General features: G+C 40.7%; 9 protein-coding genes and 1 pseudogene across 10 annotated transcripts in view; 7 read left to right on the forward strand and 3 right to left on the reverse strand.

The window, feature by feature from the left end:
* The window catches only part of LOC310932861 (Golgi phosphoprotein 3-like), an 8392-nt gene extending 2985 nt beyond the window's left edge, over window positions 1–5407 (reverse strand). Inside the window, exons 1-4 of the mRNA XM_083896241.1 lie at window positions 5024–5407; window positions 4447–4578; window positions 2849–2963; window positions 2481–2641 (exon numbers count right to left, since the gene is read on the reverse strand). Of these exons, the coding sequence (XP_083752367.1) occupies window positions 2481–2641; window positions 2849–2963; window positions 4447–4578; window positions 5024–5236 (621 nt within the window). The 5' untranslated portion in view covers window positions 5237–5407. The remainder of the gene's footprint in view (window positions 1–2480; window positions 2642–2848; window positions 2964–4446; window positions 4579–5023) is intronic.
* A 37062-nt stretch (window positions 5408–42469) lies between these two features.
* Window positions 42470–79413, forward strand: itga1 (integrin, alpha 1; the record flags this gene model as incomplete). Its single annotated transcript, XM_083903229.1, has 31 exons — window positions 42470–42650; window positions 42736–42900; window positions 48920–49040; window positions 51619–51728; window positions 55347–55435; window positions 57226–57340; window positions 58883–59010; window positions 59590–59738; window positions 61126–61276; window positions 61486–61660; window positions 62680–62753; window positions 63869–64016; window positions 65252–65397; window positions 66388–66528; window positions 66646–66897; window positions 67003–67133; window positions 68589–68764; window positions 68866–69017; window positions 72381–72491; window positions 74258–74334; window positions 74615–74741; window positions 74831–74908; window positions 74984–75060; window positions 75158–75247; window positions 75333–75435; window positions 76465–76581; window positions 76684–76782; window positions 77419–77526; window positions 77615–77710; window positions 77815–77928; window positions 79265–79413. 31 exons carry the CDS (start codon window positions 42470–42472, stop codon window positions 79319–79321), a joined length of 3858 nt encoding a protein of 1285 aa, XP_083759355.1. The 3' UTR covers window positions 79322–79413.
* Window positions 79414–83238: 3825 nt separating this feature from the next.
* kcmf1 (potassium channel modulatory factor 1) lies at window positions 83239–91383 on the forward strand. Its single transcript, XM_083907912.1, has 7 exons — window positions 83239–83368; window positions 85032–85199; window positions 85410–85549; window positions 87199–87300; window positions 87417–87600; window positions 89130–89424; window positions 90213–91383. The coding sequence occupies exons 1-7, from the start codon at window positions 83353–83355 to the stop codon at window positions 90478–90480; spliced, it is 1173 nt and encodes a 390-aa protein (XP_083764038.1). The 5' UTR covers window positions 83239–83352; the 3' UTR covers window positions 90481–91383.
* Window positions 91384–98164: 6781 nt separating this feature from the next.
* Window positions 98165–113472, reverse strand: ntrk2b (neurotrophic tyrosine kinase, receptor, type 2b; the record flags this gene model as incomplete). The annotated part of the gene is made up of 16 exons (XM_083895571.1): window positions 98165–98350; window positions 100135–100293; window positions 102089–102329; window positions 103402–103574; window positions 103668–103798; window positions 104308–104496; window positions 105209–105308; window positions 106007–106041; window positions 106374–106697; window positions 107243–107375; window positions 110474–110610; window positions 110740–110891; window positions 111270–111338; window positions 111436–111507; window positions 111615–111689; window positions 113273–113472. 16 exons carry the CDS (start codon window positions 113470–113472, stop codon window positions 98165–98167), a joined length of 2376 nt encoding a protein of 791 aa, XP_083751697.1.
* Window positions 113473–117155: 3683 nt separating this feature from the next.
* hnrpkl (heterogeneous nuclear ribonucleoprotein K, like) lies at window positions 117156–127364 on the forward strand (the record flags this gene model as incomplete). The annotated part of the gene is made up of 16 exons (XM_083903349.1): window positions 117156–117207; window positions 118053–118127; window positions 118222–118331; window positions 118965–119062; window positions 119172–119228; window positions 120073–120116; window positions 121402–121474; window positions 122008–122121; window positions 122885–123013; window positions 123172–123479; window positions 123736–123789; window positions 124555–124594; window positions 125997–126012; window positions 126760–126792; window positions 126911–126978; window positions 127086–127364. Exons 3-16 carry the CDS (start codon window positions 118271–118273, stop codon window positions 127362–127364), a joined length of 1374 nt encoding a protein of 457 aa, XP_083759475.1. The 5' UTR covers window positions 117156–117207; window positions 118053–118127; window positions 118222–118270.
* A 3493-nt stretch (window positions 127365–130857) lies between these two features.
* On the forward strand, window positions 130858–143306 carry LOC310925508 (guanine nucleotide-binding protein G(q) subunit alpha-like). Its single transcript, XM_083887477.1, has 8 exons — window positions 130858–131062; window positions 131344–131506; window positions 134749–134933; window positions 139229–139383; window positions 140056–140184; window positions 141064–141193; window positions 141713–141866; window positions 141951–143306. Exons 2-8 carry the CDS (start codon window positions 131371–131373, stop codon window positions 142139–142141), a joined length of 1080 nt encoding a protein of 359 aa, XP_083743603.1. The 5' UTR covers window positions 130858–131062; window positions 131344–131370; the 3' UTR covers window positions 142142–143306.
* Window positions 143307–145401: 2095 nt separating this feature from the next.
* On the forward strand, window positions 145402–152584 carry LOC310938845 (guanine nucleotide-binding protein subunit alpha-14-like; annotated as a pseudogene). Its single transcript has 8 exons — window positions 145402–145744; window positions 148554–148738; window positions 150037–150191; window positions 150262–150390; window positions 150483–150612; window positions 150730–150883; window positions 152245–152429; window positions 152567–152584. The product of its transcript is annotated as a guanine nucleotide-binding protein subunit alpha-14-like (transcript).
* A 5990-nt stretch (window positions 152585–158574) lies between these two features.
* prune2 (prune homolog 2 with BCH domain) lies at window positions 158575–169323 on the forward strand (the record flags this gene model as incomplete). The annotated part of the gene is made up of 8 exons (XM_083886278.1): window positions 158575–158605; window positions 158728–158928; window positions 160427–160606; window positions 162494–162596; window positions 167880–168011; window positions 168313–168399; window positions 169091–169189; window positions 169281–169323. 8 exons carry the CDS (start codon window positions 158575–158577, stop codon window positions 169321–169323), a joined length of 876 nt encoding a protein of 291 aa, XP_083742404.1.
* A 2225-nt stretch (window positions 169324–171548) lies between these two features.
* Window positions 171549–220867, reverse strand: pcsk5a (proprotein convertase subtilisin/kexin type 5a; the record flags this gene model as incomplete). The annotated part of the gene is made up of 37 exons (XM_083903591.1): window positions 171549–172039; window positions 186072–186267; window positions 186771–186871; window positions 187613–187830; window positions 188465–188642; window positions 189647–189883; window positions 191937–192179; window positions 192790–193029; window positions 194419–194610; window positions 195172–195255; window positions 197484–197684; window positions 198944–199086; window positions 199311–199353; window positions 199514–199582; window positions 199764–199964; window positions 201495–201631; window positions 202260–202362; window positions 203496–203611; window positions 203824–203962; window positions 204106–204209; window positions 204671–204755; window positions 205257–205447; window positions 205660–205762; window positions 208783–208905; window positions 209032–209168; window positions 211466–211654; window positions 212839–212959; window positions 213847–213950; window positions 214092–214192; window positions 214460–214666; window positions 214774–214946; window positions 215052–215140; window positions 215399–215475; window positions 215780–215923; window positions 216071–216229; window positions 217946–218050; window positions 220676–220867. 37 exons carry the CDS (start codon window positions 220865–220867, stop codon window positions 171549–171551), a joined length of 5736 nt encoding a protein of 1911 aa, XP_083759717.1.
* Window positions 220868–279959: 59092 nt separating this feature from the next.
* LOC310924484 (BCL2/adenovirus E1B 19 kDa protein-interacting protein 3) overlaps window positions 279960–288358 on the forward strand; it is a gene marked incomplete at both ends in the record, with an annotated part of 10116 nt that continues 1717 nt past the window's right edge. Inside the window, 5 exons of the mRNA XM_083886228.1 lie at window positions 279960–280002; window positions 284733–284883; window positions 285013–285094; window positions 287338–287411; window positions 287962–288108. Coding sequence (XP_083742354.1) covers window positions 279960–280002; window positions 284733–284883; window positions 285013–285094; window positions 287338–287411; window positions 287962–288108 — 497 coding nt within the window. The remainder of the gene's footprint in view (window positions 280003–284732; window positions 284884–285012; window positions 285095–287337; window positions 287412–287961; window positions 288109–288358) is intronic.

The raw sequence follows: 288358 nt of genomic DNA on the forward strand, positions 1-288358 counted from the left end.
AAACATTTTTATTTTGTTGCCTCTATGGTGTTATTACATTTCTATGTTTCTTTGTCATCAGATAGAATCCAAGTTTAGTATAAATGTTTTATTTTAAAGAAAACACAGATATATTTTAAACATCATAAAGAAATCTTGTTTCTGTCTTTAAATTACCAAAATAATTAAAGCGTAACCACCAAATAGCACTTTAGCCAAGGTTGTTGTTTATCGTTTATCAACCAATACATTAACAGAGTACCATCTGCAGATCTGTAACATCTTCTTAACTCCCTAAGGGTAAAAACAAGGTCATACTAAATCACCTCCCATCTGACTAGGTTAGCAATCCCATAGACAAAACCAGCCCCACAGTTGAAATTACACTCAGTTGAGTCCTGAGTTTATCATCTGTTGAGTGATCCACTTGCGTGCAAGATCACATGACGTACAGGTCTGACGTTCTGAACACTCCCAAACGGTCTTGAATGCGTTCCCAGATCAGGTGACAGATGCCACGTTCAGAGGTGGTTTGAGGAAGCATGTGGCCACATTCCTTAGCACCATGAACGTAATCTGGATTAGAGAACTCCTTGGTTGTTGTCATCTAATCCGCAGCAGTTTTGTTTTTTACACTAGTAGACAGTGCTGGAAGTCAATTTATTTGCAGCCCTGGCCACAAAATTAAGACCGATTACCATATGATTTCTTTTTGCTAATGGTAAAAAATCTTATTTCATGCAATTTGCACACAAAATTATGCCATATCTGATCATATACAACAAACTACATGAAAGCCCTCTAATTCACTTTGAATGATGCCAAGATTTCACTGTGGGTCTGTTGCTTTGCTTTCATCGCGTTGTGTACATCTGAATTTGAGAAATGAAATCAACTTTCCAAGCAGCAGCGCGAGCGTCGGCCAGTCAAAACATGTTATGCAAACATTCAACAGACTCAAGCCAATCAAATCATATTTATGAATTTAATTCAAAAACTGCAAAGCCCAAAATAAAGTTATCTAACAACTTTTATCAATGTGCACCCAGCAATGGTGGACATTATATCACTACTTTAGAACATTAGCAACTCTTGCTACCTGTGTCCATGACAGACACAGGCCCGCTAACCTCAGATTGCTGCCTCTAGCACCAAGCGGCATGTCCTCCCACTGTCATTAGGATTAATGCAATGCTTACGTGCAAGCCATAAGTCAATATTTGTAATTGTAATGTTAATATTTCTTCTTGTATTTAAAAAGGGCTGAGACTGTGTTTGATAAACAAATTGAACAAACATTTAGTTGGGCGTTGTCGAGTTGTACGTATAGCAATAAGGAAAAAGTGATACCAAAACGTTTCGATTTATAATTTCGTCAGAGTTTGTACAAAATATAAATCAATAGACTATATATATAATTATATAAATGTCAACACTTTGGTATCAAACATGTAGAGGAGCAATGTTCACCTGCGTTGGTCCCTAGATAGGTGCATAAGTGTGTGTGTGTGTGCGCATTAGCTACTGTCCTCTCTCTTTCAGTGGTACCAGCAGCCTCACAGCAAGATTCTGTTCTTCTTCTCTACTTCATTTTTATCCAGGAAAGGTGCATTTGGGGGGGCAATACTTTTCAGGTAGCTAGTGTACCAAAGCCAGTACTGTAGCAGCAGGTGTGATTGCTGTAAGTAACCACCCCAGCTCCTACACCTGCAATTACTTACTTATTAATTAAGACCGGAAAGAAACAGTTTGACCCATATTTCTTTACTACACAAATGTAATTTTTTCCCACACGTTCTCAACCAGTATTTTCAGCCATATCACGTGTCAAAAGAAAAGTCACTCCATTTGCTTTGCATGCAATTTAACGCTTTATTTTACACTAACTGCTGGCTTAATCTTTGCTGATTATTGCAAAGATAAAGTGCTATTTTTGAGAATTAGTATTGTGCGCAAATCGAGAACCCTAGATTAAAAGTTATTGGTAAAACATGCGTTTGTCCTACTACTCCTCATTCATTTGTCACTCCAGGTTTATTCAGGACATGCTTGAGCATTAAATACTGTACAAACACATGTTGTGTGCGTTAAACTGATAGAAAGTGCTAATATACAAGACAACCTTTCAGTCACATCATTCAAATCCAAATAGCAGAGATCACAGATTTTGTCAGACATAAAAAAAACAAAGCTGCTGGTGCCCTGAGGCTTTTGCACAGTGTTGTATGTGAGCCGAGGCAGTAAAACCATGCACTTTAATGTCAGATGGACTTTAACTGGATCCATTGTAGCTGTAAATGCTAGTCAACTCAAATCTGCAGACATTCAAGCAAAGACGGATTGTTAACCTCATAAAGGCCCATGTATGCAGACTGACCATAAACATATTCCTCTATAGAGTGAACTTCCCACTCAAGAGTCTAAACTGTTCCTTACACTACTTGAAAAGCTTACTGTAAGTTGTGCAACAACCGGGACATGAATACAAGTGAACACTTTACCTGTTTAATGGTGCTGTTGGTGAGCGGATGTGTGGTCATATCGAAGAGCAGGAAGTTCTGTTTCTCTGTGGTCAGTACACCTTTCTCCACCAGGTTTTTTGCCAGACGCTCTCTAACATTTCTCAGTTGGTAGTGCAGTTTCAGAGGATTCCAGGTCTCACCTGGAAGGTGAAAGGAAATATGTTTTCATTTTAATTCATGAGTGAAAAGGCAACTTATGTTATATAATAGAAACATTTACATCTTCATTTGAATGGGTGTACATCTTAACCATTTTTTCCGCTGATAATAGTGGTTTCAAGATGATAAGACGTTGAGCAGATAATGGAAAGCTTTGGTTAACAAACTGAACAGACTTTATATCTCACCACTGAGCAGCTCTATCCAGCTCTGGACAGTCTCTGGAGGCTGGGTGTCTTTAATGTGCTTCAAGGCCTCATCCAATAGCACATCTCCCGTTGGGGCATCTGACTTGTAGATCACCTTGGCAAATATTTAATACAGAGTTGAACCGCCTATTTTACACATGCATCGACCCACATCCTGTATGAACAGGAATAATTACTCCTCGCCAGATACAGCATGAGCTTTTCAGCTCGAAGGTTTAAGTGAAGGGATGAAAATCTTGGCAAACAGCCAACGACTTATCCCAACAAAAAAATGCATCCTTTTGTACAAGATCAAAATCACTGGGTATCACGTGTCGTGTATTGTAAATGAACGTATTGGCAGTGTAAACTGAACTGGGATATTCTGTGTCTTGAGTCTTGAGACTCATGCTGTGGCTGAGATCATCTTTGCAAGAAAAGCATCAATAACACACTTTACAAACACTTGGTTACAACTTCATGCATTCTAGATTTGACTTGTATAGAAAAGAAGTAGCATTAAATATACACTAAGTTTGCATATCTCATAATATTTATTATATTACTAGGTGGTAAAAATGTGAATGCATAAAGACTACTAAACTACAATATTAAATCTCATCACCACATGATTTTTTTTTGACAGAATGTAAAAAAATTACAGTGGTGTGAGTGGAGCTTTGATTAACTCGAGCTCATCGCGTCTCTCTCTGTCACAGAATCACACACACACTCAAACTCAGACTAATGAAAAACATAATTTTGTTTTTGTGAACAGTCATGATACTGTGCATATTTGAATAAAGGGCAGTATGCCAGACCCGATCATATGATGACTTATGGCTATGCTTGAAGTTGACTGTAACGCAGGTGCCGGCACTCCTCAGTTTTATTATTTTTAGTACCAGGACTTTTATTGGAATACTGGCATCTTTCTATCTGTTCAATTCATTATTAAGGCCCAGAGTAATAATTTCTCAGGGTGCACTATGTGATGTTCAGATTCAGATATGCGTTTGTTTCTAGTGCCTAGAGTTTTTATTTTTTAGTGTTAAACAACAATCTAACAAGCAGATTATCTACTGTGGTGACCCTTAAAGTGAGTATTTAATAATATAAAATAAAATTGTTTAAAATGTTTCAAAAAATGTTAAGTTATATTCACTGATGTCTTGCCACATGCGAGTGTGTGCTTTAAATTTAAATCATTGTTGAAAATGTTATGGATAAAGTTGGCAAACTGTGTGACATGTTATTCTTTTTAAAGTGTGGACTACATATTCAAATAAATAGATGTGTACATCACTTAAAGATTTTCATAATTTAGTGTCCAATCATTTAGTAATACAGACATATTATGCCTTATATATAAGGGGACTACTCAGATCACTGAGGACAGATATCAGTTAAGAGCATAGTGTTTATAATATACATATATATACACTTAATTTGATACTGCATATTATTATTATTATTATTATTATTATTATTAATAATAATAATGTATTTGCAGTTTTGAAACTTTAAGATATATGGTGGTGTTTTTCTACGCATTAGGTTTGAGGAAAGCCTGTAACTTGACCAAAGCCGGTTCTCACCTTCCTTGAAAGCAGGCTTTTCCTCCTCACCCCGCAGGGCTCCAGCTGTAGCCTCCCCCTGAGAGCCAGCTCGACCAGCATACACCCACGAAGTCCGGAAGAAATACAGTCGTTCCAGAAAGACGTGTAGCCCTAGGAGGATACGTGTGAAGGGGCCCATTACATTTCATTCAGCCAAGGTGCGGAGCTTGTTTACTTAGCTGACGTGGATGTAACTGGTCGGAGTTATGTGCTAAGTTGTTGAACAGGAGTCATGTCGCTGCTAGCAAGTTGTCAAAAGAAACAGCCAGCCAGGTAAAGGCTGCGTACGACAGCTACGCAGCTGAGGCAATAGGTTAATTAACGTCAAATAAGTATTCGCCTCTATTTATAAGTCAGCGACACACTAATACATAGCTGACATGGCATATACTCATTATACAGTTTAACATTTCAAACTAAAATAAAGTTCCACTTTTACTGCAAAACAAACGTAGGTTAAAATAAGTAGCGTTTAAAGAAAGTAGCGTTTGGTGACGCAACAATATTAGCTAACTGTGAAGTTTGAATATTGGCGACAATAAAAAGCAGTGCACACCTCTCGATCCTTGAGGCCCAACAGCAATACTTCCTCCATCAACGTGAGCCTGGTCTCCTTTGAATCCCCCTTTTCGTCCTCCTCCTCCTCCTCGCGGCGCGCCTCCTCCTCCTCCACGCCGGACTCCCTCTCCCTGTCGGCGGCGGCGGCGGTGCGAATGGCCTCGGTCCTCCGCTGGACGAGGCCCGAGCTTCTCTGTGAGAGCGAAGACATGGCTGGTGCTGCGAAACGATCAGATCCTGACTAAAGCGCCTTCCTTGACCGGCAGGGAGGGCAGACAGCTTGTAGACAGAGGGTAAAATGTGAGTTTGTAGAAATGCTGGAGCGATCAAGTGGGGACGTTCTTTTCCGCTAAGCCTTGTTCGGGATTCTTGCTCCGACTGTGTTCACTTCCTGATCCAACATGGCGGACGATATCAGTGACGTCGGGTCGTCTGAACTGAACCGTGAACTCCTCTTATATGTTGCCTTCACAACCGTCGGAAAATAGAAACGTTTTCATGCTTTTTGAACAGACATTGACTTTTTTATTTTTAAAACAGAAAAATCAATTAAATATGACAGATAAACAGCATTAAGAGTTGACGAATTATTGCCTTTTATATTATTCTTCATATTTTGAATATCTGTGGAGCATGCCCTTTATATATAAATATATATATATATATATATATATATATTTTTTTTTTTTTTTATATGAGCCGCTAATATTGTATGGGTCAACCCATGGACTAGGGAACCAAAGGGTTGCTGGTTTGAATCTCGACAGGTCAAGGGCCGGGTACCTCTGAGCAAATCCCCATTGCTCCACATTCCTTGGTTTAATTGGACACTCTAGATCAGGGGTCTCAAACTCAAATGACCTGGGGGCCACTGGGCTTCTAGTCATGTGTTTATACACAGATGCATCATGTATATTAAATCATCCTTATATTTTATTCCTTAATGTTTACATTATACATAACATAATATAGCTTATATCTGTCTGTCCCCACCAACATGACCTTGTGCAGTACTCCATATCAGCACAAGGTGGCAGTCTGTATGTATGAATTTGTCTGGAAATAGATGCTGTGAAAGTTTTTGTTATTAAGGAGAAAATGGAAATGGCACTTTTACTGTCCTTCTTTGTGCATTTTTTGGAGTTACATTCTGTAATGTGCAGACATTATAGGCATTTAAGATGTTCAAATGTAATATTGATTTAGCCTTTTCCTTAAGTTAATACTATTTACTATTTATGGGATTTAAAAGCAGCTTGCAGCATATTTACTTATGTTTCTAATACTTATGCAAGGTGTTCATTAGCTGTAACGCTATAGTTGGCTCCAGCCCCAGCTTGTCACTGATTACAAACCTGGCAGATGTCCATTCGTTGTTGTTTTGTTGATGATGATAATGATAATGATGATGATGATGATGTGGTGAATAAACTCCCAAATGTCCTCTACTTGACCCTAGTCATCTTCCCTCTCCTCCTCACCAGACCACTCTTCACGTTGCTCAAATTGAGATATATAACACATTTGAATGCAGTTCTGGCTTCTGTGTTCTGAATACTGAGTACTCATGCTGTTGCTTTGATATGTGTGATCTACCTTGCCTGCCTTTGTTTTTCCTTCTCCTTTAATTTCCTGTGGGAGGAAAGTCATTGGGAAAAGGCAAATATTTAAGAAACATCAATAAAATTAGAAAACAATTGAAAAAGGGCAGCAAAGATATTCAGAACAAGACAAACGTTTTGATGCAAATTCTCTCTAGTTATGGATAAATTAATGATATTTTGCTCTGTGATTCTTTATTACAGGACACTGAATATTCCCCTGCAGCCTATGCTGTTCAGCACGAAAGGTAAATATGGCACAGAACACATATTCCAGCAGGAAATCCTATTCAAATAGGGCCAGTGTTGCAATCACACCAATGTGTATCAATGTTGATTATTATTCTACTTTAGCTTATGATTTGCTGCTGATTATGCATGATTTGATTATGTTATGTATACTTTGCTGCTCTTTGCAGTGTGCCTGCACTCAGCTTTGCAGGAGAGGAATCCTCTGGAGATATGGTTGTCCTTGTACGGTCCGTAGTGTCGTGTAACGGGGGCTCAGTCCCCTGCAGCTGTGAAACATGTATAGATTTACGAGACAATAATGTACACTGCACGGACATTGGTGCCACTATTCATTGCCATGTTTCTCCTTTCCTCAAATATCAGATCAATGCAACATAAAAAACTGACTATCTACATTCATGTAATGGTTCAACGATCAGATAACATTTTAACAAGGCCGGTTATTAGGTTATGAGGGGTTAAATTAAGTAAACACTGGCAACAATTAGATCATGTTGTTAAAGGTTCACAGTGTGATGTTACTAAATGCTTCCATTAAGCCGAGCGCAATCACCATCAGCAAGAGTTCTTGAATGGTAATGATTAAAGCAGACATAATGCGACACAGCTCTGCTCTGTCTGTCTCATGAAGGCATCAAATCCTGGACAACTGTCTCCCAAAGTCGGAGATCACCTTTAAGAATCCAAATACGAGATAATTCACTCAAGAAAAGAGAGGCATGTTATAAAGAGTGGATATCTGAGCAAGGATTTAACTGGAAATTAGATGAAAATATTGATTTCCTCATAGCGAATGAGGTCACTGTAGAAGCAACCAGTGATTCAATCAAAGATGTAGAAGATATAAATGTGGAATAGTTAAGAATAGTTGATGTTTTGTCATATTACGTAGCCTAGAGTGCATTTAGAAAAGAAACACAAAAAATATGACTTAAATCCACACTTGCAGCCACTGGACTACTCCAGATCTATCTTTATCTGTGTTAATTAAAGGTGCCATATGTAAGAATGTGGCCAAAAACGGTTACTACATTCAAATTCAAAATACCAAGGTCTTTTAGGTTTAATTTTCTGACGTAACCCGTGGTTGCTCGGCAGCTGAGACTCTACTGACTGCAATGATTGGTAGCCGGCGGTCGGTGGCGCCACATGCCAAAACATGATTTCAAAACATAAACATGATTTGCAGTCTGCAAAAAAAATGTTAATGCAAATATTTTGGCCGTACTGTTGTTGTTGGTGAGTTCAGTTTGTTATATGAACATTATTCCTGAGTCTCTGTGACATATTAGGAGGATTTTATGACCAGTTTCTTTAGATTTATTACACAATGCACCTTTAATCAACCAAAGTATACAGAGAACTTATAATCACTGAATGCTAAAGTGGCTGAACTTTATCATTTTTATTTACTTAGTCATGTTTTAGCTATCTGGTAAATGGTCTCTTTTCGCTTTTTGTTAGTTGGCACAAAGCAGTCATTTTTATATCGCATACATCTTAATATTTTATATCTGGGACCCTGTGACTCCATTCTCCTGTTAATCTGAGCGGCAAGGAGGTCAGTTTTCATACGTTTAAACCCGTAATCCTGAACATACACTGCTCCTGTTAGCATAAATGGTGGCAGCAGAGTTCAATTTGAACTTGAGCCTCTGCAAAAACAGGTGGTTAACCCAATAATCTTATGCGCTTTGTGAGACCGTGGGGGATTTCTGTTCAAAATAAGCTACGGCTTTGTTTTTTTTTGCCGTTGTGGTAGATATATAGGTTAATGTATATAAACGACAATACATACATACACTTCATGCCTGTTATGCCATCAAGGCACTTCTTGTGCTGAGAGCTAATGACCGCTATGTTACTTGCTATGATAGCCTTCTAGCTAACCCAGAAAATGTTCTAAGCCAACCTTACTTTTTCGTTTCTACCATGTTATTGTTAAAAATATTTGGCTTTATTGTTTTTCTATTTAGGGGTGGATAAGTATGGTGCAGTAGTCTAGACTGTCACGGAAAGTACATTTACACATAATACAGCTTTAATTAACCAGTTTTAATTCAGAAATTTGGACTGACACAAAAATATAATCAACATAATATTATAAAACTTGAGCCAACACCACTGCCTATAAGCATCAGTTCAGTGGTAAAATGCAAGTACTATATATTATTCGAAGAGTAACAAGGCTATTCAACTTAAGGCCAGAACTGGCCCTTCAAGCTATTTGGACCAGCCCGCGGACCATTAACCCATAAATAATGAATGTATTATTAAAAAGCCAATAAAACCGTAGCGTCGCCTATTTCTGACACTTTGCGACACTTTGGCCGTTTCTCAATATCCATACTTGTGCGTACTTATGTGTACTTGCGTACTCTCGTACTTGTGAAAACGTCATCAGCCACAGTCCAAGTTCTGTTCCATTTCTCAAGAACGCGAGCAGCGAGTACGGTTCTCATACCCGGAAGTGTTCTCGCTCCGCCCATTTTACCAAGTATGCATCGGGTGGTGACTTGAGCGTACTTGGGAAAGCCATATATCCCAGAATGCATTTCGGCGGAACACAGCAGGATAAAATACAAATATAAACCTGAAATAAATATTTTTCTGTGTCCCGGAACGCAGTTTTGAAATCATTTTAGGCGAGAAATTAGTCATTTAGAATCCAAACATGTGGTTTGTGTAATAAGATATGACGTATTTATAGTATGACAGCGGCGCTGTCGGAGGTTATCAGCTCCGCCTCGGCGGACGCTCGGTGCTCACAGTGCCCGGCACAGAGCAGCGTCACCTCGGCCTGTCCTGATGAAATGATCCGCTGGCTCAGACGGCTCCGTCATTACATACTTGGTGTGATCGATAGATTTGTTGTTGACATGTTGTTTTGTTTTTAATGCAAACGTTTTGACCTGACAGTGTGAACTTTTGTATAATATTAATGTTTAATTTATTGTAACTTTGAATTTTAGATTTATATTAAAGTCGCACTGTCATTGTATATGTATTTACATATAATGGACAATATTTTATAGTGTATAAAATATTTAAAATGTGAAAATAACAACAATATATGTATTTATTAAAAGTATTTTATATGTTAATTCATCAACACTGTAGGTGGCGGTAATGAGGCTTAAGTGTTTCGCGCCACCCGCCATTCAAACAGTAGAACAAGGAAGTACGCTGCTGTTCTAATTGAAGAATCGTGCTCGTGTACTCCCGTACTTGGCAAGTATGTACTTCAGTTGTACTTCTCAAGTATGTACTTTCCAAGTAAGCCAGTACATACTGGCATACTTGGGTATTGAGAAACGGCCTTTGTGTCCCTTTTTGGCAAATACTAGTACAGCTGTAATTCTAGGCAGCATCCATTTCAATAAATAAGTGCTAAATAATTATCCGTTTGCTGTACATGCAACACAAAATAGTGGGCCTCTACCACTGGCTGGACAGCCTTCGAAAAGCTGGCCCTCTGGAAATTTTAGTTGAATAGACCTGGTATATAAGATAATTAGATTATCCTATCATAAAATGATAACATCCCAATATTAGTAACATTCCATCACTGGCGACGACACACATTTGTCTCTCCTTTAGAGCGATGAAGTCGCAGCTTGTGTAATAAAATAAAAAAAAACTTTACTAGGAAAGTCGTAACACAACAGAAAGAGGCACAGAGTGACAAACACTGTCTTCTACTCTGACGTTAAGGAGCCTTTGAGAATGATCCTAAAAATGCCTTGGAGAGATGATTCCCCAGACACTCGGAAATATGCTCTGTGTAAACAGCCCGCTCTGCTGCTACCATCACAGCCAAGACAGTGGCCTGACACTCTGACCATGTAGGTAGCATACTTGCACACGGTCCAAGTTGACAAGATGCACAAACCATAAACCATTTTGGCCTGGAAAAAAAGTCTAAGAGCAAATGGTCCTCATAGCAAAGTCTGCAAAAATGTGAAGGAAAATTAAATTAGGACATCGTGGACATTAGTGGATTTCAGTTAAATGTTATAAAAACGGGCAGATGTTATCTGAAAATAAATGTTATCTGACATATCAGCTCATCAGCTGCTATCCCACTGACACTATTAATAAACAATTGGGTCCCTGTGAAGGATGCCACAGAGCAATGGCTTTAAATGACCCGAACAAAACATCTGTATTTCTCACTTTGTACATTTTTGCTCACCGATCCTGCAGTTCTGGTCTTGACAAGAAGCCTAAATCACTCCCCAGAGGCCACATTCAGGCCCATATTGGAGCCATTTCCTGTCTATGGATTGGGCAAAGGGTTGACCCTTAGTGCCCTCTCTATAGAAATGCTCAAGAACAGACTCACATAGACACATGCACACACACTTTTAAGACAGTTCTCCCATGAAGAAGACCTAGGAGAGTCACTTACCATCATGCCGCTGTAAGTGAATTACAGGATCTTTCAATTGCCTGCTTCACTACATCTCACTGGAGAGTAATGGTTAAGAAAATATAATTATATTTAACAGCTTGTGATATCCAGAAGCCCCTGTGGATACTAGAAGGTTGAGAAAAAGCAGAATCATTTTGGGATCATATGTGCAGGGTTTGAAAAACGAAGATACGATCAGTTTTCTTGTAGCTTGTTACCGCAAGAAGACACAAGATAGTTAAAGAGGCCGACCTGCCGGGAAATAATTGGACGATTAAAGGTCACAGCTGCAAATTTCTCCATGACTGATATTGTTTCTGTGGTTTTCTCTGGTGTGAACACGAACAGCGTTGAAACAGAAGTTTGGTGCAATTCACAGTACGATAATGATGGCGGCACGTCCAAGGACACGCTGCCTCTGAGGTCAGATGGGTTTAAATAAGGCTGCATACACAGTAACAACAGTAAAAACACTAAAGCAAGAGGGAGAGTGAATGATGAGGTGAGAGAAAGACAGCAGCAAAAAATAATGTCTACTCAACATCTGCTCCTGCTATAGGCACAATTACGGGAAGTGCTTTGCCTTCGTCCCATTCACGGTGACATGAACAATAAACACAACACTGAGGCGATACATCCATGGTGTGTAATGCAACAGACCAAAGCGCAATTTAACATCATGGCAGGGGTATGAACGGGGTCGTACCTATGTTCCCCGGGTCCTATGTTCCCTGAGTTTTAAAAATGTTTTCCCCAAAAAGGTCCTATGTTCCCCGCTTTGTATGTGACCAGGAAACATGGGACCTTTTTTTGAAAAAGGGCCCTATGTTCCCCTATGACCTTTTTTTTTTTGAAAAAAGGGTCCTTTGTTCCCCGGTCACATACAAAGCGAGGAACATAGGACCCGGGGAACGTAGGTACTTCCCTGTATGAACACATGCATTGGAAGCTTTATATCAAGGACATGAATCGGGAGAATGTCTTGATTAATAACTATTTGGCAGATTTGATTTTTTTTTCACAGTCCAGGGTGTACCCCGCCTATCGCCCAATGTCTGCTGAGATAGGCACAGCACCCCCCGCTACCCTCTGGTGGAGGATAAAGCAGTAGATAATGAATGGATGGATGGATTTTTATTTCACAATTTAAACAATTCAAACTCGACTGAAAACTGTAGTTAGCACGTGCAGTGAGTACTTTCATAGTTAAATGAATGTGAAAAGTATCTGATGTAGTGATGAATGTCGCCGCCTACTGAGAGTTAACAAGAGTTAGTTGAACAAAAACTTCACTGTCTTGGTTTATTGTCACTGCTCTCATGAGATGTTTTCAGACATGAACCCTGACAAATTGCGTCTGCCTTCTCTCATGAAGGCTTCCTCCAACATTTTTTTGGAAATATGATTCGTGGGCACGCGAGAAAAGATCCGAAACGTTGCTTTGATGTACTGACGACGTTCAGGGCGTGAACGACAGCAGCTTTAGTGGAAAAGAGGGAATATTTTTCAGTATTTGATATGTGGTTGTAAAATGGACTATAAAGACACCCTTGTCTTGCAAATAGGATGTGTAAATAAGCAGCTGCATTAACCAAATTTCTCTATCCACATAAATGGTGATGACATTTCAGCGATGTGTTAAAGTCAATACCAGCTAAAACGTGTGTGTGTGTATCCTTCATGTTGTAATATAGAAAGTAAGAGTAATTATTTTTCAACCAAAAAATTAACATGGATTTCTCATGTTATTTTGTTTCCATATTTGTCTGATCCTCCCTTTCCTCTGTTCCCCCTCACCAGATTTCTACAGGAAGCCTTGAACAATGGGACCACCAGAGGTTCTGAAGCCCAGCTGTAAGTTTCTCCACAGACACACACACGTTTACATTTGCACAGACATTCGTAGTGTCCGCAGAGAAAGTCGACGCACAGCCGTCCATTAACGTGAACATAAATAAAACCTTCCAGTGACTGAGTGATGAAAGCACCGACCTGAGTGTAGACCGGCGAGAGAACTTCTGATTACAAAGACCGTGGACGACTGATGAACCCTGCAGCAGAGCAGACTTAACACTCAACATTTGGTTTATTTTCTCAACAGAAATAATGAAACAGTTAAGGCCCCCGCGTTCACTTTCAGGCAAGCAGTCACTATAAATACACTGACACACATATTATTCTAATGTTAAAGGTGCATTATGTAATAAATCTAAAGCAACTGGCCATAAAACCCTCCTAATATGTCACAGAGACTCAGGAATGTTCATATAACAAACTGAACTCACCAACAACAACAGTACAGCCAAAATAATTGCATTAAAAAAAATATTTTGCAAATCATGTTTTGGCATGTGGCGCCACCTACCGCCGTCTACCAATCACTGCAGTCAGTAGAGTCTCAGCTGCCGAGCAACCACGGGTTGCCAGTTACGTCAGAAAACGAAACCTTAAAGACCTCAGTATTTTGAATTCTGAATGCAGTAACCGTTTTTGGCCACATACTTACATATGGCACCTTTAAATGTTGGTTAATAAAACGTGCATACATTTTCACCCAAAAAACGTACCGTTTTTTACTAAATTCCAGAGTTAAATGTGTCATTTGATCGTCAGACAGTGTATCTGAGATACATGTGCCATTCCCACAACAACAGATGAAGAGGAATTGAAAAAAGTAATCATCAAAGTCACTTCCTTAAATAAGAGTCCTTTACTGTGTTTGACCATTTGTGGAGAAAAAAATGGGTGAAACCACCCTTTGATAGTAATTTTATTAAACATTTTGTTCCAGTTTCAACTGCTACAAAGGTAAATATTTATTATAAGCGGCACAATACAACTGCATAAACTATTAAAGCATCAGTAAATATCATTCTTTTAGATGTAGTAAATTAATCATATTAACTAATTGGATAAGTGACTAATTGGTCAGGGTAAATATATATAATAATAATATTTTTTAATTAGACCCTACAGTATTTCAGATACAGGCCTCTACCAAACGGTTGAGACGTCTGTTCATAATATACCTGGTTTGTATAATTCATAAAGTACAACATTCACAACATTCACAAGTCACATTAAGTGTTAGTGGGTTCAGCTTGATGCATTTTTCAATGAGATTTAGTGGTCGACCAAATGGTTGAGTAGTACCTTAAAGGGTTAAACTACATATCTTTGACTTTGAAATATTGTCTGCACAACATTTAATAAGCTATTTTGTTAATAAACACATAATGTATTGACCTGACAATCAGCAGGATATTAAAAATAATCATTAAGTAATTGTACATACAAAATTAAATCATTATATGATCAACAAACCCAGTTAAACACATTTGGTTAAAACACATTTCCCTGATAGTACCTCTGTACTTTGAGTGTTTATACACAGCTGCACTGATACTCTGAAAAACAACATAAAGGTGTTGAAAACACCCGGGTCCACTGCAGATTTATCCAGTACCTGCTAATAATCCTCACCAGATGACTCCCTGTGCTGCCCACCGCTTGTGGTCAGAGGCCAAGCGATGTTCATCCCCAAAACATGAACTCTGTGGTCGAAAAAGTCAAGTTAACGTGAACATGATGAGGGGGCATGAAGACCTTATGATCTCAATCATCATCTGGTTTCACAAGGGTAGGGGTATCTCTCTCTCTCTCACACACACAATATTCCCACTGAGTACCACAGCATACACTTGAGAAGCTGTGACCCGCTGATGCCCTCCTCTGCCCCTGGATTCATATTCACCGCATTCACACACCAAAACTAAGTCTGTCAAAAATTAACTTCCTCTCAGTTTTCATGTAGGAATTCATAAACAAAACACTCGCAAATTTAAAGCCCTTTTTTAAAAAAAACTGTAAAACTGTCACTTTGACCATCACAGTGTTTTACTCAGGCAGTAACAAAATCTCGTGTTCACAGTTTTTTACTGTATCTTATGGTGTCGTGTTGCTGCGTGTGTGTTATGAATGTTTCACTGGCAGATTTCAGCTTTATCACCTGTGACAGTCATTTGGAGAAGCTCTGGATCAGATGAACGCGACAGAGTTGGCAAAATAAAATGTGATAAAAGTCAAGTGCATATCACGCAGTCTTGTATAAAGTAGTGTATGTAATAATAATAATAATGTAGTGAAGGGATACTTGAAACTTAAAAGTACAAGTATCTTACCAGAAAGTGACTTTGGTAGAAGTTGAAGTCACTTTTGTATAATATTACTGAAGTAAAAGTCTATGAGTAAAGTATATGACATTTACTACAAAAAAAAGGGTGGAGTTAGGATTGAGCCATGGTAGCTCAGTGTTAGGGCGAGTTGTCTTGGAAGGCTGCGGGTTCAATTTCTGTCCCTGCTACACTCTTCAAAATAAAACTGCTAAGTAGAACCATATATGGTTCTTCAGCTTGTCCTCATAGGAGAACCCTTTTTGGTTCCAGGTGGAACCTTAGAACCCTTTTAAAACCCTTTTTTCAGGAAAGGGGTTTTAAAGGGTTCTCTAGATCAAAATGGTTCTTACTGGAACCATAAGTGTTACCAAGAACCCTTGAAAAACAAATGGTTCCAGGTAGAACCTCAGCCCTTGTACTCTTAGAAATAAGGGATCTAAAAGGGTCTTTCTACAAGGGCTGAGGTTCTACCTGGAACCATTTGCTTCTGAAAAACCCTTTCCCGAAAAAAGGGTTTTTCCAAGGGTTCTTGGTAACACTAATGGTTCCAGTAAGAACCATTTTGATCCAGAGAACCCTTTAAAACCCCTTTCCTGAATAAAGGGCTTTAAAAGGGTTTTTGGTGGAACCTTTATAAAAAGGTTCTACCTGAAGGCAAAAAGGGTTCTCCTGTGTTCTGAGGGTTTGCAGTTAATGGATTAGATTCTAGTTAAAAGTGTTACATTAAATGATGTAAGAGTGTATGAGGTAAGTCTGAAATTAGCTGAAAAACATTTGTCATTTAAGCATTTATAAAAAAAACAGATGCAGAAGACAAAGTAATATACAGCATATTTTAATGCTCAAAAGCTGTTGCATATGACTTCTTTCGTCCTTGGCTGCCTGTGGGGACTGAAACATGACGGGAAACCTGTTTATGTTTAAACCTAAGTGTTTCAAGTCTGCCACACACGCGAGCACAAGGTTTTCTGGTAGCTGTAATCATTCCCTCCTTTCTCTACGTTTGAGAAGCGATACCTGCCATGTGGGACTCAACTGTATGAGACCAGGGACAAATATGTGCTGCAAGAGTCTGTCAGATTAAGAAGTGTCTTCCAAATGTGTGTTTTAAATTCAGCTATTTGTTTCAGCTGAATTTGTAATTGTGTTTTGACAGAAAAAAAGCCCCCAGAGTTCTTTCTCCCCCATCTCTTATACGGTATTTTCACAGCTGGATTTCTTCACTGCCACTGCCAGTATAAAGACGAGGACGATTACATTGACTAACAACTGTTTCAACGTAAACATGAGTGCATGTAAGCAGGGCTTTAAATCAGACTTAGATCTAAACTGAATTTTATTTTTTACATTTTGTGGCACAGAACTCCTTTTTTAATGTACACCAGTGGTTCTCAAACTTATTAGACCAAGTACCATGTGAGAAAATACTGAGCTCTCAAAGTACCAACTTTATCACCAGGGTTAGAACACAGTGGTGTAAATAGGCCGAGTTAAGTCTTTTCACAGGAGGCTTTATATATTTATTTATATATTTTGGAACCCTTATTTCTAAGAGTGAAGACTCAAATTGTGACCCTATTTACCACCTTAAAAAGTTTTGATTTAAAGAGAAAATATACAGCAGTGAACGTCACAGAGGACTTTAGAAAACTTTGACAACACAGAATTACCTCAGTTAAATCTGTTGTGCAGCCACATTTGTAAGGATATCTGTTATAATATGGTAAAAAAAAATCAATCAACGACAGGTGTCACTTTCATACAGGATTATCCTTTGTGTGGTCTCACTGACAGCATGATAGATACCGCAGTTTTCCTTCCATTATTCAACTTGTGGCAAGTCCAGAAAGGCGGTGGTGTTGGATAACCGTCGCTTGTGACTCCACTGTCAACTTCATGAACTGTCAGTGACTGGAGGGGTCAAAGTTTAGTTGTACATCATTCAAGTGGAAGTAAAACTTAAGGATTGGACCTCGCCTGTTCCCGCACACACAGAGACCCCCCCTCACCCCTCCCCAAAACAAATCTGAAAAAGATATCCTCTAATCACAATGGCTGTGTGACATGCCAAAAAATGTGATGTGACATGCAGGAAACAGCTGTAAATGTGTGTGGATGTGTGCATATGACGCCTGCCTCTAATGGGACAAGAGAGAAAAGTCGCTATGGCAGCTCATTCCTCAATATATGATTCTCACAGTATCAAAGGCTGCATGTAAAGACTTCTTGAAGGGCAGATTGGTGTGAAACTGCACACAGGGAGTGACTTATCGTCCTCAAAACAATCCATTCCTCTCAGCGAAGCCCCACCAAATTTCCTGTACGCTGACACCACACACGGTCTGGGGGACAAATTTTCGACGGAAGTGACATTCCTGTCATTGTTAGACTGTCACAGTTGTATGAGGCAAAACCCAGACACAGAATGGCTTCTAACTGGTTTGGACACAGTTTCCACAACAATGCTGCTCAGTCTTTTCACAGCACGCAGGAAGAAACACAAGAGTCCAGAGTCAGACTACACTCTTAGAAATAAAAGTGCTAAGTAGAACCATATAAGGTTCTTCTGCTTGTCCTCATAGGAGAACCCTTTTTGGAACCTTTTTGGAGAGTTCCACCAAAAACCCTTTTTAAACCCTTTATTCAGGAAAGGGGTTTTAAAGGGTTCTCTGGATCAAAATGGTTCTTATTGGAACCATTAAGCCCAATTTATACTCCTGCAGAGCCCTCTGCGTTGTCTCCGACTGCACAAAATATTTTTTGTGCAATATTTTAAGTGTCCTTCACTTCGTCAATGGACAACGGAGACGGCAAGGGCTGCAATTGGTCCTCGGGACAGGCCGAGCTAATGCTTCTCTGTGCCGGCCACTGTGCGCACTGAGCGTCCACAGAGGCGGAGCTGATCACCGCTGACAACATCGCTGCCAAACTATAAATACGTCATATCTTAATACACAAACCACATTTTAAGACTCTAAATGGCCCATTTCTCGCCTCAAATGATCTTAAAACTGCATTCCAGGACACAGAAAAGTGAAAAACGGCCACTGTTTTAATGTTATTCAGATGCAACAACAAGAACAGTCTTTCTCTCACCGTTACCATTGCTCACTGTAGCCAAAAGCACAACAACTTTGCGTAGCGACCCCTACTGATCGGGCGGGAAATTGCAGTGCGTATCCGTCACCACGACGGAGAACTATGAAGGCTCGAGGGGTCTCCGTGGTTACGCAGTCGGATAACGCATTACGCAGTTGGAGAAGTATAATGTGGCCTTTAGTGTTACCAAGAACCCTTGAAAAACCCTTTCTTCGGGAAAGGGTTTTTCAAGAGCAAATGGTTCCAGGTAGAACCTCAAACCTTGTAGAAGGACCCTTTTGGAACCCTTATTTCGAAGAGTGTAGCTGCTGTTGCAACACGTGACGATGAGGGACAGTGACCGTTCGTCAGGCGCTTGACGCAGTGGGAGTGAGAACGTGGGTAACGCTTTCTTTTACAGTCCCCTAATTACCTGGTATTTAGCTGGTAAATTCATGGTAACACTAAAGTGTTGCTAGGTAATTACCAAGGGTAATAAGATCAGTAAATACAGTGAAACCGTTGCCAAAATACTGGGTAATGCACGGTAATGTACTCGGTAAGTAAAGTAAAACTGTACTGTAAAAGAAAGCCAAGCTTGTTTCATTGTAATTACACACATTTTTAGGGTTAGGTTTGTTAGATTACCCCTTGGGTAAATAGCTAGTAATTAGGGGACTGTAGGTACCTGCTTATTACCAGTTTATAACCCAATAATACACTTACATTCACCATAGTTTTGCCATAGTTTAGCTGTACATACCTTCTTATTAACAGCAGTAATAACACGCTATAATTTACTATATAGTTACCAGGTAAATGCCCAGTATTTTGGCAACAGTTTCACTGTATTTACTTTCTTATTACCATTGGTAATTACCTAGTAACACTTTGGTGTTACCATGAATTTACCAGGTAAATACCTGGTAATTAGGGGACTGTAAAAGAAAGCGTTACCAGAACGGGTAGGCTGTTTTGAAGCTGAAGTTACCAACATGCCTCCATGTTATGGTGTTAACACACTCCCGTTAAAGCTGAATCATGGAACTACAATGGCATTTGCATCATAAGATTCTATTTCAAAATGCGAAAATTGTGCTCCGACTGGTTTGTCCAGTCAGGCTACTGTAGAAACAAGATCCTGGCCCCGCAAAACAAGGCTGTGGCTTAAAGTGTACATAAAAAGACTTAAATTATGTTTTATTTTTAAGTGGTAATACACTATACAAATGTAATTCCTGCCAATAAACAATCCTTAATGTATCACACTTGACATTTTCATGAGTAAACACAAAACACAAACATTTGCAGATGTTTGGTGTTCGACAACAGGGAGTCGCAAAAGTTTTCAGTCGTCACGCAGAGTTGGACATAAATATTTCCACTAAAATTCACTTTAAACGTCAGAGTAGGAGACAGAGAACCAGTGGTCAGCCGGAAACTGACACTGTGACTCAGTGTTGTGAGGGTCAAAGGGTCGAGACCTGCTGGTGCTGGTCCTCTGTAGGGAAGAGTAAAGCTGCAGGAGGGAGGGAGGAGACTGATGAGACATCTAATTGCTGCCCACATGTGTCACATTGTTGTTTCCAGCTGCCCAGAGGGAGACTGGAGGGCAGCTTTGAAGACAGCGTGTTGATTATTGTCACAGATTGAAATACCAAAATGTTGTGGCCTTTTAGTTGGAAAATACATATTTGCAAGTCAGGCGTGGGTGAGATATAACTGTGCTCTGAAGGGCGTCATGAGCCCTACGAAATGACACAGGAAATAAAGTATAATATCACTTCTCTTTTTGTTTCAGACACATTTGACTCAGCAAAATAAAAGTCTAGTGAACACAGGGAGATAAAAAAAAAGAGACAGGGAGCTGCAACACAACAGATTTCCATGTGCTCCATTTGCTCTGCTTTATCTTAAAAGTTGGCACCGTAATCATAATCTGCTTAACATCACATATAGAGCTGACACGCAGGACTTTTTCCCATTTTCCCTGAAGTTCATACCCAGTCACGCTTACAGGCAACCACCTGCGCCGCTAACACCCAAGTAGCTGCACAGATGTGCAGCGTGGAGTCTCTCCCTTACTGTTTGTCGGAGATTAAAATACAGAAGCTGAACAATACATCAGTGCAGAGCCAACATGTCCTTATATAGCAACACGTTGCTGTCTTAGTCCACCCACTAATACAACTCTTGACTCCAGAGACGATCCTAGAAAGGAGAATTGGCTGCTCTGCTCTGCTCTGGTTTTGATTTGATTTGCTAATAATGTCAATAGAGAGTGGAAAAACACTTCCTCTTTTCCTTTTTTTTAAACATTTTATTATACAACTGTGTTTGCCAGTGGCTCAGGAGGTTGATAACTGACTTAATTTGTTTTAAAAAGAAAAGGCCAGACAGATAAACAGCACCAACCTTAATGTGGTTCTTACAGGTTCCTTAAAGGGTTACTACACCCATTTTACACTATATAGAGGTCAGTTTACTGGTCATGTGATGTCTGTGAAAACAGATGTGTTTGTTCCAATGTCCTGGAGGAGTTTTGTTAAGTGTATGAACACAGATTACTGCTGCTTAGGCTTCACTAAGTACATAGTGTATGCTTAAGTAAGAAAGCTGACACAGACAGAGTATAATTGAGCCACAATCTGGAGTTTCTGCAGCTTTAAATAATGAACTAAACTGCATTATTGTGTCCTCTGACCTCCCTCTTCTCATAGCCACCTGGGGGCAGCAAAACAAGCTGTAAACACAACACCATCTTTCAAACTCAGCATGCTAACAGTGACCTGTTTGCACGTCCTTAAAACGCCGATGGCAACCAAGACAAAGCTGAATTCTCTGTTATGTGCCGCTATTAATGAAATGTACAAATGAACACTCAACATAATGTCCATTTAATGTGTTGGTAATTTAAAAATATTGAGTATTACAGCTTAGTTAAACACAGTATAAATACATTTTCTAGGTGCCACATGACTATACATTGCAGTATTAGGGGATACCATACATAGTGTATGTTTACTGTGAGCCGTCATCTACCTTTACACACAACCACTCTCCACTTGTATACATTAGAGATTCCTCAGATTCTGTCTGTAAATAGATTTCACTGGAGGGAAGGTCTGCAAATCTGTATTGTCCGTCATACATTTTCTTCACTTAAAGGGATTTGCTGTCTTTGGGTCGTACATTGTGGAGACCTGTACTGCAGAAAGCACGTCAGACAAGGTTCACTGATTGAAGAAAAGTGTTCTTATTCAAAGAAAGCACTTCCAAAATTGAATGAAGATACCGCTGATTCTTTAGGGACGCTGAGAGTCTTGTATCTTGTACACGCCTAATGGTCTCTTCCTGTCTGCATGTAGTGTATACAGGCAGTCATGGGTGGGGTGGGGGGCTGAGAAAAACACATTAGAATAGACTTTCAGAATAAAGCAATATTGTATGTCAGGATGAAAGACAAGGGGACAGGAAACCATGCTGGGTTCAAAAAAATGAAAACATGGAGTGCTGTTACTACATTTTTATAACAAGGAGAAGGAGTGTGAGTGGGCCAATGAAGAAAGGGGGGGTGGGAGAGAGAGAGATGGGTGGGGAAGGGTACGGTGTCGTGAGGAAATGCATGGAAACTAATCAGAGTCTTCCTGAGAGTCTCAGCTGAGAGATATCTGCAGGGCTGAAGGCAGGATGGACCCCTGTAAACTGTCTCGTTCACTGGGACTTCCTGAGATCCTGTCTCATGCACGTGTGTGCGTCTGTGAGCGCATTTGAAGTGTGTTGTGTTATGTCATACGCCTTATGTCGGATTCAGGACCGGGCGATACAATGAGGTGGGCTAGGGCAGGATATCGTCGCCTTGTAGATGACTCATGTTTGCACGCCTTTGTATACAAGGAGGTTCATAATATTTACTCACAGAAATGGAGACGGACGACATGGGGCTCTGTGACACAGCGATTGAAACGGAGACTAAAGGTGCGCACGTGTTCATGACACGGGCCTCGAAAGTCCAGCGATGATTGTTTGGCATTGTATGTACACGCTTATAGGGAGGAGAATTTTAGTTTTGACAAAACGACAAAAGACAATAAGTAACAACACTACTATGGCATTTTGCAAGCAGGATTTTTTTTGGCATAATTGATCCATAAATACAACAATTCAAGTGTTCTAAGAGAGGGCGACACTTCCACTGTCCTTTCTAGCTGTTTCACCAATAATAACTGCTTATGCTGCTAAGAAACCTAGTAAACCTATATACCTATATAGTATGTATGCATTTTCAAAAACAGTGTAACAGCTCTGTATTAAAATCATATGATTATTCTTATACACTCTTAGAAATAAAGGTTCCTGAAGGGTCCTTACAAGGGCTGAGGTTCTACCTCGAAGAAAGGGTTTTTCAAGGGTTCTTGGTAACACTAATGGTTCCAGTAAGAACCATTTTGATCCAGAGAACCCTTTGAAACCCCCTTTCCTGAATAAAGGGTTTTAAAAGGGTTCTTGGTGGAACCCTCCAAAAGGGTTCCAGGTGGAACCTTTTTAAAAAAGGTTCTACCTGGAGCCAAAAAGGGTTCTCCTATGAGGACAAGCCGAAGAACCTTAAACGAAGAACGATAAACGACAGAATGAGGAATATATACATACATTTAAAGCCAAAATGTGTTTCAAAATATCATGTCAAATTAAATATTGTCTTGATCTATGCACATCTTATTCTGCAGACTGAAGACAACATCCTTTGTTTCTCACAGATCTGCACAAATATCACACAGTCACATAATTTTTAATATGTTTTTGGAATGAAAATGAGAATAATGATGTCTGATATCGCAAATCGTCGCAATTCCTGTGAAAATGATCGCAATTTGATATTTGTTCAAAATTGTTCAGCCCTATAGTCGTCCGGTGACACCTTAGTATTTTCTTTGTAAAATACACAGGTAATCAACTGCCAGGCAACTGTTTTTGAAAAGTATTCTGCAATTTTACAGCTACAATTGCAACCCCACTTGAGCAAAGAGATCATTTATATCCACATATGTATATCCATATGTTCTACCTGTGAACCATTTCAAGATGATTACAATAACATATACAATTGTGTGAGAGCTTTCGTCTGGACAAATCTGAGGGTGGCTTTATTACAGGATTATGGACAGAACTGGAAAAAGTATCAGTTTACAGTGAACCTCCCGCTTTCAGAAACTGTGTTGAACAGAAAAGAGGTAACACTGCACTTGTGTAGTGTTCTGAAATCACTGGTGTATCACTGGGCCTCCACCACTCTTCCTATAATAATCCCATGATAATCTCCATGTGATTTTGGGCCAGTTCTACCCTTCTGTCAATCTTGATTCTGCACCACAAGTCCAGAGTATTTGAACCTGCACCTTTTGTAACTATATCAGTCCTCAGGGACGGATTTTTCAGGGACACAACCAGCAGAACACGAGTAACTTTAGTTTCTTTCATCCAAAACAAGCATTTCCCAGTTATTTTCTTAAAAAGCAGCATTTCAGATGATGAATTCAGGACATTTGTTTTTGAATGTATCAGCTTGTCAAGTCTATAATCCGCTGATTAATTCACTGCAGTGTAGTGTAGTCACAGTGTTATGAATTGAGTGTCTGTGGTGACATTTTTCACTTGCTGCTAATGCAAACCGCACATTTTCTACTCCTGCTGCTTGTGTCACATTAAAAAAAACATTTCACTGGTGAAGCACGAGTTGACCTTCATTAGTATTATTTATTGTCAGTGTGTTTAGCGATATGGCTCATTAAAATCACTCTGTAAAACAAGTCAATTTCACTTTTGAAATATTGCAGAGAGCAGTGGAACAGCCCTTCTGTTCAATTAAAATCATATTTTTTTTGTGTCCCTATGGTTCTCTGATCTGCAATAACAGAACAACATTTATTTTTACCACCTGTCGCTAAAAGTCTCACCTTTATTTAAAAAAAACTATTAAGCTATATTAAACTATAAAGCATGCTTTCACTATTGATGTCTCATATGTAAAACATCTTTCAGGAGCCACAGAAGAAACTGTAAATATAACATGGGCGGTGACCTCTTTATTCAGTAGTGGCCGTATAACTTTCATCACAATCCCACAGCTGCTAAATGAGTGTGGGACTCTGGCAAAGAGATTCACACAGAGGGTCCAGTGCCAAAGAGGCATGAAGGCAATTTTACCAACAGCAAAAGCAACAATGCTGATGTAGCTGCTTTATATCTGCTGTTCACATCTGCTGTTCACCATTTTTAGTCACTGTTTTTTTACTCAAACATGTATTTCTCTTTAGTTGATAAAAATCCAGCTAAATGAATTATCTTTCCCAAGTCTGTCAGGACACTATGGTGACCTTTACATACCAGAAAGGACGCCGTCGTTATTTGTTTGGGTAGTAAGCTTAAGTTTTACGATGTGAAATGTGTTTGTTGGCGGCCGTAGACTGTATAAATATATACGTGACGTGCTTATGGACGATACCAGCTGTCAATCACACTGCTGTTCACTCATATGATGTGCCGAGAGCTGAAACTAGTGATCGAGACCCTTAACTCCACAGGAAAATGTTAACTGAAGTGAGGTGTAGGCTCATTTTCCTATAGATGTCCATTCAAAAGATGGTTTATTATGCAGCCACTAACTGCTACTATATATAATTATATACTACTTCCTGTGCTTCACTTTTCAAAGTGGAAAATTACATCCTTGTGTCTCAGACATGAAGGCCGGAATGGATCATACACGGAAAAGGAGACAGTCTGCAAATTAGGTTATTATTAGATTTATTACAATACTAATTTGTAAAACGTTTTTATAATAAAACTTTAACTTTAATAGGGCGAACATTTGCTGCAAGATGACCCCCTCTGGGCCCATTCTATGAAAATCTAAAGATTTATATTTTATAGTGATCATACACTTGAACATATTTATGGGTATAATATTCCATTTCTGCCAATAAACTCCCCTAAATATTACACACGGGATCTTTAACTTTCCTACACATGAACAAAAATGTCAGTGGGATTAACTCCAGCCTTTTTGAGCAGTTAAAAATTCACTTTGTGAAACTTTCCCTGTGTTCTCAGTCAGAATGTAAAGGACAAGTGTTCTGTACAGTTTTAATGTATGCTGTGCTGCTTCTACAGCAGCTGATGTGAAGGCTCCAGTGTCACAGAGAGAAACTCAGTGAAACTGCTCAGTCTGTGACATCACTCTGCTGCTGCTGTTATTTGACTGGTATTTTCCCATGCACTGGCGCAGACCTTGCCCCCGCAAAAACTTAGAGCTCCTTTAACTGAGTGAACTTCTGACAACACTCCCACCCTCCTTCCTCCTCCTCCTCCTCCTCCTCTTCCTCCCACTGCAGCTTCTCCTCCTTCTCCTCCCTGTTTCTCTCTCTCTCTCTGTCTGTCTATCCAGCTCTGCTCGCGCTGCAGAGACGACACGCAATGGAACAGAACTCATCCTCATCAGTGTGAGACGGTGTGGGGGACTTGTGATTCTAAACTTTCGATGCCTCTGCAGCACAGGAAATGCTCTGTGGACTCTTGTTAGTCAGTTAGCTATCTGAACTCTGTGAAGGTTTGTGTTTGCCTCAGCACCGGACGTTAAAAAAGGAAAAAACAATAAAATAACAGGAGCTGCGGAGATTCGATTTGTGCGTCCAAGATGCTCGGGATACGACGGCGTTTCACTTTGACAGCTGTGGCATTTGTCGGTGAGTAATAACAACTCAGTGAAAAGTCAACATTTTGTGCCGATTCTCACATGAAGCAGTGAGTGACAGGCGCGGAGAGAGAGAGCGCACGCTCTCCATGCCGCGCTGAGGGTCTCCACTCTCCGGCGCGTCTTTGCGCACACGCCGGACGTCCACCAGCTTCCCTCTCTGCATAATTGCCGACTAAAAGCATGCATTAGCTGTGTCTCACTCACGTTGCCTTCACGTTAAAATTTGCCTGCACCACAGCGTGTCCTCGCATATTCACCCTAAGTGTACTCCTCTAACCCTGATTACCGAGGGGAAACCGCAGAGTGGAGCTCCTTAATTGCGCAGCAGCATGACACTGCCTCCCTCCCTCATATAATGAACACATTACAGTCAGTCAAATTACTGTATTGCTGCCTCGCTGATTGTTGCCCAAGCAGTGTTTACGCACCAGTGTCATGGAAAAGTTGCTAAATAGCGTTTTCCTCTGTGCCAACAATTTCTGCAGTGTCATGCGTTTTTTTTGTACCCTGTGCCTGCAGTTTGTGTGTGTGTGTGTCGTGTCAAAAGTGTGACAAAATTCTGCAGGAACTGGATTTCCCTCACATCACCAGTGATGTAATTATATTTCAGTGATTTAAAAGTGGAGCTTTGCCTTTGTGTTAGTAACTGATATGTGTGTTGGAACAGGGGGGGAATCCCTCTGGTGATGTTCAGCACCACAGCAGCAGCAGCAGCACTAAAGTGCAGTGGATTAACTCCTGCAGGTCAAGTCCAAGTCGTTCAGACATGATGGAGGGTACAGAGGCTAAGTTGAGTTAACGGCTCCCTTTGAGTTTGGAGGAGGAGGGAGAAGAAGAAGAAGAGAGAGAATTCTGTACACAGTGATCTCTCTTTTACTCTTAGATTCCTCTGCTTACATGTGACGCTGGCTTGTGACGGTCATTAGAGAATTGAGTTAGGGATTGGAGATTAGTGTGTGTGTGTGCGCGTGTGTGTGTATTTGTAAAACATTTGAGATCTTTTCTAGCAGAAACATTGTCCTTAGCCCCTTTTCCACCACAGGAACCTTTCTCATTTACCCAGGACTTAAACTTTTCCCAAGTTTTCACCTAAATTACCTGGGAAAAACTTTCCCTCGACCCCAAACTTTCACTGAAAGAAGTAGTGACTAGGGACTTTTCAGATGAACAAGAACTCTAGTGGGGCGGGGCTGCGTGCTGAAGAACATTGATTGGCGGAACACATTGTGCAGCCTTTAAAAAAGACCTTTAAAAGAAGGCAAATAAAGAAGAAGTTATTCATTTATCTATCAGTCAGAGTTGGTAATCTGTGTGTAAATAAGTTCCTGGTCATAAAAGTTCCTGGAAAAGTTGGTGGAAAAGGGGGCTCTTGTCGGGACCAGTCGTCCTCATGGAGAACAAGACCTGGTCCTAATGAGGCAGAACCTAATTTCTGAGGAACTGGTTATGTTTAGGGCCAAACTTTGAACCTCGATTTGGTTGAGGTCATGGGGTCAGGCTTTAAATAGTTATGGTTCAGGTTCAAATGAATGGAAGTCAGTGTAGTGTCCCGAGAAGAATAGCTGTGCAGAATTGCGTGTGTGAAATGTGATCAGCAGAAGCTCAAAATCCAAATTCTGAAAACTTGACTGTTGTGACTGAATGAGGCCGACTTAAAAGAAAAAAATGATCTGTTGTTATTGCCTCACGTCTGTTCCTCCTGATGCTCAGTCCGGCACTACTGCCCTCTGCGCTCCTGGACTATGACCTCATGTGGGCTACACCGTAGTTTGAAGACCGTACACACAGGCAGATCCAGTGTTGTTGCTATCAGATTGACAGTACCTCTGCCTACCTCAGAGGCCCACATGTGGTTATTATAGTGGCAGCATTTAATCTCTGTAAATTCCTAACGGAGATGGGGCTACAGGTGGTTTGAGTTTTGTGCCGCGCAGGAGAGCGAGGCATCTGGCCTCAATCAGCGATGTGTCAGGGCTGCAGTGACTGAGCTCGCTAAGGATGTGAGCAGCAAGAACGCCTATACTTCTTTACAAATAATTATTACTTTCATTTTTCATTGACTAGAGCCTAAATAAGAGCGCACATAATTGAGTGGTTGGACAGAAAGATGACACTAAAACAAATTAGATTAATTAATTGCTTAAAATAACAAATTATACCCATCAATCTCAATAAATCCCAGATTACCGTATAAAGTTGTTGATTTATTGAAGCACCAGTAGAAAACTCTTAATTCAGTTTACTAAGACATAAAACCAAACCCCAGTGGTAAATTTTCATAATTTAAAGGCTTTTTACAAGACAATCCGCTGGAGAAATGAGTAGTAATTTAACAACAGTTAGTTTTTATTAGTTTTTTATAGTCTTGTGATTGAATTTAATCATCATTTATATCCCTCTTGAGATGCTCTGTCTCTCTTCATTGTGCTTTTGAATGAGCTGAAGCCTCTTTTGTGATTTTCCTTCAGAGCAGAGATGACGAGACGAGGTGTTGTTGCCCAAATGTGCGAGATAACCACTACGGTACATAATGGTCTAATGATTCATAACAAAATGTTTCTCTCCATCCGCTTCGTCACGCAGCTAGAACGATACAAAGATAGAACGAGAGGGTGAAAGGTTGTTTGAACATAAATTCCTTAACATTCCCAAAGGATTTTCTTTTTTTCCCTGCACTTTCTCACATCTCACATTTGGGAAATTCTCTCTCTTCTTTTTGGCATTTTTGTGATCACACAGAAAGCTGCAGTGGGAGATTAATTCACTAAAAGCTGTGAGGTTAAGAAATTAACAGTAAGTCTTCTTCTCCTCTTCCTCATTCTCCTCCTCTTCTATCTGGATCAGCCTCTGCAATTTATCACAAGAACTAGCAGAAGTGTGACATTATGGTCTGATTATGTTCATTTAATCCCATGCTCGTCTCATCCAGTCTCGTTAATGTGCTCATTTGGAGCCCGTTTTCTTCAGATGAGTTAAATGGAACTATAGATTCTGAGAAATGCAGGTGTGAAAGAAAGCAGGTTTTTTTCTTAGACACTTTGTCTTGTGTTTGAAAATGAATTGACAAACCTTTGTTCAGACCTGGAAGTGTGGCACAGTGCAGGGTCAGGGCTTTATCTTGAGTGCTCGACATGCAGGTTTTCACACTTCATACAAACAAGGATGTCACACTTACCTCATGGTTTAGATTCGGCTGTGACTGCGTGGCAGTCTGTGATAAACTGTGACTGTCTCACACTTTGATAAACAAGCAATTACACTCTAAGAAATAAAAGTGCTTAGTAGAACCATATACGGTTCTTCGGCTTGTCCTCATAGGAGAACCCTTTTTGGTTCCAGGTAGAACCTTTTTATAAAGGTTCCACCTGGAACCCTTTTGGATGGTTAGTCAAGTCAAGTCACCAAGAACCTCTTTAAAACCCTTTATTCAGGAAAGGGGTTTTAAAGGGTTCTCTGGATCAAACTGATTCTTACTGGAACCATTAGTGTTACCAAGAACCCTTGAAAAACCCTTTCTTCGGGAAAGGGTTTTTCAGAAGCAAATGGTTCCACGAAGAACCTCAACCCTTGTAGAATGACCTTTTTGGAACCCTTATTTCTAAGAGTGTATCAGTTCAGTTTAAGGATTATTTTCGTTGTGGGTGATGTTTCTATGTCTGCTTGTTGTGTTCCTCAAAGCTCCATAGTTGCTTTCAGACGTGCCTTGAACTCAAATGATTCTCCTGCAGATTGTGCTTGAAGGCGTGTACAGTATGTGAGAGAGCACAGCAGGAGTAAAGCCGCTCCTGGCCATGTCATGTGTCCATCATTCATTCTCCTCACCATACATTGGCAGCATCTGTTCATCTCAAACGTTGATATTCATCCACACTTTCCACTTAAAAAAAGGAAAAAAACTACACTTTGACACCACGTCCCACAGCCGATGCTCTCCAAATGGTTAAAGTGAATACAGATGTTTTTTTTATATATATCAACGTTTGTCTGGTATTTAATGAAGAGCTGTTTTCATCTTCCTAATGTTGTTGACTTCAATGTGTGAACCTGGCACTTGGTGCTGGATTTAGCAGAGCAGTATCATCAGTCATGAATAATGGTGCGTTCCAGAGCCCATCCAAACAAATGGTACGTGGGACTAATTCTATCTGAATTGTACTAGCTCCTAATTCAAAGCGTTCCAGGTAATTGAAGTCGAATGTTAGAAAACATGGACGATCGCGGTGCCTTAGCTTTCTGATTGAAGAGGCATTTTGACTGTCAGCAGTTCAGTCTGCTTACATACACAAGCGAGCTGTATATGTAAAAACGCTGCATATCGATATGTAACGTCATGAGTATACGGTAATAACCCTACATATCTTGATGCTAACAGATGACGCCATAACACGAAAAACAAGTTGTGATAAAGCTGTGTCTAAAACAACTCTACGTGCAGGAAAGTAAAGTTTATAACCTATTCATGTGACTCCCTGGGCGCCGCCATTATTCTCCGAATAATCAGCCCAGGCGATAAGCCCGGACTTCGCTAGTAGGAGGTCCCACTTCGATAGGCATTCCCGTGCACTTTTTGTAGTTGGAGGTAGGATAAGTCCCACATCCAACTGGTTTGCATGGACTCAGGAACGCACCATTACTGTGTAGCAAGAGTCGCTAATGTTGCTAAAGTAAAGGTGATTGTTGGGTTCAGTTTTGCCAACAAATACATGAGCAACGTGGAGAACAACCATGTCAACCCTCTCGTGATCTTCGAGCATCTGCTCCACTCATTTACCTCCAGGCCTCGGTTGCAGGGACAGTTTAGAGAAAGAGCTTGATATCGAGATATTCACTGAAATGATTGAATTGAAAAAAGAAAAGAAAATGAAGACGCTTATCCAAACCCATAAAAAATAGACGGCAAACTTTAAGGATTACAATAATTTCAACCATCTTCATTATCAATAATAATGTCCTCCACATGCTTGCAGGAAATATGACAGTCCTCTCTTTTCATTTGATGGAGTCGCTGCAGCTGTGATGCAGCTGCCACGATGATATATTATATGTGTGTGTATTGTATTGTTCGCAGACTTTGCAGAGTTTGAAAGTCAAACAGGAAATCCACAACTGGCACGTGAGATGTCATTGAAAATCTAAATTTAATAGCTGGTTTTCATATATGTTGTCATTGTGGTGCTGAATTTGTTGATTAGTCGATTGACAGGCGGCAAACTGGCAGTTTTGAGTAAGTTGAGTCTTTGAATCTCTAAAAAAAAGGTGGCTAAAACCAGTGGATTAACTATACCACCTCCACTTTCTTAAAGCATCATCGTTTTATACCGTTTTTAAAATAATGTGCTCTGGCATTATTGGAAAAAACATTAACATACACATATTATCATATGTTATTTTCTAATATAATAAGTGTTTTTTGAGTGATTTGTGCACTGCTGATGTACAGTAGCACTACACGTGTGTCTTTTTTGTGTGAAGTTAATTGTCAGCTTTTATTTCCAAGCATTTAACTACGATTGGCAGTAAACTTTGAGTCGCACTGAACTTGTTTGGCCTAATTAAACGGAGACGAGCTCGTGCACACGGAGGCGGAGGAGCGAGGAGTGAGTGACAGAACTAATCTGGCAAGAAGCCGCTCTCTGCGAATACACATAAAACACAGGAGCATTTCTTTTCTTGCAGAAGTTGTGTGTGTGTGTGTGTGTGTGTGTGTGTGTGTGTGTGTGTGTGTGTGTGTGTGTGTGTGTGTGTGTGTGTGTGTGTGTGTGTGTGTGTGTGTGTGAGTGTGACAGAGTCAAAGGAAGATTTAGACCGAGAGGCTATGAAACCACAAATGCCACCCACATGACTTGGTTTCACACTCTGGCTGCATCAGCCTCAGATGCAGCAGATGTCTGACTCGCCTCATGTTGTTCATGCTGTCTGTGTGCACCAGTGGAGTTTGCTGCAGAGTGGAGGGTGTCTTTGAGTTCAGGTGTGAATTCTGATAACGTTGGTCACAATCATGGCACTCTGCACCGATTATAGTCGCAATCTTTTGTTTTGTTATTTAGCTTGCAGTCAGATTTAGCCAGAGACGTTTCATTTTCAAAGATTTCATTTGGCATGTTGTGCTTTTATTGAGCAGTTTGCGGTATAACCTATGAACAGGAAGAACGATGTGCAGTCACAATCAAACCGGGGTGTTCTGTGGTGATGTGGTATTGGTATGATCGGCCACTGGATGTACCCGGAATTACAGATTTACCTTTATGCTTCATGGCTGCATTACTTATTTTCACTCGGTTATGCAGAATTGTACGAATAAAAAAAACAGGAGCTGCCGTCTCAAAATTAATAATATAACTTTTAGAGCACTGTCTCTGCCCTAAGCCATCTGTATAACTTGAAGATGACTTTATTTAAAATATGTATCTAAAATGTAAAGCCTCTTTCACACTAATATTAGAGGGCATACCTCGAATATATGAATTTGTCTATAATTGGACTAGTGTCCTTCTCCCATTGTTCAACTTTATGTCTTCAAATTTTTGAAAATTCTGCTTTTTTTGAGCTGGCAGAGCATAAACTTGGCCTCCTTGTCAGTCCAAATAATAAACCAGTCTGGATTTGACCTTGTTTGGTTCCAATTGAACAATCATTTCAACTCCCAACTGCATAATCTGGGTGTGCTAAGTCTGACTTTGATTATATTTGATACAATTTCAGTTGAACTCAATATGTTAACATGTATTTTAAAAGCCTGGTTTAGTCAGACTAATGCAGTCATTTCATTATTTGTACTGTAATATGAAGTGTAGTGTGTGCGCACACAGCTTTAAACCATTATCCAGTCAAAAATTAGTTAAAAAATGTCTAATTAAACAAACTTTTGCGACCCAATATGAATTTAGACAAGAGCAAATTTGTGCGTAGTAAAACATTTCTGACTACTGCCAAATATTATAAACCAGTCATTCCTTTGAGACATGTTTAATAAACGAATCACAACTGTTTTTGCACATAAAAATCATTTACACATTAATCCGAAGTAAGAGGCTGGGAAAAGTTAAGGAAATGTATTTGGCAACCTGTAAAAAAAACTCTCCTGAGACTGATATGCGGTTAGCAACGCTGTCTCTGTGAATGATTGTTATAAGATAAATTGTATGTAAATCAAATTGACTAATGTCTCTCCTGTGTATTAATGAATGATGACTGTGAGTGACACACACACACACACAGTAGGGTTGGGTTTTTTACCACAGAAGTGAGTCATCAGTGAGTGTGTGTTAGGCAGCAGACGAGGAAGTGAGACAGAAATAAAGGAAATTGCCCAGGGGTTGCCAGGGCAATGGTTTGGCCAAACTGTTGATGTTCAATTTTGAAGTCGTCTTCCAGGAGTCTTATGGTTTCAGTGGGAACGTGCACAACTTTCCCTCTCATTTTTTCTCAAGCTGCTTCACATTCGCTGTCTGTGTTGATCCGTTTTTTGCTGGTTGTCAATGTCAACAGTTTGGGAATCGTCCAAATGGGGGTTTCAATCCACCAGTTTTATTGTTAGTCATGTTCATGTTTAATATACAAATAGTTTGCAAAGAATTGCACATGAGGTGGAAATGTTTGTGTACTGAAGTAAAAAGCGACAAAAAAAAATAGTGCAGTGGATGAAAACAGCATCAGAGGGAAATATCAAATCTGCGTGAAGCAAACGTTTATACATGGAACAAATGTAAATTAAATGTTCCATAGTGTTTTCTACAGCGGTTTTGACTGTTTATATTGCATCATATATTCTTCTTCTCTGCAATGGTTTCTTTGGCACCCGTGAAGAGAATTAGACTCATTTCAGCGAACATTTGTTCCACATTTGGTTGGAAAGCAATAAATAGTCAATTATCTATCAATTACCTGGGACGAAAACAATGCTTTTCCACTGTACAGTTCAAGCACTACTTGGTTCGGTACAGTTTCGCACATTTTGACTCTACACTGATTGGTTATCAGGCACGTCATTTTCAATTTCTCTATTGTAACTTGCTGCTGGTAAGAATGAAATATAGAACTAGCTGGAGAAAGACCCAGAGCATCTTGAGCCCGAAACATTTATACCTGAGCAACTCCCCTTTCGCATTCCTCCAATAGACATTGAGTCTTCCTTTCCAGGCGATGTTTTCACACCTCTTTGTCTACTGTAGCTATCGGGGAGCCGACTCTCTGCGGATGTTGTAGGAAGGTGTCAGTTCAGGCTAGACACAATACACAATATACGATGCATAATACACAAAAGGACCTGGTATCCTGTGTTGGGCAGGTATAGGATGATAGGCAGTTTTAGCTCTGAGACAGAGAAATTTAATTTACCATCACAACCTCCTCAAAATGGGCGGGGTCATCGTTAGCACGGTTATATGAAACTGTTATGTTTGTTTTATAAGCGGCACAGTGACGAGCAAAGCAGTTCTTTTACTGAATACTGAATCATTAAATTCAGTGAATTAAAAATAATATTTCAGTACTTCCTGTTTGACACAGTCACTGGACTGAGATACGGCTGAGCGGGTTGTGATTTGGCTCATTTTCAGCAGTGCTGTTTCTAAATACACCAGAATATGTTGTTAAATATTGAGATTTTAGAAATGTTTTTGCTAAATGTTGGAGATTAACGCATGTTTTCAGGATTTTGAAGTCTTTAACTCATCTATAGCGCGGCATTGTTCAGTTTGATTCCTGTGTCGGACGTCGCGGTCATGACTCTTCCAGTGATGACAGTCTTTGATCAGTGGTGTCGACACATTTCAGTATCGGCTCGGCTCGCTTGGAAACACACCAGAGCAGGTACTAAGAAAGTACAAGGTACTGTCGCCAATGGAAAAGCAAAATAAACCGCGAAGAGTCGAGCCGTGACGAATCGTTCTCGAACTTTATCGTGGAAAAGCGCCATAAGTTCACGTGAAAGCACAAACGTGTTAAGTACAGACTAATCCTCAAACCTCATTCAACACCAAACACACACTTCAGAGGGCAACTGATGGCCGGACTTTAAAGGTCTACAAATAAACAAGACACCTGTGAAGGTGCAACATCACATGTCGTGTCAGCTTACACAGGTCTTGACCTCCACACGGGGTCGCGCCACACACAGACACACTCTGGACACATGAAAGCCTTTCGGCATGTGTTTCACACTTCATCGCCTGTCACCACGTTTCTTCAGTCTGCTTTGGTTTGAACGTTTTCAGGAGCGTCCTCTTCACCAGTGGAGTAATGGTTTCCATATTGAGCAAATGTTTTCAGAAATGCCTATTGGCCTTCATTTAGTCAATACTGATTATACACTTTTACTATAAAAATATAACATTAGGCATGGTTAAACTGCTCCATTATTACTAAACACTTATCTTAGAAGCAGATTTTTGTTTGTCTCCTCAGTTCCCTTTAGAAGTGGCAACCAGTCTTGACGTCACCCATAATAATCTGAACGTTTTGATGCCTCTAGAAGAGAGATTTTTTCTATGCCATGGTTCATCTGCAACAATCACACTGGTGTCCACTCATAAGTGTCATACTTTATTTTCTGTTTTCCTCAAAATGGGTACATCATTTACAAATTGATATAATTTACCATTGTAGGAGAAATGGAAGTAGTGACTGAGACCATTAGTTCTAGTAAGAGGTCGATCCATTTCAGTTCTTTTTGCAACCAGCTGAGTGGCCTGATCAGGATATTTTTACTTACTTACCATCCATTTTTATATGGTCTGTGGTACATATTTTGTTAATGTTGAGCTACTTTTTGGTCATAGAATCGATTAGAATTGTATTCAAATAGGGACAATACTATTACTATTAATTATAGTTCCAATACACAGAATGGAACTGATGTGCTGTACAACTCTTGACATGACTCTCAACTTGCTAAAATCACACTATAACTACATGCTAAATCTACATAATACACTCAAATGCAAATACATATACATAACGATTACTGAATAATGCATATGAAACAAAATCAGTACAATAAAATATGATAAAACATGCTATACATAGTCAAATAAACCTAAGACACCTAAAGCAATGAATGCGTTCAGCTTTGTTTTTCTTTTGTAAATATTTTTGTCTCTGATATTCATCTGATTTCAGTCTACTATGTGTTCCAGAGTCAATGGCCCTTAACGGAGAATGTGGAGTCCAAATGTAGTCTTATGATGAAGTACTTTACAGTTATCAGTCACCTCACTCCTGACCTCTACCTCTGCAAAGTTGTTGTGAGGCATTAGGGCAAAGATGAGGGAGGCGGAGGCAGCAGCTGGGTACAGGCATACAGATGGGCAAAGGGAAAGTGTCAGCTGGGAGAGGCCTACCAGCCATGCTGGCGAGGTGACAGGGAGTTTGGAGAGAATATGAAGTGGGAGTAGATTGAAAAACAAGGAGAAGAGTGGAAAGGTCAGTCACAACTTCTAATATATTTGCTCAAGAAATTCCCCCGGAAAAAAAAGGTTGTTAGTAATGTCTCAGCTCAACTTCAGTGGAACCAGAGAAAGTCACATCTTTTCCTGCATCTATCTCTCGTGATGTTTACAGGATGGATATGAATGTGATATTAATTTGGTTGTCAAACCTTTAGTAAGAAAGCATTTCTATTTCTCAAACCAATAAAGTCCTCACTGAATTTATGATTAAGTGTAGATAACTAGAAATATTTGGTTAAGTGAAACATATCAGATAAACATGTCCGTCATAATGATAAAAAACCCAAACCAACATTAATGATGCTTTGTCTCCTATTGACTGGAATGGGAGAGCGAGTGTGTTATTGTGGTTATAACACAGTGTTGTACTGAATCACTTCCTAGTATTGTATTTAATTTGAAAAGCGCCCATTTTTGTTTTGGGTGTAGTTTGTGATAAGATTGGAGGTTTTCTTATGAAACAGGATTTAAGTTTCATTCAGTCAGACAGACAGGAAAAAAACAAGGTTTCGATATATAGATAAACTTTATTATCTGTCCCGATCAGTGACATACATTTTCAAACAACAGCAATGACAGGTAAAATCATGTGCAGTGTGATGGATGTTGGATTTTGTGCAGGGTGGATATCGCAGAGGGAATAAAGGATTTTTTGTAAATGTTTTTACGAGCCAGTGAGGCTTTGTAGCGTCTGCCTGATGGCAGTAACTGAAAGGAGTGATGGACGGGGTGAGACGGGTCTTATTTTTCTGTCTGACTGAACAAAACCTAAGCCCTAAGTATATTCCCAACAGTATGAAAAGACAGTATGAACCTTTTAGGATATAGGCCTAACTTTAAACACTTCCTTCACTGATGTCTTGTCCATACACTCTTAGAAATAAGAGTTCCAAAAGGGTCTTTCTACAAGGGCTGAGGTTCTACCTGGAACCATTTGCTTCTGAAAAACCCACACCTATTAGATTGAAGCAGAAATCATTCCGAATCCAATCGTTTTGAATTGAAAATCGATTTTGAATCGCATCGTAGCCCCAAAAATCGGAATCAAATCGTGAGATATGGGAAAAGATTCTCACCCCCTCTCACAATTCATGCACTGCTTATTAGCTAAAGCAGTTGCAAATATGAACTGTTCATACACTCTTAGAAATCCCAAAAGGGTCCTTCTACAAGGGATGAGGTTCTACTTGGAACCATTTGCTTCTGAAAAACCCTTTCCCGAAGAAAGGGTTTTACAAGGGTTCTTGGTAACACTAATAGTTCCAGTAAGAACCATCTAGAGAACACTTTAAAACCCCTTCCCTGAATAAAGGGTTTTAAAAGGGTTCTTGGTGGAACCCTCCAAAATGGTTCTCCTATGAGGACAAGCCGAAGAACCTTATATGGTTCGACTTTTATTTCTAATACGCTCACACTCAGTTGCAGTCCGAATTGTATGTCCTGGTTGTATGTGATAGTGTGTAATGTGTTTTCTCCGTGCCTGTGAATTAAATGCATCTGCATGTGTGCACCAGGCCTCGTCCAACCCCTCCACCTCCCCCCTGTTTCTCTCTCCTAGGCCAGCAACAGGCCACAGCTATCCATCAAACTGGCATCATACAGGGAACAGTGGAGCTGTGGCGTCTGCCTGGGGGCAACATGTTCACATTAACCTCTTGGACAAGAGGCCAAGATGGACGGCCGTGCTAGTCATGATTCTCTTCTTTCAGACAAAGGCTTTCATGGGAAAGAAACGTCGCTGAATTTGTTGGGGTTTACAGCAGTTCTTTACTGTGCTGGAGGTCGAATAGGTCAGAACGTGGTCAGAGTTAAACTGAATATTTAGGGTGCAGTTGACAGAGAATACAAACTCAGTGTCCAACACTTATCTGCATTAATTAGATGGCACCAACATGAGAGTTGTTGATCTACTGCTGCCTCATTTGGAAATGTTCTGTGACACCAAAGTAAACCAATAGCTCATACTGGGTCGAAAACCAAAGAGTAAAAATTGGTTTTAAGATGAGTTTTAAGAAGTGGGCAGTAAGGGTGCATTGCAGTGGGAGATTGTTCCACAAGCTCTGTCCCCTCTAAGCTTCCGTTTAGATTTTGGTAACTGTAGGAGCAGCCAATCGGCTAAAATCACACATTTGAACTTGCTGATGGAGACAACAGTACATCAACAACTGTTGATTGGTTGATGCAACACAAGTAACAAATAATACACAGTAATGTACAGCCACAAACTGGACAATGGACCTTGGTGCAGTATAATGACCAGTTCACTACATTCTTAGAAATAAGGGTTCCAAAAGGGTCCTTCTACAAGGGCTGAGGTTCTACTTGGAACTATTTGCTTCTGAAAAACCCTTTCCCGAAGAAAGTAAGAACCATTTTGATCCAGAGAACCCTTGAAAACCCCTTTCCTGAATATAGGATTTTAAAAGTAGAACCTTTTTTATAAAGGTTCCACCAAAAAGGATTCTCCTATGAGGACAAGCCGAAGAACCTTATATGGTTCTAGTTACCACTTTTATTTCTAAGAGTGTACACAAACCTGACAAAAAAGGATTGTCTAACAGCGAGATAAAGTAGCAAAGCTCTTCTAAAGATACTTTATACTTATGTAGGCATCAATTTCTTTGGTGAGCCTTTCGTTATGTGGCTAAAATCTAAATGGGAGGGTCCTTATACAACCACACTTAACGACAAAGTGTTTTTTGTGGGTGTTTTGAAGAGAGAAAAGATTGACATTAAGAGCTAAAGTTTACGTATTTCCTATTTGTCCTGCTCATTCACAGGACTGAGCTTCTTTTTTTATTTACCGTTCTTGAGTTGGAAGGGCAACTGTGACCTTTCTGAAGCACATCTGTGTGTCGGACAGAGAGACGGGGTGTGTCGATGGGGGGTGGTATTCACCCCCCACTGAGGCCATGTCCACACTAATGTGGATACTTTTGGGAAAATTTTTTTACCTAATTGTTTCCCCCTTTGAGCATCAGTTTTCACCATTTTTGCAAACGCCGCTGGTGTTCTCTCCACCCCGCATCGCTGCCTGTCAATCAAAGTATAAGAAAAGCCACTAAATCATGACATTGTTGTAAAACATTCAGGTTCTATAGGTCCAAAGAGACAAACCACAAAGTTATTGGTTTTGGCAGCAGAGTTTGCACTAAGTCGCAATAAAAAGTTTACTCAAAGGAAAGTAAATCTCCGCTCCATAATTTACAAGCAGAAAACATGACATTTATGGAGTGTGTACCTGCTGAAGGAAATGATCAGCTTCATCACTTTTATATTTCCAATTCATATTTTTTTTATCTTTCTATCAGGCAATCATAAGTCAGTCCCAGAAACTGGGTCCACAGATTTCTTTTTGGGGGGTTGCCAAGTCATTTGCAGAATGCTTTCCTGCCTTTTCAAAATAATTACAGAAATGGCAGTAAAAGTTTGTTCTAAGTCACGCTGGTTTCTCGTCTTTAAAAGTGAGTCACCATTTAAAAAGTTTAAACTATTGCAACTATTATTAAAATGTTGTATAGAACCTCTAAGGTATTATTCACCACTTTAATTTAAAGTCTTCACACAGCATATAATTGTCTCTCTCGTGCTCATGCTTACGTCTCAATCCCGTAAATTATGTTTTCACACATTTCCAGAACAGTCTGTAATCCTAACAAAACTCTAAAAGCATTTCTCTGAAAGGTTTACGAAAATAAATAACGCGGAACGCGTCAGTTTGTGTGCAGATTAGACAAACATGGCAGTATAATATGTTAATGCATCAAATGGTGAGCTTTAACTCTGTGTTTGAACTGTTGAGAAAGCCACGGTGACGCTGCCGCAGAGCTACTTCTCAATGTCATTAATCTACCAAAATAGACAGTAAGCACTCTGTGCAGTCGTTCCTGTAAAACTAATTAAAATTTAAGCCATATAAGTGGAAGTAGTGTGCGGATCGATATGTTTTTCTTTAGTCTCACTAAAAGCCTTTTGCAGTGTCACTTGTTTATTAAAAAGACAACGAGAATAGCACCATTATTGACACGGTCGGTGCTCAACTATAATTAGAGTGTTGAGGAATCACTGAGTGCTGTTTTTCCCCGCAAACACAGCGCAGCGTGTTATTTGAAATGAGACGAACAGGTATCATTATGTCAGAATTGCTGCCAAGGAGCTTTTTGTGTTGCAATATTAAACAACCATTACTCTTCTTCTTCCAGTCGCTCTCATCTGTATTTCTGTCCAGTGTAAACCTGGCGTTTGGGATTGAGGGAATATAGAGTTAACTGTCCCTTCATTACATGTGATTATTATTGCATGTTGCTTATTGATTCTGGAAGAAGGTCATTGTTAGACCCCTGGGTTTGTGTATTTTTAGTTTCTCCAGAGACATTTGATGTATCCCAGAAGCCCCACCCTCCTCCTCTGCCTCCACTAATGTTCAAACTGTTGTGATCAGCAGATTTTGCAGACATACCGTGAACTATGTGACCGTGGGATGGATCTGGTTAGGAGGGTGTCGACCTCCCCTGTATTATAGTGGGTGGGTCTGGGCGGGGGGGGCTTTGACAAGCGTCCAGGGGGATGATGTCATGCGTGGGTCTCAGCTCGCATGTTTTCTGTGCTGGCCGAACAGAACAGAGCTCCAGAGGATACATCTGGAAGTTCCACCAAGCGCAACCCGACACCGTCACCAGGAGACCCACAATGTTCAGTCAATGGATGAAGGGACGCGCGGACAAGCATTGTTGGAAACTGCGGTGCAGGAGATGATAACAAGATGAATGGAGGGAGGAAGTAGTAGAGGAGACGGGTGATGCTCTTGTGGGACACGAGGGATGGAGATGAATTAATGAACGGGTGGAGAACAGGAAACGGCGTGAACAGGGTTGAGGGAGTTGATTTCTTTTTTTCCACGCCGGCCCGAGTGTCCCTGTAGAGGAGTCTGTGTCTGTCAGTGTGTGTTCACCACTTTAGTTCACGTTTAAATGTCTCAGAAACTGGTGGATGTGTTATCAGGGAAGTCTGTGGAAATATTATAGTTAAATCTATGTCAAATCTAATGAAAAATATAAACAATATTAAAAAATAATCACCTGTATTCCATCTTATCATCATCTTAAATGATTACACATTCTCGCCTGATTCAATTACTAGCCATTAATCAAACACCTGAGAAGTCACCTTCTTTTATTCTCAGACTTTTCTGATCTTGTATCGATAAATTTGCATTTCCATTAAGCGGTACAATGCAGTTTAGACACGTTGTTGTTTGGAAGAATAAACCCTTTATCTGACCTGTATTTCCATTGCTGGTTATTTGAGCTAAATGTTGATAGATATTGAAAAGCTCTGTAAATCAAAAAAAGAAAATAGTCGACACAGAAAATAACTTTATTAGGCAACACCCAATTTAATTAGTTAATTTAATTTCAGATAAAATAAGCACGTTGTCACCATATTACTCAATAACTTAAGTTTGAATTTACTTTACATTTCTTCGGGAGCGACCAATGGAATTCATTTTTGAAAGTTTGCCAGAGATTTTTCTTTTACCACCTTCACACAGGATTTATAGAGGGACATGGCACTGTAAATTCAGATTTTACGCGTTAAAAGGGACACAAAAACAGCCTCGACTCCTCTCTCGGTTTATATATATATATATTAAAAATGCATGCAAGTGACAATTTTATATTGACAACATGGACCATTGTGTCATATGGAGCCCTGTTAGGGTCATGGTGGGAATGTTTGCGTTCACTCCCCGGTGCTCCCTGTCTCTCCCCGTGCCTCAGGCAGCTCTGCCCACCCATAAAATGCCACTTGCTCCCTGCGACAACTCCCCGGAGCTCCATGGCCCCATATGCACCATAGGCCAACACTCATCCTCCATCTGGAGCTCCACAGAACAAGTACCATGTGCCGTCGGGCAGGGCCGCCTGAGGCACGGGGAGAACCAGGAAGGAAACACTAAAGCTATTCCTGCTATCCCTGCTATTTGTAGCTGCATTTATCCGAGCCATGAAGCTCCGGCTGGAGGATGAGTGCTGGCCTGGGGGCACGGGTAGCGCAAAGCTCGGGGAGTTATTGCAGGGAGCAAGTGCCATGCAGGGCCAGAGGCATGGGGAGAACCGGGGAGCAAAAACTAATGTTGAGAGGGAACACGAAAGTAGTGTGACACCATAGTGTCTGGGCCTGACCCTTCAGTTGCTGGACCACTGGACCTGTAAATAATTGTGTGTCATGGATTCGTCAAACTGAAGTGAACTGTAGTGAATTTTGCCATTTGAGTAACTGAGATAGGCCCCCCGTGACCCTCATGTGCACTCTTAGAAATAAGGGTTCCAAAATGGTCCTTCTACAAGGGCTGGTGTTCTATCTGGAATCATTTGCTTCTGAAAAACCCTTTCCCCCGAAGAAAGGGTTTTTCAAGGGTTCTTGGTAACACTAATGGTTCCAGTAAGAACCATTTTGATCCAGAGAACCTTTTAAAACCCCTTTTCTGAATAAAGGGTTAAAAAAGGGTTCTATGGAACCTTTATAAAAAGGTTCTACCTGGAGCCAAAAAGGGTTCTCCTATGAGGACAAGCCAAAGAACCTTATATGGCTCACCTTAGCACTTTTATTTCTAAGAGTGTGGAGGATAAAGCAGTAGAAAATGGATGGATGGATGGATGGATGGATGGACATGTAGTAAATAAAGAAAACAAATATAACTCTAACTACTCCAAGGAATCCAGACCACTTTTGTTTCCTGTAAATGAAGACACAGACATGACTTTATTGCACACTCACATAGTACATTTGCCAAGAGTAAAGCATCGGCGGAGCAGACAGCTTAATGAGAAAATTAAGTTTGAGTCAGCAGAGCTAAAAACCTGTCAGACATTTAAGCTTGTGATAGCCATTCGTGGAGCGATTAGACAGGAAATGAAGCATGAAATAAAAAAGATAAGCCAGAGAAATGTATGCGGTTAAATCAGGGGGTAATAAGAGATCGGGAGTGAGGAATAAAAACAGATAAAGATAGATGAACAAGGGAGTGTCTCCAGACTTCTCACAGCCGTGCCAAAATATGAGGATACTCTTTTGCCAGTCGTAAGTTCCAGGTCGCACCCAAACTTTCAACACCAGCCCCTCATAAAATGAGTCATTAATATTTTACTCCAGCAATGTATCATTAAGATTAGCCCGTTTCTGAGCTGCTGCTTCTGCAGGTGTCTCGTCTTGGATCAGCTCTACAACGGCCTTTCATGACTTTGTTGCCCACACGTGCTGATTTGGGTTAAGCCTTTAAAGCCGATTATGGGCGGTTTGATATGTTACAGATGAGCAGACGCCAGTCAGGTGTGTGTGTGTTTTTACTGAAGCTGGACAAAGCTTTGAAGTCCACAGGTGTTGACTCAGGGGGGCCATATTTGTAGGTGGTTTGATGTCTCACAGGCCAACAGGTGCTGACAGTGCTGCCGTCTGCGCTGCCTGTATTTGACTCTCGCCACTCTGAAGGTCTGATGTGTTGCAGAGTTGTTGGATGGAGTTGTTTTGGTTTGGATAACAGAAGACCTTGTGGTTTTATTGTGGGTTACTGTGGCTGACACAGTGTCAGGATCGTTCAAGACGACGTGGAGCTCGGTTAAAGACACCCATTATGGTCTGAAGGTCATGATATCTGATATGATGAGGAAAAATTGATTTGTCTTACTGTAAACAATGACACACATGGGCTTTATTGAATTGTATTTGGCAGTCTAACAATGTTTGGAGGTTGGCAGCATCCATCTGTGTCAAATGTTCAGGTGCAGTAATGAGTGGAGGTCTCCTGTGTTCTGCTTTGGCAGCGTACACTTACACATACACAAGTGCACAACGACTGTGTGTCAAACGGAGAAAAAATAGCATTTGCATTTGACATTTATCCTGTCAAGCTGCTGAACTTCCAGGCTTTTCTGAATTTACTTCTTTTTCCGTGGGCGATTCTTTGCGTCTTCAGTCGTACTCCATCCTGTACGCAGCCTCACTTTATTAGCACTATGTTGCAGTTGCCTAAAATCAAATGACTTGGATGCAACAAACCATTTTGTTGATATTTAAAAGAGATCCACTGCAGTTTTAACACAAAGGTAATCTCAATTTGTATGGGTTATAACCACCCTATGAAATGTGATTATTTTAGCCTTTTTAAACAGTGGCATGTATTGCTTTCTTTTACGATGTAAAAAGAGTTAATGTTCAACCTTTAACGAGGCTCTTCTCGGACACAGTGGTCCAATAGTGTTTGTGATTAATTCCTCACCACGTCCGAATCCTTCAGACAGTGATGGACAGCTTTATTCGCCAAATTCTCACAGGCCTATGAGCCTATTTCCATCCACAAGAGACAAGCCCGCTTACTAGCTTTCCAGCCCAGATGTTGACCCAGATCGTGAAAGTATCCGATTATATAACATACTGGTTTTGATTCAAGCAGGGGGCATGTGACGCCAAAATATTGCCAAATAAGATTGGTGCACACACACACGGATGAGGACGTCCCTGCGTGACTTCCAGCTCAGGCCAGTGTGACTGTGAACTGCACTTGACGAGGTCTGTCAGTGATAAATGAAAAGGGCTTCACTGGCCTGAAGCCATTTAAATCAGCTAAATTAGCTGTGTGTGTGGTTGTGTGTGTGTTTGTATTTGTTTCCTCTTCAGGACCTTTTCTGGCATAAACACTGACCTTGTCAGGACCAGACGTCCCCATGGGGCCTAAACCCTGGTCCTAATGAGGCGGAACCTCACTTCTGTGGAGGGCTAAGATTTGATATGTGGTTAGGTTAAGGTTAGGCATGAACTGGTCATGGATAAGGTGAGGCTTTGGTCAGGCTGTCCAAATGAATGGAAGACATTAAGAGGATAACTGTGAACCTGTATGTGTGTGTGTGTGTGTGTGTGTGTGTGTGTGTGTGTGTGTGTGTGTGTGTGTGTGTGTGTGTGTGTGTGTGTGTGTGTGTGTGTGTACCTACAGCTTTTGTAGGGGATGTCTGCAGTATAATCAGGTTAATAAGAACAGGAAATGGAGCCTGTCTGAGAGGTGGAGGGAGTGTGACAGAGGAAGGAGGGAAGTGAATGAAGGAGAAACAGAGGGGATAATATTTCTTGGCTGGGATTCCAGCCTATGACTTTGCACGCTATCTTTCTTCCTCTCACCCTTTTTCTTTTTACTAGAGGGAAATTTAAAAAGGAGTAATCTTATTTTAAATCTATTGGGTCAACATGTAAACATGACAGGATGATGAGTGGCAGCAGTGTGTTATTATAACTGCTCTGGTGTATAAGAAAGTTGTGAGAGGCGTCATAACAGAGAGAGGCGACCTGACCGTGTGTCATCTGTGAGTGAAGAACTAGGTCCACATACATACACATGCACACATGGCTCTTTGTTTTGTTTTCTCTGTCGTTCCTCTGCCCTGTGTGTCCTTTAACGTACACAAATGTGTTACATACACACTGGGAGTGGAGTTTGGACTTAAATTCTATCAAAATTTGCATACATTTAAACGGCGAAAGCAATTCTTCTTCGTCCTTTACCACTTTATCCTCCACATGAGGGTTGCTGCTGGTGCCGATCCCAGCTGACATAGGGTAAAAGGCGGGGTTCACCCTGGACAGATTGCCAGTCCATCACAGGGCTATAGAGACAAACAACCGTCCACTCTCACACTCACATCTACGGTCAATTTAGAGTATCCAATTTGATTTGCATTGTTTTTGGAAACAGGAGAACCTGGAGAAAACCCACGCAAACACAGGGAAAACATGCACACTCCATGCAGAAAGGCTCTTGTTCAAACTGGTTTAATATAGTGAAAGCAACACACATCGACAGCATATGCATAGATTAATCCTACATCTGTCGTATTGCACCTTCTTTTAATTGTCAACGTTTATCATTTAAGTGTGAAGGCTTTAAATCTGCAGGAACTATTAATAAAGGAAATGGACAAGAAGAAAATATTGATTGTGTTGTACCGAAACAGATTTCTGCTGAAGGCAGATGAGGTGCTGCACAGAAATGATGTAGTCATCACTGATGCAAGCAAACAAACAAAATCAATGAACCTTGATGAATTCAAAAGGAAAAAAGAAGTTGAACATTATATTAAATATGCAAAGAATAGACCACAACAGCTGTCGTCTCTGATTCAGCTAATGTTTTATTAGAAATCTGAGGCTGAGATTTGTGTAAATGAAAGATAGATAAAATGCTGAGCTTTCACCAAAGTTAGGACAGCAGGTTCATCCAGCAGTGGGTGGCTTCATAGGAAAAAACAGAGGATTGCTAAATTAAAGCAGCTTTAACCACAAATACACACAGTGATCCATCTGTTAGTTGCTCTACAGTCCAGACTCCATATAGCTCTCCCTTTTATTTTGGGTGGACCACATTATAGCTACAAAGCCTCATCATCATCATCATCATCATCATCATCAAACGAACAAATGTCTGCTTATTATTTGCAGCTTGATGAGGTCTGTGTCTGCATGGTCTTTGTCGTGAGCCCACAGTTCTCTCCGACTCCTCTGCTCTCGCTCACACGTCCGGGAATCGAATGAATTATACTGGTGGAATCTCGTGGCACAGTAGACATAAAGAGTGTCATTGTGGCGCGGGCATAATGAGACGTGGCTGGATTTATATAGAGGCTCTGTGATATACTCAGCTCAGTGACGGACGGACGCAGACTGTGCAAGAAACCATTGTCCTGCAGGTCAGGCTCAACTCTGCTTCACATTAATGTTCGAAATTCCTCGAGGGTCCTCCAGAATGACTCTCTATGTGTGTGTGTGTGAGAGAGAGAGAGAGAGAAAACGAGAGATATGTGGTTCACACTGTTCATCCCTTATTTTACTTTTCCATCTCTCTATCTCAGAGGAAACTCATGACCCTCCAAGCAATTTCATTCACAACTTATAATGAGTTATTTCTGTATGTTGTTTTTTAAAAGAAATACTTTCATTGGCGCACCCTATGGCCAAGAAAGGAATTGGGCTTTTTTCGAAAGGTCTCTGGTTTAGTCCTTGGGGGTTCCAAGGGCTGTGGTGCCCCCTGAGCAAGGAACCCATTCCCCCATTAGTCCCAGGGCGCAGTAAGTGCTGCCCACTGCTCCTGCACCCAGCTTATGCGTGTTTACTACCCCAATTGTGAAGTCAGATACTACAGGACCCTGGTGTGCGAGAATACCAGGGTCCAAGATATGCAAAGTATACCAGGATCTTAAGGAGATTCCCTCTTCCCAACTCTCACAAAACAAAAACAACACATTTTAAAGGTTTATTAAAAAGCAGTCTGGCTGGGAGTGGTTCAAGGAAGTCAATGAGGCCTCTTGTAGCGGAACCTCCTGTGCAGGACCAATCACCTCCCAGGATCCACTGAGACTCTCACACACTTGTCATTCACTCAAACATGCACACCTGCAACCCTTCTCACACACTCGCACACACACACACACACAGGGCAAAGAAACATTGACATGGGGTCGTAACAATCACCAATTGGTGTGTGTGTGCAAAATAATGCTTAGAGGCCCCAAGGTCGTTTGAGTTTAAGACCCCATGCTCTGTATAGTACATTTTAAATATTGTTTGCACTATTTGAAAGACGTAAAAATTGTATTGCAGCTATTTCACCGCTTTGTCTATGTTGTATTATTTTACTCTTAAAGCTGTAGTGCATACCTTTTTGACAGATAAACAAATGTCTATCACGTTCTAATCACTGTGTCGTGACGCATGCGTTTTACAGCAGGCGGAAGCACACGGCGCGAGTAGAGTCACACGGCTTCATACAGCAGCATCAGAAGACAGCACAGCTTTGTCCTCTTCTCCTTCTCTCTCTAACTGTGTGTGTCTGAGAGTGAGGGGGTGGGGCAGAGGAAACAAGGACATAGCATAGACTGTAAGGTTATACAGACAAAACTATATTGGCAATTACTCACAGGAAGTTTTACTTCCAGGATATTATTTATTTTTAATAAAAAAACGTTTGTTTATGCGTATACCTTCTTCTTATTTACATAGCAAATGCACACTTATTTGAGGACACGGAGGAGCAGAAGAGTTGAATAAAGGGACCTTGATAATATTATATTGTCCGTTTAACAATATTCTTTGTCACTGTGTAACGCTTTCTTCCCCCCTCTTCTCCCCAGTGCTGGTTGTGCGCACATGGTCCTTCAACGTGGACCAGAAAAACGGCCTGTCATTCAGCGGCCCGCTGGAGGACATGTTCGGCTACACTGTGCAGCAGTTTGAGAACAGCGAGGGAAAATGGTGAGTGTCATGTCATTAGCTGGATGTTTTGAGGAAATGAGCGAGTGTGTCCAGAGACAAAACATTCGTCATTCTTCTCCGCTGCAGCGTTTCCTGCTCCAATCCCAGCTGCTGGTTTATAAACCTTGTAAAGCGTCCAGCACATCAGACATTAATGAGGTCGGGTTATTGTGATGGCAGCAGCAAAAGTATAAAAAAAAGACAATAATATAAAAGTGTTTTTAAAGGTGTTACCAAAGAAGTGTTTCCTGATGTTCCATTGTCATAGCGTCCCTAAATATTTATGCACTATCATCTAATGATTGGCTGAAAATACCCTTTGCTATTATTACATTTGGATTGAAATTTGGAGATAAACTTAACAGCAGTGGCTATATTCTGGTGTTCCTTATAGTTATAACCCAACTAGTTTTAAAACCAAAACTAGAACTCAAGTCAGTTCCTTTTAACTCCACACCTTAAAGGGGAAAACAAAAATTCACCTGTAAAAGTGAGTGAAGGGGAGCACGCCAGATGCTGCTGTAATGAGGATCCTTTATTACTCCAGCTGTTAAACATAAACTGCCCACCAGTGTATTCACATACTCCGCCTTAAAATACACTGAAACTAAGCATCCATGGCTCCTTGTTAAATCAGTCTGGGAACTCATTTTTTTAAAAAACCTTGTTAAATAGCCGTAACACCGTGTTTAACAGCTGTGTGTGTGTGTGTGTGTGTACATTTCTCCTCCAGTTACTTATCCAGTTAGTTCTTCATTTTGCTTCCTCGTAACCTGTGGCCACGACTCTTTCCCACATGGCTAGGGGTGTGCCAAAAAATTCAATTCACATTTACTACTATTCATAATCAATATAAAATGTCCCAGAAATGTTTATAAAGAGGTATTTTTATTTATGCAATATGTGATATTGCTTTTATGCCACAACAATTCCATCTAAGCGTGGATAAATGTTTAAAACTTCCATTTGTCTCCAAAACTTCTCCGTTTGTCATTCTGTCTTGCAAAGCAGACTGGCGTAGGTCATCCTTTGCACATCTATAGATTGAAGCAGAAAACATTATGAATCAAATCGTTTTGAATTGAAAATTGCGATTTTGAATCCCATCGTAGCCCCAAAAATCGGAATTGAATCGTGAGATGTAGTAAAAGATTCTAACCCCGTCTACAAGGGCTGAGGTTCTACCTGGAACCATTTGCTTCTGAAAAACCCTTTCCCAAAGAAAGGGTTTTCCAAGGGTTCTTGGTAACACTAATAGTTCCAGTAAGAACCATTTTGATCCAGAGAACCCTTTAAAACCCCTTTCCTGAATAAAGGGTTTTAAATGGGTTCTTGGTGGAACCCTCCAAAAGGGTTCCAGATGGAACCTTTATAAAAAGGTTCTAACTGGAGCCAAAAAGGGTTCTCCTATGAGGACAAGCCGAACACTTTTATTTTTAATAGTGTAGTAAAAGTCTACGGACCTCTTCAGCAGACAAATGATGTTGGGATTCCTTTATAAAAAGGTTCTACCTGGAGCCAAAAACGGTTCTCCTATGAAGAGCTGAAGAACCTTATATGCTTCTACTAGAGCAGCAGAGTGTACTGAAAAACACCTCCAGATCAACAACATGTTGTTGTTGTTGTTCCAGGTCAAAGAAAAGTGTTTCCCAGAGAGAGGTGTGTGTTTGTGCGTGAGAAGGGCCTGATATAACCTGAAAATGAACAGGGCGTGTGGAGGGTCAGGGGGGGAGAAGCGGGCAGAGAGCAGAGAGAGGACGTCGGAGATCACGAGGAGTGGAAGAGAACAGATGAAAGAAACCAAATAGAGAGATAAAACACTATCTGTGAAAATAAATAAATGAAATGGAGCCATCGGAGTGTGCCATAGTGGGGGGGGGAGAGTATTATGGCAGAAGAAGATAGTTGTGTGGTGATGTAACAGGGCCCTGACTTTTGCCTCTGACAGTTGACCGAGCTGAGAGTTGTGTTGTTGTTGCTGTTGCACTCTGTGTCTCCTTTTAGATGTCCAGGGCCCATTAGAGCGGAGGAATGTTAATAAGCCCGAATGTTTAAAGGAGGGCAGATTGCCGACTCTTTTTAGCATCAGTGTACTGACAAGAGTGACACGAGGTTATGGAACACATGAACACAGACAGTCAAGCATTTGTATGTAACAGTGTACAGACATCCTCCTGCTTTATCCTCCACATGAGGGTCGACCTGTGCCAATCTCAGCTGACATAGGATGAAAGGCGCACACTCACACCTAAGGTTAATTACATTATGCTAAATAACATGCAATAATGGTAACAAATACTCTTTTTTATTAGGAACTGTTAGAGTAATATACGAAAATGACAGCCACAGATGTAATTATGGTCAGTTACAATAAGTGGCACCACTTTATCGGCCAATCTGAACCTGTGGTTCCTGTTTAATTTAACTCTGTGAGAAATCTCGTGTGTGTCTGAATCGTCGCACCCACCGCTTCAAACCTGCCAGCTCTTCATTTCTGCAATAATATTTGGCTAGTGCTCGTTGTCATACTTTGTGAAACTGTGACCAAACCTCGACCGCTTTTTGTTTATTTTCGCAGGGTCCTGATTGGTTCACCGCTATCTGGCCAACCAGCAAAACGAACCGGAGATGTCTACAAATGTCCTGTGGGGAAGGGGGACAACACGTGTGTCAAACTGGAGCTGCCGAGTAAGAACACTTTGTTTATTTATGTGTGTAGATATTCTTTACCTGGTTATTACATCAATTATACGGTTATTATCACTGTGTATTATTACATTTAACACAGCTTTTAGAGACTTTTAGAGACAAGGCAGCACGCTGCTGTTGTTTCTGGAACCATCCTGAGATACTGACACTCGAACCTCCTGCAGTAAAGTCCAACGTAAAGAATGTTAAGATGGAGGCACGTGGATCAGCAACTCCTTTGTGCTGGGATGTAAAATATTAAAATTGACACAAACTGGTCAGTCAGAAATAGCAGTCAAATAATGAGAAAACAAACACAAATGATTTGGGTAACAACAACTGTACAGCCAAAATATTTGCATTAAAAAATATATTTTGCAGACTGCAAATCATGTTTATGTTTTGAAATCATGTTTCGGCATGTGGCGCCACCTACCGCCGTCTACCAATCATTGCAGTCAGTAGAGTCTCAGCTGCCGAGCAACCACGGGTTGCCAGTTACGTCTGAGCTACAATGGCGGAGAAAACGAAACCTTTGACTTTGAGTGCAGTTACCGTTTTGGCCACATTCTTACATATGGCGCCTTTAATTACTCAGTGTGCTGAATGAGTACAGTTGTCTCTCGTGTACGTGAATTTTAATGTCGATTGATTGTGCGTTATTGTGCCGCTGTTTGTTTAAATCTAGTGTATATTTGACTGGGTCTCCTGGGGAGGAAGTGAAACCCATCAGTACAGGAAGACGGTCAATAAACAAGGATTTAATGTTTTCATCCTTCCAATTATATCTTAATTAAACAGATAAACATAATTTAGCTCCCTGGCAGCGGCCTGGAAATGCTCTACGAATGTTTGTCTGTGCATTGATGCAGGAAGACGTTAGAGTTAGTCCCTTTATCCGCACACTATCAGCTCAGGGATGTTGTTTTTTTTTTTTTTTAACATAGCTGTTTACACCTCGCGGTTATCAAGTAACAGAAGTTATAGTTCTCATGCTGTTGAGTAAATGATTGGCTTGAGGTGATGATAATGTATAGGAGAACCTGTGGAGATGACGCCTCCTCCGCACACTGCTGTGTTTGTTTTATCTTGGAGGAGTTTGTTGGACAAAAGCCTAAATCTCACATTTAGTCTGGAAAACCTCCACTGGGAGATGATTGAGACTGTCAGTCGGAGCCAGACTCCTCAGCAATCAACTGGGAGGAGCGGGTTTGCATGATGACAACAGCGTCACTGCTGTGTTTGGAATTTAAAGTGGAATGACGCAATGACCCGGCGACTGCATGAACCCTTTTTTTTAATCCACTCAAATTGATTCAGAACCCAATTTTCTTTGGATGTTTCAAGTGATATTCGGTGAGTGCCCTTGAGGAGCAGGACGCAGTGCAGCAGCAGAGCAGGATGTTCACGTCTCATTGAAGGGACCGACGTATCAGTCAACTCTTCGAGTAATTTGAATCTTTGCACACTGACAACGCCCTATAGCCTGACATTAACCTAAGTACATTTCCTCACTGTTGCAGCACAGGAGAGAGAGAGAGAGAGAGAGATGGATGCCAAAGCCATAATGAGCGAACACAACTGTGTGTCGTTATCGTGTTGTAATTTTTAATCACAGTTCCGTTCAACCCATAAAACGGAATGGTGGTTGTGCCAGGAAGGCTATCAGTGATGAAACTCTGGCAAGGATTTTACTCCCAAGAACCTTCACTAAACATCATTGTATTTTTGTTTATGCACTGTTTGGAAAATGAAACCGAAAACTTTGCTGGAAACTGGAAGAGATAATAGACAAACTTTTGGCTTAAACATGTAATGGTGAAAATAAAAAATGACTCAGGGCTCCATGCCGGCTCCAGTTCCCAAACCTAATTAGTTTTTTCTCGCGAACCGTGACATCATCAGCCGTCGGTGTGTCATATTCTGGGTTGTGAGGATGAGCGGGAAGTAGAGTAACCCGGAGTAACGTCCTCCCACTTTGGTTCCTTTTAAACCGGTGTTAACATGCGATGGTTCACCAGAAAGCACCGAGGTTCTGAGACTCCATAACAGAGCCAGAACCGGGTGTGTCTGGGAGTACTATGTGTTATTCTCTTGGGAATTTGGAGTAAAACTGTAAAAACAAAGGGTGGAAAACAAATCGAATTATGATTTTTTTTTTTAAATCATGGTATTTCTTCTAGCTTGGTAAACAGAAACAACTAAAAGTAGCAGTTGTCAATTTAGCTCATAAAGTATTGGAAGGTCAGTTTATCGGTGTTCTCTGCAATCCTGAATTTCAACACATGTACACTCTTAGAAATCAGGGTTCCAAAAGACTCATTCTACAAGGGCTAAGGTTCTACCTGGAACCATTTGTTTCTGAAAAAACCTTTCCCGAAGAAAGGGTTTTTCAAGGGTTCTTGGTACCATTAGTGGTTCCAGTAAGAACTATTTTGATCCAGAGAACCCTTTAAACCCCCTTTCCTGAATAAAGGGGTTTAAAATGGTTCTTGGTGGAACCCCCAAAAAGGGTTCTCCTATGAGGACAAGCCGAAGAACCTTATATGGTTCTACTTAGCACTTTTATTTCTAAGAGTGTAGAATTGCAATAATACAAATCATGCTGGCACACAAGCATGTTGTCCCAGTCCTATTTAAGACACTGGTATGTCTTGTGAAAGTGGCATTTGACCCGGTCATGCCACACCAAGAGGAAATGTGTGTGTGTGTGTTTGTGAGATCGGGGAGAGTTGTCCTGATAGTTATCTGCCGTCAAGGTTCAAACAAAGACAAAGACTCTCTATTCTCCTCTGCAGCTCCACAAAGCTGCTGTCAGTTGTGTTCCTCATGGACGCGTCAGAAGGTGCAAAAATCCCGGGTTCATCTCATGTACGATCTGAGATCGTCCCAAAAAAAAAGCCGCTTGTATAAACTCAGGGTCAGCAGAATGTCATCGACAGCCCAAATAATGCTCTCTTTTACATACATAGTGAGCATGAAGGCACGAGATGGAGGAACGATAAAAGGAGGAAGCATAAATCGTTAGATTAAAGGATGTCATTAAAGGATATCACGCCACACGACGTACTTCTAACAGTGCTCCAGATTGTTCGTCTGAAGAAGAGCAAAAACCAATCCTATAACTGACCACAGAGGAAAATCAGAAATGTTCTTTTCATCAAAATGTGCCCACAAAAAGAATGAATAAAGAGCTGATTCAATGCTTTAAAGTCATGTGAATGTATTTGGGACAACATGTGGAGTCAGATCCAGATCCAAGGCACTCCCAAAGTGAAGAAATAGTTTGTAATATCATGCTAATTTTAGCCACATGTTGTGGTTGCTTAATGATTCGATTCCTCCATTTGTCTTTCATCACCGCAACGGGGGGGGGGGGGGGGAGTTTTATCCACAAAACACTTTGTATTTAACAGTCTGTGTAAGATTCTGGGTGGGGGCAACACAGTAACACATTTAAACTATATTTGTCAGTATTTATTACATTCTCTGCAAGTGAAGATGTTTGAGTTTCTCTTCCTGTGAGAAAATGGAGGGGAGGAATCTGCCCAGCTGTTCAGTCTATTCCCTGTTTGTCTCACTCTGTTTATTCATCCATGATGTTTTTTTTTTCCTTAGGAAACACAACAGTTCCCAACGTACATGAAGTGAAGGAGAACATGACCATGGGAACCACACTTGTGACCAATCCCAGTGGAGGTTTTCTGGTAAGGCCGAGGTTGCTCTTCATACTATATGAAAGGACATTTTTTTCCATACCAAATATACAGTAATGGCAGCGCTGAACTCTAAACGACATTATTTCCTGCAACAAAGTGGGCAGCAGCTCCGTGTTCACGTGGCCTTTTGACTGTGTAGAAACAGCGGGTTTCAGCCTGAGTGTTTCCCAGCTCTGGGAAATGTAACAGGATACTGTAAATCAAGTGTGTAATGTATTGGTGCGTGATTATGAGATTAGCGGGGTGTGCAAATTACAGAAACAATGGACTGCATTTAATGCAATTAACCGGCGTGTTGTTGTAACTATTCACTCTGTTGATACTGTAATTCCAGAGCCTTCGGAGTTAATAAAAAAACATCTGTAAAACTCTGATTTCAACAGATGTTTAACAAGACTTGTCACAATATAATAAACAGTTACTACAATGTTACTGCCGCGCAATCTATGTACATTAAGTACCTTTAAGCCTCGTTAAAAGGCTCGAGGAATAGAAATAGGCCTGTTGTTCATTTAGTTCAATTTGGACTGAAATAGCTCAAGATGGATTGGGTTTAGATTATGTAAAGACCTGATCCTGGTCCCCAGAGGGTGAGTCCCACGGAATATTGAAATCATACGCAACAACAAGAGCCAGATTGTGTGGTTTTTAGTGAAATGCTCTTAATAACTGTTTTTGATTGATTGATTGCGATGGAATGGAGGTCACAAATCCCTGGTGCCCAGAGGATGAGGGCGACTCCGCGTCACGCTAACTTTTTTGATTCATCCGTTACTGCTTTATATATCCTAACATCATTTGTCTGCTGAAGAAATCCGTATACTTTTACTACACTTTTGGAAATAAAAGTGCTAAGTAGAACCATTTAAGGTTCTTCGGCTTGTCCTCATAGGAGAACCCTTTTTGGCTCCAGGTAGAACTTTTTTATAAAGGTTCCATCTGGAACCTTTTTGGAGGGTTCCATCAAGAACCTTTAAAAACCCTTTATTCAGGAAAGGGGTTTTAAAGGGTTCTCTGGATCAAAATGGTTCTTACTGGAACCATTAGTGTTACCAACAACCCTTGAAAAACCCTTTCTGCGGGAAAGGGTTTTTTCTCCCTTTCTTTAGGATATTTTTCAGAAGCGAATGGTTCCAGGTAGAACCTCAGCCCTTGTAGAAGGACCCTTTTGGAACCCTTATCTCTGAGCGAGAAGAAACAATAACAACATTTTCGCAAAGCACTTAGCTTTAGTTGGTGAACTTGTTCTTGCACAACAAGAACACAGCTACATCTTTGCCAATGTAACGAACGGCACCAGGTTTTGTGGAGCATGCGGGGAAATCTGCAGGAAATGAGGCCCAAAGATTAAATGATATTATTCAATTTTCCAGTTACCGAAGGTCATTTTAAAGCCTTATTTCCTCGCAGGCCCGTTTTCTCCTTCGTCTCCCCTTTAGTTTCGTTCTCTTCAGCAGAGTCAAAGTTTGAAGGGATCCAGTGTGGTTTTGTACAGTTATCCTCAGCTTGAGTAGTTCTTTCCTCTCGTTTTCTGTCTTCAGCAACCCTGCAGCCTCTTCTCGCCCATGACCTCATACTGGTGGAAACCTAAGCAGTCACATCCTGTAAATACTGTCTCATGCAACCAGTTTGTTTGTGTGTATGTGTGTGTGTGTGTGTGTGTGTGTGTGTGTGTGTGTGTGTGTGTGTGTGTGTGTGTGTGTGTGTGTGTGTGTGTGTGTGTGTGTGTGTGTGTGTGTGTGTGTGTGTGTGTGTGTGTGTGTGTCCTGTCTCCACAGGCGTGTGGTCCTCAGTATGGCTACATGTGCGGGCAGCAGCAGTACATCTCAGGAGTTTGTGCCAATGTCAGCTCTTCCTTCCAGATCCTCAACTCCGTGGCACCGGGTGTGCAAGGTACGCAGCAGAGCCGCACAGGAAGTGACAGTATCTGCACAAATTCCCTGTCCGGGATAAGCGATTACAATCTACTCTTTGCTGTAGTACCACCCAACCACCCTGACATCAAACTCCCTAAGTGAAGAGGGAGATTAGAGCATTCTTCTTAATGTAAACTTGTCTCTGTCTCACCCCCCCCCCCCCCCCCCAGCCCTTCTTCTGTGTCGTATGCCCATGTTAGGACACAGTCCACTGGGCCTGCACTCTGTTTCCTGCCAAGAAAACAATGTAGACAGTCAACTGTCAATTTCGCTCTCTGTTTGTCCTGTTCTTTCACTTTTATCAGGCAAAAAAACAGACACACATATACAAAATTTGATCATGCAATTGCTGCCAAAACGTGTTAAAATTAAAAGCCCAGAGTCATTCAATTATTTTTATCCATTACTGAATTAAAGTGAAGAACTGAGGTTGTACTTTGTAGAGAGTTCCCTTTTTTTGCGTTCTTGAGTCAAATGAGATGTCACGGATGCCTGGCATTTGAAATCAAATTAAAAACCACTGAGGTCCAGGAGTTAAATAATGAACTCGGGATGACTAATTTTTGCTGTTTGAACATGGAAGTAGCCACTTATTATTTTTTGAAAATGTTACCGTCTCATCTGTCAGCTGATTTTAAATTTAAGATATTTTAAGTGATGGCAATCTTATTTGCACTTCATAGGCCTCTCTTATAAAATCAAATGCACCCTCTACCTAGATCACCTGATTAATGATAGGTTAATCATAGAGCTTATTCTTTAATGTATTATTTATTTACTTATTTATATATTAGAACTGAATTTTGCTTTGTGGACAAAACAAGATATTTGAGAACATCATCATTTTGAGATTAGGGGGACAGCGATCAGCATTTTTTTAAAAATGTTTCTGACATTTTATAGACCAAACAACTAATTTATTAATCAAAAAGTAATCGTTAGACAAAACTCTAGTCTAATAGACATGCAGATATATCAGTCTGGACGATGTCTTATATAAGTTCTTTGGCTTGTCCTCATAGGAGAACCCTTTTTGGCTTCAGGTAGAACCTTTTTATAAAGGAACACTTTAGGAGGGTTCCACCAAGAACCCTTTTAAAACCCTTTTATTCAGGAAAGGGGTTTTACAGGGTTCTCTGGATCAAAATGGTTCTTACTGGAACCATTAGTGTCTTCGGGAAAGGGTTTTTCAGAAGCAAATGGTTCCAGGTAGAACCTCAGCCCCTGTAGAAGGACCCTTTTGGAAACCTTATTTCTAAGATGACCATCTATAGTCATGGTTGTCAAACTTCAGTGATTATGAATGTTGAAAACACCCTCTGACATTAAGTCCAGTAATTCAAAGGTAAACAAAACATAGATTTAAATAAACATGTAACAATGTTTTAGTGCGTTTAGCAAGACCATCATTGGAAACATGTAAAGATATAAATCCTATATTCTGTATCTATGTCAGAAATCAAAGAGAAGTCCAAACATGAAACCTTAATGAACTACAGTTGTTGCTCTTGTGTTCCAGAGTGTGCAAAGGAGCTGGATATCGTGATGGTTCTGGACGGATCCAACAGCATCTACCCCTGGGAGAGTATCATCAAGTTTCTGGATGGCTTCATCAAGAATATTGTGATTGGGCCTAAACTCTCTCAGGTCAGTCACGTGAATGAATCAAACAGAAACAGAACGGATGAATGGGCTAGTTATAAAACACTGGACTCAGTTAGAAAACCTATGAATGAAGATATATATTAGTTGCTGCCAGCACAATTTTTATTGCTTCTTAGGTTGAATACTCTTGATTGTTGAATGTTCCATTTGCTGCTCTTTATAATAATGAACTTCATTTTTACCTCTGTGTTATACCTTGACTTTCTTTGTCAATTCATCCACCATTGCTCTGCAAAGAGGCGTTAAGTTTTTATTAGGGTTTCAGTGATCTGTCCTGCAGCTAGGGCCGTTTTTCCAGAGGGAAACACTGGAAACTCTTCTGCCTGTGCCATCCAGTGGTTGCAAGTCACATCTTCCATGGCTGCTATAGTCCTCTGCCTGCTCTATAAAGAAAATCATGTCATCAAACAAATCCCACAGACCCAACCACAGCCTCAGCAGACTTTCTGGGTGGGGACAGAGAGAACAGGGGCATAGAAAAGAGAGGAAAAAGACATACTGTAAGTTGGATGAGGGTAAAAAAAAATTACAGGAATATGTGTGTGTTTGTGTGTGTTTCAGGTGGGTATTGTGTCCTACGGTGAGACCGTGACTCACAACGTCAATCTGAGTCAGTTTACCAACACACCTGACCTGCTGGCCTTTGTCAAAGATCTTCCTCAGCAGACCGGCTTCAAGACCATGACCTTCATGGGTATTGATACGGCCAGGTACTCAACATTAGCCCCTCCCACTCATTTGGTTTGAAAATGAATATAGTATATGAGGTGTGTTTGGAGGTTGTAACAGATCTTCGTAGCCCTCTGCTCACCTCTGCTTAATGTTAAAACTGACATCATTTTTCCACAGTTTTCCCATAAGGCAAACAGTGTTATGGGAAATGCAAAGTTATATCGTCTGATCTTTTCTTCAGAGTGGTTTGGGTAGATTTGGGCCACATATTGGTTTAAACCAATACAAATAAAGTGAGATAAGCTTTAAGGTTTAATGATCCAAGTATTCCCTCACAGTTTGGAGGTGGAGTCAGACAATCAAGAACAATGTTGGATAAAGGCTTAAACAAGCAGTTCAACACATAGTTGCATGTTTTGGGAAGGCTCCAGTGCCATCAGAGTGTGAACACAATCAGGATCTGATCAGGCCTGGGACCTTAAGGAATCTTAAGTGTATCAACAAATTATTTTTAAACTCAATCAGTAGATTTAGTCTTTGTAATTTGATGAAATTGCAAGTTAGCTGCATGAGAATACAAGTTAGTAAACTTTTCTTTAAAGGTGCATTATGTAATAAATCTAAAGCTGGCCATAAAATCCTCCTAATATGTCACAGAGACTCAGGAATAATGTTCATATAACAAACTGAACTCACCAACAACAACAGTACAGCCAAAATATTTGCATTAAAAAAATATTTTGCAGGCTGCAAATCATGTTTATGTTTTGAAATCATGTTTTGGCATGTGGCGCCACCTACCAATCATTGCAGTCAGTAGAGTCTCAGCTGCCGAGCAACCACGGGTTGCCAGTTACGTCAGAAAACGAAACCTAAAAGACCTCTGTATTTTGAATTTGAATGTAGTAACCGGTTTTGGCCACATTCTTACATATGGCACCTTTAATCAACTGATTGACACATTAGAAACCTTTATGAAAACACATCCTAATCCATTGTAATGAGTAAAAAAAACAAAGAATTCGGAGGTGTATTTTGTGTGACGCGTATAAGCAAATAAATGACTTTAAGGATCAATGAGCCAATTGGTTCATGGGAAGAAACAGATGGAGTCAGGAATGACAACCAGGTGCTCAGCTCTTTTTTATTAAAAGAAAAAAAAGAAAATAAATACTTGGTACGTTGTTCGGTGAAGTACCGTCGCCATAGTGAAAGCACATATCTATCTAAGAACATGCAGGTTCACAAAAATATTATCAACAAGCAAATAAATCACAAAAAACAAGCCTGGCCTTTAAATACTGACACATTCTGTTCACTGTGATTAAAAAGGAGGTGGAGGTACATTTTGTATTGTGTACTTTTTGGTGATGTTGAACCCTATGAAGCTATACTGACGTGTGTTTCTATTATTTTGTCTGTCAGGAAAGAGGCCTTCATGCCAGAGCGAGGCGCACGACCTGGCGTGAAGAAAGTCATGGTGATCGTCACTGATGGAGAGTCACATGACTTCCATAACCAACAGACGGTCATCAAAGACTGCGAAGACGATGGCATTGAGCGGTTCGGCATCGCTGTGAGTACGAACTAGACTTGTGTTGTCGAAAATTGTTTAGTCCTTCTTAATTGATTATGTGGTAACCATAACATGATATAAAGCCATTTTAGTCAAACATGTGGAGCACCCACAATTTCGTGGTACCCTAAAGTGCAACGACTATTCTGTCGTTGTCTATTTTGCTCTATTCTATTCAACAACAACCGCTGGTGTCATTGTGTTTCCAGGTTTTGGGAGACTATAATCGGCAGAACAAAAGTGCAGAACAGATGCAGAAGTTCATCAGCGAGATCGAGTCCATCTCCAGTCAGCCACTGAAAGACCACTTCTTCAACGTGTCCGACGAGTGGGCTCTGTTGACCATTGTCGATGCTCTGGGCAGCAAGATCTTTGCCTTGGAAGGTGTGACCTACTTCAGTCCTCATACGCTCGGTTTACTCAGTGTCAGATAACTTGTAACTGCAGTACAAAACCTAACAAAGCAGATATATTCTCACCAGCCGCTTTTTACAGAGGACAAGTGGCACCTGGTCTAGTCGTGTGCAGCTGTAGTCCATCTGCTGCAAGGTTCCACGTGTTGTATATTCATGGATGGTCCTTTGTAATCCTTGATTGTAACATGTGTTTTTTTTAAGTAACAGTTTCCTTTCTTTCATCTCGAGTCAGTCTGGTCTTTCTCCTCTGATCTCTGAAGTCATTTTCTCCCAGAGAGCTGCTGCTTTCTTTTGTGTATCATTCTTTGTAAACTCTGGAGATGGTTGTGTGTGTGTGAAAATCCTACGAGATCAGCAGTTTATGAAATACTCAGTCAAGCCCATCTGGCACTAACAACCGTTTCATATCACGCTGATGCTCAGTTTGAGCTTGAGCAGGGCCATCTTGTCCATATCTACCTGTCTAAATGGTTTAAGTCATTGTCTTGTGATTTGGTGACTAGATATTTGCACTAAGAAGCAGTTGTATCTTATAAAGTGGCTGGTGAGTGTATGCATATTTTGTGAAATTTGCGGGCAAACAAAAGCTAAGTTATCTGGCTCCAGACATGGTATCAGTGTTATGGAGCAGCTGTGGCTCAGTGGCAGATTGGTGGAGTCCAACTTTATCAGTCTACATGCCAATGTGTCTTACCCAGAGACACGGAGACTGTCGGGTTCAGCTTGGGGTTGGTCAATATTCTCTCAGGCTCCGGTTCAAACCGCACCCTGCTGTGAATGAGTGAATGTCAAAAGCTGTAAAGTGATTTGAATGGCCATCAATCTGCAAAGATGCTTTATGAAAACCGTATATAACTAAATGTATATGAATATGTTTATTTCCCACAATGTTGCACTATTTCCATCCTCTCTCTCTTTGTTCATTTACACTGAAATACTTAAATTTCCATCATATATATATATTTAATTCATATTTTCCTTCCTCAGCCACAAAGGGAAACTTTACTGCCTCCTTTGAGATGGAGATGTCCCAGACTGGGTTCAGTGCACATACATCCAAAGTAAGTCTAATCCAGATTATTTATGTGTTAGATACTGTATTTTTCAGTTTTAATTACATTTTTATTTTTAAATGTTTTGTGCCTTTGTGTATCCACTGTGATCTGAATGTAAATGGTAAACTTAGGCATAATATTGTTGAAATAGCACTTATTTTTCCTCAAGAAAATTCAGGTTGTGCATAATATATTTTGTAAAAAATATAATAATACATTTATAGGATATGACGCTATTATTTTCTTGTCTGGTCTGACACCCCTTTTTTAGACAAACCCAACAACTGTCAAGTAAAATGTGATGTCATCTGTGAAATCACCGAAATGAGCGAATCATGAGTTTAGTTTAGAGGGAACTTTTAATCATCTGATGTTTTTACGTGTGAGTGGACGTGCGCTGGCATAGACATAGTTTGCTGAGCTAATGAAATAATCCAGACACAATTCACCAGGGTTGTCTGTGCTGCATCTTCAGCCCTTTGGTGAGTCAGTAGCAGCTCCCACACACACACACACACACACACACACACACTCCTCTCTCTTCCTCGCACTGCTGCTGACCTCAGACCGGTGCTGTTGTGCCTGATTGCACGAGTGTGGGAGATGGAAATAAAGAAAGGAAGGGATCCCAAATGTAAACACAGAGCGAGGACAGTGAATCAGATGCTTGGTCACTCCTGTAAAAAAAAACAAAAAAACAATATGTTTACTTTTTGGCCTTTTACACATGTCGTGTTCATTCATTAGGTATTTCCTGTGTCTGTTTAAAGGCAAACTTCCTGCTCCTGACTCATGTTTGTCACCTCTCAGGTCAGTTGCGTGCGTAGTGTCTGTGCCTGCAGCGTCTCACTCAGCTCAACAAACGCAGGCAAACTGAATTGTTTCGTGACTTTGACTAACGATCCGTGTTATGTCCAACGTGACTCCTCCCCTTCCTTTCGATAATGCTGTTTCCTGTTGAAAAAGAAACAGCCTGATTGACATTTTTATGACTCTGTGCTGATGAATGTAGTAGTAGGAAATGTGTGCTTTTTACATTTCGTGCAAACGATCACTTGAACTTGAGAATGAACAGAATCTTCAAATTGCTCACCATAATCACCTCCTGTTGCCTTTTGTAGGACAGCGTGTTGCTGGGAGCAGTGGGTGCGTATGATTGGAACGGGACCGTGGTGATGATAAATGCGGGAGAATCCATCAATCCAGGGAAGAACGATTTTTACGACTCAAAGACTGAGGCTGGATATGAACGGCTGGCAGGATACCTTGGTGAGTTGATCTCTAACCCTATTTGTTTATTGTTTGAAAGCCAACAAATCAGAAGAATGAAAGAATTGCAATGCTGCACTAGAATCAAATGAGCCTTAACATGTATTCATGTACAGACACAAAACCAATACTTGCAATACACAACCATTATTCCCACTTTTAAAGGTGCCATATGTAAGAATGTGGCCAAAAACAGTTACTACATTCAAATTAAAAATAAAGGTATTTTAGGTTTCATTTTCTGACGTAACTGGCAACCTGTGGCTGAGACTCTACAGACTGCAATAATTGGTAGACAGCGGTAGGTGGCGCCTCATGCCAAAACATAATTTCAAAACATAAACATGATTTGCAGTCTGCAAAAGATTTTTTTTAATGCAAATATTTTGTCTGTACTGTTGTTGTTGGTGAGTTCAGTTTGTTGTATGAACATTATTCCTGAGTCTCTGTGACATATTAGGAGGATTTTATGGCCAGTTGCTTTACATTTATTACATAATTCACCTTTAATCTTTTAATGTTTTCCTCATTAGTTTTATTCGCTTTTTAAACAACCACCCACATTCAAAAATAAATTTTAATTTATATCCACAGCTTTTCAAGAACCCGCTGAACATTTGGAAACGTTTCTTCTCTGTCATCCCTTAAATCTGCAAATTAAGAGACCAAATGACAGCTATAAAAGTTACGATTATTAATCCATTTTTCAACTTTATTCCAAAGCAATGCCACTACCCTACAGCACCAAAACAAATGTAAAACAGAGAGCAAGATAAAACAACATCATCCCAGAGATTAACTAACATTTTACAGCTGCAGGATAAATATAGAGTCTCTCTCTCTCTCTCTCTCTCTCTCTCTCTCTCTCCCTCTCTTGTGTGGAGGATTGAGATACGCACTGTAATTTGTCTAACACTCCAACAGCAGATGGCTCTCGCTGCGTCTCATAAATAATAAACTTCAGGCTCTCTTCTCTTTGTCTCGCTGCCTTTTATGGCGCGCAGAACAACCACAGCATCTGAATGTCAACTTATTTAATCAACATGTCATCTGCAGCAGCACTGGTAGTTCCAGGCTTTACGTGCTGTAAACTCAGCTGTTGGCATACGTACGTGTCATCGGACCTCATGGTCTGACTGCTTGTCTCCTATCAGCTTCCGACCACACGTTCACAGCTAAACCACTGCAATATTTATTGAATGCAATATTTGCTTCTGTCTTGCCTTTCCCCGCAGGTTATGATGTTCAGATTGCATCCACCCCAGGCGGAGTGCTGTACATCGCTGGTGCACCGCGGTACAACCACACGGGCCGAGTCGTCATCTATCGTCTGAGTGAAACCAACAACATCGTCGTCTCGCAGATTTTAAAAGGAGAGCAAGTGAGTTTGGGCGTCCGCGCTGTCATCCTCAATCACACTCAGATATATTCACAACCAGCGCAACGCAGATGATGACACGTTTGACTGACTGATGACACTGCATTACCATAATTACACTACGGTTTCTGAAAGCTGAGAAGTTGCAAGTCAACACGTGGTTATTATGGTAATTTCACTTGCACAGCATCGCTGTCGCCAGAGAGAAGAGAGTTGGAAAAACGCCTGTACATAGTTTCCATTTTTTAGCCTGTTTTAGGCCATTGAGACAAAGACTCAAACAGGTGTTATTTGAAATATGTTTTATACTGTTCCATGACAGTGTTTTTTTCTCAATAAAACTTTTAGTTTTTCTTCATTTTAAATTGTTAATATGCTATTTTTAACATGCAGTATATTGTACATAACTGCCAGATATTGAAAGTTATATTGCAAAAAAAAAAGTCCAGACTAACATTTTGAGGCTCAGGGTTAAAGGATCAATGCTGACTCATAAGGCTATGTATTGACAAGAATCTGGTATTACCGTTAATCCCGATACAGGGCTGATGATACAATGTATTGCCATATATTGGAATACCATAAGTAAGGTGATATATTGCAATTTTATGAAAAACTATCGTGGATTAATTAACTATAGTATATGCCTAAAAAATGGCCAGTTTTCTTTGTCTCATGGGAGTCAAATGGCTAACTAACTGTTCTTCAGTGTATTTCACACTGAAGAAACAGTGTCATGTGACACTCTTAGAAATAAGGGTTCCAAAAGAGTCCTTCTCCAAGGGCTGAGGTTCTACCTGGAACCATTTGCTTCTGAAAAACCCTTTCTAGAAGAAAGGGTTTTTCAAGGCTTCTTGGTAACACTAATGGTTCCAGTAAGAACCATTTTGATCCAGAGAACCCCTTTATTCAAGAAAGGGGTTTTAAATAGGTTCTTGGTGGAACCTTCCAAAAGAGAGTGTATGAAATACTGCAATACTCTCCTCTGTACAGATTGGCTCCTACTTCGGCAGCGTCCTGCAGACTCTCGACGTGGACGGTGACTCCTACACAGATCTCCTCTTGGTCGGCGCTCCAATGTACATGGGCTCAGAGAGGGACGAACAGGGACAAGTCTATGTTTATAAAATTGAGGTACTGCGAGACTGAAAAACTTAAATTTGCTCATGTGACTGTGTTGGAGATCATGAGATTGATTGCCCCCCCCCCCTCCTCATGTCCCTGTGTTTTTCTTGCTTGCTTCATTACCAGGATGACAACTTTAAGCATGAGTTCACTTTAAAGCCAGTCAACCAGTCCTGTTGTACTGCCCAGTCAGCCAGCTGCACTCATAAAAACGAACCATGTGGCGCCCGGTTTGGTACGGCCATCGCAGCAGTGTCAGATCTCAACCTGGATGGATATAACGACGTGGCCATCGGGGCACCATTTGAGAACGACCACCGAGGAGCTGTCTACATCTATCACGGAGATAAGACGTCCCTGAAGGAGAAGTTTGTGCAGGTGAGACCAGTTCCTGTGCCTCTCCTGAGAACTGCGTGGTGATTTTTGAACTTTATGTTTATCTTCTCTCTCTCTCTCTCTGCTTCTGTGGCGTCTCCTCCTCAGCGGATCCCTGCAGGTGGGGACGGTGAAAAGGTGAAATTCTTCGGTCAGTCCATACATGGAGTCATGGATCTAAATGGAGATGGAATCACCGATGTGACCATCGGAGGCCTGGGCGGGGCTTCTCTGTTTTGGTGAGCTGTGACCCGTCCTCAGATATAAACAGTCGCTCCTTAAACAACACATTCCTCTTCCATCGTAACCAGCAGCGGTGCTCGTATCCCGGAGTCGTCGTCTCACATGTCTGCTTTGCATTGTCTTATTCGGGGGTTTAGACAGCTGTGCGCGTCCCACCGGGCATGTAGGCTGGAGACTAACAACTTCCTAATGATCTCTCTGTTAAAACCTCTGGCGACACAGCTTGCTGTTGGAGAACGGCCTACAGACTTTAACCCTCCCCAAACTTTTTGAAACATCAGCCCACACCATGGTTCAACTTCCCAGGCAGACCCTCTCCCACAGTTTCTACTGGCAGAGGCTCAACTAAGCTGTGTGAAAACTTCATTTCCCAAGTGACCTAGAGTTTAAATAGTATTTGGCAGCAGGCTGCGGTTCCTCTTGGAATGAAGCACAACGGTTGGGCGGAGAGAGAGAGCAGGGGCCAAGTTTCGTGCTCAGTATGCATTCGTTCCATGTTCCCGCCTTAAAGAGAATGGAGCGATACATACATACATACATACAGCTATGTCTCAATCTCTCTCCCACTCCTTTACAGTCATGTATGCTCATTACACCAAGTAAAACTTCTCCTTATGCTTAAAAAGGTCCCTGACTCAAATGACATCTTGAATATGTTGTTAAAAGGTGGAATTGATTATACTTTTCTGATGGTTTCCAGCCTTTGGTCCAGTCTGCCACCCAAGAGGGACATATTATGTAAAATCAACTTTTTAATAATTTTAATACTTAAATTTGGGACTCTGGCGGCCCTATGAGTAGGCAAAGTGTGAATAAAGATGACTCACTCATGTTTTTGTGGTCCACCGCAGTCTAAATACAAGAGATGAAACACGCAATGTTGACTTCCGCACTCATTGCTACGTCACAATGAAACACTCCTGGAATTGTTGTCTTACGGAGCTTCACTTTGTCCCTAAAACACGCAAGAGTGCAGGCGAGGGTAACAGGAAGTCTGCAAAGTGTTCTATTCTTGGCTCCACAGTGCAGCACAGAGTTCTACACAAACTTCCAGCCTAAAAGGATTTACGTGTCCAGTGGATACATTATATATACTGTATGTTGGCAAATAATCGCTTTTCCAAATGCTAACTGCTGTTAGCTCCCAGGAGCCTCAGTGACGCTGACGTAGTTTCCTGTGTCTCATTTGCATTTAAAGAGACAGGCACTCAAAATCGACCATTCTGAACAGGGCTGTTTTGGCAGGGTGATTAAACTGCACTTCATCCTTAAGGTATTTTGACCAAAGCATGTTCATTCGGACACCAGGGAACTAGGTTAACTTGTAGAAATACGGTATAATATGAATCCTTTAGGTGATCATGAAATGGAAGTACAAACACCTTAAAAGTTCTTTACTCATGTGCTGCATTTCTTAAAGATTTCTATGTTTATTCCTGTGTCGGCACCAGGTCCAGAGATGTCGCGGAGCTCCGTGCCAACATGACGTTTGATCCTGTTAAAATAAACCTGCAGCAGTCTCAGTACCATTGTGAACACGGTGGACGCAAATCCGTGTGCGTCAAAGCCGAGGTCTGCTTCGGCTACAGCGTCAAATCGGACAACCAGGACTTGACCTCTGCCGCAGGTGAGCCATGACAACATCTCATAACCCATGCTGCTGTCATTGAACGTATATTTCTGTTCCTCCGTTCTAATCGCTTGTTTTTCATGTGACGTGTTGTGCAGAGATCCGTTACATTCTCACTCTGGATGCCCTGCGTGCCAAAGCCAGGGCCTCATTCATCGACGTGGACGATAAAAACGATCGCAGGATTACCAGAAGCTTTGCCATCAAAGACCGAGAAAGAAAGTGCATCCAGGAGACCTTCATGATGTCGGCAAGTGCTCTGCTCTCTCAGAACAATAATTTTCAGCCACATATCCACGAGAAACAGTAGTAAAAGCAGCTTCATGGTGTCGAGTTTTGTTGCCGTTCATTCATGGAAGTGTGTAGTGTTGTAGTTTCACTGGATGATGTGCATGTGGTGTTTGGAGCCAAAAATGAGACAGACCAAAGTTGTGAGGAGTCTTGTGTAGAGCAGGAAGACACTGGTCCTAACATAAAACAGACCCGTTTGGATCAAAGCATACCAAATACAGCCCACTGCTGCTCCGAGTGATAAATTATCTGCAGGCATGAAGAGGTGGATCGATGAGAGGATGAGAAAATGCATTCAAATGAAAGATGGAATGAGAGAGAGCGAGAGGAGGAGGAGGAGGAAGAAAGTGAAATGGCGTGATTGAGGATGTGACAATGTGACATTCCGGGTCAAAGAGGATTTCTACAGTTGGTCCAACAACATCTGAAACCTTTGTGAACAATCTTTAAGTATAAACAAATGTCTGTCAAAGTCATCTCCACACAAGTTTTTCTATATTTCTCAGTGTAGCAGTGTTTTGTACATGTGTCACCTGGCAACATTCCCACGCTGCACACAGGAAGTGATCTGTTTTATGTTGAGACAGACGAAGGCAACAGCAGCATTTCGGTAGTAAAGTTAAAAGGCTGCAAACAGTTGGGGGGTAAAAACTTTTCCCCTGCTGGTGTAAACACACAAATGCTCCACACGGCAGTTAACGGCGTCAACGTTAACGCACGTTAGCGCATGACACGTTTCCATGACGACTGACCGTGAAAAAGACCTGCGTGACGTCATGTTTACGTGACTCCGGATTGTTAAAATGAGTCTCTAAAGTAACGCTAAACTTTAAAAACAGAGGCACACATACGCAGTACACAGGTACGCTAGTTATTTGTAGCGCTGCTCTTTTTCGTTTGATAAATATACATATACATATAATATACATATAATATAATAATATACCGCTCCAGTTTGAATGGGCACGCTAACATCGATAAACGAGCTATAAAAACAGCTATAACTGGTAAACGGTGCCTGGACTCCGGTGTCGCGGCACGTAAACATTACGCCACACGCGTCTTTTTCCGGTCAGTCGCTAGTGCCCAGTACTAATACAAATATTTACCTTGTTTCTGTTCACTAAGGCCAAAGAAAGAAGAACAAGAAGTTACGTATTGCAGCTTTAACCTCTCAACTCTGATCCTAAGCAATCTCTGTCAATGTGACACTCAGAGGCATGCGTAGGAAATTTCTCATTCGCTGCAGCAATGGATTTTTCTGATTAGCTCCCCTCAGGCGAGAGAAAGAGGAACTAATCAGTAGAAGCAGCTGTTGTTTTGTGTGCTGAGCATGAATACCTGCTCTGTTCTACTGTGCCACTTTGGGCACCATCACAGTCTAGGGCGGAGGTCGCCAAGGGTCAAGCAACTTGTGACCGACACGACCAACAGCGCAGCTATCTCACCTTACTCTAGATCCAGACAAGATGACGTGTGAGATTTGACAGAAAAAAGAACCAAGAGGAAATAAATCACGAGCGTCTAATACTCAAAGCAATGATTGCAGCTTGTTTTAAGTCCACACCGCAAAATGACCAGACCCAAAACCAGTTAGGAAAATCTCAGATTAAAAATAAACTGTGTGTCAACTGCAACATTCAAAACTTCCATTGCCTGGTCCACGTCAGTTTTTTATTAATTTTTTTTAAAGGCGTCTTTACTTCTGTCCTGCGACACTAGCACTGAGTCACTGCTATCAGCATGTAATGTACAGACACATGTAAATAGAGCTCATGAAATTCACTGGGGTCGGCGAAATGGAAGTCGAAAAATCAATCGCCTACATGCAGTAAGCAGCACTCTGTAAGTGGTTTATGTGCAGCATGGTCACGCTTTGACTTGTTGTCAGCAACAGGCACAAACTGCACTTAAAGCCAAAGCTGCACTAAAGTCCGCAGCTAAAGTGCAACCTCATGTTTGACTTTCTCTCTCCGTCTCAGGATCCTTTTGGGTTTAATCAAATTTTGGCAGCGGCTCAGAAGGAGCCATATTTATGACTGTCCAGCGTACAAGACAGAGACAGAAATGTGAAGCAGCTTTTTCAAACGTTGTTTTCATGTTTGAAAAGTGAGAGGGGCCCGTGCACACGCACAGGTTTTTTCACTTACTCTGGCTTGATTGGACCTGCATGGAGCCACGTTAGCAGCATTTCTGCAGGGATTAAAACACCCAATAGGCAATCCAACACTTTGTTATAGTTATAGCAACTGTAGATTGACTCTTTAAGCAAAGTGTCTCTGCAGACACTCATGGTCAATGGTGGACAAATCTAAGCCCTAGTTTTGATTTACTGACTTGATTTATATCAAATACAATCATCCAGTGTATACATTTGTTAAAATGAGTGGATTTTAGTGCAACAGCCAGTGATGGAGGCTTTACAGCCATGTTCCTTAACATGTACAAACACTACAGACCTTTTTTTACTATAAAGGGGATATTTAGAATATTTAGAAGGCGGCATCAGTCACTCATAATTACAGTCTGAATTTTATGACATGAACCAGACTTGGGGAACACAATTTGAAGGTTCATTTTATACTATTTAGGAGGGTTTATTAGCAGAAATGTAATACACTACACTCTTAGAAATAAAAGTGCATATAAGATTCTTCAGCTTGTCCTCGTAGGAGAACCCTTTTTGGCTCCAGGTAGAACCTTTTTATAAAGGTTCTACCTGGAACCCTTTATTCAGGAAAGGGGTTTTAAAGGGTTCTCTGGATCGAAATGGTTCTTACTCGAACCATTAGTGTTTCCAAGAACCCTTGAAAAAACCCTTTCTTCGGGAAAGGGTTTTTCAGAAGCAAATGGTTCCAGGTAGAACCTCAGCCCTTGTAGGAGGTCCCTTTTGGAACCCTTATTTCTAAGAGTGTACCAGTAAGTTTGTATACTGGTATACACAATCTTGTACAGTTGAACTTAAACGGAGTTGTGTTGTAAGTCTGTTGTAGTCCAGTTGTCGTATCATATATGATATTTGAAGTAGTAGAATTTTTGTTAACACTTTAGATTAGGGAACACATATTCACCATTAAACTAGGTCCTTACTAACATGTATAAGTAGCAGATTAGCCCTTTATTAGTAATTATTAAGCACATATTAACACATTATTCTACATAACCTTATTCTACCTCTATTACGACATTAATTAAGATTTTTCCTAATTAAGGTGTTAATACACGATTAATATCTACTAATAACGGGCTCGTATGCTACTTATATGCATGTAAGTAAGCACGTAGTTAAAGTTCTTTCTCTCCCTCTTCTCCTCAACAACAGGCTCGCCTGGATTTCCGAGACCCGCTCATGGTGTCGCTGGAGTTTGGACTTGCCGACGAAGACAAAGGCCCCGTCCTGGACGAAAGCCTTCCAAGATCCATTAACAAGACGGTAAGACCGTGCACTTCATGCCCGCTTATGAGCACGCCGTTAACTGCCAATAACAACAAGCAGAAGAAGTTCTTTTTCCTGTAGCAGACAGGAAGGATTTGAAACTCATCACACAACCTTCTCCATCTGTCTGTTTTGATAATCCAAGGGTGAAAAGTGTGTTGTGTTCTTGTCTGGCTCAGGACTCACTCTTGTTACACTACATTAGCATTTGCAACAGCTGACTGCCATCCTTCAGGGTTTTCCTCAAGTCTGCGTCAGTGTTTTAACAACCACACTCGGAGCAGACTTCCCACACTCTCGCATACCATGTTTTCTTCCAACGAGAGGGTTTCTACCTAATTGTTGCAGTGAGTGATGTGTCCAGATAAAGAGGGGAGATATCACACGAGAGCCTGGCTTCACCACATCGCGGTGAAACGTGCGGCACACACACATACACACACACACTACTGTGTGACGTCTAAACAAGGGCCAGTTTGTGATGTGTTCAGGAGTGAGGAAGTGTCGTGGAGCGCAGGACACACACGTGCACACACACAGACACAGAGAAAAAAGGGAAGTCATCAAACGGAAGCAACGGTTCTCTTCTTCTTCTTCTTTCTCTTTCTTCTTTTGATATTGTGCTGCAGCTGATACTGCTTTGGTTTCTCATCCTTTCCTGGGAGAGTGTTGACGTTAACAGTCCACAGTGCTGAGAGCGGGAACAAACACAATTGACCCCCATACGCTCACCCAAGCTGCTGGTCAGGCAAAGGAAATGAAGGTCACCTGAAGTCACCCTTCTCGTCAGGGACACAAACTAATGCACAGCAACAACAGCAGATTCTGAACTCCAATCTTAGTGTTGTAATCCGTAACCAATTTTGCACATTTTTAAGGTTAATTAAATGCTGTAAATGTTGTAAATGCTCTCATGTGTTGTTTGATTGTTGGAAATGTTAAATTAACTTATTTTTGTATGTTTTAGAGCATCTGCTGCTTTTATTGCATTGAAAAATCCATAATCTATCAAAACAGAACAGACAGAACATCAATATCAGTTAATTAGTACCTTATGTTATTATGCTTTAATGGACTATAAACAGTCTACGCTCTTAGAAATAAAAGTGCTAAGTAGAACCAGCTAAGATCCTTCGGCTTGTCCTCATAGGAGAACCCTTTTTGGCTCCAGGTAGAAAACTTTCACCTGGAACCCTTTTAAAACCCTTTATTCAGGAAAGGGGTTTTAAAGGGTTCTCTGGATCAAAATGGTTCTTACTGGAACCATTAGTGTTACCAAGAACCCTTGAAAAACCCTTTCCCAAATAAATGAAGCAAATGGTTCCAGGTAGAACCTCAGCCCTTGTAGAAGAACCCTTTTGGAACACTTATTTCTAAGAGTGTAGTTGTTATGTTTAGGTCCTAAATTGTGAAAATGTAGGGCTATGGTTTGATTTCAGTTAAAGCTCCGCTCAGTAAATTACTCTTACTTGTATACTGTATATAATACATTTAATTTTCATTCATTTTGAATTTCCTTCCTTCCTGTAACTCTTGACAGGAGGTCAGATGACAGGATCTTTTACTGGAAAAGTTTTCTCATCCAACATTTCATCCAGGATTCAAATGAAGCAGTTTACTGTAAATGACATTTGGAAGCCATCCCTCATAAAATAAACTGTCTCGACCACAGAGATAATGACCAGATGACCAACATCTCTACGAAAAAAACTTGAAAAAGTAACTCGCTGCTGTTAATAAAACGTCTGTCTCTTGTCTTGTAGATTCCCTTAGTGGACTGTGGGAGTGATCAGAGGTGCATCGCTGACCTCTCTCTCAAAGCAGAGCCCAGTGTAAAAAGGTAACTCTAAATTAGCATCAAGTCAAATTTAAAAACAAGAATAGTTCCTCAGTGTGTGCATTGTGTGCAACATAGGCTGCAAAACCTAATTTTAACATCAATTTAACTGAAGAATTCAAACTATGTCACACTCTATTTGTCTTGATTAAAGTGTCATGGCACAGCAGTCAGGCTTTAACAGCTGAAAGAAAAAAAACTAATGTGTGACTACCCCCTGGTGGAGGGATGTGTGCATCACAACCAATCACATGTTTGTATTTCTTTTTATTTCCTCCTCCAGCATGGTGATCAGAGTAAACCCAGACAAGTTTGATGTCAACATCAACATCAGAAACAGCAAAGACAACGCGTACAACACCAAAATCATCCTCAGCTTCACGTCGAACATCAACTACGTTAAAGTCGAGGTGAGACGCCGTAGCAGAACGTCATCACCGCGTCGTCGTCATCCCGCGGCTCAGAACGTTGTGTGTGCTGATGTTTTCTGTACTTTCAGCCGGAGAAAGACTGCACTTTGAATCACACTAAAGTGGAGTGTGCTGTCGGATACCCGTTCTTAGGCAGCAATGTGGAGGTTTGTGTCAGCAGATATTCATCTTTCCTGCGTGGCTATAACACTGTTAATGATGAACTGATCTGATGTTCACAGGAAATGTTCAAAGTGAAATTTGAAGTGAATCCCGCACATGTTCAGGAACTCATTCAGATCAACGTCACAGCCACAAGGTGAGAGAGTCAGTAGATTGTTTGTTTTTAAATGTTTTCCAATTAATTCAGTAGAACAACAACGTCTGATTGTTCATTTCTTTAACTCTCTCCACAGTGACAGTGAGGAGCTGCCTTCTACACTGAGCGACAACTCAGTACAAATCTTCATCCCTGTCAAGTATGAAGCTGGGTTCATATTCTCAGTGTGAGTAGTTACGGAAGAGGCCCATTCAGTTATTTGTCTGTATAATTATTATATATATTCATATATATATATTTTATTTTTCTAGACGGCCTGTGGATGAACACATTGTGGTAAAAGAGGGCGAGCAGTATTCCAGAGTGTTCAATGACACCAAGATGATCGGAGAGGAGGTCAACATCAGCTACACGGTTAGACTGACCATGATTTATTCACATATAATTAACCCTTAGGGCTCACGCGGCACAGCTCTGTGCCACAGGTGCACCCTTTATTAATTGCTGTGGGAATAATACACAACTCCTTATATGGACATCCTGGTGTGTGTGTGTGTGTGTTTATAGGTCACATCTTCAGGCTTTTTTTCTTCTCCGCATATTTTTTTCCATTTATTTTGAAACCAAGCGAACTTTGAAACTGTGACTTATTTCCAATTTCTATCTGATTTTAAACATTTTGAGTGCACTTTGTTCAGGTGTGTTTATATATTTGTTTTTGGGGTTTTTTACCAAGATAATCCCATTGAGATTAAGAAACTCTTTTTCAAAGTAGTCCTGGCCGAGCTACACTCTTAGAAATAAAAGTGCTAAGTAGAACCATATAAGGTTCTTCGGCTTGTCCTAATAGGAGAACCCTTTTTGGCTCCAGGTAGAACCTTTTTTATAAAGGTTCCACTTGGAACCAAGAACCAAGAACCCTTTTAAAACCCTTTATTCAGGAAAGGGGTTTTAAAGGGTTCTCTGGATCAAAATGGTTCTTACTGGAACCATTAGTGTTACCAAGAACCCTTGAAAAACCCTCTCTTCGGGAAAGGGTTTTTCAGAAGCAAATAGTTCCAGGTAGAACCTCAGTCCTCGTAGAAGGACCCTTTTGGAACCCTTATTTCTAAGAGTGTAGGCAGCAGCAAATATGACCAAACATGCAACACTTACAGATTTACACAGTTAAAACACAAACAGAAAACAGAAAAATACACAAACACAAAAATAATCCAGATTAAACTCACAGGCACATTATGAAAAACAAGTGTATGTTGTAGAGTCGGCCTCAAGAACTCTCAGTTTGGATTTGTGACACACCTCTATATATGTTTTAACATAGTAATGGGTAAACAAAAAAACCATCCTAAATGCTCTGTGTTCTAAGGGTTTAACAGCTGCAAGCAAGTATTTCACGGTATGTTCTGTCTCACTGTGTCTCGCTGTCTCCCCTCTGTCCAGGTGGAGAAGGCAGCTGATTTCATGACTCCACCACTTGTCCTCACAGTGACGTACCCTCACCTGTCTCCACGACAAAACAACCTACTCTACCTCACACATGTGGCCACCAGCCCACAGGTATATATGTATATATATATATATACTGTATATATACATACACACACATGCAAGTGTGATTAAAGAGACCCACATCTCCTTGTCCTCTCTCTCTCTCTGCAGGTGACATGTGATGCAGAGCGCTGGATTAACCCTGATAAAATTAACCCAAACATTGCAAAGCCTGATCCAAAGAAAGAATCGCTCAGCGTCTTCCTGTTGGTGAGTAACAACACAGTCGGCATAATTGAAAAGAGACTGTTTGAGTTTCATAAACCCGGGATTATTTCTGTCAATTCAGTAACCTGAGGTTATAGAAAGAATCTGGTCCGTCAGGTCTAACCTGGTCCTGATCCCTCTAGTATTTCAGGTGACGCTTGTCGTTCGGCTTTTACTGTGAAAACGTGTGCGATGTATGTCGCCCACACCTTTGGATTTAAAGGCTCAAGTCCTATAATAGATATTTCCATCGCTTATTCTACAAAGTATGTTCACATTTAAGGATTTTTTTGGGACCTTTTTCCACGTCACTCAGTTTGACAGCTCACAGAAGGAACATCATGTTCATTAGGACACCATGGAACTAGGTTAACTTGAAGTAATAGGGTATAATATGGGATCTTTAATATAAAGCATGCAGCATGTTTCCAATCAAATTCAGTCCAAATGTATTTCTATAGCACATTTAAAAAACTGAGTTGACCAAAGTGCTGTACATCACATAAATAAAGGATAAACAGATGTGTTTAATGCACACACGTGTATTGACTCATTAGCTCAGCACTGACTCTTTGAGACACCGGTGAATGTTGATATGCTCCTGTCTCACTGCGAGTACTGTGTTTATTTGTTCTGCAGACCTGCTCTGAAGAGCTTTACTGTGCATCGTTTACCTGCTCCATCCCCGTGGCAAAGATCAGTCAGGTCAACGTTACGTTCAGAGTGTGGAAACCAACGTTTATTAAGGTGAGTGGAAGAAGCGATGTTGCAGAGTGAAATGGAGTGAGAAGCCCATGGGAAAAGAAAGCATTTAAAAAGAGATTTATTTTTACAGGGTGAGTTTTCCAGTCTGCACATGTTGGTGAATGGTACTCTGGAGATCAAAGACACAAACCTGTTTCAGCTGAACTCCAATGACAAAACCAGAACTGTAAGTCACTCTGTCGTTTGTGTTGCATGGTATTGTCATTAAATTCTTGTGCGTGTTTGAATGTGTGGCTACATTTACAATATGTAAATATTTGTCCTACTCAGGTGAAGATCCAGGTATCAAAGGAGACTTTAGGAGGGATTCCTATATGGGTCATCATTATCAGCATCCTGATAGGACTTCTGATCTTAGCACTCGTCATCTTCGCTCTTTGGAAGGTAAGGTTGCCTGAGTTTGTGGAGGCTTGTCACTTCCTGGATTTCCTTAATTCACAAAGTTAACTGTATTTTAAAGGTCCAATGTGCAACATTTAGGATGCTTCATTTGCAGTAACTGAATATTTAAAATAAAATGGTGGTTTTGTAGCCTTAAGGCCCTGGTATACTTCCGCAAATTGCGTCAACAATGCGCAGCCCAGATTTTCGAACCACGAGCAAAGAGCGTGTTGGGTGTGCGTGGACAGAACTGAACTTCCACCCCACCAGTAGGGGGAGTATTAAGCCCCGCTCATCAAGCAGAAAAAACATTTCAACAACAGAAGAAGTTGTCGCGAAGGATAGTCAGCCTGTTTCCAGACTTGTACTGCCACCCTGTGGTGAAGTGGGATAATACAGGACCCAGACACGCGACTATACCAGGGTCCGCGATGCTACGTGCACGTGCATGTGCGAGGAAGTATACCACTGACTTTAGAGTGTTTTTTTTCTATGTTTTTTAGGCAAGAAGCTTGCTTTATGGAGTCCCCCATTTTTCGGCAATCTGCAGTCTCATCAATAGATATCGCTAATTCTTAATTCTAACTCATTGGACCTTTAATGCTACCCTTTTCTTGGATGTAGCTTCACATTTATGTTTGCAGACATGCGTTTGGTATCAATAGTATAATTTACAATAAGTCTCCTTAAGAAAGGCCTTTTCTTTAACACATACCACATTCATACTGGTCAAAAAACCCAGGTTTAAACAGGTTTTTGTTAATGAGAATGTGTTCAATTGGTGTTCACTCATGGGTCTTTAACTGTAATCCAAACACGCTAATGTCTTCTACGTCTGCTCTTTTTAAAACATGGGACAATGTTCTATTACAAAGATTTACCAGTGACCTTAAAGGTGCATTATGTAATAAATCTAAAGCAACTGGCCATAAAATCCTCCTAATATGTCACAGAGACTCATGAATAATTTTTATATAACAAACAACAAAAGTACAGCCAAAATATTTGCATTAAAAAAAATATTTTGCAGACTGCAAATCATGTTTATGTTTTGAAATCATGTTTTGGCATGTGGCGCCACCTACTGCCGTCTACCAATCATTGCAGTCAGTAGAGTCTCAGCTGCCGAGCAACCACGGGTTGCCAGTTATGTCAGAAAACAAAACCTAAAAGACCTCAGTATTTTGAATTTGAATGTAGTAACCGTTTTTGGCCACATTCTTACATATGGCACCTTTAAAAATAGTGTTAATGGGTTTTCTTTAGCAGCTTCACCCAGGTTTAAACATCCAATGTATTCTAACTAGATAGTATTGTAACTAAGTTTCTGCTCCTCCAGATGGGCTTCTTCAAGAGAAAATCCAGGGAGGACTACACAAAGGATGAAGTGGACTGATGTATGCAAAGACATCTGTGTGAGCATCTGCTCCCAGAGCCATCAGCTTGCACAACAAAGTGAGAGGGGAGGAGTTCAAAAAAACCCACAGTATCCTCAGTAATGCAACACAGAGACAACCTGGGAAACACACGCAGCATTCGCTGTCTGTGTCCTTCATATGGTTGAATAATGTTTGCAAATACTTCCAAACTCGAGCGCTTGGTTACAACTCTGGGGCATTTCAGACGGTCAAAGAAAATCCTCAAACAGACACACACGTCTTTGACACTCGTTGTATATTTTTAAGAAAAAAGTCTCCATGCAATACAACGGCTCAGAGGTATTTGCAAACATTCTTCTTGGTCAACTTCTTGCTTCAAAACCTCCAGGTAAGAAGGAAGACATCACTTACCGGGCACTATTAGGCAACACGGCAAATATCAAGACAGCAGCTTTACAAAAAAAGACTCGGAGCTAAAACTACTCAGGTTTTTCAGTGCGAAGATCCAAAGTTGCCTAAAGTCACCTCACTTACTGTCCATATCACGATAGATGTGAAGTTTGTATGTGCTGCTGTTGTCTGAGGGCGCTGACACTCCTTGTGTTGAAGCTTATGTGTTTGATGAACACTGTACCTTTAAATGTTTAATAGCATTTCTTTTATATGTCAGTTTTAGCAATATCACATGGCACATTCTCCGTCATTCATTTCAAAGAACACTGACCCGAACGAAAGCGATCGCCAAACGAAGTCGTATGCTCTTTTCTTTGTTTATACTTTTAGTTAACCAGTTTAAAAACAAATGTTGTAATTAGTTGAGAACACGTGAAGCTGTGCCTTCGAAATCCAAAACCCTTGATTGTACTGTAAATATGGCTAAGTGCTCAAAAGTGTAAACTTAATATGTACATAATTGTGTTTGCTTTAAATCATGTAATTTAAGATTTGTTACCCACACGGCTTTTTCCGTTTTTCAGCGTGTGACCAGTGGTCAGAACGTGATTCTGCTCAGGTGCTACAAGTATCATGAAAGATGACGCATTTGACGTATATGGGGGAAAAAAAGAAAAAAAATCAGACCTATAGTATATTTCACAATTTCAAAGCTGATGCAAATATGTAAATATTGTTCTATTTTGATGAGAAAGTGAAAGAGTAATTATTATGATCATGGAAATTCACATGAAGATGAGGGTTTGTATCCACTACTTTGGCTTTAGGTCTGTTGAATGACTGTGTCTTGAAGGCAGAGGCTTTATCATTTCTTTTTTTTCTTCTTTTTTTATGGAGGTATTCTTTTCACCAGCAGCTTTCTAACAGATGGGATTTGCTGCTAAATGGTTTGTACTGTAGAGAAGCTACAGTAGGACACGTTTAAACAAAGCTTTAGTTCGTCGTCATCCCAAAATGCAGTGCACAGTACCTTCCAAAGTTATACATGAAGCTTGTTGTGTTGTTGTTGTTTCAGACGTTGCAGATGCAGCAGTTGTATAAGGAGATTGTATTGTATGTTTGTCGAGACTGAGATTCTGCTGTTTTCTTTACCTTTTTCCCCCCTCACTGTCGTTCAATAAAGCTGGAGGGAGGAAAAAAGTGCTCACGCTCCACTGTTGACACAAAGCACATGTAATAAGATTGTCTGTACAGAATGTGTAAAAAACATTTAAAGACTGTACATCAGGCTTATGCATGAGGGCGGAGTCCTGAGTCTTTCTTGTCGGGTGGTTATCCTCAGTTTATATTAGGAGAAAAAGAGGCACAAAGTAAGAGTTGCGAGTGCCATCCCCCCCGGGCCTTCTACACTGCTGTGAAGTCGTCATTTTTATGCACTGGTTTGTCAGACTGATTGCATCCCCATCAGCACAGATGAAATGAATATTATGTACAAAAATAAAGACTTTTTTTTATGATAAAGTTCTTTGGTGATGAGTTCTTTCACTTTGCTTCACAGTTCCTGGCCACTTATCTTGGGTTTAGATATTCTCCTGATTTCTGGCGTCCATGAGGCATTTGATCCCAGAGAACTTAGTGAACATGCTCAATTTTTTCGCATCATCTTTGTAAACAAACATAGAAGGAAACAGAGATGACTGTGTGAGAAAATCCTAGTCGTTCAGCACTTTCTGCAACACTCAGACCAGCCCGTCTGTCACCGGCTGCCGTGCCACTTTCAAAGTCACTTCACTTTTCTTCTGGATTGTGATACTTGGTTTGAACTTCAGTCATCATAGTCGTCTATACGCCTAAATACACTGAGCTGTGTTATGTCCTGGGGAACCAGGGATAACATCTTCACACTCCTAACTCTACACCAAGTGGACCAGTTTTACTGGCTACAGAGAAGAGCAATGCCAAATTCACAAATTACATTTTTAAATGACCAATTAATAGGTATATAACTATCTCTCAGCACTAACTAAATTTTACACTAACACACATGTTCTGGTTTTGCATTATTTGTGTGGACACTCATAGACATAATGCATTCTATAGCCCAGGGGTGTCAAACTCATTTTCACTGAGGGCCACATCAGCATAATGGTTACCCTCAAAGGGCCAGATGTAACTGTCATACAGAATAGATGTAACTAAATGTAACCACGGGATGCTGTCACTTTGCAGGTAACGCAATTATGCATTGTGGGAAATGTAGTTTATGGTAAACGCACGCCTTAAAGCAGCATAGACCTATTTTAACACAGATTTTTAAGACCAATTAATCACTCACAGGGCAAGTAAAATGACGTGGCGGGCCACATCTGGCCCCTGGGCCTTGAGTTTGACACATGTGCTCTAGCCCCTTTACCCTAACCTCACCCTAACCCTAAAACCAAGTCTCAGTCCTCAAAAGCTCTGTTAAAGTTGTGTGGACCAGACAAAGGAGAGAGAGCTTACAAACTATATTCAGTTGCTGTCATGTGAAATTGTGTCATTTTTTGCATTAAAAAAAATACTTGAACAGGTTACCTAATAAAGTGGTTGTATATGAAGTAACACAGTTATAATAATAATAATAATAATAATAATAATTAAAAAATACAAATAAAAAGCTGTAGTAGTGGATTAACATAATTTTCATCTTAAAACTAAAATATCACTCACTTAATAAATCATCAACATCAGACATCACAGGATCACAGGATCCATACCTTTGACTATTAAAGGATTCAATGTTTTTTATTTGTCACATGTTGTCACACACACAGTGAAATGTTGATTTAGCTCTGTTGCTGAACATTTACTACAATTTTTATGTACATTTTACTTAAATAAGGTAACAGTATAAGAGATATAAATAGAAGGTGTAAATAAGTGACAGTGATGCTAAAGTGCAGTATAGCAGTAGTGTAAATGGTCCATAGTTGTATTTATAGTTATTGGGTGAGAGGCATGTTCTGGTTGAGGAGCCTTATTCTGTGGGGATAAAAGCTCCTCCTCAGTCTTTCTGTGCAGGTTGTCAGGCTGCAGAATCGTTTGCCTGGGTTTAGCAGCTTGAACAGTTTGTTGCTGGGGTGGGAAGTGTCCTTAAGGATCTTGGTGTGTCCTGCAGAGAGGGCAGATCTGAGCCGATGCAGCGCTCGGCTGCTTTCACCACTCTCTGCATGGCCTAACTTCATTCTTTTTTATATATAAATAAGGCAGTAATACAAGATGATGGACCACCACTCACAACAATCTATTTATGCACCTTAAGTTCCCTCCTTGTGACTGTGTCCAATCACATCCTCTTCATATTAGAGATTTTGTCATTGCTGGGAGAAGGGGGCATATTCCTGCGAGACAGCAATGAGGGAACGACAATCCCAGGTCTATCATTGTACAGTAGAGCTGTACGAGAGCGCCGCCTGCTGTTCACCCGTAGCTATCAGCGACAAGTGACACTCAGGGAGGGGAAGCAGAGCAAACTGAAAGCTGCTGGGGGAATCCATCTTGCTCGAAAAAGCAACGAGGGTGTAGCATTCTCCACCGTAGCATCTCAGAAACGGTATCGGTGCCCCTGTTGAGCGCACTGGGGAGCCCGAGGAGGGGCTGTGTCGCTGCCTGTAGGATGTCCCGACATGAGGGTGAGTCGCTAAACGGCTCCACGGCGCCGGGGTTGCGGCTAAATTACCCAGAGCAGCTAGCTCCTCTGCTAGCTGTGCTAAGTGCTAATTCAAGCCAGGGGAGGGTGTTTGTTGCGCTTTTCCTGTCTTGTTTTCACGCTTGTTCCAGGACACACGTATACGTCTTCAGCAGCCGTGGTGTACATACGTGCACCGAGTCTCATAATGTGCAGCAAATTATATCAGTGTGCCGGCAACATTGACGAGCATAGCAGTTAGCCGTTGCTATGCGCGGCGTTACCTTTCGTTAGCTGGGCTAGCGAGCAGGCTAATGTATGCTACTTTTATGATTCGTTTCTATTGCTTTTGCCGGTTGTCACAGACATACACTTTAATATTGATATTGCCGTATTTTTCTTGTGGTTCTGTTAATTGAATATTCGTTTGCTCTGGTGGTAATACGTGTCCCATTTGTACACATTTACTGCTGTTGTTAGTGAATGCACTGTCATCAAGAAGTAGACAGTCTGAGGCCTCTCTTCATGTAACTAGCACTAAGTTAGCCAGGTGGCAAGCTACAAGCAAACTACGGTGTGTTTAATAAACTAAGTAACCACAGGCTAAATGGCTGTGCACATTTGGCTCTATTTTCGACACCACTGCCAGATAAACCTGGTTTTTCTTAGTTTCTGTTTTTTAAGTAATGTGTTCATATGCATGGTACATATACTTCGTTCGACCAAATGGTGCCAAGATGTGAAACCTTAGTAACTTGCTTGTTTGAAGTAACAACAACACACAACTAAGCTAGGCTACTTGTCGGCCTGTTTATTCGATTGTCCAAATTGTCTTGTGAAAATGTAAGTGTAGGTTGACCTAAGGAGGGCACACATGTTACACTACTGTGACCAAGCCTTTAATCAACATGCAACGCTGATAAAACCACTCATTTCCAAACAATGTGTTTGTTCAGGTCAGGATTTTGTTCATCAATGTTTCTTTTGTGTCATGCGTTTTAGTCTTTCTAAACTGCCTCTGTTCAGGAGAACAGTGTACGCAGAGGAAATTCCCTTAATACTGGCTCCAATAATATATTTCACCTTTAAAATAATCGTCAGCGAGGCAGTAGTTGTGTTTAACTGTACTCAAACTCTATAACTTTATTAGCGTGCTTTTAGTAAAGTTATTTTTACCAGTTATTCACCTCGTGAGGGGAAAATATAAACTAGTAGTGAGATGATGATAAATAAATAATAATTGATACGATTATGAAAAGATGACTGATCCAGGGCTGTGCTAGGTGCCAAGTTACCTTCTGTTTGTCTTGAGTAGTTAATTCACTCAAGCATTCATGTTAAATACAAATTGCTGTGTCCCCACTGAAAATGTGTGACCTTGCTATAAATGAGTAACGAACGCTGCACTGAAAGGATCTTTTGGATGCTTTATGCATCTGTGTCATGGCCCTTGGTTGCTCGTATGGTTCACCGGAATGCCAGAGCTCTTCATTGCTGGCACTTATGGGTTGGTGCCACTCCAAAACACATTCTTATAGTGGTGAGACTGGCCTGCAGACAGAGATTACTTTCTTATGGCAAATCTCATAGTATGCAGTCATAATATGGAGTTTGTAACTGCATTGTCGTGTCCACATATTTGACTTGAATCCTTGTTTCATTCGCAGGTGTGAGCTGTGATGCATGTTTAAAAGGGAACTTTAGAGGAAGACGGTTCAAGTGTTTAATTTGCTACGACTACGACCTGTGCGCATCGTGCTACGAGAGCGGAGCCACAACGACGAGACACACCACAGAACACCCCATGCAGTGTATATTAACCAGGGTAGACTATGGTAAGGTCCACATTGACATATAATATGGAAACTTGTGTGGTTTACTGATTATACACAAACAATTTAACCTGTTTCATTGTCTGCTTTATACTTAGAAATCATTCAACATGACTGAAGTTAATTGATGATTTATTTGGCAATGTTGTGATACTTCATTAGTATTAATCAAATGTAATCAGTCATGGTTGCCGTGTTTCTGTCTTCTTGCAGACTTGTATTATGGAGGAGACACTTTTTCAGTAGAGCAACCACAGTCGTTCACATGTCCTTACTGTGGCAAGATGGGCTACACAGAGACGTCCCTACAGGAGCATGTCACTTCAGAACATGCTGAGACGTCCACAGAGGTGGTGAGTATACTGCACTCGTGAACAGCTCATTGCATGCATGCACAGATTTTATGTTGATTTTGTTGCTAAAAACAGCTCCAGCAGCCGAGTTTAATTCTGCAATTCACCGACATAATGTTTATTGGAGTCATTTGGAGGATCATGTCGTTTTTTTCTCTCTTAAATCTGCACTACTACATTTCAGTCAGCTGAAATGAGGGCTTTTATGGAATACTTTTTAGAGAATGTTTTTTTAAAAGTGTTGTCCACTGCTGAGTAAAATGGCATAGTGATGCAAAGGGTGAGGCTGATGCTGACAGTGCTAACACCTGCCCGGCTGCTAGCAGAATAACTACTAAGGGTAAAATGAGACCCTTGGAGCCTTTAGGTAGAGACAGTTGTATTAGAACTCCACTTTCCCACAGGTGCCACACTAAGCCAGGTTTCTAAAGATTAAACTCTGTGGAATATGTTTTTAATTCGAATGGATTCTGAGTGTGTGTCAGCAAATCTATTAGCATTAATATAAAATAACATTTCCCAGCCCACCTTTCGATATTTAACAACTGCTATTTAGCAACTGCACCCCAAGAATAGCATGTCTTTATTGTTATTGAGCAGCTGTACAACGGCATGTACGTGCAACTCTCAGTGGTTTAAAAGAAATACATATTACTGGAAATTAGATAAGTGTTGGATGAACAGTTTCAGTTTGGTGCTATTGTTGTTTTCAAACTTTACTCAATCACAAATAAGTTTGTTTTGGACAAATCTCAGCCGAGGGTGACTACTTTTTTGTTGATAAAGGTAATGTATATGTCATCCAGTGTAGTGGTTGACCAGTATGAGTATATAGGTATAATAATAATAATCAATAGGGGAAAAAATACTTCCGTTCTGTGTTCTGGTTTATGTCCTGCCCTTGTGTTTTTGTGGTTCCACTTTGAGTGGCTTTGTTGTGTTACTGGTGTTTCATTCATTTGTTGTCTGTTAGTGCCGGTGCTGTTTATGTGCCATGTTGGCTTCATGGGTTTGTGTGTTACAGTGGGGATTTCTCTTGGGTTTTGTGGTGATTGAGGGTCACTTTCTTCGGTCGGTGTGGTCAGCTTTGTGGGCACAGTGTGCTGTGGTTCATGTTTTTTATGTCTCCGTTCAGGCAGACTGGCAGCGCTGTCTTGTTTTTGGCTGCAGTAGGAGACATGGCCACTGTCATGGAGAGTCAACTGCCATTATTGCTTAAAGTAGAATTCCAGTATTTTACAAGCTGTGTCCAAGGTTTAGAAGTTTGGGTGTGTAAATGAATGGTTCTTGCAAAAAAGGTCAATAGGTTGTCTGCCCATGCTGCATCCATTAAATGTCCACTTAAAGTGCCTATTTAACCAATAAAAAAAACTCCTTAGCCTTTGGCACTGGTTTGGGCAGTATCCGCTTAATTGGCAGTGTGATGTTTGTGCGGTAAATCATAGTGATGGAGGATAGACTCTCCACACGATGGTGACTCCACACTTTCAGCTATCAGCGATAGATGGTGCCATCATTCATCAGTTCAACCCTGTCCCCTTTTCATTTCTATATAATGTATTTTGGTGTGGGGTAATCAGCTCAGTTGGAGATCGTTTATCTCAACAGAAACTCTCTCTCTCCTCTCTCTCACTTCTCTCTCACTTCAGATTTGTCCCATATGTGCTGCCTTGCCAGGAGGGGACCCAAACCACGTCACAGACGACTTTACAGCTCACCTTACACTTGAACACAGAGCGCCAAGAGATTTAATATCCTTTCTGGGTCTATTCATACTATAGAGATGTTTTAGTACATATAATTCATTTATTTGCGACATAAATTGCGTGTCTCTTCACTGCATTTATCCTTAACTGTCCCTGTTTACGATGAGTCCAGCAGTGTTCGACATGTACGTAGGATGTTCCACCCTGGAAGAGGACTGGGTGGTCCCAGAGCACGACGCACAAATATGCACTTTACTAGTGGCTCCACAGGAGGACTCTCATCATCCTCATCACAGAGCTCAACCTACACCCCCAGTAATAGAGAAGCAATGGACCCAATTGCAGGTGAGAATGAGAGGCACCTTCTTCACATAATGATAATACTCTTCACATCAGAAAGATCTGTCCGAACCAGACTAGAGGAACAAGAAAACTACAAAATGTATATAGACATATATAATACAATAAAATAAGAAAGAAGCAGTGTAATAGAAAAGGGCAAGTGGTCTAGCTCATCCTGAATTGAATGCCAAGGAGAAGAGTCTGGGCTGCTCTTACATGATAAGGTCAACTAGTCCAAAGACTTGGGGCAGCCTCTGAAAAAGCTTGATCACCTCTGGTTTTACACCTTGTTCTCGGAACATCCAGGAGCAACTGGTTTGAGGATCTCGTTACTCTGGAAGCTGTTGTAACAGATCACATAAATAAGTTGAGGGCCAGGCCATTTAAAATCTTAAAAACAAGCAATAAAATCTTAAAATCAATCCTAAACTGGACAGGAAGCCAGTGGAGGGAGGACAAAACTGGTGTAATGTGGTCACACTTTCTATTCACTTTTTTCGGTCAGAAAATGAGCTGCTGCATTTTGCACTATCTGCAGTCTATACCGACATATAAAGAGTTACAATAATCCAATCTTGACGTAATAAAAACATGAATAACGCTCTCAAAGTCTTTGTGTGGGAGGGAGGAGTTTTTAACTTTGCTATGAGGCTTAGCTGAAAAAATTACACCAAGAATTTTGGCAGACGAACAGGGAAACAAAGTTAAAGGACAGGGATGTTGATAGGTACGCGTTAAAATGTAAAGGGACGTGTCAAACTTGTTGTCCATGCGTCCCACAGACGTACCAAACTTTTCCTTAACGGCAATACTCTGCGGTGTTGCGTATTGTGGCGGTTTCATGAACACTAACTGGGAAAGTAGACTACATTACACCACTTCTATACACCTGTGCTCAATCACATCAGTCCAATCCTAAGACTGACTCAGAAAATTTTATTATTTGTAGGGGTGGACAGAGATTAGAGTGTGTTGCTCCACAACCGCGTCAATCCTTGTTTCCTTTAACACATCTTTTTCTAGACAATAGTGAAGATGTTACAACACAAATAGTAACAATTTTATCTTTGCTATAATCACAAATCTGTGTGCGGTGTATTAAAATAGTCTCTTAACATACTGTATATTAACATTATTGATGCTAAAAGAACAAATGCATACAAACAGAGCTCAGTTCATAAACACTATGGTGCTGTTTATATCTCTTGTACGCAGAAGATAAGTAGTTCCCAAGATGCACACTCATTTTGTCCTCGTTACTTTTGATAAAATACTCTCAAGAAACATAAAGAAGGATTAAAATTTAGTGTTGCATTTCAAAATGCATCTCAAGTTTTACTGCCTTTTAATTGAAATAAAGTTATAAACTGACGTATTATTGGCTGATCATTGACCTGGGAGGTTCTCATTGAGAAATGTTGTAGTTTCATATCCAAACAAATCCCTATACACCTCTCCTATTGTCTTTTGAAACCATGACTTATTTAGAAAACGGTCTACAGTGAAGTCTTTTTTTGTTGTGCCTCCTGCAGAGTTGTTGTCTCAGCTGTCAGGTGTGCGGCGTGCAGCAGGGGGGCAAATAAACTCATCAGGGCCTTCAGCCTCTCAGCTCCAGCAGCTCCAGATGCAACTGCAGTTGGAGCGGCAGCAGGCTCAGGCGGCGCGGCAGCAAGTGGAGACGGGGCGCCATGCGACGCGACGCGGCAACAACCCTGGCAACACTGGCACCGCCATCCCTCCACCCAGCACGGCAACCGCTAACACTGCCACTGTGGGTGATAGCAATCCCACGTCCTCGTCCCACAGCTCCCAGTTCCTATTAGCGCGGTGAGTGTGACCAGCCACTGGTTTCAGTTCATTGTATCGGTTACTAAAGAAAACGTAACTTGCATAAAATTCATGAAAAATGCTCTTTTATGGTTACTGAAACTTGATTGTGACTCACTTCTAGTATCTATTCAAGTTTTTTAAGGCTACTCCCACCAACTGTTGCCCAGCAGTACAGCAATGAAAACAATTGTGTTAAAACAGTAGTAGAATCTATCCATATGATTCATATTCTGATACAGCGGTGAAAAATGGGCTGAATATTTTTTAATAAATATGTAATTTATTCTAAAGAACATCTAAATTTTGATTGTAAAATGATTCAAATGGTCATTTTTACATCATTATTGTCATTTTCATTAGGCGAAAATGTATTTCGTATTACGTTTTCCCCACTCTGTATAATATCATGTGTATAGGTCAGGACAATATTTAATCTAAAAGTGGTCATTTGACACACATGCGGCTTTAAGAAATATTGGGTCTTAAAAATTGCAGGAGGCTGTATTGTGATTTTGATAAAATTAATATATATATATTATCTATTATCTGTCTGTTAACTGTTTACTATAGTGTTCTTGTAAAAATAACACTGTACACGTTAAAAATATATAGTTTTCCTTATTACTGAATTACTACTTATTTCCTATAATGGCTCAAAGGCGTAAAGAGCGAGAGAGAAAAAACAATGTCAAGAATTATTGCAATATTTTAGTCTATTGATATCTTTGTACGCCAAAAATATTTCAGCTTGAATTTAAAATGACCGCGACTCGTCGTTTCCTCAGGTTGAATGAACCTAAGATGTCCGAAGCGGAGCGGCAATTCCTAGAAGGAGAGCGCGCCGACCGCAGCCTGTTCGTCCAGGAGCTGCTCCTGTCGACGCTGATGCGCGAGGAGAGCTCCTCTTCCGACGAGGAGGAGCGCCGAGACTTCGCCGACTTCGGAGCCATGGGCTGCGTGGAGATCATGCCTTTAGATGTGGCGCTGGAGAACCTCCAGCTTAGAGAGAGCAGCAGCTCCACAGGGAAGGAGCCTCCGCCGCCTCCTCTTTGATGTCCGAGCATCAAGCAGACTGTGTCCACTCTGCTGCAACTGTCAGTGATGGGCAGCAAACGGCAGCAGCCCCCACTCCCTCCATCCCTCCCTCCCTCTCTCTCTCTTCCCCTACCTCCCTCCCTCTCTCACCCTCTTCTCTCCCTCTATTTTCTGAGTTTGTTTTCGGTGATTGTAATTTCAGGCCTGTCACCATTTTTGTTACATTGTAAACGAGAATAAATGAGAGCAAGTGGGATAAATGTATGAGTGAGCAATTGCAACTGAGTGAGAGAGGGCGACAGGAGAGAAATATATAAATATATATATATATAAAAATATATATGAAGTTGATAATCAAACCACCTAACTTTTCTTTTCTTTATCAGGTAAATGTTACAGGCAGCTGTGGCAGACCTTTTGCTTCCTGTGACATGCAAACAGCTCTCCATTTAAAAAAGAAGAAAAAAATACTCCACATTCAAAAGTCAAGAGAGCGTAGGCTCCTCTGATGAAGCTGCTGTGTGTGTTAATGACTATTAATTAATAAAAAGTGCTTGGATGGGTTACCATAACTACTGCATGCAGTTATTTGCAGCGTGCATGACGTTTAATGACCTTGTCATTAAAACCTTTATTTTTAAAGTATCCCAAAGGTTTCAACTGTTTTTAAATGGTTATCACAAAACGCGGTGAAAGTACTGGAAATTGATTCGTTTGCAAAAAAACTGACGGCAGAAATTGGAACAGTGTTGGTTCAGTGGTTTTCTTTGAATGACTTAATATATAATGAAGAGGAAATGGGTTTGAATTAGTGTCTGCAGTAGCTGTTGAAGAAATGCTGCAGTGTGTGTGTGAGAGACTGTGTGTGTGTGTGTGTCAGCTCCAGATTTGCCTTTTTTCTGTGAGGAATGTTTGATTATGTCGACGGCTGCAGAGCGACGACCGCGCGCATCGGAAGAAAAACAGACCTTTTCCTCTAAAATCTTTCTTAGGTGTTGGAATTTAGTAACGAGCTGTTTCGATGCAGTTTGCTTTTTTTAATTTATAGACGAGTACGGATGCGATGCCCATTCTTCCTCCTTCACACACTTTTCTGATTTTTGCTCAAGCTCGGCCACACGCTTTAGATGCTTTAATCGTTTTTCTTTGGTGGGTAACCAGAGCTTTAGACTCTTCCACGTTGGTTTTTTTGTTGTTTGTTTGTTTTTGTTTTTTTAAAAGCTAAATCGTTCTCTTTTTTTCTGCTAGGGTTAGCACTTTCTATTTATTCATGTTTGTCTTCTGCCTCTTTTTGAGCCTTGATATGATTCATGCCACCTTCATGCCTATACTATTACCCTCTTTGTAAAACACAACGAGATGTATATTGAATTTGTGCGTTAACTTTCATAATAATGGCTCCAAGACATGGGCGGACAGTTTTTTTGTTTTGTTTTGTTTGATTTTGTTTTGTTTTTTAAGAAAAAAACTGTAAATTTAGATTACAATAAATATAAACTGCACACAGCTTTTGATGAAACCGAGACATTATCACCGTTTTTGCACCATGAGAGAGTGTTGGTGGTTCTACAAATGTTTGTCTGGCATGATCACAGTCACAATATAAGATATTTGTGTCTTTAAGGAACATTTATGTCAAACTTGAGAAAACAATGTAATGTAGTAACATTTATTTAATAATATAACCTCTTGTGTGGACATGCACGTGAGAAAGTATCCATCCATGCCTTTGTAAAGCTCATTATATACACAAACTGCATTTTTAGGACTTTAAAATGGGGTTCATTTAAGGGGATGTTCGGAAAATACATTTAAATGGACAAACCAAATGTTTAAACATCCCATATTATACCAAGTTAAACTAGTTCCCTGGTGTCCTAATGTGTCTATGACATGCTTTGATCAAAATACCATAAGGATGAAGCACCACAGTAGAACGAATCTTAAGGAACAGGAAATGACATCAGCCACAGAGGCTACTGGGAGCTAACAGCAGTTAGCATTTGGAAAAGTGATCATTTGCAGGCTCGAGCAGGCACATTGCAGTCATATATCACATGTATCCAGTGGACAGATAAATCCTCTGAGGCTGGAAGTTTGTGTAGAATTCTGTGCTGCACCGTTGAGCCAAGAATAGAACTTTTCGCGGACTTCCGGCGTTCGGATGCCGTTGCCCTCGCCAGCAGTTTTACTGACAAAGCGGAGCTCCGTGAGACAACAATTCCAGGAATTTAGCGCATTGTGACGTCCCAGTGAGCGCGGAAGTCAACATCGCACGTTTTATCTCCTGTACTGAGGCTGAGGAGGACATCAAAAACATGAGTGAGTCATCTTTTTTCACACTTTGCCAATTGATGGCTCCTCCAGAGTCCCAAATATAAGGATTTAAATGATTAAAAGATTGATTTTGCATAATATGTCTAGATAAGTATTTATTTACCACCTCAGTGAGTGAGAAACAAAAGTGGGACATTTTTGTATTGAGTCTCTTCCCTCACACAGCAGCAGATGGTCCATGAGTAATTTCAGTCGAACCAGAACTGCACTACTTTAAAGGTAAAATACACGGAGTACTTCCCTAATAATTAATTAAGTGTATTATTATTATTATTATTATTTTCATTATAGTTAACCCAACAGTGAAAAAGATGCATACAATTTGCTCAACCTCTCCTCAGGTCAGAGAAATAGATTTGACCACTGTTTGTCCTTGTGTGTGTGTAATAAGAGCAGCTGTCCTCGTCACTCCCCACAAGTTATTGTTAGAAACAAATGAGGCCCATGTGGAATTCCTCTCATGATACATGTACAGTGACATGTGGAAGAAAGACTGTCGCTCACACGTCAGGAGACGCTCCTGATGAATGTGTTCAGATTAGACTGGAATGTTAAGAGGAGGCAGATTGTTAATTGGGTCAGTACATTATACAAAGTGTGTGAAGTATTGGGTAAATTTACTTTTAAGGTGTCGAGGTGGAACTAAAGTGTGATAAGAAGTACAAATACTCCAGATGGAAGGTTTATTTTCACAGTGAGTTTTATAAATAATTGTTTTTTGATAAGTTACTGATTACTAGTGGTGTGCGGTATGTATATATGTAAATTCCTAGTAAGTTTACTAGACCTGACTTACCTTCCAGGAATTAGGAGCAGTGAGCAGCCACCGAGCAGCAATGCGGGTTGGGCACCTTTGACCTTTGACCTGGTGGGACTCAAACTGGAAACCCTCCAGTTGCAAGGCAAGTTCCCTTTCCACTTGGCCATGGGCTGTCCCATTTCATGTCAATTATATACTTTATTGTACATGAGGGTAGAGCCACAGAGTCATAACTATTATAGTTACGCAAAAAACAACACACTGATACGGAAATTGTATTACCATGACATCAATTGTCACAGATTAAGCGTTATTTCCATATTCCATATTTGATGGAGGCTTATTTTCCTCAAAATAAAACATGGATACATAATTAACTCTCTGTAATGTTTTTACAGTATTATTTAATGTATTACATTCAACATTAAATTCCATAGTTTTTGATGTTCATAGGTGTATTTAGCATCATGAATATGTGGTAAGTGTGAGGTATACATCATTCTGTATTTTAAAACAAGGATTTTACTTTGAAATTCTATGAAATATCATCAAGACCAGACCCCTCTTGACGACAGTAGTCGCTCCCCAGGTCATTGGAGTTTGACACGCCTGATTTAATTTGCCTAGACAGTGGGAGGAAACCAGATGACCCGGAGGAAACCCACACACACACATCAAGAACATGCAAACTCCATGCAGAGAGGCCCTTGTTGCTTCAAGACATGACTGAGGTATTTAAAAAAAAAAAAAAAAAAAAAGTGCCTAATCTGAGTAGTTGAAATGCAAACTTTTATGCTGAGCAGGCGCTCGCTGTAATTGAACACCAGACTGGTATCGATCCGATCGGCCCCCGTGGCCCAAAAATAACAGCAGATAATCTAACCCCTGTGAATGAAAACATGCAGTAATCTGACCTGAGTGAGGGCACGAGATGTATTGTAAGACATACCACCTTTATTAAATGCACAGTATCACAAGGAACATTTCCATTAATTGTGGATAAGCTACTCACATGATGCACAAAGCATTGAATTGATTGATAGAACTGGCTGATTGAAGCAGGATTAAAATCGGCCAGAGGAGCGCGCACACACACACACACACACACACACACACACACTCGTACACACACATCCACACTTGCATACAGGTGCATGTGCAAATGCACTCACGCACAGCATTTCCTCCCACACATAAACACACACTCTCTTTGTATTCACATAGTAAGTAAAAGTTTTGTTATCTGCACAAGAATGAAAACTTGTCATATTTTTTTTTCTTTTACCAGATATTTACAAAAAAAAGTCCTCAATCCTTACCAACCCCCCCCCCCCCCAGATTACATTCAAAAAAAGAGGTCCCAACCCTTCTAGATTACATTCAAAATAATATACTAATCATGATGCAAAGTCACAGTTATTCATCTGAAAGAGGATCAAAATAGGCTACAGTCAGTCAGAGGTGGAGTGCTGGGGTTGGACAGGAGGCGACTGTTGACCTCCGTGCCGTCGGCCACACACCTGCTCAGACGCTCGTCAGCGAGGAGGTCGTCCTGATGTTGGATCAGAACCAGAGTCTGTGGTTCCTCCTGCAGACCAGGCAGTGTCTCACACAGCCTCTGCGTAAGCTCCCCGTCACAGTGGAGAGGGAAAAAAAAAATTTTCTCGTCTTTTTTTTTTGTTTTGTTTCTTTTTCTTGAGAGAAAAAAAATAAAATAAACCCACATTGCTCAAAGAAAGTCCTCCGCAGATCCAAAAAAAAAAAAAAAAAGGATTGTATTCTCACCGCTATTATGAACGAGCACAAAGAAATTATTACAATGTAGCACAAATAAAATCCTATTTACATATAGTTTTTGTATTGCCAGTGGCCCATAACACATTGTCTTCAATAGATGTCACACAGTTTTTTTTTTTGTTTTTTTTGACATGATACCTGCTTAAAACAGATTATACTATTAAACATATCCTACTATTCATATAGACAAATATCAGAACTGTACAGAATGCACAGCAGTTTTATATACAGCACACACACGTGTTGTTGTACAGAACTGATGGAAACATGGAAACGCTGTCAGAGTTACTTGCTTCAGTCATGGCCGGATGAAAAAAAAAGCAAGGGTGGAATTTCGTTTTATTTTGTTGTTGTTGTCGTTATTAAGAGCAGCTGAGGTCGAGGAGAGCGGTCAGGTTGTGCGTTTGGGCTCGGGTTACGCTACAAAGTGCACTTAGCCAAACATATTATTATGACTTTACTGCATTATGCCTCTATATGATTGTTACGCACTCTTATGTGGCATCGACTGAGTATCGAACTCCCTCTGAATCGCCTAATATCGAAGAAAATTTGTCATTCAATACCTGAGGATTTCTCAGCAGCATCAGTGAGCCAATAAGCATACAAGCGTGCTGTTTGACCAGGCTCTAACAACACTGCGGCTGGAATAAAACTAACGTGAAAAGCGAATGTTTGTTAAAAAACAAAACAAAAAACATCGAATTAAAGTCCAGATATGGACAAAAACTTATTATTTAATACCCAGCCCTAGTTATAATGGGGATATGTAATTTCAAAGATTAAATATTCATTTAAAGGCCACAAATTCTGTTTATACAACACTAAGCTTCAACTCTCCGGACACAGCTGAGCGGGACCAAGCATAAGAAAAACCCTGGTACTTCTCTCAAAAATGTCTCGACCAGAGTGAAAAGTGAAAGTGGGACTGCAGTGGAGCGGGAAACGGGGAATTTCAGCCAAGTTTAGCTAAAGCTCTGACTCTCGGTGGATATTTTAGGTATATAATGTGTTACAGTCCCATATTGTCACCTCTCGTCGTGTGATAATTCTTTTTCACTTTCAGTCTCTGCCTGTTACCGACTCACAAAAAGGTATTTATAAGATTAAAACAGGTCAAGGGACAATTGCATGCGAGTAGAAGTCAGGAATTGGGATTCAGCCTTAAGGTCTGCGCTTCAGTGCACTTTTATATTTTAAATAGAAATAATAGTCAGTCAATGTAGAATATTAAAAAAATCCTTTAATACAGGATTTTGGCCTTAGCACAATGATTACTTGTGTAGAATGTTTACCAGATTGCAGTTTAAACCCACTATTTAAATGTTAAAGTCTTCCTGGAAATGTCTACTGATTGTGTTTCACTGCTGCCCAGTTTATCAGATATCACCCCGGGCCACTGACTGGAGCTGCTGAGAGAGAGAGAGATGAAAGCTCCCGTGGGACACGTGAAGAGCAATCACACTCTTAATTAACCCTTTTACTGCAGTCGCTTAAGCCCACTGCGACGAGCAAACATTACACCTTCAAATGGAAATAAATACAGGTCGTGACTCCAGCACGTGCACAACCGCACAAACCCCGCCCCTCAGAAACCTTCGACCTCAGTACGCACGCACACACACGCGCGCGCTGCGTCAAAATCAAGACACGAAACACGAGTACGACACTCCCGAAGCACGTCTTCGTCATCGCCGCTTCTTCGTTGTCGAAACCGTAAAACACAATCTCACCAACAAAGCGCGCGCACGACATCAGAAAAACCCGCCTCTGAAGAAACACACACATACGACCACATCACAGATATGGGCCACCGAACAACAGAGATCTGCTAATGGCATTGCTGGTGAATGAAAAATAATAATAATAATATTAATAATAATAAAAAAACAACCTGTGCTCATCTTATTTTCCCCTCCAAGATAGGCACAGCTTCACACCATCGAGTCCTCATTCTCTGTGCTTTAGATACAACAAAACTTCCACACGGTAATAAATACTGATGACCTTGTGTGATAAGTGTAACGTATGAAAATGATAACAGCATTATTTAAACAAATAACTAAATAAATGCTGTATGCCCTTAGGTTTTTACTACCTTAACACTGGTCTGACATTAAAAGATTGTTCAGTGGACTTGAGCAGGATTACATGTAACGTGAATCTATGACAACGTCTGTGTATTTGTGTAGAATAACACAAACAAAGCTTCAGCTGTAACTTTATGAATAATAACTGAATCTTCTGGCAGGACACGCTGCTGTGTGTGACACTGCTGAAAAAACCCAAAAAAAACGCTCAATTCACAATTACCTTGCGTCCAAACATGGAGAGACACGTTCGTTTCATTCACAGCATTAATTGTACGGATGTAAACGGAACAGCCGGTGTCTGATTATCGAGTTTCTTTTGTTTGTTTGTTTGTTTTCTCTACATCTGTGTGTGTGTGTGTGTGTTAGTGATTCAGATAAAGTGACATAATCCTTTTTTTCCGCGTTTTGGTTTCCACTTGTGAAACATGCATCGGTAACATCGGCAAATACTGAGGATGATGGTACGGAAAGAAAAAAAAAAGAAAAAATAACGAAGAATTTAAGGCTTTTCTCGATGAGGACACGTAGAGCATTTACAGGAACATTTACAGCCAGGTACTGTACACACACACACACACACACACACACACACACACCCACACAGTCACGCAAGCTTCTCCTCCTCCTCCTCCTCTCCGTCCAACACACAAACACGTATGAAGCCCCAGCACGCACACATGCACGCAAAGTACATACAGGAAACACGTGGCACACGTCAGCCCAGTATGTCCAAGTACACGGGTGAGGCCTTGGCGAGGCTCTGGAGCATGCTGTGGATCTCCTTGATGTTCAGCCTCATGTACGGCTCCCTCTGCCAGCAGCCGAGCATCAGATCGTAGACCTCTTTCGGGCAGGTGCGGGGTCGCTGCAGCACGCGGCCCTGGGTGATGCACTCAATCACCTGCAGGACACGGGGTTATCAGTTCATATTATTGTTAACGAAAAAAAACACAGTGAGTGTGAGAGTGAATGGTTGTTTCTATATGTGGTCAATGTGATGGACTGGTCCAGGGTGTACTCCACCGATTGCCCTATGTTAGCCGAGCACCCCCCCCCCCGTGACCGTCATGTGGAGGATAAAGCGGTAGAAGATGGATGGATAATTGTTACAAACTTTATTGACAATCCACCCTCACAAAACTGTCTTTTTCTGTCCAGTATGTGGTTTAAAAGTGTTTGTCCAGAGTCCAACAAGAGTCCAGACAGAGCAACACTGCACTACACTCTTGGAAATAAAAGTGCTAAGTAGAACCATACAAGGTTCTTCGGCTTGTCCTCATAGGGAGAACCCTTTTTGGTTCCACCTGGAACCCATAGTGTTACCAAGAACCCTTTTTAAAACCCTTTATTCAGGAAAGGGGTTTTGAAGGGTTCTCTGGATCAAAATGGTTCTTACTGGAACCATTAGTGTTACCAAGAACCCTTTTAAAACCCTTTAAAAGGAAAGCAAATGGTTCCAGGTAGAACCTCAGCCCTTGTAGAAGGACCCTTTTGGAACCCTTATTTCTAAGAGTGTAATAAAAGCAAGATGGCTGCAAACAGGTCGGTGTTTGACTGAAAACACACACAAAAAAAGCACCCACAAGGATTTTCACAATGAATTCCTCAGTCAGGTCTGATAGTTTTGCTTGACGGAGACTATTTTCAGATGTAGAACGCAGCAAACGCAACCAATATTGCATAATGCACACCACAGCATCACTTAAGTGTTTTTTATCCTGGATTTTGGCCTAAAGACGGAAGTAACAGGCATTTATTTTCACCATCAACCATGGCCAAGTATTCTTGCTCTCTCTGTGGTGGAAATGTTTTGTCTTGTATATTTTAGTGCCTAAAAGGAATACTTTTACTCAAAGTACTTCATAGAGAGAAGAGAAGAGAGTGCTGTCATGTGCGGTTTCACACCACCATACGCAGCCAGGACACAACATGCCGAGTTTCACCGTTTCCTTATGGAAGAGAAACAGCTTCCAGTGATACTTTTGCATGACGAGCAGACGCTTCAGGGAAATCCTGGCCTGGCCTCGACGCGCAACTAGCAAGTTGTCAGATCGACTGCGAAAATCGCACCTGTGCATTGACTTTATGACTGTATGTAAACTTGTGTCCTGTGCGAACCCTGAAGGCCAAACAGAGGCAGGATAATAACATTGACAACAAAAATCACACACTGCGGCTTTAAAGCTGATATCGACTCTAACATGGACACATTGGGACAGGAAGTGTCCCACTTGTATATTGGGACGCAGACAGCAGTCCAATAGAGCCTCTATATATGTTTGCCACTTAAAATGTCCAAATGTTTGAAGTGGCTGATAAAATCAAGACATTAGTCTGAGAAACATACAGAGTGAATTCAAGAAGCAGTTCAAGAGGGTACACTCTCAGAAATAAGGATTCCAAAAGGCTTCTGAAAAAACGTTTCCTGAAGGAAAGGGGTTTTAAAGGGTTCTCTGGATCAAAATGGTTCTTACTGGAACCATTAGTGTTACCAAGAACCCTTGGGAAACCCTTTCTTCGGGAAAGGGTTTTTCAGAAGCAAATGGTTCCAGGTAGAACCTCAGCCCTTGTAGAAGGGAACCCTTATTTCTAAGAGTGCATCATCATACGAGTTTGTCCTTGTGTTTGAGTGAAGGTGACTGAGCTGCGGGTGAATGTGTGTGTGTCTCTGTGTCAGACTCTGACCTCGTTGTTGGAGAGCTGGTACCAGGGCTGTTTGCCGTAGGTGAAGATCTCCCACAGCACCACTCCGAGACTCCACACGTCACTCTCTGTGGTGAACCGCCTGTACATGATGCTCTCCGGGGGCATCCAGCGGATCGGCAGCATCGTGTGACCGCCCACCTGCAGACGTGGGGGGGAGAACAGTCGCTCAGTTTCAGAAACCAACAACCACACAGAGGTTTTCACACACGAGAGGCAGACGGGGTTATATTGTTAATAATTCTGGATATGTTTTCAAACATCTCTCTTTTCGTAGCTCAATGTTGCTGTTGCCTCCATCTGTCTCGACATACAACATATCACTTCCTGTGTGCAGCTCTAAACACTATGAAACTACGAAATACAGATTTGTGGAGCTGATTGACTTCATCAGCGTAGTTTGAACTCATTTGACGCTAATAATTTATGACTCTAAATATTTAAAAGTTATACACTACAGCTTTAACAACAACTGGCTTTCTGTTGTTTGTCAAAAGGCGTTAACTTGTTTACCAACACCCCACACTAGAGGGGAATGGGTGTCTCACAGTCTGAACAAAACACAGTTTGACCAGATTAACCCACTATCCATCATCATATGAGTTTGTCCTTGTGTTTCAGTCAGGGGCCTCAAACCCGCTTCCCCCCCCCCAGCCGATGTCCTGCAGCCCTACACTATTTTAAAATTATAATGAAAACTGGCCCAAACTGACCAACAGTGAACAATAGTTTTATTATAATATTAATAATGCATTAGGTTATATTTATTTGTCTACATTTTTTTTCTTGATTCCATTTTATTTCTTTGTTTTTGTCGATTACAGATTAATTTTGCATCATGAATGGGTTTTATTTTGTAGTGAACTACAATGTCAAAACAAACGCTTTTACTTTGAAATGGTGTTCAATTCGAACCCTAAATACTTTAACTGCAACATCATGATAAAAAAAAAAAAAAAAAAAAAAAAACAGCCTTTACAGTGTTCATCAAATTTCTATAATAGATTCAACAAAAACTGTTTAAAATTCGATTATACATTTTATGGCGGTCAGATTTATCACCTCGCCTACATAGATTCGCCATCTCCACCTGAGCATTTGTCAGGGTTTATACCAAATAGAGATATGTAATCATGACATCCCTAAACTGACACAGAATATCTGATGTTTAATACACATCTTTTCTGTTAGAAAGTCTTATTAAACTGCCGTATGAGAGGGGAATGTGATATGAACATATAGACTCACAGCATAATTGTAATCATACCTTATTATTGTAATTATTGCAAATATTAAACTGCTAAAAAAAAAGAGTCAAAATTGACCTTTTATGTCGTTCTATTACTAGTACGTCATTGTAAAGCATTTCTACGCAAGGCTCCTTTTATTCGCCGCTAATCTTCTGTAATGCAGTGCAACTGCAGCGCTTTTCTCAGCTGATCTAATTTCTGACATGATTTCCTTTGATTTGCAGCAGCGCAGCCGTTGAGACGGCGGCGTTCATGTTCATGCCTCTGCCGATTGATATCGGGCGATACGGCGACAGGCGCTTTTCATGTCGATCGTATCTTGTGCAGGGCGAAACGTGTGCTCACATTTCCTGACCCGCGTTTGGGCAGCAGAGGGCACTGTGTAATTCTAACTGGTGATATGAGACACTCGGGGAGGAAGGAGGAGGAGGAAGCGCTGAAGAGTAAATCCATCTGCTTCTCAACATGACACATTTTTTATTCAAACAGTTACTGTCCGCAACAGCCACTTACTGTATAAGAGAGTGTAATCTTCTCTCAGTGGATAATAACAAGCATGAACCTCCGGTTTTTATATGATGCTGATTATGTTGTGTATGTTGATGAAATATGAACGTATACGTTTGAACGTATGCGCATGTGCGAGCGCAAGAGACCAAAGTGTAACACAACCAAAAATGACTCACTCTGTAATAGTCCGAGCTGTAAACATCTCTGGACATGCCAAAGTCTCCGATCTTCACCATCAGGTTTTCTCCTACCAGGCAGTTCCTGGTTGCCAAGTCTCTGTGGACAAAGTGCTGGGATGCCAGGTAAACCATGCCAGCAGCAATCTGTTGTGCAATGTGCAGCATCTGGGACTGGGTCAGCTCCACCAGGATGCTGTGCTGCCCGTCTGCCATTAACACAGCATCAGGACCATGGGACCTGCAGGGAGGAAACTCTTGATCAGGGCCTCTGTCATCACACCACTCCATAGTTTTAAAACACACAGTAATTATGATTTAGGGTTAGGGTTACCCAAGGCAAACATGTCCTAGGTGAGGGACCACAGGGTCTTTATATATTATATATACTATATAATACACAGGGAGGGTTTTTCCACAATTCACTAGAGAAAATTAATAACAGATTTTAGTCTAAACAACAAAAAAAAACCTATTCAGAGGTCATTGTCTTGGACAGAACTGTGCGAGCTGTCATTATTCTAAGCAAAGCCAATAATACTGACTGTTGCTTCATCATCTCACAGTACAAAAAATTCTCCGGGTTCTCCGGTTTCCTACCACAGTCCAAAAACATGCAGATTTGGGGACACATTTGGGGTACACTGGACACTCTAAATTGACCATAGGTGTGAGATTGAATGGATGTTTGTCTCCATATGTGTCCCTGTGATGGACTGGCAACCTGGTCTGACCCCGGCCTTTCGCCCTATGTCAGCTGAGATTGGCACCAGCGCCCCCTGTGGCCCTCATGTGGAGGATAAAGCGGTAGAAGATGAGTGAGTAAGTCTGATAACTATATATTGTGGTGTTAGGTGAAGCCTTTATACACTCTTAGAAATAATGCTAATACATATAAGGTTCTTCGACTTGTCCTCATAGGGAGAACCCTTTTCAGCTCCAGGTAGAACCCTTTTTCTACCTTTCAGGTACAACCAAGATCCATTTTAAAACCCTTTATTCAGAAAAGGGGTTTTAAAGGGTTCTCTGGATCAAAATGGTTCTTACTGGAACCATTAGTGTTGCCAAGAGCCCTTGAAAAACCCTTTCTTCTGGAAAGGGCTTTTCAGAAGCAAATGGTTCCTGGTAGAACCTCAGCCCTTGTAGATGAACCCTTTTGGAACCCTTATTTCTAAGAGTGTAGGAGACCATGTATTATAGACATGTGGACACTGTGGGCTGAAAGGATTAACGGCCAAAAATATGATCTGAACTGAAAAGACAAATCTCTCTGCGGTTTTCAGCAAATGTCAATATCTGCAGATGCCTCCTACCTGAGAAACTTGTTGAGGTCGCCGTGCTTCATGTATTCAAACACCATGATGAGGGGGTCGCTCTCCACGCACACGCCGTAGAAGGTGACGATGTGTTCGTGCTGCAGGTTGGTGAGGAGCTCGGCCTCCCTATAGAAGTCCGCTCGGCCGCTCTCGCTGGCCTCTTTCAGAGTCTGAGCACATTGAGCGAGAGGCACGCGGGTGAGGAGCATTATCCACATGCAGCCCGGTGAGCATTCACAAGTGCATTGATTATTTTTTGGTACCTTGACCGCCACGTGAATCTTCTCCTGGTCTGGCGTCAGGTTGTAGCACTCGGCGAGGAAGACCTTCCCGAAGGCTCCCTCTCCCAGCTCCCGCTTCAGCACGATGTTGTGTCTCTTGATGTGCTGCACGACTTCAACACAAGCACAAGGAGACCAATCACTCTCAAGGTCACATGTGCATTATTGATTGTTACAGGCAATTAGTATAGGGGTGAACAATGTATATATATATATATATCTTTGTTAACCTTCATATAATGTCTGCTACTTAAGATGTCCGACCACCTGCTAAAGAATAACTGAATTTCTTGCATGTGTATGAAGAGCAAACCTTTGACGTTTGGCTTGATAAATTATTCAAACGATCAAAAACACTGGCGATTGTGTTTCAATGAATCGAAAAACCTAAAAAAAGACCAAACCTTTAGGTTCAGTCTGCCGCACTGCGCCTCTTCTAAACAAGCTTGTGTTTCTGAACATTATCTGTATGTTCTCTGTCCTGTTCCATGTCAAGGAGGAGTCAGTGTGACAGTGCGGCAGGAAGTTGACAATAAATCTGGCGTCCAGCGGTGATCCCTGCATGGATTTATCAGAAAAGGTCCAGGTTACCAGGCATTTGTTGAGCACGGCGGTAACTCACACGTGTCAGATTTCAGCATGCTGCCGGTGTTACGGAAGTACTGCGGGTTCTCAATGACAGGAATCTTTGTCATCCCAATGATCACTGCGTCTGGACCCATCTCCGAGGACGATGGGGTGTTGTTGCCATTGGAGACGTGATGAAGAGGGCTGGCGGAGTCATCGTCATTACTGATGACTGAGGAGGAGCCTAGGGAGCCAAATAGGAGGAGGAGGATGGAGGATGGAGGAGGAAACAGAAGGAGGAGAGTGATGAGAAGGGATATGGCATGAGGGAGGAGGTAAAGGTGGACCGTTGGAGGGAGGAATGGGACAAAAATGGGTCTCACACATTCCTGTACTAGTTTTTACACTGACACAGCAGTTCATTTAACTCTCTACCATTTTTTTTTTTTTTTTTTTAAATGTGCCATTGTAAAATACACTTTCCTGAAAGAAAGGGTTTTCCAAGGGTAACACTAATGGTTCCAGTAAGAACCATTTTGATCCAGAGAACCCTTTAAAACCCCTTTCCTGAATAAAGGGTTTTAAAAAAGGTTCTCAGTGGAACCCTCCAAAAAGGTCCCAGGTGAAACCTTTATAAAAAGGTTCTACCTGGAGCCAAAAATGGTTCTCCTATGAGGACAAGCCGAAGAGCCTTATTTGGTTCTACTTAGCACTTTTATTTCTAAGAGTGCAACTGACTGGAAACACATAGATCTACATTGGCTCTGTTTGATGATAACAAAATCAGTTTACTAACACCTTTCATTCAGGTTTTGTCTCAAATTTGTTTCGATATGAACACGTTTTGAGGAATAACCTTGACTGTAATGAGAGAGGCAGAGAGAGAGGAAAAACCATGGGAAGACACATATCGGTATGCAAAATTGGATATCATTTTTTTTAGCAAATCTGTTCACCTTTAATACCAAACTTGGAGTTTCTTCCATATTTCAGGATGATCACCATGAGGACACAGCCGGTCAAGGCAACTCCTGCGATTCCCACAACTACATAGACCTGGAATGACACAAAAACAACAATAAAACATCCTACTTACATGTTTTAGACCAGTGGATCCCAGATTTAGGCCACACTCTTAGAAATAAAAGTGCTAAGTGGAACCATATGAGGTTCTTCGGCTTGTCCTCATAGGAGAACCCTTTTTGGCTCCAGGTAGAACCTTTTTATAAAGGTTACATCTGGAACCCTTTTGGAGAGTTCCACCAAGAACCTTTTAAAGGGTTTTAAAGGGTTCTTTAAAACCAAGAACCTTTGAAAAACCCTTTCCTGAAGAAAGGGTTTTTCAGAAGCAAATGGTTTCAGATAGAACCTCAGCCCTTGTAGAATGACCCTTTTGGAACCCTTATTTCTAAGAGACTTCTATGCTAGTAAACATTTTTTTTTTTTCAAAGCCACACTAAAATGTTTAGATTTTTCTGGTTATAACCAAAATGTTCAAATTGAATCTGTGTCCATATCACCACACATCACTACAAAATCGTATCACTTCTTCCTCTGCATCCCCAGAAAAAGTCATCCCAAGTCTGTTCTTGACTTTTTTTTGATTTACGCCCCTCACAGCCAGACGGGAAAAACACAAACCGCCTTGGCAAACATTAACAACACAACTGTTTATGTGTTATGTTGGAGTCACGCCACCGTGACACCAACAAAACCAGCGCTCTAGACGGTAAAGACGGCTGATGATCACTTACGGCAACGCTGTCGTCCAACGGAGGGAGTGTAGGAGCTGGGGGGGGGGGGGGAGAAAGAAAACAACTGTCAAACAAAAGCTCAGACGACTATAACTGCTGACTGGAGTGGAGTTTAGTCAATATACGTACGACTCGTATCTGGGCAGAAGAAAAGTCACAGGCCATAGGAGGAGGAAGAGATCATAAGTTATCATTATAACAATTATAATTATTATTCTTTTTTTTGTATAAGTGAAATTGTTACTTACAGTAAAAGGTTGGAAACGGGTCGTCTGTTAGACAGAAAAAAACCAAATCTTTATTAGTTGCCACCCTGATAAACACAAACTAGCTTGAACAATGTTACTGAATCACACTAATAATAAACAGCTGTAAAATAGAGACAGACCGGTCCAACCTGGTGGGTCAATGAATTGGGCAGAGACTTTCTTCTCGTCCCAGCCATACTCATTCTTCGCCACCAGCCTGTACACGCCATTGTGGATGTGCGTGGGGTTGACCAGCTGCAGGCAGCCGTGGTCCTCGTTCTCAGTGGAGAGGTGGATCTGGGTGTGGATGTAGTCCTGCTCCTCGAGAGTCTTGTTCCCGTGATACCACTGCAGGTCGGGCTTCGGGTTCCCCGTCACGCTGAAGGGGATGCACCAGTGGTGGTTCTGCTCGGGCTCCAGCAGCTGCTGGATGGTCGGGGCAACTGACACAGAGGCAACAGTAGAGGAAGAGTAAACGCGGTGGTGATAGGAAATCAACACCAGGAGGAAGCACCGGGCAGGAAAAAATGGACATTTACGGGATTAAAGATCAGACGCGGTACGGGGGGGGGGGTAGCTGGAGAAAGACGGATCACACGACGTTTGAACGGTTGACAGGAAAACATGAGAGACGGGAATGAGGAGAAATGTCGTACCATACAAGAAGAGGAGTGAGGCAAGGCACGAGGAGGAAGAGTTATGAACAGGAAACATGGAGAGTCAATAAGATTTGCAGAGAGACAGAAATTATAACAAACTGAGGAGCCTCCTGCTTCTACTGGAAACACACACACACACACACACACACACACACACACACACACACACACACACACACACACACACACACACACGGAGACTAATAGATGGCACTTATAAGATTATCTGAGAGGAAATGAGGCAAACCTCCACAGAAAATATCATTTTTAAAGACGTATGCTATGATGCTAAATCATTAACAGTTAAGTTATAACAGAAAAGGCCTTACAGAGAATATTGAGCTGAATGGTGGCCTCCATCTGACCGACCATGTTCTCAGCACTGCAGATGATCAACCTGCCGTTGTCTTCGGGAGACAGGCCCGACAGGGTGAGGGTGCTCTCTGTTTCCTTTGGTTCAATCTGTAAACACAGAGAACATCATCACATGCATTATACCGGTGTGTTCTATTCACGTAAGAACTGCTGCTGCTGCTGCTGCTGATCTGAAGACCGGGAAACAGTCAACAAAACAGCATCTCCACTATATACTGGATTATGATTGAGATTGAGACTGTATGAAAGTAATTAAGAATCAACAGATTGATGCTGTTTAATTAAGAGTACAGAAATAAGAGAACATGGCATTTTGGTCTGTACAGTGTATACCAGGGGTTCTCAAAGTTTTGATACCTGAGGGCCAATTTAGGAACCCAACATTGGACTGAGGGCCGCCAAAGGAAAAAAAAGAAAGTAAAAAAACAGAAAGAAATCCCATTTGTAATCATTTTAATGACCAGATTGCAGTTCTACAGTTTACACTTATTGGTCTGTATCCAGTAATGTCCAATAAACACACAAGCTTAGTTGCAATGGATTAAAACTATCAACTGTAATTCATTGCGGGCCGCCAGAAATGTTTCTGCGGGCCGCCATTGGCCCGCGGGCCGCACTTTGAGAACCAATGGTGTATAATAATAATAATAATCTCTTATTCCTGTTTGTTAATTTATATAATTCTGCTTTTATTTGTCCGTTTCTTTTTTTTACTTTATTAATCCCTTAGGGAAAGTCTTTCTCTGCATTTAACCCATCCTCGGAAGCAGTGGGCAGCCACACTGAGCAGCACCCAGGCGCCTGGGGAGCAGTGGGAGTTGGGTACCCCAGCCCTTTGACCTGGTGGGGACTCGAACTGACAACCCTCCGGTTACAAGCTAAGTGGAAGCACTTTTTCCACTTGTAAAATACATTTTCAAAGCAATGAATCACTCATAAACTAAAATTAACTAACAAAATGTACTCAAATAAAAAAAATAAGTGATGACTAGAGAAAGCACTCGGAGGCTGCTCCTTGTTTCTCACTGAGTTCATACAGATGATCAAGATCTGGATTTCAACCAACACACAGTAACATAGACCTAGTGTTGGTCATATTACATGAGTTTATTAAAAAGTTGAAAACTCCCATCTCTTGCAAGGTAAACAATTGTTTCCAAAACACGGATCCAACCAAACCTCATCAAACCGGGGGGGGGGCTAGCGAGGCTACGATTAGCATTAGCGTAGGGCTAACATTATACAAGCATGCTACTACTTTGCAGCTAACCTGGCGAAAGCTGTTACCAAAGGTATGCTAGCGAGGATACGATTAGCATTAGCGTAGCGCTAACATGTTATGTTAGCCTTTACGTTCCTTATCATGCATTACCGTAACTGAAAAATCTTCCTCAGCTCCCACTATAGGAATACATACTTCCTACGGGCGCTGCACTAGTACATTTAAAGGTGTTGGAGTGTGTAATATTTAGGAGGGTTGATTGGCAGAAACTGAACATATGTATGTTGAGATAAGAGTGTTATCATTCTGATTAGTTTTTAGCCTTAGACTAATCCTGTTATATCATCGCCATCATCGTCAGCTTTATTTAAAACAGGGAAAGACCGTCTCTTTTTCAAGGCCGCTTTGCAAAACCACATCTCACATAAAAGACATTACGCAGCGAAAACAGTCACATTATTATGATCAGGTGGACAAGAAAAGTGTAACGAAGTCGCATTTTGTCACAGGCAGACATTAACAGTCGACGAGAGCGCATTCATTCGCTCATAGGGTTAGGGTTAGGTGAGAGAGTTACGCGTCATCAGGTCTCTTGTGAGGTACGCTCTCAGGTCTGGACCAACAGAGTTTCATGTCTTTAGACAAGAGCCTAAACTTATAGTTGCACTTATTTGAGGTTTTTAAAAAAATAATTTAAAGTCATGACCTTGGAAATCCCTCAGAAATATAATTTCTTTCAGGTTTATGTATATATGTCTATATGTAGATATAGATATATCTATATCTACATATATACATGTAGTCCAAAAATATGCAGATTTGGGTATTAGGGTAATTGAACACTGTGTCCAATTAGGGTGTACCCTGCCTTTTGCCCTATATGCCAGCAGGGATTGGCACCAGCAAATCCATTCCCCTGCGACCCTTGCGTGGAGGAGAAAGCGGTAGAAGATGGATGTATATATTCAAGACGACATATAATCGGACAGCACTGGGATTAAAAACAAGATTCGAGAGATGAGACTTTACGTTGGATTTAAAATAAAAAACATCAGCAGTACACTCTTGGAAATAAGGGTTCCAAAGGGTCCTTCTACAAGGGCTGAGAAACCCTTTCCCGAAGAAATTGTTTTTCAAGGGTTCATGGTAACACTAATGGTTCCAGTAAGAACCATTTTGATTCAGAGAACCCTTTAAAACCCCTTTCCTGAATAAAGGGTTTTAAAGGGTTCTTGGTGGAACCCTCCAAAAGGGTTCCAGGTGGAACCTTTATAAAAAAGGTTCTACCTCGAGCCAAAAAGGGTTCTCCTATGAGGACAAGCCGAGGAGACCTTATCTGGTTCTACTTAGCACTTTTATTTCTAAGAGTGTAGTGAGAGATGTCCCGGTGTGGAATAGGGGACTGTTCCAGAGTTTTGTTTTGTTTTTTTCGGGCAGCAAAAGAAGAGGAAGCTCTGAGAGACAAGGACTCATATGAGCTCATATGAGGAGGAGCTAAGTGACCTGGGAGTTGAGTAAAGGGTTAGGAGGTCTGGCATATATTGACGAGCTAAACTGTTAAGAGCTTTGAAGACAAACAGTACGGCTTTAAAGTGGATTCTGTGAGGGACTGGTAACCAGATTCAAAGTTTCAAGCGAGGCTGACAGCACTCAAGTCCAACCACTAAATCTTAAATTATTATTTTTTATATGTGTGTGTGTTTAAGGCTAATGCCTATGAAAAATAATGTTGTTATTATCATCAACAGACCCCAGTATCTTGGTCCATCTCTTGATAAGACTCATCCTCTTTGTCCCACTGTGGTGCTCAGCCTTGAATCTTTTAATTTCTTGTGAAGATGTAAATCTTTAGGGGAAGATTAGAGCCTTCATTTTAAAAAAAAAAACGGGCTGAGTCACTTTCCTTAAAGTGCTGGACGCTGTAGAGGACACGACTCGGAGTGGAATAAGACGGCGGGCTCACCTCGTGGTGGGTGGAGAGAATATCGAGGTTCCACAGGATCTCGGGAGTAGGGGAACCTGTGGCGGTGCACACGGCCCTCACGTTACTCCCCTGCATCTTGGTCACCATCTTTGGCGTGACTTCCACGATGGGAACCACTGTGAGACACAAACAAACAGACAGTCTTAAGGTCGTCTGGTCAGACGTGAGACTTCTCCGAGAGACGATCACCTCGCGAGACATTTGTTATCAGATACGCGGCGCTGCTTATTTTAAACTCGGGTTACCGCAATCTGGCGGAGTGAGCGTGACAAAGGGCGTCGTCTCTCCTCTGTCGTCGGTGCATCTCAGCTCCTGACCGTCGCCTTCTTCCTGGAGCCTCAGTTTGATCCATAGGTTCTCACAAATACAATCCAGAGGGTTTCCAAACAGCAGGAGCCTTAAAAAAAAGTCAAAGTCATCGTCTTACGCTCAAAGTAGATTCATATAAGGTTCATCGGCTTGTCCTCATAGCTCCAGCTCCACCTGGACCCCTTTTGGAGGGTTCCACCAAGAACCCTTTTAAAATCCTTTGTTCGGGAAAGGGGTTTTAAAGGGTTCTCTGGATCGAAATGGTTCTTACTGGAACCATTAGTGTTACCAAGAATCCTTGAAAAACCCTTTCCCGAAGAAAGGGTTTTTCAGAAGCAATTGGTTCCAGGTAGAACCTCAGCCCTTGTAGAAGAACCCTTTTGGAACCCTTATTTCTAAGAGTGTATTTTGCCTTAGAGAGAGCTGTATTGACTGAACATTATCTACGACTGCATGTGATACTTACGGCAATGTTGTGTTGAAGTTCTGAAATGTTCTCCAAGACAATGTTGATAGATTATTGTCTCTGAGATTTCTAAAAGCAAAAGAGATAATAAAGTTAAAAAAAATTAATAATTCAACAACTCCATCTCCAGTGTACATCAAGACAAAAAAAAGAAGAAGCTTCTTACACATATTGAAGTCTTGTATTATTAAAAAATGCATCTGGTGATATAGACGTCAGCCTCGTCTTCGTCACTGTTCTGTTTGTAAAAGTAAAAGTGAAAAGTGATAACTCTGATTTGTCTGTGTTTTCACCAGAAACCACGTCCACGTGAAAACACTGAAAAACACAGGGTGGTATACTCACAGGTTTCTGAGGTTTATGTAGTGCCTCAGACTGTTGTCGTTGATGTCAAACAGTCTGTTTTGATTCGCGATGAATCTGTGGAGACAATGCAGAAGAAACAGCAGTCAGATGCACTGATGGTCTTTAAATGAGCTTAAATAAGCCGACGAACTTATATAACTTTTATAAAAACTAGTAAAAACTGGCTTCATTTCCTTTTTCACTACATACGGGGATTTGCCGTGTATTGTTGCCGTTAATGTCCATAACATTTATATATAATCTGTAGTCACACTGGGTCAACACCCACAGATGGGTCACAAGAGATGTTTACTGAGCTGCCAAATAAAGTTGCAGAATTTCTTCCAGGAATTTCCTGATTTACTAAATAACGCATGCATACAATGAATTTGATTCATTTGGAAAGGGTTGGTTTATTTCTATGTTGTGCATTGGCTGCATTGGTGGGTCTCCAGATTAAAGGTTATAGGGAAACACTGATCTAGACTTCAGTGACCCTCATGTGGAGGATAAAGCAGTAGAAGATGAGTGAGTGATCTAGACTTTTCATAAGACAATATTCAATACACCTTTTAAAACAACACAGATACTCTAAATGTATTAAAGCATCTCCAGCAGGTCTGAAGGCTCTGTGCTGCTTCAGAACTTCTGGCCTGATTCCAAAAGTTTCCGATTTGAAATGTCAAATGTTGATGTGATGTTTGCTGGATGTTTTAGTCAAAAACCTGATGTCCCTTCAGACAAAGTGAGCAAAGAGAGGCTCACTCTCTTATACTGTATGTGCTAATTCTTTTTTGGATTGCAAAAACGCAGCATAATCATGTGGACGCACGGTAAACATCCATGACACGTTGCTGTGCCAACTATAGAGTCTCCCTCAGTCAACTCACCCACTCTCGCCTCCACAGTGGGCAGATGCGATGAAGATGTGTGGCTGCTGTGTGTGTGTGTGCGCAGGGTTGTACCAGGTGTACTCCGGCACATCAGGCCTCCCCACACACACACACACATACACACACTGACGCAGATAAGGCTATGGGCACATAACTGTGGGCACAGCCTATCACCGGTTTGAACCAAACCGATGTGTAATCTGGCAGAAATGTGGTCATCGTGAAATGTTATCGAGACCCTTTCACATCACCAAAAAAAAAAAAGAAAAGCCGAATCAACACCTCAGAGTCCGCGCTGGGCCTGAACATTTACTCCATGCTCGCTACCTCTGGAGCTGTTTTTGTAAAGGAAACACCGACTAATCCAAATGAGCCTGACTCACACTCTCGCCACCATTACGCACACACACACACACACACGGACGTCGGTAGTGGCACGCGCAATCCCCTCCACATACACACACACATACTTGGCTGCATGATCTGACAAACCCAAACCTTGTATGTAAATATCATTGTTGAGTGTTTGAGATTAAGAGCTGTAGCTGCTGACCATGAAGGACAATTAAACCAGTCCTGTTGTTATTCATACGTGATCATTTGATTAGTAGTAGCTCACGATAACAATAATAACAGCCTTCGTGTATTATTGCGACCCGTCGCAGGTGCTCCTTTTTTTTTTCTTTTTTTTTTTTTTTTTTTACGCACTGCATCCTAACAAGTCCACGAGCTTGTCTTGCACGGTCGTGTTCTTCGCACACTTACATCTCGGTGATGTTTTCCATGTCATCTAACGTGAGCATGGGGAAATCCTCGATCCCGGGTTCGGGATCAATACAAACAATCCTTGAGATGGTGCAAGTGCACGATGCGGGGCACGCATCGCTAAATCTCCACAGCCCCGTGAAAAAAACCAAAAACAATCCAAGACGAGCCATGCCATATTCCCCCGCGCTGGAGTCCATCGCAGGTCCAATGATATCCCACCAAACCTCCCAACACAGAATCTGGTCAAATGTAATTTAGTGGTAAGATGTGTTGTGTGTGTGTGTGTGTGTTATGTGTGTGTGTCCCCCCCTTCCTCTCCGCCGTTTGCCGCCGTTTATCTGACCAAGGTAATAATCCTTTCGACGCCGTCGGTGAGGAATGCGCACAGCCCACGGTTTTAATATCAAGATGCCATGGACTGGCCTTCCCGTCTCCGCAGAGCTGCTATCACACTACTGCATATCGATGCCGTGAAGCAAAGGTGTCAAGTGCTCCGTCCTCCTCCTGCTGCTGCTGCTGATGCTGCTGCTGTCTCACTCCCTGTGTCTCAGTCCCAGACTGTCCGCCTCTGCCCTGTAAAACAAATATGAGTGTGTTCCAGAGTCCAGTTTTAGAGATCAATAGTCAAGGCCGCCACTCCAGCGTTTTTCTTTTTGTGCGTGTGTTTTTGTGTGTATGTGTGTGTGTGTGTCTCTCATGAGTGTGGTGGTGGTGATGGAGAGGAGGAGAAGAAGGGAGACTGCACAGTGGAGTAAGGATGCGTGGTGATGCTGATGCTGCTGCTGCGTGTGTAGGGAGGAAGGAAAGGCTATACCTGCATCCGTCTATCGATTATCGACGAGGACGAGCGCATCTCCCCCCACATCACTGGGACTGGGAGGTGTGTGTGTGTGTGGAGGGGGGTTAAATGGGAGATCATCTCCATGGCACCTTTGGACAATGTATTTATCACATTTTATATTTTTTATTTTAAACCCCATTTAAAAAAAACAGTTGCATCTGCTTGGATGAGGCTGCACATGTGTCCAGCTGTGAGAGGGTCAAGTGTCCTGTTTGTTGTTGCGGCCACAACAAAAACAACAACAACAACAACACCAGTGGATGTAAACTCTCCTGTGTTGTAGTTTATAAAAAAAAAAAAAAAAAAAAACCCTGGATGCCATGCATGTGATGAAAGCACTGTTGCACGGTTGTGGCCATTATGGCCTATAGTGTGACGTACGGTTGACGCACAAGACAGGGTGCATCTATGAAAAATAATTACCTATATAGTGTGTCTGCAAGCTTCAAATGGGTCTCACTCCAGTCACTGATCAGAGCATGATAGCCTGTAGGAGCACAGACTGTGTTCATCATTCATTTTTAATAAAAATATATATAATTTCAACAAGCATTTGACCAAATTGTTTTTATATTTCTATATATTTTTACAGACACACACTTTATCTGCATCACAAACCACTGTGATCCTGTAATAATGTGTACTCAGGGAGCAGAGGGACACATCCATAATACTAAAATAAATAAATATAAATTATATATGTTACTATATTGTATTTGTTGATATTGTGATATTGTGGTGTTTTCTTGTCCTATACATGGTCATAATCTGGCATGTTTACAAATTACTACTCATTTCAGTTAGAACAATCCAGACCAATTAAAAACAACAACAATAATAATAATAAAACAAATGATAATCAATCATTGAAAAAAAAAAAAAAAAGTGGTGGATTCCTAAAAAAAAAAAAAAAAAAAAAAAAAAAATCATCCATAATGAGGAGGAGAAATATTAGTGAGGACACATGATCTATGACACAGCCTGGATGGTTAGTGTCGCTATGGTGACTTGCCTTTTACAAATAGCGGGGACAATGTCAAGTGTCGCTATGGTTGCAGATGAAAATATGTACGCAGGCTTCTTTTTTTTCTTTTTTTTTATGAGAAACATCAAGAACTGAATTATATCTGTCTCCATGGTAACATCACAGTGGAGGAGAGGGAAGCAAGCTCTTTATTTTGCAATAGATCCTTGCCTATATCTGAAGGAGCATGACAAAACTACAAGAGAGGGGATGTTTAAAATAGATAAAAGTATGGACAAAATTCTGGCTCGATGATTTTTTTTTTTTTTTTTTAAAGGGGAGGCAGTGAGATTGTGCCTCTGGATTAGAAAATGTGATTTTATGGCGTTATAATTTTTCCACCCACATCCACAGGGACATCTTTCTTTTGAAGATGGGGAGGGGGAAGATCATTTGTGAATTCAAAGCATATGTTGTTCATTAAATTGAATTGTAAATCAGTTCTTAAAATGTATCTCGTCATAATTTCAGCTTGAAGTCTACACGTGATGTCTTTACTGAACTACACTTATGGCACACTGAGAGTTAAGTTCGTGCCACATCAACAGATCTCCCTCCTCTCTTACATTGAGTCGGGTGCCTCCTCTGCATCATCTAAACTCTGAAACTGCTCCATCTCATGTTCCCAGCACTCCAGGAAACCAGTTGGTGGCAGACTTGTCTTGAACCTTGCCTGTGAGTGAGGCAGCTGTGACTCAGCCCACCGATCCACCTCCAACTCATACTCTCCACATGCTTCTCAGTTTAGTTTAGTGTTGTGGGTTACTTACTCTGGTTCAAACAAAAAACTGTATTTATTTCAGAGGAAATAACAGTAACATTTATAATATCATCATTTTAAATTACATATAAGCAGTTTATAACAATGTATATTGACATATTGTGCCATGTGACATAAGTCCTTTGCACTGTGAGCATTACTATTATTGTTGTTATTTATAAGTCAGAGAAATTATGACTTATGAATTGAAGGGTGGAGCATGATGTTTAATGTTACATATGCAGACTATCACTTAGCTTTATGTATATTTTTTATCTGTATACGTTTAGATTATTTCATTTTGAGGAGGCATGCACTTGATCAAAATCCACCACAGGTAAATATGGATCATTTATTTATTTTTGCTCCTGCTTACCTGTTCCAAACAAGGTTGTTTGGACTTGGTGGTTTTGCCATAATGTGCACATACAGAATAGTATGCTTAAAAGTGCATTATGTAATAAATCTAAAGCAACTGGACATAAAATCCTCCTAATATGTCACAGAGACTCAGGAATAATATTCATATAACAAACTGAACTCACCAACAACAACAACAGTACAGGCAAAATATTTGCATTAAAATGTTTTTTTTGCAGACTGCAAATCATGTTTATGTTTTGGCATGTGGCGCCACCTACCGCCGTCTACCAGTCATTGCAGTCAGTAGAGTCTCAGCTGCCGTGCAACCACGGGTTGCCAGTTACGTCAGAAAACGTAACCCAAAAGACCTTGGTATTTTGAATTCGAACGTAGTAACCATTTTTGGCCACATTCTTACATATGGCACCTTTAAAATAGCAACCTATAACCCCACATCATCAGGAGGCACAAACTTACCATAATTCCAATATAGGTGCAACCAGCAAATGCTCCCTCATCATCTGCTACACCATATTAAAACTGTTCATATGTGTAACTGGGGGAACAGCTCAGGAATGCATACAACTTTTTTTTTTTCCCCAACTTGATTGTGTCTGATGAAGGAGTCTGCCGGAGGGGGCGGGGCAGCTGCCTGTGAGCCTTCGCCCGGGACAACAACTCACCAAACACAGGGAGCGTTTGTCAAATCGTTCTGCTTAGCCTGTACAGTCTCGTCAACCCGCTCCGGTGACTTGCACTTGTCTTAGCCCCGCCCGCGTGTGCCGACGTGACAGCCAAAAGAAGCGAACCCCTGCGCGAGCGGAGAGCGAATCGAGCTCACCCAAAGCAGCGGCTGGTGTGTCTTCCTCTTCATGCTGAAACGTGCACATATTTGACGGCGAGAAAAACCGTGGTGGAGCGCAGTGACTGCGGCTGAACTGCAGGTCTGTCTTCATCGTGTCTCTGTCGTCGAGCACCGTGTCATGTAGCCTGTGTTTTGCTAGCTACGGTGTGACAGGCGCAGCTGCCGCCGCCACTGTCATGAAAAAGCATAGCTGGCGCTTTCGTGTCCATGTTACTGCTCGACAGTGACTGTTATACAGTCGCAACGTGTACACTGGGGCTGCTAGACACGCCTCGCGTGGAGCAGACAGTTGCTAACCAAGCTCTTAGCATAGCAAAGTATATATTATGTCAACTTAGCAACACTAGCTAACCTCGCAGACAAACACGGTTCATGTAACGTGGAGGGCATTGCGCACTTTTGCTTTCTCTGCCCTGACCCCTAATTCTTAATTTCGCTGCACACGGTATGAGAGCTTGAATATAACCTGTTACAGTGAGCGATGAACTTCATTAACGCGTTCAACAGTGCGTGTTATGTGGACAATCTCATTAAAATGAGCGTTAGTACTCTTTGGGGGTTGAATGTGGCTGCTCATTGTGGTTAAAATGGGGGCTGCTCATTCTCAGGTTATGCAAGAGAAGCCCCCTCAAAGTTGAGTAAGGCCTGAGTGCAGGAGCGATGTTTGCACAGGTACAGATTGTTTTTGCAGCCAGCACTGAGCTGTGCATGTGGGTGGTGGTACTATATACGATTTAAAAGCGATTAAAAGCACAATATGTTGATTGAGGAGAGTTTCTATCATTAGGATAACTGTAAATGGGGAAAATTGTTAATATTTCAATTAAGTGGCTTGAAAATGCTTTCAAGCTCATAGGGATTTGTATTGTTGGATATCAGGATAACTGTGAAATGCCATTTGTGTATGTCACCCTGTATGTGCAGGTACCGAACTTGACCTTTTTCTGGTACTTTGTCATCCCAAAAATGTAGCTTTTCACATTCACCAGTATCGTATAGGTACTCTCCTTATCAACTTAATTTGATTGGTACTATTCAAATAACCGAGTTTGGTACCCAAACCTCACCCTGGTCTTATTGCCCCCTCTTTCAGCAGATCCAGGGAGAGAAGCCTGTTTGCATTGCCCTGCAGGTGCAAGACAATGGATGTGAAAATAGAACAGCAGGACATCGACAACACATTCAGCAGCAGTGACACTAACAGTAAGATCTCATGCGTCTTCCTTTGTGACTAAGAAACAAAAACGGGTATTCATAACTATAATGTACGACACAGGAATGAGCTCAAGCACTGAAATGATCTGATCCAGTTTATACCTCCAACTTGAAATGAAGGGTGTAAAAATAAATCGGCTTTTAAGGGAGGCAAAAAAAATTGAAAAGACCTGGCTTCCTCTTCATAGCACATGGACATGTCAGATGGTTGAGGGATTCTCCTATCCAAGATACTGCTGTTCTGTGGGTCCTGAGCAGATCTGCCAGTATTTTAATCCAGGAAGAGTACATGGTGCTGGAAATACTCCAGGAAACAGTTGGCTTCTAAATGAAACTCATTCTTAGGATGGAACATTCTGTAGACCTTGCAATCAATGTGTGTTTGTCTTTTTTTCTGGTTTATTTAACCATTTAGTGGTTGCAGTTGTATAGCTAATTATGTTGCCATCACCATTTTATACTCTGGTGCCGTAGTCTTTTTTTTTTTTTTTTTAATGCTGCCATGCTGGGGTGCCAAATTTGGAAACTGTTCAATTCTGCACAGGAGGTCTTAAAGGTATCTCAGGATGTAGGTTGTACACAATGAATTCCTTGTGTGGAAAGAATTGTTTTCTCTTTCAGGTAAACGCCCAGCTGAGGACATGGATGAGGAGCAGGCCTTCAAACGCTCACGCAATGCAGATGAGATGGTGGAGCTCCGTGTGCTGCTTCAGAGCAAAGTAAAGGCATTTTACCTGCAAATTAGTTGTCTGACTATCATCTTCTGTTATTGCTATTTTTTCTATTGAACAAAATATATTTTATAAGGAAAATTATCTCTCTGAACAGAATGCTGGTGCTGTTATTGGAAAGGGTGGGAAGAACATAAAAGCTCTGCGCACAGACGTGAGTAACGGATGAAATGCTGCTAACATTTCTTCAGCTGAGGAGAACACTTCTTTGGCTAATGCTTCTTATGTTACAGAGTCATGTTGAACATAAGAGGCAGCCTTTACAACTGTGTTATAAAAATGCTGTGTATAGATATTAAATACAATGATCGTTTCAAACCCTTATTCATCAGATTAACAAAGAATCGGTTCCAGATTTCTTGCAAGCAGGTTTTTAATAAATTGACATTCACTGCTATGGGAGTAAACCAAGTTGACATGGATTTTTGGTTCCAGTCTTCTTTTGAGTTGCCTGATTTCAGTCTGATTCCACTTCCCTTCCCAGTGCTGCTTTTGACCTTGAAGTGAAGTACAGAGTGGTCCTTGTCTTTTTTGCAAGGACATGAATCTCTGTAGTGCTCCAGACTGTTTATTAAATTGTCCTATGTCCAGGTCACACCTCCTGTTGTTCTTTACTCACCACAGTTTCAAATCTTTCACTTTTCTCTTTTGGGAAAAAAAGTTTAGCGTGTATTCAATTAAAATGTATTCCTTCTCCCCCTCTTCCCTTCTCCTTTACTTTTTTGTTTTTATTTTTGGCCACCTTCCTCTGTTGCCCATGTACTGGATCGACATGCCCCTCCTGCGTTGCCCACCTTGACGCTGGCCCAACCTCCGCCCGCCCCTGAACGCCATGCCCGCCCACCTGACACTCCCGGTTGGCCCCGCCCATAAACCGTGCCCCTCCTTTAACGGGTGCCTTACTTGACATCTTGTGATTGAATGCCCCCGCCCAATGCCAACCTCCTCCACCACAACCACCACCACAACCATCACCACCACCACCTCGGCCCATGCAGTACAATGCCAGTGTATCAGTCCCAGACAGCAGTGGCCCAGAGCGGTATGTCCCACCAGTTATTGCCTCACTGCCTGATTAGAACAGTGAAACACATGTCTTTGATAACCTGCCTTCTGTTTCATTTTAACATCTCTATATACATGACAGTATACTCCCCACCCCCAAACACCCCCTCCTCCACTTGTAAGAGACATGTATTGTTCCTTTTGATTTCTCTGTCCATTTTAAGCATCTCCATTGAGTTGGACTTTATGTCATGACACTTGATTGTCCATGCTGAGACTCACTGACAACCCACTACCAAATAATTGGCCAGCATATGGTTAGCAGCACAGCGATTGGATGTTTATTTTCCTTGCTGTGATGTTTAATTTTACCATTGAACTTGTGGAAAGCAGACATGTTTTTCTTGCTCTGTCCTCTGTGGCTCACCTGGCCCCCTTTTCTCCCGACCCCCACTCCCCACCTTCTCCTTCTACCCCTACCCCACTTTTTCTCAGCATCACTGTCCATACTCTCTGAGAGAGCACTGACTCATGTCTGGAGGCTCCGTGACCCCCACCCCCACCCTGTCAGTCATTAATGTTGTCTCTTTATTTCATTGTGCTGCATCCCTTCTGTTAAACTTCTCTCAGGCCACATCAGCCCAGAGTTGCCTGCCAAACCTTTCATAACCCCCCCCCCCCACTCCCCACTCCCCACTCCCACCTTGCTCTTGTCCTGTGCCAGAGATTAGTTGGTGATCACTTACATTTCCTTCCCCACGTCAACCCCTCTGCTCTGTTTTTCTACTGCCCACCTCGTCTTTTCCTCCCCTCAGCCCCAAGCCCTCTCCTCCCCACCTCTCCCTTCTCCCCGAACCCACCTGGTTACAATGAAGGTGTGCTGGTTGTGCAGTGGTCATGGAATGTTTATATTCCTTTTCTTCAACTTGCTGGTGATGAGATGGGTATAGATGTCTCCCAAATCTGTGTGGCCACTTTCACATTAATTTGAGCCGCTCTGAAACTGGCCTTCCTCTAAAAGACTTCTGTTCAGACCTGGTATTTACATCTGATCACTTCCTGTTTGACACATGTTATTACCAGTACTGAACAGTGCTACATTTAAAGTCAATGTTGAATTGAGAGCCTGTCAGCATTGGGGAAACGTTGTCCTTGTCGTACAGTATTAATATTTGATTTATAAATGTCTTGTAAGTGTCTCTTTAATTGTTCACAGGACTGTTTCTCATATATTCTTTTTTATCAGGTTTTGTTTTGTGCTCTACTCTTTGTCCCTCTTATGATGTCTTGCTTGCTTTTGGGGCCAAAATGGTTCCTGATAGGATTTTGAGTGTGAATGCCAGCATCGACATTATTGGAGAGATTCTGCTGAAAATCATACCAACTCTGGAGGAGGTGAGCCATGATGGACAGCATGAATTTTGACTTTGTATTGTATTTTCAAACGTGTAACATGAACCTCAACCTCATAATGTAATACAGTTGTACTCGAGCCTTAAAGTAACCCTGTGGAGGTTAATGCGTTAGAAGTGGGTTGGTTCACATTGGTGTAAAGGGGGCCATTGTTTGTGTGTCCTCACAAACAAAAGTGCATGCAACCTTATCGGCAGCACAGTTCATGTCATACTTTTTGTCTCATAGTGTTTCCCCTGATCACAATCTTGTGGCAGTAAGAAACATTACATTACATTGTCAAGTGGAGTGGAGACTACACTTTGTAAATATGGATGCAAAGAAAACAGAGTTAAAGATTAGTATTTGTTGTCAAAGTATTTGTTGGACAAGGATGAAAGTAGGATACATGGTGTTTTGGTCAAAATAAAATACACAAAAATATCCAATTGTCAAACCACAAATGTTCATGGACACAATGAGAAATACTACATTTATATGTTATTTACTCTTGTACTGTGTTTCATTTTCTCTAGTACCAGCATTACAGTGGGATTGATTTTGACTGTGAACTTCGCCTGCTAATCCATCAGAGCTTGGCAGGGGGCATCATTGGGGTGAAAGGTGCCAAGATAAAGGAGCTGAGAGAGGTAAGGAGGAGTCCAGATGAGCTCAAGCTCCTGCACGATGCTCTGCACTGATAGTTGGTTTCTAGATTTGTGTTTTGTGAAATTTATTATTGACTGTTGTATGTGAACCACAATCCATCACTGATGAGATGTAATTCTGTCGGATCAAACAAACGATGGCAGTAATGACAAAGTATTTAGACCCCCCATGACATCTAAATCAACTTTAATCACATATATGTTGCTTTATTTATCACCTACATGCCTAAGAGGATGCAATATCGTCAAATCTGCTTTGAGATTTTTGATGACTCATCTTATCCTTGGGGCAGTATAATAATTTGCATCCAATCAAGCACTGTATGAGTTTTTTGATCTTGACATACTACCCAAACACCATTGTGGGGGTGAGCCTGCATTTCTCAGGTTTCTTCCTCCTGAGCAGCTTTGTGGTATTGTGTTTTTGGACAAAAACACATGGCCTCACTCAAGAACTATACTCATCATCAGAAACCTCAATCTTGACTTTTACTTTCGTGCAGATATAGGATATGCAACTGTGGTGGTGAGAAATCCTCCACAACTAGCTGTAACATCCATTCAGTGCTATTTAGCTACTCTAAAAGCCAATCAAGACCCTCCATAAAAGCTAATTTTCAGTGGAAATGCATTAGTGGATGTTACTGGCGCCCCTTGAGTGATATAATGACTTGAAGGGAAGTTTGCAGTTTTGATGGCTCAAGAACCAGAAATGTATTGTAACATATTCATGTTTCTGTGCCAGAACACCCAGACCACCATCAAGTTATTCCAGGAGTGCTGTCCACACTCCACTGACAGAGTCGTCTTGGTGGGAGGAAAGCCGGAGCGTGTCATTGAATGCATCAAAGTTATCCTGGAGCTGGTGTCTGAGGTGAGTTGGCGTCCCTGAGATCTGCTAAAAGCCTGAATAATGTTTATGCAGTCATGTGATTTAAGCTTGTATCTGTCACTGTGAATACATATTCATAGCAGAAAATGTGCTCTTTTACCGTGCTTTCTTCCTCATATCGTTTCTCTTCATTTTTTCAGGCACCAATCAAAGGTCGCGCTCAACCATATGACCCTAACTTCTATGATGAGACGTACGACTATGGAGGTTTTACCATGTTATTCGAGGAGCGAGGCAGACGACCCATTGGTGGGTTCCCCATTCGAGTGCGTGGGGGCTTTGAGCGAATGCCCCCCGTTCGTGGCAACAGACCTCTGCCTCCTTCCAGAAGGGACTATGACGACATAAGCCCTCGCCGCGGTCCTCCACCACCGCTGAGCAGAGGCGGACGAGGTGGCAGCCGCGCACGTAATCTGCCTCTTCCCCCGCCTCCGCCGCCAAGAGGAGGGTGAGGAGGGGCCCACTTACAGGGGTTGCTTTGTCATCTTAGTGGTTTTAATTTGATGTATTTGGTGTGATTGGTTTGTTTTGGGTTAGACAAAAAAAAATTGTTAACAGTTCCTACTGGTCAGTGTTATTGTTTTTCAAGGTCCAATTGCAGTCAAAGCAAATAATGTCTTCATTTTTCCTTTGTTTAGAAAAAAATGAAGCATACTGTAGCTTTTAACAGCCACTACAGTTTCTTTGTCTGTCTCTCTTTGCAGGGGTGACAGGTATTCACATGGAAGTTACCACAGCAGCATGGACGACAGACCAAGGTCAGTGTACTGTCAGTTATTATGTAAAAGCTGGTTTTCAATTAATCTTGAATAACAAATCAATGCTGATTAGCTCAGGTAATGAAACTTTGTTCTATGCCATGAGCCTAAATGGTACATTCAGTATAGGAATAGGATGGTCAGCCAATCAGGAAAAAGAGCCGGTGCCTGCCCCCAATTTACTGACTGGTTTCTGAATGTGGCGCCACCGGGCATTTCATAACTATGAGTAAGCAAGTTTACAGTAACTGTGTGTTAATAAAAACTGCACAATTAATTGAATTGGAAATGTAGGGCAGGATAAATGTAGTCCAATCACTGTAGAAGATGAGCAACACAAGGATTAAAAGCCGGAAACGTTGTTGGAACTAATAACATTCCTTACTAGAGATTGAATAAAAACAGAGCAGATTACAACATAATATTTAAAATAAATAATCTGCAAGGTTGCATGGCAGGTTAATGTTGGCAGTGCGGAGTGTGGGTTAGTTTCAAGTGTAGGAACTGGTAACATTAGGTAAATTAGAAACAAAGGTCTGGTATAACTACTTTAAAAAATAATGTACATTTAATTTCTCTCAACTCCGAACAACTAAATTCTGCTCAGCCTGTCATCCCACTAGCCCTGATTCAGAGTCTGATCACAGTTCATCTGTGAACTGTGCATGTCCTTTCACACTCGGTGCTTTGTAAATGCCAATAATCAGTGTGGTGTTAAGTGTCATCTCGAAATTAAGATAAATTACATATTTTTTTGTTTTGTAGTGACAGAAGAAGCAGAGGAGGAGACCGATATGACAGCATGGTGAGTGTGTGCCTGTGTTTACAGGTGCCGCTGTAATGCTGTGCTGTGCTGTGTGGTTGTACCCGCTTAGTTTTGTAGTAGTATTTGTGAATTATGTTTCAGAGGACATGATTGGAATTCCTTCTTCTACGTGAAGTACAAGCACAGAGACACAGACACTGTGCTACTTTTTTTTCTCTTTTTTTCACTGTGTATAGACACTGATCGAGGCCTGATGTTGCCTGGCAACACTTGTCTCCTTGGTTACCGCAGAGCAGCCGAGTGCGTAGTCCAGAGATCCACCAGGCTAGCAAATGAACTTGAGCTTAAACCAAAGCAGTTCCTGAACAAACACTTCCAATCGGAAGATGAAGAATACATTTAATTAGATAAACACCAAGGGGTGTCGATGATTTCCTGAGATTTAAGGACAAACATGGTGTGTGCATAACTAGAGCAAAGACATCAAAGTAGCTCATTCGGTAATCTTGTGTAAAGCACACACTCATGGTTGCGACTGGTTGCCAAGTTTTGACATGCTTGGTTTACTCAAAACAATTCTCAAAAATGGGATTTTTAAAAATGAAGGTCTGTTTATTTAGAATTGTTGGGGCCTTGACCTTGTTTTAATACATTCCAATTACCCTTAATTAGAAGATGACTTTATGGGTGCAGGCGAATTATTACTGTGCATAAGGATGTCCTAAATCTGAGCAATTACTTTGTTAAAATTAGCTCTGTGAGGAGTCGCATCCCAGATTTTTAAAAGTTCTGAATAACCCTAAATTACTGGCACTAAATAAGTTTGATATTTTGACCCAGTTATGAAGTTGAATAGTCTGCCGTTGGCTGTTTCACTGGAAAATAGTGCGACAATGGACATCGTGGTCCAAAAGGCTGAGAAAGTGGTCTCTGTAATCTTCCCTCGCAACATTTATCTTTTACATTGAACTTTCCATTACCTTCTTCCTCTCATGTCATCTGAAATCCCCCTCATGCCGGTTTTTATCTCAGCATGGCCCCCAACATTACTTCAGGTTGTTTGAGTGGCATGCAGGCTTCAGATTAAACCCAACAATGCACATTTCAGATAAAGTGGAATGTGATATTTGAAGCATGAACCTTGCTGAAAAATGTGCATGAATTGCCTAATGCTGTGGAATTAGTACTGACTCACATTCTTATGGAGCACTTCCAGCACCACGCTGAGTGTGTGTGTGCCTCACATAATTCAGGATGTTCTGGAGACAAGAATGCATCCTCCTATCTTGTATAAACCAGGTTGTTTTGTAATCTCATAGAATAGATACAGAGGTTGTGTGTTATTATTGTGTGTAGTTATCACAACAGGTTTTTATTATTGTGATATAACCGTTTTCCATTTTATCTGTTTTCCCCCCTCTCAATCAATCTTGGAATGCAGAGTGGAGGCGGATATGGTGAGTGTTATTTATATTAAGCCAGCACAGATCTACATTTTATATATGAAAAGGAACCGTCATATATTTTTTTTATTAATTGTATTTTTTTTTTGCCCATCATCTTTTTTTTTTTTTCGTCTTCAGAAGAGAGTGAGTTTATTACCAATGTCTAACAGCAGGCTAGGGCCAGTACTCATGAGAACAAGTTCAGGAGAATTCTGTTCTCTTGGCGTTTTATCCACATGGAACCAGATTTTTGGCAGCCCTAACATGCTATTTTTGTAAATGGGTCTGAGAGTAAAAAAAAAAAAGCCACCCATGGTGTTTTTTGTGTATACAACTATTTCACACCTTTGGGGAAAACGATGATACCATAGCCCCTCCTCTCTCTTGCTGTTGCTCCTGCATTCGCTTTTGCCGTCTTTATCGTTGTTGTCCTCTTCTTGTGTTTGGGTTTTTGAACACAAGTCTTATCCACATGCTTGACGTCATCTTAACTGTTTTTGGTGTATTTTCTGTGGCAGCATTACATCGCCGCATACAAATTTTGTGTTTCCATGTGGATACGGCCTTGATTACCTTACATTAGATTTCTCTTGTCATTGTATTTTATCCTTATTTATATGTTCTGGATAATTTGTTCAATATATGAATCAAGAATTGCAGTAATATTTTTTTTTTTTTTTGCCCAAACACTTGTTACTTGTTTACTATCATATTATCTCCTGTCTTTGTCCCACTGGTGCGTTTTCATTGTCCTCAAAGACAACAATTCTTCCTGGGAGCACTTTCAGTCTGGTGAGTGGGGATAGATGGTCACTGTCCCGCTGTCTTGTTTCCTAACCTAAAGGGATTGTGCATGATGATGTTGTAGTTTAAGACCAAATCTTCTCGCATGTTCTCTCTCACCTCCTAGGGGGTAGAGGGTCATACAGCGATATCGGAGGCCCAGTCATCACAACGCAAGTCACCATCCCAAAAGATGTAAGCAGGGCATCTGAGCAGGAAAAAACAAACAAACATACTTACGTCTTTGACAGATCAGAAGGACAAAGAAGACATGTTCATTTCTGGAACTATTTGTTTTGCAGTTGGCTGGCTCCATCATTGGCAAGGGTGGCCAGAGGATCAAGCAGATCCGCCACGAATCTGGGGCATCTATCAAGATTGATGAACCACTAGAGGGCTCTGAGGACCGCATCATCACCATCACAGGAACACAAGACCAGATCCAGAATGCCCAGTACCTGCTGCAGAACAGGCAAGTGCCTCACCAACTCGTCAACTCCTCCCACTGCAGAAGTGGGGTCTCTGCTGATGGCTGTTTGCTTAAAAGTGAAGTCAAGCTGGTTAATTTAGACTTGACCTAACATTACTGTACTACCAAAAGTAATGACGTCATACAGCCACGAAAACCTGTATCTGTATAAGAGAGAAAACATCAAATACGTTTTCCATTTCCTGTTTTGTGCATGGATTTGGGATTTAGGTTTCCCCCCCATGAAACAAATTAGAACGTCTGAAGAAATAAAATAAAAATCAGTTATATATTTTTGTTTTAAGGAAAATTGACACTTATACTTATACTTTTGGTGTAAGAAAATGAACACTGAGGATGTCACCTTGGGTTGTGGGAAATGATATTCTTTATAAATCTGATTTTTTTTTTTCTAATTGAATATTTGACAATGATAAAATATTTGGCAAATTAAATGATGTGTTAAATGTGGTCTTTTACTGCCTTCGATAAATGTTGAAGTATTGTTTTATCATGCCAGATTCTCTCAGCAGTATATCACTTTGAAGACCTTCAGACTGTCACATTTCTGAGCTTGTCTCAGCAGTCTCTGCTTTTTTTTCTTGCTTTTTTTTGAGGCAGAATTAATTTTTTTGACCTTGACATACTTTTTTTGACCTACAATTGTAACAGCTAAATCTCTGAAATGCATCAGGAGGACGTACCCTTACCGTCTTATTTGTCTGTGCTTTCAGTGTGAGGCAGTACTCTGGACGGTTCTTCTAAAGAGAAGGAAGCAAAGAAGAGGAGTGAAGCCATGCTGCCAAACGGTTTGCTCCTTCTATTCAGAGCCTACATTCCTCTGCTTTGAGTAGATGTGCCTCCTCCACTCACTATCACACACTACACCACCTGTCTGTTGGTTGGAAATTTTATTAAGAGGAGTTTTGGAAAAATCTTAAGCTGTCAAACAGCAAAAAAAACAACAACATATTTCGACAACATATTTTTGTGCTGGTGTAATTATTTTCTGGGACATTCTTGTGCCAATCATTGGAGTAAACGCATAAATGTGATAAACTCTGTGTTGTGAGCCGCCCCTGGCCCTTATCTCCCTCATTTTAGTACAGCATGCAGAATGTAATCTTTTTTTTTTTTCTTAAGGAACATTGTGTGATTTTTTTTTTTTTTTGTTCTTTTTTTTGTTGTTCCTCAAATGTAGATGCACCCTCTCCAAAGAGATGCACGGTCTCAAAAAATGGTTAAATGAAAATAAAATATAATTTTTACACAACATCCAACACCATTTTCCACTTTAAAGTGCTTTTTTTTGTAAAAAATAAATAAATAAATGAAATGGGCTTTAAAGGAGATGTTTGACATTTTAGGAAATATGCTTGTTCACTTATTCTCTTGGGCAACGTTTGTAGAGATAAACGTCAGCTGTGGCTTAAAGCTGTCAAATTCATAAGTGAGACTGAATTCATACCCATAATGTTTTCTACATATTCTTATTCATAGTGAATTTACACCACTCAAGTAAAATATTGGTTATAATGAGTCCTTCCAGGTTCCATCTCTATGCTCTGACTTGTAGAGGAATTCCATCATAACCCATTTTCAGGACCTTATCAGCAAAATTTAGCTTGTTATTAAGTGGTATCTTATCTGTGCTTCCATGTTTTTTTTGTCAACACACAGCCGTGGATGAGCTGTACGGCTGTAGCCGACAGTTAATTGCATACAACTGGGTGATAAATGAAAGGGGGAAAAAATAAATCAATATCAGGTGTCTTAAGTAAAGTGTTGTCGCGTGACATGCTGCCAGAGCAGCTTCAGTCTCTACACCATTCTTTCCAAAGATATTCCTTCATGTGAGTGTTGTGAGAATGATGATGGAGAGCACTTCCAAAGGTGTTCAACCACATGTGAAGGTCACAGCAGATGATTCATGTCACACTCATCAAAGCAGTCAGTGACCCCTGTTACCCCTTTTTGGGTGAAGTGATACTTCAGTCTGTACGTCTGTGTACTATTGTTTGTTTTTAAACGGTCATTCATGGATGAATCATCGTTTCCTTTTTTTTTTTTCTTAAATCACTGACCCTAAGTATTGGTAAACTATGTGCCTTTTGCCCCTTCATTGGCTTCGTTTTTAGGAGTTTTTAAGGAAATAATGAATCTGCAACTGTATTTTTTTGCACAGCTAATCTTCATTCTGGAGACAAATATTGGTTAAAATGCTTTCTGAGTGAGGTACTTTTCTTTAGTGTCATTCAACAATGCTTAGGGGCTAGGACAAAAACCTCATGGGTTTTATATAATAAGATATAAGATGTAGGTCTGAGGTACTGTACACTCTTAGAAATAAGGGTTCCAAAAGGGTTCTTCTACAAGGGCTGAAGTTCTACCTGGAACCCTTTGCTTCTGAAAAACCCTTTCCTGAAGAAAGAGTTCTTCAAGGGTTCTTGGTATCACTAATGGTTCCAGTAAGAACCATTTTGACCCAGAGAACCCTTTAAAACCCCTTTCCTGAATAAAGGGTTTTAAATGGGTTCTTGGTGGAACCCTCCAAAAGGGTTCCAGGTGTAACCTTTATAAAAAAGGTTCTACCTGAAGCCAAAAGGACAAGCTGTAGGACCTTATATTGTTGTACTTAGCACTTTTATTTCTAAGAGTGTCAGTGCTGGCACTCTCTACAGTCTGAATGAGACCCATACCTTGTCAACAGTAATGTCTTCTTTTTTAAATGTTAATTCTCTGCCTCAAAAAAATGAATAAACCTCTTTCCCAAAATGTCAAACTTTAGCTATAAGTCAGGCTTAATGTGCCAATGTGTTATAGCAGAAATAATTGTATTAAGAATGTTTGCTTTTCATGGAAAGTAGCTGTATATCTGTATCTAAACACACATGGATGATATTTGCACAGAATTAGGTCATGTCACGAGTGCTTAGAATGGTCCAGACTACTTTCTACTGTCTTGGAAGGATGTGGAGCCAAAGGACGGGTTTGTTTGTCTTTTTTTTTTCTTTTTTTTTCTTCTGACTGGTTTATTTTCTACCAATCACCTGGCTGGACTCGCTGTAATACAACCTTTATATCTCTCCTGTTAGAGCCTGTTTCTCTTGCATAAGTGTTATTAATTTGTAAGCTTTTTAAAAAAAAAATTGTCCTCCTGGGATACAGTAGAATGTGAGCAGCTCATTTTTGAGTCCATGAGTGGTGTTTTAAGTCTGGTCTGTTACATCCATCTCAGTGTCTGATGTCTCTGTATCTGCAGGTGTTGACTAAATAAACGTCTTGTTACGGCTCACGAAGCAGATATTATGTGCTCTTTGATTCCGCAGTATCACAGTAATACTGTAGTACCTGGTGGTTGGTGTACGTGCTGCGGTGGTAAATGCGTCCAGGAGACGTTGGTGTGTGTGTCAGCCTGTCACATGCATCCGTAGTTTACTAGTTAAACACCGGATATTAGTTCCCATAATGTAATAGTGAAAGCCCACACGGTTTCCCAGCAGAGCACAGCCCTCTGTCACATGGTCCACACTCACTCACTGGAGCTTTGCACCAGGACACAAGAGGGAGAACGGGAGCAGCAGCAGCAGCAGGACGCCCCGAGCCGAACATTTCACACACAGAGAGGGGACACACTGTCGTACAAGAACCCGCTTCTTTTCAATTTTTTTCCCTGTAGAAATGCGCTTTTTGGTATCATTTTGTTGCAGCACCATGTAAAACTCCGCCATATTCGACCCCACCACGACACTAGCAAGCAGCACTACCACCACCACCACCACCACCACGCCCGGAGCTCAGCAACCAGAGGTAAACACTCTCGCTTCTTCTTGAAGTTGTTGCACAAAAAGTGAAGTTAGAGGAGGGAGGACCGTGTTAACTCAAACAGCCGCTAGGAAAAGCACTTAACTTCCTCAAACTCAGCAGTGTATGCGTTAAACCTGGAGGAGGGAGGGAGGGGGGACGACGACACACACATAGTGGGACATTGAGGAGGGTTTCATCATTGACTTTTACTGTGTAGCAGCAACACCATGTAAGCTAATGTAATGTAAGCTAATGTCATGTAATGTGTGTGTGTGCCTCGGAAGGTGAAGAAGTGTCATTATCCAGGAGGAATGATCCTGAGCTCGGTGGGAGCCTGCTGCCTCAGCCCGGAGGCCAAAGAGGCTCGAAGGATCAACGACGAGATAGAGAGGAGGCTCCGCCGGGACAAGAAGGACGCCCGCCGGGAGTTCAAACTCCTATTGTTGGGTAAGTCTCTCTATATCCAACGCTTTTTTTCTTCTTTTAAATCCACGTCGGAGGTTCTGAGTTTGTTTTCTATCTCTTCCAAGAAGTAAATTAGCATATTCCTTGCATTATATATTACTTATGGGCTACTCATTGTGTTTATTATGGTACAACAGCGGCTCCTGTGGAAGTTCAACAACACAGGACCCTCAAACCTCACCCTCAAATGCTAATAGGAGTCAGTTTGTTGTCATAAAAAGTGAAATGTGAACAGTTTCTCAGAATTAAAATTATAATTTCGTTGTACCAAATCAGGAAAGTTTTCTCTGACCCCCCCCAGCAGTTCCCAAAACCACCATTTGAGAACCACAGTTTTATGGTGTGTGTGCACAAGAAAGAAAAACATTAGTCACACTGTGTACTTACAGCACTAACAACAGCAGTGTTTCACTGTACATTACCCTATGACAAGGACAACACATGTATCCAAATGTTTATTTTCATGTATTATTTTATTAAGAAAACCCCAATGTATGCTTAATATAAACGTATGTTGAATCAGTGTTGTGGATTTACATATAATAGCTTGTAATGTTGTAGAAGTATAAGGTAGGAGAACATGGAAACCCCCACACGTCTGAAAACACCTGAAATGTACTCGAGTGCACTCCTTGAGTAAATATAACTAGTTACTTTGATTCTACTCAAACAGTTAAAAGATGTAAATATATGTAAATTATTTGACTCGTAGGCCCCTGAAAAAAACCTGCATGGTTAAATATCGCTATACATACAGTGTGTCTTCTCTATGTCCACATAATCTCAATATCATAATACCATTTTTATAATCTGACCTGGATTGTGTTGGTACTGTCCATGGAAAAAAAAACTATTTTAATGATATATGAGTATAATTGAGATAAATACTGTATTATTTAGTATTACTTAGATAAATAAAGTACTTTATATTGGTTTGAAGGAATATATTCATGTCTTGATGTGTAGAAGACACTGGTATTTGTGCCAAAACAAAGGTGAACATATCAACACAACAGTGTAAGGATACTCTAATTAATATTAATAATATACAGTCTGTTGTTATTATCAGTTATGCATACATGTGTGTATATTTACAACATGTCTTCACTCAAAAGTATGAAAACATAAAATGTAAGAAGTTAATTACCATATTATATGGTTATAAAGTAATTTTTCCCTATGAAAAAGTTAGTTAGCTACTACTTTATTGAGGCATATTGGAAATATGTATGGAAATAACAGTGTTGGCTACTCTGTTGTTTTTTTTCTTAAATAAATTAATGTATAACCAACCATTCATGTCCAACAGAGAGTTCAAAAATGGTCATCCGCGGTGTTGACATAACAATGATTACATATTCATGAGACATCTTTAAAAACTCACTAAACTAAGTATCATGCTACATAATCCTGTCAAGTGAAAACTGTTTCATGATTTAATATACAAGTAATAATATAAGAGTTGATATTAGAAAAGCATACAAGCGCTCACCACCTTTAAAATTAATGAATAATACATTATTGTCAATGATCAAGTGCTATGCTTTTATTTTCACTTCTGTGGATGTGGCTCTAATGGATGCCCCCATTTCATTTCGTCACCTTCAGGGGGAAATGCTGCAACTTCTCCTTGTTCAGCTTCTTTTTTTTTTCAAACGTACACAGTCGGTTGTGAAATGACAAAATACTCCGAGCCGAATGTGCTGAAAACTCTTGAGAATGAAAGTTAGACCTTTCGGCCTGAGAACAAGGTACAACCCAGGCTAATGCAATTTCAGCGTTTCAACAGCATGAGACATCAAAGTGTCTCAAACACCACACCGACAAAACCTGCTGTTTGTGATGTCATCCTGTATTACTCATTGGTAATACTGTGTGACCAAAAATACAGTATAACAAGTGTTTGCATAGTTTAATGTAACTGATTCATGAGAGTGAATATTAGGGTTGAGCCGATATTTGGTATCAGCACTGGTCCGATGTTGGTCAAAATAACTGGATCGGATATCCTACAGATAAAAATGTAAAATACAATGCAAAGGTCCTATATACCGCATGGTTTTCTATGCACAGAACAGTATTTGTTTTGCAGCTAGAGAATCATGTTTTTGAAAAAGCTTGAAATGTCTTGCACAAAAAACTATGAAGCTGTTAATAACACATTTAACACATGTGTTATTAGCAGCTTCATAGTTTAAAAGGTCCAAAATGACTGATATCGGTATTACTGCATGCTCTAGTTTGTGATATCGGTATCTGACGTACAAAAGTGTTATCGTTCGAGGATTTACTCCGTCAGTCTCCACGTATTGGGCACTTCATTGCATCTACACTCTTAGAAATAAAAGTGCTAAGTAGAGTAGTAGTGGTTGTCCTCATAGGAGAACCCTTTTTGAGAACCTTAGTGTTACCAAGAACCGTTTTAAAACCCTTTATTCAGGAAAAGGCTTTTAAGTCCGTTTTAAGTGTTTTTTTTATGTCAGAGATGTCTTCTGCATACTTTGTTTCATTCATTGTCTCTGGCTTTATCCTGCCTCAGTTGAACAGTGTTTCAAACCAAGGTCCTTTTGCTGCAAGGCAACAGTGCTAGCCACTACTCTGCCGTGTGGTCCTACATCTGATGCAATGAGTTACACGGGTCACAGTTGTCTTTTTATCATTTCAAAACCAGTCTGGCCTTTCTCCTCTGACCTCCGGAATCAACAAGACATTTTCAGCCAGAGAACTGCCATGTTTTCTCTTTGTCAGACCTTTCTCTTTAAACCACAGAGATGGATGTGAGTCAAAAGCCCAGTAGATCAGCTTTTTCTGAAATACCTCAGACCAGCCTGTCTGGCACCAACAACCAACATCAAAATCACTTAAATCATGTCCCCCCCCTCCCCTCCCCTCCCCTCATTCTAATGCTTGGTTTGAACCTCAGCAGGTTATTTTCACCATGTCTACACCCCTGAATGCACTGAGTTGCTGTCATGTGATAGGCTGAGCAGATATGGGCATGATAAAGCAGTTGAACAAATTTACCTAATAAAGTGTTGGCTGGCGAGTGTGTAGTTGTGAGCTGTTTTATGTCATAATGACGCTGAAAACCGCTGACAGCAAAGTCATAAAGTAATGACACACATACTAACAAATAGCTGCTTTTTGTTTATTAACACCAGCCTTATTATTATTAAAGTCTGCACATGCATGTACACTAATATGTTGTATATTGTGATGATCAGGAACTGGTGAAAGTGGGAAGAGCACATTCATTAAGCAGATGAGGATCATCCATGGACGTGGATACTCTGAGGAGGACAGGAGAAGCTTCACCAGGCTGGTTTTCCAGAACATCTTCACAGCCATGCAGGCCATGATCCAGGCCATGACTGCACTGAAAATCCCCTACAAGTATGAACACAACAAGGTAGGTTCGTCCTCTCTTTAGCCGTGTTTCCATTATGGTACAGTTCAGTTTGGTACAGTACAGTTTGGTTTGGAATGATGAAGTCAAGCCCAATGTATACTCCTGCGTAAAGTGCTCTACATCGGTTACGGAGACCCCGCTACGTTGGCGGAGAGCCTGTCGGAGAGCCTCTCCGTCATCTCCGGCTGCACGAAATATTTTTTAAGTGTCCGTCACTCCACCAAGGGAGAACGGAGACAGCAAAGGCTGCGATTGGTCCTCAGGACAGGCCGAGATAACGCTGCTCTGTGCTGGCCACAGTGCGCACCGAGGGTCCACAGAGGCGGAGCTGATCACCACCAACAACGTTGCTGCCAAACCATAAATACCTCATATCTTAATACACAAACACATGTTTAGATTTATTTCAGGTGGGAAACGGCCACTGTTTCAATGTTATTCGGCTGCAACAACAACAACAGTCTTTCTCTCTCAGACGCCATTGCTCACTGTAGCAAGAAGCACAACAACCTTGCGTAGTGACCCCTACTGATCGGGCAGAGAATTGCAGTGCGTATCCAGCACCACGACAGAGAACTATGAAGGCTGAGGGGTCTCCGTGGTTACGCAGTTGGATAACGCATTACGCAGTCGGAGAAGTATACCGTGGAACTTCAGGCGTCAACGACACAACAGACAACAATGTACCAGCTTGTTTTTTCCTGCATGGTTTGTTGCTTTTTCAACAAGACGTCGAGCTTTGTGGGAGAATGGACTGCGAAAACACTGGTTGCCAGGGTGTGACACATTTTTGTCGCCCAATCAGCTGACTGTCGTGGGTCTAGCTCCACCTGTACCATTTATCTCGTACCCCAAGGCAAGGGTACAGAAAAATGGAACAGTTGGGGCTGGTTATTTTGGTACTTAACAAACCGAAGTGAACCGTTCCGCTCGGTGGAAACGCACCGTTTGCTGCTTCACAAATGGATTGAGGAAGATGTTTTACCACTTACTCTTCCACAGTGGTTTATTCCACTGCTGATAGTCTGCAGTTTGTATTACTGTGAATGTAGGGGGAAGCATTTCTGGTAACTTGCAACTGTGTTTAGATTTGCAGTCCTGCTGCCAGATTTTTGCTTTCTGACAGAGCAGGCTGTCTTTTGGAAAGTACACATGATTTTATATGGCAGGCATGTTGAGACAGGTACTCCTGAGCCAAAAGCCAGTAAAAGACAAGAGGGGAAGGAAGACACGGAATTCCCCATCGATCTTTCAGGAATCTGTCCCTGTCATACCCACAACAGGAGCTTATTAATCATCAAATTTGCAGACTCGCATTAGTAATTGTGTCAGGTAAGACTGTGATGCAGCTGATAAGAGTCCACTCACTGCTGGTTTCTGTGACAGCCACAAGGAAGGGGAAGGATTATGTGGGCGTTGTAGACCTTTGGCAGCATTAGTGCAGTCTGAGTCAGCATGTGGCTTACAGTTTGTTTTTTTGTCACCAGTGAGGATGAAGTTGTGTGGAGGAAGCACACAGAGTAACAACATGTCACTTACCATTCAGATATTTGTGCTGAAGGGCAGAGCATTGAGAGATCACGGGACAATTCAGGGAGGAGTTTAAGCAGGATTTTGCACCAGGATGACGTGACCGAGTGAGCTTTTAAAGATTATGTGAGGTCATTTTTTTATAAAGTGAAATGAGAAGAATGAGAAGTCAGAATAGCTCCAGAACGTATAAATAATCCTTGACAGGATTACATTACATTCAGTACAGAGCAGACAAAAAGTAAAAATGTAAAATTTTGTCTGCAATTATGAAAGATTCTTCTTCAAAAACTACAGAGAACTGTGCATAAACACAGATGTTTGTGGCTCACTTTTGTTCTCATCGACTGTCACTTTGCTTTACTGCTGGGGATGAAAATAAAATTCAGGCCAGGAGTTTCAAAAATTGAGCTGGAAAATACCTGTCTGTTGACATCTCATCATCATGTAAACGCTGCCACTAGGGGTTTCTCGATTAGAACAATAACCAAAGATACACTTTGGTGTTATCGGGAAGCAGCGACGCAACATGCCTTGTTGTCTTTGTTCCTCTGTGCTTTTGCACTTTATGGGGAGAGGTTCCATGACATAATGTGTAGTTATGATCTATCAATGACAAGTACTAACTGGTATTACAAGATATGTCCTTCCTGTATCTGAGTGTATCCGAGTATTTACCAAACAGTGGGATCTTAGTCCTTGGAATCTGTTCCCCCCCCCCCCCCCCACTACCCACTCTCTCTCTCACACACACCTACAGTGAGAAAGAAAAGTGAGTTTCACGTAGTTATTTAAGGAAAGGGACAATGCATATTGATATACATTAAAATGTAAACATGCCAGGTTGTAGCCTAAGGCTAATTCCTGTCTGTAGTGCCTAGAAGGGTTGTTGTCTCTGATGTGTGTCCAGTAAGTTACTGTTATCTGTTTTGTTTATGTTTATAGCGGCATTTATTCAGGCTGCATCCAGAAAACTTTAAATTGGAGCTGCATGGCGAAGGAAACAGCAGCAGCTGTGACGAGCACATAGTCAGGCAGCTGTTCAGGAAGCGCTTGATTGCCGGGGACATCCGCACGAAGCCAAAATCGTGATCATTCACAATGAACACCTAGCTTTTCATACAGTAACATGCATGTGTTTGTTTACATCTGTTTGTAATAATCACTTTTTATCAAGATCTCTTTATATACAGTTACCAGTCTGAACCGTATAACCCAGTGTTTTGAAAACCTGATCGTGTGATAAATGAAAACTGCAAAAAGTGTGGTGACAATAACTAGGGGAGCTGGGGCTTATTAAACGGTCAGTTAATGTTTGTGATTGATGTGAGCACAGTACAGAATGATGGGAAGGAGGATTTAAAAAAAGCAAAAGACAGATAGATGCAACTAGCATTGCTGTTGCCTTTAAAAAAAGTCTCATCATTTATCCAAAGAGAAAGAGAATGAACGCAGAGGAGCTGTAAAAAATGCAAGAAAATGGCAAAGGCATCAAGGAGTTTGGTTGCGTAAATGTTTGTTAATCACAGTCTCACCTTCTTCCTCTGGTTGTGTGAGAAACCATCACAACATCAAACTACAATATGTTGCAGTCGTTTATATGTTAAGGGCGTATAGTGATGCAAAGTTACTTTAATATAAAGGTCCCAGGCAGCAGATGAGCGAATGAGAAAAACAGACTCGTAGTTTAGCAATAAAGGATCACTCAGTCGCTCTATCTTTTTCCAGTTGTTCTCTGGCTGAACTGTTGCACTGCGTGTCCACATGTGATGTGAGGGAAATGTCTGTCATCAATCAAATGCAAAAAAAAAGGGAAGTGAAATGGGAGACTGGAGAAAAGTAATATGACAAGACATCGAACCGCAAAACATAATCCAGGATGACCTGAAGCACATAGAAGCTTTTTGTTCTTTGTGTCAATTAATGAAAAAAAAAAGAAAAGAGAAAATAGATTCACTGTGCGTGAACAGCAAGTGATGGAGGAACATTTGGGACACAAAGGCTGCATGAATAGACACACGAGGTCTATCTATCTATCTCTCTCTATTGGTCTCTCTCTCTCTCTCTCTCTCTCTCTCTCTCTCTCTCCTAAATATTAAAGGCCACATCATACTTCTATAACTGTGTATTGCATTATCCGACTGCATTCCTCATAGTTCTCCGTCGTGGTGGCGGATACACACTGCAATTTCCAACCCCGATCAGTAGGGGTCGCTACGCAAGGTTGTTGTGCTTCTGGCTACAGCGAGCAATGGCATCCGAGAGAGAAAGAATGTTGTTGTTGTTGTTGCAGCAGCTGAATAACATTGAAACACAGATACTTTTGATACAAAAATGGAGACATGAAAGGCTGAGGAGACGTGTCCGGAGGTGGTATGTAAGTCCACTAAATGTACCGAGACTGATGGCGGGCAAATTTAACAATCTTATTGGACCGATGAGGAACATGGACAAAGAAACCCACTTCAGGTACTTCCGCCGTGTGCTACCTCATATTAATCATCAGGGCACCCACCACATGCCCGTTGATGCCACCCAGACTCTGGCTGAAGACCAATCGCAGCGGTTGGAGAAAGAGAGGCTCTCCGACAGGCTCTCCGGCAACGTAGCGGGTTCTCCGTAACCAACGTAGAGCACTTTACGCAGGAGTATAAATCCAGTGCACAGCAGAGCAAACATGAGATCATGATTAACTTCGTACTATTGCTTCACAAATTGTTGGATTATGTCATTAATTTTCTGTGTGTCATCCTGTCGTGGTTCAGGCCAACGCCAGTATTGTCAGCGGGGTTGATGTGGAGAAGGTGACGACGTTGACAAATCCCTTCGTGGACGCCATCAAGAGCCTGTGGAGTGACCCGGGGATTCAGGAATGTTACAGTCGGAAGAGGGAATACCAGCTCTCGGACTCGGCCAAATAGTGAGTAGAAACAGATTCTAATAACTCCTCAGACATTGCCCTGCATTTTTCCATTCTTTCATCTGCCAGTCGCTTCTATGATACTCTCAAGGCAGTGTCACTTCAGGAGTTATTCCATTTAAGGTTGTTGACAAATGCAGCATACCCTCATATGAAGCAAGGACACGGGGCTGCTCTTTTATGGAAATAATAATAATCATGATTAATTGGGTTTAAATTGAAATCACAATTATTTCAAATGATAACTCATTAACTTGATCTTGGAACAAATGGAATCTATTGCACATAAACATGAAATTTACCTTAAAGTAACTATAAATGATTGTGTATATCTTAACTCAATCTGCATGTTTAACCCAGGATTCCACTGAATGCCTGTGTTCTATTTTTGCCAGATGACGAGTGACGGGAAGGCAAACACATAACAACATTGAACGCCTTATTTTCAGAATAAAAGCTACCGTTTTGTAATAATCGCTTTGTTTCATTGTATTATCGTTTGGGGCCATAATCTTAATTGAAACACACATTTCGATTAATTGCGCAGCCCTACAAGGACACACACCTTAAATCTGACAACAATGTCATCTTGTCATTTGTTCCTCTGTTGGTTCCATTATCTGTCTAAACGGGTCTTGTCATTAACTGTGCGTTTTCATCCTGTGACACCAGCTATCTCAATGACTTGGTCCGAATCGCTGATGCTGCTTATCTACCAACCCAGCAGGACATCCTGAGAGTCAGGGTGCCCACAACCGGTATCATAGAATACCCATTTGACCTGGAGAACGTGGTGTTCAGGTGAGTGAGTTAAACGCACAATAAATTGTGTATAGATACTTAACACCTGCATCTATTTATCAGCGTACCGTACTTGTCACATATCATATTTATTTAACTAAATCCGCATATATTAACATCTGTTCAGTGTAGTGCTGTTAAATTATTCACAGTCATTTCATGCAACCTTTTCTTGAGCCTGTCAAAAATGAATCTCACTGTTGGTCGGATTCTCATGCAGTTTGTACACACAGCTACGGCCGCCTCACAGTAAACTGTAAAACATTTAGTGACTTTCCATAGAGCACAGCCATCAGGTCAATATTTCAAGTTGTCCAATATTTTTTTGGTTTTCAGCCTGCATTCTTTTGAAATTGTTAGTATGGAAACATACAAAACTGAGACTCCTGGGAAGCGGCGTGTCACAGCGGCCATAAACAGACTTGAGGAGCCACTTCCCCGTCTGTGGACTCAGACGTGTTTTTCTCTGTGTCCTCTGACTAGAGTAAACAGCTTTATTTTGGAACAGAGACACAAGTCCTGAGACATTTTGTCTTTTTTTCCGAGCACAGATGGACTTTACTGAACAGCTAAATAGCAAAGGCTCACGATCTTACTCATTCATAACTTCTATTTACTTTGTCAAATCAGGCCAGTTTTCATAGTGAAATGTCACTTTATGTAACCAGCAAATACTTTGTGGAAGTTAAGTTTCTGTTCCCACAATTGAAGCGACTTGCCGCTAATACAAAAGTCACAGTCTCCTGGTTGTCATTAAATAATGTAGTAAATATAGTCCAAATCAGCACTTAGCAGAGAGAAAAATGTTCATTTAGACCTGCCTATAAATGAGTTATACAATCAGTTTGGAATGACACAAACATAAACCCCTGGCTTTAGGATGGTGGACGTGGGGGGCCAGCGCTCGGAGAGGAGGAAGTGGATTCACTGTTTCGAGAAAGTCACATCTATCATGTTCCTTGTGGCGCTCAGCGAGTACGATCAGGCTCTCATTGAGTCCGACAACGAGGTAAAAACACAGGCTGCTGCTGCTGCTGCTGCTGCTGCTGCTGCTGCTGCTGCTGCTGCTGCTGCTGCTGCTGCCTACAAAATCATGTGTAGCAGTTATAAGCCAATTTCTCACTGTGAACATGGAAAAGGAATGAGCATGAAAGGAACATAGTTTTTTTTTTTTTTTTTTTAAGCTAAACCTCTAAACCTAGATTTCTAGAGTCCCCCCCTCTCTCTCTATATATATGTGTGTGTGTGTGTGTGTGTGTGTGTGTGTGTGTGTGTGTGTGTGTGTGTGTGTGTGTGTCACAATATAAGGCAATACATTTAGTGCATCTGCAGGGGGAGCTCTTGAGTTGCTCTGGTCAGCTAAGTGCACCTGTAAGTGAGGGCTTGTTCACTTGATGAGTTAACAATCAGCTACACACACACACACACACACACACACTTTAGTGCAGTGCTGCTTTCTGACACTACCACTGGTCCGGTTTTATATTCATGCTCACGCTGTGATGTCTTTGCCGTGTGAATTTCAAAGAATCGGATGGAGGAGAGCATGGCCTTGTTCCAGACGATCATCACCTACAAGTGGTTCAAAGACTCCTCCATCATCTTGTTCCTCAACAAGATTGATTTACTGGAGGAGAAAATCATGTATTCACATTTGGCCGACTACTTCCCCGAATATGACGGTAAGAGGAAACCGTAGTGCTGTGCTTAATGAAATGAGACGTTCATGAGTTGTTTTATACCTTCCTCTTGTCTCTCCTTGCCAGGTCCAAAGCGAAATATCAAAGCAGGAAAAGATTTCATCTTGAATATGTTCGTCACTCTCAATCCCAGTGAGAAAAAAATCATATACTCCCACTTCACCTGTGCCACAGACACAGACAACATTCGATTTGTCTTCCGAGCAGTGAAGGACCACATCTTGCATGAAAACCTAGAAGTGTACAACTTGGTTTAAAATGGTGGGGGTGTGCGTACAAACTGGTAGTGAGTAAAGGAAGGAAGGCTCTGCAGCGACTCAGTTTGCCTCACTGTTCCTGAACACCATCATCCCAAACAGGAAATCGAGAAGCTATAGAGCTTGTCGCCAAACGATTGTACTGCTGATGATGTCCTTCAAATTTTTCCTGTTCGAATTCTTCTGAAAATGGATGTCTCCAGCCATATTGAAGTGTGTCCAGACTGTTAAAGTGCCTCCTTAGTGACGAGTCTGTTCTAGCACATGCTCTGAAATTTATGGAGCTCTTTGTGAACGTTGTGGAGCAGAAACGGTACAAATCCACAGAGGGGAAACAAGTATTTCAGTGGCCTCTGACAACTCTAAGGACTAGTAATGCACTTGGTCTCTGCTTCAGGGAATCACCTCACATTATTAACCCACTTTTGGTCGTAGTCTTTTCTCTCTTTTTTTTTTTTTTTTTTAAGTTACAAATACTCTAAATGCTTAGTCTGCATTTTGACTTAATGAGTCCAACACTAATGACAATTTATTTTATCGGAGACATTGATTTGCACACTGTTTGTAGCATTGGTTGTAGCATTAGCATCATAGCTGATCTCCAGTATGTGTGAACCTCACTGAGTCGATCATTTCAACCACCTCGAGTCAAGTGTCAGTGTTAAACCACTTTTTGCGAGTGCAGCATTGTTTTTAAGTATAATTTAACACATTTCAAAGGGACGTTGTCATTGTTTTTTAATTTTTTTTTAAGTCTTATATCAAAGCTACAGAATGAAGTGTGTTGAGTTCAGGGACCATTTGTTAAGGTTTTCAGTAGATTGTTTTTTTTGTCTTTCTTTTGACATTATTTACTAAAAGGGCTTTAGATCTTGTTCCACTGTTTATATGAATGCATAGTGTAAATATTTCATGGTACATCATTTTTTATAGTCCCTCACTCCCCCTGTTTTTTTTGGAAGTCAGTATTTTGAAATGCTTACTGCAGACGAGAGAACTCGTGTTTGGCATTCAACCTTAAACCTGACATGAATTTACACACAGGTATGAACGGCATTAACAAAGCATCAAAGTGTATCCACGACAGGTTTGTATGAGCATTCTCTTATTGTTAAAAAAAAAAAAAGAATTAGTCAAATTTGCACATTCTCTCTGTCACTGAGATTTCTTAACAAACGAGTCTGTCTCTGTGTGTTTTTTTGTAATCTGGATAAATAAACACATTTTGCTGCTCATTTTGCTTAATTCTCTTCTCTCCTCTCTTTTTGATTGCCAGTTTTATGTTTATTGTTTTGGCTGCTCTGGAGTTCTGCTCCAGGTGTCCGTCCTTCTTTGTGAATTATCCGTTTGGCTGCAGCAGCGCTCGTGTCAGAGGTCTGTATTTTTACTGTTGTACATATATAGTGTGACCAAGCACTATTATTTTGGAGGACAAGCACTGGCCGTTATGTGGCAGCAATAAATGGCATAAGCTGTGTGTTATGATTGTTTGAAAGAGATGAGAGGCAGCTGCTGCATACATGGTCCTTGGTGACCCTGTTCCAATTTAAGCAATTCATACTAAAATCTGCACAGATTTAATGTATCTCTCTGTAATCCAGCCGCATTATCCACCAATACAATATAAGTAAGAAAATGACAAATACTTAAAACAATAAATGTATACTTCACCTTACCCTTGCCTTTAACCCATCCACACCTGTTCCCATCTTTGATCAATTCTTGCCCTTTTAAGATATTAGTGAGAAAGCTGCATTGGTCTCACATCTCCAGGCCATCTCTGATCATAGGTTTAAAACAAAAAAACTGTGTTCCTAAGCTAAACTCAACTCAAACCCTAACCCTAAAAACCAGGCCTTAAACCAAAACCAAAGCGCTTTTAAGGGTTGCCAGAACAACCAAAATGTCCCCACTCTCTCAGGCATATACGTATTTTGGTCCTCGCATAGATACCATACAAGAATCAAACACACAGGTTTGCACATATTATATTTTATGATATTCTTAGGACACTGTCTTCCATTCATTTGGAGCGAAACAAAGTGTTATCCCTCAAAAATGTCCTCACTTCCCCAAATTGTCCTCACTCGCTTAGGTTAAGTTATTTTTGGTCCTCACATAAATACCCATACAAGAACACACACATACAGGTTTGCGCAGTTTTATCCCTAACCAGAAGCGAGGTTCTGCCTCATTAGAACCAGGTTTTGATCCCCATGAGGACTATTGGTCCTGACAAGGTTAATGTTTATCAAAGGAAATGTCCTAAAGATGTAACACACACAACTATTTGCACACTATTCTTGTGAAGACACTGCAATGATTTTCGTTCATTTAGACAGCTGCATTACCTATCCTAAGCATGCTGAAACTTAACCTAAAACTAATCCCGTCCCTAAACCGTAAAACCAAGTCTTAACCCTCAAAAAGCCCTTTAAACGGGTGATGGAACACAAGGACCAACCAAAATGTCCGCACTTTACCAGAATGTCCTCACTTCCTTAGGTTAATAAGTTTTTTTGGTCCCACAAGGATACCCATACAAGCACAAACATACACACACTGGTTTGCTCAGCTATTCTTGTGAAGACACTGCATTGATTTTCATTCATTTAGACAGCCTAAAGAAAACGTTTCCTTATCTCTATCATGCCTTAACTTAACCTAAAAATATTCCGACCTTTAACCTTTAAAATCAAACCCTCAAAAAGTCCTTTAAACGGGTGACGGAACACAAGGACCAACCAAAATGTCCACACTTTACGAGAATGTCCTCACTTCCTAAGGTTAATGTGTTGTTTTGGTCCCACAAATAAACCCATACAAGCACAAACATATACACACACTGGTTTGAACAGCTATTCTTGTGAAGACACTGCATTGATTTTTATTCATTTGGACAGCCTAAAGAAAACTTTTATTTTTTTATTTTTATCATGCCTTAACTTAACCTAAAACTATTCCGACCTTTAACCCTAAGATCAAACCCTCAAAAAGCACTTTTAAGTCCTTTAAAGTAAAAAAAAAAAGTCATTTAAAGCTGTGTGGAGCTGCTGAATGTCCCTACACAATACTGGGGTTGAACCAAATCTGTCCTCACAGCCTAAAATAAGACACACACAGAGAGACACACACACACACACATACATACAGAGAGACCAGAGTCTGCATAGGCTCTTTCATAAGAGTCTGGCCATGCAGCGCCGCCTCCTGTGAGTCTGCACAGCAGGAATGTGAAATGCACCTGAACTCGTTCCCGCATGAGGAAGAATGACTGCAGAGAGTCTCCAGCTCACCTGTTCCGGGACAGAAGTTTCCCTGGCAGGACTGAGAAAAACCATTATCCATTCATTTAACTAAACCCCGGCCCCCACCCCCCCACACCCTCCTCCTCAGCCCCCTCATTCATCTGTGGCGTTGTTTGCTCAACAGAAGAAGAAAAAAAGAGAAGAAAAAGAAGAAGAAGAAAAAGAACTTTGACAATAATGGAGTGCTGTTTGTCTCCCGAGGAAGACGAGAGACTCCGGATACACAAAGAAATAGAGAGGCAACTGGGTCGTGATAAAAGAGAGTCACACCGGGAGCTGAAGCTGCTGCTTCTAGGTGAGTGTCATTTATAAATGTCACTTTAAACAGAGTGAACTTTCCACGTGTTCGCCCTCGCAGAGCCTCAATTAACTGACACTTCAAATGTGTCGCTTGTAAGTGGACGTGGAGTAGATTTCATTAAATGATTAAGTAAAATGTCATTTACAGAAAAATCTATTTAATGTTTTTTTAATTTGTTGCAATTTATGTCTCAGAGACGAACAATAATGTCTTATCAAAAGTATCTAAGCCCTAATAGTGTTTAATACACTTATTTTTTTCTTTCTTATATTTATATGACAAAATTTACACATTGACATAAATTAGGTAACTATATATAATACATTTGATCAGTATTTTATATTCTACATAATAATAAGTTGATTGTGTCCATTAAACTGTGTGGCTACATACAATATTTACTTCCTAAAAACATATTTAACAGGAATTTTCCTGTAAATACGCTTCACTTTCATCCTCTGAAAACTCTCAAAATTGTCTTAAACCTTCATGGACAAAACTGATTTAGCATTAAAATAATCAGAAGATCAATAAATAATGAAAAATGATGTAAAACACATAGTAAACAGGACAGTGTATTGTGCTCAATGTGAAAATACCAACATTATGAAGTTAGGCATTTGTAATATTACGTCCACATCTTGTGAATTTTGTCGCTTGGCACTGAATTAAAATAGTTTTAGTGTATTGTTTAGTGTATTTAGTGTATTGTCCAATATTTAGTGTATTGGACAATACGGTCTAATGACAAAACAATCTTTCAAATTATGGTCATTAACTGACAAGCTCATGTCAGTGAATTTAGGATTCATCCAGTGAGCACCGCGAAGATCTGTGCTAAATTTCAGCAAACAGGATCAAATAATTGTTGAGATATTTCATTTAACCCATTCTCTGGAGACCACGACGTACAGTAATAGATAATATCCCCCAAAAGGATCGCCTGTGCCTGTGCACACGCTCCACGTGGTGACAATGTGTTATTTATGTGAGAATGTGATCTGAAAGTATTGATTCAACATGATGAAAAGATAAGTCTTGCAAATATATATATATAAAAAAAGAGAGCGTATGGATCGATAGTGTTTCAGCTGCACCGTTTCTTTCAACTCATCACCTGTAAGCCTCTGCATTCCTTAAATAGTTGTTGAAAGCCCGGTGAGTCAGCAGCTTGATGTCCTTCATAGTGTTTGCCTGATTCTAATCAAAATAGACTGCTGCCGACCTTTAATTTCAGCCGTGGTTCTCGCTGCACAGAAAGGCTTCTTGTAATCTTGTAAATCAGTGGGAAAGTCTTGTTAGGTCAACACGGTGTAGTCGCAGACTTCGTTGTTGTTGTTGATTCACTTTAGTCTGAACATCAGGTTTGTCATGAGTGCATCTATCTATGAAGCAAGTTGCGTCTGTGTGTGTCTGTCACAGGCATATCTCACTAAAACTTTGGATATGGGTTGAGCACGGCCCGATGGTGTGCATCCTTGATTTTCAAATTATTTTTTGGAGAAATTTTAATTTTCGCTGATTTATCACGCTATGCCATGCAAGCGGCGGCTCATCAGCAGTAGCTGCGCTGTCTGGGGCGGGGAGGTGGGAGTGAAGAGGCTGTCCTCACGGTGGGTGAGACATTTTCACACGGTTCACCGCAGAACATGGTGTTATACTGAAACGACGAAGTCGGGGTCCATTCACCAATACGCAAGCACATATTTATTTTGCATTAGCATGCTACCACTCTGCAGCTAACTGTTTCCAAAGGTAAGCTAGCAAGGCTACGATTAGCATTAGTCCAGAGCTAACATAATACAAACACACGCAAATGTTATCATTTTCGATTAGCATTAGCGTAGCTAGATGGTGTGACTGTCAGCCATTCCAGTGACTGACAGTGGTTGTGTCTAATGAGGTTGCACAGTGTTTGTATTATGCCTTTACGTTCCTTATCATGCATTAACATAACTGAAAAATCTTCCTCAGCTCCCATTATAGTAATACTTCCTACAGGGCACTGCACTAGTACCATTTAAAAAAGAGAACAAAACAGGTATAGAGCAACATTAATGAACACATCATGAAAAGGTATGACATGGCTTAAGCGTCAGCTGAGGCGTGTTTTCTTTTCCAGGACTATCAAAACACTCTGCTTTTAATGCTTTACAGTCTCTTCTTCTGGAAACAATACATTAGACGCGAGGGACTTTGTTTAAAGGTCAACTCTACTTTAAACTTCAACTTGAGTTAGGCTGTTTGGAGAACAATATCCTCCACTAAAGGTCAGTCTAATGGTTAACATTTAAGGTGTTTTAGGTGGTTAGCTGACGCGCTCTTATCGGGAGTAATTTACAACCAGTGGGCAGGAAACAGTTCACTGTTCCACCCAAGGACACGCGGCTGTTGACAGACTGCTGACGTGCACGGGCCAAATTGTAAACCCTCGTTTTCAAGAATGCCACACCTTGCAGGAAAAAAAAACAATGTAGGTCGCTTACATTTCTTTATATTGACTTTTTAATTTTTAGAAAAACTGAAATGTATGCAAATAAATGAAATCTTAATGATGGCGGCTTTAAAACACTGCACACACTTTTAAAGCATGGGGGGGATCTGTTAAACAATAACTTGTGAGAATATTGTAGAAAACAGCAGTGACTTTTGTTTTTAATAAGGCTGTTTACCTGCACCTGACAGATAATATTGAGTTGGTATAGTTTAAATCACAGGTAGGTGTTCTGTTCTGTTTCTCTCCTTGCTTTAGTTTATTCTTATGTCATTTGTTCCCCCACCATCCTATTGTACTTATTTGTAGGCACTGGTGAAAGTGGAAAGAGCACCTTCATCAAACAGATGAGGATCATCCATGGCAGTGGCTACACTGACGCGGAAAGGAAGAATTTCGCACGGCTAGTGTTTCAGAACATCCTCACTGCCATCCAGGCCCTGGTCCAGGCCATGGAAAGTCTACAGATCAACTACATCGACGACAAAAACATTGTGAGAGACTGTATATGTTTTTTTTTATTTTTTTTTATTTAAATTTAAATTAATACAATAACATGTTTTGGAATATTCAAAAATGTAAATATGGTGGCAGTCACATGATACAGGTATATTAGGTTTCTTTGTCTTATAAGTTGTGTTTTAGTGTACTATAAAGTGTAGTTTTAGCAACTTTAACCATATTGATAACACTATTACACACTATTAGCATTAGTTAAAAATGAATAAATATTGAATTCATCATTTATGCATGAATAATCATTAGTAAGTACTTTATAAAAATAGTTATACATGTTTTACTCATCCCATCAGCTGAGAAACAGTGTCCTAATAGCATATCATATTTTATTGTACTGATTATGTTCTAAATTCATCATTTGACTTAATTGTTATTGTGTATAATGTAGTTTAGCATGCAGTTGTTATCTACATGCGTTTACATTTTAATGTGTTATATAATTTTAGCATCTAGTCCTGTGTTTTTAGTGTTTAATGTGATATGTCATTTTTGTGAAAGCCCAACTACGGACAAGAGTTGCAAACTAGCAATAGCTATTAACTTTAAGTACATTTTTCATCGGTTGCATGATTTATATTGGAACTATGTTAACTATGTTAATACAATTCTATTCTATTCTGTGAGCTAATGTCAACAATGTAACAATTGAGAGTTTTTACCATTCGCCAATACACAAGCACTTATTTATTTTGCATTAGCATGCTACTACTTTGGTTTCCCAAGGTAAGCTAGCAAGGCTACGATTAGCATTAGCGAGGCTACGATTAGCATTAGCGAGGCTACGATTAGCATTAGCGTAGGGCCAACATAATACAAACACACGCAAATGTTTTCATTTTCGATTAGCATTAGCATAGCTAGATGCCAGTGGCTGAAAGTGTTTTGTGCCTAATGAGGTTGCACAGTGTTTGTATTTTGTTAGCCTTTACGTTCCTTATCATGCATTAACATAACTGAAATATCTTCCTCAGCTCCCACTATAGGAATACTTCCTATGTGCACTGCACTAGTACCATTAAAAAAAAAAGAGAACAAAACAGGTATAGAGCAACATTACACTTTAATGAGGTCACTACAGGGAAAAAGGCTCAAAATTTGGCTCGTCATCATCAGGGGAAACTGAAATCATCATTCATTTTGGAATCTGAATAAACTATAATCTCCAAGAATTATGTATCTCATTTGCTGGGCTCATCCATCTATAATTTCAGTTCAAAGATGCAACAAGATTAATTCAGGAAATATAAGAATGGATGTTGTGTGCGTTTGACAGAGCCACGCGGACAAGCTTAAGAAATTGGAAGCGACCCAGTTGTCCACTCTGGAGACGTGGCAGGTGGACGCCATCAGGAGTGTGTGGAACGACCACGGAGTTCAAAGGTGCTACGAGCGCAGGAGGGAGTTCCAGTTATCAGACTCTACCAAATAGTAAGACTTTCATATGATTTCATCTTATTTCTGTGATTGTGTTGAATATTAAAGATGATGCACGTTTCAGCTACCTGAGCGACTTGGACAGGATCTCAGCCACGTTTTACATCCCAACCCTGCAGGACATCTTGAGGGTCAGGGTCCCCACCACAGGGATCATTGAGTATCCCTTTCTTCTTTCCAAAGTTACCTTCAGGTTGAGTATTGCACTTTACAAACATCAACAAAAAAAAAAAAATGTGATGGATTGTTCATATGTAATTTTACTCAATTGCAACGTGTCTCTAGGATGGTGGACGTAGGCGGTCAGCGCTCAGAGAGGAAGAAATGGATCCACTGTTTCGAGAACGTCACCTCCATCGTTTTCCTGGTGGCTCTCAGCGAGTACGACCAAGTCCTTTATGAGAACCCAGATGAGGTCAGTTCACACAACCTGCTGTGCTTTTCAGAACTGTGGTTAGATTCTTACGTTTTTTGGTTTCAGATGAGAGTCAGATTAGAGTTGTCCAAAATGATTTTCTCCCTTGTTCTTTAGAATCGACTAAGAGAGAGCGTCGCCTTGTTCAAGACCATCCTCTCGTACTGTTGGTTCCAAGAATCCTCCACCATCCTGTTCCTGAACAAAACAGACCTGCTGCAGGAGAAAATCACACATTCTCATATGGCAACCTACTTCCCAGCCTACAAAGGTACACGCCTAGAAATAAACGTGCTAAGTAGAACCATATAAGGTTCTTCGGCTTGTCCTCATAGGAGAACCCTTTTTGGTTCCACCTGGAACCCTTTTGGAGGATTCCAACAGAACCCTTTTAAAACCCTTTATCCAGGAAAGGGGTTTTTAAAGGGTTCTCTGGATAAAAATGGTTCTTACTGGAACCATTAGTGTTACCAAGAATCCTTTCCTGAAGAAAGGGTTTTTCAGAAGCAAATGGCTCCAGGTAGAACCTCAGCCCTTGTAGAAGGACAATTTTGGAACCCTTATTTCTTATAGTGTATAAAAGCAAGTTATGCTTGTTTTACAGCACAACAGACAAAATGAATGCTGAGTAGAAACAGAGTAGGAAAAAAAATGTTGAAGATGATCGATTTTTAAAGGAACACTGTGTAGTATTTATGGGTTTATATAACCCAAAATCCACTTTTGTATACATATGTGCTCCTGCATTGTCTAGTCGCTGTATAATAGTTTTTGTTTCATTTTCGTAGTGTTTCAAAAAGTCATGTAAAATAACATGGTCGCGGGCCGCGGTTGCATAGCCACTGTTAGCAGCGAGACGCCATGTTTCTACCGGAGCCTGTAAGGACAAACGCGAGAGAACAAATCAAGCGTCTCTTTACTTGTAGCGGAAGTCCCGCCTCCTCTCTCTCCGCTTCGTCTGCTACGGCCGCGGTAGCTCGCCCTCTCCCTCACCTCACGAACCTCATCTGCTGACACGGAGAAAGACGACGAGGACGACATTTGACCAGCTGCGGATACCGTAGCGCTCAGGGAAGGGAGGGGGTGAGCAGAGGAGCAGTTCTTTGTTGTAAATTTCAGCCTCTCCTCTAGATGGCACTATTAACTACTTACTTCACCTTTAAGTAAGTAAAGTTTATTTATAAAGCACCTTACACTGATATAAAATCACAAAGTGCTTTCCAGTAAAATAAATACAAATACAAAAACACAAACTCAAAGCCATAAAAAACCCCTCCTCTGACTAAAATCCTGCTTGAATAAAAGCATCTTAAGGTTTTTGTTTTTTTAAAGAATCCACACAATTTAAGCAACCTAAAGACCGAGGCAGCACATTCCACAGTTTGGGAGTCCCTGCCTGAAAAGACTCGATCCCCTCTGGTCCTAATAGTTGTTTTGGGAACAGTCTCTGACCTGGAGACCTCAGGGTGTGGACGGGTGGGTGTGTGAAAGAAGAAAAGAAGGAGCCAGTTTTACAGTTCTTTGGAACGGGTACTTGACTCACATTGTTGCGTCACAGCGAGAATATCAGCAGTTTACATCCTGGTTTGACCGAGGATAATAAACAATCTGTGTTTCTGTTGCCCCCCACAGGGCCTCAGTGTGACGCCGAAGCTGTAAAAAAGTTCATCTTGAAAATGTACGTGGAGCAGCACAGCGGGCACCAGAAACCTCTGTACACGCACTACACCTGTGCCACGGACACGGAGAACATCCGCGTCGTCTTCAAGGCCGTCAAAAACACGCTGTTCCGAGACAACCTGGAAAAGTTCAACCTGGTATGAGGGAGGAGGCCGTGAGACAAGAAGTTGAGAGGGTTTTTGCCGTTCAGGAGCGAGAAAGAGCCGGTTACAGTCCCAACGCTGTAACACTTTTATGGACATGTTATCTCGTCTCTGTGCCGTTTGACCCTCAGATGGTGCCGACGGGGTGAGACGTGTTTATCTCAGTACTGTAAAACTCAGTGTGTGTCTGAGTCCTTTTTTCATTACGCAATAAATGTCTCTTTTTTTATTTTTTTTTATTTTTTTAAAGGCACTTTTTCTTGCTACAAGACAACAAAATGGACGCCTTCAATGTCAACTCGCGCTCTAAACTCGACTAAACTGTTACAGGTTCATTCCTTTGCAAACAATTATCGTGTTGGACAATCAGCCGCTGGTATCAAAGTGATTCGACGGACTCTTATCTCGCACAAATTCAAACCGCCTTGTCTTACAGCTCTGAAAGGAGGACGAGAGGAGTGGCTCTCTGGGAAATACAGTGCCTTAGAATTTATTTATAATAATTATTTTATGTGTGTAACAACCATATAGCCTTTTTTCTTCCCCACTAACTTTGACCAGTTATAGATATTAAACCACATGTATGTGTTTTTAAACTGAATCATGTGTTCCTCATTATCTTTCTTATACATATTAACACCTTATGTAGTAATTCATGTCGTAATAACGGTAGGATAAGGTTATGTAGAATAAGGTGTTAATACATGCTTAATGGTTACCAATAAAGGGCTAGTATGCTACTGCTACAGGGTAAATCCAATAATTTGAATTTAAGGCCTTAAAATGTCTTAAATTCTCCTAAAATTTCATAAAAGGTCTTAAATACAATTTTGAAAGATCCTAAAATCTATTAACGTTACCTTTATTTAAACCACGCATAAACTTCAGTCTCGTGTTGAAATTTTTCTATCTTTGAGGATAACTACAACACGGAACTAAAGTAGGCCATCTGTGCTGCCCGGTGAGAATTTCTCGAGCACCACTAGCTAGTGTGTGCTGTGCGCGCGCCACGCTGTTACGTTGTCACGTTGTAGCTTAGCAGCGGAGAAAACTTAATGAAAGCCCACAGCTAAGCCGAACGATTTATGGCTCTAATTTTCCTTCATGTACTTTTTTGCAAGTATGCATTTGAAATGGGTCTAATTTATTCATTATGGCAGGAGTTCTCAAAGTTTTGATACCTGAGGGCCAATTTAGGAACCCAACATCGGACTGAGGGCCGCCAAAGGAAGAAAAAACGAAAAAAAAACCCAGAAAGAAATAATAATAAGTAATAAGTAAGTAATATAAGCGTTGATATAATGTAATTTAAGCATTAATGTAATTTAAGCATTAATATAATAACGCTTTATAATTTACTGGGTAATTACCCAGTATTTTGGCCATTGTTCTTACCTTCTAATTACAGGTTAATACCAAGTAACACATTTCTGTTACTATATATTTACTGGGTAAATAGTAATTGGGCGCTGTAGCTACCTGCTTATTACCAGCTTATAACACAATAATACACTAAAATTCACCATATAGAAACCAGGTATATACCCAGTATTTGTGTTTACACTTATTGGTCTGTATCCAGTAATGTCCAATAAACATTTAACAAGCTTAGTAGCTCCAGGATTAAAACTGTAATTCATTGCGGGCCGCCAGAAATGTTTCTGCGGGCCGCCATTGGCCCCCGGGCCGCACTTTGAGAACCAATCCATTATGGTCTTAAAAAAGTCTTAAAAAGTCTTAAATTTGACTTGAAACCTGCAGAGACCCTGTACGATATATGTTAGTAAGAACCTAGGTAAGGGTGAATATGTGTTCCCTAATCTAAAGTGTTACCATATACACTCTTAGAAATAAGGGTTCCAAAAGGGTCCTTCTACAAGGGCTGAGGTTCTACCTGGAACCATTTGCGTCTGAAAAACCCTTTTCCCGAAGAAAGGGTTTTTCAAGAGTTCTTAGTAACTCTAATGGTTCCAGTAAGAACCAGTTTGATTCAGAGAACCCTTGAAATCCCCTTTCCTGAATAAAGGGTTTTAAAAGGGTTCTTGGTGGAACCCTGCAGAAGGGTTCCCGGTGGAACCTTTATAAAAAGGCTCTACCTGGAGCCAAAAAGGGTTCTCCTATGAGGACAAGCCAAAGAGCCTTATATGGTTCTACTTAGCGATCTTATTTCTAAGAGTGTATATATACATGCTAGAGAGATGTATAAATGATTAATCTGGTGGCTGTTTTTTTCAGACACCTCTTGTCTGTTCTCATGCCACAGGCGTGGCCACACTGATAATGACGCGCCATGGTAACAACCTTTGTACCAAACAGTGTGCAGAGGTCTGAATGCTCTCTGCCTTCCTTGTCTAACTCTTGGGAGACGGAGAAGAGTGGTAAGTGAGAAGAGAAACTCTTTCTCCAGGTTCAACCTGTGCACGGAAAACAATACCTGCTTCCACGCGGAGGCAGATACTTCTTTAAGTGCTATTGATTTTTTATCTGCGTTGAGGCCGTAGTTGGATTGTTTGAAGAGTTGAAAAGTTCAGTGGCTCAGGCAGATTATGAAGGACATTTATTGATGTTGTCTTAAAGGCCGTGGAAGTGTAAGCATGATGTATTTGCTATGGATCAGTCTGTACTTTCTTACCAGCATGATATGATAAAGTGTGTCAATTCTGATTGTTGCTGCTCTTTTGGGTAATAAAATCCCATATAACTGCATAACCAAGCTAAAATAAAAGAGCTACTGTCAGGCTATTACAGCAGCACCACGTGTGTTTACACGTACGCAGTTTATCCAGGAAGATGACACACAAACAAACACACACACGCACACTCCTGTATTCCCATTCAGTAGCTCTGCCTGAGGAAGCTGCTGTAGCAGGTGATCGTCCTTATTTGGTCATGGCCCAGATCATGTGACCACAAAATGGTGGAAGCTGTGAGCTGTTTGTAAGCTGAGCATCTACCAACGAAGGGGCTGGGAGCAGGAAACAAGGCAGGGAAGTTGGCCGTGCATCCATGCTCTGAGACGCAGGAGGACACACATTCCTGAGCCCCAGCAGTGGTGAGTAGATGGCTTTCATGTTTGTGAAGATGAAAAGAGAGAGCGAGAGAGAGAAAGGGATATATTCTTTTTTTCCCCCTTTCACGGCTAGCAGACAGGAAGAGAGAGAGGGAGGGAGGGGGGAGGGAGGGGCCGCTGTCATCAGCAGCACTGTGGTCCTGTGCTGTGGAAGAGGATGCGAGGCAGTATCGTCCTCCATGGAGGATGCTCATAACAGATGATGCTGAGTGTGTTACTTTGCATGGTGCGAGCGCAAAGTGTCCGTGTGTGCTGATGATTCTTTGTGTGTTTCTATGAATTGTCAGCATGATATTCATTCCCACCACACAGAGCTCAGCCACTCAGCATTTTTTTTTTTTTTCCTCTCTTGCATCTGAAAATGCAATCACATTTTCCTTGTTCAAGGCTGAGGTGGTTTCTCTTTTTTTTTTTCTTTCTCTCTCTCTCTCACCTCTGTGTGTGAATGAGAACCCGTGACTCACTGTGAATTTGCATCTCTGTCCAGTCTGTGCTCAGGACAGTGTCATATTTGAATCAGCACTAGGGGGAAAAAAGAAGCGAGGAGGAGGAGGAATGAGTCGTGATGTAACATCCCCCCACTGTCCTCCCCCCCTTTTCAGCATCCTCCCCCATCCTTCATTTCAAATGGATGATTACTCAAAGGGGAGGATGAACTTTGACCTCAAAATCTTTTTCATTTCCCTCCTCCCTCCCCCGTGTCTCCCTCTAATATATCACTTCTCTTGTCTTTTACTTCCTGTTCTTTGATAACTGTGGATGGACGGATGAGGGCCTGCTGCAGTTAAACACAAGGAGATGCTGATGACAAGTGAAAGTGAAACTAATGATGATTTTATAACAAAATAATGATTTTTAAATCATTTTTTATTACTACATAATAGTGAGTTGAGCTGTATATTAAGGCCAAAAAAATGTATTGATATTGATTGCTATCGTGGGAAATGACAGATAATTAAAGATAGAAGATAGAATACAAGAAAAAAACAAAAGGGAACATTTCACACTTCATCCCTTTGTCTTCTGCAGTGTGTTAATAGGATGCAAGTGCTATATATAGCAGCGCTGTATGAATGTGTGAGTGAATGGATGATCTTATAGATTTAAATGTAGTCCATTTACTGTTCCATTTATATAATACAAAAAGATTATATCAAATGGGAGAATTATCAGGTCATTTTTATCATTTTATGTTAATACAGTATTATTACCAAGCACAGAGCGTGTATAGAGACACATAAATAAGGCAAGAACTATTGAAAAAAAATAGTGTAAAAAAGTGTATTAGCCTTTCCATATTTTTCTACATGCATACAAGAAAAACTCCCTCAGCTGCAAGCGTGGCATATTTTGGCTGAAATCATTCAAAAAGAGAAAGAAGAAGAAGGGGAAAAAAAGAATAACAAAGTGAAGAAGATAATCCGATATATTGGCATCTGCACAGGCACAAAATAAACATAAACAAACAATACAAATATAGGAAATATGGACATAACCATGGAAGTTTATGGGGAGCCGTATTGTATGTGAGAGGTAAAATTGTGTATGTGAGAGCCATGAATAGTGAATGTGAGAGCCAAAAATAGTGAATGTGAGAGGTAAAATTGTGTACGCGAGAGGTAAAATTGTGTACGTGAGAAGTAAAATTGTGTACGTGAGAGCCAAAAATAGTGAATGTGAGAGGCAAAATTGTGTGCGTGAGAGCCAAAAATAGTGAATGTGAGAGGTAAAATTGTGTACGTGAGAGCCAAAAATAGTGAATGTGAGAGGCAAAATTATGTACGTGAGAGGTAAAATTGTTTATGTGAGAGCCAAAACTAGTGAATGTGAGAGGCAAAATTGTGTACGTGAGAGGCAAAATTGTGTATGTGTGAGGTAAAAAAGGAATTATGGCCTACACAGCCCCCCATAGAAGTTGGCACGGGCACACATTTAACAAACTCACAGTAGAGAAGAGAGGAAACACACCTGAAACTATACAGTTTTCTGTTTGCTTATATACAGCATCTCAAAACTCCCAGACTCCCTGGAACCTCTAAGAGAATATTTAATTTTCTAGAACTGCCTGAACTGTATTAAAGCCTCATTTGAAAATCTCCCATCTGGTTGTCGACATCGTCCTCCTATATTCAGCAAAAACCGACCCAATATTTTGTCTTTTATTCCACAAGCTGTAAAGTATTTAAATTCACTCAACTACGAGGATGTACAGCCTGAATAAAGGTCAAATGTAAATGTGAAGTTGCTTTACCCAGAGGGACACATTACGTTTCTTTCTGTGGAAGTATAGGGAAGTAAATATCTAATGATGACATGGAAACACTCACGCTCACATTCAATAAATCAAAGGTACATGATCTGAGTTAATGTACTATTAATCTTTAGTTTGTGTGGGAATAATACACAACTCCTTATATGGACATCCTGTGGGTGTGTGTTTATAGGTCACATATTCAGGCTTTAAAAAATGTGTTGTTTTTTCCCCGTCTTCTTATGTGTTGTAGAGTCAAAATTATGATTCATTTTATATCACAATTTTAGTAGTAGCAATAATGTGTGCAGAAGTCACAAAACAGACTGTTTTTTCTTTTATTCTTGTTCATAAAAATGAGCCAAGTGAACTTTGAACTGTGACGGATTTCAGAATTTCACAAATTCAATCTGATTTGAAACGTTTGACTAGAGTACTTTTTGCTCAGGTGTGTTTATATAGTTGGTGAAAATGAAAGTAATGTTCATCAAATTGCTGAGGTTGTACTGAAAAAAAGGATAGAAGACGTTTGAACACAGTAATGGAAAAAAGCAGCTGAAATGAGCCGAGTTCTAAGTGTTTCACCACTAACGTTTTTCAGTTTGGATTGGCATTTTGATCTAATGGGTCTACCTCACTCTAAAATCAGAACACTCTGCTCTTTGTTCACAAATCACTAAATGTAAATAAAGCCTGAGCGGCGGATTATATAACTGGTTACTCTCCAGGTTTGTTGTTGTATCACCAAAGCCCATTTAATAACTGTAATTATCTCCTCATAGGTCCCTCTGGGGATGGACCTGGCATCAGAGACCGAAATGAACTCTGAAGTGGGTGAAGGCAGACCAGGTGAATGAGTCCACTAATGCTCGAAGTCAAACAAACGCCAACAGCTATTCAAAACAATAGTTTTTGTTATTTGAAAGAAAACAAGCATTCTTCGAATGTTTTTTTTTCTTTTCTTTTTCTAGTCCCTCCTTCATCTCTTCCTCTGCAAGGAGGCCCCGCTCAGAGGAAGAAGCTCTCTGCCCCACGCATCAGCCTGTCACTGGACCAGAGTGAGGATGACTTAGGCGAAACCCCCGATGATCTGGACATTAACGTCGATGACCTCGACACTCCAGATGAGGGGGACTACCTCGACTACACCGATCATGAAACGGACTGGGAAGGTGGGTCATTGAGAAGACAGACAACACTGTACCACCACCACAACCCACCATAAGACCCAACTGTTCATTTAGTCCAGTTTTTCTTTGGCCCTTACCCCACCAGGAAACAAATCAACAGATGGTCACAAGTGAAAACATAACTGCCTAAGTGGTGGTAGTCAGTGTGGTCTGACAGTCACAACAGCTAGCTGCGCTAATGCTAATCGAATTTTTTAAAAAATTGGCTTTGTATTATGTTACCCCTACGTTAATGCTAATCGTAGCCTCGCTAGCTTTTCTTTGGAAACAGGTTCCCCAAGTTAGCCGCAAAGTAGTAGCATGCTAATGCTAAATAAATATGTGCTCGCGTATTGGTGAATGGACACTGACTTCGTTGTTTCAGTATTATTTTGTTTGTTTATTTATTTATTTGCACAACATAGCTATAGGGGAACATGGTATAACACCATGCTCCCCTCCAGACAGCACAGCTGCTGCTGATGAGCCACTGCCTGCCTGGTGTAGCGTGATGAATCAGTGAAAACGAAAATTAAAATTCCTCCAAAACATTTGAAAATCAAGGATGCACACCATCGGGCCATGCTAAACCCATATCCAAAGTCTTAGGGCGATCTGACTAACGGTCAGTGAGATATCCCTGTCACAGACAGATAGACACACAGGCACAACTTGCTTTATAGATAGATGTGATTTAAACTCACGATGAAAAGGTTTAAATCTGCAGTGTCAGGGTTAAAAATAAACGTCCATTTCATTCAAACCATTGTCGGATGGTTTCACACAGTGCTGATCAAGCCCATCAGCTCTCTCTGTGTCTTAGTGTAGCAATATTTGGATCTCATCTCAAAGTGATTTGTTCTATGTTAAGACACAGGCAACTGCAACATTGCAAGATGGCTGCAAACAGGTCTGAGTACAACTTAAATTCCAAAAAAAAGCTCAGGGCTTTTTCTTTTTGTTGATGCTCAAAGCACTTAGCACTTTTTTGGATAAATGCATCTTGTCCCTCCCTGAACCTGCACTGCTGGTCTATACCAACAAATTCCCCCTCAGTCAGGACTGAGAGTATTGCTTCACAGAACCAGTTTTCAGATACAGTGTGTAGTGGTTAGCCCTCTAACCTTTGCAGCAGCGAGTTTGCATGTTCTCTCGCTGTCTGTGTGGGTTTTCTCCGTGTTCTCTGGTTTCCTCCCAAAGGAAACAGTCATATTTGGACATTTGGACACTAAATTGACTGTGAGTGTGTCCATATAACTCCCCCTTTCACCCTTTGTCAGCTGCCATCTTCATGTGGAGGATAAAGTGGTAGAAGATGAATGAATGAGGCAGAATAATAATGGCAAAAACAAAAAGAATCACCAAAAGTTGAGCACTGTATAGGTTGAAGTCTAATTTTACTGAAATGAAAGTTTCAGGGTCTTGGTTTGTTTGATTCTTCTCATTATCACACTGTCATGATTTCACTCCTGCATCAAACTGTCTTTTTTCGTCACATTAGATCGGAATGCGGCCAGTCCTACGACTGGGACAAGTGAACCTTACGACTCAATCACGACGTATAGCGCAGAGGAAGAGCGCCAGGACGGCAAACTGTGGCGAACGGTCGTCATCGGGGAGCAGGAGCATCGCATCAACATGAAGATCATCGAGCCTTACATGAGAGTCATCTCTCATGGAGGTGAATATTTGAGAGACCGTTCAGCACCATAACTGCATACCCAAGAGTTTTCCCAACAAACGTTATACAAATACGATACATAATGCATCATTTCATGAGTTTTAGGTTTTATTTTAACATTTTAACATAGCATTTCAAATATTATTCATCAAAGCATTAGCTTAGTGAGATCACTGATTTAATTACTACTGTATTACATTTTGTCACATACGAGTGCTGCTGTTTCAACAAATTTAAAAATGTTTAAGGCTAACATCTGTTCAGCAGCAGGAGTATATTGGTTGTAGAGCTGAAGTATTTTTAAAGGTGCATTATGTAATAAATCTAAAGCAACTGGCCATAAAATCCTCTTAATATGTCACTCAGGAATAATGTTCATATAACAAACTGAACTCACCAATAACAACAGTACAGACAAAATATTTGCATTAAAAAAATATTTTGCAGACTGCAAATCATGTTTTGGCATGTGGCGCCACCTACCGCCGTCTACCAATCATTGCAGTCAGTTGAGTCTCAGCTGCCGAGCAACCACGGGTTGCCAGTTAAGTCAGAAAATGAAACCTAAAAGACCTCGGTATATTGAATTTTAATGTAGTGACAGTTTTTTTGGCCACATTCTTACATATGGCACCTTTAAGTGTAAGTTTCCAGCAGGCCTTTATGTTGTGGAACAGAATATTTTAAAAGTCATAATCTCCGGCGCACTGACTGTACAGTCGACTGAAAATTGAGTTGGCAGAATAATGCTGGTCATTTTGGAAGTGGCTCATCTTAACCTAGGGCTCGAGCCAACAAAAAAGTGGCCATCAGAGTGGATTCTCTAAAACTAAACACAGTGGAGAATCTTTTTTGTCCACTGCACATTAGAACAAGAGGATCCAGGTCGAAACCTGGCTAAGTGGCAGCTCGACAATGAATTTGATGGAGGATGTTGATCGCTGACCACGAACACTCACTGCAGTCAAACAGACGGAAAACTGAACACAACTCCGTGCCTCTGAAGAGGGCACGAGGGTTCGCTCAATCATCTGTGCTCGACAGTGATTTGAATCACACGCTACGGCATTTACAATTCCTGCATCTCAACGCATCTAACACTACCGTCATCTACAGTAAATGCCAGAGCTACAATTAACAGTTGTTTTCTGTATTGATTCATCTGCCAATAACTTTCATGATTAATGAACAAATCCATGAAATGTCAGAAAATAGTGACACAAATGACGTCTTCAAATGCCCTCCCAGGCCGCCCCCCGCAAGTATTGTCACTTTAATATCATGTAATCATCATCTATAGCTGCTGCATTAAGGCTGTGTGTGGACTGCGGATTCAAAATAAAGCCATACACAGTCACAGCATATTAATTTCACAGGAAGGGGCCCCAGCTTTCTCGCTTTTCCCTCTCAGTGGGGTTGACTAAAACCCAAAGGCCAATGGTTTGCACCCTGAAAAGACTGTGCCTTAAGTAATCCTTGGTCACACCATTACTGATGGAAAGTCGGAGCCCATGATCATCGTCATGAAGTGCATTTTTCCTCCCACTGTGGGCTTAAGTGAAACGTAGCCGTCCCACGGAAACGAGAGACGTCCGTCGCTGAACAGTCGCTCAGATAAGAGACCCTCTGTCTGACTGACACCAAATCTGCTGATGAATGGGGGCCAAGGAATAAAAAAAAAGGAAATTACATTAATCCGAAAAGTAGTGAAAAGGAAGCGGGACAGAGAGGCAGTCAAGACAAGAGACACAGATTGACAGATAAATATGACAAAAAAAGGAAACTAAGGCACAAATCAATCTGTGAAAGCTCTCACCTTTGAACTAACAATGGAACAAGGTCAACTTGACTCTGATGTGTTATTCTTTTTTTTCTTTTTTTTTTAAGGCTACTATAGCAGTGGAGTGAATGCCATCATCGTGTTTGCTGCCTGTTTCCTGCCAGACAGTGACAGAGAGGACTATCATGAAATCATGGAGAATCTCTTCCTGTGAGTATTACACCATGATGACTAACAAACAGCAGGTGTTGTCACGTAGATGTCAAAAGGGGGAAAATGTCAAAGGGTCACATTTTATTGCAAAACTTCCTGTGGATTACAGGAACATCTGAACCAATGGTTGTGAAAAGACGTTCATTTGAATGGAAGAAAATGGGAAAATTAGCACATTTCTCATTTGAGTCAGTAAACATGCATTTGCAGCAAGAAGACCTGGGTTGGTCTTAACAAGGGCCTTCTGCATGGAGTTTGCATGTTCTCCTGTTTCCTTCCACACTCCAAAAACTTGCAGATTTGGGGATTAGACTCTCTAAATTGACCATAGGTGTGAGTGTGAGAGTAATGGTTGTTTGTCTCTATGTGGCCCTGTGATGGACTTGGCAACAGTGACCCTCATGTGTTGGATAAAGTGGTAGAAGATGAGTGAGTGAGAGTCAGTTAACATTTTCCTGAGGAGGTAATGGCAGAAATGGGGACTTGAGTCATTGCAACTTGGGGTGAATTCCAATTCCTTGCTTAACCCTCAATCTTAACCCTCAATCTCAAAAATGCGCACTCCCTCTAGTGCAAGTGCTGTCCCGACTCTCAGAAAAATTCAGTTGAGGGGCAAGTTTAAGGGCTGTATCGCCCTCAATATTGAGATTTTCCGAGACCACCCTTGGGAGCAAGGGCTACCCAGAATGCATTGCGTGTTTTCACATAACAAAGATGTCGCCGAAAGCAGCGAAACGAGTACGCTACAAATTAAGTATTTTCTTTGTTAATAGAGATATAAAATTATGAAAAACATTGTATTATCTTAGTTTAGGCCCATATTATGCTTTACTTACGTCATTGTTGCGTAACATTTATTTTTATATTTTACGATCTTTTGTCAATAGTCGGCCGGTGCATACAAGCGATCGTTTGCTATCGTTTACTTTTCAATAAGCCGTGGTGTGTGGTAACTGTCAGATGAATATGTCCGTGGTTGTTGTATTTGTATGAGTATCATCTTATAACTAACTGACAACCTAATAACTTGACTGACAAACGGATCATAATAAATAATCGTGAGGTAAATGTGTTCTTCTTCTTCTTCTTTTTTGGAGTTGACAGACTGGACGCAGCTTTCGCATTATTCTGCCCCCTACAGTCTGAAGACGTATCTGCATTTAAGGGGTGTCCCATTTCTAAGTGACGAAATAACACTTGGTTTTGAGGGCCAGTTAAGATTAAGGGTTGAGCTTGAGGGTTACGATAGGAATTGGAATTGGCCCTTGGACTCAAGAAAAGACTCCAGATTCGTCTTGACTTGAAAAACAGACTTGGGACCTCACTTGAAAAAATTTTGGGACTTACTCTGGACTTGCACATGGTGTCCATAGCTAGTTTCACATCCTCTTTTTCGTCAATTTTATAAATTACACTCTTAGAAATAAAAGTGCTATTTAGAACCATATAAGGTTCTTCGGCTTGTCTTCATAGGAGAACCCTTTTTTGGAACCCTTAGTGTTACCAAGAACCCTTTTAAACCCTTTATTCAGGAAAGGGGTTTTAAAGGGTTCTCTGGATCAAATTGGTTCTTACTGGAACCCTTAGTGTTACCAAGAACCCTTGAAAAAGGGTTAGGGTAAGTAAAATTCAGAAGCAAATGGTTCCAGGTAGAACCTCAGCCCTTGTAGAAGGACCCTTTTGGAACCCTTATTTCTAAGAGTGTACCAATCTCAGCTGACATAGGGTGAAAGGCGAGGTCACACCCTGGACAGCTCGCATCGACTGGAAATAGACGATAATCCACAGCACAGCACAGCTGCAGTTTCTCAACACGGCGCTGGCCCATTCAGGTTCATCAGGGTGACGGCACCACTGGCTGCCACTTGGCCAGGGTCCACACTTTGTGTGAAAGTGCTGCTTCACACCATCCAAACAAAGCAAATACAAGGACACACTCTGAAAATAAAGTGTTTTATTATACTGTGTGTTTCATTCATCAAGGATTCTGCCTGGCTTGGTCTTAATTAGGGCTGGCGCCCCTCTGTGCAGGGAAGCTCAGTAAAAAGCTGCAGAAATACAGTGATAATGGAGCTTGTTTGCCGAGACCTCCCATGCCGATGCCTTCGCTGTCGTGCTGGAGCAGATGGATTTCATGCTTGGACAGTGTGGTGGAGATTCTACAGGCTGAGACATTGAGTGTATATGCTGGCATAATCCAAGAGTTTTTTTTGGAAAGAAATGAAGGGAGGTTGAACCGTAAGTGTTTGCTGTTCCTGCTGCCAGATGGCTCCAGGTCTGAGTAACTATCCAAGGTGTTGAACAGTGTGTGGCTTTGTGTCAGTGGGAGATAATTACAATAGTCATGAAACAGAATGGATGTTGGTTTGAAAGCTGGAGAATGATACCGGATCAAGCCGAGCGGAGAGTCAGACGGAGACTATAACTCTAGGAAGATGGACAGATTATTTAGACGGTGACACCTCAGGATATTGTCTGGAAGTTTCCTGCTGATTGGAAAGAAGGAGAAAACGACGGAACTGGGGCGAAGAGAGAAAACGGAGAATGAGATAATGGATGTAGAGAAGGAAGGGAAAAAAAGAGATGAAAGCCCACACATTTATACCCAGCTGACATCAGAGCAAAGAAATCTTGCAAGGGACAAGACTGGTCTCCTCTATCCTTATATTTTAGACTTTATTTCATTTAATTGATAGTTTTTCTCTCGTAGTTGCACTTACAATACAGTGACATTGCTTTTTCTTCTTTGGTATCGATCCAATAATGGTAAAAATCACTGGATATGAAAATGTCGCTCCATATCAGCCAAAGCAACAACATTTAACAAAAAACTGCATTTTAATTGTCATGTTGTGAGATTTTTATTTTGTCTTTATGGGAGGAGAATATTTGTAACACAGTTGAAGCATAATGTTTTTTAAAATGGCTGTTATAGTTAGGTGGTAAATGCATAGGCACAAATGTGTTGTTAACAGCTTTTAAAGGATGTAAACATGACTGTATATCGGCAGAGGCGATTCTAGAGTCTGTAGGGGCCCTAAGCAACAATTCCCAGGGGGCCCTTCCAACCAGTGTTCATCACCTGTTATAAATAATCTGACACCAACGAAAAATAAAGAACAATAAAATACTGCTAATAGCTTTTAAAAAACTATATAAACTTAGTAAAAAAAATTGCATTACACTGTAAAGAACCAACATTATCAAACAATATAAATATATAGAACAATAAAATACTGTAAATATCTGAAAAAAAACATATAAATTAAGTAAAAAAAAGATATGCATTACACTGTAAATAATCCTCTTCATTTTCCAACTTGTAGACTTCACACAGATGTTAACGTGAGGTGGGGCCCTTTAGGGAGGTTTTCCTACTGAGATGTCATTGCAAATCGCCCATTGTTTTTTAAGGGGGACGGGGATGCGGCTGGTCACTGCACATTTCAGTAAAAACAGCCCTCAGGCTCTGAGTGTCGGGGGCCCCCTATCAGCTCGGGGCCCCAAGCAGTTGCCTGCCTTGCCTGTTCACAAACTGCGCCTCTGTATATCGGACTGATATCGGTATTGGTATCGAGCCGTCGCTTCCCACGAGCTGCTGTTTAGGTGAAATATGCAAGCTGATGGTTTTGTCAAGCATTTAGTTTAAAGCCATTTGTGTGGTTTTTTTTTTGTAGTAGTAAAGCACCGTAATAGAAAATGGAAAATGTTGTTTCCTACCTTTTGTCATACTGTGGTGCTCACGTTCATCTATGCTTATAATCTTCTTCGCTGGGTTGCTAAGCAAGTTTGCACAGACATGCGAGTTTCCAGACAATTAATCCTACAAACTTTGATGACCTCTTATTATCCCCCTTGTGCCGCCATGACCTGTTTGACTTTAACTGTTAACGCTTGTGCCGCAGGTGCCGCTCTTTGTAAATTGCCGTGGGGATAATACACAGTTCCTTCAAAGGACATCCTGGGGGTGTGTGTTAATACACTCTTAGAAATAAAAGTGCTAAGTAGAACCATATAAGGCTCTTCGGTTTGTTCTCATGGGAGAACCCTTTGTGGCTCCATGTAGAACCTTTTATGAAGGTTCCACCAAGAACCCTTTTAAAACCATTTATTCTGGAAAGGGGTTTTAAAGGGATCAAAATGGTTCTTATTGGAACCATAAGTGTTACCAAGAACCCTTTTAAACCCTTTCTTTGGGAAAGTGTTTTTCAGAAGCAAATGGTTCCAGGTAGAACCTCAGCCCTTGTAGAAGAACCCTTTTGGAACCCTTATTTCTAAGAGTGTAGGTCACATCTTCAGGCTTTACAAAATGCATTGTTTTGTCTTCCTATGTGCTGTTGAGTCAAAGTTATGATTCATTTTAAATTGCATATTTAAAAAAAATAAGAAAACGGAAGTTGCGATAATTGTGCAGAAGTTACAAAATAGAGTGTATGGAAAAAAAAGCAGCCTAAATGCTCTGTGTTCTAAGGGTTAAATGTTGAATAAAATCTATAAAATTCAAGACATTCAGACAGAGAAATCAAACCACAACAACAGGCAAGACCTTACAGTTATTGCAAAGAAACCCAACAGGAACACAACGAGCAAGTATTTGACAACAGTGGAAAGAAAGAAAAAAAAGTCGCTGAAGAGGAAGAAATCTCTGACAGAACCAGACGTTTACGACCATCTGCCTTGACCGGTTGGGGTAGGAGGGCGGAGTGAGAATGGGGAAGTGGGGTTAGTGAGGGAGAGGTGTGTGAAAAGAAGAATGGGAAGGAGGAATGAAGATAGAGGAGAGATAGAGAGCAGAGAGCATTTCAAGAATGAAGAACATTAATAACAATTATCGTCGTCACTATCGTCCTCATAATCTCGTCCAGGGTGTGACATGCCTCTGTTGGACTGATCCAAAAAGAGATTTTATAATAATATTAAATAATCTCTTTTTGGATCAGTATATAACTGAGTTATAGCTTAGTGAGATGGGGATGTAGGAAATACAGCACACACAGTTCATGATAACACAATTAGAAGTTTGGAATGTTATCTATAATTATATTGCGAATAGTGTGAATAATAATTGCTGTTCCTCCAAAGAGATTTGAGTTGCCTTTGGAATTGATAAAGACACTCACGCTCGCCTTCGAGATGAATTTAAATCGTTGTAACTTTTGTAAAAAAAAAATAGTTATTGTATCTTTTACATGGTGTCATCACATGGTCAAAATCACAATGGTCATCCTGAGAAGCTGGGGATTAAAGGTGTGTGTTTGTGTTAAAATTGTGTGTCTTCAGCTACGTGATCAGCACGCTGGAGCTGATGGTGGCGGAAGACTACATGATCGTGTACCTGAACGGTGCCACACCTCACAGAAGAATGCCTGGTTTCGGGTGGCTGAAGAAATGCTATCAGATGATTGACAGAAGGTTGGTCCCGTTCACACACACACACACACACACACACACACACACACACACACACACACACACACACACACACACACACACACACACACACACACACACACACACACACACACACACTTCTTCATCTGCCGTGAGATCATACTACGATTTGATGAGAAATAACAGCGGTGCATAATCCGTGCCAATCTCAGAAAAAAAAAAAAAAATATTTGCAACTCCACAAAAAAGAAAGTGAAAACAAAGGAAGCTCCGACGAGAACATGCCACACCTGATATGTGACCCATTGTTTTTTGTTCTCAGGCTCAGGAAGAATTTGAAATCTTTCATTATCGTCCATCCATCATGGTTTATCAGGACCATTCTAGCCATTACCAAGCCCTTCATCAGGTAAAAACAATCACCTTTTTTTTATTTACCTCACTTGTAGAGCGGCTTTAAAGACCACCATGTTGATCTTCCTTTCCTGCCCTGATGGAAAAATCAGTTAGAGTTTGTTTTCCTCTCATGCCAGGTGATATTTTTTTGTTGAATGCCTGTACAACTATTCAGAAACCTGCTTCAGGGATGTATTAAAACTGTAGTGTGACGCATAAACAAACGCCAGTAACATTCAAACTCTTGTCAAATGAGTGCTTAGCAACAGCATCATTGTGCTAGTAAAGCGTGACGACTAGAAACGCGTTGGACTGAAAACAAAGTTGTAAATTCTACTGCTGAAGAAAAAACAGTTTTAGCCGCAGTTTTAGAATAAATGCTTCTTGTACACCAAACTCGCCCGGGGCTGCAGCTGTATACACGCAAACGCACGCACAGTCTGGTCTGATAGTATTGCTTGACAGGCCCTGTTTTCAGATCAAGGACGATACAAACGACGTGTTATTGTTTCTGTTCACGTAGAAGCAGAATAGTCACGCACTGCAGCTTTAACTCAGATAGTGCCTTACCTTTTGATTTAGTGCTATGGAATCTTAAAGATAAAGACATAAGGTTTGTTCCTCTGATTTCAAGCAACTTCATTTGTACTTTTCCTCTGTGTGTGTGTGTGTGTGTGTGCATGTGTGCCTTGCCATTGTACCAGTGCCAAGTTCAGCAGCAAGATAAAGTATGTGAGCAGTTTGGACGAGCTTCAGGAACTCATCCCCATGGAGTACGTCCAGATCCCTGAGTGCATCATTAGGTGAGACCTGAGCCGCCTCCTCCTCCGAGCCGGAGTTGTCTCTTTCGAAACGACTTTATATTCATCTTGTCATTTGAACTCTCACCTCTAGACTCGACAAGGAACTGACAGAAGCGGCGGAGAACTCAAAGTAAGCGGACGCCGTCGTGTCTTTCATTACCGTTTTTTCCTCTGTGGAGTCACCGGCACCTGTCGCCCGTTTTTATCCTCAGCTGCAGTGCTCATTTACACCTTTTACCTCACGGGGAATTGGATTTGGCTTATGGTTGCATTTAGGGGATAAAAAAAAAAAGAGACAGCAAAAAAAAAAATTGCTAGAGACACTAAATGCGTTGCTTTCATCTCATAAATCATTACATAATATAAATGAGCCCGTCCTCATTACGCTAATGAATGAATGAACAAAGCTGTGGCATTACACACTAACCTCTTGCTGACTAATTGTGCTCTGAACCATAAACTGCACGTGTCTTCAGAATCACAGCATTCCAAATGCATTACGGCAATAAATCCTCCTCTAACAACCTCTCCTCTTTATTTTTTTTCTTTCATTCAAGGGTGAATAGTTTCCTGCAGGGAACGGAGCCAACAGCAGCAGGCAGAGCAGAGTAAGTCCTCTAAGATGTTTAAGTTTGTACATGGAAGAGAAACGGCTTTGTGTCAGTCGTCTGTCACTCGTACATAAACATACTGGTCTTTAATGTCTGTTTGTTTCTTTCATCTTTGCAGCAAAGCGGACGCAGCCGGCGCCAGTAGCTCTTAAACCCGAAAAATCCCCAAAGGGGTTTTGTCACCTCAAAATGTTCAGAGGTCACTGTCATATGGCTGAAGCTGGAAAAGCAGAAGGTTGTTAAGCTAGAATATGTGTGTGTGTGTGTGTGTTTTGTGCGTGCATTTTGGTGTCAGTATTTGGCAGTCGCACACCAAGAACGCTCGGATCTCCTTCAGTAAGCGCTGCTGTAGCATCTACTTGTTCCACACACACGTTCAATCCATCCGACTATTATTGTCAAGCGAGATGCTTGGCAGCCGACAGAGTAGCATCGATGTGCACAGTAGGGTAGGAAATGCAATTTACAGGCAAGACAGAGCACTGCACAAAAACCCATTTGTAGAGTCTATAGTGTTATCGTTATATAGATGCAAACACGCTCCTTGTTGTTTGCATCTCGCCCTGTATGCATCTTCACTTGTTTGCATGAGGGGAATAATGAGATAATATTAATAATCATAGTGAAGCAATAATATCACCCTTTACCCGGTTATACCACCTCAGTACTTGGGATGAAACTTGTGCATCAGCAACCAACAATAAAAAGCACAAGGTGAGGCCAAAACAAAACCCTGTGCCATTAAAGACCAACGTTTGTGTTTCAGCAACACAACATTTTATCTTCAGAGTCACACTGAAACTAAGGAGGAGCAAATTAATGATAAAATCAGAGGGTATGTGCAATGTAAGAGCAGGTCCTTTTAGCCATGTTTTCCCAAGTGTGTGTGTGGGTGTGTTTGCAGTTGGCTTCTGTGTGATGCATATTTGAAATTAAAGATGAAATATTAAGATGGGATCTCTCTAAAGCACAATATCATCATTGTGTGTGTGTGTGTGTGTATCCACACGTGTGCGCATTCTGTGTGCATGTTCCCACATAGATAGTGTAAATGATGGTCTTCTTATCAAAAGGTGTATTGAGGATGTGCAGAGAAATGATGGATCACTCTTTAGTAATTCAATAAAATGGACTTTAACTCTCAAACGTGTGTTAATTGTTTTGAATGAGTCTTGTGATGAACCTTCCAGCCGAGTTTGTTTGTGATGTATGACCATATTCAGACAGAGGTCCAGTCATAGTCTTTGCAAGACTTTATTTAAACACCTTAAATCAAAATGCACTGACAGCAAACACAGGCAAATATAGAAGGCGCATTGATAAATCAAATTTAAAATGCTAATCCAACAATACAATGACGAAGAAGAAGTGAATAAAACAATTAATGAAACTGTCAAATCTAGTAAATGCCCGTGATGAATTGTATTACACACGGGAAGTGAATCATAATCCAAAACAAAGTCTCGAAAAATCAACCTTAATTATGTTCGAAGTACTTAAGGATGTTAAATGACATGGAATGCTCTGCAGCTCATTTGATTTTTGTGAATGATAACAATCATAAAGTATGAGTCATTATAAATAACTTCTCATGTCTCATTTGGTTCAACTCATACTCAGTGAAGGATAAATGGGCCTGTTCCTCCAGGCAGGAAATAAACAGCACAATAAAACAGAGCAATGAATTACAGAGACAAGAGTCTAGAAAATAAATGAGAAATATTTCTTTATAGAGAACTTCCTCTGCTTCACCGGAACCTGTAGCTCTCATCATCGTACTCCAGCTCCTCGTCCTCGTTGTCTTCTAGTTGACCGTAGCGGAACTTCCTGTACACGGTGCCATCCTGACCCATGTAGACAATGTCCTCGTCGTCGTCGTCGTCGTCTTCATCCTCCTTTCTCCGTGAGCGATGCCCACTCATGTCCACTAACTGAGACTCCTGGAAACGACCTCCAGAGGAGCCGGCTCTGCTGCTGTTAGACGCAGAGCTGTAGCCTCCATGTCTGTTGCTGCCACCGCCGCCGCCGCCGTATCCTCCGCCTGAGCCTAGCTTCTCATAGCCACGAGGAGGCATGTCGGGGGGTGCGCGTTTGGAGCGGGAGTGTTTGATGAGGAAGACAACAGCCACCAGTCCCATCACCAGCAGGATGCAGGTTATGACGAAGATTGTCAGGCTGCCTCTGGCCTCCCAGTCCTCATCATCAGTGAACGCCAAGTTGGTTTTGAGGACACACTCGCCTGGAAATATGCAAGAGGGACAAAGTTTGTCTATTTACTGAACCATCATGTCCAAATAGGATGATACAACATCACTTAGTTACTCAGTGCTACATTTCTATGTTGCAGGGTTAGGGTTTGTCTCAGAGTGATGCGTTTTACATCAAGACTGATGGAGCAGTAGTAAAGCAAGACAGCAGGTGAAAAGCTAGAATATGGACCGACAGTTGTCTTTGCAGGTAAAAGTCAGGAAAGGCTGATGTGGCTGCCTGTGTAATCTTTTATGAAAAGGCCAAGAAGAACTGACAAAAAGTTTCCAAATTTTTTCAAAAAAGTCATACTTCAGTATATCGTCCAACATTTGACAAAAAAGTCAGACTATAGTACAAGGTCCAACATTTGACAAAAAAAGTCATCCTTTAGTATGTCGTCCAAAATTTGACAATTTTTTTTATACTATACTATGTCGTCCAAACCTTGACAATTTTTCTGAAAAAAAAAGATTTGGCCAAAAACGTCATACCATACTATGTCGTCCAAAATTTGCCCGAAACATCATACTATACAATGTATTCCAAAATTTGACAGTATTTTGGAAAAAAAACAAATTGGTCCGAAATTTGACAAAAACGTGTCGTCCAAAATGTGCCAAACTTTTGAAAACTTTTTTTTTGTCCAAAATTTGACCAGATGTCATACTATATACTATGTGATCCAAAATTGGACTATTTTTTTGAAAAAATATATTTTGGTCCAAAATTTGACGAAAAAGTCATACTATAGTACAAGGTCCAACATTTGACAAAAAAGACATACTTTAGTATGTCGTCCAAAATTTGACAAAATAAAGTTATACTATACTTTGTCGTCCAAACCATGACAATTTTTCTGAAAAAAAAAGATTTGGGTCCAAAATCGGACCAAAACGTCAAAGCATCATACTGTACTATGTCGTCGTAACTTTGACAATGTTTTTGAAACATTTTTTGGGTCTAAAATTTGCCAAAAACGTCATTCTATACTATGTCGGACAAAATTTGACAATTTTTTTGAAAACTTTTTTTTGGTGCAACATTTTGAAGAAAAGGTCATACTATATACTATGTCGTCCAAAATTTGACACATTTTTGAAAAGTTTTTTTTCGTCCAAAATTTGACCACAACGTCATACTATACTGTGTGGTCCAAAATTTGACAGTATTATGAAAAAAAAAAATTTGGTCCAAAACTGGACCAAAAACGTCATGCTATTCTATGTCGTCCAAAATTTGACTGAACGTCATACTATACTGTGTGGTCCAAAATTTGACACATTTTTGAAAACTTTTTTTAGGTCCAAAATTTGATAAAAATGTTGTACTATACCAGGGGTCACCAACGTGGTGCCCGCGGGCACCTGGTAGCCCGCAGGCAGCCAATACGGTGCCCGCGGGCTCACTTCACTTCACCTCACTTGCATCTATCCATATGATCACTCAGTAAAATATCTTTGATATTGTTTATAAAAACTGGTAATCGTTAGGAGTAAGCACTGGAATGAATGTGTATGCAGTTGAATGCATAATATTAATCATTTAAATGGTAAACAAACATAAAAATATTATATGGTAGCCCTCCATATTATTTTTTACCCTTAAGGTAGCTCTCTGTCTCAAAAAGGTTGGTGACCCCTGTACTATACTATGTCGTCCAAAATTTGACATTTTTTTGAAAAAAGAAAATTTGGTCCAAAATTTGCCAAAACCGTCATACTATACACTATGTCATCCAAAATTTGACATTTTAAAAAAAAAAAAAAAATTTTGTCCAAAATTTGACCACAACATCATAGTATACTGTGTGGTCCAAAATTTTACAGTATTATGGAAAAAAAGAAATTGGCCCAAAACTGGACCAAAAACGTCATACTATACTATGTACCTCCAAAATTTGACAGATTTTTGAAAACCTTTTTTTTGGTCCAAAATTTGACAAAAACATTATACTATACTATGTTGTCCCAAATTTGCCAAAAACGTCATACTATATTATGTCCAAACTTTGACAATTGTTTTGAAAATACATTTTTTAATCCAAAATATGACGAAAAGATCATCCTATATACTATGTCATCCAATTAGTGACTTTTTTTGACTTTTTTTTTTTGGTCCAAAATTTGACCAAAACGTCTAAATATGCAATGTCGTCCTATGACTTAGCAGAAACTCAGGTGGCCTCAAGGGTAAGGGTTAGTCTTCAGACCCAGTGGAGCGTTGGTTCGATTCCCACCTGAGATGTTTGTCACTGACGCAAGAAGAGATAGCCCAAATCAGCCAAGCTATACTTTGTCGTTCTAACTTTGACAATTGTTTGGACAAAAATGTCATACTATACTGTCGTGATTTTGACCATTTTGGATGACATGCTATACTGTGACGATTTTGAACATTTTTGGACGTAGCATGTTGTTCAAAATTGGTCAAAAAAGTCATACTATAGCATGTCGTCCAAAAATTGTCAAAATTGGTCAAAAAAGTCATACTATAGCAAGTCGCCCAAAATTTGACCAAAAAGTCATAGTATAGTATGTCGTCCAAAAATTGTCAAAATTGGTCAAAAACGTCATACTATATAATATGACATTTTTGAACACTTTTGGACAACATGCTATAGTATGACCTTTTTGACAATTTTTGACAATTTTAGGACGACATACTATACTATGACATTTTTGATCATTTTTGGACGTCATGCTATAGTATGACGTTTTTGACAATTTAGGACAATTTTAGGACGACATACTATACTATGACATTTTTGATAATTTTTGGACGACGTACTATAGTATGACATTTTTTATAAATTTTGACAATTTTTGGACAACATACTATACTATGACTTTTTGGTCAAATTTTGGACTTCATGGTATCGTATGACTTTTTGGACCAATTTTGACAATTTTTGGACGTCATATAATATGACATTTTTGACCATTTTTGGACGACATGCTATAGTATGACTTTTTTGACCAATTTTGACCATTTTTGGACGTCATACTATAATATGACATTTTTGAACACTTTTGGACAACATGCTATAGTATGACTTTTTTGACCAATTTTTGGACGTCATGCTATAGTATGACGTTTTTGACAATTTTAGACAATTTTAGGACGACATACTATACTATGACATTTTTGATCATTTTTGGACGTCATACTATACTATGACATTTTTGCCCATTTTTGGACGACATGCTATAGTATGAGGATTTTGACCAATTTTGGACGACGTACTATACTATGATGTTTTTCACCATTTATGGACGACGTGTTATAGTATGACGATTATGACCAATTTTGACCATTTTTGGACGACATACTATACTATGACTTTTTGGTCAAATTTTGGACGACATGGTATAGTATGACTTATATGACCATTTTTGGCAATTTTAGGACGACATGCTATAGTATGACTTATTTTACCATTTTTGGACTTCATACTATAGTATTACTTTTTTGACCATTTTTGACAATTTTAGGACGACATACTATACTATGACATTTTTGATCATTTTTGGACTTCATACTATACTATGACATTTTTGGACGACATGCTTTAGTATGACATTTTTGACCAATTTTGAACATTTTTGGACGACATACTATACTATGATGTTTTTGACCATTTATGGACGACATGCTAAAGTATGACGATTATGACCAATTTTGACCATTTTTGGACGACATACAACACTATGACTTTTTGGTCAAATTTTGGACGACATGGTATAGTATGACTTATATGACCATTTTTGGACGTCATACTAAACTATGACATTTTTGACCATTTTTGGACGTCATTCTATTCTATGATGTTTTTTCACAATTTTTGGACGACATGCTATAGTATGACTTATTTGACCATTTTTGGACGTCATACTATACTATGACATTTTTGGACGTCATGCTATAGTATGATGTTTTTGACCATTTTTGGACAACATGCTATAGTATGACGTTTTTGACCATTTTTGGACAACATGCTATAGTATGACATTTTTGACCATTTTTGGACGACATACTATACTATGACATTTTTTATCATTTTTGGACGTCATACTATACTATGACATTTTTGACCATTTTTGGACAACATGCTATAGTATGACATTTTTGACCAATTTTGACCATTTTTAGACGACATACTATTCTATGATGTTTTTGACCATTTATGGACGACATGCTATAGTATGACATTTTTGACAATTTTTGGACGACATACTATACTATGACATTTTTATCATTTTTGGACGACATACTATACTATGACATTTTTTACCATTTTTGACAATTTTAGGACGACATGGTATATAGTATGACTTATTTGACCATTTCTGGACGACATACTATACTATGACATTTTTGATAATTTTTGGACGACATGCTATACTATGACATTTTTGACCATTTTTGGACGACATACTATACTATGACTTTTTGACCAATTTTGGACGTCATGCTATAGTATGACGTTTTTGACCATTTTTGACAATTTTAGGACGACATACTATACTACGACTATTTTGACCATTTTTGGACGTCATACTATACTATGACATTTTTGACCATTTTGGACGACATGCTATATAGTATGACGTTTTTGACCATTTTTGACAATTTTAGGACGACATACTATACTATGACTTTTTGGTCAAATTTTGGACGACATGGTATAGTATGACTTATATGACCATTTTTGGACGTTATACTATACTATGAAATTTTTCATCATTTTTGGACGACATGCTATAGTATGACTATTTTGACCATTTTTGGACGTCATACTATACCATGACATTTTTGACCATTTTGGAGGACATGCTATAGTATGACGTTTTTGACCATTTTTGACAATTTTAGGACGACATACTTTACTATGACATTTTTTATCATTTTTGACGACATACTATACAATGACATTTTTTACCATTTTGGACGACATGCTATAGTATGACGTTTTTGACCATTTTTGGATGTCATATTATACTATGACATTTTTGACCATTTTGGACGACATACTATACTATGATGTTTTTAACCATTTATGGACGACATAATATACTATGACGTTTTTGGTCAAATTTTGGACAACATGGTATAGTATGACTTATATGACCATTTTTGGACGTTATACTATACTATGACATTTTTGACCATTTTTGGACGACATGCTATAGCATGACGATTTTGACAAATTTTGACCATTTTTGGACGGCATACTATAGTATGACGTTTTTGACCATTTTTGACAATTATAGGACGACATACTATACTATGACATTTTTGATCATTTTTGGACGACATGGTATAGTATGACTTATTTGACAATTTTTGGACGTCATACTATACTATGACATTTTTGACCATTTTGGACGACATACTATACTATGATGTTTTTAACCATTTATGGACGACATAATATACTGTGACGTTTTTGACAATTTTTGACAATTTTAGGACGACATACTAAACTATGACTTTTTGGTCAAATTTTGGACAACATGGTATAGTATGACTTATATGACCATTTTTGGACGTTATACTATACTATGACATTTTTGACCATTTTTGGACGACATGCTATAGCATGACGATTTTGACAAATTTTGACCATTTTTGGACGACATACTATAGTATGGCGTTTTTGACAATTTTTGACAATTATAGGACGACATACTATACTATGACATTTTTGATCATTTTTGGACGACATGGTATAGTATGACTTATTTGACCATTTTTGGACGTCATACTATACTATGACATTTTTGACCATTTTGGACGACATACTATACTATGACATTTTTGACCATTTTGGACGACATGCTATAGTATGACGTTTTTGATCATTTTTGGACGACATGGTATAGTATGACTTATTTGACCATTTTTGGACGTCATACTATACTATGACATTTTTGACCATTTTGGACGACATACTATACTATGATGTTTTTGACCATTTATGGACGACAAACTATACTATGACGTTTTTGACAATTTTAGGACGACATACTATACTATGACTTTTTGGTCAAATTTTGGACGACATGGTATAGTATGACTTATATGACCATTTTAGGACGTTATACTATACTATGACATTTTTTACCATTTTTGGACGACATGCTATAGTATGACTTATTTGATCATTTTTGGACGTCATACTATACTATGACATTTTTGACCATTTTTGGACAACATGCTATAATATGACATTTTTGACCAATTTTGACCAATTTTGGACGACATGCTATAGTATGATGTTTTTGACCATTTATGGACCACATGCTATAGTATGACTTATTTGACCATTTTTGGATGTCATACTATACTATGACATTTTTGACCATTTTGGACAACATACTATACTATTTGACCATTTTGGACGACATACTATACTATGATGTTTTTAACCATTTATGGACGACATAATATACTGTGACGTTTTTGACAATTTTTGACAATTTTAGGACGACATACTATACTATGACTTTTTGGTCAAATTTTGGACGACATGGTATAGTATGACATTTTTGACCATTTTTGACAATTTTAGGACGACATACTATACTATGACATTTTTGATAATTTTTGGACGACATGCTAAATTATGACTTTTTTGACCAATTTTGACCATCTTTGGACGACATGCTATAGTATGACGATTTTGATCAATTTGGACCATTTTTGGACGACATACTATACTGTGACTTTTTGACCATTTTTGGACAACATGCTATAGTATGACATTTTTGACCATTTTGGACGACATGCTATTGTATGACGTTTTTGACCATTTTTGACAATTTTAGGACGACATACTATACTATGACATTTTTGATAATTTTTGGACGACATGGTATAGTATGACTTATTTGACCATTTTTGGACGTCATACTATACTATGACATTTTTGACCATTTTGGACGACATACTATACTATGATGTTTTTGACCATTTATGGACGACATACTATACTATGACGTTTTTGACAATTTTTGACAATTTTAGGACGACATACTATACTATGACTTTTTGGTCAAATTTTGGACGACATGGTATAGTATGACTTATATGACCATTTTAGGACGTTATACTATACTATGACATTTTTTACCATTTTTGGACGACATGCTATAGCATAACTTTTTTGACCATTTTTGGACGTCATACTATTCTATGATGTTTTTGACAATTTTTGGACGACATGCTATAGTATGACTTATTTGATTATTTTTGGACGTCATACTATACTATGACATTTTTGACCATTTTTGGACAACATGCTATAATATGACATTTTTGACTAATTTTGACCATTTTTGGACAACATGCTATAGTATGACATTTTTGACCATTTTTGGACGACATACTATACTATGACATTTTTTTATCATTTTTGGACGTCATACTATACTATGACATTTTTGACCATTTTTGGACAACATGCTATAGTATGACATTTTTGACCAATTTTGACCATTTTTAGACGACATACTATTCTATGATGTTTTTGACCATTTATGGACGACATGCTATAGTATGACATTTTTGACAATTTTTGGACGACATACTATACTATGACATTTTTATCATTTTTGGACGACATACTATACTATGACATTTTTTACCATTTTTGACAATTTTAGGACGACATGGTATATAGTATGACTTATTTGACCATTTCTGGACGACATACTATACTATGACATTTTTGATAATTTTTGGACGACATGCTATACTATGACATTTTTGACCATTTTTGGACGACATACTATACTATGACTTTTTGACCAATTTTGGACGTCATGCTATAGTATGACGTTTTTGACCATTTTTGACAATTTTAGGACGACATACTATACTACGACTATTTTGACCATTTTTGGACGTCATACTATACTATGACATTTTTGACCATTTTGGACGACATGCTATATAGTATGACGTTTTTGACCATTTTTGACAATTTTAGGACGACATACTATACTATGACTTTTTGGTCAAATTTTGGACGACATGGTATAGTATGACTTATATGACCATTTTTGGACGTTATACTATACTATGAAATTTTTCATCATTTTTGGACGACATGCTATAGTATGACTATTTTGACCATTTTTGGACGTCATACTATACCATGACATTTTTGACCATTTTGGACGACATGCTATAGTATGACGTTTTTGACCATTTTTGACAATTTTAGGACGACATACTTTACTATGACATTTTTTATCATTTTTGACGACATACTATACAATGACATTTTTTACCATTTTGGACGACATGCTATAGTATGACGTTTTTGACCATTTTTGGATGTCATATTATACTATGACATTTTTGACCATTTTGGACGACATACTATACTATGATGTTTTTAACCATTTATGGACGACATAATATACTATGACGTTTTTGGTCAAATTTTGGACAACATGGTATAGTATGACTTATATGACCATTTTTGGACGTTATACTATACTATGACATTTTTGACCATTTTTGGACGACATGCTATAGCATGACGATTTTGACAAATTTTGACCATTTTTGGACGGCATACTATAGTATGACGTTTTTGACCATTTTTGACAATTATAGGACGACATACTATACTATGACATTTTTGATCATTTTTGGACGACATGGTATAGTATGACTTATTTGACAATTTTTGGACGTCATACTATACTATGACATTTTTGACCATTTTGGACGACATACTATACTATGATGTTTTTAACCATTTATGGACGACATAATATACTGTGACGTTTTTGACAATTTTTGACAATTTTAGGACGACATACTAAACTATGACTTTTTGGTCAAATTTTGGACAACATGGTATAGTATGACTTATATGACCATTTTTGGACGTTATACTATACTATGACATTTTTGACCATTTTTGGACGACATGCTATAGCATGACGATTTTGAAAAATTTTGACCATTTTTGGACGACATACTATAGTATGACGTTTTTGACAATTTTTGACAATTATAGGACAACATACTATACTATGACATTTTTGATCATTTTTGGACGACATGGTATAGTATGACTTATTTGACCATTTTTGGACGTCATACTATACTATGACATTTTTGACCATTTTGGACGACATACTATACTATGACATTTTTGACCATTTTGGACGACATGCTATAGTATGACGTTTTTGATCATTTTTGGACGACATGGTATAGTATGACTTATTTGACCATTTTTGGACGTCATACTATACTATGACATTTTTGACCATTTTGGACGACATACTATACTATGATGTTTTTGACCATTTATGGACGACAAACTATACTATGACGTTTTTGACAATTTTAGGACGACATACTATACTATGACTTTTTGGTCAAATTTTGGACGACATGGTATAGTATGACTTATTTGATCATTTTTGGACGTCATACTATACTATGACATTTTTGACCATTTTTGGACAACATGCTATAATATGACATTTTTGACCAATTTTGACCAATTTTGGACGACATGCTATAGTATGATGTTTTTGACCATTTATGGACCACATGCTATAGTATGACTTATTTGACCATTTTTGGATGTCATACTATACTATGACATTTTTGACCATTTTGGACAACATACTATACTATTTGACCATTTTGGACGACATACTATACTATGATGTTTTTAACCATTTATGGACGACATAATATACTGTGACGTTTTTGACAATTTTTGACAATTTTAGGACGACATACTATACTATGACTTTTTGGTCAAATTTTGGACGACATGGTATAGTATGACATTTTTGACCATTTTTGACAATTTTAGGACGACATACTATACTATGACATTTTTGATAATTTTTGGACGACATGCTAAATTATGACTTTTTTGACCAATTTTGACCATCTTTGGACGACATGCTATAGTATGACGATTTTGATCAATTTGGACCATTTTTGGACGACATACTATACTGTGACTTTTTGACCATTTTTGGACAACATGCTATAGTATGACGTTTTTGACCAATTTTGGACGTCATGCGATAGTCTGACGTTTTTGACCATTTTTGACAATTATAGGACGACATACTATACTATGACATTTTTGATCATTTTTGGACGACATGCTATAGTATGACTAATTTGACAATTTTTGGACGACATACTATACTATGACTTTTTGACCATTTTTGGACAACATGCTATAGTATGACATTTTTGACCATTTTGGACGACATGCTATTGTATGACGTTTTTGACCATTTTTGACAATTTTAGGACGACATACTATACTATGACATTTTTGATAATTTTTGGACGACATGGTATAGTATGACTTATTTGACCATTTTTGGACGTCATACTATACTATGACATTTTTGACCATTTTGGACGACATACTATACTATGATGTTTTTGACCATTTATGGACGACATACTATACTATGACGTTTTTGACAATTTTTGGACGACATGCTATAGCATAACTTTTTTGACCATTTTTGGACGTTATACTATACTATGACATTTTTTACCATTTTTGGACGACATGCTATAGCATAACTTTTTTGACCATTTTTGGACGTCATACTATTCTATGATGTTTTTGACAATTTTTGGACGACATGCTATAGTATGACTTATTTGATTATTTTTGGACGTCATACTATACTATGACATTTTTGACCATTTTTGGACAACATGCTATAATATGACATTTTTGACTAATTTTGACCATTTTTGGACAACATGCTATAGTATGACATTTTTGACCAATTTTGACCATTTTTGGACACCATACTATACTATGATGTTTTTGACCAATTATGGACGACATGCTATAGTATGACGATTATGACCAATTTTGACCATTTTTGGACGACATACTATACTATGACTTTTTGGTCAAATTTTGGACGACATGGTATAGTATGACTTATATGACCATTTTTGGACATCATACTATACTATAACAATTTTGACCATTTTTGGACGTCATACTATTCTATGATGTTTTTCACAATTTTTGGACGACATGCTATAGTATGACTTATTTGACCATTTTTGGACGTCATACTATACTATGACATTTTTGACCATTTTGGACGACATACTATACTATGATGTTTTTGACCATTTATGGACGACATACTATACTATGACGTTTTTGACAATTTTAGGACGACATACTATACTATGACTTTTTGGTCAAATTTTGGACGACATGGTATAGTATGACTTATATGACCATTTTAGGACGTTATACTATACTATGACATTTTTTACCATTTTTGGACGACATGCTATAGTATGACTTATTTGATCATTTTTGGACGTCATACTATACTATGACATTTTTGACCATTTTTGGACAACATGCTATAATATGACATTTTTGACCAATTTTGACCAATTTTGGACGACATGCTATAGTATGATGTTTTTGACCATTTATGGACCACATGCTATAGTATGACTTATTTGACCATTTTTGGATGTCATACTATACTATGACATTTTTGACCATTTTGGACAACATACTATACTATTTGACCATTTTGGACGACATACTATACTATGATGTTTTTAACCATTTATGGACGACATAATATACTGTGACGTTTTTGAGAATTTTTGACAATTTTAGGACGACATACTATACTTTGACTTTTTGGTCAAATTTTGGACGACATGGTATAGTATGACATTTTTGACCATTTTTGACAATTTTAGGACGACATACTATACTATGACATTTTTGATAATTTTTGGACGACATGCTATAGTATGACGATTTTGATCAATTTGGACCATTTTTGGACGACATACTATACTGTGACTTTTTGACCATTTTTGGACAACATGCTATAGTATGACGTTTTTTACCAATTTTGGACGTCATGCGATAGTCTGACGTTTTTGACCATTTTTGACAATTATAGGACGACATATTATACTATGACATTTTTGATCATTTTTGGACGACATGCTATAGTATGACTAATTTGACAATTTTAGGACGACATACTATACTATGACATTTTTGATAATTTTTGGACAACATGCTATAGTATGACATTTTTGACCATTTTGGACGACATGCTATTGTATGACGTTTTTGACCATTTTTGACAATTTTAGGACGACATACTATACTATGACATTTTTGATAATTTTTGGACGACATGGTATAGTATGACTTATTTGACCATTTTTGGACGTCATACTATACTATGACATTTTTGACCATTTTGGACGACATACTATACTATGATGTTTTTGACCATTTATGGACGACATACTATACTATGACGTTTTTGACAATTTTTGACAATTTTAGGACGACATACTATACTATGACTTTTTGGTCAAATTTTGGACGACATGGTATAGTATGACTTATATGACCATTTTAGGACGTTATACTATACTATGACATTTTTTACCATTTTTGGACGACATGCTATAGCATAACTTTTTTGACCATTTTTGGACGTCATACTATTCTATGATGTTTTTGACAATTTTTGGACGACATGCTATAGTATGACTTATTTGATCATTTTTGGACGTCATACTATACTATGACATTTTTTACCATTTTTGGACAACATGCTATAATATGACATTTTTGACTAATTTTGACCATTTTTGGACAACATGCTATAGTATGACATTTTTGACCAATTTTGACCATTTTTGGACACCATACTATACTATGATGTTTTTGACCAATTATGGACGACATGCTATAGTATGACGATTATGACCAATTTTGACCATTTTTGGACGACATACTATACTATGACTTTTTGGTCAAATTTTGGACGACATGGTATAGTATGACTTATATGACCATTTTTGGACATCATACTATACTATGACAATTTTGACCATTTTTGGACGTCATACTATTCTATGATGTTTTTCACAATTTTTGGACGACATGCTATAGTATGACTTATTTGACCATTTTTGGACGTCATACTATACTATGACATTTTTGACCATTTTTGGACGTCATGCTATAGTATGACGTTTTGACCATTTTTGGACAACATGCTATAGTATGACGTTTTTGACCATTTTTGGACAACATGCTATACTATGACATTTTTGACCATTTTTGGACGACATACTATACTATGACATTTTTTATTATTTTTGGACGTCATACTATACTATGACATTTTTGACCATTTTTGGACAACATGCTATAGTATGACATTTTTGACCAATTTTGACCATTTTTGGACAACATGCTATAGTATGACATTTTTGACCAATTTTGGACAACATGCTATAGTATGACATTTTTGACCAATTTTGACCATTTTTGGACACCATACTATTCTATGATGTTTTTGACCATTTATGGACGACATGCTATAGCATGACAATTTTGACCAATTTTGACAATTTTAGGACGACATACTATACTATGACATTTTTGATAATTTTTGGACGACATGCTAAAGTATGACTTTTTTGACAATTTTTGGTCGTCATACTATACTATGACATTTTTCACCATTTTTGGACAACATGCTATAGTATGACATTTTTGACCAATTTTGACAAAAAAAATCATACTATCGTATGTCGTCCAAAATTTGACAACAAAGTAATACTTTAGTATGTTGTCCAAGGTTTGTATCAACACAAAATTTGACAAAATAGGTCAGTATTAAATGCGATTGGAGTAAGTGAAGTATTGTCTTCAGTGGCTCTGTCTGTGCTTCCAAACTGTAGCTGTGAGTATTTTGGACCCTAAAGTGCTGCTGGAAACTATGTTTAACATTTTTCCTGACATTTTGCATGAAGTGAACTCCTGATATTTCTCACTTGACCTCGACAAGTTTAATATACAGATCACCTCTGGGTACAAACTAAAGGGTGGTGCATGTAATCTGAATGTCAGCGTTGACCTAAGAGTGTTCATCATCAGCTCCAGGAAAAAAAAAAAGAGAGTCCAACTCAAGACAAATGCTCACCTCGAGTCTCCGTGCAGTTACAACAGTCCTGCTGCTGCGTCGTGGTCTCCTCCTCGTCCTCGTGGCGGCAACAAAGCAGACAGCGTCCTCCGGCTTCTAAAATGGCCTGAGCAGGACACATGGTGCAGTTTGTTGCACCGGGCCCACGACACTCCAGACAGGAGTGATCACAGTCCTCACAAGCATGAAGTGAACCCTGGTGACAGTCAGGGGAAAGGACAAGATTTAAGACGTTTTTATTGTCTGTAGTATGATGAGGTGGAAATTCAGTGAATAAAATTCTATAAAAAGAAAGTGTGTACAAAATAGAATAAGACAGTATATATAGAAATGAAACAGACACAGGTTCTCTGCTTCTAGAAATATGAAAATTTCTCATTTTAAAATAATATCACTATGAATATGAGTGATGAACTGCCTCTCATTTATTTAATTAATACGTCAGACAGTTTCAGTATAGGTTGCCTCGCAGCCACAACCTGGAGATTTATTTTGAAATAATTTCACAGTCATAATTTTCACTCTGCTGTTTGCGATTTCTCCTGGTGGAGTAATAAGTCAGTCTGAATTACATTATATGACACCTGGGGCCAAAACATTAGTAGTAATTATTTTTGGTGAGGCAAGGGCAGGGAGTTTTTTTTTTTTTTTTTTTTTTTTAATAAAAAGTTAACATTTGTGAAATTAAAATGCTGTTACCTTCACAACGGGATACTGGCCGATGTCACACATGGACTCACACGTTCCATCTGAGAGCAGGTATCCAGTGTAGCACGAGTCACACGAATGGGAATCTTTTCCTGCACGTATATATGCGATGAGACACGAATAAAGAAATATCACAATCAACAATTACCTGAATCATATTGATGACAAATCTAAGAGCACAGAGATGCTCTGATGTCCGCAAACACATCACTGTTAAACTACATGGTCCTTCATGATGATGCACATGGGCAGTGTGGTTCATTTCATGTCAATTTCTCCTTCTGTTGTAGACTTGTTGTGTGACATATTTCACATTTGTGAACAGGAAATCAATGTGCTGCATATTTGTGACTCATTTACATGTTCCTTTACAGCTGTCCAAACGAGGGCCACATTTGATAATGTGCAGATTTCCCTGGGGCCGATGGCCTCTCAGACCCCTTTTAACAGTAAAGGTTACATATAACGTTACATAAATGGCAATGTAACCAAATCTAAGCCATGCAGGGGTGAAAAAAATGAAATAATCTGCCTTTCATTTGCATCTGGAGTGAAATAACATAATAAGAAAATAGACAGAATCTATCTATCTATCACAGGTGGGTTTAGAACCCAGGACTGTGGTTTCAAAGCATAACTTTGAAAACCAGCTAATGAGTGGCGCATGACTGGGGCTGTGATAGGCCCACGGGCCAGACTTTGGACATTCCTGCTTTACAGATATACAGGGGGCCAAGCTCCCCCCCCCCCTCCACTCTTACATCAGTGTCTCATCACCTACACGTGTCCTTGTCTCTGTGCGTGACTGCTGCTGCTGCTGCTCGTGCTTGTACCTGAGCATGTCCTGCAGCTGGCGTGGCAGGGCTCGCAGGTCCTGTGCGCGGCGTCGTGGTAGAATCCCTGAGGGCACGAGGGGAGGCAGCGGCCTTCCTTGCGCATGTACACGAGTCCCGCGGCGCAGCTCAGGCAGCTGTCGTCCCTGCCCCCGACGCACTCGCCGCAACTCGGGTCACACTTCTCGCACATCCCCGAGCCCGCGTTTCCATAGTGACTGCCGAGATAGATGGCGAGGAAGTTATGATAGATTACATTCAATTAAATGAGATTAGGTTAGAGATTTTGTTTGTCCTCAAAGGAAATTCCTCTCCATCGCCACCAGGTCACATATACAGCAATAACGTCTCTGTATCATACTATACTACAGGTATACTGTATAATAATAACTCTCCAGAGCATTACTGAGGGAAGTGAGACACAGGTTCTGCATGATAACCTTTAAGGCCCGTATTCTTTTTCTCGCTCTTTGCTGAATTGCTCCCATGCAGGTCAGAGACTATGAGGGTGGCACATCACAGGATAAAATAGCCTTTTATGTTTTCTCTTGAGTATTTAACTGCACATCAATTTAACGGCACATTAATTTAACTATCCCAATCACCGGGTCCCAAATAAAATCAAGTCTAATTAGCATTTTACAGGCCACATGAAGGGCTATTTAAATCTCCGGCTAAATTAGCTTGTGTCTCCCAAACTGCCCCCGTCCAGATAGCTGAGGAAAAGCAGCGGTTTATTGTCCACAGTGACATTATGGGACGAGGCTGATCTTTTATTAACGGCCACACCGTGTGGCTGCACTTAATGTGATGGATGAGCGGCACAGCTGGGCGGCGAGCAGGTTAAACTACCTCTGCCGGCAGGTCTCCGCACACTCTTTGCCTTCTCGAAACAGGTGGGCTTTGCAAGCGAGACACTCGTGGCCGTGCTTCCCCACACAGGTGTCGCACGAAGGGTGGCAAGGCTCGCACTTCTGCCCTGTCTCGTCCTCATAGAAGCCTGCTGGGCATTTATCCACACAGGTGGAATCTGCATCAGCAAAAACAAACAAGGAAAGCAGCTACATGAACAAGTAGCAGGCACCCAAAAGGTCCTTAAGGACACTTCCTTCACAGCTATACTTATAATAATGTTTTTGTTCAGTGTTAATATCTTTTTATATTGTACTTTTTGTTGTTGTTAATGCATGTTTATTATTTATTATCCTCGTCTTTACCGTCTTGCTGCTGTAACGCTGTAAATGTAAAGACTATCTTATCTTATCGTTCATAATTAATTGTATATAACAGATGTTTGCATTTACAGTTACACCAATTGTGTTTTTTTTATTACTTTAATTATTTATTTCGTTGACTTTTAACTTGGCATTCGTGTGGACGGCAATAAAGAATTTCATTGTACATATGACAATAAACTGAGTGGTCACCATTATCATTCTTATGTTGATTGCATGTATGTTTATGTACTAAAGTTAATCATTTGTTTTTATTTCTTAACCATTTATGTGTCATTTTTTTCTAATGATTTATAATTAATGTATTTTATTAGTATGTGTTTATATGTATGTGTGTATGTAAGTGAAGGTATCTAAGAAGATTTTGGGCATTTATATATATATATATCAGTACATGGGAGTACGGAGCAATATGTGTGTGTATATTCATATTATAAAATATCTAATTGGATTATTTTTTTAATAATTTTTTTATTTTAATTGTGATATGAGAAGGAATGGTATTTTTTCTCATTTTCATTTCAATATTTAATTTCTTCATATTCCAAATTACTATTCATTATTACTCCTATACTATTACTATATAATATTGGATGTTGATTTTGAGCAGATCTGTGAGACTTTCTCTTCAGTCTGGAGTATATGATGTGTAACGTTAATTTTGACACACATTGAGAAATATTGCAGTAGGCCAAATTGTGATTGTCAATACTGTAGATACATTTGTGTGGCCCTGAGACAGGACATCTTCTGTTTTGCTATGTTATCTACTTTTTTAAACCATAAAAAGTGGACTCACTGAGCAGCAGATGTCTCAGGTTGCAGCTGAGGCACTGGGTTTTACTGGGACCTGAGCACCTGTGGCAGTATTTGTGACATGGGTGGCATTCATCATCCCGCTCTGCGTACTGTTGGGGCAAGCACTTGTTGGCAGACGGCACACAGTGGCCACGGTCCTCCAGCCTTTGACCCGCTCTGCAGCTGGTGCAGGAGCCGGCGTGGGGGCCAACGCAGGTCAGGCAAGATTCATCACAGTCTGGAAATACAAATAGGTCAAGTCATGTCCCGTTTATTTAAGAAGCACAGTTAAGTAACACACACACACACAAGTTAGGACAACATATAATCAGAAAGCATCAAGATCAGCATCAGTAAGACTGAAAAAGGGGAGACTTAAAGCTAGCTTTAAATTAGAAAGAGAAGACGTGATGGAGACAGAGGTTTGGAGCAGGAACAGAGAAATGAGGACGAATAATAGCTGTTGAGAGAAGTGGCCTAAAAAAAAAGACATGAATAAATATGATTCTCCTAGATATTTATCTGATTTCTCTTTCTGCAGTATTAGACTTTATCTTACTTTTTTATTTTACCGTGTACAACTAATTTTCCCTTCAGATGAAATCACCCACTGTCTATTTTTGTGGCGCTTCCTCTTCAGTGTCTTGCTGCTGGCAGCGACCAAAAGTAGCACAATAGTGGGCATCGCCTACAACATAATTCACAGGGAGAAGCACGCCGTCCTCTGTGTATTTTAAATAATAAAAAAGCATCGCCGTGTGTGTGTGTGTGTTTTCCTCCAGGGAATCGTCTTTTGCCATCATTGTTGTGTTTTCAGGGTTTGACAGCTGCTTGTCTGAGGAGCTTTGCTATTTTCAGTCTGAGGCCAGAAAACACACCCAGCACATTGTTGACGCTATATGAAAGCATGGATATTGGAAAGTTGACATACCGGAATTAAAATGACAGGGTTTTCTGATGTGGAAATAAATGAAAGGTACATCTTTTCACAAAAGTGAAAAACAAACTTTTGTTCCAGATCCACCAACATTCCCAGGCTACAACATTCTATGGTGCACACAGCTCTCTTTAACCTCTGACCCCACAGATTTTCAACAGGATCCAGGACTCTGAGCTCTGTCTGGGCCATTCTGAAACTTTCATCCTCTTTTATGTAAAGCCATTCTTTTGTTGATCTGCACATGTGCTGTCATGCTGAAATGTGAAATCCCTCTTTCTTTTTGTGATATACGCCTGGAAGTTTTTGAGCTGCTCCTTATTCCCTGCACCTTGAATAAAGGCAGCGAAAGCCCCACTTCTAGCAGGAGGATAATGGCCATAAGTGGGACGAAGCTGCCACCATCATGCTTCACTGAAGGTGTGACGATCTTTTCTGTCTCTGTCTTTATATGAAGTTTAGCTCAGTTGCCTTTTAATTGTCCTGAGAAAAGGCTTCCATCTTGCCTCCCTAACCCAGAACTGTACAGGAGATTGGTGTCACGTGTAGGCAGCAACCAATTCCTGTCAGGAATTCCTCCTTTCACGTTGCCTTAGGCTTCTGGCAATCTTCCTAAACCAGTTTTCTCTGTTGACTTTTTGGAAGGACGTCTTGTCCTATAATGTAGCTACTGTGCCATGTCTTCTCCGCATGTCGATGATGCTCTTCACTGTATTTGTACCCCCCTCTTCTTCTGATCGTTACCTTTCAACAGCAAGATCGTGATCGTACATCGGCTCTCAGTAGAAGCAGATGAAACAGAAGGAGCCTGCAAGTCTGAGTATGACTAATCATTGTATTGCATGTCACAAGGTGTGATATGAATACAATTAACTTGCTGTATTAACACCGAACGCGAATGGGATTAGTGGTGAGGTGAGTATGAGGGTGTGCACACTTATGTAACCAGTTCGTAGTAGTGTTTCCCAGCAGCTACTGTGACATAGAATAATAGGAAATATTTATCTAGTATTACAAGTCACAGTGGCTCCCATTTATTTGTTTCACTGTTGTCTTTTCGCTTTGTACACTGACTTTTTATCTATAGAGTTTTATAATCTACTGGGCTTCAGAAAATGCACAAAGGACAATGGATATGGAAAATCTGCCAGCGAAAAAAGAACTAATTGAGAAATGATCGAATTGATCTACAAGCACAGGAGTGTATTAAAAAAAAAAAAAATAGAATAAAAAATGTGATCAGGGGATAACATTCTCTGATTGTGTGATCCTCTTAGTAATCAATCCTCCCCAACACAAGATGCCAGAGCTTCGAAACACGTCGCAAAACTCGTTCTCATGTGTTCTCTTGTACCTTTGCATTCTCCTGTCACTGAGTCTCTGTAGGTGTGAGAGGAGCAGGCTGGCAGACATGCCCCGTCGTGCAGGGTGTTCCCAGAATCCGCGCAGGCGTCACAGTCGCTGTCGCTTGGCCCGTCACAAAAGGCGCAGTCGGGGTGGCACGGCAAACACTCTGCGCGCTCGCTGTCCTCGTAGAAGCTCTCGGGGCAGTCTGCCACACACAGGCCCTCGTGGAGGAAGTGGTACTCCCTGCATTCTGCAAGAATGGAATTACAATTTAGTCAGTGGAGGTATAAATAAGGTTTACAGAGCAATGTTAGAAACATATATACAGGTGTATTTTCAGGTACACCTGCTACTCTTTAAAGGTCCAGTGTGTAAGAATAGTGACATCTAATGGTGAGATTGCAGATGCAGATTATAAGAAATGGACTCCTCTGTTCATCCCTCCCTTTCTCAAGTGTGTCAGTACTATAGCTAGAGCTGGGTGATGGATATCCCAGTATATTTTGCCTCTGTTTAACTTTTGGCAGGTGTGTGCATTTTAGTGTGGCAAACGTGCACACATGCTTGTTAAGTTTGCTTTGATCGCCAGTGTGTACATGTGTCTGTTGTCAGTGTGTGTCTGTGTGTGTGTCAGTGACATGAGACAGAGAGGGAGACAAAAAATAAAATCATCCATCCATTCATAATCTATTATAACTGAATCCATTGTTTGAATGTGCACACCACAACAACGTTCTCAAAGATTTATAGGGGAAATACATGAGAGAAGGTCCCCCAGAATATAATTTTTCTAGTATTCTATGAATCAAGTGTAATAGACAAAAACAACTGAGATCTTGGTTTGCCTCGTGTTTCAGTACCGGTGCACTGTCCCAGTGGGTCACACTCCTGACAGGTCGAGGGACAACGCTGGCACTCGCCGTCTCGGGCAGCGTGGGCCGGAGGACAGTTGACCACACACTGGTGCATGTGCAGGATGAGGGGTTCTTCACAGCCGAGACAGTGAGTGGCGTTTCTCCCACAGGACGCACAGCCCGCTGCACAGCTACGACACACCTGGCCTGCAGGAAAACCCCTGTTGAAAGCCAAACAGGCATTGGCTGAGCATGGTGATAAAAGATTGATTCTTTACGGACAGAAAACAACACATCTGTTGTTCAAACATCCACAACAATTACATGCATAATGTGTTTAGGCGTAAACAATAAAATGACATATACTGAGCATTTGTTCCGTTGCAAATGAGAGAAATTATACTGTTATTGAATTATTGTGTGAAAATAACATTTATCCAATTCTGTGATGTAATACTAAACCTCTTGATAAATGTATTGGTTTAATTTTCATACAAATCAAGCCGCAGATTCTTTGCTACGTGAGAGAAAAAATGCGAACAGGCAGAAATGAATGCGTTTGCCGCTGAGAGGGTAAACAAGGACTGACATTTTGCTCCGCGCCGCAGTGCTCTCCGCGACACTCTGTGACAACTAATTATTCATCCAGACAGACAATCATGTTGTACTTCAGCGTTGCTAAAGAGCCGCTCGGTGTAGTGAGGAGTAAAATACAAATACGAGCCCTCATGGCCAAAAAGTTCATCTTGGTGCCAATGAGGCTTCAAGGACCTCTTCTAGCAAGGATGAGATATTAGTTCTGTCACAAGGATTTTGCACGTTTAACGGTCGAATATCAAACTGGAAACAGTGGCCACAACTTTACACTCAACACAGTTTGGGCTCACACACTGGACAAAATCTCAAAGACACATGATTGAAATGTGTTTTTGTAAACATGTTTAATTTACCATGGGTGCAGGTGGTAAATTGCCATGGAAAGAATACTCAACTCCTTATATGGACATCCTGGGTGTGTGTGTGTTTATTATCGGTTACACATTCAGGCTTTATAAAATGCGTTGTTGAGTCAAATTTATGATTCATTTTATATCAACTTTTTAATAGTGATATAAAGTAGCAACAATTATGCAGAAGTCACAAAATAGACTGTTCTTTTTTTTAATGTAATTTTTGTTTATAAAACGAGCCAAGCGAACTTTGAACTGTGACATATTTTCCGAATTTCACAAATCCCAATTTAAGCCTGATTTACTAAAGGTTTGCGCGTGCAAAAATGCCTGCAGACTGGATTGCACACGCAAATTTGCGTTAATGCTGATCTACTAACAGGGCGCAACTAGGATTTTGTCTCTTAGACGGACAAAATAGCACTCGCCTTAAAACAAATGCAATGTGGGGCGTTTACATGCATTTTAGCGCACTCTATTTGGGATCTAAGTAAATCAGGCCCTTTGAGTCCTTTTGCACAGGTGTTTTTATATAGTTGGTAAAAATTGCCTAGATTGTGCTGAGAAAAAAAACGATACAAGACACTCTCTATTGCACATTCGTATAAACATACACATAAAAAGCATGTCAAAACAACAGAAGACACAAAGAGTGAGGTGAGAGGCTCGACTCCTGACCTGACACACTGCTGCACACACTGCCCGTCCTGCAGGAACAACTGAGCTTTGCGAGTGTTCTGACAGCGGCTGCAGTGCTGAGTGTCCACACACTGCACGCAGCCCGGGGGGCAGGCCTCGCACGCACCGATCCGCCGATTGGCAAAGAAAGCCGCTGGACACTTGGACACACATGTTTGCTGTGTGGTCAGAAACTGCCCTGCAGAGGTAGAAGGAGAAAGAAGGGAGTCAACGCCATCACTGCAGAGGACCTGCAAAGCCTTTTACAGGGTTATTCAAAGGGTACAGTGAAATTTCCAAGGAGATTATGTTGTTTTTTTAATCAAATGTACTCAAGAGGATAAGCACTTGAAATCTGTATTTATAAATGCATTATTATGTTAATATATATATACATAAAAAACAATAGCAACTGAAAAAAAGCAAATTAAATCCACATATGGGGTGAAATCTTATAAGCCTTGACTGCATATAATTGACTTTTAAATGGATGGATGTGGATGTGTGGATATTAGCTTTTCTCTCATTTGGGGTGTTGTTTGTCTACATGTGGTTGCATCTGGAGGTGAAGTTTAATTTATGTATGATTTGTGTTTATTTAGCGTTAACACATTTAATTTTAGAGGTTTTACAGCTTGTTTGTATGCTGTATTTGTGGTTTGGTTTTTGTAATTAAAAATGTGGGTTATTGATTTGTGCAGCTGCTGCAGGTTTAAAGGCACACACGTACTCAGCTCACACGTGCGTGACTTATACAGACCTTTTGCACATTCCGTGCACTGGTTCTTCTCCTCCCCAGAGCAGGACTCACAGGACGGGTGACAGCCCTCGCACTCTCCATCATCTGAAGGTAAAACGCAGTGAATTTTAAACAGTCGCTATGGTAATGAAGGGGGGCGTCGCCTCACACTACTACACAAAGCGAGCCGTTTCCAGCGTCTCTCAGCCTTTCCAGTGCTAAAACGAGCCGACTGACTCAGCAAACTGACACGAAGAGTGGTATTGATCTTCTCATCTAACTCTGGAGCAGAAATCATCTTCCACTGCCAGCATTTTTTCTTCTTCTTCTTTAAAAAAGGCACAACAACAATATCTAACATTAGTATTTTCTGTCTTAGTCTCAACTAGAATGGCACTCAGTGGAGTGTAATATCTGTGCCAAACAATTCTACACGTCTGTGTAGGTCTTTCATTCGGAAAAATAAAAGAGAGAAAAAAATGAAGTGCTCTAATGTTCTGTTATTAAGTCACATCGCAACACCATGAATATCACATTTTCACATGAAGAGGAAGGAATACATTATTTCCTGATAACTCTTTGGTGCTATACAGGTTAAATGTTTACCACCAAAAATAATAAAGGGGCAGTTTTTCAGTGCAGTTGTATGAGATACTGACAAATAGTCAGTGCTGCCTTTTACCAACAGTGCGGAAACTGGGAAAAAAATTTTTTTGCCATCTATCTATAAAGCAAGTTGTGTCTGTGTGTCTGTCTGTGACGGGCATATTTTGCTGACCGTTAGTCAGATCGACCTAAGATTTTGGATATGGGTTGAACATGGCCCAATGGTGTGCATCCTTGATTTTCATTGGAATTTTAATTTTCACTAATTTATTAAGCTACACCAGACAGGCAGCGGCTCATCAGCAGCAGCTGCGCTGTCTAGAGCGAGGAGGTGGGAGTGAAGAGGCTGTCCTCACGGTGGCTGAGACATTTTCACACGGTTCTCCGCAGAACATGGTGTTATACTGAAACAACATATTTATTTTGTATTAGCAAGCTAATATTTTGTGGCTAACTTGTTGAACCTGTTTCCAAAGTTAAGCTAGCAAGGCTACGATTAGCATTAGCGTAGGGCTAACATAATACAAACAGTGTGCAACCTCATTAGGCACAATGCAATATTCTTAATTTTTGATTAGCATTATCGGAGCTAGCTGTTGTGATTGTCAGCCACGCCAGGTTGCACAGTGTTTGTATTATGTTAGCCTTTACGTTCCTTGCATTTCATGTATTTCCATAACTGAAAAGTTTTCTTCAACTATAGGAACACATACTTCCTACGGGCACTGCACGAGTTTTAATAAAATCCACTCCTGCTTATTTGATGTTTATCAAATGACTAGCAGCTCCCGTGTTCCCACTAGCTAAAAACATTGATTTTCTCCCTGGACTTTGGTGAGGAAGAGCTCAGTTTTTGACAGTTTCCAGTCAAAAAAAAAAAAAGGCTGTTTAATGGTGAGATAAGGTGGTGAATATATTCTTAAGATACTGTAGACTTACAGTAAACAGGCATAGGTTTTAGTATGTGAACATTTTGTCCCACAAGGCTTCTTGTGTCCAGGTTTTCAGGGAAACATGCCTAATGTTTCAGGTAGTGGCACAGTTGACCGTGACTATGTTTGAATAGCTCATACAACCACACTTCAAAAACAAAAAACAAAAAAAAAAACAGAACTATGACTTTCATTATCACTATCATTTCCCCTAACCTCTCAACCAAATGTTTTTGCTAATTGCTTTATTTCTTCTTGCGTAAAGTATTCTTCCACTTCCACTGACTAAATCTATTATGCTGGTAACACTGACAGCTGATAATTGCCACTCGCATAAACTGCCAAAAAACAAATACATTCAAAGTGCTTCCTCCAATGTTGCTCCAGGTTTTGTCGAAAGGTTTTAGGCTTTGAAAGTTGAAGAATAACATTTCATTCTGCAAGTTCAATTCCGAACTTCCACTTAACCTATGTACTATTCTCAAAGTTATTTTAATTCCTAATTACAATGTCCTGCCTCTCACTAATTACCATACGCTGTTTTATGGTCTGTCCAACTTATTCCTCTCGGCAACTCAATGTTCGGCTTGTAGTCAATTATTTCAAAGTCCATATCTGGCCAACATTCGGTCTTTCTGTCTGTCTGTCAACTTAATACGGCGCAGGGTTCAGGGACGGCAGTGCACAGACCAATTACCCTCCAAGATTTCTTTTCGGCCCCTGTGAAAGAGCCCAAATCCCCGATTCATTATGGGCAGACAGTTGATTAGTGGAATATGTAAGCATTACTCTCACCGGTGCGAAAGGTCTTAATGGGACAGACCTCATGGTCAGACACACACAATCCGTTTTCTAGTGTCATTCCATCTTCACAGGACAGACAGTCGGTGGCCTCTGGGCCGGCGCACGTCTCACAGTCTGAGTGACACTCCTCACAGTCGTAGGTGTCTTCGTCGCCGTAGAAACCATCGGGACACTCTGAGACACACTTCCCCTCTGGGGAATAAATGGAGACATGGCCGAGATTAACGGTGTTTGTCACCCACTTAGCTGTGCATGTTCACAATTTCAGGCACAGGTTTTTACACTTTAGAGTCTATTTATAGAGCCTGAGGAATATGAGTATATGTGAGTCAAAGAGATGAGAAGTATTTCCATTCTATGCTACAGTAATGTATATGTATAAATAAAATAATGGCAATCGATTAGATGAAAAAAACAATTAAAGTTAACATTGATGCATTGATTTCCTAAGCCTGTAAGAGCTGAAATACAATTAAGTACGTTTGCTCAACAACAAATATGAGATATTAAGTATTTACATCTTTGGCTAATATTGTATATTAATACCTATGGGGTCCCGATATATAAAGTTAAGGAAACACTGATATACTTTATAACAAGGGCCTGTTTTTGAAGATGTTTTTATTCTTTTACTGGATTATTTCCAAAATACACGAAGGGCCACTGTGAAATACTGAGCCAGAGTAGACTGATGCTTTGTGTGTGTGAAGGGAATGTTGATAAGCCTGTCTTATGTCTTCTTTTAAGCCTGATTTTTTTTTTCTTTCTTTTTCTTTTATTTTGATTTTATGTGTTTGTATTGTAATGCAACATACACTTAATAAACAATAGAAAATATATTACATAATGGGCAATAAAGGACAACTTTGACTGTAGTTGGAAAGACACTGGTAAGGACACAGGTACTTTTCTGTAGGAGGTATGGCAGGTAATAAGTGCCAGTGCAGAATAATATCAGGGAACTGAAAAGACCAATTTAAATGTGTATGGTGAGGTTTTGATCACAATTAAAGTGTGCAAACAGTTTTCTATACATAATAATCAGTTTATAAAGTTGTCTGTTGAAGCTTTAAAAGGTCCAGCATGTAACATTCAGGAGGGTTCATTGGCAGAAATTGAACATAAGTGTATAAATTGTTTGTTTTTTGCAGCCTGAGAATAAGCCTTTAATACAGAGGCTGTCTCTATTTCAACAGTGGCTCAAATGGGACAAACCAAGCAGAGTTTGCACTTCAGATTAAAGAGGAAGCTTATGCAAAACAAAGAAGAGCATCACTCCTGTCTGTCTGTCTATGAGAGCCACACCATACTTCCTTGATGAGCTTGGGAAAGGGAAGGAAGTTAGATGTCAGTAATTATTACACACTGGACCTTTAAGAAACCACTTTATTTCACCTGAATTCTTTCTTTAAAAATACTTTGAGGTCCTGGTCCACTGGGGTGGTCGTTACCTGATAAGAAGAGGTCTGCCTCACACCAGTAGCACTCGTGTTCGTCACAGCTCACGCAGTTGTCATCACACGGCACGCAGGTCATCTCCTCATCCACGGCGTATGTTTTGGCTGGGCAGTTCCTGTAGCAGCCATCCTGGAAACTGATAACAAACAAAAAAAACACAGCACTTGATACTTGCTCTTGCACTTCTGTCTCACTCAAACACACACACGCACACACACACACACACACACACACACACAAAGAATTTTATTTTACTTCCACAGCAAAACGGGTCTTTTCATTCTAGAACTGCAGGGAAGTGAAAGTGAGAGCAGAGAGAAGCGAGATCACACATGGCGTCAGCGAGGCACACAGCCTTACTTGTAAAAGCCCTCAGTGCAGGACAGACAATGCCTGGGGTTATCTGTTGAGAGCAGACAAAGAAACTCAGCTCTCCATTTAAAGAGGAACTGCCAGGGAAAAACCCTTGAACATGGTTGGCAACACGATGGGGAGAAAGTTCACTCTGAGAACAGAGTTCATTTTGGGAGAGAATGTACGACGGCTGCTGCACAAAGACTTACACAGCACACACTTGCTGCAGCCCTCCTCGCACGCCATGCAGTCATCGTAATCTGGATCCTCCACCTCCCCTGAGACAAAAGGAAAGCATTTAGAGTGCAGAGGAAAGGAACCAGAAGAGAGAGAGAGAGAGTGGAAAGTGGACAGGTGCGAGACCATACTTTTCAAGGTCACCTGTGACACTGTGTCTCCGCGGGAACAAAAAAAGATACAAGGAAAATGACTTATGAATAACACGATGACCTTGTTTACCTTCCCCGCACTCCAGCTTCACGCATGCCCCATCAGAGACGTAGTAGGAGGAGTTACACTTGAGGCAGTGGTTCGGGCTCGTGCAGAGACGGCAGTGGTCCGAGCAGGACTCGCATCTCCTGTCCTTGGTGTGATAGAAAGCCTCAGGACAGACATCCAGACACTGACCTTTGCGGAGGTAACGCTCTATCCCGAACTTATCTGCAGGAAAAAAGCAGCAAATCATGGTGTGAATAAGTGCGTGAGCTTTGGTCCAACCTTAGATTGTACCACTCTCCTTACGTTTGTGACACATGCTTCGATTATGCTGTTATTCTTTTGTCTTTAAAATGCATAGTATGTATTTTCTCCTAGTTTGATCATACCGGGTTGTACCTTTGTGCTTTATGAGAAGAGCTTCTGCAGCAGAGTGCGTAGCAAATTCACACAATAAAATGAAAAAAAATAAAATAAAATATATATATATATAAGAATATTTCTTTCCTTTCTCTGGGGTCTGAGGTTTGCAACGGAAATAATAGCACAGAAGGTAAAGTGGATCATTAAAAGGCGACGAGAATGAAACATTCCATCACCTTGAATAGAAATTCAGATTTCTATTGACTTAGAGTGTTAGAAAAATACATGACTCAACAAAATATGACAATAGTCTTGTCATTTCAAGAAGATTTAATGCAGAAGGTTATTTTTTTTTAATCTTTAAACTACTTTAATGACAATAAAGTCACTCTTTGAAGCTGTAAAACTTGTTCAAACTTGTATGAACATAATCATGAGTCATGGACAGGAGCTTTGTTGTGTTTGTGAGTATATTGTATTAAAAACTAAGTGATTTTTATTTCCATTAAATTAAAGAGCAACTAAAATGATCAACAATAAGGGGAATTATGGCAGATAAGCAGATAAGTGTATCGCTGACGACACGCTTGCACAACACAATTTGCATTACCGTGGTATATCCAATGGTTTCTGAAAGCTGAGAAGTTGCACGTCAAAGCCAACATGTGGTTATTGTGGTATTTACACTTTCGCTGTTTCAGGAAGCTGGATAAAAGCGGACACCAGAGATGAGGGAGTGGGAAGAACACCTGTACATAGTTTCTATTTTTTGGCCTGTTTTTGCACATTGAAAGACTCACATTTTTTATTGTATATATGTTTTATACTGTTCAAAGTTCAAATTTAACATGCAAAAGCTGTTTCTCATGTACAAATGCAGTGTTTTTCTAAATATTTTTTTTTGTTTTTCTTCATTTTAAATCGTTTATTAAACATTGTAAATAACTGCCAAATATTGGAAATTATTCTCAAAATGGGCAAAAGCACTTAACTCACATGACTTGTATTAAAGGGGTCATATTATACCCTAGTTCTCCAAGTTCCCTGGTGTCCTAATGAACATGTCTGTGACATGCTTTGGTCAAAATATCATAAGGATGAAGCACCACAGCAGTTCAATCACCCTGCCAAAACAGCCCTGTTCAGAACGCTCTGTTTAGTAGTATCTCTTTAGGTTAAAAAAAAAAAAAAAAAAGTAAAAGGAAACTTAAGAGACAGGAAATGACATCAGCCACAGAGGCTACTGTGAGCTAACAGCAGTTAGCATTTGGAAAAGTGATCATTTGCAGGCTCTAGCAGGCACATTGCCATCATATATAACATGTATCCACTGGACAGATAAATCCTCTGAGGCTGGACACACACACACAGATTTACTTCTACTACTCTCACCCGTGTCACAGCTGGTGCAGCTGGTCAGCCCTGCATCCACACAGGTGGCACAGGTGTGGTCACACAGGTGACAACGGCTGCCTGACTGGAACTTGCCTTTGGGGCACTCCACCACACACACGCCCTCATCCATGACCCTGTAACCAACAACAATGACAACAACAACAACAACAACAACAACAACAACAACAACAACAACAACAACAACAACAACAACAACCAAAGAAACAAGCTCAGTATGACTTATGTCTATGCATAGCGGTTAAACCGAGTGACATCTCAGCATGTGTCATATAGAAGAGAACATCTCGTTGACTGCAACCTAAAACTCAAAAGTTATTTATTATTTATGCATTGTTAATTGTTCACATTTTTTTGTGATGAGTTTATGACTTATTCATATTCAGCTCTAAGTGGGAAGTTTTTTATATATACAGTATATATATATATATATATATATATATGTATATTTTTTACATACATAATTGATGAGATGTCAGGCGTCTTTAAGAGGCATGTACATTTTTATTTTTATTATCAACAATCTATAAATAATTTACCATTGTAACTTCCATGCACAATATATATGAGTTATGTATAAAGATCAGAATCATTTTGTGCCATGGACCCCAGGTGGACCAGCTGGATGACAGTGGTTCTCAAAAAGGATTCATCTGCAAATTCATAACTCCAAATATTGAGAAAAGTGTAGACTATAATCGTTTCCCCTCTGACCCTGAACCTAAAAAGCCAAGTCCAACTCACCGTGAAGACACGCAGCTGATGCAGTCTTCGCTCTGTGGCCCTGTGCACTTCAGACATGTTGCATCACACGCATGACATTTCCCGTTACTGTCCTGGTACTCTCCTGACACACAAACAGCAGGAGAAGGATACTCAGAAACGAACAACATGGCTGGGGCACTGAAGTGGTCTTCATGTCAGATGCTACAACATGGAAGCCACATATACACCATGCTATTTCTTTTTTTTTTAAATAAGCACTACTGACATACAGTTGAATCACATTATGTACAACCTATAAACTCAAAAAAGTATTTGTACTCTTCAATAGTGTTAACTACAGAAACCGAGAGGGCCATGGTCCCTACTTTAATTCTTTCAGTCTGGTATCCAGAGATTACAGAATAATTAATATGTTATCACAGGATAATGGTCCATCTGGTTCATAATTACACTCAAGCACTGACACTTGTCTGGCACTGGGAGGAATCTTGAATGGTGTACACGCAAAAATACACGTGTAAGCTTGTGCACCAAACAACTTGTAAATAGGCCCAAATGTATAACCGGCTTGCACAAAATAATCCGTGACGCACAGGAGACACGGCGCACAGATTGATCTCCCATCATGTGGGTTGACCATACTCATGTTTCAGAATAAATCTTGTGTAACATCATTGTTGCTGTTTTGGATCACAGAAATAGATCGTAGCGGGGTATGAACGATTATCTGCTACTTGTCGTAGTAATTACGCACCATCCACACAGTGGATGTCACACCAGTGGTAGTACGAGAATGGTCAATCCATATGATCGGAGATCAATCTGTGCGCCATGCGTCTCTCCACCAATACAGTCATGCGTCTTCTCCCGCATCTACAGTAATATTTCAAGAACTAATGATGGCAAGTTGATGGAAATCAATCAGCTGGGTTGGAGCAGGGAAACATCTAAAAGATGCAGGACGTGGGTTCATGAGGACCAGGATTGGGAAAACTGTTCTAAAGTAATGTTCCTTTTACTTTATATATTCTTTTTGGATTTTTTTTTACTATAGATGGGTGAGGAGCCATATATGGTACCTTCATGGACCTTGATTTTCTACATGAAAACACCTTTCAGTGAGTACCCTGTAAAGGGTTAATACTGGTAATGGGAAAATGTATGTGTATTTCCCAGTTTAAAAAAAAGAAGCAAAGATTTACAGTCATAAACATAATATTTGTAGGTCAAGGATGATTAGGATGAGTGACTGACCATCTGTGCACATAGTGTTAACAACACACACTCCTTCCTGCAGGCTGTGACCACTGGAGCAACTGCTGCAGTTCCTGTGGCTCGGCCCCACACAGGTCAGACAGCTGGCATCACACCTGAGGAGAGCAGCAGAGAAAAAACATGCTCACACAAACACACACACACACACACATACTGACAACAAACAAAAACTACATCTATACAGACGCATGACAACAAACAGCGGAATAAAAACACACAACACACACACAAGCCAACTACCAGAATAAGGCCTGCCATCAGCAGATAAACAAACCACCCACGACTGAATACACACCAGTGAACTCACCTCCTACATATCCTGTGCCCATCAGCTATATCTGGGTTCGGCTCTGTGGCGTAGAAGCTAGCGCTGCAGGAGGACACACACCTCCACTCCTCCAGTAAGTAGCCTTCAGCACAATCGCTGCAAGACTCCGCACCTGCACCTGATGCCACATGAGCCAGAAACACATGGAGATAGGACACAACATTTTGGATTTGGAAAAAAAAAGAGAGAGAGTCATACACCGTGTATTTTAATGACACAATGAAAAGATGTTTTAATGGAGTTCATGAGCTCAGCTCTCACCTGCACAGGTAGCGCAGGCCTTATGACAGGGCTGGCATGCACCTTCCAGCTTGTCGTGATAGAATCCAGCCGCGCAGCTTTGCTGGCACCGATTACCCTGCAGACTGGAGAGGGCGGGGAGAGTACGTGCCAGCCAGGACACACACACACACACACATGAACAAACACAAACACATACAATCATGTGACACCATACAAATGACTCATTGCCTTTAGACTGCAGGCCCCGGTTTTCCAACCCACAGCACATCACTACCAGCGCTTGTTGGACTGAGTCGGTGAACACTGTATCCAAGAAACTTCCAATTCAACAAATACAGCACATTTGTTACGGACATTTTGTTCTTTTCTTTCATGATATGACAAAAATGGAAATCAGGGCAGTGGGTAAAAAGGACGGAATGACACGCAATTTTGAATAGGGCTTAAAAAACAACAACAAGTGTAAGGTTTTCCTGTTGTTATGACGCTGCAGAGGGAGTGTGTTAAGAGTGAGCGGGTATTGGCAGTGGCTGCGAGGGAAGGAGCGTCTCATTCAAACCTCCCTCAGAGAGTTGGCTTTCACCTTGTGTCTGGGCTGCATTCTGTGCAGATGCTGTAGGAGGAACACTTCAGGCAGTTTTCACTGCACTTTCGGCACATGTTTGCATCTGTGGGGAAATTAAAACAGTACACACAGAGTGCACATCAGAGTGATGAATCAATCTTATTTACACAGCCCCACACTGCTCTATCCAAACAGCTGAAACCTTTCACTCGAGGATAGTCCTCGTGTCATGTTAAACACACAGGATGTAATTTCTGCCTCCGGTGGTCTATAATTAAAAACAATAACAAAAGACCTATTTTAATGACATTGGAAAGCAGATTGAGATCATAGGAACTGTTCTCTAGTTGTGTGTTTGTGTCTTACAGAGAGAACGCGCAGGAAAGGGCAATAAATAGTTGTGATCCATTAGAGACAAATAAACACAATAAATGACAAAACAAAAGACAACACACCAGCTAACAGGTTACCGAATAGTTATTTCCTCACTTGCCCCAGACGTTATAGCAGAGGTGGTTAAGCAGAAATGAAACGGTCCATTTCCTTGAATAGAAACACATATTTCTGTGGATTTAAAGAGTGTCACTGTGAAGCAAACACCAACCATGGTCAAGGTAGTAGTTATCCCCACAGAGGGCTGTGCAGGTGTTGGCCTCCTCAGTCATGTGATGGCCAGCTTGACAGGAAGTGCACTGATCGCTGCGGCTGCCAGTGCAGCTCTCGCAAGACGAGTAGCACCTCTTACAGCGGCGGCGGTCGCCCCAGAATCCCCTGGGACACTCTGACACACACACTCTGTTGGACAGAAATGGACCAAAGCAGAGGAAGGACAAGAACAATGAGTCCCTGAATAATTCTGAGCAAAGAAAAGCTAGTTACACTCATCGCAAAACAGGAAAATATGCAAATGTATGCAACATTTTCGCAGTATACTGTGGAAATCCAGATGCTGCGGTGTACGCTGCTTTCTGGATCAACGAGCTGTGACTGTGGACATGCCAACCAACCTTGTGCTGTTCTTGAACTTGAGAAAAAAGTGCGAGCATGTGACACACTGCTGCGGGCCGGGCCCCTCACAACCATCGCCACTGCATTCTGGGTCGCAGGGTCCTGTCAGGGCATAATATACTCACAAAGTCAGCGTGTCATCATGGCGACAACAGAGCGGGTATTCAAACTACTCATTCTGATCTATATTCACATAAAAGTCCATCTCAAAGTTGTCATAATTCAATGAGAAATTACTTGATTAATACACAAGGTTGTGCATTTAAACCACAAACGTCAAATTAGTTCACACAAGGTTGATCTCTGTTACTCAGTATAGCAGTGTTTAGATCTCGTTTCCTTCTGCACGAATGAAGGATTGAAGAAGAAGAAGTGAATTCTACTGCTCTAAAAAACTGCTCTTTCCATAGAAAATACACACAAACACTTCCTCAGGGCCCTGGTATACTTCCACGCACAGCACGCAAGCCTCGACCTGGCAACCCTCGAACCTGGCAACCCTCGAACTGGCTGACGCCCCGATTCCCATTCTCGACGGACATTTCATTCTGCGAGCCGCTCGAACCATGCGTGGCCGAGGAAGTTGCTCTTCTTCTTTGGTAGGAATGCATCCTTGTCCCTGCATCCAGACTTGTACTGCCACCCGATGGTGAAGTGGGATACTACAGGACCTGCCAGGGTCGCGATATAAGCGTGGAAGTATACCACGGCCTTATGTCAGGCTTGATATTATTCTTTGACATTTCAGAAGCAGAATGAAGCTGGCAAATGTTGCATCATGTTTGTTCATAACGACCAAACAGAGACAGAAAATGAACAACAACTAGCAGAAGTTACATACTACAGCTTGAAAGCTGTATTTGTTGAAATCCTCCTCATATGTATATTTTATTAACTGAGAGAAAAAACAATCTGAAGTAGGAGTCAGGAAAAGGTGAATAGGCTGCAACACTTGAAGTCATCAAAGCTCTGCCCTAGACCCACAAGAATACAGATTGCATGAGGTGATGAACTGCACAGGTAGGCGAGTCGGTGAGTGAGTGACAGGTGTGTCAGTCAATCATTCTGTTTCATTTTTACTTTTATGGCCCAGACAACTTTATTTATTGACGGCTATAAAAACCAGTGACGTGCGGTGAGGTTCATGGCTGGTGTCGCTCTGACTCATTCAGAGTCACATTTTCAAATATATGAACCCAAAAAGCGTATTCACCATTCTGCACAGTGACTCCTGGTTATGTTTCATATCTCATCAGCATTCTTTGCACACACATGGGTCAGGTACATATTTGGATAAGAAAGAATGTTACATTTATAGCAGGGAGAGAGAAAGAGAGACAATATTCTGCAGCACCTGTTGGGCTCACATGCGCCCCCTTCAGTGCGATAAGGTAGTGTCTGCCTCACCTTGTGCCTTTTCACTGAAGTTTTATGTCCGATTAGCAAGACTTGATATGTCACACATAATCATTGAAGATAAAAGCCAGATTGTGGAAAGTCTGGGTGCGTAATAAACGTGTCTGCAAACACTACACGCTGCGTTTCTCCCCTGTATTTGAACAGGAAGTGTGCAAATTTAGGGATTTTCACAATAAAAAATAAAAAATTGGAACCATACAAAAGTGAACTAATTCATTTTATGTTATCATTATTATATATAGGTTTTACTTTCCATGATATCCTGACCACACACAACATTACTACAAATAAGATAATAAAACTTAAAGTTGTACTCTGTACACTCCACTTCCACCTCCACACTGCACAGACATAATCTCAGGGTGTGTGGTCCTTCCACAGCAGCTCCTCTGGAACTAAATCTGGGCACTGAGTCAAAACGAATGACTTTTGTAGTGGATTTACTTTACATTTAGTGTTATGGAAGGTCAACAACGCCCTTTAATAAACATCAGACGTGTAGTGCTGTTGCTGCAGCCGTTTGCTCTGTAATTTTGTGCATCATGATTTGCGTGGTCTATAAAACTCTCATGAACACAAACGCTAACCAGCTCCCAGTGATTCTTCTCAGCGTTTAGGAGTCAACGCTGGAGTTTCTGCCTTTGCCTCATTGAGCATTCTGCATTTTGTCTTTGGAGCAAACTTTAAATTTGTCTGACTGTGGACTGATGAGCATCCCCACACTCTTTGAGTTTACTTTATAACCCTTTAGCTTTATGCAAATCGACAATTCTCGATTATAAATCTTCTGAGACCTCTTGCCGTGGTTTACATCAGCAGAGGCTCCTTGTGAATAACAAAATGTTTTCTAGCCAAAGTTGCAGTGCCCCACACCTCCAATCAGGTTTCTTTGATTGAACTGCAGATTTGCTTTTGTCGATGTTATTAGTCATGGGACTCACATATAAATATATATATATATATATATGTGAAGGTGTGTGTGTGTGTGTGTGTGTGTCTGTCTGTGTCTGTGTGTGTATAATCTATTTTTATCAACACTATTAATGTTTGCATTTCCATTTCTTGTCCTTATTTAAGATTGTGTTTGTTCATTTTTACAACTTAGACAGAGATGAAACACTTCTATAAAGTAGTACATTGGTGCATTTGATGTTTGCAAATTTATCAGGCTGCAACTTACTAATTTATTTACTGTTTAAAGCAATGTTGTCTATCAAATGCATGTCATGTGATTATTTGCGTCATAATTTATGGTCTGCGTCACTTATAATTAAAATTTAAAGGCGCCATATGTAAGAATGTGGCCAAAAACGGTTACTACATTAAAATTCAAAACTCCGAGGTCGTTTCGTTTACTGACGTAACTGGCAGCTGAGACTCTGCTGACTGCAATGATTGGTAGACGGCGGTAGGTGGCGCCACATGCCAAAACATGATTTCAAAACATAAACATGATTTGCAGTCTGCAAAATATTTTTTTTTATGCAAATATTTTGTATGTACTGTTGTTGTTGGTGAGTTCAGTTTGTTATATGAACATTATTCCTGTCTCTGTGACATATTAGGAGGATTTTATGGCCATTTGCTTTAGATTTATTACATAATGCAAGTATGCAAATCCTTGCCTGACTAAGACATACTGTATATTTACATTAGAGTAGTCACTGTCTGACATGTCTGTGCATCCGGATCACATGACTCACCACTGTATTCTTCAGTGAGGTCACTCTTCGACAGCTTCTCAGCCGATCGGGCTCGCTGACGATGCACAGGGTACGGCTGCTCTGCGGTGCCATAAATCACCAAGGACCACTCCTTTAGCCTCCCTGAGAAGCACAGAGAGAGCGATAAGAGGTCTGTCCCGCGAGGCCCGGGCTGTATTTTAGCTGCTGCTGTTCTAGTTGAAATGCAGTGTTTTATTTCACACTAAGGTGTTACAAAGCCGACCAGACCTAGTTCAGCGTTGTCTCTTTGCTGAGAGGGAGTGTCCTTGATTTTCAGAACCCACTTCCCCGCTGACCGCTCCCCCCAGCAATGGGTCGTCATCAGCTCCCAGTTCTGAAATCCCTCTGTGGAGTCGTCCAGAGGCCTGAAGCAGCAACACATTACATATATAATCACTAGAACCATCAATGTTACAACTACATCATGTACCACCACCGCTACATCAACGACTACGAGTGTAGCTGATGAAAGAATACAGCAATGGAACACAAGAGCAGTGGAATGGTTTATTTCTTTATTTCTTCAAATAGAAAGTGCACTTTTAGCTCATCGTGTACTGCACTGCGATCTGGAACAGCACGTTATATGCCCGTCATGTGTTTTATGTCTATTTGTGACCGTGCTTAACAAGTACGTCACTGTGTGTGTGTACATTACCGTGTTGTGTTTATATGTTAATCGTGTTACATCAGCCTGCCTTGGGACTAGAGATGGAAATTAGCAAATGGCCACAATCTGGAACATTTACCAGATTGTAAATTTCATGTAGTGCTATTATTTTTGAATAAAATAAATAATAACATTCTTTATAACTGTTTGCAAAATATAGAACAGCAGGATATTTTTGTGATAACATTTTTGGCCATTTGGAAGCAGCATAAAAGCCGTGAACTCAACACTGATATTATGACTGTAAAAATGTTATTTTGATGATATTTGCAGCATTTACTCATCCAGCAGATTCTTTCCTCCAAATTTAGAGACAAATATCTGACTCTGTAACTGCTTAACGCTCCTTTATTTCCACCTGCTGACTGTTGTTTTCTGATGTTTCATACAGAACGGTGTCGGGCACAGTGGGTTTTAATTGTTTTTTTTTGGCAAAAACAAAAGCCTGTTGTTGCTGGAAATGATGGCAGTGAGTTTCAGGTTAAAAGACTAAAACAATGGTGACAATAACGTACTCCTGAGCAATTAAGACAAATTATACAGTCAAACTGCATCTCCATCATTCATTTAGGAGCCAGATGCTGTGGTGGTATAGTATGTGGACATTGTTGAGTTGCATGAGAACACAAGGTGTGTTTTGACTCTCCTACCTCTTTGATAAACATAACCGCAGCAACTTTGATTTGCCCTCTGATTTTGATCACAGCTTTGCTGCGATACAGTTATAATCTGCTGAAAACTGCCTTTTGTTTTTACAGCCAAGGTGACGCACCCTCCGCTCTAGTAAAAGTGATGTCTTTAATTTTTTGTGTGGAACATCATAGAAAGCTGAAAAACAAAGGAAAGATTGGGATTTTGGTTATTTGGGATGTGTTACCCATCAATGCATTAAACTGAGCAGAGGGCAATGAGAGCAAGAGTTGCTTTTATCTATCTATAAAGCAAGTTGCGTCTGTCTGTCTGTGACGGGCATATCTCGCTGACCGTTAGTCAGATCGCCCTAAGACATTGGATATGGGTTGAGCATGGCCTGATGGTGTGCATCCTTGATTTTCAAATTTTTTGGAGGAATTTTAATTTTCACTGACTCATCAAGCTACACCAGGCAGGCAGCGGCTCATCAGCAGCGGCTGCGCTGTCTGGAGCGGGGAGGTGAGAGTGAAGAGGCTGTCCTCACGGTGGGTGAGACATTTACACACGGTTCACCACAGAACATGGTGTTATACTGAAACAATGAGGTGTCCATTCACCAATACGCAAGCACATTATTATTATTTTGCATTATCATGCTTCAACTTTGTGGCTAACTGTCTCCAAAGGTAAGCTAGTGAGGCTAAGATGAGCATTAGCGTCAAGCGTGGCTGACAGTCACAAAACAGCTAGCTACGCTAATGCTAATCAAAAATGAAAACATTTGCGTTGTGCCTAATGAGGTTGCAGAGTGTTTGTATTGTGTTAGCCTTTACGTTCCTTATCATGCATTACCGTAACTGAAAAATCTTCTTCAGCTCCCACTATAGGAATACATACTTCCTACGAGCACTGCACTAGTAATTCATTACAACAAACATAAACAAATTAATTAAATTGATTCAAGTTAATGTGAACATATGCACCATAGTTACTTTTTACCACTGGGCTTCAGATGTACTTTAATTAACTCATTTTTATATAATTTATGACAAATTGTTCTGCACACTTTTGCGAAAAGTAAGACACTACTACATGTAGCAGAAAATTGCCTAAAATCAATTACACTGACACAGATACCAGTTCCGCTGAAACACAATGTGAGCACAGCTCGTGCAATTTTCCAATAGTGTGTGGTGCCAAAATCCACACTTAATCCTCCTTATGTGACAAGGTGGCTAACTGGAGGATTTGTCACTGTGCAGTGGCTCTAAATGGAAATGACACTCATCGATCACTAAACATAGAAACCGCATGGCGGGGTAAATATTTTAGTCTGGATGAAGCATTGCTCTTAGTTACCTGTTAGCAAGCAGCTGGGACACAGTGCCCGAAGGTGACGTGAGCGTAATAGAAAGGTCGCCACGACGACTGTGAGCGATGGCAACGCGCACAACAACGTGCTCCACATAAACAACATGCTGCCGGGGTTTGGCCGAGCAGCCTGTCGTCTCATAAACAGACGTCAGCACTGAGCCCGGATGAATAGATCTGTCATGAGATGGAGAAAACACATAAAGAGAAAGAAAACAACGTGAGCAACGGAGATAAAAGGGGAGGCGGGAAAACAAAAGAGACAAGGAGAAGGTTGAGTAAATGAAATGACACCCCCATTAAAGCGTGTGAGGGTAGAATGTGAGAGACAGAGACAGACAGAAACTGAAATGTTCTCCTGTGGTTGCCCCGTGTTTTTGTTTGCAACTGCGTTCTCAGAACGTTGTACAGTTATTATTTAAAACTCACATAGAGTGGTCCTGTTGCACATATATTTTAGTTATGGAGGTCTACTTACATACATTAACTTGTTTTTATCGTCAAAAACCTCCTAGTTGCTGTAAACGAGCCAATAGAAATCCTTCTTTTCTGACGCTGTGCTGAGCCGCGATATTTCAGACATAAATCTCACCCCCAGAAGACAGACTGTGTTGTGATTGGCCAGCCAGCGTAGAGCCTTCCCAACTGTCTTGTGATTGGCCAGTACCCAGAAGTGACATATTCAGCACACCCGCTCTCAGAGGCCCAGCGCCCCCCTCTGGAACAGTGGATGCACTGTTACTCATTATCAAAACATTGTTTTAACAGTGTTTAAAAATAGCTTCTTCACGACTCCCCGCCGCAGTCCCTTTTATGACTTTGACCCAGAGTCAGACCCAGAGTCAGAAGACACTGTTGCTCGTGAAACACCTCCACAACGGACGTTATTCTTCTTCTGCGGTTCAATGTACGCAACCAGATGTGCCCGGACTAGTGCCCGGAGCAGGACGATCTGCTGTTCAGGAGAACCGTTGTTTACGTAACCAGAACGGGTTTTTTCAGAGATCTCGCTCGAGCCCGAGATTACAATAAAACACAGCGTTCTCAGCAATGGCTGAACTGTTTGTTTCGAAAATTCAGGGCTTCGTAATAAAAGGTAATGACGCAGATACACACTAAAAAACAGCGTTAATTGGAACTTCCGGTCTAGGTCCGCTTTAAGTCGTTATTCATCTTACTTTTTCAGAAAGGTGGGACATTTGTATCTGATTATCTATATGTGTATATCTGGGTTGCAGAAAAAAACTAATTCCATCAAAGTAACCTTCTAAGAACCATAATGTGCAACCAAAAACTAACATTAGGGGAACAAAAAGTGTTAGCTGAAGCAGAGATCTCTTGCAGTGCAGCTGGTGAAATACCTGCTCTGTTGGACGGGAGCCTCCTTCACACACTTGTGCTGTGGAGGAACTTGTTTCCATCGCTCGGCCTCCCTCACCATGCTCTCAGCGTCCAGCAGACCAAAGCCATACAAGTGGCTCACTGACACACACACACACACACACACATAGACACACATGTGGCAGATTAGCTGGGGCATAAAAGGCACTGTAGCTTTAAAAGACTCCACACACTCCTGAGACTTTGGAGGCGTTTATCACTGTTCTGCTCACAGTATCTCATTAGTTTTCGTGCTCACTGTTTTATAGTCTCCCAAAAAATATGCTTATTAAGCTACCTCTGCTCATCGCTTTCATTATACAGTAGGTTTTGAGATGATTGAAAAACAATTCACGACATAAATCACGAGCCAGGCCAAGATTGTGCACGATCTCTGACTATTTTTGACTCCTTATTTTGGGACTGGATAAACCAGACATTCTCAAGAGATGTTGTGTTTGGAGAATGAATCACAACACAGTTTATTTCATCTGCCGCTTTATGCTCCTCATGAGGGTCGCGGGCGCTGGTGCCAATCCCAGCTGGCATAGGGTTGAACTACACAGTTTATGTTATATAAAAATGTACAGATATATTAAAGCTGCAGTGCATAGTGTGTATGTTGTTGCTGTTATTGTGCCTCTGTTGGTCTTTGTGACATTATTTGTATGTGATAGTTTGAATGTGTGTATACATTCACAGTGCAGAGGCGAGTGTGGGCAAAGAAGCATTTCTCCCATCAAACTACTGAATGATCTGTTGTTTTTTTTAGCAGGAGGATTTACTTCTGAATTTTTCATGGGAGCTTCTTTGTGTTTGCAGCCGTCTCACTTTACTAGCGCGGAGAGAAACAGCTCTGCTAGGCTGCTTGACAATATTTGAACTGTAATGGACATTTGTTTATATTTGAAAGTTACACACTACAGTGTTACTGTAGGTAAAAGGCTAGAAAAAAAAAATGATTTGATGAAAGATATGAGTGGAATTACCTGTGAATCCGGCTCCATTCACGCGCCAGTCAGGAGCGACAAGATGATAAGCTTTGGATGTTCTCACAATAATGTGCTGCACATCCCTCCAGGTTAGCAGGGCGCTGAGAAAAAAAGGTTAGATAAAGAAAAAAAAACAAAAAAAAAAACATTATACTGTCATCACTCCATCAATAGATATTCCGATTGATTTTTTAAAGGGCCTGCACGTATGGATTTTTACGTGTGAATGAGCAGCCGCTTACTTGGCGTCCAAAGTGAGAGCGATGACACCTGCAGCCATGGAGGAGGCAAATGACGTCCCTTGGGGAGCCCAGCTGCAGCTCTGCCGCGGACCAAGCGTTACCTGTCGAGCACAACACACCGCGTCTGTTTGATATTTAATTTTAACATTTACCTGCTGTTACACTCTTCTCTGTTTTTGTTCATCATGCAGGACTGATTCAATGTCATGTGAACCAGTACATGACACATTTGTCTGTTCTCTGTATGATCAAAGGTGTTTTAATGCACCAGATATTCAGATTGCAGCTTCCACGAAGGTCTTACGTATATACTTCATGACTAAATACTAAAGATTTTCCCTTTGATTTGAAGCAGCTTCTATGCTCACCATCCCCTCTCCGTCTCCGCCAGTGTAAGCCGCGGCCAGTATGGAGGTGCACTGCTCCAGGTAACCCGGCTGCCGTCCACGCCAAGTGCTGCTGCTGATGGAGATGGTGTAGATGCTGTTGCTGTAGCCGTCACAGGAGCAGTGGTCACCTTTACGCCCTCCGTTCCCTGAAGCCCAGACAAAAACAGAGCCCCTTCCATGTCGGCCCTGGGATTCATTTAGGGAGCAGAGAGACAGGTTATTGATTTTATTAATGATGAGGTATATACGCAAACACACACATACACACAGCCAGTCTCTTTTTTCGCTCTCACTGTTTTGATGCCGTTCTGTAAAGCAATTTGAGACAGAGGCCCGGGTCCCTCTAACGTGACGCCGTCATCCACTGGACCCCAGCTGGCTAAGTATATATCAATATACTCAGGTCTGAAGCTCAGTGACTGGGCCTCGGTGATGTCTGTCACGTCTCCGTCCAGCATACGGATGCCTACAGGTTAAAGAGGGCAGAAGAACAAAGATGTTTGCAAACCAAAAACTCTGTCCTCAAAATGTCCTTCGGCATTCAAATTCCAACGCCGTCACGCGGACTCACCGCCTATCCGCGCATGGAAAGAGACTCCAACCGTGCACTGAGAGTTATTTGAAGCGGCAACAACTATCCCCGCACACTGAGTCCCATGGCTTCACAGAGAGGAGGAGAACATCAGAACATGAGGTTAGATGCATATGCATGAGGTGAAGACAGGCTATTTCCGTTACATCAAACCAGTGAGAAGACAGAATTCAGACTGTGGTATTTGCATATTCATATGTGCAAGTAATTACTGGTGATGGTGGTGGTGGTGGGGGGGCGTGCAATAATTAGAATTGTGACTGGAAAAGGAAACAAGGTAGCGGGTGCAAAGATAGATCTCGATTAAAACAAAAGGAAGCGCTTACGAGTTATCAGCAGTGCGTGAATAATGTGGCGACGGATCTGGGTCTTGTCCGTTCACATCATAGCTGGCAAGAGGATCCTGAATTAGATGGAAAGTTAGCAGCGGCACATAACAAGACGCCAACGGCTATCAGTCTCCGTTATATCAGGCAAATCACAAAGAGCATTATTCACCAGTCCATTCCAGAGTTAAGTGGATCAGACGTTTAATGTCTATTCCAATTCCTTTTAGCCGGCCTTTTTTAAACCTTTGGCCCAAAAGCTCTGCCTCAGCTGCCTGGAATATCTGTCTCAGCTCTGCCCTCTTAGTCTAAGAGCTCTGCCAAATTACTTATGATTAATGTCCCCTTACCGAGAAGGGCGTCCCATCCTGGGGCACTTACGTAATTTGGCTTCAGCTCTGGATGCTCTCTCTCAATGCCATCGTCTAGGACGGACACCACCACACCCTTCCCCGTGTACCCTCTCTCCCAGGCCGCGGCGATGTTCATGTGAGACAGGCAGCCTTTGGACTCATCGCTGCATCGCTGTGGAGCAAACAGTGGGACATCAGACTAAGCCCATGGAAATTAAAAAGAATAAATCAGGATCTATTTTTGACTCCGTCAGTCTGGGTTAACGTGTCTGTGATTCAGGCTTATACTGGGACAATTAAATACAAAAATCTGACTCACAATGTACCACAGGCTGCTCCACACTGGGTCATTGAAGTGCAGAGTGTGGCTGCTGATGGACTGAGCATGGGCAGCAGGAAGGCCTTTTGTTTCCATGTCTGCCAAGACGGAGTTCCGCTTCGCTCTTGTCTGCACTACCTGCTGTTGGAGCCATTCCACCTTAAAAAGGAACATACAACCTATTTAACAGTCAAGATTGTCAGTCAGCGAGGTCGCGCTTATCAAAGCGGCATTGAATTAAAGGTTACTGAACTTGTAAGCGCTCGAAGAACCTTCTCTGCATCTCGATGAAGTATTAAATCTCGACCACACATAGGTTAAACGTCAAGTGTCGACAACCAAAGGCCACTGTTTCTGCTGATTCAACCTTTTTCTTGGGCATAGAATACTTTGTACTTATGGATCACAGAGAATTTCTGTATTCGGAGTTCCCAGATGATGACTTCCCTGACTGACCTTTTTTTCTTTTTTTTTGCCAGGAGCAGAGTTTAAAAAAAAAAAAATTGTTATAACTGTAGTCGTAATGGAAATGTACGGAGCCCCCAAAGTGAAAAAAGAAAATAATAATTTGAAATCTAAATGTTTCTAATTTGAAAGTCGAGATCAAATTAGAATTTTTTTTTTTTTTTTTTTTTTTTTTTGAGAAACTCTATATCACGACTTTGAAACTCGAGAATTCAAATTATTAATTTTCTTTTTTTTTTTTCTCGTCACACACACACCTACGTACGGAGCCCCCGAAGGGACTTGAGAAAAAAAAATTTCAAAGTCGAGATCTCGACTTTCCCAAAAAAATATGAAAAAAAATAAAAAATTGAATTTGGGATCTCAACTTTGAAAGTCGAGATCTCGAGTTTCAAAGTCGAGATCTCGACTTTCCCAAAAAAATGAAAAAAAATGAAAAAAAAAATTCATTTTTTTTTTTTTTTCATATTTTTTTGGGAGAGTCGAGATCTCGACTTTGAATTTTTTTTTTCTCATGTCACTTCGGGGGCTCCGTAGGCTCCGTAGAAATGTGGACCAAATACAAAAACACTACACAGCGGAAACTCATTTACCCGTGTAATCATTAGGATCTATTTCTTTATTTTGTGTAAGTCTGTTATGACATTTTTCATGCCTCCAATAAAGAAACAGATTTCCAAATATGTGGACGACGATTATGATCCATACATTTTGAGATATGTGAGGACCAACCAGCCAACAGCTCATAGTTCCAGAGATGATTGGCGTGTTAATGTGCACACCATCCGCTCAGGGAGAACAACTTTACCTTGGCAAACCCTTTGGTCATTTACCACTGGCTCTGCTGTTCCTTTGCGTTTTTGGAACATCGTTTCTTTTGCAATGTAAGGCGAGGTGAAATATAGCTGATATTTGTTGCTTCCAATTGGTCTCACTATAAAGCTGACTACATTATAAATACACGTTTTATTAGACAGTTTAACAACAGCGATGCCTCGGTGCACTCTGGGGGTTTTAATACTCTATGTGTGCCTATATCTCTACATTTCATTTATAATATGCAAAAATAAATCAGGCTGTAACGTCGCTGCTTCATCAAATCGAGTGTCCTGAATCATTTCTAGTGCGGCACACACACACATTTTCTCCTAAAGTTGAAGTTCACGCCACTCTCTCTCTATCTCACTCTCTCCTGTTTGAACTTTGTCCGATGAGCAATTACCATTTAAATGGAGGCGCGCGATTATGGACATTTTAATCCATCATGTGACAAGACGTGTGTGTTTTTGTGTAGGAGGTAGCCGACACATGAACACGCATGTGTTCACGTGTCTGGAGAAAGGGAGGGGGGACATGCAGCTGATTAATAATCCAGCAGAGTCGTCCAATCCGCGTATCCCATTACTATACCTTAGTCTCCTTGGCAACGCTGGCAGTCACCTCTTTGTTGGACACAGTGGACCGATTGGCTGTCTCACGGTGGCGAAAAGTGTAATAAGTCTTCAGGTTGCCAATCTGGTGAAACAGACATGAAATCCTCTAAATTAATTTGTCGTCGGGGGTGAAGGGCAGCTGCTCTCCCTGCTCTGTCACTGGGCTAAATGTCGTTTTAAATTATTCACCTGCCTTTGGTGTCTCTCACTGAGGCGGCTACCTGACACCTGTGATAGATTTTCAGGCAAATGCAACCTGAGCCACATGACTTAAGCCACACTGTGGCATCATCTACAGTATTTTTTGTGCGTCTTAAACAGTTTGTGTGGAACACTTTTTTTTTTAATGGACTAATATAAAGTGCATTAAATGGACATGCAGTATATAAAATGTCCTTACCCTCACTTCACATCCCTTCCAATACCTACAGTATTATCAATTTAGGGCTATTGTAAAAACATGGTGGTCCAGAATAGGGGCCTCTGTAGAGGTGACCAGGTATAAACACCAATCCAGAATAAACCCAGGGTTAAAGGCCTGTGCTAGATTATACCCTGGGTATATTATGGCCTAGGCCACTTATATATACTGTTTTGTAAAGAGGTTTTGAGTGTATTTACACAAGAATTACTAAATCGTTCAACATTTAAATCCACCACATCAATATCACCCTACACTCTTAGAAATAGGGGTTCCAAAAGGGTCCTTCTACAAGGGCTGAGGTTCTACCTGGAACCATTTGCTTCTGAAAAACCCTTTTCCCGAAGAAAGGGTTTTTCAAGGGTTCTTGGTAACACTAATGGTTCCAGTAAGAACCATTTTGATCCAGAGAACCCTTTAAAACCCCTTTCCTGAATAAAGGGTCTTACAAGGGTTCTTTTTGGAACCCTCCAAAAGGGTTCCAGGTGGAACCTTTATAAAAAGGTTCTACTTGGAGCCAAAAAGGGTTCTCCCATGAGGACAAGCCGAAGAACCCTATATGGTTCTACTTAGCACTTTTATTTCTGAGTGTAAGAACAGAGCTGCCTCGGCCAAAGTATACCCCCAGGTATAGTTTGGCCTAAAACAGTTTATTACCTGGTTTACTCTGGGCCAAACTATACCCGGGTTTATTCTGGGCAGGGGTTAATTTATCCTGTTACACCACAACAACTCATGCAACCAGGTGATTATTTTATCTTCAATATCTGCCAAATTAAAATAATTTCACCTCCATTTTACGATTCAGGCGAAAAGCTCTGAGTAATGTGTGTACAGTTTCTGTGATTGACAAGAATAAGTGATGGTTTTAATTCATTCCCTGATGACTCTCTGATGATATTGCCTCTTGATTTCCAAACTAAGCTCTCTAAAGCAAAACTGTTTTTTGTCTGTTTCAAAGTGGCTCTCTGGTTCAAATCACCCACAGTGACACACACAGACCCAAAGCCTGCAACTTTCATTACAGCACCTATCCCGAGGGAATACGTGAGCTGAATTGTGTAGGCCTCGGCTCTATTACTTGCTCCATTTTTATTTATTTGCTTTATCATTTATTGATTTTTGTTTTTATTTGGTCATTCTGCTGGTGTGGGAGCACTGGGCCTGATTGATTTCTCGTTTTTATTTCTGCCGCGTACATGAGCACCAATAAGTGCCGTGAAAAACTTAATTGAAATGGCAGTGATGTTGGTTCTCCGGGCTTTAACAGTTTGGATAATTAATATTATATTGTCGAGGTCGGTGGGTGCTGAAAGGAAGGTTAAGAGATGTGACGACGAAATGGCATTTCTGGCAGCTTAATGGACTTGTAATGTAGATGAGCAGCTGCTGACCTCTGACATCAAAACTTCTTCAGGACACAATTAAAGTAAATCACCATTGGTGGAGAAAGCATTCACATAGTTTAACCTAGTTTTGCAGCATCTTAGTGGTGGTTTAACTTAGATAGATTCATGCAACCTTTTAAACTATTTGAATTATTATTTATTACTTCATGTATTGTTTAGTTGGTGAACATATAGTTAAAGTAATTGTTCTTATACATCTTTATACTAAATATTAAATTTTATAGCAAATATTTACCAAAACAGGGCCATGCAAAATAAACACCAACACACTGTTTAGTGGAAAAGAACAAAATATAACACACTCAACAACACATTGTATAGATATTATGTTTAACATTTTGATATAATGTTTGCAAGATGCTCCAATGATGAACTTGTCAATGCCATAAAAAAGGTTGTATTTCTTTAAGATACTGCAGTGATTAAACTGGACTGGTTTCTTGTCCAGAATGTTGATAGCAGGTTGATAAAGGGATGTTACTGATTAAAGGTCCATCAACTAGAGTTGCACCAAACGTGTTAAGAGTCAAATCTTGATATTTGAAGACAGAATACTACGATTGCATCTTTGCAAACCCTTGCCATTGTGCAGCTAACTGACAATAGTGAAGCAAGATAAACATGGTTTACAGTTTATTGTTTTATTTTTTGACATTGTCTTTCCATCCCTGCAACATTTGGTCATATCCTATATCTTGCTTCTTGCCTTTGTGTGTCCTGTGTCTTTTATATGTGTGTGTGTAATGAAAAGGTGGCCACACATTACACATTACAGTGATAGACTGAGAAATTAGGAGCCTTGACAACAATGGGGATCAATAATGCAAATGGTGGCTGTGTCCATGTCTGCTGCTTGTTTGTGTTGCATTACACGTACCTGACCCATATTGATGAATCCATATCTCTCTGCTATGGCGTTCACAGACTCGAGGTCGCCTCTCATTCTTATGGCCCAGTCGTTGGTGAAAATCGCTGCGTGACCAAAGTGAAGGAGAAATGCCAACCCTAGGGTGAGTGAACGCACCATGTCTGCAGAGGTGAAGAGGCTTCCTGTGTGCAGGTGAGTCATGCAGCGCTCACTCTCTGCTCATCATGATGTTTTTCATGGTGCTCCTCTAAAATTGTTATTATTTTAAATCCTCTCTTGGTGTCGTGAGGTGTGTCCCACAGAAACGGAAGGATCTGTGTCTGCTGAAGTGGTGAAGACGAGACTCTTCTTCACTGGTAAAAAGGCAGGTGTCCTGTTACTGCTTCAAAATGGGAGCCAGGGATCAGCTGGTGTCCTTTATAAGGATCCGACCTGTGGGCTACATGCCGAAACTACATGTCATTATCAGGAGGTGCAGCCTGTTAGCTCATATAGACACTATAAAGTGACAGCAGCAGTCAGCAACATTCATACACAGACTCACCATATAAGAAAAGATGGAATGAAGGTTGGTGCACACACACATGACCTGGTTTCCAAATTAAAATTACAATGATAAATAACAATTGCAAAGGATGTCATTTGATGGTTTTATTTTTGAAAATTAGATTTTGGAAAAAATTAGAAATTTAACTCTATGACACAATGGATATCGAACTCAGAGGCGATTCTAGAGTCTGTAGGGGCCCAAAGCAAACATTCACAGGGGGCCCTTCCTGCCAACCAGTGTTCATCACCATTATGCTATAAATAATCTGACACCAACGAAAAATGTATGAGTTCAAATGTTTTTTTGTTTTTTTTTCGAAATGAATGAAATAACATGGAAAAACCTTGTAATTAAAAAGTATGTGAAACTATAAATGTAAAGAACAATAAAATACTGTAAATAGCTTTGAAAAAACGATATAAACTTAGTAAAACACTGTAAATAATCCTCTTCATTTTCCAACTTGCAGAACGATAACTTCACAGAGGTTAAAGTGAGGTGGGGCCCCTTTAGGGAGGTTTCCTACTGAGATGTCATTGCAAATCGCCCATTGTTTTTTAAGGGGGACGGGGATGCGGCTGGTCACTGCACATTTAAGTAACAACAGCCCTCAGGCTCCGAGTGTCAGGGGCCCTCTATCAGCTCGGGGCCCCAAGCAGTTGCCTGCCTTGCCTGTTCACAAGCTGCGCCTCTGAACGAACTTAAAGTTGCCTTTAAAACAAGTATATCACAATCATAATAATAGACAGAATACTAGTTATGTCATGTTGAACAATTCAACTAAACTATTACTATTCTATAAATAAATCAGTGGTGAAGGTGATTTCAAGTGATTAAATTGCAAAATTATTATTCATATTGTTTTCAAAATAAAGATGATGATGATGATGATAATAGTAATTTATTTTACTTTAACCATCACATGACCTCTGCCTGTGAAAAGGTCAACTACATATCTCAGTTTCATTGTTTTATGTTGGATTGTTATCTTTCTCTGGAACAAAGAATGTGAGCACAGTGTGAATGTGGATGGAATTAAGAAAAAAAAAAAAAAAAAAAGTCTAATGATCACTTCACTATCTAGATTTTGTGTTGATATTTTCTTTCTTTGGTTGTTTTTGTTTTTAATCGTATTAATGAGTGAGGAAAGATGTTTGTTGGGTGAACTGACGATGGCAGTGAATGTTCATTCAGTATATTGGCCGTGTGCATGCATGAAGCACTGCGGATTATAGAAAAACACGCTTATTTTTTATTTATTTTGTACCTCTTTTTTTGGCCGAAAGCCTTTATGTCTTTCTTCTTGGCACCACAGTAGTCGATGTATTGTAAAGCGATGTCGCTACATATAAAAATGTACCGCTTTAACTGGGTCAGTCTCTAAATTTTAATGTCCTAATCTCAGATTCTACAACCAGCAGTTGCTTTCGATATAAATATATCTGACTAAAAGATTCTAAATAAAGCTTCATTTACATCGTCGCTAAGAAAGAGCGATGTCTTTGACTGCGTTATCTTTCGTTAATGCTCAGTCGTGTGGTCTCATTAAGGGAATGATCTGTAAATGTATGATTTTGTTAAATAAAAACCCTGAGAAATGTCCACAAATGCATCTAAAGGTTAGTAAACTGCTGAGGGAAAAGTTTGAAAAGTGCTCCCCACAGTTTGAAAAGTTTAAAGCTCTGAGCGTAGGCTAAAAGAGTGACTCAGATGAGTATTTTTTTTTTTTTTTTTTCAAATCTAATCAGTGAGTTTTTAAAAGGACCCATTGGTTTCGTAGTCTTTTAGTGAAGAAATCAATCCTGAACTGTAAGAGCGAGCGGTGCAAACGTAGCCTTTATAAAAGCAAAAGAGAGTCCTACTGTTGAGTTGAGTAAACGAGTGGTGGAGCTTCTTTCTTTTTTTTTTTTAAGACACAGTTATTAGCGCAGAGCAGTTGTTAAGGGAAACTTGAGGGGGAAACTGCAGTAATAAGACGAACAAAGCGAAAAAACCATTGTGTGATCTACAAAGCTGGAGGAGCTCCATTCATCTTCTTACATTGTGTCATAACACAGAGGACGCCGATCTTAACTCAACACCCAGTGCCAGCGTGGCTTATCAAAGCACGTTTCATACGCCGCAGTGTCGCGTTACCAGATATAAGGGGAAACGGAGGAGGATTAGAATATGTGATGCAACGTTTCCATTCAGTCTTTACTCAGTACTGCAGGGAAATTCTGCCCTGTTTGCGTTATACATTATGAATGGCTGCTTATTTCTGACTACTGAAAATAGCAGTTGTATAAGTTGAGCCCTTCCAGACAAGGGCTCGGAACATGTCCCTTATTTATAGTTTTCTATAAATTATATACAAGGACTTAATTTTTCCTCAATTCATTTATATTTCACAGCATTTATGTAAAACCTACATCTTATAAAGATATAAAGATCTACGGTAAATAGGTACAAGTCAATATACTGTATATGTTCCAGCCCAACACGTGACGGTAGTGTCTGACACTGATCTTCACCTAATGCCACATCAGTAATAACATAAATAATCAGACATTATTGCTGTTATACGTGCCACTTAAAGGTTTTTTTTTTTATATATATATAATGTGATGCACTGTATATTGCACACGATGTTGGAGGAGCTGCTTCTAATTAAGTGCAGTTTCAGACGTCGGCCTCTTGTCGCTGATTTATTGCTGTGGGAAATAAAAGTCAGCACAACAGCTGATCATGTCTGATAAAAGCAGCAGCTGCTCCATTTTGTCAGAGTTATTACACCAAAACTGCTGAAAAAAATGCTTCGGTCTTAACGCTTATACCTGACGGGTTTCCTTATGACCTTAAATGTGAGCGAATTTTGAGAATACTTAATGTTTTGCGGTCCTAATAATGTAGGTGTAATTAACCCTTAATAAGCCACGTGAGACCTTACAAGATGCCTATGAACGTATATAAGTTATATTAGTGTTAATAAAAGCAAGATTAAGTCTATTATTGCTTTTAAGGCACATCTGAGTCATATTAGAGCTTAGTACAGCTTATTTACTGGCGCTCCATGGGGGAAAAGCATCCGTTGCAGCGACCCAGGTTCGATTCTACCCATGGTCCTTTGCTGCATGTTTATTATGTACTTATTCAAAGTTAACAATGCACCATTGCAGCTACTTTGCAGTTACACAAACACAATATGTTGTTAGTGTTTGTGAAAGTCATCCAGGTCATGGTCGTCTTTAAGTGCTAAAAAGAGAGGCGAACTGTTTAGCACTTAGAGATGTTTTTATAGTGTTTTCATGAACGCTAATATGGACGTATTTATGTGTATAAGCATCATATAAGTGGCATATTAATTGTGAATTACATCTTGTTATAAGGGCCTTAAAACTTGAATGAATTGTTTCAGGATTTGTGAAAAAATGTGCTCATCCAGTTTTGTCTTTGCATTAATTCAGGGCAAACCGCTTTATGAAATCAGAAATCCACTTCAAACAGGGTCCCTCCAAGCTTCACCCTTTGAATCCCCCCCGTCTGAATATTTTAGTATTTAAAGTCAAGTTCAATTGTCCATTGTCACCTTTAAATTGTACATTAAAAAGGAGCAGGTCATGATGCAATATGTACTCGCGCTCTTTATCATCTAATCCTCAACGGAGTAGAAAACAAAACAGCAGAGGAAAAACAAAAAACAAAGAAGCAACACCTCTCGGCAAAGCAGTCACAGGTCTTTGAAGTTATCTAACGTTTCTTCAGAGAAACGGACTTTGATGTTGAGAAAGCTCCTCTCAAACAGTGACACAATCCCCTGAAAATGACTGTCAAGCGTGTTCCCGAGCACACTGACTGCCCCGCAGGCAGCAAAGGCATGAACTTTTTATTTATTCTTAGCTCAATAGGCCATTGTGTTGCCGTAAACTCGTGGCGTTCACTTCAGCACCTTGAATTTTACTGCATGGCATGTCATGGAAACTTAGTTTGTTTGATTCTTCGCTGACACTTTTTGACCTTCTGAACGGCTGTTTCCTCATTCAGTACGCTTGCATGCGCAGTTTCATCGAGCTATGGCTGTAGTCCGACTAAGACAGTCGATCGGACAACTTGCAGAGTCCGAGTATACATGCGTGTGACTGTATTTCTCTATAAGCTAGTGAATCAGTTTCCTGTTGACCTTTACGTCACAGAAAAACAAACAGCAAACAACGAGATGGACTGCAAGATGGATCACGCTGTGGTTCCGTATGTTTGGTGCAACAGTGGTCCTGTTGCACATATATGTTATGGAGGTCTACTTACATACATTAACTTGTTTTTATGGTCAAAAACCTCCTAGTTGCTGTAAACGAGCCGATAGAAATCCTTCTTTTCTGACGCTGTGCTGAGCCGCGATATTTCAGACCTAAATCTCACATCCAGAAGACAGAGTGTGTTGTGATTGGCCAGCCAGCGTAGAGCCTTCCCAACTGTCTTGTGATTGGCCAGTACCCGGAAGTGACATATTCAGCACACCCGCTCTCAGAAGCGCAGCTCCCCCCTCTGGAACGGTGGATGCACTGCTACTCATTATCAAAACATTGTTTTAACAGTGTTTAAAAATAGCTTCTTCACGACTCCCCGCCACAGTCCTTTTTATGACTTTGACCCGGAGTCAGAAGACACTGTCGCTCGTGAAACACCTCCACAACGGACGTTATTCTTCTTCTGCGGTTCAATGTATGCAACCGGATGTACCCGGACCAGGAGGATCCAATGTTCAGGAAAACCGGTGTTTTCGTAACCGGACCGGGTTTTTCCGAGATCTTGCTGAGCCCGAGATTACAATAACACACAGGGTTCTCAGCAGTGGCTGAACTGTTTGTTTAGAACCTTCAGGGTTTCTTAAACAAGGTAATGACGCAGATACACACAAAAAACAGCGTTAATTGGAACTTCCGGTCTAGGTCCGCGTTAATTAGATTAGATGTATCTCTTGTGGTTGCTGTGTTGTCTGAGGAAAGAAGCCGCCAATGCAGTTTATCCTTTTACTTCTGGGTTTAAAGACTGTGGAGGACATTTTGGTGCATGTGCACAACGCCAAGAATAATTCCAGTCTGACTAAGCATATACATGCAAGAGTAATCAGACTACGAATCGCATTATCCAGGTATAAGTCTATCTCAATTTTAGTCTAATTAATATCTTTACATGACATTGAGAAAACCAAATGATTGTCTTAGTCTGACTTAAGTCTGACATTTAACTTGTAGGTAGAAAAAACTGACTGTTGCACAAACCAGGTAATTCTGTATCTTGGTACTCATACTGTATGTTATGGTTGGATTGTTAGCTAAACACTGAAGCCTGGCTTTGGTGCAAACCTCTGTGGTGGTACAGTATAACTCGCTGCACCAGTCAGGGAGTCATTTACTGCTGCAGAATCTGAGATCCCTCTAGGTGCATTGGGGACTTCCACAACATGGGTGATTTGGCAGCTGGGGACAGCAAGGGTTGAATATGGTGAGATAATTATCAGGAAAAGGAGGAGAAATAGTCTGTCCTTCCATCACTGCTGGGAGCCGAATTTGAAACAGGATTGATAGAGACTCCTGACAGGAGAGTGGCATCATTACGGCAGCTGATGGAACAAAGGTCTTTCACTGGTGGCATATGTGGAATGGCAGAAAAAATTATATTTATTCATAGCACTGTACAATTAGATCTCTAACCTTAACCCTAGCTCCAAATCAAATTAAAGAAACAAACTATTTAATTTCAATGAAACCAGGCAGCTAGACAAAATCAGAAAATGCATTTCGATAAAGCCGTGCCTTTAAACTACACCGAAAATGGAGACACCTTATTTGAAACATGCTGACCGAAATGTACTTTGACTGGGCTGCAGCTACAGAGACAAAGTCGTGAAGCAGCTCATCATTTTGCAGGTCTCACAGCCACAATCATGTGCTGGCTGTTTCACATAGTGGATAAACTGGGAATCTTAAACAGATAAAAAAACGATAAAAGGAACCCAACAGTTGGCAGAGGGAAGCTTTTAAAAGACTGAACGCTAAAAAAAAGTTTATCGAGAGGTCAAACAAAAGCTACAACGAGAGATCAAACAGAGCAGATTTCAGGTACACACTCGGAGCTGGCGGAGCTTCAGGCGTCGCTGAGGGTGGTGACAGTTTGATTGTGACAGTAAAAAGCTAAAGGAGTCCTGAAAACAGGAATCAGAAAGCTTTTTGATGACACAATACTTTATCTGTGCCATGAACATTTTGTCTTTCACTGTGTTTATGTAGCATCTAGACCTGCCACTGTCTCATTTTGTCTGCGTAGGTAGGAATGTGTTGTTTCAACAGCAAATGAGGAAATCCAATAAAGGCCAGTTTGAGAAATGCATAGCAAAACACTGACCCGTGATTTGTAGAACCCTGAAACTGTGAGAGTGTGTGACTTTGGAACGTTTCAACAACAGCAATAGCAATTATTATAAATACAACTTTCAATTTGAAAGGGTATGTACCAAAGTTATGTGAATTTCACTCGGTAGGCACCACAGCCACTTTGTCGGCTGGTGCAGTATTATGTTGCAGCAAAAAGGGTGACAAGTGCAGATGAACTTTTTCTTTTTTCTGCTGGCGTCCTCTGCCTCAGCAGCTTTGCTGTGTCAAAGAAGTGGCTGAAATCAGGGGAAAAAAACTCTTTAACCGAGGGCTTAGGTCAGGGGTCTCAGACCCAAATGACCTGCAGGTCAATGAGCATCTCGTCTGGTCATGAAGTCAGAGTTTGGGGATGTGGGAGCTTAAAAAAAAAAAAAAAAAAAAAAAAGTAATAACAATATTCATGATGGCATTCACAACATTTCAAACACATAGTTAACAATAAAAAAAATGAAATTTATGATGCAAAAGTCAATGGTTCATAAATGAACTAAATAATATATGGAAAACTGTAAGTAAAACACCAAAAATGCTCATGTATATAATTCTACACTCTTAGACACAAGGGTTCCAAAGGGTCCTTCTACAATGGCTGAGGTTCTCCCTGGAACCATTTGCTTCTGACAAACAAGGGTTCTTGGTAACACTAATGGTTCCAGTAAGAACCATTTTGACCCAGAGAACCCTTAAAAACCCCTTTTCTGAATAAAGGGTTCAAAAAGGGTTCTCCTATGAGGACAAGCCGAAGAACCGTATATGGTTCTACTTAGCACTTTTATTTCTAAGAGTGTATGTGAAATGTAATACATTTCTTTTGTGATGCATACATAACAAATAGCAGTGTGGGCTCAGGGTTCTAATTATAACTTGATATAAACTGTGTGGCCGCGTAAAAACCTAAAGCCTAAAACCCTGACCCTAACCCTTGAGACCTTCTGGCTTAGATGGTTCTGAACAAGACTGGTTCCAAAAGTGAGCTATATTATTTAGGGCACAGAGGTGGGTGGCACACATATCCTGAATCATACATATGAGGACTGAAACACTCATTAAAAATTTATCTGACTTTCTACATCTTGTGTTGATGTCCCTCCAAGCTCCAATTATGTACATTTGGGAAGTTCCTCTGATTTTTTTTTTCTCGTCTGAACCTCCTCCAGCATGGATTTGGTCTGGGCCCCTGTTGCACGCCATCCCACTCTTTCTTAAAGTCTTCGCCGTGTCTGCCCACTCTGAAGTTTCCTGCAAAGACAGAATGTCCGAAAACTAGTTCTCTGTTGACAAATTTCGGCACGCTTTTCCTTCCTCGCCATTGTCTCTTTCCAGGTTTTTTTCCGGCGATTCTTTGTTCCTCTCAGCCTGGTCGCAGTGTAACAGCAGAGCGTTTATTTTCTATTATTTATATATTTATCCATATTTTTTAATAACCCAATCTGCTGCTAGATCACAGTCGACTCAGACGCTTGGCAGGCCTGCCTTGGCGACGGGTCGCTTTTCATTTATTATTCACGACGCACGTGCACACACGTGCACATTGTGTACACACGCGTAAACCAAACAGTGTCTTTGTAAAGTGCTGGTTTTCTGCCGGCCTTCCTGCCAGCAGAAATGATTCAGCGTGCTTTGGCATCGGTGACACATTATCGCTGGGACTTAACTGGAGGGACACTGTTTTTCCCAAAGATCTTGATCGTATGACAATGACATGCATGTGTGCACACGTGAGTGTATTTTTTATTTAAATCCCCTCGTCCGCATTCAAATCCCTTTTTTTTTTTATCTGGTCACTAATGAGATTCCTATCTCAGATGAAAGAAGAAAAAAAACTTATTTTTGAAGTATAATTGCAACTTTGGGGTTTGTTTATCAGCGCCGGTATAAAGAAAAGGCAGTTTATGTTGCATCATTTATTGCGTTCGCTTTCAAATATTATTTTCTGGATGGTGAATAGCTCACGTCTCTCCAGCACCTCTGTGTTCTCGCTCTGACTGAGTGTGAAATTACCTCTTTAGTTGTAATGTGGCAAAGTGAAACATAATATCTCTATAGCAGCCTAAGCTCAATGACTCATGCAGTATTAGCTTTGCTTTGCTTCCGTTCTCAGCACACGGGCCAGTTGTGGTTGTTTCCAAACACCCATTATACATGCTTGTTGATGCCTCGAGACATGGTTATTATTTTTTTCTTTCCTCCTTCATTCTCCTTCATTTGTGTGAACCAACTTTGACCCTTGATGTTTCTTTGAAGAGGCCTCAAAATATAATCCCGCTCTCCCCTCTCCTGCTCTGCACGCCCCTATATTCCTCCGGCGCTCCATAATGAACAGTGTGGACCGGAGCCCGTTTACCTGATGTGTCAGTGTGACACACTAGCAGGCCAGGTTTGCTTTCTGTGTTAAATCTTTCCTCCCCTTTTGTTGTGTGCCAGCATTCTTTCATGAATAGCACTGCAGCATTGCTGACAGAATTGTTACCTACCTCACCCCAGAATCCTCACACACACACACACACTTCCTTTCTCTTTATGGATTCAAAGCCAGTCTTCTCTGGCTCCTTTGTTCCCCACTCCAGGCTGGGCTCAGATCCTCTCTGCTCTCTGTAAGCCCGCTCCGCTCTGTCATCAGGATTACAGGGCTGTGCTGTAGCAGATTAATGACTGACAACTCCACACTCCTCTCAGCACTGCACGGCACACGCAGAGCTACAAGGAGGGAGCATGCGGCTGGTTGCGAGAGAGGAACAACTGCGGGGGAGATAATGCATTATGTTGTTCGGAGAAACAATATGTTTGCCGTGCGACTGTGTGTGTGTGTGTGTGTGCGTGCGTGCGTGAAGTGGAGTTGTGTGGCTTGCGAGGTGGTGAGTGTCGGAGTTTGCGTGTGTGTTGCTTACTTTGAAGCAGCGGTAAAAAAAAAAAAAACAGCAAAGGCTTTGCAACTTCTACACCTCAGTGCTGCACAGCAGGAACCCAGAGTGAAGTCAGTGAACACGGGGTCCTGTGTGTGTGTGTGTGTGTGTGTGTGTGTGTGTGTGTGTGTGTGTGTGTGTGTGTGTGTGTGTGTGTGTGTGTGTGTGTGTGTGTGTGTGTGTGTGTGTCAGCGTACACATGATTGTGTCCTCCTGAGGGAAAAAAAAGAGCCAGTTTTAACACCAGGCCATAAGACTGTGATTCCATCCAATAATGGTACCCAGCTAAAACAATATAGTTTCCATCTGGCTGTCTGTTGTTTGGAGCTTGGCAGTGCAAATGCAAACAAGCAGGCAAACAAACAAACAGGAGTGGTTACAACCTTCTCAAGTTTGGAATAAATTGGGCGACAATCTCATCTCATGCCACCTCAGAGCCTCACAGAAGCAGCTTATGTGTGACATGAATTACTAATAAGTAATATTTGGGTCTTCTCGAAGCCATCGAACAGCTGAGGCTTCATTTCCCGAGACTTACCCTGGAGTGTCCAGGGAAGTGGGCTGCATGAGCCTCCATCTGAGGATTCTCTTGCTATGCATTCACTCGTGATTCTCTTCTTTTGAGAAACTGTAATTTAGTTTCTTCTAATGTCTAATGATGGTGGTCACAAGTGTTTCCATTGTGTTACATTTCATATAGAAATATAAGTTTATAATAAGTGCACACTATTAGCATGAGTAGAGCATTATTACATATTGAATTCATCATTTATAACGCATGAATACTCGACTTTGTGAGTCCATCAAAGAGCTCGTTTGTTGGAGGTGGAAGCTGATTGGCTGCTTGAGTACAGCAGCTATTTGGACACTGTTTCATAGCTGATGTGATCAGTAAAACATTTAAAACTGTATTTTTATACCACACACTAATGAGTATTCATGCAATAAAAATGATGAATTCAATATTTATCAATGCTCTACTAATGCTAATAGTGTGTACTTATTATGAAAGTGTTATCAAATATTGCATTACATTGCATTATATTATAAAAAGCAAATGATAAACTTATAAAACACACAACATTGTTTAATATTTGATGCTAATGAGTTTTTTAGCAGTTCCAAACGCTGCATAAACGAGCTCCTCAAGCACCAGTGAACGGCTCATTTCGTAATAATCTAATAATGTTCGTTTCCCTGCAGAACACATACTTATCGTTTAAATATTTAAAGAGCACTTTGCTGATAATTCTTGTTCTGCTGCAAAAAAAAAAAGAAAAAGAAAAAAATAGTATTATCTAATGTAAAGAATCATTTATAATTACATGGCGTGCGGTGAATCTAGAATGATGACACACACACACACACACACACACACCAGGCAGCTGTGGTAAAATACTTTTTATAGAGCAGTTATCCATATCTGAAATAAAGCATCCAAGCAGAACAGCTCTGATATGTACAGAACTCAAGTCACCCATTTTTCATTTTTATACTTGCTTTGTATGTTAATGTATCAGTTTCGGTTGTTTATGTGTGTGTGTGTGTGTGTGTGTGTGTGTGTGTGTGTGTGTGTGTGTGTGTGTGTGTGTGTGTGTGTGTGTGTGTGTGTGTGTATGTGCTGTGCGTGCGCGTAGACGTGTGTAACAGGATTTCATCAATTACAATATAATAAAAGTTTTAAATACACTTCATAATAATTCTTTTTTAAATGTCTCTGGATATAAAAGCTGGTGTTCTGACCGATTAATGAAGTCCATTAATGGAGATAAACCCTTCATCTCTGTCTTTTCCTCTCTCGGACTATAAACATTGTTCGTTTAAATGTTTTACTTTATAGAAATATGCTCTTCCCTCTCCACTGTATTGCCTGCTGTACTGTGCACCTTTGCCCGATTCCACCCTCAATATATTCTCTTTATATCCCCTAATTGCTTCCTAACTGTGATTCATATTGTGAACTGAACTCTCGCTTTTATTTGACTTCAGCACTTTTACTACTCTGCACCAGTATCAAACCTTTAAGTGCTGAAGAGGCGATTCTTAAGAGCGGTTCCAACATGTGCGGCCCAGGCAAACCTTTTCATCAACTCCGACAGTTTATGTGGATTTAAATTCCGCAGATCACTCCGTACTTATTTTGCAATCAAACCGCCGCAGCCAGTCGTTAGCTGTTTTCTTTTTCAAAGTGTACGCAGTGCATTACAGTTTCTCCTGTTCATCTTCCAGCACTCAGAGGAACCAGAAGCACTTCTTCCTGTTCTTCTTGGTGGCGGCTGCAGGGGGTCGCACGGGTTGGGGTGAGTCTTGTTGGTGGGGTGTGGTGGGCTGGGGGGTTGAGGGTCGCGACGGGGCCTCCGGAGGGTCGCCCACCTTCCATGTGCGTACGACCTGCCCTTCCTGCAGGCGAAAGTCGTGCTCTACGCTGGAGAGATAAAAAAGAAACGAAAGAAAGGGAGAAACAACGCGGTTAGTGTCCTCGTTTCTCAATGACATGAATCTCCTTAGCTGCTAAACGCTCCACTGCGTTAACCACATTGACTCCGAACAAGTGTTGTACTTCCTCGAGACAGCTACAACATCACAAAAACGATGACAGGGAACAGAAGCAGTAATGTTGCAGGTCGTGAACGCTGAGGAGGAAAATGCAGGAGATAAATCTCTATAAAAAATCATTATAATAGCCACCGAACCATTGCGGAAACATTGACAAATTACAGGAGTCCTTGACAGTGCGAGATGCAACCGAGAGCCGGGAGTGAAAATCACCCCGAGAAAAGACATAAAGACTCCAGCGTGTGCCACTTCCCTAGCACACAATAACGATGCTGTTGATAAAGTGAATCAAGAGCAGAAACGCTGAGCGCCGCAGAAATCCATGCAGCACCAAGAGGGATCCGTGCAGGACCGCAGTCGACACCAAACGGAGAGTCAGCAAGGTGCATCGTCAGTCACATGACAGTAAATAGCTGAGGGGCTTCGCCCGCTGAAATGAGATGTGAACTCTGATGCACCTCTGCAGACTCCATATAGGTAAAGGCAAGCAATAATAAACAGTCAGATCTGCAAAAAAAAAGGGGAATAAGGACAATATTTGCCTGGTGATTTACTGTCGTCAGCACTTGGATGGAGGATAATCTCTAAACCTTCTGCAGCAGCTGTTCAAAGCAGCATCAATAACAAGCTAGTACTATATAAGAATATAATATATAGGGTCCCTTTTTTTGCAGGAGAAATACTTTAACTTGTATTACGCTGAGAACATTGTGCTGATAATACAAATGTGAGATTATGTTAATGTAGTGTTGCATTTACTAAAGGAAGGCACAGTGGAAGTGGAAGAGAACCGCTATAAATAAACAAAATAAACCAATTTTACATTTTCATTTTATGTAAATATAGTGGGAAATTTTGTTGCCTGTAGTTGTTTAACAAGTTTTCATCAATTACGCTAAATTAAACGCTCATAAGTGTGTTTCTCTTTCATGTTGATGACTGGCCCATCCCAAGTGGGATTATAAAACCCCATCTATTTTTACAAAACATCTGCCGGTAACTAGAAAAAGCACTCACAGAGTGGTGTCTAATATCTAATTTATCAAGTTTTTTTTTTTTTAAGATTACGGGCCAATTCCAATTCCTATCTTAACCCTGAAGCTCAACCCTTAATCTTAACTGGCCCTCAAAATCAAGTTTTGAGGTTATTTCATCACTTAGAAATGGGACACCCCTTAAATGCAGATACGTCTTCAGACTGTAGGGGGCAGAATAACTCGAAAGCTGCGTCCAGTCTGTCAACTCCAAAAAAGAAGAAGAACACATTTACGTTCACGATTATTAGTTATTGGGTTGTCAGTTAGTTATAATATGATACTCATACAAATACCACAACCACAGACATATTCAGCTGACAGTTACCACACACCACGGCTTATTGAAAAGTAAACGATAGCAAACGATCGCTTGTCCGCACCGGCCGACTATTGACAAAAGATCGTAAAATATAAAAATAAATGTTACGCAACAATGATGTCAGTAATCTATAATATGGGCCTAAACTAAGATAATACAATGGTTTTCATAAGTTTTATATCTCTATTAACAAAGAAAATACTTAATTTGTAGCGTACTCGTTTCGCTGCTTTCGGCGCCATCTTTCTTATGTGAAAACACAATGCATTCTGGGTAGCCCTTGCTCCCAAGGGTGGTCTCGGAAAATCTCAATATTGAGGGCGATACAGCCCTTAAACTTGACCCTCAACTTGATTTTTTCCTGAGAATAGGGACAGCACTTGCACTAGAGGGAGCGCGCATTTTTGAGATTGAGGGTTAAGAATGAGGGTTAAGCAAGGAATTGGAATTCACCCTTACATCCTAGAAAAATCAATCAAAAATATATTTTTTTGTTTTTAACTTTCAAAATTGTCTTTGTCCTTCGTGGCGCATCATCAGTCACATGACATCTTCACAACTAAAGGTAAAGATGATACTGACAATATTCACTTGTTCAATTACTTTTGTCAGCATCTGCATGTTGGATAAGCATAAGTCTCTGCGTGTGAACTGATTCTTTTCTCCCCCTTTTCTTTCTCCCCTCTTTTATTCATTTTTTCCTGCCATTCTTGCTTATTATGCAGTGGCCTACTTAGCTGGTGTTTCTCATCACAGCACAGATGCTGGAAGTAAAGATATGATATGAGGAGGGAAGTGCTGCAGAGGAAGCAAGGAGGACTGAGCTCAGCATCATCATCATCATCAGCAGCAGCAGCAGCAGCAGTGTGTGCAACAACAACGAGGACTCTCACATTCATATCCATCTGCTTCATAACTCCCACTCCCTCGGTCACTCAACCACTTCACTCTGGATGCCCACAGGTATTCTAATGTACCAAAAAACAAAACAAATGAAACATCAAACTCCAGACAGGAGCACAGTTCAGGCAAAGGGTGCGGACAGAGTAAACAGTAAAAAAAAAAAAAAAAAAAATGAGTGGGTACACAGAGCATTGGAGAGGATTGCTTCTTTCTGCAGTATTTACAGCAGGTAAGAAAAAAAAAAAAAAAAACCCTGCCACTTCAACTAAACCTGTTTGTGGCAGCTGGGACTTGCTTCACAGCTTGAAACAAACCTCCAGAGCTGCGCAAAATGAGGCACAAGGCAGTATGAAAGTAATTCGATGGAGTCCGTCTCTGCCGTTTCGAGTGCCCAAAACGCGAGGGGAGTAAATAAAGTGCTCCGTTCCCTGGTTTTCACCATACAGCTCAGTTTCCTATGGAGCTCCCCACGGACTCTTGTCGTGTGTCTGCTGTGTTTTCCGTTTGAGGAAATGTATTGGCCTGGTCCACAGCTCTGCGTGGTGAAGGCACAGCACTGTAGGGAGCTGTCCACTCTCAACCTTAATTATCTGCACACTGAGCCCACAAACTGTGGCAGGCAAGAAGCTGTGAAGCTAACACAGTTTTTCACGCTGATCCTCCTCTGTCCTCTGCTCACTTTTTTTTTTTTCTTTCCCTTTTCCACTTTTTGGCTATCTATGGTCCAGCAGTGCCTATTGGCAATGTGTTTTATAGATGATGCAGACCATCATTTCAGAAGTAGAGTGTCAGAGCTGTGCCGCAATGTTCAAAATTGGAGGATGGAATTGCTGTGTTGGTGTTGTACAGACCTCCTAAAATAAAAAGTGTTTTTACAATATGTGCACTGCAGTTACTGCTGTGTGTTTAAATCATGGTCCGTACCAAAGCTAAAAGCAAATCTCTTATGGTAATATATGTGCTTTGTATGGAGAGCCTTAGGGTCAGGGTGGGATTTTATTTAGAGCAAAACTTTTACTTATATGGTATTATTTTCAAATTCTGCCATTACATTATCCAAAAAATTACACACTTGCAGAGGTGGAAAGGGTACTGAAATATTAGTAAAGGTAAAGTATAAAGTAAAGTAAAAGTACCACTATTTTGATAGCATTTTACTTATGTACAAGTAAAAGTGCTGGTCTAAAGATGAACTCAAGTAAAAAAGTACTTTGTTATTTAACTCAGCGTAAAAGTGTATTACTTTTTAACAAAAGTTTTTAATTAACAGCAAACCTTTAAAAATTGCTGCTGAAAAACTTGAACACATAATGCATCAGTCAAAGTGGGTCAAAGGTCACAAGTGCTTTAACTTGATCACTCACTCAGGAACCTGCGCCAATTCACATGTCCTCCTCATTCACCTGTCCTCCCCATTCACATGTCCTCCTCATTCACCTGTCCTCCCCATTCATTTGTCCTCACCATTCACCCGTCCTCCCCATTCACTTGTCCTCCTCATTCACATGTCCTCAACATTCACTTGTCCTCCTCATTCACCTGTCCTCAACATTCACCTATCCTCCTCATTCACCTGTCCTCCTCATTCACATGTCCTCAACATTCACCTGTCCTCAACATTCACTGGTCCTCCTCATTCACATTTTCTCAACATTCACCTGTCCTCCTCATTCACCTGTCCTCATTAACCTGTCCTCATCATTGACCTGTCCTCATCATTGACCTGTCCTCAACATTCACCTGTCCTCAACATTCACCTATCCTCCTCATTCACCTGTCATCATTAACCTGTCCTCAACATTCACCTATCCTCCCCATCCACCTGTCATCATTAACCTGTCCTCAACATTCACCTATCCTCCCCATCCACCTGTCATCATTAACCTGTCCTCAACATTCACCTGTCTTCTTTATTCACCTGTCCTCATCATTCACCTGTCCTTCCCATTGCCAAAGATTGCAGAACCGTGTTTTTTATACTCTATTACTCTATATAAAAATGTAGCAAGTGCAGTACTTCCCAGAAAACATACATAACTAAAAGTAAAAAAAAAATATAATATAAAATATAATTCATTATTTTCCACCTATGCACACCTGACATACAATTCAACACATCACATGCAAAACTGGCCTCTAATCATTTGCCAGAAAGTGTGTCTACAGTAGTTATAAGCCTAAGCTGAAGAACTGAAAAAAACTGGAACAAATTGTTCTACAAATATAACATAAATAAGGACAGAGACAAGTATATGCACAATTAAACCAGGTTTACCTATGCGACCACAAGGTGTTGGATATTTCTATCTAACAAAATAAAATACTATAATGTTTAATACCTATAAAGAGAGAGGAAGTTCTACAATAAAATCACTGGACCTTGGTGTGCAGTTAATGTTCTCCCCTGTATACAGAGGTGTGGTATGATAACTAACAACCTCCACTACACAGACTGTAAAGTGGGAGACGTCTTGCATGAAGCAAATGGGACAGCACAGATCCATGAGGGAGTAAAGCCCTGTAGGGTATATACATACAGTCGGTGTTGACTGGTTCTTATATTTTTCTGCCCTCACGTAAATCCACTCGCACGATCCATTTAAGTCCCAGTTGGTGAGTAACGTCAGGGTTTCAGTTGGAAGATTAGAAAGTCAGTGACACGTCAAGTCAGAAAAGTTCCCTTCTCTCGCTGTCAAAGATGGTGAACTTGTCTGTCGCACTCTCTGTTCCCACTGTGTGACCTTACTTTGCACACGTTACACCGTCCTCAGAGATTTTGCTGTGAATCTCTTTTTTTTTAATCATTCAGTTTGGGACACGGTGACCTCACCCGAGAGCATCTCTAGAGGGGACTGACTCAGCGATTTGTCGCTATACCACATGCCTGGAATTTAGGAATCTTTTACAGCTGCCATGTGAAACAATAAGATGACATTAAAAAAATGTGACTAACAATTATTTTCTTGCGCTAGAAAATCCCCAGTATTATAGCAGTTTCACACAACACGCCTTCTGTTTCACAAATGAGGATATGCAGTCAAATTGGATATGATTTTAAAAATAACATAAGCGCAGAGGCGGAGCATATTGTTGTCTCTTTTTTCTTCCTTCTACCTATAAAACATTCATAGCGCCATAGGATTGTGATTTCTTCTCCATCCCTCCACCTCTGTGTTTTTGCCGCGTGGCAGAGGAGAGACTTTCAGGCAATCAAGTCGAAATATCTTTGCAATTTTCCCCTCCTATACGATGAATATCTTAAAAAAAGGGGTGGAGGAGTGAGTGTGTGTGTGTGTGTGTGTGTGTGTGTGTCTCATTTCAGCAGACATTGGAAGAGCAGTCAGTCTCTCTGCAGAGAGCGGTGTTCATCTGTGATGAGGTTTCACACCTTGCATTTGCCAGCACGCTATAGAAGAGATGAATGTGCATGTTTGCACACAACTACAGACACTTCCCCATTAAAAGTAACCCTCAGCCCTGCAACATCCATACAAATACACACACACACAAACAACCTCTATTACCACTGTGGAGAACAAGCTGTACCCTTAGGTGTACACTCTCCACGGACTATTATTCTAAGACCATCCTGCCAGCTGTTCAGCTGTCACAGTGCATCCCGTACTGTGTTCTAGCTTTACAAGTCTGTATTAACATTCACAACTGCGCTGATTTTGGGATGTAATGTGTGGCAGTGTGATATTGAGTGAAAAAGAAATAAATGCACACTCCACACCTGTTACTTTATATGTATTGGATTTTCACTACATGTGTGGTTTCCAATAATTTCTACCCCGCAGGTGTTGCCAGAGATCTAATATCGATCACTACTTGATAATTTAGGGCACGTGGTATTTAAAGCTGTATTTGGTTCCTTTTAAATGAGTTAATTGAGTTCACACAATGCAGATTAAAGCCCATCAGGGCCACACAAGTCTCTCTGTGTTTCTCTGTGTTGCAGCGTTTTAGATCTCATGTTGCCCAGCGACATTGTACACAGGAACTCGTTTGGCTAATGGCAAGTCAAAGAGAGGCAACAACAACAACAACAACAACAACAACAACAACAACAACAACATTGCCCTAAAGTGTGACTGAAAACACAAAGAAGTGTCTGTGAAAAGTTTCAGAAGTGATTTCTACAACCATATACACACACAAATGCTCCTTCAGTCAGGTCTGATAGAACTGCTTTACAGAGCCTGTTTTCAGATAAAGGACACGATATAAAAAAAAAAAAATTGTTAATGATCAAGGAGACCAAACAGCATCAACAACAACACAAATCACCAATGATTAATTATGCACTGCAGCTTTAATACAAGCAGTGTGAGAACCAACTGACCACTCACATTTGTTCAAGTCACAGGGACAAAACCACATATAATGTTTATAATGTTCACTATTATCACTGCCTTTGTTTAACATAGGATCCTGAAATTACCACTAATGGCGCCAGTTTTTAGGTGTTTGGTCGTAAAGCCAGAGTGCATAAAAGTTTCATTGTAATGAAGGTTAAATTAAGGGAATTATTTATATTCAACCTGAGGGCGACATTAATGTACTTCAGGATAATCTATGGCATTTTGTCAGGAAAGTTTCCAGATATTTAAAGCTGTAGTCGACATTAACACGGGAGAAAAAGAGTTGATTGTTTAGCCTCATCCCCAGGATGTTGAATACGAGCATCTCTGTTCTTAGCCCCTCCCACCAGATAAGCAGAGACAGACACATGCACTATTAAACCAATCTACCAATCTCTGAGTAATTTTTGCACACACATGAATTAGTGATGGTGAATTTGCATTTAACCCATCCTTATTACACACTGATGTCCACCCATGTGTGGAACATCCATCCATCATTTTTCTAGCACTTTATCCTACACATGAGGGTGGTGGGGGGGGGGGGGCTGTGCCAATCTCAGCTGACGTAGGGCGATAGGCTGAGTACACGCTGGACAGATCACCAGTCCATCACAGGGACACACATAGAGACACACAATCATCCACTCACACTCTCACAGTCAATTTAGAGTGTTTGATAAACATAATCCCCAAATCTGCATGTTTTTGGACTGTGGGAGGAAACCCATGCAAACACGGGGAGAACATGCAGAGAGGCCCTTGTACCGACTGGGTATCGAAACTGGGTCTTCTTGCTGCAAAGGCAACAACCACTCATGTCCAAGTAAAACGAAACTTAAGCGACAGGAAATGACATCAGCCACAGAGGCTACTGGGAGCTAACAGCAGTTAGCATTTGGAAAAGTGATCATTTGCAGGCTCTAGCAGTCACATTGCCGTCATATATAACATGTATCCACTGGACAGATAAACCCTCTGAGGCTGGAAGTTTGTGTAGAACTCTGTGCTGCACTGTGGAGCCAAGAATAGAACTTTTCGTGGAATTCCGGTTTTCACATGCCGTTGCCCTCACCAGCACTCTCGTGTGTCTTACGGAAAAAGTGGAGCTCTGTCTCCTGACTGAGAAGAACCACAAAAACGACAAATATAAGTATTATAATGATTAAAAAGCTGATTTTGCATAATATGGGAACTTAACTTCAGGACAGGAAGCAGCATAGGATCATGGGAATTGCTGTCTTGTTTCGTTCCCTGTGCGTTGGGCTTTATGGGAAGAGCTTCTGCAGCAGAACACACATCAAACACACAATACTTTTTCACACTTTGGCGATTGATAGGACCTCCAGAGTCCCAAATATAAGGATTTAAATGATTAAAAGGTTGATTTTGCATAATATGGGACCTAAAGTGAGAAGTGGGCTAATTTTCCCATGGACTTCCATACAAACATATTTCTTTTTGCAACCAGCGTTGTCACCCGCTGAAATTTCCATTTCCTAGTTGGCCACAGACCAGACCCAGATGACTATTTCCATTATTTCATATATAAAGTCTATGTATCATCTCAGTGCTTTTTTAGCTTGCTTTGCAGCAGCTGATACCAACGCTGGGATAGCAGCCTTTCCTCCAAAAGGCTGTGTAAGCACAGCTGCTTTGTAGAACAACGGAGCAGAAGCACCTTCCGCCCTGAGATTGGTCAAAGTCACATCACAGGAAAGATTTCCCCTGTAGGCCGGAAACAGAGCAGGTGCACACGTGTCGTCCTCGCTCACATTACTTAATTTACATTATGCTGAAAGGTGATTTTGGAATTGCTGCTCAAATTGAAGCAGATTGAGCTCACACTTGACAGTCTGTCTACAGTCAGGTTTCAGGTTCACTCTATTGACAGATGGCTGAGGCATCTTCTTTCTTTCTTTTTTTTCCACCACTTCCTCTGACAGCTCAAACTGAGTCTGAGTGACAGAGGGTGGTTCCCAGTGTAGCCACAGAGCTGCCAGAGGAAGTTTTATTGTGTGGAGAAAAACACTGAATAATCCTGCGTATCCAGACCCCCCGATTCATCAAGCTCACAAACGTCTGGAGGAAATCTCATCACAAACCTGAAGATGTACCGAAGCCTTCTCTAACAAGATAGTGGACTCGGGCTACTGCCAGTTGAAATTGATGTCTGCAACAAGCCCTTGGAGGGTGTAGGTGAGGCAAAGTACTATATCAGTTTGTATCAGTGTGAGGAGTCTGAGCAGCAAAAACACTGACAATGTAAACAAGACTTGCACCTCAGGGACTCATCATCTGATTATTAATGCTACTCGTGGTTTACTGCACAATATCATTTATAATCATGATAGAAAACTCCACGCCTTAATGCACATCATTAGCAGTGAGATCACATGATACCACAATACCATAAGTCAACAATATATCGTCCTGAAACAATGAGTGCTGAAACTAATTTTCAAGGTCAGTACATTTGGTTTCACAACAATGAGCTCAGGATCTTGGCAGCAATTCAAAATAAACAAAAGGACACCTGTTGTGGATGATTTAAACCATGTGCTGGCCTGATATTACACTATTTCCCTCTATCTCTATCCTCTATCTTGCATTTTGTATCATCTGTGGCATAATGAACGCCAACTTATTTTCATTTACATAGCAAATACCCACATAGATCTCACAAATGTGACCTTATTTGGAACCTTTAGCACTTTCGGGAAACACTTTCTTTGCAAAGAAAACAACCAACAACAGCGCAGCCATGCTCAGTGACAGAAAACAATTGCAGACTATAGCCCCTTGTTTGTCTTTCGCTCCATGTGGATGAATAAACAACACACAATGCTCTTTACTGAAGAGACCAGATGGGGAACCGGGAAGGTTTAAGACCGAGAGAAAATCCTCTGCATCAAATTGTGTTGTAAATTCGAGAGCGAGGGAGGTTAAGATTGACGACTGCGGAGGCAGACGTTAGGGATGAAGAAATAAAGGCAGAAAGTAGACGAGAAGCATACGTACAGCCCCATCAGCGTTCGCTCGTAATATGTTAAGACGCGTCTCCCTCTATTGTGGTGTAACTCTCGGTGCCTTGTTTTGCTCTGTCAGGCGTAGCGTATCATGGGAAGTTGTTGTACAATGTGTATAAATGAGACAAGGCTCCACACACCGACGCAACAGCCAGGAGCAACGCCGGCAGTGATGAGCATCCAGGGTCTGCTCTGTGGGGAAAAAGCTGTTCACTGTGAATTCACACCCATTACTGAATTACTTTGAGAGCTCACTGTGTGTGTGCACGCTGCTATCAAATAGCCGCCACTGTCAGAAGCTGCTCTTAACAAACAGATTAGCAAATGTAGCATAAAAGAGGCCTCAGGCGGTGACTGACGTGACAAGATAAATATGTCACATATTATGGCTGAATGACATAGTTTTTTGCCAATTGTGTGCAACAAATTGTAACAAGTTTCCATTTTTATATGGTAACTTGTTTGCAGACAATTGATTGGTTACATAAGTAGCAGCGACAGAGCAATTTTATTTTCCTATTTAAAGGACTCCTGGTGTCCTAATGAACATGTCTGTGACATGCTTTAGTCAAAATAACCAAAATAAGTGTGACGCATCACAGCAGTTCAATCACCCTGCCAAAACAGCCCTGTTCAGAACGCTCTGTTTAGTAGTATCTCTTTAAAAAAGAAAAAGTAAAACGAAACGAAACACACTAAAAAAAAGTTTCGAAAACTCAAAGTTTCAAGGCAACTTGATGCAATCAATTTTTGAGTTTACAGCCCAACAAAAGATTGCAAGTTTTTAAAAAAGTTCCATCAACTAATATTATTTTGTTAGACAAACTTGTAAGTTAGTACAACTCAAAAATTCTCTTTTCAAACAGCTTGGCTAACTAATCTTGTTCAGATGATGTAAAAATGTATTAAAAAATAAAATTGTTGCTCTGTAAACTCGAAAATGTATTGCAGCAAGTTGCCTTGAAATTTTGAGTTTTCTTTTTTACAGTGCAGGAAATGACATCAGCCACAGAGGCTACTGGGAGCTAACAGCAGTTAGCATTTGGAAAAGTGATCATTTGCAGGCACTAGCAGGCACATTACCGTCATATAACATGTATCAACTGGACACGTAAATCCTCTGAGGCTGGAAGTTTGTGTAGAACTCTGTGCTGCACTGTGGAGCCGAGAATAGAACTTTTCAGCACTGTTGCATGTTTTACGGACAAAGCAGAGCTCCGTGAGACAACAATTCCAGGAATTTAGCTCACTGTAACGTCCCAGTGAGTGCGGAAGTCAACGTCGCATGTTTTATCTCCTGTACTTAGACTGAGGAGGACCACAAAAAACATGAGTGAGTCATCTTTTTTCACACTTTGCCAAATAATAAGGTCCCCAGAGTCCCAAATATAAGGATTTAAATGATTAAAAAGTTGATTTCGCATAATATGGGACCTTTAAGCACTATTTTATTTTGAGCTATAGAAATAAAGTTGACTTGACTTGACTCTGCAGGTTGTTGTAGGCAACAGAGGCCATATTCTTTTAAGTCATGATCTGATCATTCATTGGCATTTTAAAAAGAAGGTGAATGCCTAACTGTTGCCAAATCACTTCTAGCATCACTAACCCCCACCTGATGAGTGTCCTCCACTGCGATCAATGCATGTTACATAAACACAGATCCACTGTTAAAATAGAAATATTGATTGTATGAACTATAAATAAACTGTTGCTCAAAGAAAGATGAATCACACAATAGTGTATTCAACCTTAGATTCCAAGGTGGTTACTCTTAGGGTCAGTCTTAAAACTTTTATTTCTGCTTTTTCAGTATGTCTGAAGTTCACCTATATACGGCAAGGCTGATTGTGGGGCAAAGAATGATTCATATATATATGTATATATACATAAAGTAAAATAAATAAATAGAACAACTAAACATGTTCATTCAATCAAAGTCAGTGCATGAGCACACTTCAGAGTGTGAATATTGGAATAAAACTGGACTCAAATTCCATGTTGGGCCTCCTGGGGCTGTTGTGGGCCAAGTTTAGTGCAGCATATGATGAGGTGTGCTTACCCAGTCTGTGCTAACAGTCAAGCCAGGATATTTTTCCTCAGCACCCGCCCACTACGGATTATTATCCAGTGCTTGTTAATGGGTAGACACAAAAGTGCCGGAGTTTGCCCTGTTAGTGGGGAAGTTTCGCGAGTCCTAATTTGTGCATCGACACATTATCCTGGGAAATGAACTGTACAGTAAGTCAGCCGAGGTGAATCACTGTAAACGGCGAGAGGTGATGCCCGTCTGCACAGAGTAGCTGTTTGTCTTCTGCACCACTGAGGAATTGAGTGATAGCTGCCGGAGCGGAAGGCTATGACGGATGAGCGGTTATTGAGTAGATCTGAGAGAGCGAGAGAGAGGTGTGTATGGCAGTTTGCCATTTGAAAAAAAAAAAAAAAAAAACCCACTGAGGATCCATCCATCTTTATCTCTGTCATACTCATTCATAAACACACACTAATGCATTGAAGCCGTCATAGTTCATGGTTTCCTTTGTGCGAGGGTCGCGTTTAGTTTCACCTCTCGAGCGCTTGCTAGTGAGACAACTAAAAACAGTCCCTGGCTAATGAAGATTAAGGGCTAAAATGAGCCGTGGGGAGGACCACTGTGCACAGCAGATTAAGTTTTTTTGTTTGTTTGGTTGCTTTTTGGATGACTGAGGAGCTTAAAATATACAGTATAAAAGGCATATTTTACACAATAACAATGTTTTTGTTTGGACTTGTTTTGCTGCTGCTGCTGCAGAGACCGTATAGATTTTGTGTCTGAATATTGTTAGCGTAGCTTAGGCGATACATTATAAGAGATCTTAGTTCTGTTGCACAAAAAATGCAGCTATAATGAAATGAGATCAGATAAAAGCTTTGTACACTGTAGACTTAGAAAATGCTTTATGAGTGTGAGAAAACTACATTTAATTGTTGAACCTCTGAAACTTTGTTCTTTGTCTGTAATTATTTTCATGGTATTTGTTGCTTATTTTACTGAATATATTTACATTTACAAGGTTTTTGACCCTGTGACCCGGCTCTAAGTGGTGCCATCTTCCCCGACAGTGTGGCTGAAAAGACAAAGACGCGCCGAGTCACCGAGTGTGCAGTGCCGGCTCATCGAGCAGCCCCCGAACCCCCCGCCACCCGCACCTCTTTGTGTCTGAGTGCCATTTTCATGTTGAAAAAAAAACAAGTGCAACTCTATTTATTCGAAGTAAACTGAAACTGTGCGCCATTATCCCCATTTGAACAATAATCACAGCAGCATTTTCATTTTGCCACTGTGGCGGTGGGAAACGATGATAAACACTTGCCTGCAGATAAGGGCGGATGACACGTTGCGCAAACTAAATTATTCCGAGTGCTCTTATTCCTGCTGGAGGAGCCAAAGTGATTTCCTGCAAACTGACAATCCCAAAACAATGCTTGTAACTAATCTATAAACCATTAGAGAATTCTTTATTTACCACCCCTGATACCGTAGGAATTATTTCTTACATTAGCATTTAATATCTAATCTATTGATCATGACTGATAATGACATTAGCACAGTGCCAAAACAGGGTGAAGGCTGGGAGTGGGTGCTTTGAGAGTGGAGCAGCTTTAGGGATCTAATTTAGCTGTGGGTGTGATTCTAACATGATTAGTATTTATATGACACATCATCCACATTAGGCTGTGCTTCCCAGTTCCACACGCCACTCTTGATCTTCCTCTCCCCGCCCAATTTCAAAGACATGGCACAACGTTGATGGGCACCATCTGGCTCTCGCTGTTGGCATGACTTCAGCTCTGTCATTATTGCCAAACAGCCTGAACAAGGGTTCTCGCTCTCCCTCCTCTCCCTCTGTTTTCGCACCCAGCCCTATATCTGTCATTGCTTCACACACAAACAAACTCGTGAGTTGGATGGAGCCGCGGTTACAAGGACATACTCCAATTTTTTTTGCAGTTTCACGTCTGCGGTGAGCGCTTTGAGATGAATGTGATTTTCAGATGTCTGCACTGCGAACACATCTCATTCCACCGTGCCTGTGTTTTTGTAACTGGAGCGCTGTCATTAGAGCAAGGGAGAAACAGAGGATATGGAACAAATGATTTTTTTGTTTTGTTTCGAGTGTTGCTCGCTGCTCCTGCTGAAGGAACGTCAGATGCCTGTTGCTCCCACGGCTCAATCCTGAAGAAAAGATGGATTACTGCATAAGAACTGCCTGCCCTGCCCTTTACACATTTTGCATGCACACACACACACACTCCGACAAACCACTTAAGAATCTGTGGTGATTTCTGTTCATTTGGACAGCCTAAACAAAGCATTATCCCTAACCTTAACATAACCACATTTCAAATGTTAGCCCTTAACCGGGAATAAGATTCTGCCTCATCAGGACCAGGTTCTGGTCTTCTTTTAGGACTGCTGGTCCTGACAAGGTCAGTGTTTGTCAGAAAAGGTCCCAAAGATATTACAAATGCAAGCACACACACACCCACAGATCTGAAAGCTCTGACAGGGTTGTTAGCAAAAGGTCAAAGTCAAGAATCTGACAAGTCTTATTTTTTGAGAAATGAAAACCTCTCTCTCTCTCTTGCCCGGTTAAACTGAAAGAACGCCAAGACCTGTTTTTCCTCTCGTGTTGGTTTCTTTTCTCCGTCTCTTTGTTTACTTTTGTCTCAACAGACAATCTAAGGAAGAGACCATTTATGTTCTGATCAATTTACAAGCCTATAATATGGACAACCCGGTGATTTAAAAGATCAGTATAGGACATCATTTAAGATGTGCACAGTTTATTTTTTTTCACAGATTAACCCACACTGTTTTTTGTATTATTATTTTCACTACGCCAAGGCAAGTTTATACCAATTTTATAGCCATTCCCCAGAGCCCCATTCATTAACTATTTTTCTGCACGATCGTCCACTAAGGTATAGTAGACAGATGAATGTACAGAGGACACCTGCTATGGTTCAACACAACTGAACAACAACATTAAAGTCACAAGAAAACCAAAACAAAGCCGCAGCTCACTACAAAAAGCACAAAGCACAAAGTGACGAAGGTCAAAGAAGAGTCAGACGTCACCCTTCACCTCCACACCTTTCATGTTTCACCACACCTTCACGGGCACTGATCAGTAGTCCTGAGTGCACAGACACACATGCAGCAGCGGTGAGGACACACATAGACACAATGCATTCTCCCTACCCTAACCTTAACAATCACAACTAAATTCTTATCCCTTACTCTTAACCTACACTTATACCAAACCTATGATCAACTAGAAAAAGCACTCGGAGAGCACAGACCTCCACCAAGGCAGGTTTCAGGCACCACCAGCTGTGTTGTTTTTCCTGTCTGACAAATTCTGTGATCGTGTGAATTTGGAATGAAGTGATGCGATGCAGGATTTAGCAGTAAGATTAATAATGGTTCCACTCCAGTATTAACAGAGCTGTGTTATTGTTTAAGTGTAAGGGTAGATCACGCTAAATACTTGACACCTGTAGAGGATGTTTTTGTTTTTTTTCTTTTTAAAAACAACAAAAAACTGCATACGTATTTTCTGGATGTGTTCCAGTGAAGTGAAATAGAAACAATTATCCTCTTTTGTCGTTATAGCATTGCTAAAACACCATGGTGGCCTAAGACTTCTGCACAGTACTGTTTATATATATCTCAACACACACACACACAGACCAAATGACTGTTACTTTACTGCTGTGTATTTTCTGTCTGTCACTTTTGCTTCACTGCGTACCCAAACACAGATGCACTCTCTTCTTTTTTTTTTCTTCTTCTTCTTCTCACGGCTGTATTTTTAGTGAGGGGGTTTCATTTTTATATTCTATTCAGTCAGGTCTTGTTATTATAATGGCAGTGAATTGTCAATGTTTAATGAATAGCTCGAGGCTGGATACAAGTTCAGAAATATCCCTGTAACTGTGAACACGAGAAGTTCATTTATGATGTGGTGCTCACACATCACAGTGTTCCAGAGGAACTCCCCCCCCCCCACCCCTCTGAAAAGTGCACACAATGCACACACAGAAAAAAAAAACAAGTCAAGGCTCATTTGCATACATGTATGCTGCAGATGTTGTCTTTTTCCCTGAACAGAAAAAACCTGAGCGTTTCCATCATTTGGCCATGACAGTGTACACGCTGCTGCCTGGGCAATCTTTCCTACTCACCTCCTCTCTCTCCTGCTGCTCCTCCACCCAACCAAGAGCTGCAAGTTTGCACCACTTCTCCTCATCCCCATTCAGGTGTGAAATGTATTTATATTCAAAGAGAGGGAAAATGGCAACATGGGGAGTGAGAGCGGAGGAAGTGACACAGGCAATCTAGTGGAAAAAGGCAGCCTCTTTGTGATGTCTGTAAAATAGCATATTCCTATATGGATAAACCGCGGACAACAAGAAGCTGTCAGTAGCTGCGGGCCCGTGTTGAGACCATTTGGATTGGAAGTCTTTGAATTGGACTGCTATGCTTTTCTGGGACACATGAGAAACTGAATCAAAGCTGCTGGAAGGAGATGTGAGTCCAAGTTGAGGAGTATAGCACTCCGGAGACGGTGAAGTAGACAGAAGCACATTATAGAGGGCAAGAGAAGTGTGAATGAGGGCTCCATGCACCACAGCCCACAGCTCCTAACACTGCCTTGAGTGACAGCAAAGACAGGATCCATTGTTCAATCCAGATTCCCCCCTTTTTGGAGTTTGTTTTTAAGGATGTTTTTTACGCACGTGTTTAGCGGCGATTAGCACACAAAACACGCGGCACACTCACGGGGACCTAGATCATGTGTCTGACAGCGCGGTCTCTTTTGACGGAACTATTACTTTTTAAAATCTTTTAAAGCTGCTGTGATTAAGCTTTTATGCGGATGAATATTTCACCGCACACTGGGCGTTTGTAAAAGGAAGCGGAGCCGAGAGAGAGAGAGGTTTGAAGGACAGAGAAATAAGTTGGAGATAGTGAGATGCCGAAAGATTTTCCTCCTTCAGAGTTTCTTATGCTCCGCCACGTCTCTGCCTGATCCACCCAGCAATCAAAGTACAGCGTGCAAGTATCCTGTCATGTCATGCAATGTTGTGTCAGTGGAGATGTGCGTCAGGAAGTGCTGATTCATGATGGGTGTGTGCGATGAGAGATTGCGAGTCACGAGTTGCTACTGTAGGCGCTGTCACGAAATGTTCATCTCAAGTGTTCCCCGCGGTGGTGTCTATACTTTCTGTTCTACAAATAAAAGGTGGGATCCTCCAGTCTACCACCACCACCACCACCATCACTGATGCTACGAGGCGTTCACTGACAAACAGGATCTTAAAGAATCGGCCCAGACCACAGCTGAGAGAGGCAACAAAACAAGTGAAATAATGCCACAGTATAGATATTAAAGAAGCATGAGGGGCATCCCCACAGATAACAGCCAGCAGGAGAGAGAAAGAGCAAGGATGCCTCTTCAGCAGCCCTTTTCTCAATTATCTGCTGTTCAGCAAAGGCATTGACAGATTGTGTTTGAAAAAAAAAAAAAAAAAAAAAAATCTCTTTGTGGTTTTCAGTTTTTGCTGAAATGGTACGGTCCAGAGAGTCATTAATCCATCTCGGAGCAGCAGCCCATCGAGCTCCACTAGCAAAAAAATTGGGATCGAGCAACAGACAGAGCAGCAGCAGAGATAAAGCAGCAGAGTACAGATCTGATTAGGCTCACACACTCCACGGGGATTAAGGACAACAGTTCCTTGTTAGACCTCCACACTTTGTTACAGAGAGCACATTTTGCCATTGGCAGAAAGAATAATGGGGGGAGAAAAAAAAAATCACAACTCTGCTCTCTAATTAACACAGCCCCGCCATCGAGTTCACATATTAATATGCAGTTAATGTGCCACTGGTGCTAAATAAATAACATCACGTAAGCCATGCATTATTCTTCCTATAATACACAGAGCTTTACAAAGCAGAACAAATGAAGTGCTTATTTATGAGCCGTGGTTGGGTACAAAATGTTCAAAACGTTAAGGTCTGTAGCCACAAGTGGCTGCATTTGCATGCTTTAAGTATAATAAGCATTGTTATATAAGCTTCGCCCCCTGAAACATGACCCGGGTAACTGGAGTACAACAAAACGCACACAGATACATGTTTCATAATAGTCCTTTCTTTGTCACGTTTATGTTGTTTTTAGCCATCTTTTAATTTGCACTATTTCACAACTATTCCAACTTTCAAATTAGACGTGTTCTCCTCGATGTTTATAAGCTACACATTATTCAACACTTTAGATGAGAGAACACATAGGTGCTTACTAACATATATAAGTAGCATACTAGCCCTTTATTAATAATCATTAAGCACATATTAACACCTTATTCTACATAACCTTATTCTACCTCTATTACAACATGAATTAAGGTGTTAATACATGGGCTAGTATGCTACTTATATATGTTAGTAAGCACCTATGGTGAATATGTGTTCCCTAATCTGTGTTACCATGCATTGTTTTTTCTTCAACTAATGGAAATTAGTGCAAATGGAAAGTGCACAAATATGACCAAAACTTCCCTACAACAGCTAAATTCTTCCCCGTGTTCACCAGATAGTCTTTAACTCTGTCTGTTACCTTCGTAACAGGAAGGTGATCCCGGGACACCAAACAAAGTCGAAAAAAAATGTCCGTTATCTGTCTGCTGCTGGTCAAGTGTGTAGTTGTGTAGAGGTTTTATTTCCCAGAGCATGAAATGAAAAAAAAACAAGGGGAGCAGTGCAGAGCTACTATCTTTATGTTGGAACCATATATGTATTCATATCTAGTTGGTTGTTGTTGTTGTTGTTGTTGTTTTACACCTTTATAATTGTAATCTAGTATTAGTAATTGCATGTAATTGCAAGATATTCTAGGACGTCATTTAACTGAATGCTAATGTATGTAGACAGACAGATGTGGAGACTGAGAATAACACAATACTTCTTATTATTTGCAAATAATAACAATAAAAAAACAATTAGATGTGAGATGCTAGATTACCACATTGATACCATAATATTCTTATAATTCCTATTTGTGGTCTGTTGTTTTTATACAGGTTTAAATACATGTATGTATAACTCAATTAGCTCATTGTGTATGAACAAACGTGAGTTTAATCATTTTCAGGTAGATTGAAAGTGTGAGCTTTTTCTTTCAGGACTCAGACTTCTTCAGGAAACCTTTTAATTGATGTAATCTGTCCTGTCAGATTTTATAGCTTTTCCCATCACTGACTCCTTTTCAGGCTCCACTTTATCGTTTTCTCCCCCTCGCGAACACCTTTTCCTCCTGTTGCTGCCAGATTCTCCTTTTTTAGACTTAGGCTTAACTTGAGCCTAAAAGAAAAGAAAATCTCCTCCCCTTTCAAAGCAGAAAAACCCTCTTGTCACACTTGGAAGAAAGCGTGTCAACTTGACAGGCAATTGAGTGATAAGTCCTCATCTGACCATAACACGGTGGCACGGGATTTTCCTCTGTGCAGCGTAATATCCCAGACCAGCCAGAACACATGATCATACAGAGCAAACGGGGAATATGAACTTCTCTTCTGTCACGTTCCGTCTCCCGATGCATCTGTATGTATTATTTTCTGTTTTCAAGTCAGGAAACTATCACTGCTTCAAGCTGAAATTCCTAAGCAGAAACCCTCACTGTAATATTCTAATCTTTCAATATGAAGCCGTATTTAGTTTCTGAATGAATCATTTTGGTTATCTTCCCCCTCCCCTCTCTCTCTCTCTCTCTCTCTTGTTCCATTTCAAAATCTCAGATCTTTTCTCTCAGATCTTTTTCAGAACTTTTTTTTCTTTGTGCTTTATCCACAGCTGTCTCTCTGCTTGTCCTCCCCCACTGGTCTGACTTCTTTCTGTTTTCCCGATTGGGGGGGGGGGGTGGGTGGGGAGGGAGGGGGTGTGTATACACAGCATAAATACATCCCTGAGAATAAGCAGGTTAGAGTTTGATTCAATCATTTATGTGGATTATAATAATTCAACTTCTCTAATAATACAATGTGCGTGGTAACCGGGGTAAACACTGGGGATTTGTTTTTAGCTACAGGAAACACCTTATTAGTGCTGCGAAAAAAATAATAATAGTAAATGAGCGGGTGAGAGTGCAGAATTAAATCACTGAAAGTAATCAGTCTTAGGTGTACACACACACACACACACACACACACACACACACACACACACACACACACACACACACACACACACACACACACACACACACACACATACACACACACACGCCACATCTCACAGCTCCAGTCCACAATTAAAAAGACCGATGATGAATCTTGCCCTGGTAATTGGGTTAAGCTTTCTCAGATTTATGATATAATTTGTCTAATATAACCCCTGTAAGGTGTTTACATGAAAGTTTTAATAATCAGACTACTGCCTTAATCCTGTCATAATCATATTATGTTTGTACTTGTAAGCAATCTGCGTGCCACGCCTCTCTCTCTCTCTCCCCCCTGCTGTCTTCTTTCTCCCCTCGCTCTACCAGATTTGCTCCTTCTACTAATATCGCACTGTTCTTTGCGGTTTTGACAAATTAATCGAGGGGACAGGAATTTCAATTTCTTCACCCTCCTGTAAAGTGTGAAATTCTGTTTGTTAATTGGCTGATTTAAATTCAAACCTCACAGCGGAATGATTATGCAGCATGTGTGTGTGTGTGTGTGTGTGTCATCTGTGCATCTGTGTGTAAAACAGAGATTAGGGGAGTAGAAAAATGACAAGAGGAGAGGAGGAGAGCGGGAGCACACGCGGGATGCACAACTTGAGTCTGTGTTGCTGTTCACCTCATTAAATGTGAGAGAGAGTGTGCACGCGGGTGCGTGTATGCGTATATGTGTGATGAGTCTCAATAAATAATCTTTTAAGTGTGCTCAGTGATCAAACCTGCAGCAAAGTGTGCGCAGTGCCGTGGCCACGCTCTGTAAGTGCAGCATCTGGCTGTGCTGTCACACAGAGCAGAACTACAACCCTACCGAAGCCATGAAATCCGAAAGTGATGTGATTCACAACGACAGTGTGATGCACACAATTCTGCACCGAGACACGCACTGTGCTCTCACTGCCGCCGTGTTAAACAAGCGATAAATATGCAGAAATCCACACAAGCGTCCAGACACGTACCTGTATATGATGCAGGCACAGTCCCTGCAGGTCCCGCAGTTTTCAATGTCCTGTCCGGTTCGGTAAGATTGTCTTCTGTTGAAAAGCACAGAAATGACATATCAGGGGTAAAAGAGTGATGTTATGCGTAAGTGTGTGTGTGTGTGTGTGTGTGTGTGCCCACAGAGACACAGTCAGAGTATCTTAACCAAACTACTGCCACACAAGTCCCTGCAAACATACCTATCCCCTATCTGCAATGACCCCTAATCATTTTTAATGACCCCTTCCAACAGGCTGTTACGTAAAACCATGAGTCACCGCATCACTTCAGGCATGAAATAATGCTTACGAGGTAAAAGTCGTGTCTGCATGCATTAGACGTATTCCCATCACGCATTTCCTGGCACGCAAGTTGTGCCACTTGGGGAGATGCGAGTCCACGAAATGCACACGATCAAACGTCGGCAAAGTATAGTTTTACTCGGGTGATTTGGTTTTAACTGTTCTGATTTCAGTCAAGCCTTTCCATAGACGCATCTATCTGTGGCTTGCTGCTGTTTTCTTGTATCCACATCATGGACTATTTTGGAGTGATGAGGTGGGAGAAATTACTAAGCAGCTTACGATGTAGGAAGCACATTGATTAAAGACTTGATGAGAACAGAGACGCTTTACACTAAGAGGCATGGAGCGCCTGAATCCACCAACGTGATGACAGTCATATGCTGATTTCTATCTCTACCTGCCTGCTGGGTATAAACACAAGAGCCAGAGAAGCCAGTCTCGCAAAAGTCTCACTGTGGCGTGACGTGACATACATTTGTAAGCATACAGAAAGCTGAGACTTGTGGGACTGACTTGCGACTACATAAACATAACTATCCCCACGTCTTATCTCATTCCAAACTTATTGTTTTGTCCATTTGCATCGCCCTTTCCTTCTCATTGTCACCACGCTAGATTTATGATGCACACAATCCCGGGATTGACTATAAATAGAAAAGCTGCATCACAGCAAAGATTATAAAGAGGGTCTGAATCTTACTGAAGAAATTAATTGTCGAGGAATAAAACAACAGGCACGACATGCTGACATTTACTTTCCAGATCTCCAAAATTCCCCTGCACTCATAGTTTATGTACCCTGTCTATCTATCTATCTATCTATCTATCTATCTATCTATCTATCTATCTATCTATCTATCTATCTATCTATCTATCTATCTATCTAATTGATGTAAAAACCCTTGATTTACCCCAGGGCTAGGCAACATTTCACGCTGACTGTTAACACTATCTTTGAACACCACCTTGGACATGTGGTGCAAGGAACAATACATATTAGTGATCCTGGGTCATCTGCTGTACGAGGTGAACTGCTAAAATTGAATCGCTATGGTGTATATTTCCCCCCCTACATACTTTCAGCCAAGACTACACTTTTACAATACAATCAAACTGTTATAATGTGGTTGCACTGTGTCTACATTGTGTGCAATGAGCCTTCCAAGATGCTAACTTTAGGCCGTGAATGTTAAGTGTCAGTCCTTGATATCTTGGAAAACTTCCCTGCAGTCAATTACATAACTGCATTGACACATTTATTCAGCTACTGATGAGTTTGATTTGAGTTTGAGTTGAACAGCAGCTTGGTAGAGATGAGTTCTTCAAATTCTGGAGAGTTGTCACAGAGTCAGTCAACTTTGTGTTGGCAGTAAAACAGTACAAATACAGCTTTTACAGTAAGTTACAAAGAATTCTGCTGAGAGTGTGTGATTGCGCTGCCTACATCAGCATTTCCTCTGTGATGTTCTCATTCAGTTTGTTTCTGAGGTACTGCTGATGGATGAAGTGAGAAACAAAACTAATTTACCCATGAAGAGTTAAGCCTGATTTATACCTCTTTGCTTGACAATTTTGATAATACCATTTGACAAAACATAGCACAACATACAACTGTTTTCAATTTATGCTTTGGTGAATATGGGCACTACAAAAAAACTATTGGATTTGATGAAGTTAGTGATTGTATTGATGAGAGAGAGATTTCGAATGGGCAACACTTTATAATAAGTACACACTATTAGTTTTAGTTAAGCATTAATAAATATTGAATTCTTCATTTATAACGCATGCATACTCATTAGTATGTAGTTTATAAACTCAATTATAAATGTTTTACTCATGTGCTGAAGTGTTGGCATGTACTGAGCGACGAGAGCAGTCAATCAAAGAGCTTGTTTGTTGGAGTTGGAGGCTGATTGGCTGCTTGAGTACAGCATCTATTTGGACACCGTTCCTCCGCTAATGAGATACGTAAAACATGTATAACTGTGCTTATAAACTACATACTAATGAGTATTCATACATTATAAATGATGAATTCAATATTTATTCATGCTTGACTAATGCTAATCGTGTGTACTTCTTATAACGTGTCACCAGAAAGCAATCTATATCATCTACATGGAGATGGTGACTCACAGTATGATGGTGTCCATCACACAAGACAAATGGTACAAGTACACTACATGAGTGGAAAATATACTTATATCTTGTCTATTTCTGTTTATCAGATGCTAATGAACCAGGCTTTAGAGTTTAGGTAGTCCCGGGTTAATAAATTAATAGTGTAACAAGTCAAAAGCAGATCTATTTTAAGCATGCTACAAGTGACATCCTGGCAAGGTTTGATCGAGCTCTGAGTAGTGTTGATTACAAAAGATTTGTGGGTTGCAGACACTGTGGTAGCATTACCTTTTCCTTATGATGTAAACTGTCCCACTGACATGAAATATTGCCTCATCCATCTCTCTGTGTGGGTTGCAGACACTGTGCAAGCATCACCTTTTCCTTAAAGTATAAACTGTCCTACTAAAATGAGATATTGCCTCACCCATCTCTCTCAGCTTCCTTCTTCTCAAGGTCTTGAATCACATCCAGCAGGACCTTAATGGTGTTCTGGCTGGTCTCCAGGACCCCCTCCAAGCTGTGGAGCTGGTTCTGCAAGCTTCGAATATCATGCAGGGGCCCATTGGGACTCAGGAGCTTTTCTGTCACTCTGGAGGGGTCCAGTTTACACCTGGCCCCAGACACCAACCCTCCCAGAATTTCCTGGACCTGTCTCAGTGTATCAGCCTGGGTAGTTGTCAAGGGCCCAGCTGTGCACTGCTCCCCAGAAGCAGAGCAACCCTTGGCTCCAGAGCAACTCTGTTGGTTTGGAGGAAGAGGGTGCTGACTGTTGGGAGTGTTGGGCCTGGGACTGGCTCCTGAGCAGAGCATTTTATGTAGTGCCCCAAGCTGAGCTTGAGCTGAGCTGAGACAGCTGGGCTTAAAACAGGCCTTGGCAGGAGAGGATGAGGAAGGCTGCTTCTCCCCCCTAATCACAGGAATTGGCGGGGTTTGAGCTCTGTGCTTTAGAAAGCTGGCTGGCTCACAGAGCTTGGGTGAGTCTGTACATTTTACATCTTCCTTTTTCTCCTTCTCACTGTCTTTCTCTTTTTCATTGGCCTTGCTGTCTGCCCTGAGCTTGGGTGTTCGAATTGCAGGACCTTGTGGATCACTTCCATTTTTACGAGGTGTGTAGGGCGGTGGTGGTGGTGGAGGAGGAGGTGGAAGTCGAATGCCCCTCTTATCCTGAGCATTAAAGGAGGCCTGAGAGGGGGGAGTGTATGGTGGTGCAGCACGAAATGTGGAAGAGTATAAAGGAACAGCTTTAGTTGGTGTGGCACACACTTGTCCATTTGGAAGATTCGATGTATACATTTTCACAAGTGGCGGTGGAGAAGTGCAAGACTTTGGGACTTGGGCAGAGTAGGGGGTAATGCCTGGGTTGACAGAGGAGGTATTCTGCAGGACTTGACACGGTATGTTGCAATGGGATACCGTTTGTACGAAAGTCGCATAAGAAGGTGAAATACAATTTGGCTGAGTAGCATGGGGACCAACTGGATGTGTATAATATGAAATGGAGGTGCAAGACAGGGCAGTCTGAGTTACAAATGTGCAGGGAGTTAGATTTGAAGGCGGTGTGGTGTTTGATGCATTGTGTGAAGCTTCATGAGTTACATTTGGGGCAGTGGTTAGATGTCTGATAGAGTCAAAGGTAGTTATATTTGGGGTTATAGTTGGGGTAGGGGTAGAACAGATTAGAGGAGTGGATGATTCTGTGTTTGGGATAGAAGAGGTGCAGTTTTGAGTGGGATCTGGAGGTGTAGGAGTGGAGACAACAGCTGTGCAAGAGGTTGTTGTTGACACAGCACTGTACTGGGGGATAGGGTGTTGGCTTATAATAGGTGGGGAAGTGGAGCAAGGAACAGACAGTGCTATTGGCAGAGGAGGGGTCCTGCAAACTGCCTTGGCTGGGGAGGGGGGAGGAGGCTTAGAGTGGTGTTCAGGAGTCTGTGTTGGTGCACCTGTAGGCAGGGGAGAAGTAGAGTAAGGCACAGTCGTTATTTGGGTTGTATGAGGGTCTTGAGTTGCAGTTGGGTATACAGGGCTCTCAGATTTAATTTGCACTGAGGTGGCTGATACTGTCAGTGGTGGGGAAGCACGGGGGCTGTGAGTGTGTGTCTTGGTGGTTGAGGGTTGATTATCCGGAGGAGAGTCACAGGGAGTCTCTGTTTGTATTTGAGTGGTACACTGTTCAACACTGGAAGGGAGTTCTGGACAAGCGTTAGTGATTTGAATTGGAGTTGTGCATCGTTTTTCACTCACAGGTGGAGGCTGATGTTGATTCTCTGTTTGACTTTGGGTGGTGCTATACTTTGAATTTTGAGATGAAGAAGGGATCTCAGTTTGAACTTGAGAGGTGCAGCGTTTGGTATTTGAAAGCGGTGGACACAGACTGGGAGTTTCTGTCTGAGTTGGAGTGGTGCAGTACTGCACCTCCTTTCCAGGATCACTTGTCGTCCTATTAAGCCGCTTTCTCCTCCTTACCAATGAGGGAGTGCTGCTTCCCTGCCGCTTGGACCCATCACGCACAGATACAGAGGAACAGTGACATGACTCTGTGCTGTGAAGGACTGAAGGGGGGCAGCTGTGCCTTGAGTTTTTTACCACACTAACATTTGATTTAATGTCTGTCCTGGAGGCTTTAGACCGTCGTTCCACAACAGTTCGATCTCCAGGTCGAGGCGGACCATTCTGGTCCCTGGACCCAGGCAGCTTCACATTGTGTGTAAGGTACTCATCTTGAGAGTCGTGCTCATCGTCCCCATCTACCCCAACTGAGTCCCCGAGGCTGTGGCTTCGTGTGTGGGTGGAGGAGAGGGACTGGGGCTTTTTCAGGCATGGGGACGTCTGGATGGCTGTGCTGGTGCTTGTACAGGGCCTGCGTGTCATTGGCAAGGTTAAGGAGTTAGTCTGTGGTGGAGCCCAGCATCGACGAGTAGGACCCGGTGTCAGTGGATGAGGAGGGGCCCTGGCTAAAAAAGCGGCCACCACTTCAATGGTGCTTGCCATGTCCCCACGCACAGCTCCCACCACGGAGGTCTGGCCAGGGAGACCATCGGTCTGTGGGCTGTCCCTGGCCATCCATGGCTGTTTGGATTTGCTGCTGTGTTTACGAAGAGGATGTGGGCTGCCACAGTCTGTGGCATGCTTTTGATGGCTATTATTTTCTCCTGTTCCACTGTTGCCACTGCTGCTGCTGCCATCTTCCAGGTCTTTGAAGCGGACCTGGTGGGTACGGTTACGGCGTCGCTTGAGGCGGCTCTCAATATCTGGTGAGTCTCGATTGAGCAATACTGAGCGCACAGTCATTGTCCCAGGCAACTTGTCTGCCAATGTGCTCTTGCCGTTCGTTTGGCCTGTAAGCAGGTGGTTGGGCTCTTTGCTCACCATTTCTCTTGTAGCTCTCTCGCCCCCAACATCCACAGGCTCTGCAGGTAGTTTGATTGAATAAAAGCCTTGATGTGTTAGTGCAGCGACAAGGAAAGTGACCTCTCCGTTACTATATTGTTATTACAACAGTGGGAGATCTGTACAATTGACTGAGAACCAGTTTCAGCAAAGTGCAAACTGGTGTCTTTATAGGTCTATATGCAGCTGCACAGGTTATCTCAGATCCATACACCAAGGACTTCTTTTGCAGTGAATGACCATATTCACAGTTCAATACTAAACACATGAAATAGGAAAAAAAGTGTATAGATTGCTGTTAAGAATGCTACCCAATTAAACTAACGGTTCTTCACTATTAAACTTCCATCAAAAATAAATATATGCAGCATCAAAATTCTTTCAAATGAACATGGCAGAAGTGTCCATACTGCTCCATTTCCTCTGAAGTTGAGCACTTTTGCTTGTTATTACCATTTCTCTTTAACTTTACAGGGAGGTGAACTCTTGACAAGGCCAGGGAAGTTACCAGCAAATGAGCGTGGAGGAAGGGAATGCAACCTGTCCATCCCATCTGTGCCCATCACGTTGACTTGACTACTTGGCAGCCCCTCCTTCTCTACCTGCTTTGTCTGTTGGGCCTTCAGGAGATTGGATGGTCAAAGTATGTGATGGACATACGTGCTTCCCCATAATGTCCTGACTCTTATACATTTCTTTTGTTCTCCGTCAGTTCCTCGTTGCCTCAATGTCTTTCTTTTGCAGGTCCTTCCTTAGCGTGTCCTTGTGGCCGAAGACCCCACGGGCTCCTGTAGACAGCACAAACAGAGACAGATTGGAGTGAAAGACTGTATTTGTTCTCCCTGTATTATTACATTTCCATTGAAAGACAAAGTGCTTGTTTCTTATGACAATGGAGACATAATATATGCAGCTATTTTAAAAAGTGCACAGGGTCAGCACACTATTGAAAAAGAAGAAAATCAGTTTGGGGAAAAATTAATGAAAGGGTGTTGGTGGCAAAAGAAAAACAAGAGTATAGGAAAAACACAAAATATATCTTCCAAAACAAGAGAAAAGAGATTGTAATTAAGACCCATTCACACTGGCTGAAGGGGATACTTATGTTTCTTTCTTGCATGTCTATTTGATATTACTCTCTGCAATTCCCGTTTTTGTATAATGTCTGTCTTTTGCACGTTTGCATGTGGTTATTACGAGCACTATTATTAAAAGTAGAGGTATTGTAGCAGCAGGAGCAGTAGTGTTAGTATTTCAGTATTATTCCTGCTTGTGGGCACACAGTACTACTTTTATTTCATTCCGTTTCACTGATTTTCCTCCATTTTCTTTCTCAATTTTTAAACAGTCCGCGGCCCTGTTATCAGTGCTCGATGATCTGTCATGGTGACATCCATTCTGATTCATCTGGTCACTGTGTGCCAGTCTGTCCACCATGCTGTAGTTAGTAGTATGTTCTCATCACTCTGATTCCGCAGTCTGTTTTTGACAATCTCTGGCCTTAATACGTATATATATATCACATCCATTTCCTGTCTGCGCCACAGGCAGTCAGGCGTGATGCTGTCATTTGCCGTACACGATCTATGGATCTGTGCCTTGTTATCTCCTCGTGATAGCTTCCGACACTGACAGGCCCAGGCTAATTCTGTGTGCGAGCGTGGCTTGCCGTTACTCCGTGCCCCCTCCCTTCAGTGGGAAGGGTAATTAGTGACTCCTTCACAACTCCCAGGTTATTTAAGGAGAGAAAATACCCCAGGGGCTGCCACTTTTATTTTATTTACGTCCCTCTGTGTTCTGTGTCTCTCTCCAGCTCTGAAGAGGATCTGTGTCACAACCGCACCCCCACTATCAACCCCTTGAAAACACAGTTATTAGGATTAATTGTGATTAAAGTCACAGCACATATATTCGGGTGAAAATATACAATATGCAAACTATATGCTGGGTATATTAGTGGATTTAGAGAGAAACCACAGGATTCCGTCTCATTTTACTTACTTGTCTGTGCAGCGTTTACAGATGAGCTGTTTAACCATGATTCACACAGATGACCAAAATCACTTTGGGTAATTGCACATACACATTCACTCATGTGAGGAAGACTGAATCCTACACTGCAGGAGCCAGAAAATAAAACCAAAAGAGCATCTGCTCCACATTATTGACCTGTTGACCCATTGTCCATTTGACCTCAAAGGTGATTTTATTTCTTGATTCCCTAATTAACCATAATTAATATATATTTCCACTCTTGATTTTCATTAATATACTATTTTCCAACAGTTTTCATTTGAGTTTTAATCCACCTGGGGTGTCATGTTGATCCTGTCCTCTTTCAGTCTTTCTTCCATCGTGTCGTGTTTGCTTTTATTCCTCTTTCTCCACTTGCCCCACTACAGTCTCTCCCGCTACCTGTTTCTGGCGGTACCACAACAGCTGATGGGAGTTTCCATGTTGGATATAAAAGTTTCTATCCCATGATCAGGAGTGTTTATAGGCAGTGTTGCCTTTGTTGTTGGACTGACAGCCCTTCATTGACATGTCCCGGAAAACCTCGGCTAAATTTTGCAGCAAACAGTCGCCAGTGCACCACAGGTGTGAGGTTGTTTGCCAGATTATTGCGCTATTTGTAACTTAAAGGGACACTATGTAGTATTTATGGGTTTATATAACCCATAATCCACTTTTTTATACATATTATGTTCTCCTGCATTGTCTAGTCGATGTATAATAGTTTTTGTTTCATATTCGTAGTGTTTCAAAAAGTCATGTTAAATAACATGGTCGCGGGCCGTGGTTGCATTGCCACTGTTAGCAGCGAGACGACATGTTTCTACCGGAGCCTGTAAGGACAAACGCGAGAGAACAAATCAAGCGTCTCTTTACTTGTAGCGGAAGTCCCATCTCCTCTCTCTCCACTTCGTCTGCTACGGCCGTGGTAGCTCCGCCCTCTCCCTCGCCTCACAAACCTCATCTGCTGACACGGAGAAAGACAACGAGGACGACATTTGACCGGCTGCGGATACCGTATCGCTCAGGGAAGGGAGGGGGTGAGCAGAGCAGCAGGTCTTTGTTGTCAATTTCAGCCTCTCCTCTAGATGGCACTATAAACTACTTACTTCACCTTTAAGATCATGTGTTTATTAGAAATTACACATGTAAGTAAGCGCTAACCAACAGCCAACAACACCTTTTCTAAGTAGTAAAACTTCCACTCGCGTTCTACTAAGCCCTGTCCATGTTTGTTCGTCCTCATACACTTACAATCCTTGACTGCTGATATAACATAAGGATGTTGGCTTTTATGACTTTTATCACTTTGCACATGTTTTTCCACTCAATATTTCAATTTGAGCAACTGAAGCAAACCACTTTATTCGTAAATCCCATAAATGCGTGGTTTTTTTTACGTTGCCTGGCACTAGTAAAGTGAAATATGCATCTTTGCATTGACTTTGTGTGTAATCTCATCGGGAGCTGTGTCATGTTTGGTGGGAGCACAATATTACACATGAATAAGCTTCAAGGATTTTCTCGGGGCTGAAATCATTTCACAAGTTGTCGCTGTCTTCAACGTCGTATGCAACGATTATTGTCTGGAAAAAGTCGATGTTACTATGAAAAACTGAATTCTGTTCGTGCAGAGCAGCAGCTTGGCAGTGACTGTTGGCTGACATGTGATCTTAAAGAGCTACATTCAGTCACTATTTCAATCTTCTGAGACCAAAAACAAACAAAAAATGTAAATAGGAGCTTTACAACGGGTTCAGCTGAATGCAAATATTGTAGCGTGAGCACCAAGAGCAGGAGAAAGGCAAACAGATTAATGGCTGAAACTAGCTGATGTTAAGCAGAGCACAGTGCAATGATGTCATGAATACCAATTAGTGGATTACATCATGTTACGATAATTGCACGTTTTCAATTAGACCTCAGCTTCTTTCCATTAAAAGTTGTTTTCAGTGGCTGTACAGAATTCTTCAACGATGTCATCAGTGCTGCACGTCGAATGCACACAGTCCAGTCAAACCTGTACTAAGGTTTTGACCCAGTCATGTTGTCTCACGTCCCCTCCTCCCTCCCAATCTGCAAAATACCCTCAAATCAAAGTTTACGCTGACAGTTTAATGAATCCAGACCCTCTTAATGCTGCATGGGCTCACTCCAGTGGGTGAGGCCAGCCCTTTCGTACATGTGACATTTTCATGTTGAGCTTTATCGGCAGAGGAGAGATAAATCACCGGGCAGGAGGAGGAAGGTGTGCAACAGCATAATGTCAGCAAGGGTCATAACTCTTTGCGGTTATTATTTAAGATTTACTGCAGCCTCCTTGCTAACTGCCTATTCTCTGAAAAGGGTTTACTGTGAATACAGGCGTGTGTCATCTTTTTCCTGTGTGCATGTGGTTTTATGACTCTGTGTGTGCGATGATAACGCTGAGATCACATCTGATCTGTCTGAACTAAGCTACGCTGACTCTGAGAAACATACCTGATGCATTCACAATTCAAGAGGCTCAGGCTCCGGTTTGTGCAGATCTAATAATATTCTGAGCCTGAGTATTTCAGGGATGCTGAAAAGTGTATCCATGCCAATAACAAACCTCTGGGTCTCACAGTGCTGAGGAGGTGGAAGGTGCTGTGGATTGTTACGTAAAAGCATGTCCGATCGGATTGTCTAGGCATGCTCAAATTTGTCAGACAGGACCAAGATGAAGAGTTGGCACACAGAGTAAGAGGAGGTAGACATACATGGTTATATTTAGAGATGCAATGAGACACATAGCAAACTAAGAGGAGTAGGAATTGAATAAGTGGGAGGCAGAGGAGGTGATTAGCGACAGACAGGCAGTGGTAGGGAAACGGGGAGCAGAGCAGGAGGGAACAACCCCTGGCAGCAGAGGAAATGTCACGGTTAGGGTTCAGTGAAGTGGTAAATCAGGAGCATCAGTGTGTCAGGGCATTTAAGGGGGAACTGGAGAAGAACTAAGCAAAGCTATATATGATCAGTTATTGGTCCTGTGAGGATGAGGAAAATAGGAATTATACCTGTATATGATCAGATTAGTCAGATAACAGATGCAAAGAGCACAAGGCTTTGTGGTGTTTGCATTCCTGTTTAAATAGGTCTCAAATTCAAGATCACCACCTCGAGAGTTGCCTGTGGATAAATACTAGTTAGGCAGGCAATGTCTTAAACAGGAGGCGTGGTTCACTTGATTTGATTCCATGAAATGAAATGAACAAGCGCATTAAAACAAAATCCAGATGTAAGCTAAGACCATTACAGACTTTATAGGCACAGTGATGTGTATGTAAACAGGCCCACATGCACACATCAGCAACGCTGAAGCAGACCAATCCAATACAATCTATATAGTATTGGATATAGAGTAAAGTGTCAATGAATATAAGTACATCTTGTATGTAAAGACCTCGTCTTCACCAGTCTGGGATCTGGTTTGAGGAGAATTAAAAAAAAAAAAAAAACATCAGTGCAGTTATGTGTTACTGATGTAGCTGCCTCTGGCTGATGAAATCTTAAGCTTGATCATGCTCAACAGCAAATGGAATTACAAACAAACACAGATTAAATTATAACTCTTAATTCATTACATATCCAAGGCAACGCGGTGAACACAATGATTGTTATTCCTGTCAGACACTTGCGTCGTGTAGTAGCAGCAAGATGCAAATGCTTGTTTGTTAGTTTATGACTCTGTACTGGCATCCAATTTGGCCAGTTACCGTCAGCCATCACAGCAGCGGCCATATTTCACCAGACACTAGCTGCAGCAGAAGTTTTACATAATCAACGTCTACAAACCGAGAGCAAGGAAGTCTGTAGTCATTTTCCCCCCTGTCATCAGAAGAAAGCTATTGCCCGAGATTTAACTTTCACTGCTGAGCAATGAAGCATGAAACATGGCAGTGTTATAAAGTGGCCTTTACACGCCAACTGCTTCCATTTACTGCTACCTGCTATCAACCCACTATACATGGGCTTGAATATTCGATTATTTCTTTTATCATAAAATCTATTTGTGGTTATATAAAAAACACACAAGAAGGAAAACTGTTTTTATCTGCGAAAACATTGATTAAAATAACAACATTATTTGCGCTACGTCTATAACCACAAGGTGGTAGCAGCAGCGTGTATTTACGTGAACACATCTTGAAGCTGTTCCACTAAGCTCAACATGCTGTGGACCCTGCAGCAGCGATGAAATTATCCAGGGTCTTTGACTGCGTCTTGTAAGCTGCTACTATTAACTCCACACACTGTGAACCCTGCAATATTTTTACTAGCTCGCATGCACTACAGTGTGTTGCTGTTTGTTTTTTTTGGAGTTGATCATTTATCTCAGACAAAAGTATGGCTGTATATAAACTGAAATTAAAATCTATGTAGTTTTTTTTTTCCTCATATACATTCCTAGAAATAAAAGTGCTGAGTAGAACCATATAAGGTTCTTCGGCTTGTCCTCATTGAGGAGAATCCTTTTTGGCCCCAGGTGGAACCTTTATGAAAAGGTTCTACCTGGAACTCCTTTGGAGGATTCCACCAAGAACCCTTTTAAAACCCTTTTATTCAGGAAATGGGCTTTAAAGGGTTCTCTGGATCAAAATGGTTCTTACTGGAACCATTAGTGTTACCAAGAACCCTTGAAAAACCCTTTCTTCGGGAAAGGGTTTTTCAGAAGCAAATTCCAGGTAGAACCTCAGCCCTTGTAAAAGGACCCTTTTGGAACCCTTATTTCTAAAAGTGTAGATGATGGTGACGTTACTTCAAAGAAAGCATGCAGATGTGAAAGAGTCAATGTGTGGAATGGCCAATTTGAAACTTGTATTGCTGTTGTATTTCCGCATACTCCGTATATTTGTTTGACAAAGGTCTAACAAAGTGCCTAGTGAAGGAGCGATAATCAATTTATATCTGTCTTTGACCTGTGAGAGGCAGAGGAGCGTGTGTGTGTAGCCGACTTTTAACCTCTTTAGGACCTTTTCTGAACCAATAGTCCAAAAGACCAAAACCTGGTCCTAGAAAGAACATCATTTCTGAGGCACTGGTTAAGATATGAGTGCATATCTACAACCTACTAAATAGTTTCTAATCATGTAGGCTACTGGTGAGAACATAGTACACAATAAATACTTTCAAATGTGCAGTACATATTCCAGATTCCAAAATATGACCAAAAAAACCTTCACTATAAAGTGACTAAATAATCATATGCATGAGAAATGGCTTTAAGAGAAGAAATAGCACCTTCATAGCTACCACCAGCCTCCCAGCCCAACATCACCCACCCTGGATCTGTTACTGTGTTACACATGTGATTTTTATGCTAATAAATCCAGCCACCCACAATTTTATTGATTGAAGTTCTTTCATAATTAATTATTGCTGCAGAACCTCAAAGAGATACTAAAAGTTGTATTAGCCAACACCATAGATATGACGCAAATATTTACAGATAAACAAATGTTAGCTTGCAGAGTCACTGGACAGCTCATTACTAATGAGGACAGTGCGGCTCCCCTACTCATTCCAGTTTCCTTGAAGGATCGCTGGATTACTTCTCACTTTTAGAGTGTGGGTGCCAGAAGTGATTTGCTCCATCTGTCCTCTTTTGACCAAACTGATCAGCCTACTATGAAATCCCTACACACAGGCCAATGGATTGCGATAATCATACTTTGCCAACTGTGTGAAAAATCAAGGTTGTTTGGGTATCTGTGAAAGCAAGCCAAAGTAAACTGTCTTCTGTCTTGCACTCATTCCAGAGCCCAATTGTCTTGTTTCTCTGGCTGGTTAGTCCTTTTGTGCCATAGCTTTTATGCTCGTCTCCTCTCCGCTATTCCAGGATTTAGAATTTGGGTGAATTATCAGCAGCAAAACAGACCATGTGGCAGCAGATTGACATGTCTAGTGCACAGAGGCGTGCTACATCCAGGTTAGTGCTGGTGCTAAATTGTCCTGGGCTGTCCATGTCTAAACTAAAGGAACCAAGAATACAAGATACAGTGATCCACATGGATCCTGGCATTTAAAGACTTTTTACTCTGTATTCTTTGTAATTGTGTATTGTATGTTTTGGATAACATCTACTGCACGTCTGTCCATCAAGGGAGTGGATCCCTCGCCCTGGTGGTTTTTCCTTACCCTGGTCGAAGGTCTAAGGACAGAGGATGTTAAACTGTGGGCTATATAAATAAAAGTTGATTGATTGACACAAGATACAAATCCACTTATAGCAACCACATGGCCTTTGTCTTAGTATGTTCACGCATGCATTGTCTACCACTTTATCCTCCACTGGAAAATACAAAAAGAAGATATTATTATTATATATATTAGATATAATAATTTGAAGCTTTTCTGCTGTGGAGGGTAGCATTTTGACCTCTCTGTGTACAGCCTGCTGGAATTTATTCGGAGAAGAAGAAATGGAATTGGTGAGCTGTGTGGGATAGACCGTCTCTTTACACACAAGAGGATGCAGCCTTATGAATTGAGACACAGCACACGGCTCCAATCAGTTGGGACGTAAACGTGACAGGACTGTGCTTTCTTTGCTGCCCTGTGAGTACACTTAACACCACGCAGAGCTAAGAAACCAGGAACACTGGTGACAACCAGACTACTGTTTTCACAACATTCTGCAATGCCAGCGATGCTAACTGATGGTTAGTCATCTGCAGGCCCGCTGAGCTGGACTGGGCTGGGTCTAGGGGACTGAAAGGGTTCGATGACGGAGGTATCTCAAAGAGAAGTTAAGACACTTAACTCGTGGATTAGACCATTTTTGCCACTTTGCACGGCAACCGTCGACTGATTTCTTCGTTCTTTGTCCTTTTCAGCAGTTTTACTTATATTTACTACAACTATAAACATGCCATTTTGTGAAAAGGGTGAAGGCAAAATAACAGTCAACAAAAACACCTGGCCAGTGGACAGACGGATCATTGGAGCATGTAAAATCGGAGTGATTCATTCCTCTTAAGGTGTCTTTGGAGGCAATGGTGGTTTAGTGGTAGAATGAGTCATCGTTCAACTGAAAGGTCGGGGGTTGAATTCCCAGCTCTGCTAAGCCAACGCGTCCCTGGGCAAACATCCCTGACGGCTGTTCCGGCAGCGCATGAATAAGTACACAATATGTGTGATAGAAAAAGGTTGTGCACATAAACGTGCTATTTGAATGTGTGAGTGTATTGGGTGTAAATGATAAAAAAAAAGGCAAAGCTGTCGTTGTAAAACAGCTTTGGACGGTCATCAAGACCAAGCGTTTTTATAAATAAAGGGCCATATTTTAATGAAAGAGAGAAAATAGTATGCAGTAAAGACAAATAAGAGATTTATAAGCAATGTGAGAAAACAAGTAAGAGACAGCTGGGAAATGGAGACAGCTGACCCCTTAAAAAACATGTTGATAAGATTAGATAAGAGGGAATGATACTGTTGTGTAGTGTGGAAGGAGCCGGAGAACAAGTGAAAAATAGTTGTGAGGATGAACAGGATTATAACAGCACAGCATTTCTTCATGCAGCAAATGTGAGTGTACATCTGGTGCACCTGTGCACGCTGAGTATACGCATGTGTATAGGACGGGGTGACTACAGGAGAGTTCATGTGCAACTACTTTCAAATTAGTGTGCACGTACAAATTAAACATTACATACATTAATAGATAGACAGACAGAAGGCAGAACAAGACAAAATAAAACAGAACAAGGTCGTTAACTTGAGTAAGTAGAAAATTACAAAGAGATAAATTAACGGCGAAACATGAGACAGTGCATTGTGCAATCTTCAGTAACTATTAGTTCTAAATGTATTATTATAATATTAACATCAGACTTACTGAAATAACATCACTTAAAGGAATCTGCGCATGCACACACATACACAAACAAACACACATGTTTGCATAATGCATTTTTCGAGCCCCTTAACCATAACAACTAAGCCTAACCCGTATCCAAGCCTAAACCAAATTCTAACCCTAAACTATGTCTTAACCCCCCCAAAGATGTGAAGACCAGACAAAATGTCCCCACTTTCCCAAAATGTCCTCACTCCCTATGGTTTATATGTTTGTTTTTGGTCCTCACAAAGCTACACACACACACAGTTATATCCTTGCATTGACTTCCATCCATTTGGACAACCAAACCAAAGCTAACCTTAACTACAACCAGTCGACGCCTAACCCTAACGTAACCTAATTCAAAACTTAGCCCTAATTTTAACCAGTTCCTCAGAAATGAGGTTCTGCCTCATTAGGATCCAATTCTGGTCCCCATAAGGAGCACTCGTCCTGCACACACACACATTCACACACATACAAATGGAATTCCCTCACTCAGTGCCTCCACCTCCTCCACAAACTTTCAGTGTACATCCCCTACCACACGCACAAACACAAACACACACACACACACACACACACACACACACACACACACACACACACACACACACACACACACACACACACACACACACACACACACACACACACACACACACACATCCTGCTGATGACAAATATGCAACTAAATAAAGCTGCACAATCTTATTGGAAAATAACTCCCACACCTGCAGTAAAGCAAATACCACAGTATCCAAACACACACACACACACATACGAAGAGCACACACACACACACATCTCTATTGATAAATATCAGCATACACACACACTTGCAAAACACATAAACAAAACGATCGCATGCACGTGTGTGTGTGTGTGCACATGAGAGGACATACACTACCTTTCTGCTCTCTGTACAATTCTGCAGAATGTGACAAGAGTCAAAACAAAACATTGAGTGAAAGACTACAGACGCCAGTGTCCACCGCACGAAAACAAAAACACATACTTGGATGATGCTTTCATCGGCTCATGAGCTCCCTCACTTCGTTATCTCTATGGTGATGCTGCTGAGAGGAGACTGATGGGTGAGATTGCTGTACTATCTTCTGGATCACACATACCACATCTCTCTCTCTCTCCTGTTCCCCCTCTGTGTTGTCTCTCTTTCTCCCACAAATGCTCGTTTCCTCTTCTTCTTCGCTGTTCCCTCACATCTCCTCCTCCCATTATTCAATCCCACAGACGCTCATGTTTGCTTTTATTCCCACCTCTCTGTCACTGCTGCTCGGTGAGCTTTGCACTGTTTCCTCTCCTCTGTGTGGAGTCCATCTGGTCCTCTCTCGTCTCCCTTCCCCTCTCCTCCTCACCTCTTTCTCCTCTTCTCTGTGATTTCTCTCTCTCTCTCGCTCTCTCTATCTCACCCTCCTCCTCTACCGTGGATTCATGCCTTTCACGTGGGAACCTTTTTATCCATCCCTCAGAGCGCTGTGCCTTCCTACAGTATAAGCTGTCTGAGCGTTTGTGCTGTGAGTGGAAGTGAATGGACAGGAGGGGGAGCAAGAAGACAAGAGTGAGCAAACAGGCAGTTATCCTCTCAGATGCTCCTATCAGTTCTCCCTGCCTTGTTCCTTTTTACTCTGCGTCTCTCCATCATGACCTCCCCTCTGTGTCGCCATGCAAGCCCATGTATCCTTGCAAGCAAAGCGAGGGAGGGATGGATGGGGGTGTTGGGGGGTGAGTTTGGGAAGTAGGAGGCAGAGGGAGGAGCTAGTGAGTCGGTCTAATTAAAAAGCAGAGTATGTACAGCTGCAGAGAGCAGAGAGGGAGACAGCGAGGAGGAGAGGGGAGGAGAGAGGGGAGCAAAAGTGATCCAGGGGGCGGAACCAAGGGATGGGAAGAGAAGGAGCAGTCAGTAGGGGGTGGAAATGAGGGTGGATATGGGGAGGGAGGGGGGGTTAGTGGTAGTGAAGGGTGAGAAAAGGGAAGGGACACCAAGGTCAGCTGGAGAGGACTGCAGAAAGGTCACGCATAGAGGGAGGGAAGAAGAGGGGGAGGAGGAGGAGGGAGATGGAGATAGGAACAGACAGGTAAAATTATTCTACAGATATCTCCCATATGAACAGCGGGTAGAGCTGGGGAACCGTGACCAGCACCATAATAGAGACACATGGACAATGGCCCTCTGAAGCAGAGGCGGTTCCACAGTCGGTGAAGGTTAAATCGCTCCAGTGTTTTTTTTTTTTTTTTTTTAGCCTCTCTAAATGAACATGAGTAAGTGTTGTGCATGCAAATTAAAGGGCACAAATACATAAATGATAGGGTACATGTCGTATTTGGTCAGGGATGATGACTAGAATAAATTGATTACATTTTTTTTTTTTTTTTCGTATTGTATATCAACCCGATCATCACAGTACAGGCTGAGGCCACCTGAGGCTGGATGGTAGAAACAACAATAAGGTGGAGATAGAGAGATAAAGGCTACACCGCGATGCCTTCAGGGCTGAGACATCTCATTCCATTTTATCAGCTCTGATCACTTATCTTGTCCTGTTGCTGATCTCTCTGTCACACTTACATTAAAGTCCCAGAAAATCTGATTCTTACATCTCTCAGATGTTCTACTTACACATGTTTAAACCGCGTTTCTATGAATCACTATTGGAATAGATTTCAGACACAGTTTCATGGAAAGGGCAAAATTACTTACACAGATTTTACAGTAATGAATAGATGGAATCGCCTGCTACGTGAAATGTATGTAGAAAATATATATAAGCGTGAAGTCAAACCTTTAAGCATATCATTCTACAGAGTTTTTTTCTCAGTGGCCACTCAAGGTATTAAGGTGAATATTGCGGCACATTTAACAGCTAAAGCACCACTTTTGTCCCTTAACAGAGAGACAGAAACCAAAGGTGAGTGAATATTAGATTTACATTCATTGTAATATTCCTCTGTAACATAATAAGAGAGAATATTGACCATATGAACTTAAAAATAATGATTTTTTTCAAAACGTAGTCATTGCAGGTTGACATAAAATCAATCACGTGTACTGAGGGTGATGAATTACTTATGTTATTTAACATATAACGTCTTGGGTCCTGCACCTGCAGCCAGACTGATGTAGAGTGACGTGAGGGTTGAACAGATGTTCAGGGTCATTTGCAACACTGAGAGCATGGATGTAAGACTGGAGCGAATTTGACATCTATGGGAAGTTGAAAGACCAGCGACGCTAGAATCATCGTGCACGTTTGTCTCCATTGGAGACTGTCAGCATGGAGAAAGCAGCAGATGGAGCAGCAGAGGATAATGAAAGGGAGGACAGACTCTCTCTGATGCTCCTAAGCAGGCAGAGCTGCATTGACTACAGAGAAGACCTTGAGTTTACAGACAACAGAGAGAGCTTTTGCTGGCAGTGTTTATAGGTGTTGTTTAGTTTATTTTCCATTATATTTTGACAGTGTTTGAAAATCATCACCACTGGAAACCATCCCACTGGTGATTATAGTGGAGTTATGTGCGGGTCAAGGTATCTTGAGAGAGCTGAAAAGTGCTTCTTTTTTAGTTTTAGAGACTTGCGAGTACAGACTCAGTCGCTGTCTGCACACCACTTTGTGGAAAGACACAGAAATGAGAACACTAATAGGCCATAATACACATAATGTATACTGCTGATGCAGAATTTAAAAAATGCTCACTGTAATAACCCTTATTACAGTTTATTAGATCCGATCTGCAAATATTGTGCTAAATAAACTCATAATGAAACTGCTACATCTGTGGAAAATATATATTTTTTTAAAATAGTAGTCCACATCTGTTTGATAAATACAATTTCAAACCAATGTCAAATGAGTTCCAAACCTATCAGGCAGTGATTTGTGTCAACACAGACAGGGAGCAACATTGTGCTGGTAAAGCTAGACACCTATACAAACAAAAAAAGGTTCCCACAAAGAGTTCCAGAAGAGAATTCTACTGCTCAAAACACCCGATCATTCAGCAGTTTGACAGGATAATTATTTTTCGGATTCTTGGGCTGCAGGTGCGCACAAAAAAAAACCTCCCTCGACTCTACTCATTTTTTTTAGTACCTGCACTGTCAAGGTTCCAAGGTTGCTGAAATGTGACATCGACAGAGTGTCGACCACTGATTGGTCAGAGAGTGTCGTCACTGGAAGAGTCACGAGCACGAAATCCGATCAATCCATACGATGCCAATCTGTAAATCAATGTGTTACTCTGCAACATTTAGCAAGGAAATGTTTTAAATCTATAAAATATTTAACAGAGGAGTCTGGTGTATTTTGCAACAGCAATGCCGAAAGCTGGCGTTCGTGAGCCGAATCACAACCACTTCTAATGATTCAATACACTGAAAACAACTAGATTGTGCATTTGTGTCGCGTATAAAACGCTGTAATGGCAGTTTCGTGCAGTCGTGCTATGACGACCCTGCCCACATTGAGGAGGTACTATAGTGATGGAAAACGACGTGCCTGATACCAAAAAGAGTCGAGTAGAATCGAGTAGTTCCAGAACGGTGTAGTGGAAAAGTGCCACAAATGTGCGGTAGTACATTAGGAGAGGAGACTCCCGGGTTTTAGGCAGAACCAAAACAGGAAAGAGTTGCTTCTCCACATGTTTGTTGAACAGGAGGTTTAATACCAATGGGGTGACGAAGTCAGAAGAGAGAATTTTATAACTTTATAGGGTCTTTAAGGTTTAACAAAAATAGCCTACAATAATTTAAGCTGCTAAACATCAACACGCTGGCATTATCAATGAGCACGTCCTGTGCTGCTGCCATTATGAGCCTTGCAAATCTGGCTTTGCGTTGTCTTGCTGCCATCCTCTTTGTTGCCATGTGCTCATTGCACATAACCAATCAGATCATGTCTGCCAACACACAGTGACCGGCGAAACACCGCGAGTTTCGCTGGCTCTCATTAATCAGCCTCCGTGTCCGAGCGGCTCGTGAATCTTAAGCAGATTCTTTAATGTACAAGCAGAGCGAGTAATCAATCATAGCCCGAAACAAGGTTGTAAGGTAGCGGACGTGTCTAATGGTGAGTTCTAACCACGGTCATTACCTGAAAAGGTTTTTGTTATTTTTTGCTATCTCGCTTTCAAGCGTGATGGATGGAACAAGGTGGGCAGCCGTTTGCTGGACCCGAGTACAGCTAGCATCTCCCTCTATGATCTGAGCCGGACCCAGGACATTGTCAAAGATTATAAGTTCCTTTGATGGATGAGGGAACTTCCCTTCTTTGTTTCTCGACCAAACAGTGACTTTCTGTGCCCGTCCTCTTGTACAGAAACAAGGCTGGGTGGTCAGAGGAGACATTCTGCCTGGCAACATAATAACTTGCTAATAGGATCAACACTACAAGACTTTAAAAATACTTTGCATCAACCCCTTATGCTCCATCATCCTGTCTACCTGAGAGGATCTAAAAGACAAACAAACATGTTATGTCTTTACCATGAACGGTATTGTATGTCTGTAAATAAACCTGCCTCAGGACATGCATTGTGGCAGCTCCAGCCACCAGGTGGTGATGTTGTTCTTGATGTTGCATTAAAATGCCCTTCCAAAAAAGATCTATCCATCTATCCATTTTCTACCGCTTTATCCTCCACATGAGTGTTGCGGGGGTTGCTGTGCTAATCACAGCTGACATAGGGCCAAAGGCGGTGTCACACCCTGGACAGGTCACCAGTCCATCACAGGGACACATAGAGACAACCATCCACTCTCGCTCTCACGCTTATACGGTCAATTTAAAGTGTCCAATTTGCTGTTTTCCTTGCACGTTTTTTGCTCGTTTTAGGTTCAAGAATAAGATTTATTTATATACATTGCCATCCATGGCGCTGGATTTGCACACAAGCAAAAAACGTGAGCATCCTCCAGTGTGATGTTTTTGTTTGCTCCAGGGTGCATGAATGAAACACAGCAGCAGCAGCAGCACACTGATGGCACTGATGCCAAGCGTCTTAAGGGAATTACAGGAATAAGTGAATCATCAGCCACAGAGTTCATTTGGTACAGATGCAAACAGAAACATGTGAGGCACATTCTTGACCTAATTTCACTTAAAGCCGTTTAAATAAAGCACAGAGGTCTCACATGTTCTCCAGGTATACCCTGCTGCTAAGGTGATATGGGAGCAACCGTGAAGAATCCTGATCTGCGCCGGTCTGTTATATTTGATGTTTTCTAAGCACACATCAAAAGCTGTTCTGCAGCCTATATATATATATATATACAGCTTGGCGAAGATTAAAAAAAAAAAAAAAAAGTGGAGTTCTTTTTGATATTTGCTAGAGTTTGGCAAACCTGAGCCAACACTGACAACAAGGTGGAGCTATAACGGTACCGCAGTAAACATGCACTGCTTGTGCAATATCACAAATTCAAAAAAGAAACTACTAGGAACTAAATATTCTGGCTTCAGAATAAGGGACGATACTACTTTTTTTGTTTTAGTAATTTTAGAACCATTTATGGACTATGAAGCTGTTAACAACACATTTGTGCTGAGTCATTTCGGAGAACATAATTCTCCAGCTGGGAAACAAATATTGTTCTCCCAAAAAGCCCCAAAATGACTCAGCTATAATGCTGTTGCTGATTCTTATTTACATTTTCACAGTCTGTGCAAAGTGAAGCATGTGGTGTAGGATTTTTGGATTTTTGGATCAGATTTTAAATTTTTATCCGTCCGATATCCGACCCAGTGATTTTCACCAGTATCGGATTCCCATCCCAATTCAGAAGAGGTCATCGTTGACCTAGAAATGTTAAATCTTGCACATTTTATGTATAATTTGGTTAAAGTTGCTGCTTAACGTCCGTTAGCTCACACAATGCCGATTAAGCCGATAAGCTCCATATGGCTCTTTCTGTTTTTCTCTGTGTAGTTTTTTAGTGTTTTTAAGTTGCATGACAACATTCCCACGCTGCAAAATATGATAAAACATGATGCATTTTTACATCACGACTCATGGAGCACATAATGCTAAAGTGAGACAGCTGCAAATGATTGGAATATGGCTGAAAATGTCAAAAAAAAAAAAGCACCCATGAGAAGTCTTCTAATGCTGACTGCTGAAGACAGCCTGTGTGTGTGTGTGTGTGTGTGTGTGTGTGTGTGTGCGTGCGTGCGTGCGTGCGTGCGTGTGTGCGTGCGTGCGTGCATGCATGTGTGTGTGTGTCACAGAGCTGCCTGCAGCATGAAAGTGAGTGAGTGTGTGAGGAAGCGTCTCTGTCACTCACTGCAGAAGCCGCACTCTGCTCAGTTCAGGTCTGTATTTATTTCAAGCAGCTTGTTTCTGATCTTCAGATCATAAACGCCAAGAAAACTACTCGAGAAATATGTTTAGTGTCTGTTCTCTCCTCGCTGAGGTGGAGAGGGGGTGGTGGTAGTGGTGGTGTTTTTTTTGTTTTTTTTGGTAATGACTTCCTATTTTTAAATGCAGCCTATAGAATTTACGGTGCCTCATTCCTCATCCATATTTTTAGGTAAGAGGGTCCGTTCAAGGTTGTGACAAACCAAAATTATGTACATTTAGTCTAATTGTAATATAAATCCTTGTGTGGAAAAAGAAGTGAGCTGAAAGTTCAGATACATCAGGTAGTCTTTATTTGCGTCATGTCCTGGTACCTCGCCTGATTTATCGCCCATAATTTAGTAAAATAATGGCTGCGCTGTCAGTACAATAGCCTTCAGTGCTGGTTTATTACAGCTACAGATGAGCTCAGAAATAACGTGCATCATAATGCGGCGTAGGTGACCTTCATCCGCTCGAGTTCCTGATGACACAAACGTAGTTTTTCTGAAGAAAACAATATCAGGTGTTTATGATCCAGGCATTAGATTTAAAGTGCGTTCTCGTGTTTGCCGTCTGGATTAGATGAGGTGATTTACGCCGCTCTCATATAAATGTGTAGCTACATGAAGAGGTGCTCTTGGCGTCCATATTGATGTGTACTGATCTTTTCATCTCACACTAAAAATAAAAAGCACACGATCGAGATAAAATCGCCGCACGCCTTTCCGCGGTTAGAAGCCCTGCGGACGACTTCAGCAATTAGGTAAACAAACATTAAATGAACAAATGGGCAAATCCATTTATTATTATTCATATTTCCTATTAGTTTAATGCAAATGAAGAATAAAGTAGAGCTATCCTTTTTTGAAGTGACTGTTTGTATAAATGTCTGACATTGGAAGGTCAACGTATATATAATGCATATATAATTTGAAAGCAAAGAAAGTCTTGATCCCCTTCCACAGAGCGAGACAATATTTGATTTTAAAGAGGTCACAAAGCTTAACAGGCAGTGGGGGGGGGGGGGGGGGGGGAATCTAATTGGCCGATTACAGTGAAATTCAATAAACGTTTGTAGGCTGCGGAGTGGAAGACTTAATGACTTCATTCATAGAATTTCAGGTAAATTGCTACAATGTATAATTGGCCATTTCATCAAGGAAAATTACAAATGTGCACACGTTAAAAATAAATAATTTTCAATAAGTGTTTTACATCCAACAGCTCTTTATTCTCTGCTTTGGAACAAAGAGTAAACTGTGACCATTAACCTCATATTTTTTTATATGGGAACCATTTTGATCCAGAGAACCCTTTAAAACCCCTTTCCTGAATAAAGGGTTTTAAAAGGGTTCTTGGTGGAACCCTCCAAAAGGGTTGCAGGTGGAACCTTCATAAAGAAGGTTCTACCTGGGGCCAAAAAGGGTTCTCCCATGAGCCGAAGAACCTTATATAGTTCTACTTAGTACTTTTATTTCTAAGAGTGAACATACAAATAAAGGTGTCCCCTGATGAGTAGTTGTTTGCACCAAGTTGAAAGATGTTAAATATAATCTAGTAATATAATATAATAGTAATATAGACACAGTACACACTAATGCATAATAGTGTTTCACTATACACTCTTAGAAATAAAAGTGCTAACTAGAACCAAATAAGGTTATTTGGTTTCACCTCATAGGAGAACCCTTTCTGGCTTCAGAGCCCTCCAAAAGGGTTTTAAACCCCTTTCTTCAGGAAAGGGTTTTTCAGAAGCAAATAAGAACCTCAGCCCTTGTAGAAAAACCCTTTTGGAACCCTTATTTCTAAGAGTGTAGGACCGAGGTGCAACATATTAAGTTACTGAGGGAAATAATGTTTGTGGAACCAGTTCCTGTCTGTCTGGTGTATCTGTCCTGATTTTTAATTTTACTACCAAGAAAAGCCGAGTGCTTGCTCGTTGTGTGAATTGTTGGGTTTCTGCACTCTAGATGTATAATGCTGTAAAGGTTCCCTTACTATGTACACTGCCTTGAGAGATAATTGATGTTGTGATATGGTGCAATACAAATATAAGTGAATTAAATTGAAAAGATAAAGAAAATAATGTCTTATTAAAAAAAAAAAAGAAGAAGAAGTAAAACCTTTGCAGCATGCAGTTTACTCATCATAAAAGTGCCATAACTGACATTGCATTGTCACTTCCATTGGATTTGGATTTGGATAATGTTTTTTTTATAATTTCCTTGTCAATTTAATCCGGATTTGTTGTTACTGTTTTCTGCATGTGTTTTAACTATGTAAATGTGTAACTGTCAAGCGTTTGGATATTTGCTGCTGCCTATCTTGGCCAGGACTCCCTTGAAAAAGAGGTTCTTAATGTCAATGGGAGTTTCCTGGTTAAATAAAAGTTAAATAAAAATACAATAAAAGTGTCAGTGAGATGAGAAACCCTTTTGTGTTCAGTACTGTGATGTCTGGTCAAATAAGACTGGAATGTTGGAACATTAGAATAGAATAGAATAGAATAGAATAGAATAGAATAGAATAGAATATGGGTGACCATTATTCAGAATTTCAATTAAATATTTGTAGGACACACACTGATCCACGCCACTGTTTTCCTCGTGCACATTGTTTTCCTCGTGCACATTGTTTGCCTACGTGGCTTTATCTCTCTCTCTCTCCCTCCCTTGTTTTGTTTACCTCTTCCCTCCTCACACGTGGGAACAACAACAGGGCGGGGGTGATGGAGCAGGGAGGCGGATTATAGCGCAGCCGCCAGTGTCCGCTGTCCCGTTCAGACCATAAAACAACAAACACAAGCGAAACAAAAAGGCGGCGTGTTCATTGCACCTGTGTTGTTTTGTTTGTCCTCCACGCTCCATTGTCAGCAGCATCTCTCCGCCTCAGTCCAGCCCCCACGGCCACTCAGCATGTCTGTGTCCGGCTCACAGACGCCAGAGGACGGACTCCACGGTGAGTGATGACGGTAGGATTCTGGACCAGGTCGTTGTTTTTGTTTCAGCCACTTCGCGAAAAATGATTCACTGTAACACAGATGTTAAAGTATCATTGGTAGAGGTCGACAAAATGACTCAGAATGACTTTTTTAACCGATATTTGTACAGCTGTTTTATAAGCTATTAACAACACATTAAGGAAAAATAAACACTCTATAGTTTGACTCATTTAAAACGCATTAACTGCTTTTTATGTTTTTTGTTTTTGTTTTTAAGTCAATTTCAGCTTTTTGGAACATGTTGGATATTACGTTTCACCAATATCTGACCCAGCAAATTTGACCCATATCAGGCCAATGCCTATTGTATTGGCTCATTATTATAACTTAGGGAAGGTGATTGTCTATATATGATGCCATTTTTCTTTTTTGCCAATGTTTATCTGATAAAATACTACAATATTATGCTGAAATGTTTATTTGAATTTTTATTGAATTTATATTGAAGACATATCTGTCAGAAATTGGTCCAACACATTGGTCAACTTTTAATCCTAAATTTTACTAAATGTCAACTTTGAGTGTGACTATGATGACCCAACACATTAACTCTAATATTCTAACCAGTGCAGACGTGTGACAGGATGTTACAGAGGGAAAGAGGCAGGTTGTTGTTGTTGTTGTTGTTGTTGTTGTTATTGTTGTTGCCACGGACACCGTCATTGTGTAAACGGATTCCTTGACTCACCTCTGTAAGCCAATTAAGTGGCGGAGATTTCCTGACCGTTATAGCTTCATATCGTTGCGTGTGCAGATTGTGCACATTGCTTGGCACATAGGAGCAATGTAAGGACACTAAGGGATTGTACCAACATAATAGTTTGTCTGTATGTTTATAAAACAACACACATTTATTTATTATATTGTCACCAATAGTGGATTTTTCAGGCCAAAGCTAATGTCGATATTTGATACTGTAACACCCAAATCACTCACTCAGCCCCAGTTCCAAGTTTAACTAACTAATTATTCATATAACGTTTTTTTGTTGTTGTTGACAGGATGAATGACCACAAATATAACACACATGGGTGTAATCTCTCTTGATTTAAGACCTCTTGATTACGGTATCACACAGGTCAAGTTTCCATTCACTCTGATTTAGTCTTTGTTGACATACGGTGCCATCTTTTCTCATCTTTATTACTACAAATGGAGAACATGCTTACAAACTTAATGACTGAATCACTGCTTAGCTTCATCTATCGTGAGAACAATGTAGGTTTGTGTTGTTGAGCGTGTGCTGAATCGCATTTATGTGTAGTTCTTATACTTTGGTTTACAGCGTATGATACATTTAACTTTATCACCGCTCTGTGATGCAGAATGAAATCTTAAAATGGTTCAGTGCTTATATTTTGATGTCATTATTTGGGTGATATTAAATGGGCCCTGCAAAGTGTAAGACAAGATGAAAAATACAAACCCGAGGCAATAAAAAGATAAAGACACTCATGTGGTCTCTCCAAACGACCAGACAATCCACTGCTCAGCAAAAACACAGAAACCTTCCCCCGTTTTCCAGACCCGTGCGTGGTCTCTACACACATAACAGACATTCATCTGTTGTCCTGCCGTTCATTGACGTCTTCCAACATCATCCAGCTGTTGTTCATCTCACATAAAGCCGATAAGGCAGTGGCACAGACGAATGTGTCCAGGATTGAACCATAGAAGCTGATTTAGTGCTGCAGATAGATATGTCAGGCAACAACAAGGCAGTTGTTATGTCATCTCTCCCCTCTGTAGAAACACAACTCGGGCAATGGCACAGTTTCCCCTGCTGAGGCCAACTCCTGCCCTCCCTCCCTCTCTCTCTCTCTCTCTCCAGCCCTGTGTCCACTCATGTTTTCATCTCTCCTTCAAATGTTGGTGCAATTTACATCGCGTCATAAACAAGGTCAATGTGAATATTACGCAGATCGCGCGAGAAGGAAGGGATAGCGCGCTATAGGCAGATGATGACATGTTGGAGGTTTTTTGCGAATGCCGCTGGTGACGACAGGGTTGCAGACGGAAGCAATGACGAGAGAGAGAGAAAAGCAAGGGGAGAGGAAGGCAGAGGCTGACTGGCTAATCTCTAACTGATATAACGTCTTATGTAAGCGAGCGTGCGTTCAGCCTGAGTTAGCCCTGCTCTACTGTGTGGCTGCCTGTGGGAACGCCACACACACACACACACACACCAGCATACATGCGTGCACGTGTGTGTGTGCGTGTGTGAATCTCCTCCTGCTCATGCTCCCAGTGAACCTTCATTCATGTGTCCACTCATTCATGCATACACTTGGCTGTGACTTAGAAGTCATTGATAAAAGAGAGACAGGCGCCTGATTTTTGAGTGTTTAAACATCTAAGCAGACATTGAGAAAACTGCTATGTTTTTTAAAAAATAAAATAAAATATAATAATCTGTATTTATTATTTATATGGAGGAGTTTGCTTTCGATCTTGCACCAACTTTTTCACCAGACGTGCATGGCAAAAGGGACGGGGCGGATGGCGGAGTCCTCCATTTGTTAATGTCTGCAGTCTCACCATTAGACTGTTAATGTGTGCACTGTATAAAAGCAGCTGCATTTCCATTCTCTATTCAACATCGACCAGGTCCAGTGCAGTGCACAGGGAGGGGTGACAAAGAACGATGCAGGGCCCTCTTGAGTCACAAGACACACACTAAAGTTCCCTCTAGAGTGGTAACAATGTAAAAAAAAAAAAAAAAAAAAAAAAAAGGATTGTTTCTAAAGGAGTGTCTTTCTAGTGGAGAAAAGTGATGCAGTGCCCTTTAAGATGCCCTTGCAACTTCGTTTCCTATGGGTGTCCTTCCAGTCAAAAAGGGTGTAGTTATGAAGGTCCCTACTACAGTGTCCCAGAGGGGGTCCTTAGAGGAAATGATATTCAGTGCTGTATAGAATAATGCCTGTCTCGGTGATAGAAATTGATTAAACAATAATGTGCTGAGGTCCATATAGAGTTCCACATGAAATGCAGTCCACAGGGCTAGGCCAGGTCACCCAGGTCACACTTTGGGCATAAGATAAGATATAATATGAGATAATATGATACGCCATTCTGACATTCGTAGACAGTGGACAGGCATAAGACAAGGTCAGAGCCAAAAATTCTGCAAGTCTAAACATAAATACTCTGTATAAGTCACTAAAAACATTAATTAATTAAATGAATGGCACATTGAATGTGGTGAAAACTTACTTAACACTCTCCCTAAGGGAATACTTTTGGTTCAGGAGTCTGATTGAGTACGGAAAGGAATTAATGTTTATTTATTCATTCTGCAGCTGGGCACACTGTAGGGCTTTCCTGAAGGCAGGAGCTGGTATTCCTCAAACAGGACATGAGAGGGGTCTGTGTAGATCTAGAAGAGCCTCAGTGTTTGCTTAGCTGAAGCAAAACTGCTGATGAAGCATGTCGAGAAATCTTAGGTGGTTTTCATACCTAGTCTGCCAGACTCGGTACGATTGGGGACTCAATTGGGGGTTGCAACATTCAGCCGGTCCAAGTTTGCTTTAGTGAAACCAACCGAACCTTTGGAATAACCCATACCTTCCCTCGCCTGAGGTGGTGCTGCATGGAGACTAAATTGAAGGAGAAGACAAACAATGAACAAGAAGACTCGCTCATCTGTTGGTTAATGCAGGGCAACTTCTGTTTCCGCCACATAAGAGCACAACATGGACCTGCATGAAATCCTATCCTTTTATGTGAACATACGACACATATGCACTGCAACTTTTGTTCTACACGCTTGTATGTTTTGGTTGTGTTTACCCATAATGCTCTGCGTTGTAGTCCACTTCCTGCACTTGACCCAGAGTTCACTTCTTTGGTGCTCATCAGAGTTCAGTTGCACATTCACACCTCCCCAAACGAACCGGACTTTCCAGACAAACAATCTTGTGTTTGATTAAGAAGGGCTGGTGTGAATGCACTCTTAGTTTCCTGTGCTTCCATTGGACAGAGAGGCCAACTGAAGAACATGTCTGCCTTAATTGCACCTTAGTGGCACCTGCCCCACCTGTGCACAGTAGGTGCCCTTTTAATGTCTGCCCCTGCCTTTTCCAAATGCCTGTGCAGTCCAACGTCTCAGCAGGACATTGCCCGTGGCGTTGCTTTACTAACGACTCAACATATGTCAACACACAGCACAGCTGTCCACTCAGTGTCCACAACAAAGCAACCACATCCCTGAATGTGACTGAAGTGCTCTCACAAAAAACATTAAGAACTGTTTAAATCTGATCAGACAAAGGCAACAGATACACGAAAATTACAACAAAAACAAACAAGAGATCATTCAGAGAATGTTTGTTCACGTTCAAATTCTAAAAAAAAAAAAATCTTCCATTGTTGTGACCGACACAACCAGATGAAACGCTTCACACATGCAGAACAAAACTTAATGAAACTGAATTACAATGTGTCTGGATTCATTAGACGACACATTCCGCCTGATGTTCTCTTATTTAGTGACCAGAGATTACAACAAAAATATATTTCACGCCCAATAAAAGCGATTCAGTGTAAACACTCTATAGATTTGTTTACATTGCTCTGCACATCTCGTCTGTGGCTCATTACAGTACTAATGCATGTGTATAAAAAACCCTGCCGGGCTCGGCTTCCTCGCTCGCTGCCTGAGCATCATTATCGTTTCCTTCCTCATCAGGCTCCTGGGTTGAGCTGGAGGAGCTGATTGCAGCTGTGAGCCGCAGGGAGAGCCTGACAGGGCAGCAGGACAACATCTCCTCTGCCCTGCAGGGGGAGCTGGAGAGGATCCTTCTGGAGGCGCAGCTCGAGAGCGAGAGGAATAAAGACAGGTTTGTTTGGATTTTGAGGGTTACAGCTCTCTGTTTTAATAGAAATGGAGGCTAGCTCAGTTGGAGTCTGTCTGCTTGTTGATTTAAAATCCACATTTTAATTTCAACTGCCTTGTTTGTTGGCCATAGTCCTCCACAGGTGGTGACTCCACAGTCCACTGATTCTCCAAGACCCAACAGTGACCAGGACAGTGACTGTGTCACCATACAGGTATTGAATTTCTGGATTGTGTCACATGTCATTATTAATTAATAACCCTTAGGTAGTTTAGTTTTTTTTAAATATAATTTTGGCTATGAATTCTGGCAAGATTGTGTGTTTTTATTTGATCTTGTTATTTCCAGCTCATCGCCTACACTAAGGCTAAAATACACCGTGAACAAACAAGTGTTACACTCATACCATTAAGCGCAAAAAAATTGATCTCACGTCTATCAAAAAAATGCATGCATTTGATTATATGGGTGTCAATCTGGCCTTTTGCCTGGGAACTGATCTCTTTTAGCCATATTTGGCATAATGGGGAAATAATTCCACTAGATGGCACTGTCACTGTCAAGTGTTGCTGGGAACCAGTGACATATCCCAGTCTGTAATCATTCAAAACAAAACAATCTACTTTGCATGAAGTATATTGAAAATATATCTAAAAACGTGGCGGCATCATAACAAACTTGGCATTTAAAGGGTTAAAATCCTTCAAAAATAATTGGTATTTGATATCAATAATTAGGTCAGATGTAGGTGAGAAAATCAGCTCAATTATAGTAAAATACAGTAATAATGTATAATATATTTTTTTTATAGCTTGCTTCTAAAATGGACATTTTTTGTCCTTAGCGGTACGCGTGTGACTAATATTAGACCCACCCTAAATTAAGTACACCAACCTATTGTTATCTACTGACTTCCTGCTTTAAAACAAGCTACTCATTATATTTATTTTAAGCACAGTTTGAAAATCAACTTGCAGAGACTGTGACTTGCTTGAGATATAAACTACAGTGTCCTGAAGCATTTCTTTGACAGCCTATAGTGAATGATTTATTCATTAGAATTTTAAGTTGTCACTGGTGAGAGCTTAAAGGATGTCCTCACAACCTTCCAGACTGACTGTTTTTGATTTACTTGAGGGGGATCTTTTTTTTAATATATGTAAACACTGACCTTCAGCAACTAATTCAAAACATTGCAGAGTGCTGTATGGCTGCCAAAGGTTCCAAAACAAAGAAAAAAGGAGATGCACTCATAAAATGATAGTGCGTCTGCTCCGAGCGGCAGCAGCAGCAGAATCACAATGGGCTTTAAGTCTTAGTGCTCAAGTGACACGGATCTGTGCACCTGGTGCAAGTTGTGGTTCATTTTATATCACTTTTTTAGTAGCTATATAAAGTAGCAATTATTGTGCAGAAGTCACAAAATAGACAGTTTTTCTTCAAGTGAACATTGACTGTGACGTATTTCACAAATTAAATCCGATATTGAACATTTTGAGTACTTTTTGCTCAGGTTTGTTCATAAACTCTTAGAAATAAGGGTTCCAAAAGTATCTTTTCCTTTCCCGCCGAAATGCTCTGTTTTCTAAGGATTAAAAATGTTAAATATTCACCAACCCGTGTATGACAAAGAGAAAGAGAGGAAGAGCAGTTTTCAACCATCGCTGCTGTTTTTTCCTTCCCTCTACATTTGAGATTGAGCCGGCTAGTGAGTCTTGGTAACCTTCAGCACATCAGACTCATAGTTGTAGCTCACTGTGTTCGATTCTAGTGGCAATTGTGGTGTTGAAGTGCTACGAGCTGATTCATTGGCAGTAAATTGGGCAGCAGACAAGAACACAGACAAAAATGTAAATCACGAATACACTGCACTGCATTGTACTGCACTGCATCAAAAGTTTGGGGTCACTTAGAAAACGTCCTTATTTTTGAAGAAAAAGCTATTTTTTTCAAAGAATATAACATTAAATTAATCAGAAATACACTCTGTTAATGTGGTAAACAACTATTCTAGCTCCTAACGTCTGGTTTTTAATGGAATATGTACAAAGGTGTATAGAGGCCCATTTCCAGTGTTCTAATGGTACATTGTGTTTGCTAATCGCGTTAGAAGGTTATTGGATGATTAGAAAACCCTTGAAAACCCTTGCGCAATTATGTTAGCACAGCTGAAAACAGTTGTGCTGGTTCTTTAAAACATTATTTCAAATCTTGTCAATGTCTTGACTATATTTTCTATTCATTTTACAACTCTTTTGATGAATAAAAGAAATGAAGAAATTTTTAATGGAAAACACAAAAATTGCAGTGGTGAGCCCAAACTTTTGACCGGTAGTGTATGTTCAAACTCATGATGTCAGTGTATATCATAACCGTAACCCACATGTACTTAGGTTTTCTGTATTTTTTCTACCATTGCCCGTCGTCTAATTGTTTATCTGTGTTGACATGTTTCAGGAGGAGGCGGAGCGGCGAGTGGATACAGACTGGGTGTGGGATTGGTCCAGTAGACCTGAAAACATGCCACCAAAGTAAGACCAGCTCAATTAAACTGCATTTGAGTTAACATTAATGTGTGCATTGCCCAGGTGCTTGTGTTTTAACAGTATAAAAAAAAAAACAGTTCTTTCTTGCTAAGAATTTTACAAGAAGTTTAATATCTTCGTAGGGTGTGCAGCCAGAGGAAATTAACTTTGCTTATCATAAAAATGGAAAAACAAAGGAACGAAAGTTCATTAGTCTGGACCACACTGTGTTTTATCTCAGTTGCTTAAAGTTGAGTGTAAAATGAGTTTGTTTTACTTCTCAAAATATTAAAAATTGACAGCATGGTAATGTTAAACACAAGTTATTCTCATTCTTATTTTCTTCCCCACGCTCGCTCAATCAGTTTGACGGGCGGCAGAGTTCTTAACAGTCTCCGGCTTTACAGAACTCTGCTCCATCTCTCAGTCTCCTCTCTAGTGTTTTCATTATCTCAGTTTTTTTTTTTTCCTCCCCTTCTCTTCTCATCTCCCCGCTCCCTAAACCTCTTATTATTGCCTCTGCATCATCGTGGCTCCTCTCTCTCTTCCCCTGCAGAGAGTTTGTGTTTCAGCGGCCAAAGCAGCAGAGCTCCCTCAGTGTGAGGAAGACAGAGGTGATGAAGAGGAGGCTCTTCTCCTCCGATGTTCTCCTCATCCTTGTTCCCTCGATGCTGGTTTCACACCTGCTCACACTTGGCATTGGGTGAGGCATTGACTCGACTCACTACTTTTTTTCGTACCATGTTATGTTAATTAAATCGATATCTTAAGCAAATGAGCCACTTCTCTCAAGTTCTGCTTTGGAATGTTTGTTGTCACTCAGCACAGAAGCATTTTAAAGTGATAATTGGGGCATGTTTATTACTACAAATTCTCTTTTTTTTTTTTTAAATTGAAACTCAGCTGAGTCTCCTCACTCCTCCCATAGGCTTTATATGAGCTACAGATCTTAT

Source organism: Microchirus variegatus (genome assembly GCF_963457635.1).
Source record: "Microchirus variegatus genome assembly, chromosome: 1".
Classification (NCBI taxonomy): domain Eukaryota; kingdom Metazoa; phylum Chordata; class Actinopteri; order Pleuronectiformes; family Soleidae; genus Microchirus; species Microchirus variegatus.

What these genes read in the sequence shown, in the direction of transcription:
- kcmf1 (XM_083907912.1), top strand. An exon ending in ATTAACCAGGGTAGACTATG is followed by an intron (nt 85,200 to 85,409) that starts GTAAGGTCCACA and finishes GTCTTCTTGCAG; the next exon opens with ACTTGTATTATGGAGGAGAC. An exon ending in ACAGAGCGCCAAGAGATTTA is followed by an intron (nt 87,301 to 87,416) that starts ATATCCTTTCTG and finishes GTCCCTGTTTAC; the next exon opens with GATGAGTCCAGCAGTGTTCG.
- LOC310925508 (XM_083887477.1), top strand. Translation starts at nt 131,371, where the DNA reads ATGATCCTGAGCTCGGTGGGAGCCTGCTGCCTCAGCCCGGAGGCCAAA. An exon ending in CTCTCGGACTCGGCCAAATA is followed by an intron (nt 139,384 to 140,055) that starts GTGAGTAGAAAC and finishes CTGTGACACCAG; the next exon opens with CTATCTCAATGACTTGGTCC. An exon ending in TCATTGAGTCCGACAACGAG is followed by an intron (nt 141,194 to 141,712) that starts GTAAAAACACAG and finishes TGAATTTCAAAG; the next exon opens with AATCGGATGGAGGAGAGCAT.